General features: G+C 37.4%; 1 protein-coding gene across 5 annotated transcripts; it reads left to right on the top strand.

The window, feature by feature from the left end:
- The first annotated feature begins 79,816 nt into the window (after window positions 1-79,816).
- CYP7B1 (cytochrome P450 family 7 subfamily B member 1) lies at window positions 79,817-280,589 on the top strand. 5 transcript variants are annotated; one of them, XM_063817149.1, is made up of 7 exons: window positions 79,877-80,131; window positions 80,381-80,668; window positions 252,457-252,593; window positions 260,684-261,274; window positions 261,734-261,940; window positions 272,060-272,235; window positions 279,994-280,589. In XM_063817149.1, the coding sequence occupies exons 2-7, from the start codon at window positions 80,547-80,549 to the stop codon at window positions 280,279-280,281; spliced, it is 1,521 nt and encodes a 506-aa protein (XP_063673219.1). In that variant the 5' UTR covers window positions 79,877-80,131; window positions 80,381-80,546; the 3' UTR covers window positions 280,282-280,589. The 5 variants fall into 5 exon arrangements, with proteins under 5 accessions (XP_001159731.1, XP_054512765.1, XP_063673219.1 ...); XM_063817150.1 differs by lacking the exon at window positions 279,994-280,589 and adding an exon at window positions 272,826-273,555 and having other exon boundaries at window positions 79,938-80,131; XM_054656791.2 differs by lacking the exon at window positions 79,877-80,131 and adding an exon at window positions 150,198-150,316 and having other exon boundaries at window positions 80,397-80,668.
- The last annotated feature ends 7,769 nt before the right edge of the window (window positions 280,590-288,358 follow it).

Here is a 288,358-nt window from a genome sequence, read left to right as displayed (position 1 = left end):
AGCTCACTGCAGCCTCAATCTCCCAGGCTCAAGAAATTCTCCCATCTCAACCTCCTGAGTAGGTAGGTCTACAAGCACAAGCCACCACCCTCAGTTAATTTTTTTATTATTATTAATATTATTATTATTTGTACAGACAGGGTTTCACTATGTTGCTCAGGCTGCTCCCGGACTCCTGGGTTGAAGTGATCCTCCTACCTTGGCCTCCCAAAGTGCTGGGATTACTTCTTTGGTTTCTATTCTGTTCCATTGCTCTTTGTGTCTGTTTTCGTACCAGTACCAGGCTGTTTTGATTATTTATAGTATCGTTTGAAGATGGATAATGTGATGCCTTCAGCTTTGTTCTTTTTGTTTAGGATGGTTTTGGTTATTCAGGCTCTTTTTGGTGCAATAGTTTTTTCTTATTCTTTGAAAAATGATGTTGGTAGTTTGGTAGGAATAGTTTAAAATCTGTAGATTGCTTTGTGTAGGATGGCCATTTTAATGATATTGATTCTTCCAATCCATGAGCATGGAATATTTTTCTATTTATTTATATTATCTATGATTTCTTTTAGCAGTGTTTTGCAGTTCTCCTTGTAGAAATGTTTCACTGCCTTGGTTAGCTGTATTCTTAGGTGTTTTATTTTTTTGTGGCTACTATAAATGATATTTCATTTTTGATTTGGCTCTCTGCTTGGATGTTATTGTATAGAAATGCTACAAATTTTTGTGCATAGATTTTGTACCCTGAAAGTTTATTAAAGTTGCCTATCAGTTCTCAGAGCCTTTTGGCAGGGTCTTCTAGACATAGAATCATATTGTCAGGGAAGAGAAATAATTAAACTTCTTTTTCCATTTGGATGCCTTTTCTTTCTTTCTTTCTCTTGTCTGATAGCTCTGGCTAGGACTTCCAAGCTCTTTTAAAATTATATTAAAAAATAAGAAATTACTATTTGGTGATTTAATTTAAGCTTTGGAATTTGAGTATTTAGTTTACTATAAAACCTCTGTTTATATCTGACAGCTGTATCTTGTCATATTTTCTGCGAAAGACTCTTCTACTTACACGGTTGTGCCAAGTGACAGTTGACAAGAAGGTTCTCAAATTAATGATCTAAGCTTCCATCTTAAGAAACCAGGAAAAGAGCAAACTAAACCCAAAGCAATCAGAATAAAGAAATAATAAAGATAAAAGAAGAAATTAATAAAAGTAGTAATGAAATATAAGTAGGAAAAAATTAAGGTAACCAAAAACTGGTTCTTCTAAAAGGTCAATAAAATTGATAGACATACAGCCAAAACGGCCAAGAAAAAAAGAGAAAACGCAAATTACCAATTAGAAAAATGAAAGTGGAAACATCTCTACCAACCTTATGAATATTATAAAGACAATAAGAAAACATTACAAAAAAATTGTGCCAAATTAGTTAAAAAACTTAGATGAAATGCCAACATTTCTTAAAAGATACAAACTACCAAAACTCATTCAAGAAAAGATAGATAACCTGAATATTCCTTTATCTTTTAAGGAATTGAACCCATAGTTTAAAATCCACTAGCAAAAAATATATTTAGGCTCAAATAGCTTCACTGGTGAATTCTATGAACAACTCATAGAAGAAATAATGCCAATATTATACAGCCTTTTCCAGAAAACAGAAAAGGTGGGGACACTTCCCATATCATTTTATGATGCCAACATCACTCTGGTAATAAAACCAGATAAAGATATTATTAGAACAACAGCAACAGCAAACTCTAGACCAAATATCCCTTGTGAATAGTTATGCAAACATTCTCAATATATTTTTAAATTGAATCTATATATAAAAGATAATACATCATGACCAAGTGAAGTTTATTTCAGAAATGCAAAACTAGTTCACCATGTTCAGTCAACATAATTCACTATATCAACGGTCTATTTATCTAAATAGATGAATAAAAAGCATACCTTAGAGAAAGCATACCTAGAGAAATTATTAGTGTAGAAAAAAGGTATAAAATACATACCATATAAAATTATCTCAAAATGAATTATAGACATAACTGTAAAATTTAGTTCTTATCTAAACAATACCTAAAGTAAATTTAAAACTATATACATTTAAGAAAAAAATTTATTTAGGCACATATTTCTTATATAAGTCAACAATATTCATAATCCCCAAAAGAACAATTGATAAGTTTGACATTATCAAAATTAACAACTTTAATTTATTGAAAGAATGAAAAAACAAGCCACAGAATAGATGAATATATTTATAAATCACATTACCTGATTGAGGACTTACATCAATAATACATATAAATGCTCAAACACCAAAAAATAGAAAACAAACCAGTTAAAAAAGAACAAAAGATTTGAACAGATACGTCACCAAAGAAGAGATACAAGTGGCAAAAATACACATCAAAAGATGTTCAACATCAGTAGCCATTAAGAAAATGCATATTAAAATCACAAGAGATACCACTATCCACCTATTTGAATGACTAAAATTTTGAAGTACCAACAACAAAGCAACAATACTCAGTGCTGGTAACAATATGGACCAACAAGAACACTCAAACTTTGTTGATGGGGGTGCAAAATGGTAGAGCCAATTTGGAATACAGTTTGCAGTTTCTCATAAAGTTAAAGGTATACTTATCACGTGATCAGGCAATTTCATTCCTATGTATTTACCAAAAAGAAATGAACACTTATGCTTATGTAAATTTTAGGCAAATAGAGCAGCTTCATTCATAATCACTAAATCTGGGGAAAATTCAAATGTCCTTCAGCTGGTGAATGGATAAACAAACTGTAGTACAACCATATAATTGCATATTACTCAGCAGTAAAAAGGAATGAATTATTGGTATGAGCAACAAGATGAATGAATTTCAAATGCATTATGGTAAATCCAAAGGTCATAAACTGCTTGACTCCGTTTATGTCATATTCTGGAAATGGCAAAACTATAAAGACAGGTATCTGGGAGAAGGAAGCAGGTTCATTACAAAGGGTCATGAGAGGAGTTTTGAGTTGGTAGAACAATTCTGTAACTTGACTGTGGTGGTGGCTGTGCGACTGAATGCATGCATCAAAGCTCATAGACCCACATACTTTCAAAGGTGAATTTGACTGTATGTAAATTGATCTCAGTAAATCTGACTGAGAAAACAGTAACTGAAGAAATCATTATAAATAAATGTGTACCTGTACGTCAACTTTTTCTGCACTTTAGAAATTTTTCAAATTAATCTCACAAAAAATACATGCCCCTTGACTATCACTCCCACTTCTGAGACCCTCTTTTACTGATATATAAAGTAGTAATGCATGGAGATATAAAAATTCGCATGTTTATTAGAGCATCGTTTGGATTAGGAAAAGTCACTAAATTAATGTATTAAAAATTTAAACGACAACCATTAGGAAAATATTAAATAGATAATAGATAATAGAAATATATAATAATCTATTTATTATTATAAGTAATATATAATATAATTATATATAATACGATATATATATACTCTATGAATATTGTGCTTTTAAATTACAGAATAATGTGTAAAGGGTGATCTCATTTGGAGATTAAAGAAGAAAGAACAAAAGAGAAAAACAAAAATTATTAGTGCAGAAAAAAGGTATAAAATACATACCTGAATATATACAGTGGAATACTATTCAGCCCCCCCAAAAAAGAAAATTCTGTCATTTGTGACAACATGAATTAACCTGGGGGACATTATGCTAGGTGAAACAAGCTGGACACAAAAGGACAAATAGTGCATGAGCTCACTTAAATGTGGAATCTAAAACAGTTGAACTCATAGAAGCAGAAAGTAGAATGGTGGTTACCAGAGGCTGGGGGGTGGAGTGAATGGGGAGATACTGGTTAAAAGGTACAAAGTTTTAATTAGACAGGAGGAATAAGTTTTTTGTTTTTGTTTTTGTTTTTGTTTTTTTGAGACGGAGTCTCGCTGTCACCCAGGCTGGAGTGCAGTGGTGCGATCTCCGCTCACTGCAAGCTCTGCCTCCCGGGTTGACGCCATTCTCCTGCCTCAGCCTCCCCAGTAGCTGGGACTACAGGCACCCGCCACCACGCCTGGCTAATTTTTTGTATTTTTAGTAGAGACGGGGTTTCACCGTGTTAGCCAGGATGGTCTCAATCTCCTGACCTCGTGATCCGCCCGCCTCGGCCTCCCAAAGTGCTGGGATTACAGGCATGAGCCACCGCTCCCGGCCGAGGAATGTTTTTGAGATCTATTACATAGCTGGTGCTATAGTTAATAATGTATTGCATGTTACAAAATTGCTAGGAGAATAAAATTTCAAATATTCTCATTACAAAAATAAGTATTTCTGGTGATGGATATGTTAGTGATTTAATCATTCCACATTTTATGCATATATCGTAACATCACTTTGTACTCCATAAATGTATACAATTAAAATTTTTTAACAACAAAGAAATACATACCTAATAACATTTGTCCCTTTAGGAAAGTTGATTTGATATTAATTTTCATATAAATATCCATATTATTTGACTTGACAATGGTCATAAATTGCTTTTGTGAAAGAATAAGATCCAATATATTCAAAGTAACTAAATGAAACATCTTTTTGTGTGCTATGCCAAATAGAGTTCCTATTAATGAGGTAACAAAAAACAACACATCTTGATATTCAGTACCAAAGGAGATAAAATTTCTTAAACTCCTAGTAGCACCATGGTCAAGAACATACACTTTTTTTTTAAGAAGGCAAACTTTTTTTTTTTTAATTTTACTTTAAGTTCTGGAACACCTGTGCAGAACGTGCAGATTTGTTACATAGGTATACATGCACCATGGTGGTTTGCTGCACCTATCAACATGTCATCTAGGTTATAAGCCCCTCATGTATTAGGTATTTGTCCTAATGCTCTCCCTCCCCTTGCCCCCAACCCCCTGAAGAGGTCCCAATATGTGATGTTCCCCTCCCTCCCTGTGTCCATGTGTTCTCATTGTTCACCTCCCACTTATGAGTGAGAACATGTGGTGTTTGGTTTTCTGTTCTTGTGTTAGTTTGCTGAGAATGATGGCTTCCGGATTCATCCTGCAAATGACATGAACTCATTTTTTATGGCTGTATAGTATTTCTTGCTATATATATGCCACATTTTCTTTATCCAGTCTATCATTGATGGGCACTTTGGTTGGTTCTAAGTCTTTGCTATTGTAAATAACACTGCAATAAACATATGTGTACATGTGTCTTTATAGTAGAATGACTTTTGAGCTCAATCCCTCAGTTCAAATGCTGGTTTCACCATGACTAACTGTGTGACTTTAGACAAATCACCTAACTTCTCTGTGCCTTAATTTCTTGTTTATAAAATGGGGATAATAATAATAGTTTATGACTCATAGGATTTCTGTGAATATTACATGCACAAGAACATGAGAAGAGTTAAGTACAGCACCTGATACATAGTAAACATTCAGTAAATATTTGCTCTATTAAGAATCTGGTGAAGTCTGAGATTTCAGCTCCTTCTAAAGTTAAAAAGATTAAATGATCATAATTCCTTCAACTAGACTATCAGAATCTAAGCAAGTCTCTGTCTTTCTCTATCATTCAAGGGAAATAAATAATTTTAAAAATCCATACATAGAGTCTCCACAATGTCACTTTTAAAAATAAAATTCTAACAAAATCAGAGTACTGAAATTGTCTTTTCCCAAAAAAGGAAAATGTACCCTTTTACTCATAATATGATCTTGTATATTAATCCTGGCACTTTTCCCCTTTACTTCATCTTCTTATCCAAAATTGTGCCCAGGTGCAGAAAAGGGTTTGAGTTAGTAGAAGGGAATTCACTGCCATCTAAACTCCATATGGTCACAAGAGATACCAGAAAATGAAAGAAGTTTCAGTCAAAAAGACACTCGCAATAAAACTGAATTTTTAAAGCTACATCTGTCATATTATTTGTGCCACATGAATCATTTGGTTGCAATGAGGACAAAAGGAACTTGGTGCTAGGACTGCAGTGTGTGTGTATCCACATGTGTACCTGCCTGTGTGCCTCTCTCACAGAAAGTATATTATGCCACTCAGATTTTGCCAAAGGTGAAGTTGGACCACATAATAAAATCTAGTGTTTCACAATCAAAACCTTGGAGTTTAGTCTCCATCAGAAGAAATCATTTGAACTTGGACTTGGCGCCTTTGTTGACATTTTTCTATGTCCACGAAAAAAGATGTTTCTGTCTTTTCCAAATTCGCTCGTCCTCTTCTTCCTTCCTCCCCTTGTTTGTCACATTTAACAGGGAAACTTTGCCGACAATAAATGCAGCCAAACCATGAAAAAAATAAATAAATAAAATAGAATCGCTCTGCGACTCACATGGTGTGGCTACAGCAAAGCAGATCCTAGAGAGTTGGAATCATATCATCCTGAGCATCTGCACCACTCCTCCTTGGAGAGTGCATACTAATCATCTCTCTTCATGGTCAGTAACCACATAAGGACAACACCAGACGATGCCAGTGGTGTTGGTCCTGTAGCATTTATGTGCTTCCCTGAAAAGATAGTCATGCCAGATATTATTCGTCAACCTTGTCCTTGGTCTTCTCTCTTGATTGAGGCAGATGTTTATTTTCCATCTGTACTATATGTCAGTGCAACTGCAGCCTTCATCTGGCAAAGGGTGCCTGTAATATTATGAGGCCATCACATAAGCTGCTGGAAAGATTATTCTGGTGAATAAAATCAGTTTATAGCTAAAAACATTTATTCTTCATTTTGATAAGCCCTTAACAAATGGAAATTTGCTTCCTTACTCTTTTGCCAAGCATAGGACCATGTTTATTTCTCGCTATATGGGTCACGAAGGATTCCCAGCTGTTAGCTAGAGTCAGTTGTGCATTGCTGCACTCAACAACATCTGTTTCACAAAAACAGTATCCAGCTTTTAGCACTCAAATGGAGGTTAGACCATATGCCGGCAGACCACTTAGTTTTTACCTTGGGAACCAACTTTGCTCTAGTCAAGGTAACAGAGGAAAAACTGAATATTTAAATGTTACCAGGCTTCAGTCACATCTTCATATGTGCTTGTCATTTCCCACTATATATAGTAAAATTAGTTCCAAGCATATACTGCAAGCTGTTCCTCTGTTTAATTATTAATTGGAAGAAAGTTTGCAAAACAGTTGAAATGTATTTCATGATAGACGCTGTTGTGTAAAGTAGTACCATAAGATGATTTTGCAAATAGAGCATTCAGTTAAAATGTCAATTAATATTAGCAATGGTCAAAAGCAAATCAGGCTTGTAGCACCTACATAAAGTGTGACATAATGGAAAGTTACAGAATATCAAATATCTTCTTACGCTACAAAGTTGTCTTTATTGCTTGACTTTCCACTTGGTTCACTTATGCTAGTCATTCTAATTTTTTACAAGAAAATAAAAAGTAAAATATGTGCCTTTAGTTTGTTTTATGAGAAACTTAAACTAAAAAAACACATATTCAAATGCATATTGGTTTTCAAATTTATATCTCTGTTAGCACAGTCTTCAAATCCCTGCAAAAGATGCCTCACTTATGTCCTAGAAACCTAGAAATAGTTTATCAACACTGGTAATCTCATGAATTATTTTAGATTTTTTTCATGGATAAAGAATATTTTTAAAATAATACTAAAGAACATTGAAATTCTGTCTAGTTTTTTCAAATTCCTCAGTTTCAAAAATGATTACATGTTTGTCTGTAAGGAGCTTTCCAAGTGCTGTGATTTTAAGATCGTACATAACAATTATTCAGTCTATTTCTTTTTTAATTCCATAGGCAGAAGTATCAGTTTTTGAAGACTGTTTTGACACTATGAAAAATGCTAAGAGAAGAGATTTTTCTGAGTTGAAATTTTAATTGCAAGGCCCAGAACGTCAAGAGGTTCTTATCTGAACCTGAATTAGGGGACATCTTATATCTCCTGATCTCATTTTCAAAGAAAGTAAAAAATGTGTTCATCGGAGGCTCTCCGTAGAGGCTTCAGAACAACCAAGCTAAAGACCATTTGGTACTGAGTATCTCTAAGTAATAGGTTGTTCTGATTCTCCATCTATGAATTTACATATAAGATTATAAATCCATCTCTGGATTAATCACATGACTAACAGCAGACATGAGATGAATTATTAACATGCACAGATCATTGAAGTCCTTAGCTTTGGTTACCTTCTATTTTACAGAATTGTCTGCTTCAAAAGCTAAGTCCAGGTAAACCCTGGGCAGAAATGTGAATTTATCCAAGTTAATCTTTGGACCCTTCTATAGCTAAGCCCCTCTCCCTTTTTCTTGAAAACTTCTGAAATTATCTATTGCTTTAGTTACACCCAGAGTTACACTTCACTTTCAACTAGCTATCAATAAAAGCTCTGAAACATTTGCTAAAAAAAATTCAAGCCTCCCCCAAACCTTCCAGAGGTAGGTTTTTTTTAAAATTTATTTATTTTACTTATTTGTTTATTTTTAATTTTATTTATTTTATTTGTTTATTTATTTATTTATTTTTTGAGACGGAGTCTGTCTCTGTCACCCAGACTGCAGTGCAGTGGCACAATCTCGGCTCACTGCAAGCTCCACCTCCTGGGTTCATGCCATTCTCCTGCCTCAGCCTCCTGAGTAGTTGGGATTACAGGTGCCCGCCACTATGCCTGGCTAACTTTTTTTGTATTTTTAGTAGAGATGGGGTTTCACCGTGTTAGCCAGGATGGTCTTAATCTCCTGACCTTGTGATCTGCCTGCCTTGGCCTCCCAAAGTCCTGGGATTACAGGCGTAAGCCACCATGCCCGGCCTATATTCATTTTTTAATCTTTGACAGGTTATACATAGTGGTTATTCAAGTTATATTTACTAAATAATCAGAGATATACCCAATAATTTATGTTCAAGTATGTCCATCACAGGGTTATAATGGGAAAATCAGGAAATATCTAAACATCCAAAGATGAGGGAATGTGTAAGTCAATTATGGCATGATCATAATACAGGGTGCTGGGATTACAGATGTGAGCCATTGTGCCTGGACTAGTAGTTTTGTTTAAACAGGTAAACGTGGGAAGCAGGAATGGTGAAGATGACAGTGAGAATGGTAATCAATAATGAAAAACCTTGTCTATAAACTTGGCTCTGTCAGCAAGTACCAAGACAAACAAGTGTGAATGTTTGCTGCCCACATCTCAACAGCATAGGTTATATATATAACAAACAGAAATCTTGACACAATAGTATTCAGTGGAACCAAGGCAGAAGGGGTCAGTAGACCTTACAATCGATTCAATCCAGGAAAAGAGAAATTAAAGCCATTTTCTCCATCTCTTTGAGGCCAGGGAGTCTTTGTTCTCTGCAGCAGTGCATGTGACATACCAAAAGTACATGAACACACATGCCCGTGCACAGCAGGAAATGGCTGTACAAACCTTGACTCTATACAACTTCAGCCTTTAGTGCTGATGGTGTTTTGATTTCAGTTCCAAGGAGAGAGAATCTGATTGGCCCAGGTGGAGTTATGTGTCCAACACTGGTCTATTCAGCTGTGGTCAGTGGGGCCATGACGATATAAAAATAACATGGAGGCTAGGCTTGCACTAGGAGTTGTAAGAAGTAAGTAGTTCTTATAAATGAGGTTGTAGGCCAGGAATGCATCAAAACAAGGGTCTCTTATGCACTCTTTCCTAGAGATGCTAATGAGTACTAAAGTGTCTAAAGTCACCTTTGGAAAGCAGCTAGGTGTTGTAGTTGAGAATGCGGACTCCACAGCGGCCACTATTGAGGCTTGGAGCAGGCTCCAGCATTCTCCATATGACTTAAGTCAGTGTGCCTCACTCTCCTGTCTTATAAAATGGGATTGCATTTCTCATGGGTTTGCTGCGAGGATTGAGTTGCAAAGGTCTTAGTACAGTACCAAGCATATAGTTAAGAACTACATAAATGTATGTAAATGTTGCTTAGGAAAAATAATAAAAATAAAAACACTGTAGAAACTTCTGGGCCACGTAAATCCTACAAATGTTTCTAGATTGTTTTGGGTATAAGGGATACACCTCTTCCTTAAGGAAGCTATAATGCTGAGAGATTGAATCATGAATGGCTCTAGGGCCTGAGGAAAATCAGTCTGTGAAATAGATTTGTAACAGTAAGAGGAAAGAGCTAAAATACTTCTTGTCTCATTGTAAACATGAAAGTATGGAACTCTGCCTTTGCATTTGTTCTAAGGCATTTTTAGTACCCCGTGGGCATTTGATAAACATTAATAATACTGAATGTTATTTAATTTTCCTTGCTGATAAAAAACCAAAAATCTTATGCCACCTAACAGAGCAGCCTTCACTAAATAGCAATGTATTTGGTTATTTTCCACTAATTAAGTATTGCAAGATTTTATGGGAAAAAAAGAGGAAATTGTCTCTCTCAAAGAGATTCTTATATTACCCAGATATGATTGTAACAAACATACAGAATCAAGAGTACAGTTTGCTGCCTGGTAAGGAAGTACATAGGGAAAGTTTATTTGGAAAAGAATATGATGTTGGGGGATGGGGATAGATTGGGAGTGAGGCTAAGAGAGGGAACAAAGCCTGTCCATATCACAGAGTGCAACTTAACAAGCATTATTCAAGTGCTTATACTACAATTGGCAAGTTTATAGGTAAATCTCTTTTTTATTTGCAATACATTAATGTTGCTTCTTGAGATGTCTATTTTGCACACAGGCCATACATTCTTGGCGGTCTGAGAATGTGTCATTTCATCAGTCTTGCTCCTCTTCCCTCATATACTTGAACACAGAAAGTAATCAATAAATATGTATAGAAGTGAACTTGATGTACAGCTTTATTGGAGTCCTAACCTAAGAGGCCTTAGAAGAAGGACATGCTGGAACATTAGCCGCAAACCAGAGGGGATGAGGAAGAAGTACGGTTTATTTTCTAAAGCTGAGCTGGCCATAGAGACTACCCTCTGGAAGAGGACTTACGAGCATGACAAAACCAAGCTTGATTCAGATCAACTGAACACATTCCAAAAGAATGTTAATTGTGAGGGGAGCATGGTAACGGGTTCCATTCCAAACCACTGCTCAACATCATATCATAGAGACTTAGATGCTTGTCATATGGGGGAGGATGCCAACAAAGTCAGGACTTTAAAAGCCTCTGGAGAGAAAGTGACCTGAGTTAGGCAGAATATCAGAGCCTCAGCCCAGGAAACGTGTTCAGGTTCAAATCCTATTCAAGGAATTGAAATGCTAATCAGAAAACATAGGAAAACTTCCAGTTTGGACAAATACTACAAGATTTGGGGATGATTAGGATTGGCAAATTCATGAGTGACGGGATTCATCCTGGCTTATCAGATACCAGGCTTGCAAGGATACACCAGCCTGCTAATGCGTTGTTGACCCAGATTCTGACCTGCTCAAGCATTAGGCAAGTCGGTTTCTAACTGCAGAACGAGAAGGGCTAAGGAAAACAATGGCTAATGCTATGTGAATCACAGAGGAAAGTATGAATTGGATTTCAGAGAAGTTAATGAACAGAATCAGAGATGACACATTCCTTAGCAAACTTGCAGGACAATAGGGAAAGGTAGAGTAGTGGAACACAAGCCAGGCTATCAAGGAGAACACTCGGTAGCTTGAGGATGACATTGTTTGTACTGTGGCTCATCTATTGGTTAGGAAGGAGGTAGAGAGAGGCAGAGAGAAAAATGAGAGGGGCACACCATTCACCTTGGGAGGAGAGAGAAGATGACCTCATGGCTTCCTATCTTGAGATCTGGATGGCAATCTCATGACTAGAGTATAACTCAAGCAAGATAAAACATAGTCTTTAATTTCTGTTTGGGTACTCATATTCAACTTAAGGCATTCTTTATATGATCAACTTCTGCTATGAAAAGAGGTCTCTAAATCATGGCACTTTTTTAAAAACTTTTAATTGTTATGGGTGCCATAGTAGGTGTGCACATTTATGGGACACATGAGATATTTTGATACAGGCATGCGAGGCATAATAATTACATCAGGGTAAATGGAGTATCCTTCTCTTCAAACATTTATCATTTCTTTGTGTTACAAATATTCCAATTATACTCTTTTAGTTATTTAAAAATGTATAATAAATTATTGTTGACTGTAGTCAGCCTGTTGTGCTATGAAATAGTAGTTCTTATTCATTCTATCTAACTATTTTTTTTAATCCATTAACTTTCCCAACTAACCTAACCCCCATTACCCTTCCCAGCCTCTGGTAACCATCCTTCTAGTCTCTATCTCCATGAGTTCAATCGTTTTAATTTGTAGCTCCCACAAATGAGTAAGAATATGCAGAGTTTGTCTTTCTGTGCCTGGCTTATTTCACTTGACATAATGTCTTCCAGTTCTACCTATGTTTTGCAAATGACAGGATCTCATTCTTTTTTTATGACTGAACAGTACTCCATTGTGTATATGCACCTTACTTTTTAATCAATTTATCTGTTGATAGGTCCCTTGGTTGCTTCCAAATCTTGGCTATTGTGAATAGTGCTGCAATAAACATGAGAGTGATGATATCTCTTTGATATACAGATTTCCTTTCTTTCGGGTATATACCAAGCCAATTCATGGTACTTTTTAGAAATGTTATAAAATCAGATGAGTTCATCTATTGAAAACATTTCAATTAAAGATGCAAGCAATGAACACATTGCAAAGAATTAACAGACTCTGTAGAAATTAAGCCTTTCTGGTTTCCAAAATGTTAGTTGGTTCTTGATGTAAATGAGTCCTGCAAATCTGTTTACTGAACTCAAGCAGCCTGGGGGAGGAAGGTGGTATTCTTAGGATTGTGTTTTCACATAAATCAACAAGGATGTTCTCAAATAAACAACTTAGTTATCATACATTCATTGTCATATCAATTCATTTTTTAAATTAACAATCAGCTGTAATCAAAAAAAAGGATGAGAAACAAAAGGCAATCTGAAATAACAACACTCACTAACCAGGCTTTTATAAGACACTCTGGGAGACATTAGTCTTTAGATGTTAATTGATAATAATCTTACTTCCCCAAATAAAAAGAATTTGCAAGTGTTTATCTTTGGGTAACTGAGAGAGAGTGAGAGTAGTTTCTTAAGAAACTCTAGCAAAACCACTTCTTTCCCTTTTATCATTAATCATGATTGTGCAAAGCTCTGAGTAAATTTAAACTGTGTTGTTGAGAAAGTAGAATTGGAACGTGTATTGGCTATATTTTTCAGTTCTACTTTCAAACTTACAGAAAATCCTTCAAGTGTTCTTTGTATGTCTGTGATTCCTCTTCTCTCCATGATTCCCAAGATATTTAGAGATGGAATGACCATTTAATGTGTGGTCCAAATCAGGAAACAGAATAAAAGGGGATGGCACTAAGAATCATTTAAGGACAACTAACATAACTGGGATACAACATTACTCTATTCAGAGAGCACATTGAACTCATCTTGCTCTTATCTTATAAAATGGCCTATAAACTCCTTTCACATTATTTCAATCAAATTAAAGAATTTTCTCATTAGCCCCCATTTAAAAAATATATAGAGTAACAAAATACTGTCTTTAGGAACGATACAAGTTCTGACCCATGAGCATGAAGACTGTTAAAGGCAATCACAGCAAACACATTCTTGAACCTTGGTACAGTCACCTGTTTCTCCCTTCATTTATTCATTCGTGGGCTAGCTATTGAGACCTTCCTGGACTTGGGATGTATTGAATAGCGAGACCTACACTTAGCTGTCATATGAGGCTATTGTCTGGTAAGCAGACAATTGGAATACAGGAACATAGGGCTGTGCTGAGGTCGGTTTATGGTACTGAAGAAGTACCTCAGAGGGGCATCAGACCCAGGCACGAGGGTGAGGGTGTTTGAGGGACAGTTTCCTGGAGAAGCAAAAACTTAGTGATGAGTTCATATCTAGGTGAAGGGAGGTATACCAGAATGGGAAGGGAAGGAGTGGGGACAGTATTTCAAGCAAGAACAGCATATATACAGGCCCTGAGGACAGGTTGATCAAGCAGAACTCAATGTAGTTCGGTGTACCTGGGGCATTAGTCAGTGAGGTAGTGGAGGATGATGTGAAGAGACTGTAGATTCTCAGAACTGTGAAGAAAAACTAATTTGGAGTCCAAGGCCTAACATAGGCTAGAGATGGCAGGAGTCTGAATTAAGGAAGTAGTGATTAAAATGCCAGACCATCAGGACTCAAGGGAACTTCCAAATGCCATAATGTGTTCTTTACATTAGGCAGAAACAGAAAATATTCGTTCCCAGCTGTCTAGATCCTTTAAACCACACAGTTCTGCCTGAGAATTCTAATGTGTGTTCAGCTTCCATGGCAAGTGTCCTGTAGCCAGAGCACTGACGGATGGCACCTGACACTCCCTTGCTGTGGGGAGAAGCTGGCTCCCCTCTTCCTTACTTGAGCAGGTACCATGCACCTCACAGGGGCCTCCTGTCATCCCCGGTTCCCATGCAAAGTTGTAAGAAGGTTTCAGTTTATTTCCTACCTCTGCCATTTCTGTACCATTTTAAATGAAAAATAAATTTTGTTTAAAACAGAACAAAAAGTAGTTTCCTCGGATACCTAAAAACCCCCTAGAAAATGGAAGCAAAGGGAAGATGATGACCACTGTGAAGTTAACCAGGACATATAGGAGCAGATGTGAAAGAGGGGAATTTGATCAGTTCCATAAAAAAAATACTTCACCAGAAGGCCAGCATCATGCACCAACCGAAACCACGTAAACCCTGTGAGTTGCAAACTCTTCTCAGTGACAGACAGCTGAGGACCATGATACAGCCTCTCAAGTGGCAGCTCCTCCCTCTTCCTTCCTTCCCTTCCCTCTGACTGCCCCTCTTTTTTCACATGGCCTTGACATTTTCCTGTAACATCCTGGCATAGTCTTCTGCCTTCAGCCTGTCACTTTCATTGTATATAGTCAAGTGGCAACTGAGAATTTTTTAATACCTGATGAAAATCATTAGCTGCTAATGAGTTCTATTAAACTAAGTTTGTGTAAGTGAGGTCGATCCTAGCAACACAGAAAGCAAAAGATTTCATGCTTCTTCATAAGAAATGCACATCTGCGCCGTGTACTAAAGTACAGCTTAGTTAAAATGCAGTTAAGAACAAAACATTTAACTGACCGTTTACTGTGTATGGGTCCCTGTGCTAGACGCTGAGCTTCAAGGCTTGTTATTACTCCATTCCCACCCGTGGGGAACTCATAGCATAGTAGGGGGATTACAAGAAGTCATCATGTATAGGGTAGGGAAAGCATTAAATGATGCTGTGTAGATGATTCAGAAAAACCTTTCTCATGAAAGTGAAAGATTTCTGCTGTTTTTTTAGTATCAGATCCTCTTTCACTGACGTAGATATGAGTGTGTGTGTGTGCATGCGCACTTGGTAAAAAATATGATGGGAATTTTCTGAAGAAAGTGAGAAAATGAAACTATTTAGTGATTTATTAGTACTTTGGCTCTAAAGAGACCTTAAGTTCCCCTGATATTCTGAGGCTGATCAACTGTTTTCTCCATTTTGATCTGGGAGGAGGCTTGAAGGAGGCTTTGTAATCTGTTGTGAAATCATCTTTGTAGATTAATCATCCTTCGTTTGTCTGGGGTCATTGGTCCCAAGATAATCCGTTAAAGCTGGAAATCCTACCTTCAGGAAAAAAAAAAATTGTCATCCAAATTTTGTACAGAATTAGAGGAAACATTTTCTTCTCCAAAATTCTATGTAGAATTTACAGATTCCCTGATGCCTATCCACAGAATCCTGTTTAAGAACCCCTGGTCTTTCCTGGACTTCTCTCCAAGAAGACAGAGAGCTGATAGAAGAAATAATCACATTCACGTTTTATTCTTACTCTCTGGCAGAGGGTCTGACAATTTTTTTTTAACAAATAACAAATAGTAGTATGACAATATTGGTATTTATCTTATAACATTTATTAAGTGCTTACTAATTGCAAGATTCTTCTCTAAGCAAGGTAGAGTTAATCTGATGCTCACAGTAACCTTTGTGGTCAATTTTATGATCTTTCTTTTGCAGATGAGGAAACAGGTCAGAGAAGTTGTATAATTTCCTCCTGGCATAAGCTCAGATGTAATAAAGCAAGATTCATACCCAGACATTCTGATGCCAAAACCCATGCTCCTAATAACTACATCAGGGAAAAAATGAATTCGTTAATTAAAATCCTGTCCATGTGTCTTAAACTTTAAAGTTCCAAGTTTATGATATATCTTCTTTAAGTTCTTCTTTTGGATACTTACCTAAACTTAGCTAAGAGATAGTAACTCAGATTTTCTATGGTTCAAATTTAAAAGTAATAATTTATGCCATTCTACAGATAAGGAGAAAATGCCACCAAATCTTAGCTTTTCCAGTTTCATGGATTATCAGTACCAGTAACTTCCCTATAGGTTTTCTCATTCATTCCTTGTTAAGAACAAAAAAAAATCTGACCCGTGTTTACCAAGCAAAAGTTCCAAACACCCAGGATAAATTAGTCTTACCATGAAGTTGTCTGTAAAAGCGGATCACAGGTTCTTCCAAATGGACTATTTCCAACAGAGAAATGAACACTATTATGAGATCCTTGATTCCACTTTTCTTTTCAACTGGTATTTTTATTATGATTTGTTGCTGCCTTATTTTCACCACTTTTAGTTCTTTATTTCATTTAAGTTCTCCCTAACCTATGAACTTGGTGAGCTCCCTATAAAGAAAGCAGGAAAGATAAAAAATAAGATTTTCCAGGTGGGTTCTCCCAAACTCTCGGCTCTCTCATTAGAATAAAGGTTTTACAGTTACATCTGCATGGTTCTTTTTAAAGAAGAAAAAAAGGGTATATAAAAAGGAAAGCCAGAAAATAGTCCTCAATATGTCATCACTCTCCACATCATCCAGATGTGCAATGGCATTAGAGAATGGTACAAAGGCTCATGGTGAGAGCAAGTATGTGTGCACTAAAACAAAACGCTCTAAGTCCCTTTATAAAAGCATCAGAAGGCCTTTTCCTTCAAAAACTGAAGATGTCCTTACCTATAAATGCGTCATGTCAAAAGCTTTCATTCCATATATATATATAATATTTTGTTTGATACTTAATTAGTTTACAAGAATTAAAGATAGCAAAACCCTAAACAATGATGTGATTCAACATGTTTCTAGTTGAAATAAGACAAGGATAAAAGTCCATTTCATTTCATGTTGCTGAAAAATTGCTCTGGGAGTTCTATTTTTATAAGTATCCCCTTTCAACTATTATATTTACTAACTAGACAAATGCTGTAAAATACTTTTTTATCTGTAAGTATGAATGTCTGAATAGAATACTTAAGTAAATGAGCAAGTAACTAAAATGATGACATGGACTCTAACTGGCTTCTACTTTCAGAATAATATTTCACATTATTTGTGGACTAAGAAAAATTAACGATGTATTATCAGCCCATGATTCTGTTTGTTTGTTGTTGCTTTTTAATTTCATTTTACATTGTGGGGTACGTGTGCAGGATGTGCAGGTTTGTTACATAGGTAAACGTGTACCATGGTGACTTACTGCATCTATCAACCAATCACCTAAGTATTAAGCCCAGCATGCATTAGCTATTTTTCCTGATGCTCTCCTTTCCCCCACCACACACCCCCAAACAGTCCACAGGGTGTATGTTGTGCCTCTCTCTGTGTCCATGTGTTCTCATTGTTCAGCTTCCACTTATAAGTGAGAACATGCAGTGTTTGGTTTTCTGTTCCTGCATTAGTTTGCTGAGGATAATGGCTTCCAGCTCCATCCATGTCCCTGCAAAGGACATGATCTCATTCCTTTTTATTGCTGCATAGTATTCCGTGGTGTATATGTACCACATTTTCTTTATCCAGTCTATCATTAATGGACATTTGGGTTGATTCCATGTCTTTGCTACTGTGAATAGTGCTGCAGTGAACATATGTATGCATGTATCTTTATAACAAAATGATTTATATTCCTTTAGGTATATACTTAATAATGGGATTTGCTGGGTCAAATGATATTTCTGGTTCTAGGTCTTTGAGGAATCACCACACTGTCTTCCACAATGGTTGAACTAATTTACCTTCCTCCCAACAGTGCAAAAGCATTCCTATTTTTCCACAGCTTTGCCAGCATCTGTTGTTTCTTGATTTTTTTCTGGCTGGTGTGATTTTGTATCTCATTGTGGTTTTGATTTGCATTTCTCTAATGATCAGTGATGTGGAGCTCTTCTTCATATGCTCCTTGGCTGCATAAATGTCTTCTTTTGAGAAGTGACTGTTTATGTCTTAGTTCACTTTTTAATGGGGCTGTTTTTTTCTTGTAAATTTGTTTAAGTTCCTTGTAGATTCTGGACATTAGACTTTCATCAGATGGATAGATTGCAAAAATTTTCTCCCATTCTGCAGGTTGTCTGTTTGCTCTGATGATAGTTTCTTTTGCTGTGCAGAAGCTCTTCAGTTTAATTATATCCCATTTGTCAATATTTGCTTTTGTTGCATTTGCTTTTGACATTTTCATCATGAAATTTTTACCCATTCCTATTTCCTGAATGGTATTGCCTAGATTTTCTTCTAGGGTTTTTGTACTTTTGGGATTTACACTTAAGTCTTTAAACCATCTTGAGTTAATTTTTATATAACAAGTAAGGAAGGGGTTCCATTTCAATTTTCTGCATATGGCTAGGCAGCTCTTCCAGCACCATTTATTGAATAGGGAATCCTTTCCCAATTGCTTATTTTTGTCAGATTTGTCAAAGATCAGATGCTTGTAGATGTGCGGTCTTATTTCTGAGTTCTGTATTCTGTTCCATTGGTCTATGTGTCTGTTTTTGAAACAGTGCCATGCTGTTTTGGTTACTGTAGCCCTGTAGTATAGTTTGAAGTCAGGTAGCGTGATGCCTCCAGCTTTATTCTTTCTGCTTAGGATTGTCTTTGCTATACACAGCCCATGATGTTTTAAAGTCATCTTTCTTTTGGCCTCTTGTCTGATTCACTTGCTATGGAGTAGTAAGGAATGAAAAAACAGATGTCAAAAACTATCCAAATGGAATGTTTTCTTATAAGTTTGAAAGTTGACATTTGAAATTTTATTCATATTGGATGAACCTCATGTGCAATTCCAAGGTAAATAATGTGAGAAATTGTGCTGGCTCCTGAAATAGTGTCATTATTTTATGTATTATGTATTATGTATATATTGATTTAAATCAATATCCTGAAGAAAAGAGGACAGTTTTCTATTTATTAGCTTTCCTGTGAGAATGAATTGACCATTCAAAAGACACTTCATATTATGTTTACATTAGTCAAGGTGTCAAGGTCATGCTTACAGAATTAAAGGAATCGTCCCCTAGAAGACCCACATATTGCTAAAAGTAGAAACAAAATAACTTCCTCCCAGAGCAAGCAGCTCAGCCGCAAACCCACCATGTATTCATCCATCTGGAGATGGTTACTGAGCACCATCCAAGGGCAGGCACCCTTCTGTGTATAAGAGATAGAGCAGGAGCAGCAAGGCAGACAAGCTCTGGTGGAACTTAGATGCTTGGTAAACAGGTTACCAGATAAGCAAGGTATTAATAATTTCAGCAGGTGGTAAGTTCTACTTGGAAAATGACACTGGGAAATGGAATAGAATGCCTGGAGGAGGTTAATCTGAATTGGGGCATCAGAAAAGTCCTCTAAGAAATGCAATCTGAGCTAGACCTGCAGGTTTAGAATGAGCCAGCTCTGCAAAGCTCTGAAGGAAGAGCACTGCAGACAAAAGGCATAGCAAGTGCCCAGCCTGTGAGGCAGGAGGGAGTAGTATATCAGAGGAAAGTCAGACTGGAAGGAAGAGAGAACAAAAAGGAAAGCTGAATGGGGTTAGAAAGTGAAGCAAGAAATGAAAGCAAATCTGGCCAGGGTGTTGAGGTAGTCTAACAAAGATTTTCTTTGTAGACAATGAATGGAAGAGGAGATAGTGGGATGTGTAGATCTGGCATTGGGTCTCTCTGTCCCTGTAGGGTTCTTGAAGTTGAATTTAGTCCACTCTATACACAAACAGTCTGACCACAGGCCCTGACCTAATGTCTCTCACCCATCACTCACCTTTTTCTGTGTGCTTTTCCTCTAGCTTGTCCCACGGACCCCCATAAGCCCTTGGTTCTGCCACTCTGCAGTTCACTCTTGGGCTCCTTGGCACCTCTAGCTTTAACCAACAGTTCCTTCTGTAGCACTGTTTTGTCCTGGGCCTTTGTTCCCAAACACTATCTGTTGAAAGAAATGTGTCTGCCCTCAGCCCAGGTCAAAAGGGACCTGGGTGGCTGAGCCCGTCCACACAGCTCACTATGAAAGTAAGGCAACTAAACAAAAGGAAGACAACACCCTCCTCATTTTAGCCTGGTGACGGCTGGATAGATGGAAGATCTGTGGGCAGGAAGAGTGATTTCCATGAAACAGAGCCCAGAGCACCCAGAGAGGACAACACATGCCAAAAGCAAAGACCACGGCTATAGCCTGATGTCAATGACCCTCTTCCTCCCAGGGGGTGGAATTTTGGTTTGGTGTACCAAGTCTCATATTTTCACTGTTGAGGCTGCTGTTTGAAGTCTCCACCAGCAGACTATAACCTGTAAGAACAACATTATACTCATTTTTTTTTGTTGTTGTTGTTTTTGAGACAGAGTCTGGCTCTGTCGCCCAGGCTGGAGTGCAGTGGCACAATCTCGGCTCACTGCAAGCTCCACCTCCTGGGTTTATGCCATTCTCCTGCCTCAGCCTCCTGAGTAGCTAGGACTACAGGCTGCCGCCACCACGACCGGCTAATTTTTCATATTTTTTAGTAGAGGCGGGGTTTCACCATGTTAGCCAGGATGGTCTCAATCTCCTGATCTCGTGATCTGCCCGCCTCGGCCTCCCAGAGTGCTGGGATTGCGGGCATGAGCCACTGTGCCCAGCCTATACTCATTTTTTAATCTGACAGGTTATACATAGTGGTTATTCAAGTTATATTTACTAAATAATCAGAGATACACCCAATAATTTATGTTCAAGGATGTCCATCACAGGGTTATAATGGGAAAATCAGAAAATATTTAAACATCCAAAGATGAGAGAATGTGTAAGTCAATTATGGCATGACCATAATACAGGGTTATTTTATATCATTAAAAATTATGTTTTAGGAAAACACGTATTATATAGAAAAATATTCATGACAGACCCCTATATTTGAAAAAGGATATAAAAGTTGTGTACTAGAATAAAATTATAGGGGTGTGTGTGTGTGTGTGTGTGAGACAGAGAGAGAGAGAGAGAGAGAGAGATAGCACCATATCTTCTATTTTCCCTCCATATTTGCTCTTGACTTTATTCCATGGGGTGATGACAGCCTAGTTTGTCTGGGACACTCCCAGTTTATGCTCATTGTTCTGAAGTTATTGGCATTATTAGTAATTCACTCCTACTCACTCTCAAAAGTGTCCTTATTCTCTTAATAGATTTATAGATTTTAAAGTCACCCTCCAGCCCTGCATCTAGGGTGGCTGAGCTGTGCGGACTGCAGTAAGTGGTCTCTTGCCCTTTGGCTTCTGGCTAGGTTACTCCAGGAGAAGCAGGTGATTGACCCATAAGGGGAGGAGAGAGAGACTCCTTCAGAGTTCATTCCCCCAGCCTTCTCCCTGCAAAGCCATTCTGGACCTGCCATATATCTCCATGAATCAGGCAGCTGTCTTCACAGAGCTCCTCCATCTTCCATCCTGGGAACTTCTCCCTCCCTTCACACTCTCACGTTTTGGTACTAACAGGTTCCTTGCTGTTTACACTGTCCCTTCTTGTTTGTCTACAACCAGCTCACATCTTTATAAATAGTATCTTTCTAAAAAGTGTCCTTAAATTGTCCCAATGTGAGTGTACTCTCTGTTTTCTTCTGGGAACCTGGTTGATTGACACAGACAGCAACAGAGAGAGTTACAAAGACAGAAAGAACAACAAAAGAGGTTGCCAAAATATTCTCAGTGTTTATGTCCATAGGGGAAAAAATTAAGTGATATTGGTAGGGGGCACTTTGTGTTTTTGTTTTGAATGTTTTCTAATTTTTCCTCATTTAGCATGTATTTAGTATTTAGCGAAATGTTGCAAAGTAAGGTGCACATTTGTTGAATAAACTAATGAGTGACTGAAGTACCCTTTTCCCACCTCTAGAATCAGAGTTTGTGTTCACACTCAATTCATATTCAAGCTAAAATGTGATATTTATTATCATATGTTCAGTTTAAAAAATATTATTATACTTGTCATTTATCAAAACATCACATGGCATTCTTTCTATGTGCGTTATTTAATTATTAGAACAACCAAGAGGTAGATGTTATTAATCCTATTTTATGGAAAAGAAAATGAAAACTCAGAGAAATGATATAACCTGCCCAAGTCCACTCAGGTAATCAGAGGCAAAGCCAAGATTCTAGCCCACCGCATTACACTTTCTCCCATAAATAATATAGACATGAATATAGACAAGTTAACTGGGGCATGGCATAAAATACCTTTGAGAACAGACTGTTCTTTTGTTCTGAGAAAAGAAATTAACTGGCCTTTTGATCATGCAAATATAAAATAGGAAAAGATTATATTCTCTCTGTCTTTCATGAATGGGCTTTAGCTAGGAGATTTTTGATCTTGTTAGCGGTGACCACAGAGCTTGGATACATGGCCACACCCAAGGTGAAGGAGAAAAGCTGCCAATTCTGGATTCTTAGAGTCCTATCTACCAGGTAATGTGGTATGGTTTTTGTGCTGTAATTCCCATTTGTTATTTTTTTTAAATTTGAACATTTATTAGACATTTAGTGATATTGCAGAAACGTTGATCTTTTTTTTAGGTGTGATAAGTTTGTGATTATGTTTTAAAAATCCCTATGTTGGGGAGACACATTCTGAAATCTTTACAGAAGAAATAACTCAATGCCTGAGATTTGTTTCAAAATAACACAGGAGGCAGCAGGACGGGTTGTGAGTTGTATGTGGTAAGACCTGCCCATGCTTGTTTCACAAGGTTCATTGTACTGTTCTGTGGGCCATTGCATACGTTTGACATTCTTGTTAATTCAAAAGAGTAAAAAGGGACCCAGCAAGGTCTGAGTTCCCACTGCCCTTTCAGTCCCGCTCAACTGCTCCCCACCCCCTGTCAGGTTAACCCCACAGTCTGGGGAGTGTCATGTACATGGTCTTCAGTGTATCTAGTTAAGGGGCATAGTTTGTTCTCGACCCGGCCGAAGAGAATAATCTGTGTCTGTTTCCTCACTTAGGTTAAGGTGAGGAAAGAGAAGACCAGCAGAGGTTATGGAACAGTGGTCCAGAGTGAGACCACCGGCCAGGTGACCACCAGAACCAAACTTCAGAGCACGTAAGCATCCCCAGGAATCCAGAGATATGTGGCAGCAGGGACAGCACTGGTGTAAGACTGGAGTGGGGTTCCTGTCATATTAATTTAAATATAAAAAGGAAATATGAACCCTGTGATCAGTTTTTATGAGTGTATGAATATAGGATACATATTTGTAATCTTAGCCAATTTCTTAAGTCAAAAGTTACGTACCATTAAGTTTATTTGATCATTGGGGTTGATAATGAGGCTGGATCTGATCTAGTCTGTTCTATTGATATGTCTGACTATTGCAACACCAGTAAGAAAAAAATAGGTGGAATTATTATTGCTTTATCATAGATGTAACTGCTTTTAGGGCAAATACCTATATTGCTTGCTTCTTATTCTCAAAATTGCCTTGGTAATTTGGGAGACGGTTTTGCTTACCACAAATTTTTAAATGATTATGTTATGCTCTAAAATTTTCTTTATTAGTATTTTCATTAGAATCATAATGATTTTCTGATTAATTTGGGGGTAGAATTCACATATTAAAAACGGTAAATCCTCTAAATTCACAAAGTTTGTATTGCACTCAATTTATTCTACTCTTTCAACCTTGCCCAGTAAAAAATTTCAGTTTTCCTCAAATACTTTCTACACATCTTTGTTAACTTAGTCTTAAATATTTCAAATTTTGTCATTAGGAATAGAATTATTCCTCATTGGTAGTAGGTGACAATTGCTAGTATACAGAATATATGTAGTATTTTTGTAATTACTTCATAATATGCCACATTATTGAACATTCATTTTAGTTTTATTAGTTTTTACAGTTGAATCTCTTATGTTTTGCAGAATTAGAAATAATACAAATATGTATTAGCTCATTTCAAGTATCCTCATTGCATATTTTTCTTGTCTTATATTAAATAGAATTTTCAGAACAAAATCTAATAATTGTGTTGATAGTCAATATATTTCCCTTATTCTTAATTTATAGTAAATGACTCTAGTGATTACCCATGAGTAGAGAACAACAGTCTAAGATGATGATGCAAGGCTAATCTATCAGGGGGTATTGTCCTTTTTCTCAGACTGTGTCCTATTTGAATTTGTTTTGAAAAACAACAACATTTTACCTTTGATGACAAAAAAGATCTCAATATGGGATGACTGGGAAAGTCCTGGAGAAGTAAAATTTTCTGATTCCTTCAGCTACTCCCACATATCCCCACTGAAATTACCAAAATCTTCCATATTTATATCTATGCATTAAACTCAAACAAAAACACTATGGTTGTTTCTAGCCTTCCAAACAGTGCTGCAATACCTAAAAATATATGTTTGTCTTTTCATGTGTGTATGTGAGTATATTGATAGTTTACGAATTTAGCACTGTCCTAATTCGGGTCTTCATTTTTCCTCACCTAAAGTCAATACGTGGCATCCCTTCCACCACCTTATCCTCAACAACCTTGTCCAATTCAGCCTAGGTACCAATGTCACTGTTTTATCTTAAATGCAGATTTGACTGATTCACTACCCTGATAAAAACATTTAAGCATTCATCCATGCACAGGGTTAATGTTAAGCTCCTGGATTCAGCATACAGAGCTCTAGGTGATCTGCTCCAGCATCTCGCCTTTGTGTCCTGCTTCATCCCTACCTCCCACCTGCCCTTGTGCTTCCCAGCACTCACTCCATTGTCTCGCAGGCTGTGCTTCTGCCTATGCTCTGCTCTGCCTGGAATGCCTTCACTTACTTCCGTTAGACTTGGCTGACATGGTACCTCCTTCAGGAAGCTTCTCCCGACTCCCTCCTTCTCTTCTACACTGGTCCTGTCAGGCTCACTTTATCTGTGGTCCTAAAGTGTATGACTATTTCTATCATTACATTTACATTGTTTTTATAAAGAAGTGTTATTGTGTCTGTCAAATTCTTGAGGTAGTGGCGAGGTAGTGGCTATGTCCTATTTTGTACTGTATTCTCTGTCCCTGGCAGAGTGGTTGGCACGTGCGAAGAGATCAGGATACTTCTTTTAAACTGAAAAAAAAAAAACAAAAAAAAACAGAAACAAACACATTTTTAAAATAAATTGCCTAGATTTATTTTCTCTTTTTAGGAGTTCTGTTGCCATTTATGCACCAGGTATCACATCTGAAGTTTTAAGATTTTATTTTACAACATATATTCCTGAATTTTTTTCTCTAAATTAAGTCTTAAAATGTTTCCCTGTTGTCTAAATTCCTTGGGGAAATATTAAGTTTGTTTTAAGTTTATAATCAAATTGTGTAAAGGAAAATGAGTCTTGAACTCAATATTCATAATATTTAATATTAGATAATGATATTTAACCATTTAATTTAGTCACAACATGTTAATATAAAAAGAGTCAAATCCAATTGGGGCACTGTTTGATGAGTTCTAGGAAAAGAGGAGTATATAAATATCATTTATAAAGTATTTATTATGTATCATGCTCAGTGCCTTATATACCTAACTTAATCCCCAGAAAAACTTCTGTTAGTTGAGTGCCATTCTCATTTTTTTAAATGAGGAAACTGAGTCTCAGAGAGGTTCAATGATTCTTTTAATGAAATACTATTCCACTTCTTTTCATGAGCTAGATTTTCCAAATGAATGAGCTTGTCATATTTTCTACTTCCTCATTCTTACCTCTGAAAACATACATCCTTCACTTTAAGAACTTTTCTCTTTTTATTTCACTAGGAACCCTATTATAGAGACAAAAAGGCTAGCTTTTGCAGCCTACTATCAGGTAGCAAGTAGCATATATTCTAACAGTTCCAAGAGTGCCTTTCCTAATGACAGGCAGACCCACTCTGATTCTAGAACTTCTTCAGTGTCAGTCACTGAAACAATCACTCTAAGAAATGCATTTGCTAGATCCTTCCTTTAACATACAAAAGGAAACATATGAAAACTATCTTTACTAGATAGCTCCCCTAACCAGAGTTCAAATATTAGCAAACTTTATCAATCTGAAACATAGTCAAGGAGCAGAGAGCAACCCAAAGTGCTTTGAACAGTTCAGGCACAGGGAAGGAGTACTGATGCGCATTCACTTTGCTACTCTATAAACTCCCTTCCTCACTCAAAGCACATTTATTCCTATTGTTTCAAAGCCCACTTCATATAAATAGTAGAAAATCACCATAGAGAAAAGCAGTCACTTCCCTCAGATGTGGTGGCATGCACAGGAAATGGCAATTGAAAGCAAGGGAAGAAAACAGGAAACTGCAAAGGCATGGAAAATGTTAATATCAATTAGTAATATGTTTAAAGAGACATTTGTCTAGGATCAACACAGTAGACAGTCTTTCAACTTGGTATGTTCAAATAAGGATATTATGAGAACAAGAGCTTCTGACCAGTTCTCACTGCTTCAGCCCAGGATCCTGAACTCTGACCCTTGCAGGTAAATGATGTGTTGTCTAAATTGCAATTAAGGTGTTTAAGACCAAGTATAAAGTGGATTTGAACAGTCCTGAGGTAGTACAGGTAGAGTCACAGCAGATGACAAAAGCATTTTAATTAAAAAGGGAAGCAAATGGTCTCAAACCAAAGCTTGCAGTAAGCCAAGCTCTTGATGTTGACTTCACAGGTAAAGTTTTGAACATGGTTTACTTTCCTTCTTTCTCAAGTTTGCCTAAGGCAAAACAGCTTTTACTCCTTCATTACTGTCTGCAATAAGTGTGTTGTGTTGTTTTAAAATAGCTGTTTGGTAAGGTGTATACATGTGTTTGAGTGTGTGTGTGATTAAGTAATTCTTTATTGTGGCAAGGAGCTACTATCACTGATGAATTGATTTCATTTAGCCAAATTAACTCTGTTAGTTACATGAAAGATTAGGCACTATTACCTTATACTGTTATGCAGAGAGCTACACAGAAGTACAGAAATGTACATCGAGGGCCAATTACACGTGAAGAACTACCGATAATTATGAGAGCTGGTTAATATTCCTGAATTATTAAGTCTGACAGCATAATCCTGCTTTCTGTGTTGCTTAGTCTATTGTACCAGATGCTTAATGCATAGTTAAATGTGGCAGTGTAGTAGAAGTTAACGCCATTCTGCAAAATAAAGAAAGTTACTGTGTGGAACACGAAATGCAGCATGCAGAAGTCAAAAGTTAGAACCAATTTTAAACAAAAGGGTGGCTGGAAATCTGAAAACTTATTAAACTTCAAGCATTTCTCTTATTTCCACATGCAGTGGGGGATAGAGGGCTGCAGTCGCCTTCCACCACAATAGCTGGTTAGAGATTGCCCCCTCTCCTATCCGTGTTACTGTTTGGCAAAGGCCATTTATACAATGATATAATAATATGCCTTCCCTCGAATGCTGAAACTACTGTGCATATCCCTTTTGACAGTTCATGTCCGAATATTCGCTGGAACACTCCCACCTGCAAAGGCATTACTTTGGGGCCATGGATCATTTACCATCAAGCTGACATTCAACCCTGGTTCGGTGAGGATGATGATGAGTTTTGTTTTTTAAGTATTCAAAAACAATTTCCACAACGCAGCATCAGAGATAAGTGAGAACCATGCACTTGACTAAATGTTTGGTTTGTTTTTTTAAAAACGCTAGTTATAAAATTCATTGACATGAGGGAGAAAAATTCACAAGGGCCATTTATGCATGGTATCCTACAGATGATTATAAAAGTTTATTAATATTTTTGAATTTTTAACTCTGACAGTACAATCTTTTTTGGTTCTTTTGCTGACTTCAGATGCTTCATGCAGAGTATAATGTGCTTCTAATATTTTCTGCTGTTTTCCTGGCTAGAACACATAGAAAGTACATGCTATCTGTGTGTGAATATGAAGACATATATAACATATAAGAAAAAACAGATGTCTTCTTCAGAATTTTCACTCTCATTTAAAGTGGGTGTAATCCCCCATAGAAAGAATAAGTAAGAGGAAATTTTCTATGATTGGGGATGGCATTTCATCTCTTAGATAATAAAATGTGTCACTTCTGTTAGTTAGTATAATTAGTTGCAGAAGTGATGAGATATTATGTACCAGATTCTACCCACACAAACTGAAATTTCAGTTGATATCAAGTCTGATCAGTTCAGTTTCTTAATACAATAGCTAGCATTTATTTAACTCTTACAATATGTTAAGGGCACTGTGTGAACCTTAATCTCCATGATACCCCTGTTAGGTGGTACTATCATTATTATAATAAATCATTATTCTTATTTTACAAATCTTCATTCCAACTGAGGTATGGACAAGTTAAGCATTTTGCCTAATATCACACAGATAGTTAGTGGTAGATTTGAGATTTGAACTTGGGGTATCTGGTTTCTGAGGCCACACTCTTAAAACACGTACAAACACCATCACCATGGTCCGCCTGCTCCCAACACCCTAATTCTTCCCTTCCCCTTACCTCCAGCCTGTTATTTAGTACAAAAGTCATGGCTTTAGTTTATGGGGAGAGATAGAAAGCCTGCATCTTCTTGCTTATAGAAGATCGAGATAAAAAATGTGTAACCATAATAACAGGCAGACATTTTTGTATGCTCTTTAACAATGGTTTATATTTCATGGCATAAATGAAATATTTCAGGTAAACAGAATCTCTTGTTTACCAGACCACTCAATTCTACCATCATTTAATAGCTGGCTTAGTCAAACAGTCATAGAATTTTAATTTTAAAGAGCCTAAGCAATCAAGAAAGCAGAAAATGCTGAGACTAGAGATGTTTGTATTTGATGCCAGCTTATGGAGGTTAGTTTTTCAACAATGGCACCACTGGTTATATCAGCATTCATTTATTTTATCTTGGGATGAAATGAAAATAAAACTCCAAACAACTTGAATTTGTTTATCTACAAAGTTGGCCAGGTAAGGTGGCTCACACCTGTAATCCCAACACTTTGGGGGACTGAGGCAAGAAAATCACTTGAGGCCAAGAGTTTAAGACCACCAGCCTGGGCAACATAACAAAATCTCATTTTCACAAAAAAATTAGGAAATTATCTGGGAATGGTGGTGTGTGCCTGTAGTCCTAGCTATTCAGGAGCCTGAGGCAGGAGGATCATTTGAGCCCAGAAGGTTGAGGCTACAGTTAGTTATGATCATGCCACTGCACTCCAGCCTGGCAGACAGAGCAAGGCCCTGTCTCAGAAAAAAAATTTAAAAGCCTGTCAAATTCCATGGTTTTAGACTACTTGATGTTTTATTTCCAAATTCTGGAAGATATTTTTAGGCAGAAAAATAAGATTTTATATTAGCAAACTATTTCAAAGAAAGAAGAATACTTCCTATGCATATATAAGGGGCTAATATATACCAATTATTGTTCAAAAATGCTGTAGTATGGTTTATATTATCACAACAACTGTCATCAGAATTTCTTTTAGGAATAGACATGTCTTTCCAAACAAAGAAAATCTTTGAGTTGTGGGGAGAAGGGAGTGGTGAATTACTGAAAGGAAGGAAGAGAGAATGTATGTTGAGAGACAATTAGCAGTTTATCTCAGAATTACACTCCTTACCACCTTCCCTTATTGCCAGAATGGTCAGTAAAGTGTAATAAAACTCAGGAATATTCTATGCAAGGGACTGTTTAGTGAGTATGAGCAGCAAAGAAGGACTGAGTTTCCGGCTGAAGTTCACATGTTGCAAGCAGAGGCAACTTGAGCCAAAAAGTTGAAGAGATTGGGAGAATGCTTATTCTCTAAGAATCTGTAGAAATCTTGAAGATAGCTTTGGATTCCTAGAAGCTTGGGAATTGAGATGTTGAAGGCAATTTCAACTGTAACATAAGAGGTAGAGTAGCCCCAGTCTTATCAAATTGAGGTCCCCTTATTAACATTTGGAAGACGGTGCAATTTGGATAAACAGGAGTCTTTAGATTTGGAGGTTTAGGGCACACAGAGGAAATAAGCAAGAAGGGCAAGACTATTATTATTCAAGTTCTAAGAAGAAAAAGAAAATGAATAGATTTGGGATATTTGAGGATGCCTCTCTATGAGAACTCTTTTCCCCTCCGCTCCCCTCCCATCCCCTCCCCTCCCCTCCTCTCCCCTTCCGTCCCCTCTTCTCTTCTTTCTTTTGACATGGAGTCTCACTCTGATGCCCAGGCTGGAGTGCAGTGGTGTGATCTCCACTCACTGCAACCTCCGCCTCCTGGGTTCAAGCGATTCTCCTGCCTCAGCCTCCTGAGTAGCTGGGATTACAGGTGTGTGCCACCACACCCAACTAATTTTTGTATTTTTAGTAGAGATGGGGTTTTGCCATGTTGGCCAGGCTGGTCTCAAACTCCTGACCTCAGGTGATCCACCTGCCTCAGCCTCCCAAAGTGCTGGGGTTACAGGCATAAGCCACCATGCCTGGCTGAGAATATTTTATTTTCAATACGTCTAATGACATAGAACACTAGGCCGCACATTTAACTTTGGGGGAGTGGTATTTTGGAATTCAATAGCACAGTGGTACTCAATGATGACTGAACATTACATTCACCTACAGAGCTTTTAAAAAAAATCCTAAGGCCTGGCTCCATTCAAAACCAGTTGAACCAATTTTCCAGGACCAGGGCCTAGACATGGTATTCTTTGTGTTGTATTCTAAGCACCAGTGGATTCTAATATCTAGTCAGTGTTGAGCATGAAGGAATGTTCTGTTAGTACGACATGTTCCCATGGAGCATATTAATTAGGCTTTCTACTGATCATACACTAGCAGTTTCAGCTTTAATTATTTTTTATTGATTAGGTATAATTGTAACCTGAAGAACTAAAACACTTCCCCAGATTGAGAAACTAATTTAAGAACTTCAGACACACCTTGGCTTGCTGAAATGTTGAATGCCAACAAGTAGAATATTATTTTCATTAATTTTTGTTATAAAAAAGGAAGTGTATTATGTAGCATGTTTGTATATTTTGTTATTTGATAAATATTTTTTCTGATAATGCAAGCATTATCTTGCAACTTTGGATCTTTGAATTCCTTCTAAGGTTAAAGAGGGTATAATTGGAAATTTGCACATATGCAAAACGTAGTTTGAAAGTGGATATCTTTCAGAAGCAGATGATGCAAGTGGTAGACTTTGCAAGGAGAAAATAGTGTTTTCTTTAGTTAGAAAAAATTTAAATGATAATGTCCCCACTTTTTATAAACTATATTATCTAGTGCATTATCTCACCAGTTGCCAAATTTGGGATATGGTAACATTCTCAGATGTTTAATTTCTTCTTTCATCTGAAGATTTTCAAGTGTGTTGTGACCTGAATATATTATTTTGAGGTTTGGAATTGGGATGTACTCAATTATATCCAACTAGATGGTAGGTATATTCAGTATACTGGGAGTAAATATAAGGTACTCCCAATACTTGTAGGTAAAATTGGTCTCAAATAAGTTAACTAATAAAAGGTTGGATTATTTAGAAAAATGTCTCACAAATTAAAGCCACTGGCAAATCTTAACTTTAATTTAAATATATATCCAGAATTTAACTACTTCTCACTTCAACTTGCCAGACAAACCACCTGTGAGTCCCTATACATTCTGGCCAGTTATGCCAAGAATGCAAGGCCCTGACCACCCTTCACTCAGGATCTTTCTCAGGGTTGTGTTTGTGATAAACATCCTGAAGTGTTGGGGCAATCCCATCCTCCAGGACAAAGAGCAGGTTTGCTTATTGCCTATTACTATAAAAGAGATGGATTTCCCAAGCTCAGTGTTCCTCAGCTGCAACACATGCCCACCAATTATGTAGCATTCATCTGGGCCTGTCCATATTGCCTCTAAGGGACTTGGCAGTACAAGAGGAACCAACACAAACATAAAGCTCATGCTGGTTGCTATGCCCTGAGTAATAAAATCCTTTGTCTCTGACCCAAGAGTCTCATATCTTCTGCCAGGTTCTGTGAAACAGTTACAGTTTAACATATTAGAGTATAAGTGGAGTAAAATCATATCCGAGACCCCTGACACTCATCAAATACCACGCTAGCCAAAGACACCATCATCTCTTACCTGATTGACTACAATGGTTTCCTCCTTGGTCTCTCTACTTGTGGTCCTTTACTGTCTGTTCTCAACACAATACTCAGAATGATTCTGTCAATCATGTCTAATTATGTCACTCCTCTTTGTAAAATACTTCAGTGGACTCCTGTCTTACTCAAAATGAAAGTCACAATTCTAACTATGACCTAAAAGGCTCGACATTATCTCTCTTAGCCTCATCTCTTATTACTTTCATCCTTTCTTCTATTTGCACTGTCCTCTTTTCCACCAGACACACTTCGAATTTCCTGAGTTATTCACTAGGTTAGCTCTTTCACTTCCTGCAGGTCTTAACTCACTTTCTCAGGGAAGCCTCCTCATCCACCCTCTATAACATCTCCACTGCTCCACTCATCCCTCAGCATTGCATGTTTTATCTTTTGCTTGTTTTATTTTTTCTTCTTAGCCCTAATAACTTATCTTGTTTATTGTCTGTCTCCATCACTAAGATATAAGATCTGTAAAGGAAGGGGATTTGACATTTCTAGACTAGCACCTGATATATAGAAGCAATAAATATATGTTACATGAATAAATGAATAAAAAGGTCTTGTAAAAGTAATCCAAAAATATTGAATAAAAAAGAATAGGGGCCGGGTGCGGTGGCTCACGCCTGTAATCCCAGCATTTTGGGAGGCCAAGGAGGGCGGATCACGAGGTCAGGAGATCGAGACCATCCTGGCTAACACGGTGAAACCCTGTCTCTACTAAAAAATATAGAAAATTAGCTGGGTGTGGCGGCGGGCACCTGTAGTCCCAGTTACTCGGGAGGCTGAGGCAGAAGAATGGCATGAACCCGGGAGGCGGAGCTCGCAGTGAGCCGAGATCGCGCCACTGCACCTCCAGCCTGGGCGACAGCGCGAGACTCCGTCTCAAAAAAAAAAAAAAAAAAGAATAGGAAGTTTATTGAATATCATAATCTAGTTGAAGCAAAAGATGGATTGAGGAACAGTAGATGATTGTTTCTAGAATGTATTGCTGCATTACATACCATCCCAAAACTTAGTGGCTTAAAACAACAATTTATTATTATCTCTCACAGTTCTATGATTTGACCACCCTCAGCTGGGCAGCTCTTGATTGGCATCTCTCATACACTTGTGGTCAGATGAAGTCTGGGACTACAGTCATCTAATGTGGGCTGGCATTCCAGGTGGCTCACTCACAGGGCTGGAGGCTGATGCTGACTCTTCACTGTGAGCTCAGCAGAGCTTGCAACTAGCAGGAAAGAGTGTTCTACTAATTAGAAAGTTGTACTTTACTTTGTTAGAGGAAAAGTTTGTGACGTTTTCCCCCCGTCTAGGGCATATACATCCTCTAAACCACCCATTTCCTAATGTTTTGTTTATTTTTTTCCTATTCTTACCAAATCACACATCTGATTCACTATTGGTACCCTCAATGGAGAGTTCAAGTATTTCAGTACTTGAGAAAGGCAAATTAACACATTGGCATTTGATTTACATATCCACCCTTGTCATGTTATTCAGTGTGAATCTATTCTAGACAATCTGAATTATTCTGACCTGCATAAAATCAAATTTCTTCACTTACAAAACCAGAGCCCAGTGACCCCACTAATAAATTTCCACCTCATGAGGTGCCATGTCAGCAGCCAGCTGATCTTCCTTTATGTCATATTTATCTTACTTCAACCGAAGATTGCAGGAGTTTCAACATGTATTATTTTTCATATAAAGTAGAAAGCAATACTATTGATAACTCTCCATTAAACCTACAAAAAAATCTGATTGCTTTAAGTTTTCTCTATATTCAGTATAGAATGTAGTCATGATTTCTTTGTATTTCACACATCTGGTATGGGGCTTAATTTACTTAAAATTTAAGTCTATTGAGTTCTTACTGTGTGCTAGGCATTGTATTACATGTCTTATATGCATCATCTCACAAGTGGAACCTTTTACAGCAAAAGAAATAAAGCCACAGGAAGGCTAAAGAACTTGTTAAAAGTCACTCAGCTAGTGATAGATGCTAAATGGCCCTATTTCTTTAGTTATTTTCTATAATCTACCTTGCTTTGTATTTTTTATTATTTGAAAACCCAATAAGTAATTTTAAAGAAAATAAGAATTGACTACAGAAATCTTACATCTGCAATGCCAGTGTCAGCATTTACTGTGGCTTTTACTTTATAGGCATATTATATATAAATTATGTTATATATCATATAATGTATAATTATTTGTATAACACATATGTGATTATATTTTTAAACTTAAAAGTAGTCTTTAAAAATTCTGAATGAAAGCAAGCTAATTAGAAATTCAGCTTTATTTGTTGGATGTTATTTACATAAAAAGATTAGAAGAAAAAGATTCTAGTACATCTTCATCAGGGAGTATGGTCTTGTGTAAAAGTAAACAGCCTGCCTAATCTGTTGGATTCATACTTTGCTGAATTGGGGAGAAAATCAGCTGTTTCACAAAATATATTAGCCCATTTTGTGTTGCTATAACAAAATACCATAGACTGGGCAATTTCTTTTTTTTTCATTTGAATATATATTTATTTAGAATGCACACTAACAGCATGATGATAAACTGTCATTCACAAACCTGTACCAAGAAGCACGTAATCTTTAAAATGTGTTGTTTTTCACAAGTAATTTAAGTATAGCATTATTATTATTTGGTACTTGAGTCAAAGACGACATTTAGATTCTTCAGCTTTGAAGCATTTAGTAACATTGTCTAGTCAGGCAGAGGAAAGAAATTCAAAAGCACTTTCTTTTTCTTCTGTCAGTTCCTTTGCAGTAAGATCCATCTTCTCACATGAGAAATCATTAATAGGGAGAGGGAGAGTTTGTGTCCATGGGTGTTATCTCTGATGGCAACTCCTATGGTGTTCCTGATGATCTGCTCTACTCATTCCCTGTTGTAATCAAGAATAAGACCTGAAAGTTTGTTGAAGACTAGGTAATTTCTAAAGAAAATAAATTTATTTCTTACAGTTCTGGAGATTGGGGAGTTCAAGATCGAGGGGTCCACCTCTACGAGGGCCTTCGTGCAGTTTCATCATGGTGAATGGCATTTCATCATGGTGGATGGCAGAAGGGTAAGAGAGCATGAGAGAGCAAGAGATTGAAATCCTTCTATCAGGAACCAATTTCCCAGGCAAATACTAACCTACTTTCAAATTAATGGCAATAATCCATTCCAGAGGGCACAGCCCTCATGACCTCATGACCCTCAAGAATGGATCATCACAACACTATTGCATTGGGGATTAAGTTGCCAGCACATGAGCTTTGGGGGACACATTCAAACCACAGCACGCAAGTTTAATTTAGCAAAACAATTGATTAAACTAGTTACTTAGTTGTAGTAAAATATAACTAGGTTGCATGTGCCTGTAATCCCAGCTAATCTAGAAACTGAGGTGGGAGGATTGCTTGAGGCCAGGAACTGGAAGCTGCAGTGAGCTATGATCTTGCCTATGAACAGCTATTGTGCTCCAGCCTGGGCAACATAGTGAGGCTTCACCACTTAAAAATAAATAAATAAATAAATAAATAAAAGTTTTCAAAATTACACACACAAAAGCGTGCACGCACACGCACACACACACACATATCTGCTGTTGGAGTTATTAGTGCTGTTAGAAGTCTTGGCCTCTGTGTTTGGATGGAATTGGATAAGAAGACCTGTTTGATGTTAGGAAGCTCTTAGAATTCTTTCGCTGATCTAGATGCTCTGATATTAGGTTCATGAGGGGCAGGGAATTTCCCTTGACATAATGTACCCAGTCATACAAGATTCATTATTTATAATGGTATTTAGAGTCATGTCCTATTTCCAAAAAATTAAAAGGTTTTGTAAATTACAATGTCAAAGTGCAGTAACACAATTTTCACTAAAATTAAACCGAAAAGTACATGGACTCTTAATGTCTACTGAAGACTTACAGCAATTATCCCTTACTGACAATTCTTTGTTGGGCATCTCATTTAAACTTATAGGAACAGTTTAGTTGCCTGTTTTACCTTTCATCTTTGAATGAGAAGCATTATTTATATGCATTTCCATAGATATAACTGTTTGAAATAGCACTGTTTTAGTAGGATTTCTGCCTCCATATGGCTGAGATTAAAAATGCATACAACTACACATCTGTCAGATGCAACTCATTTTTTAATGAGTCCTCAGAATGCTAAGACAAGTTTCTGTGTGCTTGTTTTTCTGTGTGGCATCACTTCTCTTATGAGCTCAGTACAGTGACCACTTTCTTTTCCTTTTCTATTTTCTTTCACTTATTTAAATTAATCTGTCAAAAAATCTAATACATACCTCATGCTCTGAGCTACATGACATATATAAACTGCATCCTCAATTACTAGTTTCCCTCTTCCCAATTCCCCCAAAGTAACCACTTTTTATAAAAACTGACTACTTACAGTTACTGGGTAAAAATCAATTACTTGAAGATGCTCAGAAGACAAGCATAAGAATAACAAAAATCTTCAGAGAGATCTCATATAGATTTCATTGTATCCATGTATGCACAGCGTATTTAAAGAACAAGGGATTCTATGAGCAGTTCAAATACACAGTACATAAAGGCAAGTGAAAACCTCATCTTTAGTCAAATCTACATAGAATGATTCAAAAATAACATTGGAAAGGGTTTAAATCTCTTTTCAGAAAAGTCTTCCTCCACTGAGTAGCCAGTGCTTTGTGGAAATTGGGGAAAACCCAAGGAAGAAATACATGAAAATTAATTGCCGTTCTTACGCAAATCACATAAATACCTTTGCATGAGGATAAAAAACATGATATAAACAAATAGTTTTTACATCTTCCTCTCCTCAGCCATACTTGGCAGAGATCTTCATTCCAATAGATGTGGATGAGTCAGCCTAGCTGAAAAATGTGCTTATTCTAGTCCCCAATGCCCACTGCTGGAAAATCTGTGTGCAGCTGACTTTCATTATTTTCATGAAGACGAAAAAGTGACTGTTTCCAGGAGATTCAATAAGTGATGTGCTATGTAAAGGCTATTTAAATTCACGTACTTTTGTCCTTCTTGCTGAGAATTGACTCTAACCTTTTTACTTTGCCATTTTAGGTTTTATGGGAAGGTTCTCCCCTATCACACTCAACATGTAGTTTGTGCATGAAGAAGACAAAAGAACAGAAAGTAAAAATGCAGTAGTTCCTGATTGGCAAATACAATACCCCGGGGCAAATCCAGTTTGTTAGGAGAAGCTTCTCCCCTATCACACTCAACATGTAGTTCATGCATGAAGAAGACAACAGAACAGAAAGTAAAAATGCAGGAGTCCTGATTGACAAATACAACACATGGGGGCAAATCCAGGTTGTGTTTAACACCTGGCTCTTCAGGTATTAGTATATGCAAAGAAATTCAGCTTTTGTGCCACGAGTCAAGGAAGGTCCAAAGTGAACAAGACACACCTTCATGGAGCATCCGTTTTACCCCTAAGGGCAGGTGGAGGCAAAAAAACCATTTGAACCGACAAGATATTTAAAACATTATATTAATAGTACTAAATATTTTACTGATTTTGACATTAAAGCACATTTCTTTCCTTTTTTTCTTTTTTTTCTTTTTTTTTTTTATTTTCAGACAGAGTCTCGCTCTGTCGCCCAGGCTGGAGTGCAGCGGTGCAGTCTTGGCTCACAGCAACCTCCGCCTCCCGGGTTCAAGCGATTCTCCTGCCTCAGCCTCCTGAGTAGCTGGGATTATAGGCACGTGCCACCATGCCCAGCTAATTTTTGTATTTTTAGTAGAGATGGGGTTTCACCATGTTGGCCAGGCTGGTCTCAAACTCCTGACCTTGTGATCCGCCCGCCTCGGCCTCCCAAATAAAGCGTGATATTTCAAATAAATATTTTTGTTTCAGCTCCCCAATTGAAGACCAGGCTGAGACCACATGCAGAGTAAATTTTCGTCTGTATTAGTGAGAGTGTTTTTGTAGGAAGGTTTAGGGGAAGGTAAGGAAAGACTGTGTAGGAGGGAGGAGAAAAAAGGGAACTTGTGCATAAAAACAAAGACAGCCCCAAAGGACACAATGTGGGAAGCATTCACAGAGGATCCTGGGGCTAAGGGATTAGAGTTTAAGGCAAGCAGAACCTGGGATCAAGAGGGAAGAGGAAAGGTACTAGCAAAATGGAGGGGTAGATGCCTAGGATTGTAAAAGAGCTTTGCAAATGACATAAAGCTATCTTATTTTCCTATCGCTGCTGTAACAAATTATCACAAACCCAGTGACTTAGAACAATACAAATTGACTATCTTACAGTTATCTCACTCAGCTAAATCAAGATGTTGGCAAAACTGAGTTCCTTCTGGAGGCTCTGGGGGAGATTCCGTTCTTTGCCTTTCCCAGCTTCTAGAGGCTCTCACACTTGGCTGTGGCCCTCTTCAATTTCCCAAGCCAGTACTAATATTACCCTGACCATGCTTCCATCATCACATCGCCTTCTCTGACCTCCCAAGTCCCTCTTTCATTTATAAGAACCCTTGAGATTACACTGGGCCCAACCAGATAATCCCCCCACCTCAAGATCCATGATTTGGTTCTATCTACAAAATCCCTTTATTCATGTAAGATAACACATTCGCAGGTTCCAGGGATTAGAGTGTGGACATCTTTGTGGGATCATTTTTCCGCTTACCCCACACAAGGAGTTGGAAGGTAGACTGGGGATACTTGAATTTTGACATTGGAAACGTTTGAGGCATTAACTTGCTCCAACACAGCAATGAGGTCTGGCAGGTCCAGAAGTATTAGGTAAATTTTACAAGGGGAAATACTTAAAGAGACACACCTGCGATTTCTTTTACCCAGACTGCATGCCTCAGGACTATGGTATTTTAAAGACCCTAGGACAATGTTTGAAACCCCCCATAAAGTGTGTATATATATATATATATATATATATATATATATATATACTTTCAAATATGAAAAGAAAGCCTAAAAATTAATATATTTTGATTAAAAGTCAATAAAATATAACATCCTGTCAACCTCATTTCATATTTCTTAAATTTAGAATTCATAGAAATAGAGTAACATTATAAGTAATTTTTAAGTTTGATTTTGTTACCTCTCAAGAATTCCTAAAAGGCAGGATGATGGCTGATAAAGCATATGCAATAAAAATTTAAATAAATTTATTGGAGCAAATAATTTCTAAAGCAAAATTATAAAATATTTTCCATCTTCATAGCAAAGACTTCACAACAAGAACTTCACTATTTTTATGGTGAGCTGTGAATGTATTTTAATCTGTTTAATATGGTGAGGGGTGGATATTCCCAAAAGAAGAGTGCCCAGGGCCTTGCATGGTCTTATAGCACACACATAAGGCAAAACCAGGGCTCATGACTAGACAAATGGGTGATGGAGATTTTACCAATGGGTGAATTCCCTGAATTAAATCTTTGATGAAATAGATATAAGGAAAATCTAACTCCATCAGCTTCCTCCAACCCATGAAGTTGTGAAAAAGGAAGTAACTCTAGCTGTCTAAATAAAAAGTCCTCTTTCATTTGTTTCCAAATGTTTTGAATTGGAAATAAACATAAAGGGAAATGAGAAAATGAGCATTTTCCCTTCCATTCAATTTTTATATTTGAATCATTTATAATTGATCATCACTGTCCTCTTCACAGAGGAATTTAAAATGCATAATCTCATTCAATCTTCACAATAATCCAGTAAGATCGATATCTTTAGTTCCACTGCACACATGGGAACATAGCTTCTGAAAGGCTCCTGACTTGCCCAAGATAAAACACCTGGGAAGCGACAGAGGCAGAATTAAATACCACGTTTACTGCACTCCTACAACTGGTTGATCTTGAGAGTCTTTATAGCATCTCAATTAGGCAAACAAATTATGAGATTTAGAATTAAAGGAAATGGAATTTTGCAAGAATGCAAAAAAAGAAATAATTAAATTTCGGGGAAAGGATTCTAGAGGACCTCTTTCTGTTATCATATCAAAAATCCTTACAAAAGACACACACACATGTTTATCTGCACTAAAGAATAACAGGATGTCTTTTTTTTTTTTTTTTTTTTTTTTTTTTTTGCATTTGGGTGTATACGAAAGTAGAGGAAATAGCTCTTTGAAGGAACAACAGCAGCTGGAGAAGGCCAAACTTGGAGAGGTCATTTTGAAAGCAGGCATGAGGAAAAAGGTCAGGGAATCATTAGTAACTGATTAATTTTGGATCTAAGACAAGGAAACTGGCTCCAGCATGCTAAATAGCTGAGTAAAATCAAAAGGGCCCTAGTATACTTGTAAAGTTTCAAGTGGCATGTGAACTAGCTTTTTCTCCCCTTCCTCATTGGAACAAGGTTAGTAAAAGAAATTGTGACAGTCTGTACTAGCGTTTGTATTAGCAAATAGTGACTCCTCTCTTTTTTCACCTTGTGCTGGGTACAGGACCCTGTCTCATTGCTATTGGACTTGGCCATGTGATTGCAGCGCAATGTTAGTAAGCAAGGTGCAAGCAGAGGCCTTGAATGTCTTGCGGGGATCAGTGGCCTGATAATCTATCATGGAAAAAATGTGCCTCAGATAGTGTCTAACCTTTCAGCCTGAACGTTAGAATGAGACACATGAAGCCATTCACATGCACCAGGAGCTGCTGGTTTGAGAAGATGAGAAACACATGTCTCCTGACAGGAACCCAGACAGCAGGCTAGAACCTGAAATCTGAAGTCCAGCTCAGCCCAGCCAACTTGCAGCCACCTGAAGATCCACAAGCATGAGAATAAGTTTTAAGTCTCTGAGTTTTGGAATGGTTTTTATGTAGCATTATTATAGCAACAGCTAATTAAGGCAGAGATATGCTCCAGAAATTCGCCTCTGTCAAGTACTGGAATCTATTAGGAAAGGAAATTCTTATTTTCATAGTTATTGTTTACAAGCACCTCTGTAGGATTTGGGTGAGTATTATGGGATTTTTTTTGTTTATTAAAGAATCTTTATACACATTAAATAATCTACCATTATATTTGTTGAAGCAAGTTTAATACATTATTATTTCTAAGAAGTCTACAAAGTTGGCATGCTTTTGAAGGAGTTGCTTCATCAAGAGAAATATGAGAAAATTAAATTTTTTTTAATTAAAAAAAAACATTTGCAGAGACTTTCACTTCCAGGGAGATGCAGTGGATGGATTTTTTTCCTTTTCCTATCTCTATATACAACTAAAATCTCTGGACGTTATATATATAACAAGTGTAAGACTTGGAAAGGAGGGGAAAAAAGTAGACTGACTAGGGACTTTGGAACCCAAAGAATAACATGGTGGCGGGTTTCCTGAGTTTCTCTTTAGCAGCAACTTGGAAATGTCAATAGGCACAGACAGAAAACGCCCCAACAAAACCCTGCTCTCTTAAGCCAAAGAACGGGAAAGAGGCAGCCTAGCAAGATAGAATGCTTTCACACAATAACCACTCTACTCCAGCCGAACAGCGTGAATAAAACTATGAGTCTACTCTCATCCATGTCACGAAAAGCTGAGAGGGAAGCCTAGACTTGCTCCCTTGCAGACTCTAGCATTGCTGCGGGGCTGGTGTTAGGGAAAGTTGAGTCCAGAGTTTTCACCTCCACCAGGTAGTAACAAGGGCCCTTCCCTCCCTGTGATGTTAGGAGAGACCACATGAGGAGCCTACACTTCTGCTCCCTGTCCACACTAAGGTGCTGTTGGCAGAGGTCATGGGGGGACCTGTAACAAGGTATTCATACCTCTCTCAGCCAGGAAGTTTTCAGTGGAGGCTCAGTGGGGAACAAATTGCCACCCCTGACCAGAGGTAACAAGGAGTCACTACCCTTGGGGTATCAGCGGAGGCCATGTGGGAAATTTGGGCTTCTATCCTCATGCAGCAGTAATGAGGCAGTGCCTCTTCTCCCTCCACTGGAGCACTGACAAAGGAAGCAATCAAAAACAGAAAGTTAAATGAAATCCAGAGTCTTATAACATAATACCCAAAATGTCCAAATTTCTATTGGAAATTATTGATCTTACCCAGAACCAAGATCTCAAACTGAATGAAAAGGATAATCAGTGAATGTCAATACCAAGGTGGCAGAGATGTTAGAATTATCAACCATCACAAAAATACTTCAATGAGCAAGTAAAAACACACTTTAAATAAGTGAAAAAAGGATTATCAGCAAAGAAGTAGGAGATATAATATAAAGATAATCCAAATGAAAATTTTAGGAATTTAAAACACAATAAGCTACATTTAAAAAAAAAACTCATGAATAGACTTAACAGCAAATTTGAAGAAAACTGGAAAATCAGTGAACTAGAAGACAGAACAATAAAAATTACCCAATCTGAACAATAAAGAGAAAAAGATTGAAAATCAAAAAGAGAACATAGCATACTAGGCCTGTGGGACTTAAAAGAGATGTAAAATTCATATCATCAAAGTCCCTGAAAGAGAGGAGAAACCAGATGGAACTAAAACAATACTTGAAGAAATAATGACTAAAAACTTCTCAAATTTGGTAAAAGGCATAAACTTACAGTTTGAAATTGAATGAAGTTCAAATGATGAAGCCAAGAAATCCACTAAGAAATCAAAGATAAAGGAAACCCTCAAAGCAGTAGGACAGAAATAACCCATTTATAGGGGAAATATAATTTGAATGACATCAGATGTCTCATAAGAAACCATGGAGACCACAGGGAAATAGCAATCATTTTTGAACTGCTGAAAAAGAAAAGAACTTTTAACCCAGAAACCTATATTTATTGAAAATAATTCTGAGAAACAAAGGGAAAATCAAGAAAGTCTCAGATGAACAAAAACTAAAGGAACTTATTGCCAGAGAGTCACCCCTAAAAGAATCTCTAAAGGAAGTTCTCTAAACAGAAAAGATTTTATAAAGAAGAAAATTTAAAACATCAGGAAGGAAGAAAGAACATAATAAGCCAAAATTGGGGTAAATACAATAGACTTTCCTTCCTGAGTTTTCAAAATCATGATTTATGATTGAAGCAAAAAACTATAACACTCTCTGGTGTGGCCCTAAATGAATATAGAGGAAATATATAAGACAATAATATTCTGAATTGTGGAGAGTAAAGGGGCATAAAAAGTTAAAATATCCTCACTTCACTCAAACTGGTATAATGACTACATACTATAATACCTAGAGCAGCCACTAAAAAACTATGCAAAAAGGCACAATTGAAAACGTTGTAGAGAAATTAAAATATAATTCTAAAAGATGTTCAAGTTACTCACAGAAAGGCAAGAAAAAGAAAACAGAAAAATGAAACACAGAAATAAACAGAAACTGTGCCAGGCACAGTGGCTCACGCCTGTAATCCTAGCACTTTGGGAGGCCAAAGCAGGTGGATCACCTGAGGTCAAGAGTTGGAGGCCAGCCTGGGCAACATGGTGAAACCTCGTTTCTACTAAAAATACAAAAAAATTTAGCTGGCTATGCTGGCAGACACCTGTAATCTCAGCTACTCGGGAGGCTGAGGCAGGAGAATTGCTTGAACCCAGGAGGCGGAGGTTGCAGTGAGCCGAGATCGTGCCATTGCACTCCAGCCTGAGCAGCAGAGCAAAACCACAGTAGAAAGAGAGAGAGGAAGAAAGAAAGAAGGAAAGAAAGAAAGAAAGAGAGAGAGAGAGAAAGAAAGGAAGGAAGGAAGGAAGGAAGGAAGGAAGGAAGAGAGAGAGAAAGAAAGAAAGAAAGAAAGAAAGGGAGGAAGGAAGGGAGGAAGGAAGGGAGGGAAGGAAGGGAAGGAAGGGAAGGAAAGGAAGGAAAGGAAGGGAAAGAAAGGAAAAGAAAGGAAAGGAAAGAAAGGAAAAGAAAAGAAAGAACGGGCCAGGTGCGGTGGCTCACGCCTGTAATCCCAGCACTTTGGGAGGCTGAGACGGGCGGATCTCGAGGTCAGGAGATCGAGACCATCCTGCCAACACGGTGAAACCCCGTTTCTACTAAAAATACAAAAAATTAGCCGGGCGTGGTGGCACACGCCTGTAGTCCCAGCTACTTGGGAGGCTGAGGAAGGAGAATCACTTGAACCCAGGAGGCAGAGGTTGCAGGGAGCCGAGATTGCGCCACTGCACTCCAACCTGGGTGACAGAGTGAGACACTGTCTCAAAAAAAAAAAAAAGGGAAAGGAAGGAAGGAAGGAGGGAGGGAGAGAGGGAGGGAGGGAAGGAAGGAAGAGAAGGAAGGAAGGAAGAGAAGGAAGGAAGGAAGGAAGGAAGGAAGGAAGGAAGGAAGGAAGGGAAACTGAACAAGCAGAGTTAAGCCCTAACGTATGAATTAAATGTAGATGGTCTAAATTCATCAATTAAAAGGCGAGTGTTGGCGGAGTGACCCATGCTAATGTTTCACAAAAAACAGAACTCAACTGTATGCTATCTACAAAAAAATTTACTTCAACTATGATATGGCCAGATTGATAGAAAGAGGAGGAAAAGGTATATCATGCAGACATTAACCAAAAGAAAGCAGGAGTGGCTATAGTAACAGCAGATACAGTAGATTTTAGAGCCAGAAAAATTGCCAGACAGATATGAGCATTATATAGAGAAAAAAGGATAATTCACCTGGAAATCATAGCAGTCTTAAATGTGTATGGGTCAGACAACAGAGCTGTAAAATACATGAGGCAAAAACTGATAGAACTTAAAGGAGAAATAGACAAATTCACAATTATAGTTGAAGTCTTCAACACCCCTCGCTCAACAGTTGATAGAACAGCTAAACAGACTATCAGCCAGAATATGAAATAATTCAGCAACACCATTAACAAAAAAGATCAAATTGATATTTAGAGAAATTCCAATACATAAGAAGCAGAATACACATTCTTTTCAATGGTCAGTGGACATACACTAAGACAACATTCTGAACCATAAAACAAACTTCAACAAATTTTTCAAAATTGAAATTATACAAAGTGTGTTTTCAAACCACAATGGAATCAAATCAGAAGTCAATAACAGAAAGAAAACAGGAAAGTTTTAAATACTTGGAAACTAATCAACACACTGCTACATAATTCATGAGTCAAAAAGCAAGTCACAAGGGAAATGAAAAAATTCATTAAACTGTAAGAAAATGAAAATACAGCATATTAAAATTTGTGCAACCCAGTTAAAAGAGTGCAGAGAGGAAAATTTCTAGCACTGTGTGCATTAGAAAAAAGATTTAAAAAATCTCAAATTAATACCCTAAGTTCTCACCTCAAAAACCTAGAAGAAGAGCTAGATAAGAACCAAAGCAAGGAAAATAAAAGTAATAATAAAGAGCAAAAATCAATAAAATTGAAAACAGAAAAACAACAGAGAAAATAAGTGAAAACAAAAAGTGGTTATTTGAAAAGATCAGTAAAATTGGCATACCTCTGGCAAAATTAATAAAGAAACAAGAGAGAATATACAAATAACCAATATCAGGAAGAAAAGTGGGAATATCACTACAGACTCTGAAGACATCAGAAGGATAATAAAGAAATACTGTAAACAATTCTGTACACATAAATTTGATAGCTCACATAAAAATGGATCAATTCCTTAAAAGATGCAAACTGCCATGACTCACCCAATATAGATAATTTGAAATGCCCTATAACTATTAAGAAATTGAATTCATAATTTTAAAACCTCAATATAGTAATTTCCAGGCCTAGAAGTAATCACTGAGTAATTCTACCAAACATTTAAAGAACAAACACCAATTCTATACAACTTCTTCCAGAAAATAGAAGAACACTTCTCAGTTCATTTCATGAAACTGGTATTACCCTGATACCAAACCAGACAAAGGTAGTACAGAAATATAAGGCTGTACAAAACAAAAAACAAAAACAAAAAACTGCAGACATAGAATACTCAGGATTAGAGACACAAAGACCCTTAACAAGTTAGTAGCAAACAGAATTCAGCAATGTACAAAAAACTATGTACCATGACAAAGGGAATTTTATTCCAGGAATGCAGAAGTGGTTTAATATTTGACAAGTGATCAGTGCAATTCACCGTTAACAGGCTAAAAAAGGAAAATACGTTATAATATCAATCTATGTAGAAAATGCAGTTTATCAAAACTTAGCACACATGTATGATTTTAAAAACTCCCAGAAAAATAGCAGTAGGGAGGAGCTTCCTCAATTTGATAAACAGCTTTACAAAAACCTGCATTATATATTATGGTTAATGACTGAATGATTACCCCTTAATATCAGGAAAGAAGTAAGAATGTCTGTTTTGCCACTCTTGTTAAACATAGTGCTGGAAGTTCTAGCCAGTGCATAGGTCTAGAAAAGGAAAGAAAAGATGTGTAAACTGGAAAGAAATAAATAAAAGTGCCTCTATTTACAGATGATATGATTTTCTATGTACAAAATCCCAAGGAATCATACATACACAAAACTAGAACTAATAAGTGAGTACAGTAATGACAGAAGATGCAAGATTAACATTTAAAAATCAATTATATTTCTATATACTAGCAATAAGCATGTGGACACCAAAAATGTAAAATATAATATTATTTGCAATCACAAAAATTTAAGTACTTGAGTATAAATCTAACAAAACATGTACAGAACTTATATGCTGAAAACTACAAAATATTATGAAACCAACAAAATATTCGGTATTATGAAATCAACAAAAATCTATATTCATAGAAAGACATTCTTATACACACGTGTATATATGTGTACACACATACATACTCTCATGGATTAAAAGACTAAACATAGTAAAGATGTAAATTTTCCTGAAATATATACAGGTTTAACACAATTTCTTTAAAAATCCTAGCAAGGTGTTTGTAAATATGAATAAGATTATTCTAAAATTTATGCCAAAATGCAAAGAACTACAATAGCTAAAACATATTTGAACTAGAAAATGTGGAATCAATCTACCTAATTTGTAAACTTATTACAGAGTTACAGTAATCAAGATGGTGTGGTATTGGTGGAAAAAGGGACACATTGTTTGACTGAACAGAATTGAGAACACAGAAATAGACTCAAACAAATATCCCCAGCTGATTTTTGACAAAGATACAAAATCAATTCAATGGAGAAAAGACAGCCATTTCAGCAAATGGTACTGGAGTAATTAAGTGGATATCTATAGGCAAAAGAACTCAGGTCTCATGCCTTAAAAAAGAATTAACTTAAAATGGACCCAGTACTCTAATATATAATGGTAGACTATAAAACGTTTTGAAAAAATAAAAGAGTATATCTGAGGAGATTTGACAGCAAAAACACAAACCATAAAATAGTAAATTGATAAAACTATATTTTATCAAAAATTTAAAATTTTGCTTTGTGAAGGACCCTGTTAAAGGGAAGAAAAGACATAGTATACACTGGGAAGAATTATTTTTAAACTACATATCCAACAAAGGATTAGCACCTAGAATACATAAAGAACTCTCAAAATTCAACAACAACAACAAACAAATAATTCAATTAAAAAATAGGCAAATCACACCAAGAGACATTTTACCAAAGTTGACTTATAGATGGTAAATAAACACATGAAATGATGTACATTACTAACCATCCAAGAAGTGTATATCAAAATGTACAAAGATATCATTACACACGTATCAGAATGACTCAGTGTAAAAAATAGGGACAAAACCAAATGCTGGCAACGATGTAGAGAAACTGGAACACTCATATCTTTCTCATGAGATTGTAAAATGGTACAGCCATCCTGGAAAGTGGTTTGGCATTTTCAAAAAGCAAACAAACAAACAAACAAACAAAAAACCTAAAAATGTAACTGTGTAACTACTGCATGAGTGAGAAATTTCACTCATGAGCGTTTATCCCAGATAAATGAAAACTTATGCTCACACAAAAACTTGTACATGAATGTTTATAGCAGCTTTATTCCTAGGAGCCAAAAATTCGAAAAAAAAAACAGATGTCTTTCAGTAGCTGGATGGTTAAGTAAACTGTGCTATATCCACACCATAAAAAAAACTACTCGGAAGTAAAAATAAATGAATTATTTATACACACAATTTGGAAGAATCTCTAGAGAATTATGAGGAATGCAAAAAGCCAATACCAAGAGGTTCCACACTATGTGATTCCATTTATATAAGCTTCTTGAAATGAAAAACATAGAAATAAATAACAGATTAGTGGTTGTTCAGGATGAAGGGTTGGGGGTGGGAGGGAAGTGGATGTGACTACAAAAAGGTAACATGGGATCCTCACCACCATGGAATTAATTGTTCTCTATCACTGTATCAACGTCAATATCTTAGTTGGGATATTGTGCTATAGCTCACCATGTGCTACAACTGAGGGTGAAGGATATGAAGGATCTCCCTCTATTATATCTTACAACTGCATGTGAATTTATAATGATCACAAAATAGTTTAGTTTTTTTTAAGTATGAGTTTATTTGCTTAGTTATTTTTAGTCACATTTGAAACTTGTATCTCAGAGCCTCAAAATAGCTTATTTTTATTTCCACTGCAGGCCATAAAAAATGAGAGGGAGAGAGAGAGAGGAAGAGAGAAGGAAGGAGAGTGAGAGAGACAGAGGGAGAGAGATCATTTTATAAATATTTATCTTATACTGACTATATGCCAAGCATTGTGTTATGCCATGAGGAATCAATGGCAGCAAAGTCAGAGTTCCTGCCTTTATGTATATGTATACACACACACACACGCACATTCACAAATATAAACAAAACTTTATACGCCATATAGATATTCATTTAAAATATATGCATAATTGTTTTTAATAATGATCTCTCATTTCCTCAAATACACCAGTGTTATTAACTTACATAATTAAGTTATAGCTTTTTAAAAACTTTCAAACAGTATGTTTGTAGTAATGTTTTAAAAATTGAGGGCAAAGTTAGTGACCTTGAGAACAGATAAATCTAGGGCTTCTGCTTTCTAAGGAGACTGAAAAGTCTTCACAAAGAGCATTAGCATACCCAGCCTTTTAGCTGCGCATTCATTGCCAGATATTACTGTCGATACCACAGGATTCTAGAGTCATTACTGCTCAGGGCCATTAGGCACTACATTGGTAGAGAATTTTGTGCAAAAGACCTAGAAAGATAGATGAAGATGGAGAAAAATGAATGTTAAAATCAATAAATACATATATTCCACTTCCTTCGAATCTGTTATTTAATCTTTGAAATGTCTATTTTATTTTATAAAACATGAGCATAAATGAGCATGCTGATTTATTAAAATGCTTGAAACTTTATATAAGTAATAGGTTAAAAACCTCTTATTTTCTTATTTAAACAATTAAATCTTGGAAAAAGATATAGTGAATCATTCTTCTTAAATATGTTTGAGTTTTTTTAAAAAGCACAGGAAAAAGCAAAAATCCTACAACAAGAAGGCTAAAGAAAGGAACAAAATAAGCAAAAATTATAAATGATTAATTCATTCAGAGATAATACATAAATTCAGAAAACAGAGGAAAACTACCTATAATTAATGCCCCTCAAAAAGAACATTAATTCTATGAAGCAATAAATCACAGATGAGATGATAAAACAACACATTGATAAAAGGAGTTTCCAGAGCTAGATAAACATAAAGAAATTAAAGCAAAAGAAAACACCTCCACTTAAAACTAAAATATTAACAAGTAAATAAAACTAAAATAGTAACAAAAAAGCACACAATTAAGTGCTAAAAACTTCATTAATGTTATAGGGGAAGGCTTGAGAGTCTTAGTGAGTCCATGTGCTGGTGATGGCAGGAAGAGGGGCTGAGAAGGTAGAGAACAAGAGATTAATGTACATGGAGAGAAGATAATGGAAATAGAAGACAGGGATAGACCTAAGGATAGTTGAGAAGATGAGAAACCAAGATATAGAAACATGAAGGAAGGGCCAAATAAAAGCATATTCTATTTCAATAAAAGTTATGTATGGAACAATAGAATATATATATATATATATACACATATATATATGTATATCATATTGACGTGATATTTTCAACTTGTGATAGGTTTATTGACATAACCCCATTGTAAGTCAGGGAGCATTTATCTATCTTATTATCTATCTACCTACACATATATGTATATATCTTTGAAGCCTCAAGGAGATAAAAAAAAGAATGTTTAGCTTTAATAGAAAAATCATCACCATTTACCATCTGGGTTCAACTGACACTTTTAATATATAATTTACAAAAGTAAGAATAAAAGGATAGTGAAAAACAACATTTGAAATTTTACTAAGAACTTAAACATAGCAAAGCCAAACACTCCTTATTACCCTAGGTTTGAAGGCATACACACACACATACACACACGTGTATATATCCATATACTCTACGCTCCCCCAAAATATATATACAACTCCACACCAAAAATGGGCAGTGTAATTTGAATGCAACTAAATGCTTAGTAACAGTTATGCATGAACCTGGAATATATAAATCTTGTTCATTGATTCCAGATTTCAAGTTAAGGCTATACATTATTATTATTTTTTAGTTCTTTTTCTTTCTTTCTTTTCTTTCCTTTCTTTTTCATGGGGGGCACTTGCATTATCAAAACACAATAATTCTGAAAACTTTGATGGCTCCTAATTTTGCTAAAGAGAAATGGACTTTGCCTTTGCTCCATAATTGCAAAATATTTTCAGTTTTAGACTTACAGACATCATTTAGAATGCTCAGTTGAATGATTTTTTTCTCATTCCTACATTATCTAATTTCCTTTGCATAAATGCCTGCCTTCAGCATTTGTCCATTTACAAACTATATCAAGTAAATACTAGTGCACAAATTTTACAAAAGATGAAAGAATTCTGATACATGTTCTTTTAGGAAAATAAAACATTGTGGATGAATTCCTTCCTGTCGAGTGTCATTTTTCACCTTTTCCTTAGGAATATATTGTTCACTCATTAATTCTTGAGTCCAAGAAAACCTCTCCAGAACATCAAACCCTGAAGACTCATTGTCTGAGATTTTGCTGATGGTCAATTTCACCAATATTGGAATGCTACTATTTGTTTCAGTTTATCTTCTGCTTCATTTAGTAAGTGTGCAATATCTTCCTCTGCCCATAATTATTTTGTCATTATGGATAAAAATTAAAAATTTTGAATTATCAATGATGTTTAATGAAAGCTAAAAAAAACCTACAAAAAAATCTCCTGATTTCTTTGATACGTTCTTGAAATACATTTCAATACTTCAGCAGCAGAATATGACTGCCACAGGATCCTTCTAAATAACATTAAAACTATGGCATAAAATAGCAGACCTAAGGCAATATGTATCTACTCTTATGTCAGGAAGCACAGACAAATTTAGTTATTAGGAAGGGGGAAGACAACATCACATGGATTTTAAAAAACACTATAAGATACATGAAAGTTATCTAGAGTTCTGTTTCCCAGTCATGATAACTTTGCCAGTTAACAACAATTAATCAATCACTTATACAAATATAGTGAACTCTTGGACACACTACTTATTATATAGATTGGTAAAAGAGGTCTCTGGACCTCCCTCATCCAACAAACAAACAAACAGGCAAGAAATGTGAATAGAGTCAAGCAGAAAGGGAGGAGCATTGAATGCAGATAACCTATGCTTCTACTTCTTAGAGCCAACCGGAATGAAAGGGCCCATCTAGAATATTAGAGAGAAGGTTGCAAATGTGCTAAGGCAGGGCCAAAGAGGCAAAGAGCAAGGTCACAGAGGCAGGGAGCCAGGCCAGAGAAGTCAGGGTTCACAACAACAGGGAGCCAGAGAGACACAGAAATCACCAGGACTGTGGGCAGCAGGGAGGGGTGGTGCCCTGAAGTCACAGAACCAAAGCAGCATGAGATACTTGAACATATACAGGAAAGGGAAGCTCAGTCTCAGTCTCTTGTTCTGAGAAGGCCAAAGTGTTTCTAGGATAGGAGCATCTCCAACTTTCCTTTGAAGGAAAGCTTCCCCAAGTCGGGACTACTGGACTAGCACAAGTTAAAAGCAACTGTGACTTCATAAAGTCTGCCGAACAAATGAGAAGGTAAGTTCTGAATGAAAGTCAAGAAAAAAAACAAGGAAGGAATAAATTTAGACACTAGGACAGCAGATGTGAAAAACTGTCATATACTATATATAATTAAAACCTGAAGAATAATAAATCAAAGATAGTGGAATAATTGCTACAAGTGTTGGGAATAAACAACACTCAACCTAGGATCGTGCACTCAGCAAAAAAAAAAAAAAAAGTTGAAAGGGGAAACCTGAAAGAATGAACAGACATTTAAAGAAATGGAATATTTGGAAATACAAAATAATCATTGAAATAAAAAAACTCGGTGCTTGGTTAAACAGCAGATCAGACACAATTGAAAAGAGAATTAATGAGCTGGAGAATATGTCTGAAAAATTTTTCCAGAATATAGGTAACGTAATTAAGGAAATGGAAAATACAAAAAGAAGGTAAGCCACATTTGAGACAGAATAAGACTGATACATACTTACCTGAAGTCTCAGAAAATAAAATTGGAGAACAAAGAAAAAAGTATTTAAGGAAAATTTTCCAAAATGAATACACATGATTCTACAGATCCCAACAGGTTACACATTTATATGTATCTCACTGAAGTCCCAGAATATCAAAGACTCAAAGATCATTCAAACGGCCAGGAAGTAAAGACAGATACCTAAAAATCAACAATAGTTAAACCACTTCAGACATCTGACTACAGAAACGGGAACCAGAACACAGCAAAATGTACCTCCAAACTTTTGGGAGTGAACCACTGTCAGCCTATTGTGTACCTAGCAATATTATTGTTCATAAAACAGATAATAATCATAAGGGCAACATTTCTAAGAAAATAGAGATGTATAAAACTGAGGCATTTTGCCACCAAGTAACCTACTTTAAACATACAATAGAAAAATCTACTTCAAGAAGAATCATGCTAGAAGGATGGTCTGAGACATAAGAAATAATGGTGAAAATAGAAGGATAAACAGGCATGTAAATTCAAACAAACATCATCTATATAAACAATAATGTCTATTATGTGGGTTTTTAAAAAACAAATAAAATACTCAACAAGCGTACTAACGATATCATATAAGGCATAAGGGGGAAACATAAGCTAAACTATTTTTAAATCTTTAAATTTTCTGGGAGAAGTATCAGGATATTATTCAACTTTAAAACTTTGTTACATTACATATGTATGATGAAACTTCAAATGTAGCCACTTATCCTATATGTTCAATAACAGAAGAAAAAACGTTAAAGCATAACTGTCATTATAACTTGCAGACATATTACTGGGAACAATCGGAGAGTTTAGCAAGATGGCTAGATTTAATATCAATATTAAAAAATCAGCTGGAGGCCGGGCATGGTGGCTCACGCCTGTAATTCTAGCACTTTGGGAGGCCAACGTGGGCGGATCACCTGAGGTCAGGAGTTCAAGACCAGCCTGACCAAAATGGCAAAACCCCATCTCTACTAAAAATACAAAAATTAGCCAGTGTGATGGTGTGTGCCTGTAATCCCAGCTGCTTGGGAGGCTGAGGCAGGAGAATCGCTTGAACCCATGAGGCAGAGGTTGCAGTGAGCAGAGATCAGCCTGGCGACAGAGCAAGACTCCGTCTCAAAAAAAAAAAAAAATCAGTTGGAGTTTTGAGCACCAGCAACAAATAGACAACCTAATTTTAAAAGACATCAAATAAATTAAAATGGCAACCAAAACTACAAAGAACTTAAGAATATGACTAATAAAGGTTATATAAGACTCTAAACACAAAGTATCATAAAACATTAATAAAAGAAATTAAAGACAAAATAATAGATACCTTGTGCTCATAAATAGGAAGACAGTGTTGTAAAAATGTGAATTCTTACCAATCAATCTATAGATTTGAAGCAACTTCAATAGAACTCTCAGGAGGATTTTTCATGAAAGTTGACAAGATGATTCTAAAAACATAGTGGCTTCTCTTCCTCTTCCTTTCCCTTCCCAAACAATTCAATTCTAAAGTCATTAGGTGGAGCACAGCCAGGTAGGCTTCATGTGGGTGGAAGAGGGGAAGGGATGCCACAGTGGTAGGGGATGGGCTCTCAGACCCCAAATGTGGTGAGGTGCATGTGCCTGTAGGGGGGCTGCCCAGAGCAAGTAGGCAGAGACTGGTCAGGGAGAGGAGGGTGTCCACACAAAGGGGTGGCCCAGCATAGGCATCCAGTTCACCCAGTGGGGAATGGAGGTGTCCATATGGAAAATGATTCAGAGCAGAGTCAGACCCCAAGCAGGATGAGAAGTGCATCTTCTTAAAGGGAGAGGCCTTGGGGGTTTGGAGACTGTTGTGAACCGAATGTTTGTGTTCTCCCCCAATTTATACACTGAGGCTGTAACTCCCAGTGAAATGGTATTTGGAGACAGGGCTTTTGGGAGCTAAATTGGTTTAGATGAGGTCATGAGAGTAAGGCCCCCATGATGAGATTAGTGGCATTACACATGCACACACACGTACACACACACACACACACACATTATTGGAAAGAATGAGCATTACGATTGCTAGGACACATTTGAAGGAAAAGATTTTACCCACCTGCCAGCTATACTTAATAATGGCTCAGAGGCATACAGATTAACCAATGAAATAGAAAAGAATGCCCAGAAAAGATACTTACATATATGGAGTTTTGATATGTGGCACAGTTGCCTAACAAATCAGGGTGGAGAGAAGGCTTATTTGGTAAACAGTGTTTTGAGAATGCAATGTTCCCATAAGAATTCTGGAAAGCCTCCTCTGCTTGTCAAATCATCCTTTAAACTCCACAGCCTGTCCTGGTGCTTAGTCCTGGGGTTGTGGGTCACCCATGTGATGTTTTATGAATTACCAACCAAGTGTCTTTAGACCTGGGATTTTCAAAAAATTATTGCATTTCTCAATTGGTTGCCAACATTCAAAACTAATAAGTTGATATTACATAAAACTGTAGGTGGCTATTCTTATTTTCTTGAAAAGTCTATGACAGAAATGAGCCTACATGCTTGCAAATAGTTACATTTGCAGCAGAGCATTGCCTGATCTAGTGGGAGCACACTCTCCAGTTCATCCGAGAACTTTTCTGTATGTTGACACTGCCTGCCAAGGCCCTCTAGACAGTGGAGCTTTCTACCCGAGACTAGTCTAATGTGTTCCAATGTCCCGGAGGGCGGCCATTAGGTCTTTTTTGACTTTGAGGATCTGAGTCAGGCATCAGTGCTCATTGCTTTCTAGTTATTTTGACTTTGCCCCTTTGAGTATTCTGCATTCTGTCTTCCAACTATTTGCTCACATTGCTTTCTTCCCTGAACTCCACTGTAAGTTCATGTATTCTTTGTAAGATTTAAATGATTGCTTATATCTTTTTTAAGGTATGGTAAGAGGGGAAAGGAAGGTCATCTAATAAATTTCATTGGAGTTTACTTCATCCACTATAATAAAAACACCCTTTTTGAAGTGTACAATTCAGTGGGTTGTGGCATATTCACAGAGTTATGGAAATATTGTCACTATATGATTTTAGAACATTTGTATCACTCCAGAAATAAATGCTGTTTCCATGAACAATCACTCCTCATTCCCTGCTGTGTCTTTAAAAGCATTACTCCTGCTGGAAGTATTATACTTTGGTAAGTAATAAAGTCATACAATTCAAGTATCAGACAACAGACTGTAAAGGATCCTGGAGGGGGTGTTTGTTTATCTGGATCTGCTTGGTGTTTCTGAGCTCATCCCTCGTAGACTTATTAATTTTTCTATCCCTCCTGTCCTCAAGGCTGTATCGTCCGGCAGATTGACTCTAAGCAAGTGATGTTTGCCTCTGATAGGTGGCTTCTTCATTCTATAAGTCTCCTAGGATTTCCCAGGCCTTCCCCTTTATTTCTAGGTACCTAGAGCACATGCCTTACCCCCAGCCTCCCAGAGCCTTTCACTACAGTCTCCGTTCAGATTTATCCTCCCTGCTTTGGAATATGCCACGCTGCAAAATGCCTCCATGGTTCCACTCCCACGCCCACACTACTAGAGCTTCAGTGAACTAAAGTGATTTAGGTGTTAGGAAAAAAGCAACAATGACTAACCTTATTCAAATGTAGAAATGACAGCTATTGGCACTTTTTAAGTAAGACTTCCAACTGTGAAATTTTAGGCTTTGGGAGAATGTTGTTTTCACTGAAGGGGTGGAATGAATAAGCACTTAGCAAGATCCTTCCCTGGCGTGAGTGACTTTACGCAAGTGGTTTTTCTATGTTCTTCATTCTTAAGTGCCGTCTATAAGTCTAAATTTTTTCTGCATTTTCTTTTCTTATAGCAACATGGTGTAGTAACAGTTCCAAGCTTTTTATTTGCTCTGTGGTGCAAAGAGAAAGGAACCACAACATTGATAAAAGCAGAATCAGACACCTAGGGCTGCAGACGGGGCTCAGCAATGCTTCTAAAGGCAATTTTCTCTACTGATAAATGTAATACATGCTAACAGTGGAAATTTTGGAAAATGCAGACAAGTACAAAATATATTTTAATCACCTTAAACCCCAAAAGCCACTATTAGTGTTTTGGTACGCTTCTTTTGAAACTTTCTTACTCTCAATATGCCAATTCCCCAAATGTTTCCTCCTCTTTAACTCATATGAGCTAAATTAAACTACCCTTGATATAAATATTGACTCCTAACCCTAGAATTAGATATTTAAATTTTTAATTACTTTTTAATGTGTTTTTTTTAAGAAATAAAAACTCATTGAGGACATTTGGAAATTGCAAATGTTATAAAGGACAAAATAAAAGTCATTTCTATTTTTGAGATGGAGTCTCACTCTGTCGCCCAGGCTGGAGTGCAGTGGCGCAATCTCGGCTCACTGCAACCTCCGCCTCCCGGGTTCAAGGGATTCTTCTGCCTCAGCCTTCTGACTAGCTGGGACTACAGGCACACGCCACCACGCCCGGGGAATTTTTGTATTTGTAGCAGAGTCGCGGTTTCTCCATGTTGGCCAGACTGGTTTCCAACTCCCGACCTCAAGTGATCTGCCCGCCGTGGCCTCCCAAAGTGCTGGGATTATAGACGTGAGCCACCGTGCCCAGCCAAGTCATTTCTAATTCTACTATCAAGTGATAAACACGGGGTCTCATAATTTAAATAAGTTCTGAGTTACAGAAACAAAACCTATGACTAGTCTTCACACTGCTACCTAAAACAGTGCAAGTCACTAAAGCTAGTATTCTGGTCTGGGCCCATGGTGGAATGATTTCCCACAGTTATGGGGAATGAGGGCCGTTTCACACACCCCCAGGCATTGGTAAGCTCCTGCCATTTCAGTTTTCTCTTAACATAATTTATTTAAACAAAAGAGCACAGGGATGAAATGAAGGCATACATACATACATATGACATGCTTGTCTAACAACCAAAAGCCATAGTCACATCGATTAGGACTTGCTTTGTTAATTCACCTTGAAAATTGAAAATTGACATCTTTTCATTAATTCTTTAAACTAACAACTCTCGTATCCACAAGAATATATGAATATGGCACTGTGAGAACCAATGATCCAGAGACAACAGTTACCTCCTCTTAACTCTTTTTTTTTTTGAAATTGACCAAAATGCAGAATTTCATAAAAATGAGGGAAAAGGGTGAAATATCATTTGAGAATGATTTTTCTTAAAAATAATTAACAAAAAAGTGTGCCCCAAATCCAGAAGGCCTAGGCAATTTTGTTGGCACACCTCACTTTTCACCTTCTTTTCCCCCCAGTAATCAAGCATTCTCTTGGTTGTGCTCTGCTCTGAACGCAGAATAACTTCCAAGTACCCCTTTGTCACTACTGCCAACTTAGCATGCATTCTCTAGGCCTGTCACTTCTCAAGGCCCCTCTGGAAATGCTGAGTAGCAGGGACCTGAGGCGAGCAGTAACTTCACTAAGAAAATATCCAGCAACGCAATACTAGTTCTCATGTTCAGAGAGCTCATGGAGTTCAGCAAGAGCCTAAAATTTTTGTCTCATGTGTCATGAAATGTTAATTTCTATGACGTTTCTGTCTCTTCTAAACTACATCTTGTGAAAACAAATAGGTGAAGTTTTCACCAAATTTTGAGAGTGTATTCGGAATGGGCTGATTTAAAGTGTCGACCATATACTATGCACAATCACACAAATTACATGTGGAAGGTTGAGGAAGCATAATTTCAAAGACTTCAATTAGTCATATTGCATTAAAAATTGCTTTATGTTTTGAAGGCGGAGCATCCCAAATGTTCCTGAGTTTTCTAACATGTCTGATTTCAAAACTTTTTTTCAGCCACAGTCACAAGAAATTAAATCAGACAAAAGGCAAACTCAAAAACTCGCAGATCTTAGCACCACATCGTCAAAAGCCTAAAAACAAAAACGAGGATACTGAGCCAAAGTTCGTATGAAAAGGATAACCTTTTGAGGACAGTGACGAGAGGCATGTTAGTCAGGGACAACTGAGACCCATGCATGGTGTGAGAAGTGGCTGGCCCCAACGGACAGGCAGGCAGCTTCTAGAGCAGCTGAAACTGAGGCCTGAGCAGATGCCCCTGGGACTGCAAGGCAGGACAGGTTTGCCATTGGCAGTTAGAACCAGAGCCTGAGGGAAATTTGGCCGCCAGTCAGGAGAGACACACCACGCATATTAAGATGCCATGGACAGAGAAAACAATGGCTTTAATATGAGCCTCAAAGCAAGGAATGCAATATCAGTTTAATGTCTGAAATTTAGACTACTGAAGTGGTTATTAACAGGGCGAAAAGCAAATCACCAAAAAACAAACAAAAAACCTCTCAAACCCCCAAATATTTAAAAAATGACATCAAGATAAAAATCACTGCATGTCCTTAGAGTGCACTAAAAAGGAAAGTGGATTCCTTTTATATATTGGGTTGCATTGAGTCTCTGGCACCATCCTTCCTCTTTTAAACAGCCCCAGTTACCACAGGACATTTCCTTCACCTTAAACATTAATAGGCCACCAGGGTAGAGGCTTGAAATTGCAGGTGCTGACTGGTGATTGAGCTGCTTCCCTATACGATGTGCTGCACAATGAGAATAGCATTCATGTGTACATCACATGTAGCAAATGTATGTACATACATATATCTGAAAAATATTTTTTACAAATCTGAAAACTATTATAGTTCTATTTTAATATTATAATTATAGAAAAACATTACAACACTGACTTTTTAAATACATTCCATATTACTATGATTATGGGCATGAGTTCTCTTAAGGAAAGCTGAACCATATGGCTAGCAGTAAAAGAAAGAGAAACAAAAAAGAAGAGAAAGGGAGGGAAGTGGAAAAGTGAAATAGCATTGTAGGGATTGACCCAGAGTTTAAAATTTTAGACTAAGAGAAACTAAGCTGATTTTTTAAATAAGATGAACCAGAGAGAGATTTTGGCTTATGATTGAAAGCTAGAGTGGACGTTCCTACTCCTGATATACTTTCCCTTTTTCTGCCAGTAGAAGAACCAGTTTCCACACCCCCAACATCCTCATCGTTAAAAAATCTTCTTTCCTTTTGTTTATTGCAGAGCTACCAATTACAGTCACACACCCATTCCCAGAGGTGGAAACACCACCAAACAGCTATGTCAATTGAATTTACCTTCTGATTGAATTAGGGGAAAAGTACACAGGTATGGAAGGTGCTTGTGGCTGGATGAGCCAGTGGAGTCACCTCAAACACAGGGCCCTCAAATTTCTGCAGCTAAGAGTCACATTTTGGCAAGTTAATGTGTATTTTGCATTTTCTTGTTTAAGTTCATTTTTTTGGTTTGTTTTTTCATTTTTTTGTTTGTTAGTTTTTCTTTCAATCAAAGAATTCTTGACTGTATCTCTGTGGATGCAGGGACCATATATAAATTCCCTATTTCATTCTCTGTGCTGGCTCTGTGCTTAATTCTTGGTAGGCATTCAACTATTTGCTGAATGATGAAACAGAATGGGTGAATAAGTGGATCCCCACTCCTAAAAATACTTCTTGCTTTTAAGATTTGAACAGTAATTTAAATAGTAATTTACAACTTAAATCTAAATAGTTGAGAATATGACAGATAAATATATTAATATAAAAAGTTGGATTTACAATGGCAAAAAATTAAAACAGAAATTTTTAAAAATTACTTTTGTGCTTTCTATTACATGTTGTTCTATCTTATAGAAGTGAAGTGTAAGGCCGGGCATGGTGGCTCATGCCTGTAATCCCAGCACTTTGGGGGGCCGAGGTGGGTGGATCACGAGGTCAAGAGTTCAAGATCAGCCTGGCCAAGATGGTGAAACCCCATCTCTACTAAAAATACAAAAATTAGCCGGGCATAGTGGCAGGTACCTGTAATCCCAGCTGCTTGGGAAGCTGAGGCAGAGAATTCCTGGAACCTGGGAGGCGGAGGTTACAGTGAGCCAAGATCACGCCACTGCACTCCAGCTTAGGTGACAGAGCGAGACTCCATCTCAAAAAAAAAAAAAAAAAAGAAGTGAGGTGTAATTTATACCCATTTCTTATTCTCATTGGTGAATTCATATTTTAATCAATAAGAAGTGATTATTCATTGATATTTTAATATGTTTCATTTCATTCTAACTTTTGGACATTATTGGATTATCTGCATGAATTATTTTATTTTTAAGGGCCATCAATTTACTAAAATTTATTGCTACTTTTAATGTGTTTGAGCATCTACACCAAAAATTAGTCAACTGGGTACATGTGCCTATAAGAATCCATGATAGTTTTCCAAGAACTTCATAGGCAGTAAAAGATATAAGAAAATCCATTTTCATTTTCTCTATTTTTTGCTAAAATTGATCTGCCTAATAAGTCTATGGTCAGGGCTTCAGTCTGGTTTTCCTTTCCCACTTCCCCATCTCACAACAAAACTTATCTCATATTACAAAACAAACGATTATGTTTCACCCATCCAAACTCTTACCACAGTGCCTGCAACCTTCTTTAACCAAGTCACCATAAGCTTTTGATAGGGCTTTTGTCTTTCCCTTTCTCATACATTTTTCTGTCCTAGAGAAAGTGGGAGATTTAAAAATTATGTATTCTGTCTTTGCTTGGATACTGTGAAGTCAGGTATATTTGTAGAGTTGGGCTAGCGAGGTAGTGACAATTTCCTTTTAAAGATGTATATCTTCTTTCTCCCCAATTCTTTCCAAAGAAATTACTGATGCTGAGGAAGATCCTGAGAATAAAGCAACAAAAGTAAGTAAATCAGTAGTAAGTATTGAAAGACATCTCAGATTATGTGATCTAGGTGAGAAATGTTTGGAAAAAGCTCTGTGCTTTATCTATCTGTCTATCTATCTATCTATCTATCTATCTATCTATCTATCTATATATGTTTCTAATCTACCTACCTATCTCAGAATGAGAAGGGTCAAGATTTATAGAAAATGCATGCTCTCTTTCCCCGCTCTCCCTTTCTCATTTCCTTTCTGAATAATTTAGTCCAAAAGCCAGTAGGTAGGGTCGAATGTAATAACACAAAGAGAGGAAGTAGGAATGCAAGCCCAGCGCCAAGTGTGGGAGCCTAAGCAGGATGAAGAAAGCATCTACACAATGGTCCTGTGTGGAATGGCAGAGCCTAAAAGGGGTGAGGCGGTTGTAGACATGGGGTGATGGAGGTGGTGGTGATGGGCAGTTGGTAACTTGTGAGTGGGATTGACTAGGTAAGTAAATATATTGAAGGTGATGGAATCCAAGTTTCTCACTGTCAGAGAAAGGAGTTCTATATATTCATAGACATGCATATGTATATACACATTTTAAAATGTGCATTTCTAATTAAACTTTACTTTTTAGGTTTACTTATCAATTTCTACAATATATTTAATTTTCTTTGATAAATAATATGCCAATAATGATTGTATTATATCATAATTCAGATAAAAAATATTAGATCTTATGATCACAACTAATATTTAGAAAATTCAATTTATATACATTTTTCATTGCAATTTTACTATCAATAAAAGACCTTCAAGCATAAAAATATGTTAAGATAAAACTCTATGGGAAAAATGGAATGGAAATATGAGTTCAAAGAGAAAATGGAACAATGTAAAATTTCTGATTATTGAAAAAGAGCTTATTCATATATTTTTTAAATTGATGGTGGGCACAAAGCTGCTATTGTATTTATATTGCATAGATAAATTAAAAATAATATTATCATTTTGTTACCATATGTCAATAATTAAAACAGCCCAGAAATCACATCTTTTGAAACTAGTTTACTTTATGATGAAAACATTTTATGTTAGCTTAAAAAAGAACAGAAGGATAAATGGATTTCCAAAAAATGTTAAAAGGCAAGCAAGCAGCCCCTAAAGGTAGATATTTTATCCGCATTTATTATACAACTAGGAAAATGGAAATTCACAAAAATTAATTAACATTCTCCAGATAACAGTAGTAAGTGATGAAACCGGGAGAGTCTGTTTGACTCTGAATGTGTAAATTTCCTTCTGGGCTTTCACTTCCCCAGCTTTTCCTTACTCCACTCCACTTCCTGCTTAGCTTATCTTTCCAACTGTTGGCCCAGCTGACCCACAGCGGCCCTAAGACCACCACTGGCTACTTGACTGTAGACTCACAGAGGCAGTAACTGCATAGAAGCCACGACTTCTCAGACACCTCTCCATGGGCTTCCCCTTCACAGTCTAGTTTGACATTGGATATGCTGTGCTTCACGAATTCTCTGCAAGCTTTAGCACGTCCACCTGCCATAGTGCTTCAGGTGGCCTGGTTAATGCTTTATCTCAGATCCTCCAAATTTCCCTGTTGTACTTTCACTTCCACAGCTCTTCCTTCAGTTGGTAAAGTCTAGTTCCCATAATAAATCTTTTATTCCCATAATATGTATGATGGCTTTACTTCCTAACACAATTATTGTTATCTAAAGTAATTCTAGAGTAACAAAATCTTATTATTGGTGATCTAAAACTTTTTTCTTGCTCTGACTAGATTCGAAGACATTTGTGATCCCATTGTCTGTGGCAAATTGGGCAATGGTAGTCTATGAATTTCAGTAGAAAATCACTACTTAAAGTATCATCTAGAGCCACTTGGAAAGACTTTGCATGTCCAAGTGGTTGTTACCATAGAACAATTTAGTGGGAGTAAGTAAAATTATCATGGATTACCTGATTGTTTCTAAATGTGAGGGAGAACTTGGAGGGAAAAACATGAGATTAGGGCTTTACATTCCCAGCTCAAGCTCTTGATAAGGAACCAAAAGGCTTTTATAATAGTCCTAAAGGTGACTTTTATTTTCTGTAGCTACAGAATTGAGATTTCTAAAAACAAAATGCGAAACCTAATACTGTGGATGGCTAACATGCAATACAAATCAAATTAACAACTTCTCAAGGGTCTCTTAAGGGATTGCCTGGAAAAAGAATAAGACCCTGAATTTTGAAAGGGGGACATATAAGCAAATTCTGATAAAGCTGAGAACTTTAAACCCTAAATTCTACAGAATTTGCTTTGACAATTAAAGAAACAGTTCTACCCCTCTCTGAGATTAGTCTTCTATTATATGAAGTAAAAAGTCTCTTATTTTCAGAACACCAACAACCTTCCTCAAGATCTACTCCCATCACCTCTCATTGCTTCTAGATCTATGAATAGATGCAAATGCCAGATGACTCTAGGGGTTCAGCTACCAAGTATTACCTCATGATGACACACCAAAGTAACTGCAATGTGTTGCTAAATTCTAATTGACAGAAACCTGGTGAATATGGGTGGCATTGTATTCTACAAATATTGGATCAGGTTAGAGAAGTCTAAAGTTGGAAGGGCGTTATTTACTAATATGGACGCACTAAGCAGAGGTCATGCATTCGGTGTACTGATTTGAGGCGATGGGAATCACTCTAACTAGTTGCTTAGTTACTTAACTAAATCTTAGACTTGAAAATGGCTTATATTGAAAATGAATTTAAGGTACCAGAACTTCTTCTGCCAAATTTGCAAAAGTGTGCATAGTACATTTTTGTAATGGGATGGATATTAATTATGTTAGGCTTCTGAGCTGTGCAGTATCTGTTACAATTATTTAATTCTACTATTTTGTCCTAAACTCAGCCCTACACAATAAGTAAATAGATTGGCATGGAATTATCTTCCCATAAAACTTTATTTGCAAAATCAGGCAGTCAACCTGTGGGCTATGGTTTACTGACTCCTGCTAGAGGAAAACATCCAGAGATTTAGGGAGCTCAGATTGCTGAAATGAATTTATCAGGTAAGACCCGCTCACATACATCCTGTCTCCTGGGAAGTTCTATTGGACATTCTCTTCTTTGAGGGTTTGAGAAATGCACTGATGAGGGGAGCACCAGTATCCCTGAAGAGCTCTCAAGCAGCTATTTTCTGCAGATCATGACTGGCCATTTAAAAAAAAATGCTGTCATTAATATTTTTTCCCTAAAAACAGATAGCTCCTTGGATTCAGTAGTAATGATAGGATCCCTGACTGGCAGGGAACAAGTTGCAACCACCTTCGTATCTGGCTATGTTTCTTCCCCTTGACTCTCAGTGGGCTTTGGATGGTGTGCAACTTCTGAGGCTAAACCCTAAAAGATGACAGAGTATCTGTCCTGTTTTATTGGGACATCTGTCTTCGAAGCCCTAAACCATCAGATGAGTATTCTAATTTCCCTGATATCACCATACTGCGAGTAAACCCAGGTCACATGGAGAGGCCAAGTGTAGGTGAAGTCTCAGCCAATAGCCAGCATCTACCACCCAGACATGTGAGTAACAGAACGTTCAGGTGATTCTTGCTCCCAGCTGTTAAATAACCACGAGCTTCTGAGTTATCCCAAGTGAGGCCCCAGATATCATGGAGAAGATATACAAGCCATCCTTGATGTACACTTTCTGTATTTCTGACCCACAGAACCTGAGACCATAACAAGATTGTTATGATTTTATATCACTGAGTTTAGGGTTTCTGTTACTGGAACAGAAGAAATGCCACAGACAAGTGGTAATATGAATGTTTTAATGCACAGAGATCTTTGGTTTGGGGTAAGTGATCATGGTTTCCCTAGAATTAAAATAAAAAGGCAACCTACTAAAGTCTTACTTGATTTGTGTAAGCAGAAAGAAAAACTCTAAGTCTGGGCAATAAAAGTTTGACTTGACTCACCATACATTATGATTCCTCAACCAATTCTTTTATTTGAATCAGTTCAGAGATCAAATAAAAAGAGTAAGACCTCCACTGAATGATGGAGAGACCAGGCCCTCTGAAGGAAAGGTCTTGCCACACTGCTAAAAATTTATACTCAGTCTTCTCCAGAAGAATGTACAGTCACTGTCCTTTGGTGAAAAAGAAATAACCAGAAAGTTATAGAAATTAGGCAGTTAATATAGCTTTGGCTTAGATCCATCTCCCAGCAGGATCAGTGGTCCCTGAATACACCCAATGATTATTTACTCAGTTCCAGAATACATATGAATAAATTATTATTTACTCAGCTCCAGAATATAGTTAGAATGAACATATTCAGCAATTGGCAGAATTTTCACATTGGTTCCTTGACCTTGGGAATGAGGGCTATTGTAGGAAGAAAGATTAAATGAAAATCCTGAGAACTACCTCTACTCAAAAAACAAAAGTAAAGCAAAGGCAATGCAAAATTTATAGAGGAAATGCAGATATTGGTGCCTCATCAAGGACATAAAGAATACAGGTAATTCCTTTCATATCCCCATTTAATTTCCCTATATGGCTTATTTAGAAGACAGATTTTAAAGAATTATAGTAGAATATTGTAAGATTTATAAGGTCATGATTCAAATTGCAGCTGCCATTCCAGATGTAGATTATTTGTCGCAGCACATCAACACATTCTCTGGCACACTATAGCTATTAATCTGGTAAGTGAAGTTTGCTTTCACCTGACAGAGCTAGCAATACACATTCACTGCCCTACATATATAACATCTTCAGCTCTCATAATAATAATTCAGTCAAAAGAGACCTTTATCATTTCTTCATTCCATAGGATAACACCTTGGTCTATCTAAATTAATGTCATCATGCTGATTGGACCTTGTGATGAGACAATTACACTTTCTTAGACATTTTGCTAGACACACATATGCCATCTTGATGAAATTTTTAGGGGTCCAGTGGCCAGAGTTCAAGAGAAGCAAGTTGCTGCACCCAATTTCTCCTACCTCAAGAAAGAGGCACAACACCTGGTGGGTCTCGTTAGATTTGGGAGGCAACATGCACCTCATTTGGGCCTGATATTCCATTTAGGCCTGATACTGATACTCACTTAGGCCTGATACTATTTACTGAGTAAATCAGAAGGCTTTCAGTTTTGAGAAGGGTCCAGAGCAAGTCAAGGCTCTTAACAAGTTCAGGCTGTTATGAAAGTTGTTCTGCTACTTTATTTATTGGACCAATCAGATCCTATGGTGATTAAATTATCTATGGAAGATAGAGATGCTGTATGGAGTCATTAAAAGGTCCCTCAATATAAATCATAGAACAAATGTTTAAGAATCACTGTTTCTGTATGTAACTATTCTCCTCTTGACAAGCAACTTTTGGCTTATTTCAGGGCCCTCATGGAGAAAAAACACTTGACCACAGCCACCAAATTACCATGCAACCTGAATTATCCATCATTAATTCAGTCTGATGCACCAAGCCATAAAGTTGGATGTACACAGCAGCACTCCATAATTAAGTAGAACTATTCTAGGTCAGGCTCAAGAAAGTTCTCAAGGCATAGTATTTTCCATGAACAAGTAGATCAGACTCCCAAGGTTTATATTCTTGCTATATTACCTCCTCTTTCTCAACCCACAACCATTTTCTATGACCTATTGATTTAAAAAGAAAAAAGAAAATCTCAGCTTGCTTTACAGAGGGTGCTGCATAAAATACCGGCACCATCCAAAAGCATCTGCAATACTACAGCCCCATGCAGAGGTGTCCCTGAAGAAGGGTTGTTAAAGGAAATCCTCTGCGTAGGCATAACTTCAGGCAATGTACTTGGTGGTTTGTTCTACCTGGAAGGAGAGATGGCCGGAAGTACAGATCTACACTGATTTATGAGTAGTGACTAACAGTTTGATTGTATGCTGAGGTTATGTAGAAGAAAAATGATTAGAAAAGTGTTGATAAGGAGATCTAGGGAACAGGTATGTAGACAGACCTCTCCAACTGGGCATAAAATGTAAACATATTTTTGTTCTATGTGAATTGCTGCCCAAAGAACAGCCTCAGCAGAGGAAGATCATGATAAGTAGCCTTTTTCCTCAGCTATTCCTGTCCTTGAACAATGGCCTCATGAGAAAAAAATGGTCATGGTGGTAGGGATGGATATTCCACATCTGCATGTTATTAATCTTCCTAAACCTGTTTTCTCATATATAAAATACAGATTACAAAAGTACCTACTCCACAGGGCTGTTGTGATGTTTAAATGAAAAAAAAATGCATGAAAGACCTTAGAACAGTAAATGGCACACATGAAATGATTACTACATATTGAATGGCTTCGCTTATTTATCTATTGTATTACTGATTGATCGATTGATTGATCTACCCAACAAATACGTGTTAAGCACCAACTATGTTAAAGACCTTGTGCGAGGTTACAGCAGTGAAGTAGGCAAAATCTCTACCTTCACACGTTGACATTCTGGTGGAGAGGCTTTCAACAACTCATTACAGTGAATTATTATTTAATGATAATGTCATAAGTACTATCAAGGGGAAGTTAATATGCTGAGTAGGCAAAGAATAGGTTGTACTGACCTAGACTGGGGAATTAGAAACCACTTTCCTAAGTAAATGATGCTTAATTTCAGTTCAGAGGGAGATTTAGAATTTAGGTAGTCCAAGGAGGTATAGATGTCAGAAAGCAGGTGTAAGAAGGATTATCTGTAAAGGCTGAAAGAGAACCGGGTTCATTCACTGAACCAAATTGCAGTCTATATTGGAATGAGATCAGAGTTGATGGGGAGAGATGAGGCTAGGGTCTAGTCACTGAGGACCATGTAAGCTTGAAGGTTAAGAAGTTTGCATTTTATTCAAAAACAATGTGATACTATTGTAGGGACTTAAAATATTGTAGTAACTTGATTCAATTTGTATTTTTTAAAAATCATCACTATGGTTGTAGTGTGGACAATGAATGGATGAATGAGGCAAGGGAAAATCTGAGGACATGCAGATGAATGGTGGATGATGCTGTCTTGGACTAAGTGATGGCTGTAGAGAATAGGAGGAGATAGATTTAAGATGGGTTTTAACAGAGTAGTTAAATGACTTAGAACCAAAGCTGGCGCCTCAGTTTTGAGCATGGGCCACTGGATGGATGGTGATGCTTTAGGAAAAAGAGCAGATGTGTGAGCTATGGTTAAGAGTTGTTTGGACATGCTAAGTTCCAGGTGCTTATAAAACAACCGTGTGGGCTGTTTAAAAGACATGTGATGGGGGGCTGCATCTTAAGGAAATCTGCAGCCAACACATTTAGGAGCTATTCCATAGACATAATGTTTAAAGCACAAAGTTTACCTGTTTAGAGTTTGTAGTAAAAAGAGAGGAGCCTCTGGCCTCTGGGATTGAGCCCTTTGACATTTAGTGGCCAAGTAGAGGAAGAACTGCCCAAGGGGACCAAGAAGCAACCAGAGAAGTAAGAGGACATTCATGGGAACCCAGAGAAGAAAGTATTCAAAGAAAGTGAGAGTGCTGCTGAAAGGGCAAGTACGACATGGGCTGAAAAACGAACAGTGAGTCCAGCACTATGGAATTGTGTTATTGCTTCTGGTTACATTGAAGAAGTCTAGTTCCTTCTCCAGACGTTGGTCCCCTGAGTCCTTTAAGGCTCCTAGGATGCTGCTTCATAAAACAAGAAATATGCTCCTACTCTGCTTCTAATTACATGTGAATACATGGGCCACAAAATGATACTGCCTTGTGCTTCCACTATCTTAGAGAAATTTTAGCAAAATCATTTTTTCTTTCTTTAGTAGCCTTTACTTTCCAAAGTTTCAAATTTTAAAGGAAGTAAAAGAGAGAAAAGAGTGGTAGAATCATAGGAAAAATTAATGGCTACTCATCTAAAAATTATCTTTTCTCTCTCACACTGACTCTTTATCCTCTGAACAAGCTTACATATTTCATGTGGCCCCAAATCTCTTATCTAAGTGGACTCATGGAAGTCCCATCCATTTTTGCCTCAATACACTGATAAATCCTTACAGCAAACACAATTGAAACTGTCAAAATGAGGTCCCTAATAGACACAATTGAGATGATTTGTTTCTAAAATAAATACCTTCCTGAAGTTTTGTATCCAGGATGTTTTCTTCAAACTAAAACTTTAATATTGTATATAGATACTGACCCAACATCTAGAGATATCTGTTAGAAATGAGCTAAGTTGCAAGGTAAGCTTCAATAGAAAGGATCTAGTAATGTATTATATATAATGAGTTATACACATACAGTAGAAAAATGCAACTAATATTCATACCAATAAATTAGAAATCATTTGCTTGCACTAACTAGTTTGGGAACTTGGTCAAGTTCATTGGACTATTGTTCAGATAAAATATAGATGAGAATATTTAGCTCGGCGATCAGCACAGAGTAGGTATTCAATAAATATTAATTTCATTTCATTTTTTAAATATCAGTTTTCTAATTTTCATTCATTCAGCAAATATTTATTGATAATCTACAAAGTGCCATGAACTCTGCAAAGTATTACGTATACATTGGTGAAAAGAGACAGACATGGTACCTGTTGTCACGGACGTTACAAAGGACTTGTGTAAAGTGAAAATAATACTCAGCTCACTGGATTGTCAAGGGGTCACGTGAGATAACGTTTGAAAATGCATCAACTCAGAAAAACTACTCTTGTTCATTTTCAGACTTTTATTTGGTTTTGTTTGTTTGTTTATTTTTTGTTTTTTTTTGAGATGGAGTCTCACTCTGTCACCCAGGCTGGAGTGCAGTGGCGTGATCTCGGCTCACTGCAAACTCCACCTCCTGGGTTCAAGCCGTTCTCCTGCCTCAGCCTCCCAAGTAGCTGAGATTACAGGCACCCCCCACCATGCCCAGCTAATTTTTTTTGTATTTTTAGTAGAGATGGGTTTTCATCATGTTATCCAGGATGGTCTCCATCTCCTGACCTTGTGATCTGCCCGCCTCGACCTCCCAAAGTGCTGGGATTACAGGTGTGAGCCACCGTGCCCGGGCTTCAGACTTTTATTTGTAAAATAATTATGTTCTGACTCCTGAGTCAGAGCTGCAGAGAAAAGTAGGAGGGTAGAATTCCAATCTTCACTTCAATTTCTGTGTGAGTTTAGGAAGGCTCCTTACAACAATTATGTTTGTCTTGGCACGGGGGTTGTGTAAGTGCTAGAGGGCTGTGAGTTTTGCTGAGCCTGGCAGTAAGAATCTAGGTAAGGAACAGATGTCCAGATTGTTCAGAACTGATTAAAAAAAAAAAAAAAGTAGCAAAAACAAAGAGACATGGGAAAGGAGAAAGGGGTTTTGAGGTCTTGGCACACCCAAAGGCAGGAAGAAGAATTTCTGAAAAGCAGGAAGAGGAAATTCTGAATTAGCCCTTGTACCTTTCTAGACCAGGAATCCAGCCTGTAAAGAGGAGAGGGGCAAGTGAAGACATGTCTAGAAATGAAAGTTTCTGAGGTGCCTGTAAATGCAGAAGGGACATGTGTTGATATTTGTCCATTTATATATGTTCTGACTGACTAGTCACTGTCATTCGAACATCTTTAAGAATAGGCTGGAGGGGACACCATTCTCCCCTACTTAACCAAGTATCTACTTAAATTTCTAGAAGAGAAAATGAGCCAGGCATAGTCCCAGCTACTTAGGAGGCTGAGGTGGGAGGATCACTTGAACCCAGGAGTTGGAGACCAGCCTGGACAACATGGAGAGAATTTGTCTCTAAAAAGAAAAGAAAAATATTAAATGATTTATGTCGGTTAAATTTTTTTTTTGCTTTTGAAGATGATGACTATATTTTGAAAATATTCCATGCTCCTTGTTCAGAAGAAATTTTTGACAGCTACTTAGCATGGGGAACTCCAAAGCCTGACTCAAATAAAAGATGTGAGCTGAATTTCTTTGTATTATAAAGGCAGGAGGTATTTGATGTTTGCAGAGGAAAATTCTGGAGGGACACTGGAACCAGAGAGGCTGGACTTTGTTAGAGGGAAGCATAAGAAAATTCCTATTGCCATGTGGCCTAAGAGGACTGGAGGATATAAAATGTCAAGAATTTTTTGAGTGGGATCCCATGTTCTGTACAATATGACCCCACCCCCCTCAAGAAATCTGCCACAAAGACTTTGGTGCCTGCTGTGTTTGGGTTTCTTGCAGAAACAAGTGAAGGTACAGAGTGCTGCCTTTTGGTTATCAGCTGCTGAAGGGCCAAAACAGATCCTGCACACGCAGAAGCAAGTGCCAGGAAGCCCCTGGCTGATGTCTGGGTTAAGTGTGTGTATACCCATCTTAGTTCTATTGCAACCCTGGCAAGCAGACAATTAGACTGTTTTTCAGAATCATTACAAATCAATTTTCTCATTCATTAGTGCTATGTTTGTTCATAAAGCAGAATATTCAAAACTTCCAGCATATGTATAATTAGTGTTATGAATTGCTTTTATAAATGTCAAAATTTAGCAATCTTTGTTGGCGGAAAAAATGCCAGACTTCAGAGAAGAAAGGAGAAAGAGAATAACCATGGAAATGTTAGTGATTAGAAAGCTGCAGGAGAAAATAAAAGGCCTTAGAAAATCCTGAGGGAATTAATTTGACCATTTTCCAGTGGAGCTTTGGAAAGGAAAGCAGGGGGTGGGGAGAAAGCTGGGAACAGAGCTCACAAACGAGGAGTCAGATACGAAGGGGGAGAGAAAGAGCATGTCCGTGTTTTTCTAGTCTTTAAAGAAGGGTGTGGGTATGAAAGGGCCCAATGTGAATCCAAGTGGCAACTGGCCCACGTGGAGTCCCTGCTAAGAGGATGGAGCTACTTCAGGCAAGGGCACCATGATAGACTGAGCAAGTAAAATGTTAGCGTGAAGGAAAAATGGTCCTAAGCCCCTTCTGCAGCAGAAAGCATTTGCTTAATGAAATGTATACCTACTTCACGGAAAAGCGTAACCTTCCTAAAAAAATGCTTTAGTAGTTTTCTGATATAATTTTATGGGATTTTGATTTGTTTGGAGAAACTAGTTATGTTCCCTCATCGTCCTCTGTCAGGCAAGAGTTGAATGATTTTAAATTGTTCTTTTAGTTACTCTGACAATGCTTAGGTAGTATTCCCTATGTTTGTAATCAGAGTAAATGTTTGAACTGACCTCCTAGAGGCTTTCCTTGTTGCAATATTATAATAAAACCTGACTCATAAAAAAAAATTTCTCTTTTACATTAGAATCACCTAGTAATGTGACTGCTGTGTTCTCAGAAGCAGAGAGGCTAATGTTACTATAGGTATTTTGCTAATTTGCTTTTATTCATCTTGGATTGTTGTTTCTCTCATTAGCAAAGCACCTATAGTAACACTAACCTCTCTGCTTCTGAGATATTACAAATCCAAGATGAGTGCAAGCACCTCCACCACCTATGTGCTATTTGCCTCCAGCATATTTCTGTAGCATCCTAGTGGATACTGACTATTATTTTGTCACCCAGATTCTCTGTCAGCATGGAAGAACCTTTGCTTCAAGCTCTAGGATTGCCTCATAGGCTGTTTCAGGACTCACTCTTAGCTAAAGAGAACCCCATCACTTGTAGACACCTCTCCTTTCCTGCAGGCAGTCTGGAACCAGTGACATTAAAGACCTGAACCCTGCACCTCATCTTGGGACAATTCTAAGGGCAACCTGAGTTCCACATATTATCAAGGACTCAGCTGAATCTTTTGGTAAGACTGTGTCCCAGTTCAGCTTCTCTCTGCATGTTTCCTTCCCATCAGCATGCCTGATGCTGATCCTATGAGCCTGTCCTAAAACACTCTTTTACGATAATGTCCCTCTCAGAGTCCGTTTCCTGGGACCTGAACTGTAACAGGGGTCTTTGCTTCTCGGAGTACTGACCTAGCCAAATTTTTTTTTTTTTTAATGTTTTTGACTCTGGAAAACATTTCCTTAGAGAACAGAGGTGGATGGGGAGTGGGGCTGGAGGAGGGAATGGTTCTCATTAAAAGGAATGCTCAGGGAGAGAGTCTTGTGCTTTTTGTCCCCAGAAATATGGGGTCAAGGCTAGTGGGAAAATGAAATGTTGGAATAGCCAGTGTGAGTTAGAGACAGAGAGAGAGAGTGATTCTCAAAACTTGGCGTGGGAAGTAGGGTCAGATTGTGAGAATGAGCTGAGGTTTAGCACGGGATTGTGATTTTATAAATCACAGTATTCAAAACTCAAGTGCGTATAAGCAATGCCAAGACTGTTAAACAAGAAATGACAAAACTCTCCAATCTTTTCCTTCCTCTTGGAGATAATCAGAGCCATCTGTTCCACCATTTTTGAAGCTGCTTCAAAATAATTATATTCAGGTCTTACCTAAAATTATACTTTATTAAAAAAAGGTTTAAATGGAACTACACTCTATTGTTGGGTGTCACTTTGCTCATTCAACAGCATTTATTTAATAAGATTTTTGCCTGCCATGTCTATATGTGTCCTGTACCAGACTGCAGGCTGGGTCAGCACCACAAACTGGCTTTATAGGAGAAAGAAGAACTAAAGCAAAGAGAAAACAACTAAAATCGTTTAAATTGTAAAGAACGACAGAATAAGTGGAAGCATTTGTGATTTAAGATATTTTTAGTCAAGTTTGGTGCCTGCATCTACGATGCCTCACTATTTACTATGTGCCAAATTAAACAATAACTTTTGGGCTTATAGCAGTCTCAGTATATGTGATTATTGCAATCTCAGCTACAATCAGTTTGAATAGTCACCTTAAGGAAAGAAGAAAGCCGCCTATTTTATATTTTAATTGGGCAGAAGTAATATATCAATAAGCTAACACCTCAGCTGGGCTGAATTTGTCTGATTAACTTGCTTCTACTTATACCCTTTGCCAGTGGAGCAGAAGGTGCTCAACTGTGAAAAAAAGGAAGCCCCAGGCATTTTCATTGTGATATATATATATATACACACATATATATTTACTCCTAACAATTTAATCCTCATAAACTTATAGGGAAAGTAGTCTTAAATCATTTTTCAGATGGAAAACTTGAGACCAGGGTCAGAGCTAGACAAGGGCCATGGAGGGCCAAGGTCATGGCAGAGCCTCAACTGTCTCCACAGGGAGCGGTTATGGACAACCTAAGGTAATAACTGGATCCATAAAGATGGAAGCAAGAATGACTGAGCAGGTAAGTAAAGGGTTAGTGAACGAAAACTCTAAGGAGGGCAAGGTGGTACAGTGAAAACGACGGGTGACTTCACAGTTGGACGTAAGAGCTGAATAACCACGGGTGTCCTGGAATTCTTTTAAGTCTTCGTTTTCTTTTATGTAAAAAGGAATAATAATAGCTACATCAGAGATTGGTTTTGAAGATTAGATGAAACAATGTATGTAAAACATGTACCTATATTCCTTTCTTCTTCTTTCTCTTCTTTCCTTCCACTTCTTCGCAATTTTGCCCAGGGATGGTCTTCATTCTAACCGAAGGTAATGGGAAATCAAAGTTAGTTACAATAAAACTCATGGGAATGGGAGAGAAATAAACAGCAGTCAATCTTTTTAGTTATAGAGGGGTTGTGCTTTGATATGATTCAAAACCTAAACCTAACCTGTATTTTATGTCAAAAGTTGATAGGACCTTTCAGTGTTGGACACTCAATTCTGACTTTACGGACTTCCCAATACTGGAAAAAGAATGTGTGAAATTCCATTTTGGTATTTTCCACAGTGGTACTTTCCCATGTTTCCTAACAGCTGAAGCCTGTAATCTACCCTCCCCTCCAGCACATCATTTGCTTCCCAGGAGCTCACAAGATTGAGGCCATATGGGTGCATATCCTTAAATTCCCCCATGGTCACTCCACAATCTTCTTTGAGTGGCCTTTTTACTTTCTTTTGTCCAATATTAATGTGTTTCATCCCCTTCATCCAAGCTTTTTGAAGGAAGTGACATCTCATTCTTTTTTTTTTTTTTTTGAGACAGAGTCTTGCTCTGTTGCCCAGGCTGGAGTGCAGTCATGTGATCTTGGCTCGCCACAACCTCTGCCTCCCGGGTTCAAGCGATTCTCCTGCCTCAGCCTCCTGAGTAGCTGGGACTACAGGTGCATGCCACCATGCCCGGCTAGTTTTTGGATTTTTAGTAGAGACAGGGTTTCACTATGTTGGCCAAGCTGGTCTCAAACTCCTGACCTCATGATTCGTGCCTGCTTCAGCCTCCCAAAGTGCTGGGATTACATGTGTGAGCCACCAAGCCCATCTCATTCATTTTTATAGGTCCAATAGGCCAAGTATAGTGCCATGAACATAATTTGCACTTAACAAAAGTCATTAAGTAGGTAGACTTGAATGTTTCAGTCCAGTTTATTAGTATTTTCAAAATCTGGGCAGAATTAGGATGTACATGTTGAAATGAAAGAGGAAATAGTCATTATTCAGGTTTTGTTGACTTCCACAGAGGCTCTTGAGAATCAAAAGTTAAGGCATGGGGGGAACCAAAGCCAGAGTTCAAGTCCTAATGCTAGATTAGAACAAGAACAGAGAAAGAGGCTAATCACTCCAGCCACCTGGTAGATGAGGGTCACTTGGCTAGTGCAGTGAGTCACTGAAGTACAATCTGTCACCCTCTCCCTTTCTTTACTTCCCCTACTCTTTCTTTCTGTCACCCTCTTCCTCCCCTCCACTCCCTTCCCCTCCCTCCCTCCCTGCTTCCCTACTTCCTTCCTTCGAGTGGCCTTTTTACTTTCTTTTATCCAATATTAATGTGTTTAGTCCCTTTCATCTTTCATCCCAGCTTTTTGAAGGAAGTGACATCTTATTCTTTTCTTTCTTTTTTTTTTTTTTTTTTTTTTTGAGACAGAGTCTTGCTCTGTTGCCCAGGCTGAAGTGAAGTAGTGTGATCTCGGCTCGCCACAACCTCTGCCTCCCAGGTTCAAGCGATTCTCCTGCCTCAGCCTCCCGAGTAGCTGGAACTATAGGTGCGTGCCACCATGCCCAGCTAATTTTTGTATTTTTAGTAGACAGTTTCACTATATTGCCTGCCTGCCTGCCTTCCTTCCTTCCTTCCTTCTTTTGAGAGAGACAGGGTTTCTTGCTCTGTTGCTCAGGCCGGAGTGTACAGTAGTGTACTCTGATGATAGCTCACTGTGGCCTCTAAGTCCTCGGTGGGCTCAAAGTGATCCTCCTGCTTCAGCCTCCTGATTAGCCAAGTAGCTGGGACTACAGGCGTACACCACCACACCCAGCTAACTAGAAGTAGTCTTTATGATGGACTGGCATTTGTTCAGTTAAAAATGGAGGACTCTGTTACTGAGGAGGAAGGGGTGAGCAGATATGGAGGGTCAACCGGCAATCTCTGTCAGAGAGGTGATGGGGATAATGGTATACTTTGGCGTTAAAACTGAATTGAACTGGATTGAATATAATGAGGCTAATAATGAGCCACCATGAAAGTAAAAGAAAAATAAAAGGTATCTTTAGATTGTTTTAATCTGGTTATAGAGCGAAGGTCCCTTTTAATAAAAGTGGAAAACCCAAAAGAAATATATAAGATGTATTGCATATATATAATAAAGTGTCCCAAGTAAGCCACTGTGCAGATAACATAGGAATATGATACAGTTGCAAACCAAATCTGGTAGATAACTATGCAGGCTTCTTCCTTCCACTTCTCTAAGGCAGGGCAATCAACCATGGGTTTTTGCTGTTATTAATGTGATAAAATAATATGTTTGGTATGGTGTCTGGCAAATAATAAATGTTCAGTAAGTAGAATGAATTCTTAGTATTTTAATTATATTTTTAAACAAAGGTCATCTAGGGGAAAACAGAAGTATGAGGATTGAGACTTCTTCTGAAAATCAGTGAGTGGCTCTCTGCAGTGGTTACAGAAATGCCCCAGCATGGACTCCCTCCTGTAAACTGGCTCTGCTGTCCCAGCAGTGATGGAAAGCACTCAATTTGCTTTCTCTTGGAAGAGACAGAGTGGCTGTCAGTTTACTGCAATATTTTGGACTGCCTGGAAAATTCAATGTACAACAGGAGAAAGGAGAGGCAGGAGACAGACTCTGGAATAGAAGTCAAAGACAAAGAGGCTCGTAAACATCAAGATTCTGGGGCTAATCTAGCCATTCACAGCTTTAGAGCCATGGACAGTAAAACTTAAAATATATACTATGTTCTAACCACCACAAGGTTATTCACTCTAGCAACTAAAAAAGCACTGGCCTCAGGATTTGCAACATTAAAAGTCACAGCTCATCCACCATCAGATGCTAACTGACCCTGCTGTTCCACAAGTCATAACTACAGCTTTGATTGGACAAGAGTCTGGTTTCAGTAACTTTCTCCTGATTAAGAAGACCACTGACCATTGACTGGTTTTGCCAGTTTACAGAGATTACACACTTACCTACCTTTGTACGTAAAATGATCTTTTGATATATAAAGCATAACTGTAACACATTTAAATGTTAAGTAGCCACCCCAAAGTGAACATGGGTCATATGTTACATGCATGTTTGTTCAATAGGCATGTGTCAGGACCACCTTCATGAATATTCATAGCTCCTCCTGTAACCAGTTAAATATATATGTTTAGCCAACCTCTTCAGCATAAAGCTCCCACCCCAAGCCCTCCTTTGAAGGGCCTGTCTCTAGTTTTGCCTGGATGGCCACCTTGCAGGCTGTAACCCTTTGGAAGAAATAAAGTCTCCTCTCTCCTTTTCAAAACTTAAAAATTGTGAATTTTTATTTTTATTTTATGTATTTAACTTTTAAGTTTAGGACACATGTGCAGGTTTGTTATATAGGTAAATTCACATCATGGGGGTTTGTTGTACAGATTATTTCATCACCGAGCTATTAAGCCCAGTAATTATTAGTCATTTTTTCTGATCGTCTCCCTCCTCACCCACTCTGCCCTCCAGTAGGCCCCAGTATCCGTTGTTCCCCTCTATGTGTCCATGTGTTCTCATCATTTAGCTTCCACTTATAAGTGAGAACATGCTGTATTTGCTTTTCTGTTGCTAAGGATAATGGCCCCCAGCTCCATCCATGTTCCTGCAAAGGATATGATCTCATTCTTTTTTATGGCTGCATAGAATTTCATGGTGTATATATACCACATTTTCTTTATGCAGTCTACCACTGATGGACATTTAGGTTGATTCCATGTCTTTGCTATTGTGAACAGTGCTGCAATGAACATAAGCGTGCATGTGTCTTTATGACAGAGTGATTTATATTCCTTTGGGTATATACACAGTAATGGGATTGCCAGATCCTATGGTAGTTCTGTCTTTGAGGAACTACCACACTGATTTCCAAAATACATGTGGCCAACAAGCATATGAAAAAAAGCTCAATGACACTGATCATTAGAGAAATGCAAATCAAAACTACGATGGATTTTTTAAGTTAATAATGTGAACAGGCTGAGTATGAGGGACATGGTGGCCCAAGCTTGAGTATATATGGAACCGTTCTGGCGAGGGGAGTTGTACAATGAAGACAATTTGTGCAGGGCTTCTCATTGCAGGTGGAGGATATGACTTCGTCACAAAGACAACCATTAAGAGTTTTGAACAGAGTAAAAGCTGGAGAGGTCTGTGTTTTAGGGAGGTGGAAATGGGGATGATGGACTGGAAAGGTAAAAAACCAGAGATTGGTTTTGAAGCTGCTGTACCCATTCCAGAGAAGTGTTGCATTGACAGAGCACACAAGTCCTCGAATAGGACCGTGGTTAGAACGGCCGATATTTATCAGTGGGAATGGTAAACATTTATCAAGTGAGCAACCAAGTTCAGTTACTTAATCTGAGTCTCATGTCTTCTATAAAATACGCATTAAAAATAGAAAGTAAAAACGTGTGTAAAGTACCCAGTGGATGGTCATTACTCAGAAAAAGGTATTTTAAAAGTTTCTCCCTTATTCTTTCTGAGTACAACCTGTAGTACTTGAACCACTTCTCTTTCGTCCCCTACCACGCTGTTCTGCAATCTCTTTTTACCTGTCTCACTCTCTTCCTGTACTGTGTGCCTCATCGGGACTTCTAAAGGCTTACGGCCTAGGTCTTTGTATTCCGTGTCTCTGGCACGCGCCTCTGCACACAGCAGGCCTGAACCAAAACTTGTGAGCAAATAGGACGTAAGGGGGTGAAGGAGGTGGGCGCGAAACGGGTTCGAGGTCGCGCACTCCGCCGGTTTCTGCCGCCAGCCCAACCCCGCTGGGTCGTACCTAAGAGATCGCCGGTGTCAGAGCGCAGCGGGCACCTTCACAAGCATCTTGAGGGACAAGCAGAGTCGCTCCTCCCGCAGGGCGCGGGCTAAGAAGTGAGGAACCCAAGGGGCTCCCGTCCAACTAAGAAGCGAAATCCCCCACCTCCAGGCCTTCAGGGCTGGTTCTTGGGAAATCCTAACTCTTTCCCTTCTAACCCCTTCCTTGGCCCTTCTTCCTGCCCGGGAGGATCAAGGGCGCTGTTTTCCAGAAGCTGCCGGGTCGGAAACGGTGGGGGAACGGGGCGGTACGCGTGGGTGGAGGATAGGCGGGGAGGGGGCAGTCCACGAACTTTTGTCATTCAGCCTGGGAGACCACGGTGACATTCCTGTCTGCGCTGCGGGCAGGCCAGCCTCTCCGGCCCTGGACTAGGGGGCGCCGCCGAGAGAAGCCGCCGCAGGCTGCAGAGTCGCCGACCGCGCTGTTTGCAGGCAGACCCCGGGCTGCCCACCGCGGCCTAGCGCGCGCCGGATGGCAGGAGAAGTGTCCGCGGCCACGGGCCGCTTTTCGCTGGAGCGGTTGGGCCTCCCGGGCCTGGCCCTCGCCGCGGCCCTGCTGCTCCTGGCCCTCTGCTTGCTCGTCCGGCGCACCAGGTAAGCGCCTCGGCCGCCAGGCCACGCATGCGCCCTGGGCCCCGCGGGCCGCGCGCGACCCAGATGGCGAGGGGAGTCCCCCTCCATGATTTCCAGTGCAGACAGTCAGAACTTGCTGCGGGGTACTGGCTTCCTTTGGGACTTTGTAATAACAAAGGCTTCTTCTGTCTTTTTCCCACACATACGCGTACATATTAAAGCTTTGGGACCGAATTCCATTTGCTGCTCCAGCGTAAGTTGTAATAAGCCCTAGGTTGGCGGTATGCATTATGCATCACAGACACATTGTGTGCCTTGCCACTGCGAGTTGATATTTTATGGCCTAGAATTCATAGAGCATTTCAGGAGGGGAATATTCTTACATTTCATCAGTTAAAAGAGAACTATTTCAAGAAAATGCCAGTGCATGGTGTGAACAATAACTCTGAGTGCCTCTCTTCCTCAGTTTACCTCACTGTACCTCATTTGGAAAGCTGAAATAATAGTACATGCCTCGTGAGATTTTTGTGAGTACTAAATGAGTTAATGGAGAGTATTTTATGCAGTTGTTCTATCATTTTTATAAGGACAAAACAAAACACACAATAATGACAAAATCTAGACGTGTGTCACTTTAATTTGAATTGTGGAAGTAGAAATAGAGAAGTTCAGATAAAATCATTCACTTTGAGTTTAATCTGTTTTTCCTTTCTTTCTGGGTCCTATTTTCATACTGCTCTGGTGTTCATCGCTTTTGAGAACCAAGCGGATGCATTTTGTTGGATGATAATTGATATATGCATGTATATTTGCATACATATGTATCAATGTATAGATATCTATGTGTGTGTGATACAGGTTGTTTCTCAATAGTTTTGGGGGAAGTGACACCTTTGTACTGCATACAAATATTTATGGACATTTCTAGAATGCCTGGAGATGAGTAGTCTAGGAGTATTTGCCTTTCTTCCCATGTCAGTTTTCAGAGATGTTCCTGGAATGTGCACTCTTCCAGGTTGCCTTTTCCAATGGCTGTACTTTTGCTTTAGAGCCCAAGATGAGGACTCAGGACACTTGAACTTCAGTGGTATGTGATTCTATGTAGGTTCCACCTTCTCTATTTGCAGGGTCTCTATTTGCATTTGCAAGCCAGTTAAGATGCACCCCTAGGTATGCCTTTAAAGAGAGGTGGTAAAAGAAGGCTATTGGTTCTATTCCCACTTTACATGCAGGGTAGAAACAGACAAGCTGACTAGGGCAGTTTAGATCAGTGAAGGTGATTGGTGTGAGAATGCGGAACTTGAGGGACAGGAAGGCAAAAGGGCAAGGTAGACTTTCTCTTCTAGCATTCTGAGAATAGGCTGATCTTTCTCTATATCATGAAAAATTATTTTACTGAGATATTCATGCCATCAACTGCCAATTCCTTCATACCAGGAAGACCGTTTAATGCCCCAAATCTATAGGACACTACTTTGATTATACTGCATTTCAGTGTATAGAAGATAGCTTCATTTGTCCCAGTACAGAGTCATGTTCCTTATTTCTAATGTTTGGATAGTTTACCCTAATGCTCTACGAAAATGATTTTTCAGATATCACCTCTAAGAACAGAAACATGGTTAAGAGTCCCTGATATATTCTTACAGATTTTTTAAAGCTTATGCTAATATGCATGAATATATGTTAATAAAAATCGTGGGGAAATATACCCTGTGTTTCACCTTATATTTTCCACTTTGCAATACATTTTAGATCCCTTCCTATGTCAGTTTATAGAAGTCATTATTTGTAACGATTATATAAATATACACCATAGATACACAAAAACACACACACAAAACATAGATATCTTTGAGCTTTTGTGGAAATATTTATGTAAGATGGTGGAGTTGTTATCAAAATGTATGTGTGCTTTACGTTTTAATAGATGTTGCCAAACTACTCTAAGTCTCAATTTATGTTACTACTAATGTAGTGCAAGTGCCAATTTCTCCACATTCTGCCAATACTGGTATTATAAATCATTTTAATTTGCCAATCTGATACATAAAGAAAATGCAGCTTCATTTTTATCCCAAATTTTCATGTATTTACTTTTAAAGGAATTTGTATACTTTTAAAGAAAATAATTGTCTGTTTCTTCAATAATTTATTTTTCTATTGGGTTCTTTTTCTATATAATCAGCAAAGACTCTTATGTAATGGGAATTTTCATACTCTTTCATACCAGCTGCAATTATTTTTACTATTGTAATTTGCATTTGTTTAAGAGTTTCTGGATATATGTCCTTGCTTAGAAAGCCCTTCTTGTTCCTAACATGATAAAAATATTCAGCACAGTTTTCCATTATCACATTGAGAGATTTTTATACATACGTAGATTACATTTTTATTCTCATTCCATTTTCATCTTTTGAACAATTATGGCTGAAAAGTTTGTAATATTGCATAGTATAGGAATGCCAGATGTTCCAAAGTAAAAATTTAAATATTACCTATAAAAATGGTAAAAAAAATTTTAAAAATCGGTAAAAATCAATTCAGAGGTCATTTGTTGCCTTCAGACACTTACCAATTCCACCTCTTTTGGCTACAGTACTTTAATTTCCTTTTGTGAAATTGTCTTTTCCCTTGTTGGATATTATCTGGTGAGACTGTCAATCACAGATGCCATTGCAGTACTTGTCAGGAGAGATGACAGTGGCTTAGCCTAGGGTTGTGACTGTGGGGTTGATGGAAGGTGGTTAGAATCAGGATACATTTTTGACAGCAGAGTCAACATAATTTACTAATGGACTGAACATGATGTGTGAGGGAGATGGGAATCAACAATGAAGCTTAGAAGTTTTGTTTCCCTTTTTTTTGGTTTTGGGTTTTTTGTCTGATTATTTAGTGAATGGTAATATCATTTCCTTAGATAGGGAAGGTTTGGGAGAATTGAGGAGATCAATAATTCTCTTTGGGTTATGTTAAATAGGCAGTGAGCACCAAAAGCTCAGGGGAGAGGTCCAGGCAGGATACGTATTTGTGAAAGCCATAAATGTGAAGAGGGAATTAAAGCAAGAACAAGTTGAGATCGCCTGATGAAAGGGTTTGATGGAGAAGAGGAGGGCCTGGGCCACTCTCCTTATGGAAACTGAGCCTGGCAGAGAAAGAGGAAAATATTTTACACTCCTTTCTAGTCAGTTCCTACCCGAGTTCTGAGTCAGTTTTGCTCATTCTCAAACTTCATATAAATGGGATTATACAGTATCCTTTTTTGTGTATAACTTATTTCTCTCAACATAATGATTTTAAGATTCACTCATGTTGTTGTATCTATCATTAGTTCATTCATTCTATTTAATTGTAGTTTGTAATATATATAACATATTGATTGAGAGAAGATTGAGGGGCATAGAATATAGAGTTTTCTATCCACAACCATTTCGGAAAATTGACACTTTTCGGAGTAATTGTTGCTTTTTTTTTTTTAAACACTTCCACCAGTAATACATGAGGGTTTACGTTGCTCCACATCCTTGCCAGTATTTAATAATGCCAGTCTATTGATTGGAAGCACTATCTTTCTGGATTTTGGATTTTGTTTTTTTCCTATGAAGTGTTGATTTTTGTTTTAGCACGCAGATACATTTCTGGCTAATTATTCTGAACTCATGGAAGCTTAGTTTTACTCTTTGTCAAGGTGAATCTATGAAAAGCTTGAGATATTTACAGATTCTCTCTTCTTTGGTGATGCTATGGTTTGAACGTTTGCTTCCCCTCTAAAATTCATATGTTGAAATCCTAACCCCCAAGGTGATGGTATTAAGCAGTGGGGTCTTTGGGTTATAATTAGATCATTAGGGCAATGCCTTCATAAATGAGATTAGTGTCCTTATAGAAGAGATCCCAAAGGGTTCCCTTGCCCCTTTGTCCATGTGAGGACACAGCAAGAAGATGGCCATTTATGAACCAGGAAGTGGGCCCTCATCAGATACGGAATGTGCTTGTGCCTTGATCTTGGACTTCCCAGGCTCCAGAACTGTGAGAGATAAATCTCTGCTGTTTATAAGTCATTAAGTTTATGGTATTTTGCAATAGCAGTCTGAATTGACTAAGGCAGATGAAATTCAAACCCTAAACTCTGTCACCCCAGTGGTGGGCAGTGGCTGAAGCCTCTGTGCAGTCTTCCAGCAGATCCCTTCCGCAGGGCTTTTTGGGGTCTTCCCTGAAGATGCACATGTCCAGGGTTGGCCAAGAATTTGAGGGGTGTATATATAGAGATTTCTGAAGTGCCTCCTTCTTTTCTAGATTTTTCTCCTTGATTGCCAGCCACTTCAGTAGCCCCAAACTCTGACACCCCATGCTGATAATATTGTGGCTTTTTCCTTGAGTTCCAGCTGCCCTCAGGGGCAATCCTGTCCACCCTGGACCTCACTCAATATTGGTCTGTTCTTTAAGGGTTGCCTCCCTTCTGATATCTGCCTTCTTTTGCCTATTCTTCAGCAAGTATAAATTGGTTGATCGTTTTTTTTTTTTGTTTCATATTTTGTTTTCTGTGGAAATGCTAGGTTGGTTCAAGCAACTTTGCCATTTCTGGAATCCAAATTCTATGTAAGACATTTACCAGTGGTTATATCTAGGTGACATATTTCTATGGGATGGTTTTTCTTTTCTTTGTTATGCTTATATGTATCTTTAAGTTGATATCAATAAATATGTATTCTTTTACAAACAGAAAGAATAATACATTTAAAATTTTAATATTTTATTTAAAATAAACTTTGAGAAAAATGTTTAAAGTGTTTTAAATTATCATTTCCATTGGAAGGACCAGCCTTATGGGTAGTCCTTCCCATAGAAGACTTCTTACTTAGAACTGGATGTGTTACAAAATGCAGTTCATCTACAGCAAGTCATTAATAACATGTTTTTGTCCAATAATGAGATATATTTTTAAATCACTGTGTATCATAATAGACTTAGGTATAGATACCCACTTCCCAAATTATTGTTGAAGATAACATATAAAAATAATCTACATTGCAAAAGACAAACATGAAAACAAAGATGTCTCCATTCTTTCCTTACTTGCTCAATCCCTACAAAAATGAAAAAAAATAGTTTTTCTGAAACAATTAAAATAAATATAAGATGTTTAAATTCTTTAAATAAATGAAAAATGGATTAAATAAAATCTTTTTAAAATAAGACACTTAAACCAGAATTAAAAGATTTATAATGAAGAGGGGAAAGTATTTACAGAAAATATGATGGAGAGGGGGTGATAACAGATTTTATTTTTAACTTACAATTCTGGATGTGAGACCCAAAATAGACCTTAGTGAGCTAAATGCAGGGTGCTGTCAAGGCTGTATTCCTTCTGGACCGTCTAGGAGAGAATACGTTTCCTTGCCTCTCTCAGTTTCTAGGTGCCACTTAAATTCAAATCTCTTGCTTCTACTCTGACACCCCTGCCTCTCTCTTATGAGGACAGTTGTGATTATACCAGGCCCACATAGGTAGTTTAGGATAATATCCTCTTGTCACGATCCTTAACTTAATCACATATTCTGCCTTACAAAGTCTTCCCTCTGAGCCCCCAAAATTCATGTCCATCCTACATTAAAAAAATAATGCATTCACTCCATCCCAAATAGACCCAAAATTCTTAACCCGTTTACAATATCAGCTCAAAGTCCAAAATCTCATCTGTTTAAGAGTTCCAGATCTCATCATCTAAATCATCACAATCACATATTTGCGAGGATCTGTGTATGATCCATCTTGGGGGTAAAATTCCAAAGAACTCTGTGGGCCTCCCCTGTGTGTCACAGAGATTCACTCCTGAGAGATTTGTTTCCCCAGATCTTTTCTGGATAATCCCATCTCTATTCCTGGCTTCTGCTGACATGGTTGAGGGCAACTATTAGTCATTGAAAGGATTATTCCCTAATCTTTTCAACAATTGATTAAATACTCAGTACAAATGAATGAGTATGTGTGATGGGTTGAACTGGGTTTCTGATTCTTCCCACCGCTAGCAAAAGTTGTCCAGCTATGCCCTTAGCTGTCTATGCAGAGCACTGTTTCCTCGCAGTAATATTAGTGCCTTTAATATTAGTAATCTCCTAATATTAGTGCCTTCTGCAATCTGGATAGGTAGACGATTTCCCAAATCATCAATTCCTGGTTCCTTTTTGCCTAACACTTCTTCTCTTAATCTCTCTCTTTCCTTTCACATTTTATTATAAATAGTGAGAAAAAAATTTAAGCTAACCTTTCAACACTTTGCTTGGAAATCTCCTCAGCTAAATATCTAAGTTCATCATTTACAAGTTTTGTTTTCCACATAACTCTAGGACACAATAGAGCTATGATTTCTGCAACTTTATATAAGGATCCCTTTTACTCCATTTTCCAATAACACATTCCTTAGTTCTTCATTTCATGTGAGCCTTCACCAGCAGTGCCTTTAACATTTCCTATTTCTACTGTTTATTTTTGATGATTTAACTATTTTTTAAGATATGTTCTGTACCATACCCCTTACTTAATTCTTTCTGACCTCTCACCAAGGGGGTTGTTGACGTCCAGATTTCTACTAACCATTTGTTCCAGTAAATAGTTTTCTACCATTCTCCTCAGAATTCTTTTAGCATTTGCCCATTACCCAACTCCAAAGCCAATTCTACATTTTTAGGTATTTGTTACAGCAGCACACTACTTCCAGGTACCACAAATCTATATTAGTTTTCTAATGTTACTATAACAAATTACCACTAATTTAGAGGCTTAAAACAACAGAGAATTTCTTCTCTTACAGTTCTGGACGTTAGAAGTCCTCCTGGGCTAATGTCAAAGCATGAGCAACGGCTGTATCCCTTTTGGGGGCTCTCACAAAGAATTCATTTCTTTGACTTTTCCAGCGTCTGGAGGCCACCAAGACCTAGATCATGGGCCCTTCCCCCGTTTTCAAAACCAGCAACATGGCATCTCTAAATCTCTCTCCTACGCTGACATTTCCACTCCCCTCTTATAAGGACTCTTGTGATTACCTCGGGCCCGTGCTGATAATCCAGGACAATGTTCTCATCTCAAGATCCTTAATTTAAATCACATCTGTAAAGTCCCTTTTGACATGTATAGCACCAAATTCATAGGCTTCAAGAATTAGGGCATGGACATTTGAGGGCCATTATTCTCCCTACCGTACCTTTTGATATCAATAATGACCTTATTAAAGCTTTTGCTTGATAGTCACCTGTAATAGTTTGTTAGGGCTGCTCTAACAAAGTACCACACACAAACTGAGTGGCCTAAACAATAGAAATTTATTGTCTCATATCCTAGAGGCTAGAAGTCTAAGATCAAGGTGTTTACGGGGTTGCTTTCTTCTGTGGGTTGAGAGAGAGTTTCTGTTCCATGCCTCTTGCCCAGTTTTTGGTGATTTTCTGGACTCTATGTTATATCATGGCTTGTGGAAGCTTAACCCTGAACTCTGCTTTTATCTTCACACAGAATTCTCCCTGTGTTTGTGTCTGTGTCTACATTTCCCCTCTTTGTATGGATACTAGTTATATTGTTTTAGGGGCCCACCCTACTGCAGTAGGCCCACATCTTAACTAATTATATCTGTAATGATGCTATTTCCAATTACAATAACATTCTGAGGTACTAGAGGTTAGGACTTCAACATATGAGTTTTGAGGGGTCATGATTCAACCCATAACAGCATCATTTGAAAAAATAGATTCTTGTTATGTGAGTCTAAGATTTTTATTTCTACTAATCAGATATTGTAAACACTCTTGGGCACATTGGAGGAATAGGAGTGATGGTTAGTTAAATGTTTTGATTAATTCATGATTTAGGCAGGCATTGTGGCCTTATGGAAAGTTGAAAATAGATAACTTATGGCTTAAAGAATAAAAAGCATATTGTATTTCAAAGCACCCCTCTCTCATACAGCTAAGCATGTCCTTCCTTTAGCTTTAGGCTTTGATTCCTACTAAAACACATTGATCTTGGGGCAAGAAGCTTTCAACTTTTCTCACTGGACACTCACACCACAGAGTAAATGAGTTTCAGATTTTTTTCCTTTTAGTATTTTAAATGTAATCTCCTAGGGTCCTTTGGCTGCCTTATTCCTATGGATTTTCAAGCTAGCCTTTAGGTGGAAGTGAACTTTCCTTATCATTTTGCTCAAGTGATAATAATAAGGAAAGAACACTGATCCTGAATGTGGGGTATGGTGTTGGCCCAGAAGATCAAACATTGGAAATTAGAAATGACAGGATTTGGGGTTTTCTAGCCTTAATGTTACTCAGAAGATTTGGTTATTGCTTGTTTGTGTAAATAGGACCTCACACTTTTCAAAATGTGTTCACATTTCTCACGTGCTTTGATTCTTACATCTATCTAGTAACTGTCATTTCCATTTTGTAGTTGACAAATGTGACTCAGCTAGGTTCCGTAGACTGCTCAGTGGTCACCACAGTTCATGGATCCTTTGAATCATGTTGAAGGAAGGATTCTCTCTGAGATAATCTGGGAAATGTCAGGTGCTGAGGCTTCCTCTTCTGAGTTCAGTCTTTGACATCTTTTTCTTGTTGAAGCTTTTCTTATGCATTGAAGGTTCATTTGTGTCCCCAGATGGAGATGTGGATTTATTTAAACATCTGGAGTGGCGATTCACCACCTGCACAGGCAGTGGGTCATCTTGGCACTGTGTGTTACATTGAAGTAGAGTTTCTCAACCTGGAAATTTGGGGCTGGATGATTCTTTCTAGTGGGTGCTGTCCTTTGCAGTAGAATATTTAGCAGCATTCCTTGCTTCTATCTATTGGATGCTTGTTGCACACCCTCCCCTTCCATGAAAATAATGAATGTCCTCAGATATTGTCAAATATCCTCTGGGTGAGGGTAGAGAACCACTGCATTGAAGAAGTGGAGGGCATGCCCACAGTCATCTTCTGAGTGCAGTCTTGCTTGTAGTTAGAGGGAAATTCCCAGTTTGGAGTAGGTATGAATTATAAGTCAGATAGTAAAACACTGGGACTCTTACTGCCTTATCAAGATCCTGGATATGGATGAGTGGCTTTTTACTTATACAGTGGAATATTCTCAAAATTTCTCATGATTGACATGAAAAGTAGTCATGAGCACAGAAAAATTTTGAGATGTATGATTATGAATCATATACATTTTTGTTTGAAAATAAACTTTTTTTCTTAGAGCAGTTTAGGCTTAAAAAAAAAACTGAGTGTATGGCCAGGCACAGTGGCTCATGCCTGTAATCCCAGCACTTTGGGAGACCAAGGTGGGTGGATCACTTGAGGTCAGCAGTTTGAGACAAGCCTAGCCAACCTGGTGAAACCCTGTCTCTACTGAAAATAAAAATAAAAAACATTAGCTGGGCGTGATGGTGCGTGCCTGTAATCCCAGCTACTCGGGAGGCTGAGGCAGGAGAATCATTTGAACCCAGGAGGCAGAGGTTGCAGTGAGCTGAGATCACACCACTGCACTCCAGGCTGGGCGACGGAGCGAGACTGCATCTGAAAATAAGAAAAAAGAGTGCGAAGTACAAAAAGCTACCCTATACAGTAAGTCCTCACTTAACATCATCTGGATTCTTGGGTGGAAACTGCAACTTTAAGCAAGACACTGTATATTCTACAGTAGGCTAATTGATATAAACAAGAGTTAAGTTCCTATAGCATATTTCTGGTCACAAAACCTCACAAAATTTCTAAATAAGGACCAAAAACACTTGTAATTGTAAACATTGAAATAAATGTGATATATACATACATTTAAGAAAGATGAATAAAAACAAGTAAGATTATTATTTACCCAATTATTCCAGTTCAGGCTCTCAGGTGGCCAGACCCTGTCCTGGCAACTGTGGGTGCATGGCAGGAGCCAGCCCTTGACAGGACAGCACCCATCACAGGGGCCACTCACAGAAACCCACAGTCCCCTAGATGGAGACCATTTAGGCACAGCAATGAACCTCAGGTGCACAGCTCTGGGATGTGAGAAAAATATCAGAGTACCTGGAGAACACCCATGCAGACCTGGGGTGAATGAACAAACTCCACAAAGATATTGCCCCCTGGTTGAAGTGATATTTTTTTCTCCTCAAGTTATCACAAAATGACATTGAATGAAAAACAACGGTATCTGGGGACCTGCTGTACTCCCTTCACCCCTACCTCTCGCTGCCCACTCCTTCAATTCCCTTACTATTAACACCTTGTGTTAGTGTGGTCCATCTATTACAATTGAGAAGTCAATATTGATACATCATTTTTAACTAAAGTTCATGCTTTACATTAGGGTTCTTTCTGTGTTTTACATTCTGTGGGTTTTGACAAATGTCTAATGATGGTTTGGTTGTGCCCCAACCCAAATCTCATCTTGAATTGTAGTTCCCATAATCCCCATGTGTCATGAGAAGAACCCAGTGGGAAGTGATTGGATCTTGGGGCTGGTTTCCCTCATGCTATTCTCTTGATAGTGAGTACTCATGAGATCTGATAGTTTTCTAAGCATCTGATATTTCCCCTGCTGGCACTTCTCTCTCTTGCCGCCACATAAAGAAGGACATATTTGCTTCCCCTTCAGCCATGTGTGTAAGTTTCCTGAGGCCTCCCAGCCATGCAGAACTGTTAGTCAATTAAACCTATTTTTTAAATAAATTAGCCAGTCTTGGGTATGTCTTAATAGCAGTGTGAAAATGGACTAATACAGTAGATTGGCTCCAAGGGAGTGGGGCACTGCTATACAGATTCCCAAAAATATGGAAGCAACTTTGGAACTGGGTAACAGATAGAGGGTGGAACAGTTTGGAAGGCTCAGAAAAATACAGGAAAATGTGGGAAAGTTTGGAACTTCCTAGAGACTTGGAGGGCTTTGAAGACAGGAAGATGTGGGAAAGTTTGGAACTTTCTAGAGACTTGCTGAATGTCTTTGACCAAAATGCTGATAGTGATATGAACAATAAAGTCCAGGCTGATGTGGTCTCAGATGGAGATGAGGAACTTGTTGGGAACTGGAGTAAAGGTCATGCTTGCTATGCAGAGAGTCTGGTGGCATTTTGCCCCGGCCCTAGAGATCTGTGGAACTTTGAACTTGGAAGAGATGATCTAGGGTATCTGGTGGAAGAAATTTCTAAGTGGCAATGTGTTCAAGAGGAAGCAGAGCATAAAAGTTTGGAAAGTTTGCAGCCTGACAATGTGATAGAAAAGAAAAAACCATTTTAGAGAAACTCAAGCCTGCCACAGAAATTTGCATAAGTAAGGAGGAGCTGAATGTTAATCACCAACACAGTGGGGAAAATGTCTGCAGGGCGTTGGAGACCTTCATGGCAGCCCCTCCCATCACAGGCCCAGAGGCCTAGGAGGGAAAAACGGTTTCATAGTCCAGGCCTAACCCCTGCCCCACTGCTCTGTGCAGCCTAGGACATCATGCCCTGTGTCCCAGATGCCTCAGCTCCAGCTGTAGCTAAAAGGGGCCAAAGCACAGCTAGGGCCATTGCTTCAGAGGGTGCAAGCCTCAAGTTTTGGCAGCTTCCATGTGGTGTTGAGCCTGTGGGTGCACAGAAGTCAAGAATTGAGATTTGGGAATCTCTGCCTAGATTACAGAGGATGTATGTAAACACCTGGATGTCCAGGAAGAAGTGTGTTACAGGGGTAGAGCCCTCATGGAGAACCTTTGCTAGGGCAGTGCAGAAGGGAAATGTGGGGTTGGATTCCCCACACAGAGTCACTCCTGGGGCATTGCCTATTGGAATTGTGAGAAGGAGGCCACCATCCTCCAGACCCCATAATGGTAGATCCACTGACAGCTTGCACTGAGCACCTGGAAAAGCCAGACACTCAATGCCAGCCCATGAAAGCAGCTGGGAGGGGGGCTGTACCCTGCAAAGCCACAGGAGTGGAGCTGCCCAAGGCCATGGAAGGCCATCTTGGATCAGAATGACCTGGATGTGAGACATGGAGTCAACAGAGATTATTTTGGAACTTTAATGTTTAATGACTGCCCTATTGGTTTTTGGACTTGCATGGGGCCCATAGCTCCTTTGTTTTGGCCAGTTTCTCCCATTTGGAATGGGTGTATTTACCCAATTCCTGTAGCTTCATTGTATCTAGGAAGTAACTAACTTGCTTTTAATTTTACAGGCTCATAGGCAGAAGGGACTTGCCTTGTCTCAGATGAGACTTTGGACTTGGACTTTTGGGTTAATACTGGAATGAGCTAAGACTCTGGGGGACTGTTGAAAAGGCATGATTGTGTTTTGGAATGTGAGAAAGATGAGATTTGGGAGGGGCCAGCAGAAGAATGATATGGTTTGGCTGTTCCCCCACCCAAATCTCATCTTGAATTGTGGTTCCCATAATCCCCCCATGTGGTGGGAGGGACCTGGTGGGAAGTGATTGGATCATGGGGGTTATTTCCCTCATGATGTTCTCATGATAGTGCATGAGTTCTCATGAGATATGATGGTTTTATAAGTGTCTGGCATTTCCCCTGCTGGCACTTCTCTGTTCTGTTGTCATGTGAAGAAGGATGTGTTTGCTTCCCTTTCCATCATGATAGTCAGTTTTCCTGAGGCCTCCCCAGCTATGTGGAACTGTGCGTCAATTAAACCTCTTTTCTTTATAAATTACCCAGTCTCGGGTATGTCTTCATAGCAGCATGAAAATGAACTAATACAGTTACAGTATCATACAGAATAGTTCCATGGCCCTAAAAATCCTGGCCTCTGCTATTCATCCCTCCCTCTTACCTACCTAACCTTTGGCAACCACTGATTTTTTTTTTACCGTCTCCCTAGTTTTACCTTCTTTAAAATGTCATATGGTTGGAGTCATGTTGTATGCTGCCTTTTCACATTGGCTTATTTCACTCAGCAATATGCCTTTAAGGTTTTTCCATGTCTTTTCAAGGCTTGATAGCTCTTCTTTTTAATCACTCAATTATTCTAAATTACATAGATGTACCACAGTTTGTTCACTGACAGACATGAAAGACATTTTGATGGCTTCCAAGTTTTGGCAGTTATGAATAAAGGTGCTAACAATATTTATGTGCAGGATGTTATGTGGACTTCAGTTTTGAACTCGTTTGGGTAAGTATGCATGGGCAACATTGCTGGATCACATGGTAAGCGTATGTTTAGTTTTGTAAAAGTACTGTCAAACTGTCTTCCAAAATGACTGTACCATTTTGCAGTCCTACCAGCGATGAATGAGACTTGCTTTTTTCTCACATGCTTGAAAACATTTGGTGGTGTCAGTGTTTTGGATTTTAGCCATACTAATAGGTGTGAAGTGATACTTATTGTTTTAATTCTCAGTTCCCTGATAACATAGAATGTTGTGTATCTTTTCATATGCTTATTTGCCATTTATATATCTTCTTTGGTTAGGTTTCTGTTAAGATATTTTGCCTATTTAAAAAAATTAGGTTGTTTTCTTATCATTGAATTGTAAGAGTTCTTTGTATATTTTGGATATTTTGAAAATACTGTCTCTTAGCTTTTGCCTTGTATCTTTAGTCTCTTAACAGTGTCCTTGCAGAAGAGAAGTTTTTAATTTTAATCAAGTCCAATTTCTCATTTTTTTAAAGGAACCTGCTTTTGGTGTTGTATATAAGGAGTCACTGTCATATTATTTTAACTTTTTTTCGTCAAGTGTTTCCCTGCTTTCTGTTGATCTTCTTGTTAGCAACTGAGGTTTTATACTATTCAAAATAAGTGTGATTCAGTTCAGAGTTATATTTGCACATTATTCTGATGAAAGGCAGCTTCATATAGTGGCAAGAGCATCAAACATTCCTGGATTTGAATCTAGGCTCCATCTCTTACTCATTTTCTTATCTTGAATAAAGTATTTAATTTTTTTGAACCATGATACATTAAGTATCTGCCAGTACCAGATACATACTAGGTGCTTGATATATGGCACTTATACTGAGACTTTTCTTGAAGAATCAAGACATCCAGAGAATTCTACTGTTGAGTTGTTACCTAATGGCCATTGAGGCTCAAGTCAACAGTTCACTATAAATATTAAATGGCAAAAAGGATACTGAAAAATATATCAGTAGTTCTCAACTAGTGAAAATGCTATCATGGTGGAATATAGTGGCAGACTATTAGTCTGTAAGCACAGAATTTATAAAGGACTTATTAAGTATTTGTTCTTTTTCTATTTTTGTGTTTACTTGCTTTTGTTCTAAGTCCTGCTGTCTCTACTTAGCTGCATTATCAGTTACCTATTCAGCATGATAAAAGTAATCTGTGATCACAGTAAATTATTTCTGCCAGCAAGTACCTTTGAGGCACTACTCTTTGCCTATTCTATTTGTGAGGGATGTTTTATTGTGATGCTTCTCAAACTAGCTGTGATGAAAGACTGGTTTTCTTGATATTTGTTTTAATTTGCATCTGTCAAGGACTGATACCTTGGTAAATTAAGAAAAATGATTCATAAAATAAAATTTTAAAAATGATACAAACCTAAAGCATTTTTCTAAATTATTAAATTGAACAGACTTAAAATTGTTCTGTAAAATTAACTGTACCATTTTGCAATCCTACCAGTAATGAATGAGACTTCCTAAAATTGGTCTAAAACTTTCTAAATGTTTACTCTCAGGCTTTGCATTTGTCTGTTTGTGACTTATACTAGTTAGCCCTGCACTTTGAGTAACACTGATCTTTTTAACTATTGTCAAGTCCCCATTTCTCTGAGCAAAGCTTTGTCTGGAAGCAGGAATGATCTTGTCATTTGTAATTGAGGACATGAGGTAAAGCTCAGAATACCAGATTATCATGGGTTATCTTATTTGAACGCTTAGAGGACAGTCAGCTTGCACATTGGGTTTCCTTGGCACTAACCAGAAACTCTTTCCTCTTAGTTGCTATTTGTACCAAAAAAAAAAAAAAAAAAGTAGTATGGAATTTTTTCTCTCTTTTAGCCCTCTCACCCGACATACATATCATTATACTCCCCTCTCCAATGCTGTAATTGGTAAGAAATAAGATTAAAATGCTGTTAAGATAAGTTTTAGTCAAAGTAAGAATTTAATGATTTTTTTGAGTTCTGAGATGTTAAGGTTATGTAGATAATGAGTTGTTTTGAAATGTTGATTTGTTGACATCACTGTATCACATAAGTCAATTATTTCTGTTTCTAATTACTTAATTACTCTCAAGCAAGATCCTTCGTGCTCTAGATCCCTCACATTGTTACCACTGCCCAGGGAATGGGAAGAACCAGGCTGCCATCATTAGTGGATGTTTTTCTTGTTTCTTCCCCTTTTCTTATAATAAAATATAGGAAAAGGATGTGGACAGCTGAGAGTAAAGTTATTTTCTATTCAAGAGTATGCTGAACTTAGCAGGTGGATTTTTGTGTTTTTCAAAGGAAGTGACAGGGAGATCTGCAGGCACCTCTGTGGCTCTTGATTAATAGAGAATCACTTAGTGCATCATGTTATGCTTTTCCTTATAAAGCCCAGAGGTTAGATTGTTTCTTGTTACCATTTGAGACAGATTTCTGGCTTGCTTCACTGTTACACATTGTCTTTAAAAAATGGTCCTAAGATAGAGAACATTCTCATTGTGTAATAAAAACATGATGACCCTAAAATAAAACATTTTGTTGTTTATTTTGTATTTCATTCAAAATAACCATTTAATGATTCATGGGACCTGCAGGAGTGCTAATTGGATCAACATTGGAGATTGCTCAATTCTGTAATCACATTTTAATGGTAAATCCTGGTTATTCCTTTTAAATACTTCATCTGTTTTGTCATAACAGAAAATCAATTCAAAAGTTATGTTGGATTAGCATAAATCTCTTATCTCTATCAGAAGAATATCTTAGAGTGCTCACCTAATAATGTGGGGCACTGTCTTGGTCTGTTTGGGTGCTCTAATAAAAATGTCATAGACTGGGAGGATTAGAAAGATCAAAGTTATTTTTCATAGTTCTGGGGGAAGTCCTAGATGAAGGTTCCAGCAGTTGCTGTGTCTGGTGAAGGCCCATTCCTCATAGATGGTGGCTGTTCACTGTGGCCTCATGTGGAGGAAGGGGCAAAGGACCTGTTGGGCTTCTTTTATAAGGGCACTAATCCCATTTATGAGAGCTCCACCTTCATGACTTAAACACCTCCCAAGGCCCCACCTTCTGATACCATCACCTTATAGATTAGGTTTCAACATATGAATCTTGGGGTGATGCAGAAAGGCAGATCATAGCTGGCAATTTGTGTATGTGAAGTCTTCTGCAGCTCAGTCTTTCCCTACACTGGGACCTTCTTGCAGAAAGTGGTGTCATGGTGGGCAAAGAGCATGGCTATAAAGCTAAAATGAACATGGATCCAAAATTCAGCTCTACTCTAATACAAATGGTGACTTTTGAGAGGATGGTAAGGGAAGATGGAAATGAACATCATCGAGGTCCTCCTAGGTGCCAGCCTCTGTGCCTAGATATTTTGCATCTATTGTCTCATTTTATCCTCACTCATGTTCAAGAGGTTAACTATTATTAAGCAATTTTCAAAAGAAAAGACTAAAATAATAAAAGATTAAGGTGCTGTGCTACTTGGGAATAGACCTGGGTTTTTGGTTGTAGATCCATTAGACTGTGATAGGCAGAATAAAGCCTTCTCAGCTCCAGAGATAGCCATATTCTAACCTTAAGAACCTATGAATATGTTGGGTTACATGGCAAAGGGGAATTAAGGTTGCAGAAGGAATGAAGGTTGCTAATCAGCTGACTTTAAAATAGGGGATTATCTTGCAGTTTTTGAGAGGGCTCAGTGGAATCAGGATTATTAAAACTGGAAACAGGAGGCAGAAAAAGGAGGTCAGAGTTATATGATTTGAGAAATACTTGACTTTTGCTGGCTTGGAAGATGGATGGTGGATGAAGTATTTCCTGAGCCAAAGAATGCAGGCAGCCTTTAGAAGCTGGAAAAGGCAAAGAAACAGATTTTTCCCTGGAGCCTCCAGAAAGGAATTCAGCCATACCTGCCCTGCCAGTACTGTAATTTTTAGCCCAGTGAGGCCCATGTCTTCTGGCCCACAGAAATGTAAAAAAAAAATGAACTTTTGTTATTTAAGCCCCTAAATTTGTGGTAATTTGTTATAACATTCTTAGAAGACTAGTGTAATGGCCATATTCCCCATGTTCTTTGCATTAAACTACACTGCCTCTTGCAAGGAGGTTCAAAGGGTGAAAAAGATTGGGAGATTGGACCTTGGTGGACTTTGCTGGTTACTTATGAGGAGCAGGATGGAAAGTGAACATTCTATAATAAATACTCAGTGCCTTTGCCACTGTGCTAATACATCATCATTTGAGAATTTTTGGTCTCAGATTTTACAGATTATCATGGGGTCACAGATTAGCATTGATTTCTGTGTTCCTTACCCATAGATTCACAAGTAAGTCTTGAATGTTTGTTATGCATCTAGCAACTCCATGAATTTTAAAAATCATTTTGAAAATAAGTCAGACATTGAAGGTATTGAGACTCAGATATGATTTGGTTAGGAGATTTTTTCTTGCCCAAACCCGGTGCATACCTACTTATGGTTGCCTACAGCCTGGAGGAGAAAACTGAGCTTGACTCTGAGAATTTGAAGGGATCTAAGGGAATGGGAGTTGTACTTCACCGATTTCCCAAAAATAATAGAGAGAGCCACATCCACAGAAGAAAAATTAACAACTTCTTGTAGGAGGTTTTTGTGCTTTATACAAAGTAAAATCCCATTGAAACTACTGCAGGTTACTGTTCTGTGAAAGGCAAAGGACAAAATTATGGAAAGTTACTTTGTTGAATAAGAGAAGGTGACATCTATTATATCATGCATTTTTATAGCTGAATTGCTCATTTTTATGGGTTTGGCATTTTTTTCAAAGTAGAAGTATTTGGGATGGGATCTTTTTTTTATATAGGAAAGTGGAAAGGATTAATTAAGTCTATAATTGCTTAATATAAAAAATAATAGAAATTCTAACAAAAGTACACCCATAACAGGATTTAAATTCATTGTCATTTCTCCTCATAACTTCATCCTAAATAGTTGACATTAATAAAGAAGAAACTTTAGAAGCTTTACTTTAGTTTTAGCACCTAGCATAGTATCTGGCACTCAGTAGGTTCTCAGTGAATATTTGTTAGAAGAATGAAGGGTGAATGAATGAATAGTTTGGTACAGTAATTGTTATCTTTTTCCAATATGAATATTTTAGAGTTCTAGATATTGATATCAAAAATACAAACTGCATACAAATTGAAACCTAATGTCATAAAACCACATTTTCTGCAGTTCCATTAAAAACTGAAGATTTCATTAGCAAATGCTTATCTAATTGTGAATATTTTATAAATGGAGAACATATTAGTGTAACGACTTGTTTTGCATAAACCTAACTGCACACAGTAACTGAAGTGCAGATGACCTCTAACATTCCTGCATCTGAAAATTCAGTTTAAAAATATGTATAACAATACATATTTAGGTTTAGGTACTGGACTTTCATATTTAGGTACTGGATTTGTATAACTGTGCTTAAGATTCTGCTTCCTGGCATAGGTAGATAGTGCTATTTAACAAATGGGAACTCCTTTGTGAAGGGGCTGAGCCTGTTTTTGGTAATCACATAGAATTACACACGTTTGGTCGTTAGTACACTTGAAACAAATAATGGTAGGATGAGAGCTCATAAACCATTTAAAAGACTAGTTTTCTGTTTGAAAAACCAAAGTTGTCCTGGTGAAAGCAGTGCTTTTTTTAGCTGTATCTTAGAAGTATGAATACTCAAATCATCTTATCCCAGGAAGGCAAGAGGCTTACTGTTGGGTCACTGGCATGGAGAACTTAGTGTTGTAGTATTGTATTTCAGTAGTGCTGTCCTTTAGGGCTAGAATGTAAAGGAATTAACTTCTCTGGATAATAAGTAGATATCACTTTAGCACTGGCTACTCCAATATTGTTGGTTCCTTTTTATATTTTTTACAGTAAGTATATAGTATTATAGAATTGATTTTGACTTGTAATAGGGATGGCCAACACTTTTGAGAATTGTCTATGAGCCTATTATACATAGAGGAAAGTGTCTTATATTCACTATTGTATTGAATTTTATTGAATCCTCTTATGATAACTTTCCTCATTTTATAGAGGTTGAAAGTGAGTTTTATTTAAATAATGTTTCTAATGTGATGCAGTTCAAACTCACAATGTTTGACTTCAAACTTAACTTCTTAAGTTTTTTCCTTTTTTGTATTCTTTTAAAATCTCTCTTAAAACAATGTTCTGACATTTGCACTCCCCCTTTACTAAAAATGAAAATATTAAGAGCTAGTACATTTTAAGCATTGCTAGAAGAAATGTAAGTATGATATGAATACACACATTTACACACATTTGGACTTTTTAAAAAGAATATATTAAGCCTAAGAACAAAGCAGGCAAAAATGGTCTGCTGTCTCCTTCTTGCACTAGATTGTGTGAAAGCCACACTTGACGGTCAACATTGGCAAATGCCTTTTTTGCTCTATCCCATTTACTGGCTATTGCATCCACTTGCTTACTGGCTTAGTAGAGGTTTGGGGTCTACTGTGTGCCTAGACTGCCCTATGTCAGATGCAATGGAAAGCAGGAGAGAAGATGCAGGAAGTTGCCTTGTGACATAAGGGTAGTAGCCAGGCAAGAGTCACATCTCAGTCTTTCTGAAAACTTGTAAAATTTGATTCAAGATTTGTTTTCAAAAGTAAAACCAGATTGAAGGAACCTGGAATCAAAGGGGAAGGATATTTTCACCCCCTGGGAATTAATTATAGACAGTTTAGTGTGTTTCTCATCTTAACAATCCTTCCTAAATGGATTATGCAAGCTGTTGCATGTGTCATCGCTGCAGTTACTATTGCACTTAGAGTAGCAGCATTAAATATTGAATGAGAAAGTGTTACAGACAGTTCAAATATTACTTTATGTACCAAAACATAGTGGTTCCTGATATGTCTCTTGTTGCTTTCAGGTCTATAGCAAACTTTTAATCTTGTTTTGGATTTTGAATGACCTTTTTCACATGAGCAAAGAATCTTAGCACTGAATACAGAATGCAAAACTTTGTCCTTATATTTCTTTGCAGTCATGCATGCAGATTCTTTCACTTACATGCATGTATATGTGTGTATATGTAGTATATGTATGTATATACATATACTACATATACACACACATATGTATAAATATATGTGTGTATACATATATATATATATATATATATATATATATATATATTTCAAACTAGTTCTACCCTTTTTGCTTCTCAGTGTGTTGTACCATATGGTGTAGAGCATCATGCCAAAAGATAAAAATATTCCTAGAACATATGAAATCACCAGTCAACTGAAGAAGGGTAAGGACTTTTGACCAAAGCATTTATGACTCTGATGTATTTGCAGGCAATAGTATATGGCATAATACCCACAATTTTAAAAAGAAGACATATTTTAAAGTTAAACTGACTCTTACTTTTTAAGGGAAAGAATCCAAAAATAAAGTCTTTGAAAATTTTATTTTTTTACAGAAATTGATTCAAATCAGTGTTTTTTTTTCCTATACTGAAATTCTCCATATCCATTTATGGAATTTGCCCTGATTATTTTAATCTCTAGAGTTACCATACAATTTGGCTCTTTAAGTTTTCAGAAGCAGAGACTTTGAGATGAAACCCGCTGCAGGTGGATGGAGTCTTTGGGTTATAGATAACATGGCCATTATATAGTTTTCTAACTTATTCCATGGGTAACATGTTTTAACTAGTAAAGTGCAGAAGATAAGATTTAACAACATTCCTAGGGTCTATGTAATAAAGTTGTAATGACAATGTGATTCGGGCTGTTTCTTTTGCATCAATAAATAATAAATAGTCGGCACGTGGTCCATGATATGCCATATTTTGCTACTCAGATTTTATTCATTTTAGGGCTCAAATCGACCTGCATTCCTTTATGCTACATTGAATATTGTTTTCAACTTCTTAATTAGACAAAAATGGGGAAAAAACTTAAGTGGTTAATTTCCTAGCTGAGGCTTGAGCATATTTTTTACTAGAGAAATAAACTATTGCATTAAATAGCGTAAGTGCTATTGCTATGAAATTTCTGGGTAGCAGCTCTGTAAATAGTGCTCATGTTATATGCCAAAAATCCCATCTTACCCTTCATGTCTTTGCTAATTATGCTTACTCACCTTTTGTATTTAATCACCTCTAATTTTTTTTTTTTTTTACAAAATGACCCTACCTGGGTTTACTTTTTACATGATGGATCTATAATAGAGAAGATGTCTTTCCTCACCTATTGCTAAGCTCATGGCTGAGATCCCAATAACAAAAGATATATTAACAAGAAAAAAGCATGCACATTTATTTAGTATAAGTTTGATATGACACAGGACCCTTCAGAAATAAAGACCCAAAGGAACAGGAAATTATATGTATTTTTCTGACAAGTTTGATGAAGAGTAGACAATTGTGCAAAAGTATGATTGAACCAAGGAGGTATTATCTAAACTGAAGGGCACTTTGCAAGTTGTGTTCAGATTCTTCTTGGCATCTCTGTGTCTTTGAGGATAAGGTTGTTCCTTTCCTCTGGGTGTAGGGAGGGTATCTCTGGAATTAAAGTCTTATGACCTCCTTTAGAGGAAGGGCAGCTAGGTCTTACGACCTGCTTTGGGGAGAAGGAAGGAGGGGAAGATGAGAGTGACTTTGCTGCTTCTGCTGTTTTCCCAAATGCCATGCTGCCATATTGTGGGGGAGCATATCCTAAACCCCACCCCTTGCTAAAGCACATCTGAGTAATGCCTCTCCTCATTTCATGTTTATTAGTTTCTTATAAAAAGGAACACGATTGAATTGTCTCACGTGCTGTGTTTATATGATAGGGCAAGAGGGTTTAAAAGTATTTTAGGATAATCAAATTTGTGGGACATCTCATGCCCTGTGTGTGACAAATTGATAATAATGCTAGATTATTTAATCCTGAAAAATTGGTTGTTCTTTATTTGTCAGCAACTTAAAGTTTTCTAATTGTATTTAGGATATGCATAGATTCATTTGCAAACTGACCTCCTTCTTTAGAACAGATAATTATCAACAAAAGGAAAAACAAGCAAGAAACATGCAGAGACGGCATTTCTGTCAAAGGATGACTTTAGAAAAGGACCAGAATTTGGGCTGTGTCCAGAGCATACTTTTTGCAGGGTCTGTGAAACATTGGTAAGATCAAATAAAGAAGCATCAATGGCAGTAAGCACTTTCCTCTTCGAACTACTGTTTCCAGGCCTTCACTGGAATGCTACAGTTACAACCAGGTCAATAAAATAACTAAGAATACATCTCCTTATTGAAAGAGAAAAAGTAGGACCATGCTGTTTATGAAGTAAGCATTAATGGAGCACCCACAGCAGAGGAAATGGCATGACAACATTTGTCACTAACTTTCTCTAAGGCTCAGTTTTCTCATCTGTAAATGAAGAAGCTGAACCAGATAATCATTTGGGAATGATATGATTCCACAAGGACATTACTATTCTCACATTTACCACCCCCCCAAATCACATACATTTCTGCTATGTGAAATGTGCCTGTCCTCAAACACACTATGCCTTTTTCTGACTTCATGATGGTACCCTTCTTTTCAGCATAAATGCTCTACCTCTGTGGAATTTTCCCAGCTCTCTCCCAGACAAAGTTCACTGTCTCTTCCCCTAGGTTCCCACAGCACGTCAGAATTCACATCACAATGTATTATAATTATCAGTTAATATATATTATCTCCTCTGGCCAGTATGTCAGCAACTAATATGATAATCAAGGTCTACTTTTTACTCATCTCTGTGTCCTCAGCACCTAGAAAAATGTCTGGCACTTTGTAGGTCATCAACAAGTAATACATTAGTAACTAAGGAAAGAACCATCCTTAAATAAAATCAATGCCCAATCATAACATGGAAAACAAAGCCTGTGGACTATTTTCTTTATAGTCATTATTAGTTCCCAAAATGCCGAGAAACCTGAGAATACACAGTTTACTATAAGGAATATAACTCATTGGCTCCACTTTAGTCGGAGCTAAGGTGGTTATTTGGAATTCCTCTTAGACTGCCTGTCAAACAAGAACAATAGTTTCAAGACTCACTGTATCAGGATCACAAGATGCTGAATCCTAGAGTGAGTTCAGGCCATGAAAAACATCTCATATCTGAAGACTGGAGCAATGCTATTTCAGAGAATTAGAGTTTTTTTTATGGAATTTATTTACTAAGGATATTTGGAGATCTAAATCAGAGACAAGAACTCAGATCAGATTGGAACTCAGTTCAGAGACAAGAAAACCATTTGTAAAAACAATTTGGATGAAACTCTTGTTACAGAAAGGAAACAGAGAAGGTAAGATATTTGACCATCTATGTTTATACTTGTTTGGAATGTGTCAGGTCAAGATATGGCAGAGTGCTAAAGAGCAGGGCTTTAGAATCAGAGTTAAGGAGGTGTTTGAATACTAGCTCCCTTACTTACTTGAGGTGAGACTTCTCACAAGTTATTTTACCTCTGAGGATAGAAGAAGTTTTGGAGGCAAACAGTTGATTTTGGAAATGTTTTATTGCCCAGACCCTTGAAGGAAAGCAGATATGCACTATTCAGTAAATACTTATTGAACTCCTGCAATGGGAAACCCTGAGGCAAGTAGAAATGATAATAAGCTCCGATTTCTGCCACTAAGGAGGTTATAGCCGAGTTACGAAGACTAGTATAAATATGGGACCTGTTTATACCCCTCTCCCAATGTTCACACTTATGTGTTCTATTAATTCAAGGTTGCTTAACAAATTCAAGATTTGTCAGTGTTTTTATATGTAGTTTTTTTTTTACTTGATCCCCTAAAGTTGTGACTTGCACAAGGAGGAGAGTTAAGGCTACTAGTAACAACTGTTCCTATTGACATGACTTTTCCAACAATCACTAAGGCAAAAGAAAGGGACTGTTGATACCCCAATATCCAGCTTCCTATTCTATTAGTCTTTCCATTTGTGTCTTCCTTTCAGTTCAAGTCAACAAGTATTTATTGGCTACCTACTATATACATGCTTTGTTAGCTACTGGTTACATAGAGATGAAAGTCAGTTTCTGTCCTCAAAGAACCCTAAATCTATAGAGGTACGTAAATAATCCAGCAATTCCATTACATGATGTGCTAGGTAATCAGGATAGTGATAAGCCACAGAAAAACAATTGCTGATAATTTAGCTAGATGGGAGAAATTGTTAGGAGTCAGACTTACTGGACTTGGTGTTGGACTGGATGTGGGAAAAAGGTGGGAGAGAGGGAAGGTATAAGGATGAACTAGGCTTCTGATATGAAGGACTGTACTAGGTGCTATGGTATGAATGTGTCCCCCAAAACGTCATGTGTTAGAAACTTAATCCCACTTCCCTTACGTATGACTTAATGTTGCATCTGTCCTCATGAATGGACTGATGGATTAATGAGGGCTCTGGCCTCGTGAATGGATAAATGTCACTGCCATGGGAGTGGGTTATTTATTGTGAGAGTGGATTTGTTATAAAAGTGAGCTCTCTCTGGCTTTCTTGCTCTTGCCTTCTTGCCATGTGATGCCCTCCACCATGTTATGACAGAGCTAGAAGGCCCTCACCAGATACCATTGCCATGCTCATGGAATTCTCAGCCTCCAGAACTGTGAGATTAATAAACTTCTTTTCTTTGTAAGTAACCCAGTCTGTGGTATTCTGTTATAGCAACAGAAAATGGACTGAGGCACTGGGTTATTCAACAAGACAGAGACAGTAGAAGAAGATGAGGTTTGGGGCTAACAGAATAAGCCTACTTGGTTGAACATTTTGAATGTACAGTGTCTATGGGATACCCTGTTGTACTGTTATTTTTTGCAATTGTAAACATGCACATTGGAAAGCTGAAGAGTAGGCGTGTGACCTAAAAATATTTTACTTTGGATTTTTTCAAACTGCAATTGATAGGGAAGATCCCATTTATCTGCGATCCTGAAGCTGTAAAGATATGAGCCTGGGAATAGTTTGCAGCTATTTGCCCTATCTAAAGAGAAGCAAGTGTACATTAGAAGAAATTAAAGCTGATGAGCAGAAAAAACAAAGAGGATATAGCTGAAAACCATCATCATTCATTCTGAGTTTCAAATATATACGAGGCATTGTTTTAGATGCTTGGAAAATACCAGAGAACAAAACAGACAAAAAATATCTGCACTTATGGAGCTCACATTATAAGCAGATATTAATTTTAAAGCACAATAAATACATAGATTATCATATAGGCAGTGATATGCACAGTGGAAAAAATATAGCAGGGTAAGAGGGATCTGGAGTTCTGGAAGTGGCACTGGTGGTAACTTTATTTAGGGTGGTAGTAAGATTAGCTCTCACTGAGAAAGTAATATTTGAGCAAATAATTGGACAAAGTGAGAAGGAGGAGATGGGATATCAGTGGAGAAAGCATTCCAATCAGAGGGTACAGCCAGTGCAAGGACAGTAAGGTGGGTTGCTTGATGTCCCTGACAAATGGTAAGGAGGCCAGTGTTGTGGGAGTGAAGTGAGGGAAGTACATATTTACTGAAAATCAGACCATTGTGAGGCTTGGTTTTTATTCCTAATGAAATGGGGATCCATTGAAGGAATAGGAAAAGAAGAGTCAGGTAATTTGATTTTTGTTCTGAAATGGTGTGCAGTAGACAGGGTAGAAGCCAGACACCTGTAAGTAGGTTCCAGAGAAACAGAACCAACAGGATGTGTGTATGCATGTGCGCCTGTGTGTGCGCAAGAAAACTGTAAGAAATTGGCTCACGTGATTACTGAGGCTGGCAAGTCCAAAATCTGCAGGGTGAGGCAGAGCACTGGAGACTCAGAGAAGAGTTAGTGCGGCAGTTCAAGTCTCAAGGCCATTGGCTGCAGGATTCTTTTCTGCTCCTGGAACTTCTTTCTGTTCTATTCAGGTTTTCAACTGATTGGATGTGGCTGGCTCACACTCTAGAGGACAATCTGTCCTACTCAAAGTCCATGGAGCTAAAAGTTGATTTCATCCAAAACACCCTTGCAGAAATATCCAGACTAATGTTTAACCAAATATCTGGGCAATGTGACCCAGACAAATGGATGAATATATGCCAAGCCATCAGAGATGGGATCTTGCATATGAGAGGAGGGTTGGGTTTAGGCAGAGGCATGGATTATTTCCTTCATAGAAAAAGATAGTAAAGGAAGGCATGGTGTGCAAAGCTAGTTGGTGGATGATGGTGGTGCTGAGAGTCTGTAAAAATTCTCTTCAGATTACTTCAATTTTCTTATCAAATAGGAAGCAAGGTCATCTTATGAGAGTGACATGTGGGATGGGGTCTTAGGAGTTTGGGGAAAGAAGGGAAGGTGTACATTACTTGTCCAGGAAAGTGGATGAGTGAATGGAGTAGGGAATATGGTATGATTGCTGGACAGGATGCAGGGTCACCCCAGGTTTGTGGTCATTAATTTTAAGTGACACCAGCAAGATTGTATGTTTTTCTCTGTCCATGTTCAGCTGCATGGGCAAAGTATGGAGCAGGCAGAGGATTGTGCTAATGGAGTTATAGTTTTGTCTATAAGCTTCATGTAGAATGAGAAGGACAACACAGTTGAGAGAGAGAGCCAGGGAATGATTATGATGATTGGCCATGGAATTTAAGCTGGGAAACAAACAAGAGACTACACCACATGGAAGAGGGACTCAGAATAGGTGGAGGGATCAAAAGACCCCTGAGGGCATTGACCCCTGCACCTGAGGCCAGTTTTAGTTTTACTCCTGACCTTAGTTATGTAAGCACATTCTTCTTTGTGTGTAAATTAGTGTAGGTTGAGTTTCTGTTATTTGAAGCTGAAGAATTCTATCAATTTGGCAGAAAATATAAAGAAAAAAAGAAGTGAGAACCTAACTGACAAAACGTGTAGACTCCAAACAACTCAATGTTCACAGTGTATCAGAAATATTATTAAAGCATGTACATTTTTAAAAAGAATGAGGCTGGGCATGGTGGCTCACGACTGTAATCCCAGCACTTTGAGAGGCTGAGGCGGGCGGATCATGAGGTCAGGAGATCGAGACCATCCTGGCTAACATGGTGAAACCCCATCTCTACTAAAAATACAAAAGATTAGCTGGGCATGGTGGCATGCACCTGTAGTCCCAGCTACTTGGGAGGCTGAGGCAGGAGAATCACTTGAACCCAGGAGGCGGAGGTTGCAGTGAGCTGAGATTGTGCCACCGCACTCCAGCCTGGCGACAGAGCAAGACCCTGTCTAAAAAAAAAAAAAAAAAAAAAAAAAAAAAAAAATGCCGATATCCCACTCTTGAGATTCTGATTCAATTAGTGAAGATTGAGGAAGTTGTTTTCAAAACTCCCCATATGTTTAGAACTATAGCTCTAAACCATGTCAACTAAGTTCTTAAGTGACAGCTTCAAATTTTTAGATGCTGCAAATTAATCTTTGAACTAAATGATCAACTAATGTTTGGATTATCTCTGCGTGCTACTGGGATATTTATGGGGAAGGGAAAGCGTGTTTAGATTTCCCCTGGATAGATTTTATAGCTCTAGCAACTAGCCATGGGGAGAGCCTAAGGAGGCCGGCACATGGACTGTGGGTTCATCCACCCAATGTGTGTAACTCTGGTGTGCCAGGCACTCTTGAGCACCAAGGAATGGCTGGCTGCCACTCTCAAGGAGCTCATCCTTGGGTTTTTATTTGTGTTGTTTGTTTAATGTTTATTATGGTGAGTATATTGGTTTTAGATTTATTGTTCAATAGTTTTATTTTTATGGTAGATGAATACTTTATTGCATATTAAGTGTCCTTAAATAATCAGTGTGTAAAGTATGCCCCTTTTAATAGGTATTTATAACAGGGCAGAGAATATACTGGAAAGAGCTTTGGTCTGCCTGTCAACAGAGCTGTGCTTGAGTTCCATCTCCATCATATCTCAGCTCTGAGATTGAAGACAAGTTCTTCACCCTCTTTATGTCTTAAAGTCCCCATCTGTAAAATCAGGGGCTTTTCTGGGAACTCTAAGATCTATTCCAACTCTGAAACTTTATGGCTTAACTATAGTTTAATTTTTTTCCAAATTTTTTTTTGAGATTTAGAGGTTTTCTATTGTTTGGTTTTATGGCACACTGTTGGTCTCATCTATGATTTATATATCCCTCCATGTTCTTAGAGTAGTGCATGGTGCCAGGTGGAAAACATACATGGGCTTGATGACAATCTGCTTCCCAATATGGCTTTTAGGGATGCATTGTGGTGAAACTGAGGACATTCACACACATGCGTCCACACACGCACACACACACAAATGTAATTGAGACTATTAACAATAAAGATGAGATAAAGAAGGATGGTAAGAACTTTGGGACTTGCTGGACTTCAGAAAGGAAGGAGTTGTCCCTACCGTTGTCCCCGTATTGTTCTGTGAAGACTTGAAGGTGGTGGTACTTGACCCACTGTTTGGAGAATGAGGTGGATGTCAGTCTTCAGGAAGAATAGACTTTTGGGTGTATGCTCAGTAGGATGGGGGGAATGAAGGTGGAGGTGTGGGTTAAGGCACGGAGACAGGGAAGTGAAGATTACATTTGAGGGAGGAGAAAGCAATCAATTTGCCTTGGAAGAACAAAAGGAAAGTCTGGAAATGCAGAAAGTATGGATGCTGAACCACATAACAGCAGATGGCATTGCTGTGAAGTATACTGGATGGAATACATTCAAGTGTTAATATTTAATTCTTTTTGTGGAAGGCCACACAATTAAAATTTAATTGGGCATGGAGGCTTAGGATGGGGTAAAAAAATCTTTAGAAAAAAAATGGAATACAAAATTGGGTTTATGCTGCCCTGGGAGGATACACAGAGGATAGGGTGAAGGTAATCAGGTTTTGGGCTCTCAACTTTTATAGACTTTATTTTTTTTCTAACATTGTTAGCACAAAAACATGCTCGTGTGCCAAGGAGTCTTTCCTACTTCATCTTTCACAATATTCCAACTCTCATTGAATCTTACTATTGTCTCAAGGTATAAAAATCTCTTGGCTGGGGAGAAAAAAGTAGAGATTCAAATATTTGTGTTTGTTATGATGTTTTCATCAAGGCATGGTGCCATCCCCTTCCATAGATCTTATTATGAGATTAAATTACTATAAATTTTACTTTTTAGGTTTAAGAGTAATATATCACAATGTGTAATGCATTTATTTGGTTTTACTCAATTGTTTGCAACTAATGATTGTGATAATTTAACAATAATTTGTCTCAGAAAAACGTTTTTAAGAGTGTGATGTCATGAGCATTAAAAACAATATTTTAAAATTTAGTATGTATAATATTTGTTGCAAAAATGTATGATGGGGTGGGTGATCCATAAAAAACTGATGTGTAGATAAGAATCCTGTGCAACAAACTCATAGAGTTTGCAGTTTATGTTGGAAAGCCCACCAGGAAGTTAGAGACACTCAAAGGTAGGTGATTCTTTTATTGAGGGCTTTGTTTTGTTTTAGTTTGCTGTGGTTTGGCTTAGTTTTTTTAATGGTGAAGTCAGACATTTGTTTGTTGCCTAAAATTGGGAAAACCTTTGAATTAAAGCTTAGCCACATACCACCATATAATCTTAGATGAGCTACTTTGCTGCTATGGGTCACATAAGTAAATTGGACACAATAAGACTTATCTCATAGTTTGACATGAGGCATAAATGAGACAGAAGATGTTAAGTGCTTAGTAGAGTTTCACGTGCACAGAGAGCTCTAAGTGAACGGTCTCTTTCTTTTTCTCTCATATGTGAATAACTCGATGATTGTTTATCAATTATTAAGTGAAATGTGACTTTAAAAAGCAGCCTCTCAGAACATTACTACAGGAAAAGACTTAAAACATCAATTTTTTAAACAAACTAAATATTGAAAATGCATCAGAAGAGCAAATTACTAAAGAATTGCTCTCTGAAATGTAAATAACACTTTTTTTTTTTTTTGGGAGTTGCACGATTTAATAGAGTGAAAACAGAGATCCCATACAATGGGAAGGGACCCAGAGGGGGTTGCCCCTCCTTGCTTGAATGCCTGGGTTTATATCCTGATCATTGTCCCTCCCCCTGTGCTCTCAGGTGATATATGATTTGAGTATTTCTTTACCTCCTGCTTTAGCCTAATTTGTATTTTAGTGAACCCTCTTTGCTACCTGATTGGTCGGGTATGAGCTGAGTTACAAGCCCCGTGTTTAAAGGTAGATGCGGTCACCTTCCCCAGCTAGGCTTAGGAATTCTTAGTCGACTTAGGAAATCCAGCTAGTCCCATCTCTTAGTCACCCCTCTCAACAGGAAAACCCAAGGGGTGTTGGGGAGGTTGGCCAACGACTGCTCTTAACTGCTTCCTGCTGAACTGGGGCGTAGTAGGGGTCGTGCAGTTGAGATTTCCTCGGGAGGGATGCCTTCAATGTCATTAACATTGGAGCATGGGCTAGCAGGCTGGTCCAGGGGTCCGCGGTAGATCTTACTCATGGACTGCATCTAGGGTTTCATTTGAAGAACGATTTGTAGTTTTACAGCTTTGATTCTGGAAGAGACAAGCTTAAACAAGGAGGTTAAAGATACAGGGATTGAAATGTATGACCTGAATTGCAGGGGATTATTTCTTTGGCATACTTCACAGGCCCTGACTATCTGCTTGATAGTTTTGAAAAGGCCTTGTCCAGTACATAATGATTTGGCCATCTGATGGGTGCTATCAATGCCTAAGTGAAACGTTTGGTGAAGGGTTTTAAAATTTCCATTGGTTAGCTGCAGGCAAAAGTATTTTTCCTTCTTCGGGGCTAGCCATCCTGAGGGGAGGAAACTATGTCCTCGTGAGGTTCCCCATTCTTTTCTTCTGCTGAGTACTGGGGCTTGGTTTCCTGGAGGGGATTACCCCATACTAGGGGTCCGTCTATAAGCATTTCTAATGGAGGGTCCCGCCTTGTGGCTCTTTTGGCTTCAATATCCGCTTGGCAGTTCCCTTCTATTTCCCTTTCCTTTCCTTTCTGATGAACCTGGCAGTGTAAGATTGCCACTTCTTTAGGTTTCTGTACTGCCAATAATAATCTCCTAATGGCTTCCTGATGTTTGACAGGTGTTCCCTCGGAAGTTAGGAATTCCCTTTCTCTCCATATTGCTGCATGGGCATGGAGGACTAGGTAAGCATACTTAGAGTCTGTATATGTATTTACCCTTTTTCCTTCTCCTAATTCTAGTGTATAATGGCCTCTGCTTTTGCTAGGATGTCTCTCCCTAACAAAGGAGTGAGGCTTTCAGGCATAATTAGAAAGGCATGTGAAAAGAGTAAAGTTCCCCAGTCACAACTTAGTGGCTGGGAGAAGTATCTAGTGACTGCCTGTCCTAGGACCCCTCGGATAGTGAGAGATCTGGAGGACAGTTGTCTGGGACAGGAGAGTAAGACTGAGAAGGCTGTACCAGTGTCCAGGAGACAGTTTACCTCCTGGCTGTCAATGGTCAAGCATACCTGGGGCTCTGTGAAGGTGATGGCATGGGCTGGCGCTTGCCCTGGGCACCCTCAGTCCTGCTGCTGGATCATCTGGTTAGTGGCTTCTGACTCAGAGGACCTTCGTTCCCTGGGGCAGTGGGCCTTCCAGTGATTCCCTTGACATAAGGGGCAAGGACGAGGGGGTGGCTTATTTCTATTCGGACAATCTTTTTTAAAGTGTCCTTGTAGACCGCACTGGAAGCAAGACCTATTAGGCATTCGAGTTGCCCAGCCTTTCCCTGTTCCAGAGCCGCCAAAGTCCACTTGCCTGAAGGCCATGACTAAAGCAGTGGCCTTTTTTTTTTTTTTAATCCCGTTTGTCCCATTCCGCCTGCTCCTCCTGATCTCTATTATAAAAAACCAAGGTTGCCAAGTTCATTAGGGTTTCTAAGTTTTGCTCTTGGCCTAAGGCAGACTTTTGAGGTTTTTTCTAATGTCGGCAACTGACTGAGTGATAAAGTTACCCTTTAAGATTAGTTGGCCTTCAATAGAATCAGGTGACAGAGAGGTTTGGTTCCTCAATGCCTCCCTTTGTCTCTCCAGAAAGGCAGTAGGATTTTCTTCCTTTCCCTATGTTATAGTGGACATCATTGAATAATTTATAGGCTTCTTCCTAGTTTTCCTTAGTCCTTCTAGCACACAAGTTAGCAAATGTCTGTGGCACCAATCTCCATGTTCTGATTCTGTGTCCCAATGAGGGTCTGCACTGGGAACTGCTTGCTGGCCTGTGGGGAATTGTTCTTTTTCCTCTTTTGTCATCCTATCATTGACCTGACTGAGATACCAGAAATCGCCAAACTCTCAGGCTGCAGTTATGGCAGCACTTCTCTCATTTGGGGCTAGTGTCTAATCTAGCAGTAACAATATATGGCTCCAAGTCAGATAAAAGGATTGTCCTAACCCTTGTAAAACATCAATATAGCCATCAGGGTTATCTGATAATTTACCTAGGTCTATTTTAATTTGCTTCAAGTCTGAGAGGGAAAGAGGTACATGCACTCTGGGCTGAATTCTCCAGAATACATCTTAGGGGCGTTTTTGCCTTGGGGGGAACATTTCCCATCTGGAAAAAGAACATAGGGATGCCAGCACCCCTAGTCATTTTCTGACGAGCATTAGTCCAAGAGCGTCTTCTATGGTCCTAATGCTTACTCCTTTCCAGGGTGCGTAACCACCCATGGACCTCTGCTTATCGGATTAGTTAACGCTCACTGATGTAGCAGTCCTGCACCCCTTTTCTTGCCTTTGTTGACCACAGAAAAAGGGATCCGGGCTGCTGGATTCTAGCAGTCCTTTACCAGTGTGCCCAACATTGCCTTTGTGCTCAGGGGTGAGTCCTAGAGCTGGGCTGGGTTCCTGAGTATTTCATAACAGCCCAGTTGCCCCATCAAGATGCATTCCCATAAACAACAGTTCTTATGCAAATTCATTTCATAGAGGGTGTAAGCAACCTTTTGAGCCAGGATTGAGATAGAGATTTTTAAAGATGATAACCATTTTTTTCCAATGTGAACTTCCTTTATGTCTGTGGACTAGACTGTCTAAGGCCGCAAGATTAGGATAACGCAGGTTACACTGTTAACTTTTAGCAAACTTTACTTTTGTTGAAAACCTTGTAGATTTAGGATTTCAATTATCCTTTGCTATTAATAAGACCTTGTTTAGTCCAAATTGACTTAGAATTGGTATAGATTTTTTTTTTGATCCTGCAAATACTTTAAGGCTTGGCTGAGTGCAAACAACTTTCAGGTTTCAGCAGACCAATTATTAGGCAATTTTCCTAACTCTGCTTCTACAAGAGTTTCCCTATCAATTACTGAATATCCATTGTGTTTTTTTTTTTTTTTCCTCAATCACCTGGGAGGAACCATCTATCGTCCTGTCTAGGTCTGGTCGGAACTTTGTGTGGTAATTGAGATTTAAATCCCCTGTTAGGAAATCTGCAGGGTTTAGGGAATTTTTCAGTGGTTAATGTTAAATCACCTTTTTCTAACAGAATAGCACTATCCTTTTAGATTTTTTAGTTAGTAAGCTACCTTTTTGCTTTTTGACTTAGGATAGTTCTGAACTGGTGAGGTATGCTCACAATGAGTTTTCCTCTAAAGGTTATTTTTCTACTTTCTTCTGTTAGCAAAGCAGTTGCCACTACAGTTTGAATGCATTTGGGCCATCCGTGGGTTACTGGGTTAAGAATTTTTGATAAGAAGGCTACGGGGTTGTCTCAGTGTTTTCAGGGTATGCCCTTGTTTACACTGACAACAAGGTAGCATTGGAGTGTTACAGGGTCACGGAGAAGGCCTTCAATTATCAATTATAGGTTTTAAATTTACCCCGGCTTTTAAAGGAATAGGGCACACTGTTTTTTCTTTACTACTTCTATCTTTCTCTTCCTTTCTGTCTTTCTCTCTGCCTCTCTTTCCCTTCTTTCTCTCTCTGTGCCTCTGACTTACTCAATTCACGTTTATCCTGATCTATTATGTTGTTGTAGACCCAGTTCCAGTTGTTAAAGTACTGGGTTATCAGTTCTAAGGCCCTGACCAAGGAGCCAAGGCTTGGAGACTGTATTGCAGGGGGCGGGGGACGGGGGTTGGCGGGGCAGCGCGGAAGCTGGGTAGAAATTCGGGGAGGAGAGCATCTTACACAATGGGAGAGCAATCTTCCTAGCCATTTACAAACTTGGGGCCCTGGCAAGAGTGGTGGGGAACGGGTCCCACACAACTGCCTATGTTGAGAGCTGTATACCTAAATTGGGAGGGACACCAGGGACAGGACTCCCTGGGTTCATAGCCTAGATGCCTAAGGACACAGTGTAGAGCTTCCTTAGATCTCTTTGGAGATACAACTTGCTAGAGGAGATGAAAGTCTGAACCATTAGTACCTAGGAGGCAGGGATCGGAGGAAGTAGATTCAGAGGTAAGGAGAATTTTGGGGCTACACTTTCAAGAAAGTCATGGTCGGGACCCAGGAGGTATGGGTCAGAAGGAAAGGTAGGGGCACACGCATGGGCGACTGTTGAGTAGAGACTTCTGGCTATGCCATGATCTCAGCTGGCTAATGCTGGGAGTTCGGGATGACAGCTTTCTGCCTCTAGTCGGCCTCGGCTTCCCCAGGAAAACTGAAAGTGGAATTTGGTTCCAGACAGACCAGTGCTCCCAACCCAAAAGAGTTGGGGGTTGTTAGAAAGCCCTTCCCCAGACAGCCTCACACCTAAGTCTTAAGTCCGGCAGCCATGCTAATTGTTTTTAACCGGCCAACAGGTGCCCAGTATTTTCCTCCAATTCTAAGGAAGGACAGGACAGAATAGCAAGCGAAAGTGGTCGGATATTACTCACCGCTTTAGAGAATCCCTGTATGAGGCCACCAAATGTTACCAGTGGGTCTTTGTTGTTAGAGTTCCCAAGATGTTGGAGGGCTGCTCCCAAGATGGTGGCATGCCTTTTGTTCTCTGACCTGGGGTTCTTGGCCTCATGGATTCCAAGGAATGGAACCTTAGGCCATGAGGTGAGTGTTATAGCTCTATTAGAAGCTGTGGGTCACAGAAGAGAACCGTGGAACCCAGCAACTAGTGTTCAGCTCGATTAGGACGAACCCAGGCACTTAGCTGTACAGGAACAATGGCGAGCCTTTAGCCCGATCAGGAGCAGCAATGGGCGCCTTGCTGGATCAGGAGCGCAGTGGACACCCTGCTGGATCCGGAGGGGTGGAAGTCAGTGGCGGGTCTGCAACAGTGGCAAACAGCAGTGGTGGACGGCCAGCGAAAGCTCAGCTCGAGCCATAACAAACACGGAGCAGGAGAGTGTGCAGTTGCAAGATTTACTAGAGTGAAAACACAGCTCCCATACAGTGGGAGGGGACCCAAAGGGGGTTGCCCATAAATAACACTTTTTTATTCACCTTCTCTGTCTTAGATTTTTGTGCACTATGTGTACCTATTTATCTACTGATTAGAAACATCTGAAAAAACATATACTATTCACCCAGTAGTTTTACAATGAATAATAAAATAGGTAGAGAAGATATGCTGGAAGGAAAACTACTACAGGGTCTTTTGGTTAATTTTGTTCCTAAGATAAATCCATAAAACTGTTATGTAAAAGCTGATTGGAGAGATTTGAACTTTTATGTGAATAATGGCCATGAAAAATGATTTTCTTTCAAGAAGGATGTGAGCTATTGAAATATATGCCCATAATACTGTTTAGATTTGTGCTATTACAAACAGTTGGTAGCCCCAGGTCATTGCATTATGAAACCATGTTTTCAAATGCATTATGAAAACTTAGTGAAGTAACCTATTTTTTTTTACCTATTTGCATTTTAGTTTCTCAAACTGATTCAACCCAAGTATTGATAACTCATTGTCTTAATTTCCTTGCATATAAATTATCAGCACTACAGAAATTTTAAAATGGGTGCTAGTTGTTAATATAAGTAATATTGGCTATTACACCTGTAACTGGAGACAAGTCAGAAGAGAAAATCAATACCATCATTCATGAACAGGTAGTTTTATCCTGATATCAAAAATAATTGTAATACATCCTCAGTATTAAACTTCTGTAGCTTTACAGATAATCATTTTAGATAAGACTTATGTAGCTTTACAAATAATCATTTTACCTAACATAAAATTACAGCTATAATGTTATTATTAGTGCACTAAAAAAAGCTACTATAGTAGGTTTTTGGGCTCTAATTAGGATAATTACTATATTCTGTGGCTTTCCATAAGCTGAGTGTGTATGTTCTGTGCTATCATTTATAACAGTTTTAGCAAACTAAAGACATTTTTACATTTGAAAATTTGGAAAGCAGTTCAGAACTTCAACTTTAGAACATGCCTGTTTCCTGCTTCTCTCATAAACCTTGCATTTCTACTCACCACGGAATATGCATAGGAGCGAACGGTTTGAAGACAGTACTGTACACAGTTCACACAAGGTCTTGTTAAGAATATGGGACTACATCTTCAACCATATGGAGTGCTGAAATTTTGGGGAACAAACCCAAATGGTAATCTGAAGTCTTATTTAGGAAACAAAACTTGTGTGACTAGAAATAGACCAACTCCTAAATATATTCTGGTTTATGTGCATTCTGGTGTAAAACACATGCCACTAAGTAGGGCTTTAGGTGGTCAGCAGAGAGCAGGCATATTTTCTACCCAAAGAATGTGTCCGGCACTCTGGGAACTGACTAGACTCGTTTCTAGTTTGATAATTTCCAGTCATTTCTTCCCTAGTGACAAATCTGTACTTACATATATATACATTTTTAAAATATTATTAATCCCTTTGAGGAAATGAGTGTTCATTTTAAGACATTCCCCTCCCCCCAAGCTTTATTGACACATAATTGGTAAATAAAAATTATATATATTTAAGGTGTTTAACATGGTGTTTTATATGAGTATATCTTATGTAATTATTCTCACAACCAAGCTAATTAACATATACATCAGTTCATGTTAACAATTTTTTGCAGTGAGAGCATTTAAGATCTAGTCATTTAGCGAATTTCAAATATACAGTATATTATTATTAATTATAGCTACCAAGCTGTACATTTGATCTCTAAAACTTAGTCACCTTACAGCTGAATGTTTGTACCCTTTGACTAACATCTACCCATTTCCCTCACCTTCTAATCCTTAGCAACTACCATTCTGCTCTCTGTTTCTCTAGGTTCAACCTTTTTAGATTCCACATGTAAGTGATATCATCTAATGCTTGCTTTATTGTGTCTGGCTTATTTAATTTAGCATAATGTCCTCCAAGTTCATTCATGTTCTTGTAAGTGACAACATTTGCTTCTTTTTAAAGGCTGAATAATGTTCTATTGTAATTTCTTTATCTGTTCATCCATTGACAGACACTTAGGTTATTTCCATATCTTGTCTGTTGTGAATAATGCTACAATGAACACTGGAGTGCAGATATCTTTTGAAGATACTAATATTATTTCCTTTGGATATATACACAGTATTGGGATGGCTGGATCATATGGTAGCTCTATTTTTAATTTTTTTAGGAACCTCCATACTGTTTTACGTAATGGGTATACCAATTTACATTCTCACCAACAGTGTACAAGAATTCCCTCTTCTTCACACCCTCATCAATACTTATTATTTCTTATATTTTGATAATAGTCATCCTATCAGGTGTGAGGTGATATCTCATTATGGTTTTGATTTGCATTTCTCAGATCATTGGTGATGTCAACCACCTTTTCATGTACCTGGTGGCCATTTTTGTGTCCTTGATATAAATGTCTGTTAAAGTCCTTTGCCCAATTTTTAATTGGGTTATTTTAATTTTGCTATTGGGTGGTATGAATTCCTTATGTATTTTAGATATTAACCTTTTATCAAATATGTTTTGCAAATATTTTCTTCCATTCGATGGTCCTTTTATTTTGTTATGGTTCCTTTGTTGTGCAGAAGCTTTTTAGTTTGATGTAGTCTCACTTTTTTATTTTTGCTTTTATTGCCTATGCTTTTGGTGTCATAACCAAAAAATCATTGCTGAGACCAATGTCAAGGAGCTTTTCAGGCCTTATGTTTGAGTCTGTAATCTATTTTGAGTTGATTTTTGTGTATGGTGTAAGATAAGGCTTTAATTTCTTTTGCACAGAGATATACAGGTTTACCAACACTGTTTATTGAGGAGACTATCCTTTCCCCATTGTGTGTCCTTGGCAATATTGTTGAAGATTAGCTGATCATATATGCATGAGTTTACTTCTGGGGTTTTTATTCTATTGGCCTGTGATTCTATTTTTATGTTAAAACAATTTTGATTATGAATTATTACTTCAAAAATCTTATATCTACATTTTAATTATAAAAATTCTATAACATATTCTCTGAAATATTGATCCTCTCTTGGGCTTAAAAAACTGAAAATAAAGTGGTGAACTTCTGTTTTAACTTTTATATATTTTTTTCTAAAACAATCCATGTTACCCATGATGTGCTGCTATGATTGAGTGGAAAGAATATTTTAAAATAAATTTGGAGAGCTGGATTCAAATCTCTGGACTTTCAAGCAGCAATATCTTTCTCACTAATTAGCTGCCTGATCTTCATGTAAATAGCTTAACCACTCTGAGCTTCAGTGTTCTTATCTGTAAAATAAAGAATTTTGTATTCCATGATCTCAATGACCCATTCTAGGTCTGAATTTTCATTTTCATAAAAGTCTAACAGTTCATATTCATATCATAGTTTGATCATTCTCCATATTAAAAAAAATAATTTATCGGGTTCTTTGTTTGCTGGTTCTTGTAATTTGACATATTACTCTTCTTTCTTGCTGACCATTCTTTTGATTTTCAGTTCATTTCTTGTGCAGTCAACAGAGGGGAACACATGCGAATTTATTATTGCAAAATAGTATGAGAAGTATAGATATTTAGAGATTTAAGTAATCATAAACATCAGCAAGTCTATCCATTAAAAGCGACAAAAGTGATGACAGAATTGTTTCAGGGACTAGACTTTGGTGTAGAGGGAGGATTTATTAACTCAGAAATTAGCAGACTGATGACCTCTTGCATTTTGTCCTGTATGCCTCCTTGTAGCTCTGCCATCAGCCGTAATGTTTCTACCCTGATGTAATCACTAGTTTGCCACATTTAAGAATACATCTTTCATCCTGGCGAGCTACAGCAGATTCAGATTTCTATAGCTAGTTCCTCAATCATTGATTTAGAGCTGACCAGAGTAGGAAGCCCATCTTAAGAGTTATTTACCTTCTTCCTCCTTCCTTTTCTCACAGTACAGCAGGACTCCATGGTGTTTGGAGAACTTCTTGGTCATCAACACAATCACTTTGAGTTTGTCATGCTGTAGATGGTGGTTAAAATTGTCTGAATGTCCCAGATGGGAAGCAGTCTGACATAAGGAGCAGGGACTAAGGATTTGGCCTTTTTTAGCTGGGCAATACCGATCTTGTAGCCTCAGTAGTCCTTAGAATTTTTCATTTGAAATACAACAATAATCCTAGTATTACTATTGAAACAGTACTCTGGTTCATGCATTATTCCATCTGATCCTTACCACAGTGAAGAATGCGAGGTATGAATTACATCCTTTTTACAGATGTAACATCTTAAGATAGAGGTTGACCTGCCCAGTTTATGCAGTGAGTTACTGTGTCTGTTCTTTGCCTGCTCCTTGCATTTTAAAATGAAAAAGGGAGACTAAAATTACATTTATTATTTCCTATATGCCAAAGATCTGGCTAGGTGCTTTAGTATATTGTGTTATTAAATATTAAATAAATTTAAAGAATATTAAATATTCTTAATAACAATGTGAAACAAATTATTATCTCTGTTTGATAGATGAGAAAACCGAAGCTCAGAAAAGTTAGGAAAGATGTTTCAAAGCTACATAGCTAGTAACTATTTGAGACTTGAATCCAATCTCTTGGACCCAAGGTAGCAAATGAATTTTATCTTAAGGATTAACTTTAGTCAGTTGATGGAGATTGTCTGCAGCAGTGGAGAGAAGGGTTCTGAGGCTGTATCTGGGCTTTCTGGGAAAGAGCATCTCATTCAGCCAGTGACATTTGTTACAGGAGCGAGGAGAGGAGACAGCACTCCAGCCATTTATTTTTCCTCCATAAAGGGGCAGTGGACTCTCTACTGCCCCTTTATTCTCTGCAAGACTTTTGTTCTAGGTAACCATAGGAATAGGTGGTATCTTAGCCTGCATTCCCCTGAAAGCAGAGCCTGAGCCTGAAGCAGAGGCTTGTGCATAGGTAGTTTAATTGGGAATGTGACCCTAGGGAACAGGAGCAAAGGATGGGGAAGGAAGGAAAGAAACCAGTCCAAAGGTGTGTTATGGAGATGGCCCCTACTTGTACTTAGTATCTGGTGTGACTTTCTGAGAAGCTTCATGAAATGTGTCTGAGAACTGTCCCCATGGGAGGATCAAAGGGGCAAGAAGCATGCATGCACAGGTTCCCATCCCATATTGGATGAAGGCAGTTCTGTGGGTGTTAACTCCTCCACGCTCTCCAGAGTCACATGTGTGAGTATTCAGGGTTTTATTGGAATTTCCCACACTGTAGTATCAAAGAAGCCCAGAGGCAGAAAGCAAGAAGCCAGCAATGCAGATCAGAGGTGAAGTACTGCCAAGTTGCACCTGAGTGAAGCTGGTAAAAGCCTGTGCTGAACTTGGTTAATGCAATGGTGGCTGATGTAAGAACTGGGCCTGAGATGATCTTGAAGTGGTGCCACATAGGACACTGACCATTGTTGATCTCTGTAGCTACTGTAGGCCTGGGAGTCTCCATGAACCTTATAAAGGCTGTATACATGCTAGGGAAATACTAATGCCTTCAGACTTAACTAATTTCTGAACTTTCCCTCTCACTATCCTTTTTCTATGAGAAATTTGGGCATATAATATCAATGTATAAAAGCATAAGCATGTTGGGCATTAATAATCCTATTTTATGGAATACCTATTATGTCCCAGTTTCTGTGATAGACTCTAAGTTCATGATCTCATTCAATCCTAGCCACATGACTGTAGTTGGTATTAGTCCTCTGCCTTGCACAGAGGAAACTGAGTGTAGGAAGCCAAACTGAATTGTCTGAGACTACTGCTACAGAGCAGTTGAGCTGAAACTCAAACATGCCTGCAGCTGATTCCTAAGCCCATATTCTTTCACTCTGCTGGTTGGTTGACTGGCAAAACCAGAAGGGCTTCCTCTTGTTTGGCCAATGCTTGAGCTCTCACCCTAGGACTCTACAAAATGAACTCACTTTTGGGACTCAGGCTTGTCAACATCCTCCAAGTGAGTCAACTGGAGACCTGGCTGGTCTCCACAATAAGTGCTGGAAATCCCCACTGTACGTCTGACTCAGAGGTGTGTTTCTAAGCCCATAAATCTTTAAACCGTCTGGGTAAGCACAAACTGAAGATGAAAGTTCTTAGAAAATGCACTGTTATTTTCCGTAAGTGCTTGAAGGTCACATTTTCTCTGGCGATCAGAAACATAAAGATTAAACAGCATGTCCAAAGTTACAAAGAAAATTAGTGTCAACTTCTCTGAGTCTCAGTTTTCTCATTTATGAAATAAAGATGTGGATTTTATGATCTCTAAGGTCCCTTCCAAGCTAAATTTTATGATGCAGAGGCTACACTGAAGCAGATTGTGAGATGCTAGCGGGCAGGGACATGGTTTCAACATTTCTGTTTTCTCAGCATTTAGCAGAATCTTCTTGCCGTGCCTTGTTCTTTCTGTGGTTTGCCACATGACAGCAGTATGGAAAGCTGGCAAGCCCCCATTCTGGTTCCTTTCCTCTACTCTTTGATAGTTCTTCCTATCCTGGCACCTAGAAATTCCGCTTCCAAAACAAACCCTGAGCTTAGAAAATGTTTGGATGTTTATTTCTACCTTAATGTGAAGGATCTTGTCAACATATTCTCTTTCTGGATGTATTTGCATGTTGACATGCTTGTCTAACTGTGAAATTAAAATATGTACCCCATTAAAGACATTTCATTAGTCAGTCAACTTCATTTTTGAAGGACAGGGCTCTTCTGAAACTCCAAAATCATCTCATTGGACATAAAACCCAAACTGCCTCCACATTGAAGACCAAGAAAGAGTTCATTCCATTAAGGACTAGAGGGGGGGAAATGAGGGAAAAGAGTTAAAAGTTGGACATGAAGTCGAATTACAGACATTGGGCACTACCATGGAAGCTAGACACTTCTTTCTCTGGTTATCTGCTGCAAAACCTCCTGGTATAAAGCACACAGGTGGGCGAATGATGTAACTGCTTAGAATAGGGCTCAGCAGACTACAGCCTGCAGGTCAAAGCCAGCCCACCACCTGTACCTCTTTTTCTATGGTGTACTAGCTAGGAATTATTTTACAGGTAAATATTTGCAACTGATTTGATGATTGAGGACACTAACTTAGAATTCCAATTAAGTGAAATGTTGACTCCCCCTAAAATAATTTCATTCTTTCCATTAGTAGACCTATATTACCAAAAAATTGTACTAAATTATTCTTATATTTTAAATTTCATCAATGAGAAATATGTGGAAATTTTGTCCCCCTCTTGTTGTATAAATACCTACATAATATAATTGATTTTGCCTCTTGGTCCACAAGTTTAAAACATTTACTATCCAGCTTTGTACAGAAAAAAATTTGCCGGTCTCCAGCCTGACCAACATGGTGAAACCCCATCTCTACTAAAAATATAAAAATTAGCTGGGTGTGGTGGCGGGCACCTGTAATCCCAGCTACTGTGGAGGCTGAGGCAGGAGAATCACTAGAACCTGGGAGGCGGAGGTTGCAGTGAGCCGAGATCGTGCCATTGCCCTGCAGCCTGGGGATCAGGGCAAGATTCCATCTCAAAAAATAAATAAATAAAAAATAAAAATAAATTGCCGGACTCTGGTTAACAGGAAAAGAAACCAGACAGACAATGGATGGGATAACAGTGCTATGGGAGAGACTGAGGAAAGTGAAGTGCTGTTACAAATAAAATGGAAGCAGAACGTCCTTTCACTAATCATATGAAGAAGCACTTACATGGAATCTTTGAGGACTGGCTGGTTTCCCCTGACCTCTGCAAAAGTTTATCACCCATGTTAAAACACACACATGCATGCACACACACATATGCACACACCTGGCAGTCAGCCTGCGGTGAGGCAAACGTGACCCTAAGCACAAATCTCAGGTCTGCCATGAACTTACCATGATTTGCCAATTTATTTCCCCTCTGGCCCCACCATAGGCCTCAATGACTCTCCATTCCCCAAAGTTGCTGGTGGAACTTGCAATCGTTAAAGCCAGTGTGTTTTCCACTTCTTGGTCTCCTTGAAACCTTCACCTCTGGTTCCCACCATACTGCTCTTAAGATCCTTCAAGATCTTTCACTGACTCATTTCTTGATCTGAAATTCCCTATAGAAATATAGGCCTTACCCAAGGCTCAATCCTCAGCTCTCTGCTTTCCTTTCTTCACACTTTCCCTCAAAGATATTTGTCCTCCTTAATTCTCAACATATCACTCCTCTGCTTAAAAACTCTGCAGGGGCTTTTCATCACCATGGCAAAGTTCAGACTACTGTCAAGGCCTTTGTAGCTGCACCTCCATCCCCAGGATCCTAATGGTCAAACTCACCTTGCCTTCTTCCCATGGCCTAGCCTTGCTCAAGGGCTTGAATCCCCTAACTCCAGGCCTCCCTCCCTCCCTACTGCTTGCCTGCATTGTCTCTCTGCTCACCTTTGTTGGACTTACTTCCTCTAGTCCTTCCAGTCTCTGACTTGACCCCTACTTGTTAAATTATCTTAAACATTTAAAGATTGTTTTAAATGTAATAGATTATCTTTGTGAGCACTTCAACTTACTGTTAGGGCAAGCACAGTTCCAATGATAAAACATTCCCAAGCCCTGAGACCTCCTGCAGATCTTAAAAATTAAATTTATTAATGTAATGCACCAAGTTGGCCTCAAATATTTCAATACTAAAAATATATTCAAGATACCCTGCATTTTTTGGGCAGGGCTTTCGTGATGTAATCATTATCATGCGTACCACTCTCCTGTTTCAGACTCTTCCCGACTTCCCATTCCTCTGAGAATAGAACGAGCATCCTATTTAGAGCCACAGGGCCCACACAGAAGCCTCCTCACACTCTCTGTCCCCTCTGTGTACGGGCAGCAATCACACTGGCCTCTTTGTTGCATGGACATGGTTGTGTATGGGGACCAACCACACTGGCATCTTTGTTGCATGGACATGGTTGTGTACGAGCACCAACCACACTGGCCTCTTTGTTGCATGGACATGGTTGTGTATGGGACCAACCACACTGGCATCTTTGTTGCATGGACATGGTTGTGTATGAGCACTAACCACACTGGCCTCTTTGTTGCATGGACATGGTGAGCTGGCTCTGCTATGCCCCCTTCCTCTTCTGACTGGAGCTCCGCCCTCACATTCTTACAATGGGGTCAAGATTGTCACCCAAAGTGCAGCTCAAGTGTCACCTCCTCAGAGAGGCCTCTCCTCGCCATCCTTTCTAAAGCAGTCCTCTCACCCTGTGAAATGATTTCATTTCGTTTCTTTATAGATTTATCTGGTTTGAAACTTACTGGCTTAATGTATTTGTGTACTGGTTCTTGCCTGTTCCCAGTGACTACAATGTAGGCCTCATGAGGGCGGGAGTCTTGTCTATTTCACCACTGCCCTGGCCCCTGAGTTGTCCTGTCACGTATTCCTTCCTTTTGCGTGCTTGGGCATACCTCAATCCCAGTGGTCTGACTCATTCTCTGCAGAGTGGTTTGCTTTTCCTCAAACTGGACATTAGTCCTTGGTGTGACAAGGTTACATGCTTGGACTTCGAAGAAAGTCTACATATACTTGCTTAGTATATGGAAGAAACCAAGTTGGATTGCAAAGCAAGGAGAGCTGATGTGATGCTAAATGTTAATATAAAGCTTCAGATCTCAACAAAGAAGACAGACATTTTAGATGCTATCAATAAATTGGAAATCAAGAACAAACCCAGATAGTAGGTATTTGGCATTTGTTTTTGGCTTTGAAAAAAATGCTATTAATATTTTTAATGAGGAATTCTTTTCAGTCTTTCCAAATATAAGTCTATTGTTTCATTTTTAAAAGAGTGTTAACCATTTAGAGAGAACCATTGTATTCTTGTGCTTTATAAATAAAAGTCTTCTCTTTAAATCTTCAGTGGAAAATAACATTTCAAACACAGGAAAATCTTCATATTTGACCTTTAATTTTTGCACACTCTTTAAACTTTTTCAGATTGTTAATTGTGTGTGTGTGTGTATGCTATCTGTGTGTTCTCTCAACTTTCTTCTGATCTCTTTAATATGTAGCAGAAGTAGTATATGAATAGTAAATTACCAAAGCTTTCATCATCTCTAAGTGGAAAACCTAAGCCAGGGTATTCAGAGACAAGACATTCATGGCTGCCATTAAAGTGCAGAAGTTTCTCAGATTGCACTTTCTTTATGAATTGCAAGAGAAATTATAATAAACATTTCATATATATAAAATTTGACCCTATATTTGTACATAGGATCAAGGTTTCAGGCATACATGTATAGACTTACATATGTAGAAAAGGACATAAGATTTTGCAGTTTCTCTTCAAATACTGTAGTGTGTAATTTCACACAGAGAACATTAGAAAAATATATTCTCTCCTTGAGTCCCATTCTGTATCTCTTACCACCTACCTCAGCTCTACATAATATCCCATATGTCTTTCCTCATTACTAGCATATTTTAAAGTCATTAGAACTCCGTGGGTGGCAGAGATACATCGGAGAGCAGCTCATAATTAATATAAACCTCTCAGAGGAACTTTGGAGTTTAACTTGATTTATACATACACACACACACACACACACACGCACATGCACATACACACACACAATTTATTTAACAGAAAGTTGGACAAGACATTTCATTATGAAAATATATTCCAAAATATGTAGACCTGTTTGTAAGTAAACTTCTTTATATAGTTTTTTACATAATTTCAGGTGTGTATCACTCATGATCTAGCTAGATCACTGACTTGCTTACAGCACCTGGAACCTTATACAGTACTTTTAAGATTTTTTTTTTTTTTTCTGGAGTACATACATCATGGATCAGGTAGTGGCATCTGCTGGCAATGAGTGATATTGCTTTCTAATTCTATAGGTGGCCTGGCATTTCATCACAGTACATCCCTGGAAAGTGGATCATGGTGTTGCTTTTCTAGAACAAACATATTCATAAGAATATAAATAACAAAATTGAGTGGCAATGATAATTTACATGTTGGCTGGTGTGTGACATAAGAAAGGAAGAAAAATAAACTTTTATTGTGAATTATTGGGTGCCTATGTGGTGCTATGTTCTTTCACATGCTATTAGAGAGATTAAAAGGTCAGAGAGGTTAGGAACCATGCCCAGGTTTACGGGCTGTTGAAGGCAGTATTCAAAGCAAAATCTGATCTTATGATCCTGGGTAAATAGTTAAGATGTCCTAGTTTTTGAGGCAGAAAAGAAAAGGCTATTCAGACAAGGATGAGCACTCCCATATACTGTCAGTTGCATAGTATATTGCTTCAGTTTTTCTGAAAGACAATTTTCCCATATGCATCAAAAGGCTGAAACGCATGCCTGCCGTTTGACTAAGCAATTGTAATTCTAGTAATTTGTCCCTGGGAAATAATCATAGAGGTGCTTGAAGATGATTAATATATGTACTTATTGCATCCTTATATGAATGCTATATATTATAGCATTTATTATAGTAGTAAAAATAAATTAAATAGCAACCAATAACAAAGGGTGGTTAATATAGATTATGTTATATCCCTAAAATGGAATTATATTCATATATTAAAAATACATCGTATAGGAGTACTTAATGGCATGAAAGTGTTTATACCATATTATGAAATAAAGAGAAAAACAGGTTTACAATTCCATGTGATGTCATTTTGTGGATAAGACTCTGTATGTCTGTATGTGAATTGTGTGGGTTTATAAGGGACATATACCTAAATACCAGCAGTGGTTATCTTTGAGAGATATGATGACAGGTCACATTTATTTTCTTCTTTTCCTCATCTCTATTTTAAAAATTGTCTACAATGAAAGCACATTACTTTTAAAATTTAAAACAGTTTACATTTTAAGAAAGTAATTTAGAATATTGTCACAGGAAGCAACCAGGGACCCAGTATAAAGGCACATCTACTGAAAATGAAACTGGACAGGGAACTGTCCCTGCAGCAGGAAATTCATGGGAAGTTGATGTTAAACAGCAAGAAGATCCAGCAGTTGGCATGAGGATGGTGTCCTGGCATGATGTAAAGGGAAGGTCAAGAAGCGTACAGCGGGACAGGTAGCATCAGTGATGCCTAGAGGGCAGGGTACCCAGCCGTGGTGCCTGGAAAGTAGTCTTAGTATAGGAATCACCTTTGTTCTGGAGAAATTGAGAGAACCTAAAGAGAACAAAACACAAGAATTAAGATTGGTGCTGGGAAGTGGTTTAAACCCAGGGTAGAGGGAGAAGCAAGTTCAACTCAGTATTAAGTTATTGATCAGCAGTCCCAGGGACTCTTCACATTTCCCCTTGATAACACTCCAGAAAAGCTTGGTTCCCTCTCCTGCTACCACACTAAGGATTTGGAGAATCACTTGTTTGCAGATAGTCAAAGCACAATATCTACTGTACTTAAAGGTTGCTTAGGGATATTTATGTGCTTGGATCAAGTTGGGAAACAGACAAATGAAAAATAAACCAACAGATGGAACCAATATCTTCTTTGCAACTTAATTTTTCCCTAAGAAGCAAAGGTGATTAAATTCATTCCTTTGACTTCAAACATGCCCTTAAATTGAGATCCTTTGCAACATCTAGATGTTTTAAGCCTGTGAAAGGTTTGGGTTGTAAGGTTTTGGAGAGAAAAAGACCACTGGATTTGGGTCAGTAGATCTAGATCCTGTTGGTTGCCATGCCTCACTTCCGTACTCTTTAAAGTGAGGTAAAGGTGGAGAATCATTTCATCCCTGAAACTTCATGACTCTGGACCTGAAACTTTACTCTTATTTTCATGTTCTTATCCTCTGTCTCATCTACCCACCCCTAACCTGCAAATAAAAAAGCCTTGAAAGGAAAATCAATCATAGAAAGTTAGACAGAGGGGAGAGCTTGTTCTTTTTTCCTGGAGTATCATTACAGATTGTATGGCTAAATGTCTAGGAGCATTTTAGCATGCATTGATTCATTTACTTATTCATTCAAGAAACAGTATGCACCTGGTTTTGTGCCAGACACTGTGCTAGGTTTCAGGTAAACACAATAAAAAGATGCCTCACCTGCTGTCAAGAAACTTTTTATGTAGTTAGTGGAGGATTTCCAACTCCCGTATCATATTTTCCCCTAGAGATATTGAGCTTCCTTTCTCTTCTCCTTCCCCTTCCACCCACCCTGTTTTTAATAAGAAATATTTCAATGGAAGTTGATTAAATATATGGATAGTATGGAGGTAGAAAAGTACTGAAAACCACTGTTCTGGTGCAGGAAACAAACTCGTATACAGGGAATTACAAAGTGCCATTATAAGAACTATAACAAGGTGATATTCTTTGGACCATAGAAATATAGCCACATGAACATAACTGACCCCATGTGTCCTATCCCGTTTCCCAGAGTTTCTTACGTATCTAGCTTTAGGATTCAATAAGTCTTCAAATCTACTTTTAGATAGCTCTAAAATCCACTATTTCTTTCTGTCCCCACTGCTCTCCCTCAGTCCAGCTTGCCATCATCATTTACCTGGATTACTATGGTACCTTTTCTCTCTACCCCCTTCTAATCTATTTTCTACATTTAGTCAGACTGATTTTTCTAAAATACAAATCTGGGCTGGGCTTGGTGGCTCACACCTGTAATCCCAGCACTTTGGAAAGCCGAGGCGAGTGGATCACCTGAGGTCACAAGTTCGAGACCAGCCTGGCCAACATGGTGAAACCCCGTCTCTACTAAAAATACAAAAATCAGCCAGGTGTGGCAGTGTGCACCTGTAATCCCAGCTACTTGGGAGGCTGAGGCAGGAGAATTTCTTGAATCCAGGAGGCAGAGGTTGCAGTGAGCCAAGATCACACCACTGCACTCCAGCTTGGGAGACAGAGCAAGACTCCGTCTCAAAAAAAAGAGAAAAAAGAAAAAAAAGAAAATAAAAAAGAAAACCAAATCTGATGATGTCTCTCCCCTGCTTTTATACATGTAGAATGAAATCTAAATCCTTTCTGCATATTAGGTTAACCTTTATGCTTTCATCTCTGGAGTCATTCAGTGTTGTAATCATCTGCATAGTTATCTTTCTCTAGCTGTAGACTACAGCTCTATGAAGATGGAGACTGTAGTTTACTAATCTGCACATGGATGAGCCTAGCACTCTGCCTGGCACAATGCTCAACACTATTTGTTGAGTGAATGAAGGATGTGAGTTTGGAGGTCATTTTTAGTTGAAGTCATGGGTGCAGATAAAATTTGGATGTAGGAGATGTTCGGTAAGGGTTTTGTTGTATGAATGGATAGAAAATAAGGGTGTGTAGACTGAGAACAGGCATAGTCAATAGAACCCTGAAGAATACTAACATTTCACTGGATGGTAGGGGAAGGTAAATCTGTGAGAGTGATTGTGAAAGTCAGAGGAAAGCTAAGGGAGAGTGTGGGAGGCAGGCTAAGCAGCAGAGAATTTCAATAGTGTTTCCTTGGATCTCCAAGACCCAGCACAGGGGCAGGTAAATGAATAGGAGAATGAATGATCAGCAGATTCAAATTCTGCAGCAAAGTCAAGTACCAAAAGGACTGAGAAGTACTTATTGGATTTGAATTACAGTTGTAGTGAAGTGTTTGGGGCAGAAGACCAGGGAGGGATTGTAGGGGAGGAAGGAGAAATGGTGAAGACAGACCACTCTTAGAAGGAAAAGGAAGGAGAATAGATGGGGGAGTGTCTGTCTGTGTGCATTTAAAGATGGTAGACACCCCAAGGGTGAAGAGCTCCACCTTCTGCTTTGCTGCTCACCCAACATCAGAGCTTCTCAGCAGGTGCTTCAGTCCTGGGCAAAGATGACTGAATAGTGGATGAACTGATCTTTCTAGAATACAAATCTGATGATGTCTCTCATCAGACATCATCACTGCTTCAACACTGGCCATGGCTGGCAAGCTCAAAAATCTTCTCGTTGTCCCCAGAAGAGGAGTTTGGGTGGGAAGGACAGCAACAAATCCTGAAGTTGTGAAGTATGGCTTCCAGGTGCTGCAATGGGTCATGGGCTAGGCTATGACCTTAGTTCCTCCTCTGCAAGTTTTTAGCCTTACCCATTGGGTGACTTCATACTTTCTTCTGCTCTATGTTGTCTTTATACTTTCTCTAGAAATGATATGACAATGGTGATGATAATAATAATAATAATGAATAGCCAGGTGCTGGGTTAAGTGCTTTTATGTGATAATCTAATTTATTCCAGCCAAGAGCCCAATGAAATACATAAAATTATCCCCATTTTACGTATCGGTAAAGTTAGTTGAATATTATATTTATATATATAAATAATATATATAGTTTGCCCTTGAACAACATGGATTTGAACTGCACGGTTCCACTTATACATAGATTTTCTTCTACTTCTGCCACTCCTGAAACAAGGTCAACCCCTCCTCTTCCTCGTCCTCCTCCTTATGGTTTTTTTCAATAGCATTTGCTTTTCTCTAGCTTACTTTATTGTAGGAATATAGCATATAACACATATAACATACAAATGTGTGTTAATTAACTTTTTATGTTGTTGGTAAGGCTTTTGGTCAACAGTATGCTATTAGTTAAGTTTTTGGGGAGTTAAAAGTTGTATGTGAATTTCTGACTGTGCAGGGGTGGAGGTCAGTGCCCCAACCTCTACCTTGTTCAAAGGTCAACTATACACCTTATATATTATGAATATAGTATATTAATATAATATACAAATATACTATATGACTTATACTACATTTAATACTATATTATTATGTTTATATATAAATACTACATTTAATACTATATTATTATGTTTATATATAAATACTATATTTAATATATAAATATATAGTATGTATAAATATAATGCTTATGTAATATACAATATATACTTATGTATGCTTATATGTAAGTATAGATCTATAAATAACAATAAATATATTTAAAATAAATAATTTGTAATTCACAATGAATTTATAATTTATGTTAATTTATCAATTCAAATTCATATTGACATAGCTTATATTACTCCATAATAATAACTTACCATAAAGTCAATAACATAGAATTTATTTTTATAATCATACTTTGTATTTAGATTTTAGGAATAAAATATTCTATAAAGTGAGGGTATATACAATTTTATGGATTTATAAATGCAGATTGGGATTAAATACATTCCACAGAAGGTAGTTACTAGTAAGAGTGTGTCAAATGTTCTTTTAATCTCCTTTGTATCTTTAGAGAGTTATGATATAAATGAGGGGTATTCAGAAAAATATATAACATTGGGTTTGGTTATCTTCCAAAATTTTAAATGGTAAATAATAGTAACAAAAAAGTCTATTATAACAATTATAACACGTTTACTTTCCTGTTTCTAATAATTTGTTTTTGAAATTAAAATATTTCTCTGGGCTAACAGGTAACAATTGTCTTGCTGTCAGTGCTTACTATAAAAATGCAAAGTAAAATAGTATTGGGATCATAGACACATATAACAGTTACTACTTCTTTTAAATCACCAAAATACAAATGCATTTGGATCAATACTTGAGTCTTCACAGTCATTGCAACTAACTGAATACAAAATATATTTTAATATATTCTGTAAATGAGTGATGATAGCATGCAGGAATGACAGTGCCTCTTGCGTTATTCTCATTGCAATTCCCTGGACTGATTTTTCTTGTGGTAAAACAAAACCAGGAGAAAAATACTTTCCTTTTAAAGTAACCTTAAGGCTTGCCTTTAAATAGATAACAGAAGCTTGGGAGATCAATGCTTGGGGACTTAAGCTATATTATTATTTTTACTGTTTAGTATTGCAGAATTACTACCCATACCATACATGAAAGTCTATACAGTTTTAACAAAAGACCTGGCTATATTGACTTAAGAAAGGGATTTTTTTTTCTTACCTCTGAAAATACCTACTTTTTTCTTTTTAATTCAACTTAAATCCAGCTAGAGAGTTTAAATATATTTAAAATTTTTAGTGGAGAAAATTATCCTTTAATATCAAATAGATTAAAAAACATGCATTGAATGGTTGACTCAGGGGCTTTCACTAAACTGGCCATGAATGCTGAAACCATCTGTTTTTCTGGACGTTGTCAGGGTGAGTATGGCAGAGGCAGCTGTTTGCAAAGGGACGCTTTAGATGATGAACCAGCCCATTGTTTCTAAGCAATTCACTTGCATTCAGAGGCTCTACCCAAGCGTACTATAGAGCAATCAAAATCAAACTATTGTTTGTACCAATCATATTGATCTGAAAAGATTGTGGTGGGATGACCCCATTGTAGATGCAAATAGTTGTTCTGAGCAGCTGTATGCTGGCCAATATGTACCTCAGTAGGAAACAGGCTTGGAAGCTAGAGGGCTCTCTGCACCCTACTGGGGGAGGAAAAATGATTATACCCGATTGAACTGCAGTTTAAGGGGACTGGGGGGAATGAAGACACAGGTCTGTTAGTATTAGTGGTAATTTTCCTTCATGAAAAAATTAACTCTGGTGGCAAAGCTATTTTTATATTAAAGCTTTCTGCACACTATAAATGTAGAATCTCCAAAAGATTAGATAATGGCTTAAAACTATAGCACAAAAAGTCATTAGCTTTGGTTTTAAATGTTGAGTCCTGGTTAGCTCTCCCAATTAGAAAATGCACAATCATATTTTATCTGGAATTATTCATACACTGTTTAAAGTTTTATAATTTATTTACAACTCAGAAATATGTAGAAACAATCTTGATATTGCAATATTTGCATAAATATTAAAAAGGACATTTTCATCTATGTGGAGAGCAAATGGAAGCATACAAAATGAACATTATACTGCTGCATTCTTTAAATAACTGGAATGCTGTATCTTACCCATTAACATTTAAGCTTTTTGGTTGTCCTTGCCACTTCATTGCATGCATGCTAATATCTTCTCATATAAAATTTAATCTGTTGAACTAAATGAAGGAATTAGTATCTGAAAGACATCTTTCATTAAGCAATTAACGAATCTCTCCAACAAATCTACAAAAGCATATGTGTTTATATTTAATAATTATTTGTATGATCAGCCAGTTATAACACATGCATACATTTAGTTTTAGTCATAGTATTACTATACCTCAACTCACTGTCATTACGCTATAAAGCCCTAGTAAAAATGTGGTTTAAATGGGTTATTTGCTAAGGAATACATACATGTATAGTTTATTGACTTTTGAAAGTCCTCTGAGGTCCAGTATAGAACAAAGAAAATTCCCACAAATAGAGATATTTGGTTGTGGATCAAATCTTGCTTTATATTGCAGTGAAAACCAGAAGTATTACAACAGGGCAAAATTAAGACAATTCATAGGTTTGCAGAGTACATCTCAAAGAAGGGTCAGCATCATATGTGCCAGTTAACTTTTACTGTCAAATGTAAGGGGCCAGGATAAGACTTTGATGTTTCTTAAGAAAATAAAAGAAAAAAATCCTATCTTAGTTATCCACAATTTCCATTGCTTAAATAATTATTTCTGAGCAGCACTTTAATTAGTAGCCTACCTTCCTTTACTTGAATATGTTCAATTGTCTTGGTGTTATTGGGATTGTGGAATGGGGTTGAGCTGATGGAGCATTCTACCGTGGCAAATTCTGTCCATCACTAGGTTGGCAGGCCTATGTAATGAGAAAAGGAAAAAAAAAAGAGATTCTTTTTCATTAAATCTCTTGATTTTTTCTTGAATTAACTGGTAGATGAGGATGATTTGATATCTTATGGAACGGCTATGATATATCTATAAAATAACTCCATCATTTCAAACTTCTTAAATATTTTATGCAGAAAATTAATAAACAGACAATATTTCATTCTTCTAACACTCAGTTGACTATATTTTCCCTCTCCTTTTAGGAGAATAAATCCAATCATAATTTCTAAAAAAGCCAATATAAAGGATTTATTTCAAGAAGTAATTTCCGGGTTATTTTCCTAGAATGAATAAACAGTTGGCCAAAATTCTCATGCTTATCTTTAGAAATAGCTATAGTTTTAGTAAGTGATATTTTGAATGATGACCTGAGGTGCCACAATGACATGTGAGCCACCAAAGAATAATTAAGAATGCTCATAACACTTTATTTATTATTGGATTCTACTGTGTGCTCATGGGGATGTTAAATTTCTTTATATGGAAAGAAACAATATTCTGTTCCAAACAAATAAATTAAAAATATATTAGTATGTATTAGGGGCTGTATTTTGTCCCCCCAAAATTAATATATTGAGCCCCAAATATGAGTAGCTCAGAATGTGACTGCATTTGGAGATAGGGTCTTTAAAGAAGTAATTGAAGTTAAATGAGGTCATACTCATGGGCCCTTATCCAATCAGACTGGTGTCATAATAAAAGGAGGTACACACAGAAGCACAAGGGATGCGCGCCTGTGGAGGAAAGGTCAGGTGAAGACTCAGTGAGAAGACAAGCCAAGGAGCCAGTTCTTGGAAGAAGTCAACCCTGTTGACACCTTGATCTTGGACTAACCCTGTGGACACCTTGCTCTTGGACTTTTAGCTTCCAGAACTGCGAGAAAATAAATTTTTCTTGTTTAAGCCACCCAGAGTGTAGTGTTTTGTTACGGCAGCCCTAACAAATTAATATGGTATGCTAAGGCCATGTTGTAATTTACTTTGCTTTTCTTGCAGCTCACAACTAATTAGTGTTGAATCAATTAACAGATATAGAGCCTACTAAGTAAGCCTAATTATTTCTAGCATCCCTTTTTTTTTTTTTTTTAATAAGGTGAATGAACAGATCTTTGTGAATGTCCAGGAGCCCTCTGGGAAACCCCAGAGATAGTTTAAATATTAAAAAAATGGAAAATGTTTTGTTTGTTTTTTTGTTTATTTGTTTTTTGGCTAATCTGACTTCTGATCTTAGGAAGGCAAAATCTAGAGTTGTAGGTGAAAATTCGATTATTTCATTAAGAGGGTATCATAGGTACCTTGGAAGAAAGATTGGCGTTGGCTTGGCTGCCTGTTAGTCAAAGTAGCAATACAAAATTTGTAAATAAACATAGAAGAAGGAAACGAAATTATAATGAACCCTAGCATTTAGAAATGAACAACTTTTTATAACAGTCAAAGACATGATAAAGTATGCAAAAAGTAGGAAATTATTCTGATGACATATGGAGGGTTACAAAGGAAAAAACTTTTTGCTACCTCTGATAAAGAATAGACTAAATTCTCCAAGACCAATCTGACTGGTGTCATAATAAAAGGAGGTACACACGGAAGCACAAGGGATGCGCGCCTCTGGAGGAAAGGTCAGGTGAGGACTCAGTGAGAAGACAAGCCAAGGAGCCAGGTCTTGGAAGAAGTCAACCCTGTTGACACCTTGATCTTGGACTAACCCTGTGGACACCTTGATCTTGGACTTTTAGCTTCCAGAACTGCGAGAAAATAAATTTTTCTTGTTTAAGCCACCCAGAGTGTAGTGTTTTGTTATGGCAGCCCTAACAAATTAAAATTATATTTTAACAGAGAATATAAAATTCTAATATAACATTTTACAGTAAAGCATTCATGGTCTTTTTTTTCTTATTAATAAATCCATCAAAACAGAAAGTTTTGCAAAATTTTAACACATTTCTCTACCACTACTGTTTCTACTCTCTTAAAACTACTCCACAAATATAAAAATAGGAGGCCAAAATGCATACATTAAAACGATGTTTGGGACTAATGGCTTAGCATTCTATTACACTTGGAAATATACAAGTATTCAAAGATTATCTATTGATCAACTCAGTGTAATATTTTTTCAGTATTTACATTAACTAAAGATCTTAAAAATTATATTTAAATTGACATAGTACAGATCATAATTTCTGTGGTTATGAAATATTTGTCAGAATTATAATTCCATTTGTTTGAACAGATACATAATTTTCTATTTTTCATAATCATAGATTTTATATGAGAATAGTGTTAATCTATCTGATCAGTAAATCAGTATAAGAAGTTAAGGAAGTTTATACTAACTAGCCTCTGTTGATATCTACAAAAAAGCTTGCTGGGATTTGATTGAGATTCTGTTGAATTTATAGATCATGTTGGAAAGAATTGACATCTTAACAATATTGAGCCTTCCAATTAACGAACATAGTTTATCTCTACCATATATTTATATCTTTAATTTCTTTTATTAGAGTTTTGTAGTTTTCTGCATATATATCCTGTACACATTTTGTTAAGCTTATAACAAGCATTTCATTCATTTTGGTGCTGCTGTAAATGGTATTGTGCTTTGCAATTCAAACTCCAATTTTATTGCTGGTATGTATGAGAGTAATTTCCTGTTATATATTAACCTTGTATCCTATAACCTTGCTATAATTGATTATTTGTTTAAGAATTTTTGGGGGCTGGGCACGATGGCTCATGCCTGTAATCCCAGCGCTATGGGAGGCCAAGGTGGGGGATCACCTGAGGTCAGGAGTTCGAGACCAGCCTGACCAACATGGAGAAACCTCGTCTCTACTAAAAATGCAAAATTAGCTGGGCATGGTGGTGCATGCCTGTAATCCCAGCTACTCGGGAGGCTGAGGCAGGAGAATCACTTGAATTCGGGAGGTGAAGGTTGCAGTGAGCCGAGATCGCGCCATTACACTCCAACCTGGGCAACAAGAGCAAAACTGTCTCAAAAAAAAAAAAAATGTTCAAATCTCTGTGATTTCCACATAGAAGAATCATGTTATGCACAAAGAAAATTTTATTTCTTCCTTCTTCACTGTATCTTCCAGTCTGTACACCTTTTATTTTATTTTCTGGTTTTTCTTTATTTTATAAAGCTAGCTAGAATTTTCAGTAAGGTGTTGTATGGGAGTAGTGAAGGGGACATTCTTTCCTTATTCTCTAACTTAGGGAAAGAGCATCCAGTTTTTCACTATTAAATATTATGTTAAATTTTGTTTGCATCCTCAATAAAACCACATTGGTCTGTCACTCTCTCTTGTAATGGCTTTATCTGGTTTTGCTATTAGAGTGATGCTGGCCTCATACGATGAGTTAGGAAGTGTTCTGGAAGAAATGATACAGAATTGGTATTATTTTGTCCTTAAATGATGGAAAAAATTTGCCATTTATATCATCTGGGCCTGGTGCTTTCTTTTTGGGAGATTATTAGTTAGGAACTGGATTTTTTTTTGATAGATATAGGCCTATTCAAAAGATATATTCCTCCTTTTATGAGTTTTGGTAGTTCATGTCTTTTAAGGAATTGGCCCGTTTCAACTAAGTTGTCAGATTTGTGGGCATAGAGTTTTTCATAATATTTCTATATGAATCTTTTAACATTCATTGGATCTATAGTGATTACCCCTCTTTCATTTCTATGGCAAGTTATATCTTCTCTGTTTTTTTTTCTTTTCTTGTTAGCCTGGCTAGAGATTTATCAAATTTATGGATATTTTCAAACAGTCACCTTTGGTTGTGTTGATTTTCTCTATTTTTTTCCTAATTGTAATTTTATTTGTCTTTTATAAGGTATACTATTTCATTTCTTCTGCTTGCTTTATGCTTAAGTTGCTCGTTTCTATAATTTCTTGAGTTGAATGCTAAATTATTGATTATAGATCTTCTTTTATAATTTATGCAGTTATATCATAAACATAATATGTAAATATATATATTATTGACTGATGTACTTCCTTGACCCATGTTTTATTTAGGAATTTGTTGTTTAATTCGCAAATATGTGGAGATTTTTCAGCTTTTATTCAATTTTTGATTTCTAGCTTAATTTGACTGTGGTCTGAGAAAACACTTTGTATAATCTCTTAAATTTGTTAAGGTGTGACTTACAGCCCAGGGTGTGGTCTGTCTTGTTAAGTGTTCTCTGTAAGCTTGAGAGGAATGTTTATTTTACTGGTTTTTCTTCTCCAGTGTTCTTCCTCTCTATATAGATTCATGTTTTGTTTTGTTTAATCTATATCATTTTTCTTCTCCCTAAAGAAGTTCTTTTAACATTTCTTGCAGGGTAGGTTGTCTAGTGATGAATTCCCTGTTTTTGTCTGAAAAAGGTCTCTATATATCTATTTCAGTTTTGAAGGATAATTTTGGTGGATATCAAATTTTAAGTTGATTTTTTTCCTTTCAACACTTTAAATATTTCAATCCACTCTTCTTTCTTGCATGAAAAGAAGTCTACCATAATTCTTATCCTCTTCTGGTTTCTTTCAAGATTTTCTCTATTCTATTTGTTTTTTAGTTTGAATATGATATGTCAAGATGTGAATATTCAGGAGAACCACTTGGTGCTCTTTGAATTTTCTGTGTATGTTATTTCATGTCTGTCATTAATTTGGAAAATTCTAAGGCATTATTACATCAAATATTTCTTCCATTTTGATCTCTCTTTTCTTCTAGTATTCTAATGATACATCTGTTACACATTTTGAAATTGTCCCACAATTCTTTCATGGCCTATTCTGTTTTCTTCATTCTTTGAGGTAAACAGACATTTTAGTTAGAGAATTTATGGAAGTCTTGCTAGGTGTTAGGCTGTGTTTAATGTTTGATGTAGTGGAAGGTGCCAGGGGCCTCAACTTCCTCTAGTGTTCTCTTTTTTGTCTCCACTTTTGTCCTTGAGCTTCGCTAGGAATTCTTCCTTAAATAGAGTCTATGTGTTTTCTACTCTTCCCAGTAAACTACCATTATATCAGAGTCCTGCTAATATGGTGGTAAGGCATGGGAGAGGAAAAGCATTCCATAATCTTATGATTAAATCTCAGTCTTTTAGGGGGCCTGTATTCCTGGTCTGTGACCTTCACCAATGTTTCTTAGCTTCCCTCAATTCCCTTAGGTGAGACAGAAAAGCTAGAGAAAGTCCACTAGGAGAAATGCCCTGTGCCTGGGGCGGGGGTAAGGCTCTGGTAAAATCTTTCCCCTGGAGACTAAGCCTTTGTTATAGAAAATGCTCTGAATATTTCACAAATACTCTTTCCCTCTGCCTGCCAGAGACAGAAGGGAATCTGTTTTAGCTCTTCTCTATGAGAACATGGCAGGGTTCCTGGAGGTAAAACCCATAAAAGTGTTGGGGGGCCCAAGACTATGGCTCCCAGGAGTTTCTCACTGTTAACACTAGTCCACACTCACCCCCCAGGAATTTGTCAAAATTACCATTTAAGTGTTTCCTACCAGTTTATGACTCCAGTGGCTTCTGTTTCAGGTAAACTGATCTTGGCTGTCGACTCTTTGGATTAGCCTGGTTCTCCAGATTTTGGGGTGGCAGTTTGCCCTGCAAGCTCAGTTCTCTGAAGCTTCCAAGAAAAATTGTTGATTTTTAGTTCATTTAGCTTTTCCTTTTGTACAGACATAAGTGATGACTTCCCAGCTCTTTACATATTGGAGCTGAAACCAGAAGTTTAGTTAGTATCTTGATTAGAAAAGGAACCCAAATTATGTTTTATATGCGTGTGTGTGTGTGTGTGCGTGTGTGTGTGTGTGTGTGTGTGTTTTCTTGTATTATATTCTATCCTGATAAAATTCGGGAGAAAACAGTTTCTTTTAAATCAGTGATCAAACACTGAAAAGAGAACAATGATCTGATTTGCCAACGATTCTGTGAACATAGCTTCTTATAGGAAAATGCTGCTGAGCTAGTAGTTTCTTTGAGAAGATTTTTTTTTCTTTCTTAATAGAGTAGCACATTTAAAGTGTTAGAAATTCAGTTTTTGAAAAAACTTTTCTGGGATTTTTAAGAATGCTAAATATATGGAGTGCTTATTGGTATCTATAAACCAATCACAATCTTTTTTATTTCTAGAGACTTCACAATATAAATTTTTAATTACTCCAGAGTTAGAAAAGTATTTTTACAATTACACATGAGAAGTAAATTCTTTTCTCAGTAGAGGTATGCAGATACTCAGAGAACTTACAGCTTTACTTTTACATATTCAGCTCTAGGTCAGAATAAACCTAGAATATAAAAATTCATATCTGAAAGAGAGTCTCCTTTTCAATGGAAGGTAAGACATACATTTGCACAGACAGACAGGAAAGCAAAAAGACTAACAAACCAGTATCCCTGTTGTCTCTCATCTGAAAAAGAGTAATTCCTGTCTCTACACAAAAGAGATCACCAAATAAGTAGAACATAAAACCAAATTCCTAGTTACTGCTGCCACCAATCGAGAATAACCTGTTGGCTATGCACAAGCAAGAATAAGAACAACATTGGCCAAGAACAAAAACCAAACAAACAAAAACACAAGTCAGAAGAAAAAAAATAGAAAAATTTAGTCAGCAAACCTGAAATTCTGTTGCCTCTTGGAATCCTTTCATTCCAGGATCCAAGAAAAGATGGACTGAGAAGAGGAGCCTAGGAGGTATATTTTCAGGCAATGCAGTTTAATTGACTTCTCAGGCATCTTGGTACTTACAAGGCATAATTTTTGAAAAGTTAAAAATATGATTCTTATACAAATATGGAAAGAACATGCATTAACATTTATTTAACTCTTTAATGAGGGAACTAGCAGGATGAAAAAGCTGGATTATGCTTTACAGATTTTAATGCCAAGCTGAGAGTACTGGATTTGAGCTAGTGCACTTTATCACTTTTAGTTTTGCTATTTGAGATTTTAAATGGCCAAAGTGGTCCAAATCTAACAGACTTGCCAATGTAGCTGTTTCTTTTGTTCTCTTTTTTCATTAAAAAGAAAAACAAAACAAGAATTATGTACATTTTTTCTTTATATTGAGGGATAATCTTTAAATGGAGCCAGGCATGGTGGCCCATGCCTGTAGTTCCAATTACTCGGGAGGCTGAGACCAGAGGATTGATTGAGTCCAGGAGTTCAAGGTTGCAGTGAGCTATGATCATATCATTGCACTCTGTCTAGCCTGGGTGACAAAGTGAGACAATATCACACTCACAAAATAGATCTTTAAAAATGGACTGATTTAGGATATTTTTCATTCACTATATAATCACTGTACACAGAGAGCTCTAGAAAATGTTTTCTGTCTCATTAATTTATTTGTTAAAACATACTTATTGAGAGTCAGGTATTGTGCCAAGAATATAAAGGTAGAAAAGATAGACATGCCTCTGTCCTTAGAGATTTTACAGTTCAGCCTCAAGTATTACTAGGTAAAATTTTAAAATAACATATCTGTTATAGACAGTAGACAGAATTAGATTAGATTTGAGATATGGATTTGGTAAAATGAAAAGTGACTAAAATTAAAGAGAGCAAGAAAATAAAATTTTTGAAAGTCCCAGGAATTAAAAAAAAATTCAGGCCAGGTGTGGTGGCTCACACCTGTAATCCCAGCACTTTGGGAGGCTGAGGCAGGAGGATCATGAGGTCAGGAGTTCGAGACCAGCCTGACCAACATGGTGAAACCCCATCTCTACTAAAAATACAAAAATTAGCTGGGTGTGGTGGCAGGCACCTGTAGTCCCAGCTACTTGGGAGGCTAAGGCAGGAGAATTGCTTCAATCCAGGAGGCAGAGGTTGCAGTGAGCCAAGATCACGCCACTGCACTCCAGCCTGGGCAACAGCAAAACTCTGTCTCAAAAAAATAAAATAAATAAAAATTCAGGTTGGGTTAGTTTTTGACTAAAGCAAAGATATTTGTTTGTATTTTCTTGCATTTTTTGTTTCTCTTGCCCAGTCTTCTTTTTCCATTTGATCCATTCGTGTGTCATCTGAACATTCCGTAAGAGATGGATGGAGCACTAAGGGAAGAGAAGCATATGTCAGATGATTGCAATGATTTGAATCTAATATTGGTAGAAGAAGTTGAAGAAGTGACTGATTTGGGATTTATATGGGTGTTTTTCTCGTGGAAATGGCAAAATCAAGATCTATATTTTTTAGTGACACATTCAAGGTGTGTGTTTATTTCCATAATAGGGATGTAAACACAAAGACTTCCTGATAAATTAATTTATTTTTCTAGATACCTTGATTCTGTAGTGATAATTATTGTTTGATGTTGTCAGAAGATAAAAGGCATTTACTCACCAGGAAGTATATAATACTTAGGGCATGGGTGAAAACATTAAAAATTTATTTTTATTTTTTAATTATGCCTTTAAAAATTTCTTATTTTAAGCATGCTTTACAACTTATATTAGTATTGTAGGGGAAGAAACATAATTTTACCTTTCTCTCTTGATCAGGCACTGTGGAGACAGATACACTAGAGTCCCTCTGTGAGAATTCTTACCCTTTTCCAGTTTTCCCAGGATCTCATCTGCAGGCTCCAGAGCAAATGGGATGTCCCACAGATCCCATTCTCATTGCCAGAATTGTAGGGGAAGAATTATAATTTTCTCTCTACTTTTTGTGAGTTATTTGCTGGGACCTCCCCCCTCCCCGTAACAAAAGACAGATTAATAAGATAAAAACAAATAGAGGCTTATTAACATGTATACCTCATGTATACATGAAAATAAATCTCAAGGAAGGGGTTTTGAGTTCAGATTTAAATATCACCGTCAGCTGAAACAAAGAAACATTTTGGAAAGGTTAGTTATGGAAAGGTGACCAGGAAAAGCACACCTAACAAGGGTAAGTTTTGTTATCCAGATATAAATAGGCACCTTCTCTTGTGATTAGTCATCCTTCTCTTCCTGGTACAGAGAGTGGAGACACCCTTAGAAATGGAGATTTCCTTTATAGACATAAATTTTTCTTACAAAAGGGTAACTTCTACTCTGTTTTTGACCCTCTCCTGTGTCTGTGATTTCTCAAAATCAGCTCAAAATAATTCTTATGCCAAAGCGACATATTTTGCAGTGCATATTTTTTCTAGTATAGTATATCCATTTTAGAAAAAATATTGTATATCCATTTTTAAATAAATATATAGATATTGAGGGAACATGCAGTTTTTATAGATCAGGAACTCACTGAGGCAAGTTTAGAGAGCAGTGGTCTAGATCAGGGGTCCTCAGTCTCCAGGCCATAGACCCAGTACTGGTCCATGGTCCACCTCCTTAGCTCCACCTCCTCCAGGTCAGTGGCAGAATTAGATTCTCATAGGAGTGACAAATCCCTGGTGCCAAAAAGTTTGGGGATGCTGGTCTAGGGAGCCTATTGTCCTAAAATATTTTCCCCATTCCTTTTTCTTGGTAAAAACCAAATGAGTTATAATAGTGACCAACCTAATTTTCAGGCAACCAGTATACTTATGCTTTTGTTTAAAAAAAAGTTTGTAAAGAAAAGTGTTTATGCTTTCTGTAGTTAAAAGTTATGTTAGCAAATAAAGGGGTGTCTTTACCCAGTAGAACAGTCTAGAGATGCTTAGAACAATCTTCACATGATATATAGGACTACAAATAAACATTTGTTGACCTAGTAGGTTTTAGATACTAGGACTAGGCACTGGGGATCTGCTATGGTTTGCATGTTTATGTCCCCTTCAAAATTCATGTTGAAACTTATAATAACCAATGCAACAGCATTAAGTGGTGTGGCCATTGGGAGGTGATTAAGTCATGAGGATTATGCCATCATGAATGGATTAATGCCTTATGAAAGGGCTTGAGAACCAGGTAGGCCTGGTTTCCCTTTTTGCCCTTCCATCTTTTCTACCATGTGAAGACTCAATATTCAAGGTGCATTTTAGAAGCAGAGATACCGGACACTGAACCTGCTGTCACCTTGATTTTGGACTTTCCAGCTTCTAGAACTGTGAGAAAATTAATTTCTGTACTTTATAAATTACCCAGTCTCAGGTATTTTGTTAGAGCAGCACTAGTGGACTAAGGATCCAGAGGTAAAAAAGGCAGGTGTGATCTCCGTCCTTTTGGGGCACACAGTCTAATTTGTTTATCGTACTCATAAGTTTGTGATTATTAGTTATAAGAATTGAATGTGTTATTATTTGTAAAGCACTTACTACAATACCTGAGTACAAAGTAAGCACATAAATACATATACACTATAAAGCAAAAGTACTGAATATGAACAGAATGTATAGTGGGATGGTGTTCACCTAGCCTTAGTTTCCCTGAGGAAGTGACTTTTATTTTTATTTTTTTAATTTTAATTTTAATATATTTTTTGAGATGGGGTCTGGCTCTGTTGCCCACACTGAAGTGCAGGGGCACAATCATAGCTCACTGCAGCCTCAAACTCCTGGGCTCAAGCACTCCTCCTTCCTTAGCCTCCAAAATAGCTGGGACTATAGGCATGCACCACAATGCCTGGCTAACTAAAAAAAAATTGTAGAGATGGAGTCTCCCTAGGTTTCCCAGGCTAGTCTCCAACTTCTGGCCTCAAGTGATCCCCCTGCCTCAGCCTCCCAGGCAGCTGGGATTGCAAGCATGGGTCATAGCACATGGCAGAAGTGATTTTTAACTTGAGACCTCAAAGCTGAGTAGAAATTTCCAAGTACCTTCCAAAAATGCCAAGCCTGTGTCAGCCTTCACACAAAGGCTGGCTTTCTAGGTGTGACTTGGCAAGCAGTAGTAGCGTATGGTAGAGAAGAGCTGTCCTGTGCATGTGGAACTGATTGGTGATCAAATTCTTCTTTGTAAATACTGCTCACTACTGTTGGGCAGTTGTGAGGAGATAGGAGATAATGCCCATAAAGCACTAGTTAGTCCTCAGATGGTGGGTGAGAAATGTTATCTCATCCTGTTTTACCTGCATTGGCATCAAAAGCCGCTGTGTATCCACTGGAGAGGGGAGGCCTGGAATGTAGCCTTGAGGAATTCCAAGCTCTCTTTAGTCTCTAGCGCATCAGATCATTGTTCATCCTTCAATATAGTAGGGGGACCCATCTCTTAAAGTGGTCAGATTTCACTTACATTTTCTTTTTAGCACATGGTTACTGTGCCCCTGAAAAAACTCATCAGAGTTCTCTATATATGTGTGTGTGTGTGCATACATATTGTATTAGTGCATTCTCATGCTGCTAATAAAGACATACCTGAGACTGGGTAGTTTATGATAAAAATAGACTCATACAAATATGGAAAGAGCATGCCATCATGAATGGATTAATGCCTTATGAAAGGGCGGGAGAACCAGGTAGGCCTGGTTTCTCTTTTTGCCCTTCCAAAGAGATTTAATTGACTCACAGTTTAGCACAACTGGGGAGACCTCAGAAAACTTAACAATCATGGTGGAAGGGGAAGCAAACACATCCTTCATCACAGGGCAGCAGGAAGGAGAAGTGCAGAGCAAAGGTCGGAAAAGCCCCTTAAAAAGCCATTAGATCTCCTGAGAACTCACTCAGTATTATTTGAACAGCATGAGGGGACTGCCCCCATGATCTAATCACCTTCCACAAGTTTCCTTCCACAACTCGTTGGGATTACAAATCAAGATGAGATTTGGATTGGGGACACAGAGCCAGACCATATCATTCTGTCCCCGGCCCCTCCCAAATCTCATCTTTCTCACATTTCAAAACACAATATGCCATCCTAACAGTTCCCCAACGTCGTAACTTATTTCAGCATTAACCCAAAAGTGCAAGTCCATGGTCTCATCTGAAACAAGGCAAATCCCTTCTGCCTATGAGCCTGTGAAGTCAAAAGCAAGTTAGTTACTTCCTAGATACAATGGGGGTACAGGCATTGGGTAAATACACCCATTTCAGATGGGAGAAATTGGCCAAAACAAAGGGACTACAGGCCACATGCTGTCCAGAATCCAATAAAGCAGCCATTAAACCTTAAAGTTCCAAAATGATCTCCTTGGACTTCATATCTCACATCCAGGTCACACTGCTGCAAGAGGTGGGCTTCCATGGCTTTGGGCAGCTCTGCCTCTGTGGCTTTGCAGGGTACAGCTCCCCTCCCAGCTGCTTTCACAGGCTTGCCTTGACTGGGTGTGGCTTTTCCAGGTGCACAGTACAAGCTGTAAGTGGATCTACAATGCTAGGTTCTCGAGGACAGTAACCCTCTTCTCACAGCTCCACTAGGCAGTGCCCCAGTGGAGACTCTGTGTGTGGGCTCCTACTCCACATTTCCCTTCTGCACTGCCCTAGCAGAGGTTCTCCATGAGGGCTCTGCCCCTGTAGCACACTTCTTCCTGGACATCCAAGTGTTTCCACACATCCTCTGAAATCTAGGTGGAGGTTCCCCAACCTCAGTTCTTGACTTTGGTACACCACAGGCCAAACACCACGTGGAAGCCACCAAGGCTTGGGGCTTACACCCTCTGAATTCATGGCCTGAGCTGTAACTTGGCTCCTTTTAGCAGCTGGAGCTGAAGCATCTGGGACACCGGACACCATGTCACAAGGACACCATGTCACCAAATCTAAAGACATGGTGAATGAAACCATTTTTTCCTCCTAGGCCTCTGGGCCTATGATGAGATGGGCTGCTGTGAAGGTCTCTGACATGCCCTGGAGACATTTTCCCCACTGTCTTTGTGATTAACATTCAGCTCCTTGGTACTTACGCAAATTTCTGCAGCAGGCTTGAATTTCTCCCTAAGAAATGAGTTTTTATTTTATATCTCATCATTAGGCTGCAGAGTTTCCAAACTTTTATGCCCTGCTTTCTCTTGAACGTTTTGCTGCTTAGAAATTTCTCCTGCCAGATACCCTAAATCATCTCTCTCAAATTCAAATTTCCATAGATCTCGAGGGCAAGGGCAAAATGCTGCCAGTCTCTTTGCTAAAACATAGCAAGAATCACCTTTGTTACAGTTCCCAACAAGTTTCTCCATCTGAGACCTCCATACAGTTCCCAACAAGTTCTCCATCTGAGACCAGGAAGTTCCAAACTTTCCCACAACTTTCTGTCTTCTGAACCCTCCAAATTGTTCCAGCTTCTGCCTGTTACCCAGTTCCAAAGTTGCTTCCACATTTTTGGGTATCTGCAGCATCACCCCACTCCTGGTACCAGTTTACTATACTCCATTCTCCCGCTGCTAATAAAGACATACCGGAGACTGGGTGATTTATAAAGAAAAGAGGTTTAATTAACTCACAGTTCAGAATGGCTGGAGAGGCCTCAGAAAACACTGTGATGGCAGAAGGGGCAGCAGACACATCGTTCTTCACAGGGCAGCAGGAAGGAGAAGTGCAGAGTGAGGAGGGAAAAAGCCCCTTATAAAACCATCAGATCTTGTGAGAACTCACTCAGTATCATGAGACCAGCATGAGGCGACCGCTTCCATGATCTAATCACCTCCCACAAGATCCCTCCCCTAGTACGTGGGGATTACAATTCATGATGAAATTTGGGTGGGGAAACAGAGCCAGACCATTTCATATATACAGAGTGTGTGTGTGTGTGTGTGTGTGTGTGTGCAGACAGTCCTTGCTTCACAGGGTTCCAATTTCCATGAATTTCAGTAACCATGGTTTAGTTATATAATACCAGTACTCCAACAACACAGTTCAAATTTTAGTTACCACATTGTGTTAACTGAGTAATTGCATAACATATACATTTAACTGCCAGATCTTTAGCTCACAAATCATTAGGTAGATAACAGGTACTCATCTCAATCAATGACCAATCATGTCATGTTTTTCAAAGTCTGCCATGATGGGTCACTGCACGTCTGCTATTCAGTTCATGCACAGATCACAAAGCATGTACCTTTGTTGCCTTCTTGTCTCTCAGTGATAAACCTATGGGATATTTTACAAAAATTGAAGCTTAAAAGAGGGAATTGGACAACAAAGATGACTGGGCACAGTGGCTCATGCCTGTAATCCTAGCACTCTGGGAGCCTGAGGAGGGTGGATCACTTGAGGTCAGGAGTTTGAGACCAACCTGGCCAACATGGTGAAACCCCATCTCCACTAAAAATACAAAAAAAAAAAAAAAAAAAAATTACCCGGACATGGTGGCATGTGCCTGTAGTCCCATCTACTTGGGAGGCCGAGGCAGGAGAACTGCTTGAACCCAGGAGGTGGAGGTTGCAGTGAGCTGAGATGGTACCACTGCATTCCAGCCTGGGTGACAGAGCGAGACTCTGTCTCAATCAATCAATCAATCAATAAAAGAAAATGCAGCAAAGAAACAAAAAGTGATAAAACTGTAGGTGAAATTAGAATCAAACATATATAGAAGACATAGCTGACTAGGAATGTTGACAGCATAGCCATTCAAAAGACTAGATTCACAGCCAGAGGAACTTAGTGAAGGTGAACAATTTACCAACATAAATGAGAAAACTATTTGTGACAAAAAGGACAAAGATGTCCCAGAGGAAGTGACACTGACAAGAAACTTTACATTAAAAGAATGCTTCAAAATATTTCATAACATTCAGAGCACACAGGACAAAATGTTAGAATCGGATCCAAATTTAGAAAGGAATGTGATGATTCATCAGGACATAGGCAAGATGCTTACCCCATTTCTTGTAAGTTTCATGACGAGAAATTCAAGCTATTCTTGGTTAAGATTTTTATGAAGGGAAAAAATCTCATGCTTAAAATGTCTTCTGGTGTTTTAAATTACACTATGCTGGATAAATATTAGTTATATTAATTTTTTATTTCTCTAACATTTATAACTAACATAAGAGTTTTTAACGCCTCGATGAACAATTTTAAAGGTCAAAGAACAATCATAAATTTTTGCATTTATTATTAACACTGCTTTGCACAGTTCAGCATAAATGGTCATGTTTATGGCTCTGCACCATCTTGCAAGTCAAGGACTGCCTTCGTGTGTGTCTGAATGTGTCTCTGTAAGATTGTGTGTGCATGAATGTGTGTATGTGTGCATGTGTGAATATGTTTGTGTATGTTCTGATCAAGTAATGAAGGATAGAAAGTCCTAGATTAATACTTTTCACTTTGTTTTGATGTGTCAAGTATCATAAGATCATCTGAAATACATATTTACATTAGCTGTTATCTTAGAGCTTCTCTGATTTTCTTACAGTTTTTCTGAGACAGGGTATCGATCTGTTGCCCAGGCGGGAGTGCAGTGGCACTCGCACAGTTGTCTGCAGCCTCAACTTCCCAGGCTCAAGTGATCCTTAGACCTCAGCCTCCCTGATAGCTGGGACTACAGGAGTACACCACCACGCCCAGCTAATTTTTCTATTTTTTTATAGAGATGGGGTTTTGCCATGTTGCTCAGGCTGTTCTTGAACTCCTGGACTCAACGGATTCACCTGCCATGGCCTCCAAAAGTGCTGGGATTATAGGTGTGAACCACTGAACCTGGTCTAAGGTAGAATTTCTTGGGTAGGATATTCTCTCTTAACAGTGTTTTTTCACTCATTGCATTATAAACAATTTAAGAAATGGCAGAAATTTCTTGAACATTTTGAAACTGAATTTCAGTTGTTTTCCTGATTTTTTCTAGAAGTGTTTGATAATTCTCTTGAGTTTTTCTTAATGATAATAATCATTCTAATAAACACAATAATAGCAACCAACATTTACTGAACATTTAGTATGTGTCAGCTTCTTTGCAGAACATTTAATATATATTATGAGGAAATGCAATGCTTTTCTTTTACTCAACAATTATAATAACTTAAAATTTGAATACATCCGGAAGGAGAAGTCTTTTACACATCAATTATGGTTGGTGTAACTGACACCTTAAGAGTTTTTCACATCTGAGATAAGGGGCTAACAGTGTGGGGAAGGATCTGTTGCTGATCTCTGCAGTTTTGCTCACTGCATGTGACCAAGTGGCTTTAGTGGCCTGAGACTTGCTCTCTAGAGAGAAGCGGTAAGATCTGACCACTGAAACCAGCACAAGGATCTAAAATGTGCTTTTACCTTGTATTTGGTAACAATATACTTGGTAACTTGGTGGTATGATATATGGAAAAAGAACCAGTCTAGTAAGTGCCTAGAGATACTGGCAGTGCATGATAATTAAACTCTCCAAATCCTCCCATAGAAAACTCAATGAGCTGTATTTACTTCTTTCTGGCATTATAAAAATTATGTATCCTTTTATGTGTGGAGACAGTTCCTTAGGGATGAAGAGTTATGCATGCTCATTAACAGAAGAATGTGTACCACAGCAGGTACTGCATGCTAAACCCAAGACTTATGACCCTATTGTCCAAATGAGTGGCAAGCATAACTTCTCCATTGTGGTGGTGAATGAGAGGATGAAGAGATAATGACGGTAATGAAAGAGGTTAATTTAAATGTTCTTGATCCATACTTTTGTTGAATATTCAGATATATTTCAAATTAACCATGCTTCTTAAAAGGTTGGAATCCAAGTGTATTTTTTTTTTGCTTAATTTCCTGTGTTTTGAAATAGAAGATACCATTGGAGTTCTGTGTTAGAATTGTCCAAGCACATTGCCCTGGCTGTGAACCTTGAGTATTGGTTTTAAGTCTGTCAGTCTAAAAAAACTTTAGATTGTTCTCATTGGGCTTTCTAGACTGACTTTCCCTGACTCTGTGGGCATGTGTATTAGCATAATCTTTGCCTAAAGATTTCTATTTGGTCAACTGTTCCCTATAGTCCTTTTCAGTTTAGAAGAATGCAGTACTGGGACAGATGCGGTGGCTTTGATGTTGGAATCTTCATGATAATTCTTCTTTTCAAAAACTTAGGTCCTTTGTGTCATTTACTATTATGATCAATGTACATATTGTGTGAATACCTAATTCATGAGAATTGTCATGAAAATTGGTTCATTGACTGTATATACATTAAAAGATCTCAAGTGATCAAAAAGTAATTTGTGAGGAAAGATAATTGAATGAAAGCAACAAATGCTAGGGAATTATGTCATTTGGAAACCTAGTCAGCAAAGAGAAATGGTGAATTATTATACTTTTTGCCTAAAAGAAATAAGAAGGATAAAAATTTAGGCTCTCAAATGAAGGAAAATGAATTGAGAGCCTTTATAATACTGTATTGTCTCAGATTGGGTTCCTCAGAAGTAGAACTCCCAGGGGAAACCCTTAAGTGGGCAGGGAAAGCACAGCAGGGAAGGGAGAAAGTGGAGGAAGGGTTTGACTTAGCTTGGACAGAATCTCCCAGAGGGTGACTTCATTCGATCTAACCCTATAGCACTCTGGAGTATGAATTAGACCTATTTGTGTTGCAGGTTCACGCTCCTTCATCCCATACTCATTGGATGATAGTCTCAGGGTGTGCAAAGGATCATAGGCCCTCAGGCACTTCCCACTTTCTGCCCTTGTCACAAAGTGGCTCCATCAGCCTGAGAGTTGTCCTCCAAAGAGCTACAGGAATTGGGGGTGGGGGACTGAAAGCACCAGACCACAAAATCGGGGTGGGGTGCATGCAAAAGTGGCAAGAAGGAATGGGAAGGAGATTCAACGTTGTCTGCTATACAGATGATCCTAAGTTAACTTCAGAGTCGTTTCCAAAAGAAATTCTCCCAAATAATAGTGATGGTTATCTGTATTTGTACAGGCCACACAAGCTTCTCACATTTATTATCCCATTTAATCTTTGCCTTAACACAGCGAGGTAGAACACTCAAATCTTGCAAATCAGGCAGCTACTGTTCAGAGAAGCTAGGTAACTTGCTTAAAGATGCAGCGCCAAAAAATGGAAGGGCAAAGCCACAGCCAGCAACCCTGACTTCAATCTAGTGCCCGTTCCAATAGGAGGTTGCTTTTATTATGTACTTTTTTAACCTGGTTAGTTTCCCTGTGAGATTCAAACTACTTTTTGTAACTGGGTTCATTACTGGGCCATTAGTCAATGCATATTTTCTAAGCTGATTTCTATTAAATTGAATTTAAAAGGCAGACTTTCTTATCCCCCAACGTACATATTCAGTCTCTGCAATTTCTCAGATACTTGTAGATTTATGGGGCTAGCCTATGGGTCATTTTAAGTCACTTCTGAAACAACTTTGTTAATAAAAAGAAGAAAACATTTGGGAATAAAAGAAACAATTGAGGGCATTTTTTTTAAAAGATCAGAGGGGTAGAAGAAGGTTTCTTATCCTACATGTTTGTTCCATAAAAGGGATCTATATTTCTTTAGTTTCATCTCAAGAAGACAACACCTTAATTAAACTCCAGTGGGCCAGTTTAATTAAAAAATGTCAGTCAGATCCTCACAGGAGAACAAGATATCCATGAAACAGACGGTCTGCTTCCTTTGTGATTACTCAAAAATCTCTGGCCCTGCAGCCACACGACAGCGGATTGTTGTGGTGGGCAGAGCTTGTGCATATCCACTGAGAAGGGTGGGCTTTTGGTGGACCAATGAGCGAGGTCAGGGCATGATGAAGGAGAAGAGATACTAGGCAGCTGATCAGAATCTAGATTATCAACAGTCAGAGATGCTTTTCTCTATCACTGTGTGATACTAATGGATTCATAGTCATATTTTCTGTTTTCATCACCAAAAGATATCTAAGAAGTGTGTCAGTCTTCCCTCCCTGCTCCTCCTCCTAACCTACCTTCCTCTCCCACTCTCTGCATTCCCTTCTGTGATCTGACAGGCCCAAGCCTTGCAGTTATGTGTGCATATGAGAGCCTTTTAGTAGCTACTTCAGCCTGAATCCAGCTCCCACTGTCAGCAAGGAAGCCACCTTCTGAAACCCTAGGGCAAGAGTCAGGGAGAAGGATTTAAGAATCACAATGTATTGAGGACTTAGAGTAGTCATTCCTGCTTCTAGGTGTTTTAAATGCATGATTTCACATAATGCTGACTTTAACATTACCTAACTTGACACAGGGGGAAAGTGGAGAGAGACATTCAGTGATTCTCCAAAAGTATAAAGCAAGTGTAGAAGTGGACAGGGTGTGACACCTTTCTTTCTCACAATAAGGGTCATGGCTGATACTTTTATAACAAAACACAGCTTAACAAGAGAAAAGCATAGCATCTTTATTTAAATAATCAACATTTTATGTGACTTGGGAGCCTTCACAATGAAGACCCAAAGACTCAGAGAACACTGCCTATTTTTATGTGTAGGTTTGGTGAAAAATGGACAGCTATGTAGAAATGTGATTGGACCAAAGGGGGTGATCTAATGGTTACGGATTGATGGGGAAACCCAACAAGGCCTCCCATCTGTTCAGATTCTTCTTGGCTTCTCTGTTGTAGTATTTCTTCTCACTGGAATGGGGCAGGAACCCTCTGGAATGAGGGTCTTATGACGTACTATCGGACAAGGTTAGGTCAGAGAATTTCTTTACAGCCAGCTGACAGACAGAAAGACAGGGGAAGGTTAGAGTAATATTTCTAGGTTTTATATCTGTCTTTGGGGAAAAGGGGAACTGCCTTGGGGAAGAGGAATTCTGTTTATTCTGACTCACCTTAAGAGAGAGCCAGGGAAGAGAAACAGGAGGGCAGGAGGGCAGAGAGATCTTCGTTCTGAGGCTGCTTCTGAGCCCTACATCTTTTAGTTCAAAGTACTCAGCACACCAAAGCATCATACTTTGGAGTATCATTTTCAGAGCCCCAATACAAGCAAATGAAGAAACTAGGAATTAACCTGCAAAGCTGCCCGTTAACCTGAAAAGCTTCCAGCCAGACTTGCTTCTCAGACATCTCTTCTTTATTTGTGAAAATGACTTTATTGTTTTAATCTGATTATTTAACTGTTACAGGCTCATTGTAAAAATCAGATATATCAGAATAATATGCTGTTGTCATTGAGGACTTTTGGAAAAAAATTCATTCTTTTGGCTGGGCGCGGTGGCTCACATCTGTAATCCCAGCACTTTGGGAGGCTGAGGCGGGTGGATCACGCGAGGCCAGGAGTTAGAGACAAGCCTGGCCAACATGGTGAAACCCCATCTGTACTAAAAATACAAAAATTAGCTGGGCGTGGTGGCTCATGCCTGTAGTCCCAGCTACTTCAGAGGCTAAGGCAGAAGTTAGGAGAATCTCTTGAACCCAGGAGGCAGAGGTTGCAGTGTATCGAGATTGCGCCACTGCACTCCATCTAGCCTGGGTGACAGATCGACACTCCATCTCAAAAAAAAAAAAAAAAATTATTCTTTTGGTTACTAGCCAACCCTCCACCCCTACCTCCCCCAACCCCGTTCCTTTCTATGCTTATATCAACAACCTGTACATAGCCTTTCAGACCGTTCTCTGTGGGCATATGATCTGTTCAGAACTTTGTTTATACACTCATGTATGTGGAGGGATTTTGCCAGTTAGTTTTTTAAAGATGTGTTCTCTGCATCTTATTTTTTATTTAAGAGTATATCATGAAAAATTGTCCTGGTCAACTGGTGTAGCTTTAACAGACTCTTTTAACGTTCTATAATATTCCATACTATGAATGGCCGACAGTTTTTCTACTTTGTTTTTGTTTTTTTTTCTTTTTTAGCCCCAAGAAACAATTCTACAGCAAATATCTTTGATTATGTATGATTTTACACTGGTGCTTTTATTTCTTTGAGATTGGTTTCTTAAAGGTGAGGTTTTAGGGTTGAAAAATGTTTGCATGTCTTATTTTAACAGATATCTTTAGATTGCCTAAGCAGTTTCTAGAACATGATTATACTTTATAACAAAAATCCATCAGACATAACTATGGACATGTGTTCCCAACTAAAATCCAACTTTTACAAATCTTGACTGTCTTAGTCAAATGTGTTAATAAAGATTTCAACCCTGGATTAGGTACAGACTGGAATGGTAGTATGCTTACTTGTGAATTTCCCTGCTGAACTTCTGGGTTACTTAAAATTCACAAAAGTTCTAAAAATTTTACTTATTGGGCATTTGGATAAAAAATTGTGGCATAGCACATCAATTTTGGCATTTATTGATAGAAACTTGATGTTGTGTCATTATAGAATGATAGGAGTTTGGAGGGGGAAGTGTTACATTGACTGCTACTGATTTTATCTTGTGTATGGTTCCTCCATATACTGTAGAAAGCACCATAAACTGTAGAATTACTGTGAATCATGTCCTGATGGAATGTGTCACTGGAGCATGCTGCAGAGTTATCTCATGTAGTGCTTTGTTGAAAGCCTATTTCCAAAATGGTTTTCAAAATGTTCAAGTTTTTAGAAAGAAGTAGACATTTATTTAAATTTACTTTAAAGACTACTGATTCAGGGCTAATGATTGTATAGTTTATTAATCAAATGTATTTAGCAGAAAAAAAAGCCAGCTACGATTCACTTACAATTGAGATTTTACTCTATTTTAACGTTATTTTAATGAGCTACAGATTTGAATGTGGGCTTTGTTCATCTGTTGCTTCCGCTCAATTGCAGTTTCACCCTAAGAAGACACAAGACAGATTGATCAGGCTTCCAGTCATTGTGAGGCTTAAATGAAGTGAACAGGGCCTTATGTTTCTAAACCAAATGAGAGGATTAAGGCAAAAAAATAATAATAAAAAAAAACCTCCCGCCCCCCCCGCAAAAAATCATTCTACACCCGTTAAGTCATTTGTTTGATTTTCTTAAATTTTATACTACGAGATCCCAGTTTTCCTAGGTAAGCATCAGGAGTTGAAACCATAAAAGTGAAAATTGCAAATATCCCACAGAACTATTAACATGTGTCCATGTAAGCAAAAAACTACTGTGTTATCTCATTTTTTGACACACACTAATTTCAATGCAAAAGTAAAAGCATTAAAATTATGTTAGATTTTTTCTAGTAGCTAATGTCCTTATGTCTAAAGTTAGAAAGGTATTTATCATCTAATGCTTTGTTGAAATTATTTCATGTTTATTTGATTTCTTTACATTAAAATGAATTTGTTTGAATTGAAACATGATTTTTATGGCTAATATTCATAGCCATATTTTCAACACTGAGTTTGTCTTGGGGAACTTCTCTGATGGGCCACATAAGGTCTGGGAAGCACATACTGGACAGCTTAGGCTGCTCTGTTTTCCATTTGCAAGTACAGTCTAGAGAGGCCAGGGCCTTCCAACATAGAGTTTTCCTTTGTAATTATAAACTAGTTTTGCTGCGTAAGATGCAAAAGGAACTTCACTTTCAGGAAGCAACTTACAGCATGATGTATGGCAGCTTTGGCCAATTTCATTAAACAAGAAATTAATTATAGTTTCTGAACTTCCATGGCTCAACCTCCTGATAACAAGAAAAGCATTGTATGCTCCTGTTATGCTAATTTTTAAAATTATAAATTGTTTATAGTTAATTCGAGGTTTATAAGTTAAATTTTTAAGCAAGAACAGGCCCTGATTAACAATAATCAAATTTCTATAAACTGACATTCTTGGTGGAATAATACAGATTCTTTTGACTTATTTGAATAATTCAATAAATGAAACATTTACAGTAGATAATGTTATCTATATCATATGTGTCATAATTATATAGGCTATGTATCTTGCTATCTATCATAAAGATATAGTGTTATTTACTGCAAATGTTTTCATAGATATGAAATATATATCTGTAAATATTTTCATCTATACAAAGTATTATTTTGTATATATTAGATAGAATCCAGGACGGCTGTAAGTCATACACACTTTTAAGACGGTAAATTTCAAGAGGAGAGCTTGCTGTTGTGAAAAAGTCCTATCGCTAATACTGTGCATCACAAATATTAATCTTTTAATCATCCTTCACCTACATTTATACATTGGTTTTGCTTAAAGTGCGACAGACCTATTTTAGTTTTCCCTGAGAGATTGTTGGTTATTTTAATTTGGCTTTTTACAGATTGATATATTTAGACCCCTAAATGATGAATAGATGTGGTAAGACCAAAATAATACCAAATAAAATACAGAAGCTATGATTTTTTTAAATTAGTGGGAAAAAATGATATCTATATGATCCTGTTTGAGCAAAGCCAGGAATTCACTTAACGCTTTCTAGCAGTCAGGGCAGATGTTTATTTTGTACTGGAGCTAGTATAAGTTGGTGAATGACAGAATTGTTTGTAATTTCGACAAAGATAGGTGTTGTTTTTCTGTTTACTTTTTGATTAAGATTAATTTCAAATATTGAATACATTCACCTTTAAAGCAAAAGCAAAGCAAAAAATAGCAAGAAAGTTTAGATTGACTTTATAGGTAAAAAAAAAACCAGGTAAGAATCAGTTTTCTATACTTTGTTATTTGTGATGATGTTTGATTTTGTAACATTTTTTATTTTGATCTTTTGTTTTGGTTTTAAATAATAGATTTTTGTTTAAAAATATCTTATTTATATATTCAATTTCTGATAGGTTTTTGCATAAAGAAAAAAAGCCTTTCTTAGTAATTTACAAATAGATTAAATCAAAAAGATAATTGAGAAGCTTTTGGCAACCCCTGCTGAGAAAGTATATAGCATTTTCATTACCCAGAGACCATTATGCTAGTTATTAATTTTGATAAAATTTAAAATGCATCTACATATAGTTTCACAATTACATAATTTAAGGGAACATTTTTGACACAAGAAATTTATATTTCTTGAACTAATGTGTCTTTTAAAGTATGCACATGGTATATACATTTAGGTCTCAGACAAAGATGTATGAATTAAAGTTATATAATAACATATAGCCAACCTTAAAGAGCTTAATTTCCTCTTAATGGCATGCATATACAGCCATTAGTGGATGTTTTTGCATTGCTTTGAGTATTAACAATTTCTCTGAATAGTCTGTGTATCTAAGTAACCATGATTGTGGTTCATTTCACTTAATGGTCATTCATATAAAATTAAAGCTCAGAGTATTATTATTTGCTTCAGCTAATACCAGTTATATTACTCTTTTATAGGTCAGCTGATATTTTCACATAACAGATTTTCCCAGTCTCTTGACTTTTTCATTTTATTGTGTTGTTTCTTTCATTGATATTGCCCTCATAAGTTCAAGGTGAAGTTTTCAACTTCAAAGTTATAAGTCAGTTTTCATGTAAACAATTGGCAACAACCATCTTCGACATCGTCTTTTTTTTTTATTCAGCTTTGCATTCTGTTATGTAAATGACCATACCTGTGTGTCTCTAAAAAATCTCTATTTATAATGGGCACATTAAAAAATCCTTAGCTATTCAGTGTTTTTCTACAAATAAATGTAAAGTGGGTTCATTGTGCCTTAGATTAAAGGCTAGTAAGGCAGACAAAAGGGACACCATTGCAAATTAAACCATAAAGTTCTGAAGTATTATTAAGAGGTTCACAGATACTATGTTCCAATCAGGCTCAATAAGGGTTGAATTCCTATTCTGTTTCTAAAGCCTCCAAAAAGACATGGGAAGGGACCCAGAGTTAAAGTCGTCAAATAGAAAGCACTTAGGCCAAGAGCACATGAATGTATGGCTGGGTAATGTGCCTTTCATCTTTGAAATAAAAACAGTTCAGTTCAATTGGAAGTGAAGTTTCTACCCTTTGAGAAAGTTTATTTTAATGAGTTTTCATTTTATGCGTGGGCTGTTCTTTAATCGAGGCTGTCCCATTGAAGTCTTACCCAATGAAGACGCAAGACAGATTGTCCAAGCTTGCGGCTATTGTTAGAGGTTGATGAAGTGTATGGGCCCTTATGGTTGATAACAGAAGTAGATGGTCAAAGCCAATAAATAAAACCTTAACTCTGATTGTTGGATGCTTTATGCTGAAAAGGTTTCCATTAGCATGGATTTTTGGTTTTGAAGGACTTGTGAACCCAAAGGCAGCGTGTAGCTCTGTCACACAAACTAAGTCACTTAGACAAGCAGCAATCTGTCCTAGCTGATAAACTCAGTTTCGCTTTTAAAATTTTAGACTTCTTTTCAGAAGTCAACATTGTTAATATCTTGACAGACAATTAACTTAATAATACATGAATCGCTGCACTCACTACTGATTTATCATGAAAGTGTAGTTTAAGGAGGTCATGTATGCTTTGCTTTGTGGGGATCTTAATGATGTAAATTTTAGAAATATAAATTTAATATATTTTAAGTGGTTGATATCTGAGTGTGCGGAGGGGAGAAAGAGACCTTATGGTTTTAGTCATGGAATGAACTCAATTGTCATAAATGTAGGTTGCTCATTGAAATGACCTTTATATGCTCTCTTCAAATTTTTATTATTCTAAATGCCATTTAATCTAATTTCTTGGCAATGGATATGGTCAGTTGTGTATCCACTGTTGTCTTAAAATTTACCAAAACTGTGTGTTATGAGCTGAAATTCCTTAAAAATCTGTTCCAGTGACCTCACAACTATATATGTTAGAAGCCACTACATCCCATGATTTCAGTCGTGATTGTTGTAGTAGAACAGATGGAGCCTTGATGACTTTGAGGGGGTAACCCTGCCCATAATTGCCTTGCCACTGGAATGCTGGGACTTCCGGGAATCTACTTTATATTTACCTTCCAGTTACCCTAAGGAAAATCCACCTCTGACAATTGTGGGACACAGATGCAAATGTGACCCTTAGCCCATATCTTGCACCTGCCATTCTACGGGGACCTTGTCTGCCTGGAATGGACCACTCTGCCCACAGGAAGCTCCATCAAACTTTCACCCCAAACAACAGCCATCGGCTAACCTCAGACCTGGAGGTGAACATAATGGCTTCATGTTTGGCTTTTGGGGGATAGACCCAAGAAGGAAGCCCATGTATGCCCCAGAAGGGGACTTCTTACTGTTGAACAGGGAATCCCAATTTCTGAGCAGCTGGACCATGAGCACAAAGATGGAGGGGCTAGGGCAGCATGTCCCCTTGGGTGCTGGATTCCTTGCCTTTGGAGAGAGGTGTAAGCCTAGGAAGATTCAGGGCAGAAACCCTGGTGCTTAGTCCTGACAAGCAGTACTGGGATTACAGGTGTGAGCCACCACGCTTGGCCAAAAAGCCAACTCTTACAGATGTGCATCAGAATGGACATGGTGGCTTGTTATGGCTCCAAATATGTTATTTTATACTACTGAGCGACCCTGGGATGTGTTGTTAATACCATTGACTCTTGGGCTAATGATGAATGAAGAGGTAGTTAATAACTCTCACTTTGAATATTCAATAGGGATGCAACTACCTGAAGTCAGTGATTTATACTTTATTTAGGCCTTTGAAATGCCATATACTAGATATACCAACATATATTACATAAATAGCTTGAGTTGTTCCTTTAATGCTCTTATACAACCATGATCATTAAGGGTGGAATATATGAACTCGTGACTGTATAGCAATTTGCAGTAATAAATATAGTAATTTATTTTTAATTGTTTCATGTCTATATTATAATTATAATGATTTGCTAGATATAATAGTCTTATATTACAATATTACAATGATTTGCTAGAAAAATGTTATTTACATTCTTTTTCCAAAAAAAAAAAAACTTTTTTTTTGGAGGCAGGGTCTGATTCTGTTGCCCAGGCTGGAGTGCAGTGGTGCAATCTCACCTTATCGTACCCTCCACTTTCTGGGCTCAAGTGATCTTCCCACCTCAGGCTCCTGAGTAGCTAGAGGCATGCACTACCACGCCCTGCTAATTTTTGTATTTTTTGTAGAGACAGAGTTACGCCATGTTGCTGAGGTTGATCTCAAACTCCTGGGCTCAAGCAATCCTCCTGTGCTGGCCTCCCAAAGTGCTGGGATTACAGGTGTGAGCCACCACACTAGGCCAAAAAAATAACTCTTAGAGATGTGCATCCGAATGGACATAGTGGCCTGTTATGGCTCCAAATGTGTTATTTTATACTTTGAGACTACCTAAAGGTAGAATAGATACATGATTTAGGGGAATTATACTATTTTGTTTCATTAAACAATTACATCTGAATGGCACTCATGAATGGTAAAGAGCTAGCAAGTCAATAAACAGTCGTACAATTTTCACAACATTCTGAAATGTTCAACCAAAATGATTGGAAAATTAGCAGTGACAACATGGAATCTCTTTGATACTGTTTTATCTCCCTTCCCTCTGCAGTTAAAAAATAGAATGTAACAAACCTGCACATTGTGCACATGTACCCTAGAACTTAAAAGTATAAAAAAAAGAGTAAAAGAATGGAAAAAAAAGATGTACCATGTAAACATTAATCATAAAAAGCTGGAAAAGGCTATATTAATATCAGACATAGTATCCCACTTCAGAACAAGGCATATTACCAGCACTAAAGAGACATTTTATTTTGATGAAACAGTTAATACATTAAGAAGCCATAACCATGCTAAAAGTGTACACACTTTATGATAGAACTTTAAAATAAATGAAGCAACAACTGGCAAAAGTAATAGAAAAATAGACAAACCTATAATTGTGGTTGGATAGTGTAGCACTCCTCCCTCAGTAATTGTTTGAAGTATAAAAGACAAACAATAGTAAGCATGTTGATTTGGACCATACTATCAACCAACTTAGTCTAACTGACATTAACAGAACACTGCAACCAACACCTGAGCCATACACTGGGTCATAAAACAAAGTTTAATAAATTTTAAAGAATTGGAGTATTACAGAGTATTTTATTTTATTTTATTTTTGAAATGGAGTCTCGCTCTGTTGCCCGAGCTGGAGTGCAGTGGCGTGATCTTGGCTCACTGCAACCTCCACCTCCCGGGTTCAAGCGAGTCTCAGGCCCCAGGCTCCTGAGTAGCTGTGATTACAGGTGCCTACCACCACGCCTGGCTAATTTTTGTACTTTTAGTAGAGATGGGGTTTCACCATGTTGGCCAGGCTGGTCTCGACCTCTTGACCTCAGGTGATCTGCCCGCCTCGGCCTCCCAAAGTGCTGAGATTACAGGTGTGAGCCACCGTGCCCGGCTCTGAAGTGGGATACTATGTCTGATATAGTATTTTCCATAAATGTTTAGGGATAAATTTAACAAAAGATATGATAACTTCTTGGATAAAAACTATGAAACATTGCTGAGAGAAGTGAAAGATCTTTTAAAACAGAGATATTAAAAAGCATGCTATCTGACTAATATGGAATTAAATTAAAAGTAAATGAAAAATATATCACAAAGAAGTTCTTACATGTTTAGGACTTAAGCAACCACTTCTAAATACTATAATTTTAAGTAAGAGAATTCAGAAAAGAAGATTAGAAAATAATTTGAGAGACAGCTAAAAACAGTGCTTAACGCAAAACATAAGCTTTAAATGCTTATGTTAGAACATAAGAAAAGATTTAAAATGCATGTTTTATGTTTTCACTTAGAGAAGATGAAAAACAGGCATAAACTAAACTGAAATTAAGTTGAAAGAATAAAATATTTGTTAATTTAAAAAAATAGAAATAATGGAATAGGTATCAATTGTTGAATATTACCAGTAGCCTGAACTCACAGAGTGTTTCTCCCTTTTCTTCATTTGGGGAACAAATCATAGGGAACTTAGTGGTTTCCCCTGCAACTGTAATTACAGGCTGTGTCCGTGTTAAGAACTAAAAGATTCAGATGCTTAAATTTATGTTCATGTTACTATGCTGTAGAGGTCTTTCTCCTTTCTCTACGTTTCCCTCTTTTGGGTGTAGAAAGAAGCAGTGGGAGTTAGGCAGTGAGTTCTCCTCTCACATTTTCCCATTTTCCCTCTGTTGCCAGTGATTTTGCTAAAATCAAAGTGATGTTATGAGGATTTTTGTAGGGGTGTGAGGAACGGAAAAAAAATAGAGGTAAGATCTTGGAAGTGTAGCAAAATGGGATGTTCTTTCCTCTTCTCTATATTTTGTAGTAAAATCTATAAGGAGGAATAAAGTGACTAGCAAGGATAACAATGAGAGAAGTCAGGACAGTGAGGAAATGAGCCAAGTGAACAGAAGCCCAAAAGTGTTGTGTGCTAATTTATATAAACTGTTCAGTGGAGGCCCTTTTATGTCCCTTTCCCTTCTAAGCAATACTGTGCATACTTTAGACCCCTGTTCACGGTGATTTTCCACCTCTTCCCCCAAAAGATTAGTTATTCTTTTTACAGTCTCATAATATATTTCAGTGGTGTCAGATATTTTAAAAGATTATAAAAAATTTCCACATTTTTCTTTTCTAGCAGGGGCAATTTACCTAGTAAGATGCCCACTTTAACAAACAAAAAAAAAGTAACAGTCTTTGAAGTGTAACACAAATCTTAATTTCTATCAAATTTCAAAGTAGACACCTTGGAAAGCAACAAAGATACTTCCAAATTTCTGGCCTGTAATTCATGGGTTGGGTGCCTTGGGAGCCATCAGGGTCTCAGCCATTTACAGAAGTGCCCTGCCCTGTTTCCTTATTCCTAGATTTGGTTGGTTTGGTTGTTGGATGGTTTAAATTCCCAAATAAGGAACATGGTCAGTTTTATTCATACATTGGGAGAAAGGAGTATACATCTTTTTATAAGACATCCTGTCTCTCTGCAACATTAGATTAAATATTTGCTTAAAAAAATAAATGTTGAGTTTATCCTGTTGATTTTCTTTACCTTTAAAAAAAAATCTCACCATCATTGTGTGCAGTCATTCATCCTGAGAGTAGAATGATGGGGACATCAGTTTTCATACGTTACATGACACAGAACCAGAAATGGGATGTTGTCGTGTCCAGACCTGTCCATCACTGAGGATTGACCTTAGACTTCCTGATCAATTCTGACAAGTCACTGACAGTTTGCAGGGGAAGCACATATGTGACAAAGGACAAGCAGGGCTACATGTGTCAGCAAGAACCCTCTGATTGCAACTAGAAGGAGTCAAGTTGCTGACAACTGTAGTGTCTGGATGTTCTTAGTTTTCTTTTAAAATATGGCTTCAGAAAATCACAAGTACGCATTCCTCCAGATACACAGTTTTCCTGCTGATTTAGTCCATGGTTAAATGGCGGGTCACAATGGTTTGAATGCTAACATGTTCTTCATCTTTTTGCCAGTTTGTTCATGCATTTGCACACATTTATTGATATTATTCTGGATCCTCGAAGATAAAGTGTAAATTCATATTCTTTATAAAAACCACACTGAATTGTTTTAAGATTTAGAAGTGTTTAGCATAAAAATGGACACATCTGGCTCAAGTTTGAGTCTTAAAGTGTTAATGTTTGTCCATTGCACAGAAGGTACAGAGGCCATATAGCATGGTTAAGAGCACGAATGCTGAAGCCAGAAACACAGGTTTGAGTCTTTGCTCCACTCAAAAAAGCTGGGCGACATTGAGCATGCCAACACCTAATCTTTCTGGGAGTCAGTGCCCTGATCTATAAAATAGAGATACAAGAGATCTTATCACCTTGTGTATTGGGATTATATGAGTTACTACCTGCAAAGCATTTAAAGCAGCACTTGACGTAAGATAGATGTTTACAATTATTAAATTCTGTCACTGATTCTTAATATATTTAAAATGCAGTCACTATGAGATAGCATAATGTAAAAAGAGAAGACCCATGAGTGTATAATTTTGATCAAATTTGGGAAAATTTGGGCTCTTATCTCTTGAAGATTTTTTTTGACTCCCTGTCTCTTCCCTTCTGGGATTCCAATTACTTGCATTGCTTTATATTACCCTACTGGTCATTACTACTTTTTAATTTCTTTAGAGTTTTATCTTTTTTTCTTTCAGATAGTTTCTGTTGCTGTTTCTTCAAGTTGACTGATCTCTTCTTCTACAGTATCTAATCTAATCTGTCAATTTTACATAATTTTTTGTTACAGACATTTCATTTTTCATCTCTTAACATTTTCATTTTTTCTATCTTCCATTTCTTTCTTTTCAAGTTCATGTTTTTTTCTCTATTCTTGAACAAATGGAGAACATTTAATCACATGATATTTTAACTTCCCTGTCTGCAAATTCCATTCTCTCTCATTTTGGGAGCCTGCTTTTATTGATAGATTGATTTTTTTTTCTCTATATTTTCCTGCTTCTTTGCTTGCCTGATAACTTTTTATTGCATCCTGGACATTGAGAATTTTATGGTTTGGGATGCTGGATTTTGTCATATTCTTTTTGTTGGGCTTTGTTCTAGCATGCAGTTAAGCTTTTTGATATCAGGTTGATTTATTGGAAATTTGCATTTAAGGGTGGGTCTGGAAACAGATCATTTGACAAGTCTCATATACTACACATATACCAACAATTTTTGTTTGATGATGCTACTTATTAACTTTTCAATCAGCTCTCTATCCATTCATCCAAATAATGTTTTATTCAATTTCTCTTATATAATAGAATAAAGATAAATAAGAATCCTCAAGGAGCTTACAGTTCAAGAGAGAAGATCATTTAGGTGTAAAGCATTATCAGGCAGTAATTATGTACTAATAGGATTATATGCAAAGTGCTGTAGCATCTGTCGACATCTTACTTTTACCATGTGTATATATGGATATTCAACCAAAGTATAATCATACAACATTTTCTTCTCTCTTTCGGCCTCACAGTGTTTTAAGAAAATTAATTATACAAATTTCTGCACTGTAAGACTATATATATAATATATAAAATATACATACACATAACACACACATATATAATGAGACATATACATATAAAATGAGAAAATGTATATATGTATACATATAAAATGAGGAGAAAATATATAAGTATGCATATATACATATATATAATGATATATATAAATGAGGAGAAAAATATATCCACATTTATAAAAATTCAAGAGTGTATTTAACAAATATATGTTGGTTGACTATAATGTGCCAGTTTCACAACTGGAGCTACAACCATGAAAAAAAAAATCCTTTCCACATGCAAATTTAAAATGCAAGATCAAGTGGTGATGATATATGATGTCTTATAAAATGATGACTCTGTGTTTATCTTCCCACTCTCAAGTGACATGATGGTTCTAGCATTGAGTTAATGGTAGAAAGTTGTCCCTAGGCAGGGCAGCCTGTTTTCTGTTCTGAGATCCAGAATGCAAGTGCTGCTGCTGCTGATGGCCAGTTCCAGTAAAGTGTTTTGTTTAAAAAAAAAAAAAAAAAAAAAAGGATTGCTGATGGATCTATAATTTTGTCTGTGAAGGTGCTATTTTTGTAGCTACAAATCGACTTCCTTTTTTAGGATTTTAGAGTATGATTTTCAAGAAGATTCTTAATTGCAAAAGAAAAGTCAGGCTATGAGCTACAACTACAAATGTTACTACTATTGTTGTTCCTGCCTCTGCTACTGTAGCTCTGATTTTCTTAATTGTCAACATGTGCCAGTGCTGTGTTAGGCACTCTGTTCTTTGCTTACTTTATCTCTTTTAATCCTTGAAAGAACTGTGTGAGGTGAAGGATAATAATAGTGCAGAAGAGACAGGATTGGCCATAAAATCATTTTTAAAGTATTTATGAAAAATGAGACATAGTCACCAAGACAGAAATAATTTTTGATTTGCTATATTGAAAGTGCTATAATAAGACTATTAGCACATGCTACACTGCACATTGTAAATTGCAATTAGCATTGTTGATTTGATGACTGAGTAGATAGCTTTCTGAGCAAGACTTATTTGGAAAATTCATTTCAATTTCTATATTGTTTTATAGAAGGAAGGCGTATTATAAGAATATTCAGAATTTAAAATAACCCCCACAAGGGTGCCTCCTTAGTATTATGGCTTGCTGAAGGGTAAATTCCCCACTTAACTAGCTTTCTGAAGAACTACCTGAAAGTTGAGTCAGACACAGATTAGAAGGGTCAATGTAGATGCACATAGGGAATTCTTTTCTGTAAACCTTGACTTCCCTCTTTAAGGCAGGGACTCATTTCAGAGAGTGACAGATGACAAAACCAACACTGGGCAGATGGCCTTCCCTTGGCACCTCACCCTCTTTGTAGCGCCACCATTTGTCCCTTCCCAGGAAGCAGCGGTGGTGGGCTTCTCTGCAGTGACTGGTCCCAGGCAGTGAGGCCACCAAGCAGGAGAGACGCCAGGAGGTTTACCATGCTGCTGTGAAATCATTTCCACTCAGCTGTGAGTTGTATACAAATAGAGAACTGGTTTGCTGTGATTCTGCTAGTCTAGAAGTTGTAGCAACAGATCTCTCTGTGCTGAGCTGACAGCAGATATGACCACTATCATTAGAGTTAAGGGCTCCTAGTGCCTCTACTCCTGTCTTCTTCTGGTGTATTAAACTTTGAGAGATTTGAAAACCTTTTACTCCCTCCCTCCCTCTCATGCCCACATCTCTCTTCCCCCTTCTAAAAATATAGAACAGAAATGGGCAAACTGCAATGTGCTTATTTCTATAAATGCAGTTTGTTATAATGGTAGATAAAGTATTCTAAGGTGAGAAGTATGTGTGGTTTTATTCTTTAAGATCTTGCAGGAGTTTTCCTATTTTAAACTACTACAAAGTAGGTATCTCCTTTTAAAATTGGGCTGCTTGAATATTTTATGTATTTTCAAATATGAAGCTTAATTTGAAAGGTATTTATTTTTATAAGGTGCTTTATGTTTATATATTATATATAAGAATATAAATAAATATAAATAAAATATATTTATATGTACTTTTTATACAATTTATATTTTACAAGGTGTTTTGTATTCATCTGTTGCTCAACCATGGATTTATCCATTCATGAAATTTATTGATGTACTACCATGTTCTGGGTACTGTTGGCCTACAGTGATATACAAAGGAGGTTTCTGAATCTAAAAATGGCAAGTATCCTAACTGAGATGTTAGCAGAATTCAGAGAAAAGAAAGATTATTTCCAAGGTTGGAGGAATTGGGGATGTAAGAAAAGTCTAAGAGAGAAGGTGTCAAATATGGTACCTGGTATATATAGGAGCTACTTAAACAGTATTTACTCCATGAATGAATGATGAAGGAACAAATGAAAGAGAAGTATCCTTTGGCCTTGCAAAGTGAGTAGGTTGGCAATGCCAGACCAAAGGCAACCATGTGAACAAAGGAAGACAGAAAATTCAAGGCAAAGTTAGAGAATGGAGAGCAACTCAGTCTAACTGGATCAGGGATGGGTGTTTTAAAAATAGAGGGCATCAAACTCTAAAGAATTTGAATCTTATTTGTGTCATAGGAAGCCATTGAGAGTTTCAGAGAGGATGGGGTGACCTGGTCAGATCTGTGCTTTACGAAGACTTGGCTGGAAACAACTGGTAGGCTAGGAGGGATGGATAGATTCCAGAATCACAGGGGCTGGTACTGAGACTAATGGAATCAGCGAGCCTGAATCTGCTGTGACTCTCTACTGCTTGAACAATACCCTCAGAAAAATGAGCCGAGTGCCATTGTTCTTATCTGATAGAACTGTTCTCGATATGGCCTGTAGAAAATGTCAACCAAATACTGTGGCAGGACAAAATCAGTCATGAAATCAGACTACAAAAAATTGCTCTCAAACAGTAAAGTTTGAGGTGAAGTAGCTCATGAGGAAAAAAAATCAATGTAGTAAAAATTAACACAGAAATCAAATCCTCTGCAATCTATTGTGCTTAATTTTCAACAATCTTAAGTGTTTCTGGGAGAGTACTTTGTAAGTTGATGTTTTCTTTTTCTTTTTCCTCCTTTGAAAAGCTATACACTGTGTATGCCATTTATCCTTTTTCTGGCGCTTGTAACACAAATTATGATTCCATCCAGATTAGCCCTAAGGTATTTCACTTTCACTTCCTTTGAGAACTATTTCTTTCTTTGTAAAATATACAATTAAAATAATGATAATAGAAAACAGTCCAGATTTTTATGAACAGTCTTATAAATCCCAGGATTCTGACTTTTTAATAATTTTCACCATTGACTAATACATTTACATATGTTCTTAGTAATGAAAGCACTACTTGAATGACTATATATACATACATATTTAATTCTTCTTAACACACAAATACACAAATATCCATATCATTAAAGTTTTTATGCAGTGGGGAGAATTAAATGCATAACACTCTTTTCTTCTCCCTCTACACTTTATATTCAGAAATAGCTCATAAATAAGATACAAGAAAGAAAGATATAAATCAAAAGATCAAATTTATTGTTGATCAAGCTTTTTGGAAAATGAAACTTGGCATTTGCAGCTAAACAGGCTTGATTATATTTTGGTTCTTCCTCACTATACAAGGAAGTGATGGTCCACCCAAGGAAATGATTGTGTCTTCAGAGCACACACCCCTTCCCAGGAGGATCAGTGTTGCCTCTGGTGCAGAGCTGATAGAGAAGAAGAGAATCCTGCACTGCGGCCCCTTTCTCAAGATTAGTCCACCAATTGGAGTAACACAGCTCAGTGCCTGTCAGATCACTGTTGCCCACAGTTAGATAAGTTAACATTTCTTCTTTGTGGGGAGGCAAAGGAGGAGGTGAGCATGAGGTTGAGGGAGAACTAATGGTGTTATCTATGGGAAGTACTTTCATTTAGATACACAAAACCAGTGGAAAGGAGGTTCCCCTCTAACATGCTTATACGAACACACACACAAATGTCTTCAAGCCTATGTAAATATTTCTGACTATGATTTTGCTATATGTAACTGATTTTAATAACTAGTACTTTCAGTGTTGAACATTGGATATAATCAAATGCGTGTATTATATACACTCAAGAATGCAGATATCTAAGCCATATTTCAAAAAATTATTAATTTCTAACAAAACATTAATTCAGAAAAGCAATACATTTAGTTTAAAAGTCCTCATGACCATATTAAATGTGAAAACATGGAATTATTTCTGAAATTCTACTGGAGCTGATATCATAGCACATAAAGCAACAAACTGAAACGCCTAGGTTCACTAGCATAATCCTGATACTGACATTATATTTTAAAAAATTTGTACTCATATCTTTGTGGATGTTCTTGGATGACTTCTTTCCTTAAGGATTTTGTTTACAACAAAATAGTGATTATTAAGTTTTGCAAAGTGTCAAAGAAAGGTGGTGACATATTGGCTGATTGTGAAAATGTGATAAAGATGTCGTGCTGAGTAGGTGAACTGGTGGCCTCAGTGAGGACAGAGTAGAGAGCAGAAGAGGATGTCATTGAACTTCCAAACTCAGTAAATTTCAGTGATTTTCATTGAAACCATCCTAAAATTTCTTTTGAATCTTTTATAGTTTTAAGCAAAATATTTAGATTAAGTCAGATTCACACTTAAATCCAATAATCTGTTATCCAACATCAATTACTCAATACAGATGACTCGGCATTGAAGCAAACTTACATAACACCAGGCAAGGAAGAAAAGAACATAATATCCTTTGCCTCTTTCTGCTGATAGTCCATGCTCCCAAGGGCATTGTACATATCCTGATATTGCAAAAGATACAACAGCAAGCCTGAGGCGATTAGAATTATATGATTAGCACTTCTAATTCTCAAGGTAGTTCTCTATCTTCCTCCCTCCCCAGTACTGCCCATCATATGCCAGTGTATGTATCTCTATTTCCAGAGAGTATACTTTGATAGTGAATTATTTTAAAAAACACATCTTATTTCCTATGTATAATTTCCAATAAAATCTTTAGAAATCCAGAGTTTGTGATTGGTCATAGCAGAGAGAATTTTGTTTGATTTTGGATTTTAAGTCTTTAGAAAAACAAATTGGAGTGCAAGAAAAGTGAAAAAAAAAACTAATTGAATAAAATGTAAATGTTTGGATGAAATGGTTTACTAGTCTAATTTGGTGATAACTGACTACCCAAGATAGCCTGCCATGTTAGTAATTGGGGAGGTAAACTTTTCATTTCAAATGACAGGTGAATACCATTTTCAGTGGTTAGCTTTTGATTACATGTCATGTTTGTAGTGGTCTATTGAATTTTTAAACTGCTGTAGTCTGATTGTGTTTGTGAAGTCTCTGTTCACTCAAAAGAAAGGAAGTGCCTACTATAACCTCTTCAATGCCAAATAAACGCCCCTAGATAAGCTTGGCCCATACTATGACTATGAAAGAACTTCTACCTGGAGATGATGTCACAAATTAGAGAGCTGGTTGCCTGGCCACTTATCAGGGGATATGGCCTTGAATTACACAGACATGTTGAAATAGATATTAGACTCTGGAATTTGGGAAATGACATTGTCTCCAATATTCATTTTCTTGGCCTCTAGGTACCTTCAAACTAAATGGACTCCATTAAGGATGAAAGTATTGCCTTAGTAGAACTCTCAGACTTCCATTTTCTCTCTGGAAGGCTTGTTTTGCATACGCATATGTTGCACAACATATGGATTTTTGAGTTGTTGGAGTATAAATTCTAAATGCATATAAATTTATTATTGTTTAAAGCTGAATCCTTCAAGGTTTCTAATATAAAGTCTGATTTTGTGTTCTACTGGATGGTATTAAGTGGATGAATTGCTCAATTGTTACGACTGCTTGGCAATCCTGTTTCCCTTTCTGATATTGGATACTTTCTTTTAAGAAAGTATTTTTTAAGCTGATGATAATCTTTTCTCCTACTTATTGAGGGCTTAGTATGTGCCAATAAAATGTCACTATTATTGTACCACATTGGAGATGAAATTCAAGAGGAAAGACATGTGCTTGATGTAAGTAGCTTAGCAAGGTCCAACTCAGGTCTTCCTGCTCTCAGTGGTGATTCAGGACAGCCTCTTTATCAAGCAACATCCTTTTTTATTATTGTGATTAGTTTACTATTTTTAATAAGGGATGAAATGGACCTAATTAAATCCAATCGATAAGATAAGAGCCCTTACTTAGGACAAGAACTTCTATTTTCCTGATGCAACCAGGATTTCTTGCTGCAACTTTCATATGAAAAATCAGAGAAATGTAGAGAACTTTTATAATTGTGAAGCTTTTAACAGGTATTTCTGTTTCATTAGAATTAAGATCCTGATTAATGAAGAGAGATGAGAAAGTATGTGCTTAAATGATGAACACTCTCTTAGGTAGTCTATGGAAAGAATGATTGTTTCAGGAACAACCATCCTCCTAGTTTAAGAGTATAAAAAGAACGCCTACATTTTAAACGTTTTCCTTTATACTCATTATTGGCACACTTTACTCAGGACTTAGTAGTCAGTTTTACCATGTATTCTAACTTCACCTTCACCTTTGTACTCTAAAATTTCCTTGCATTAGGATCAAGTTTAGAGGTATCCTTTTATCTCAAAGTCAATTCTACCAACTATGTTTTCAGAGAGAAATGTTATCATAAGCCTGAAATCTTATGCCAGATAATTAGAGGGGCTCTTAATGCTGTTTTCTTTTTCCAGCAAAGTACTTTAAATAGATGCTTCATAAAAGTAGTTCTTATGTAAATAAAAAAAAATTAAGGCTCAGTTTAGACCTTCTTGGTTAAAATAACCCATTGGAGTTCAGAGGGCTTATACACCACAATGTTAAATGCTCTAAATACCAAAGTGCCATCTTTCTGAATTTTATTGTTCTCACTGAATCACTGTATTATCTTGATACTTTCTAGCATTTTCAGTGCAATTATTAAAACAGTTATGGCGGCTCTAAAGGAATGTAATTGGAAAAGAAAGATGGCCTGTACTGGATGAAATGTTTAATTAATCTTTCACTGTTAAATTGTTCAAAATTAATCAAGTATATTGCCTATAAGAAGGCAACTACACTTTACATACTTCAGTATTATCATCACCAAGCCATATATTAAAAGTTAATTTCTGATTTAAAAGTGTACTTTAACTGCAAAACCGTCAATTCTAAGTAATTCTATTACTCCCCTCACCCCCAAAAATCTTATAAAAACCAAAGGACATGATAAAGAGAGTGCTTTGCGCTTAATGTTTTGAGATTTTTTTTTTTGGCATGGACTTTGCAACATCAAATTAGGATATATGATTTCATAAAATAACTAATCTGAATTGGAGAATACCATTCATTCACTCATTGATTCAGTCATTCATTCATTTATTTAACACATCTATGTTGAAAAAAGTGATGTTTTAGACAATGAGAATAATGACTGAAATGCAATAGCAATTTTCTGACATATTATGAGACAATAAACAACTTAAATTCTAATCACGGCTGTAGATAAATATCCTTGGGGATATTTGAGAAAATTATGAAAAGGTGGTGATTCCCCCCCCCGCCTTTTTGAATTATGCAGATTATATTCTCCACTGGTTCTTGCTCTTTTTACCGCCCTAACATATCAGAGTGATAAGACACAACCCACCTGATACACTTGGCCCCCAGGAAGTGCTTCTCACATAAAAGGAGGAGGTGACTTATCCCTTTGCCAGAGCTGGGAATGACTGAAAGAGTTCCTTGGCTGTCTGCCCATTCCTAGGTTGAGAATTATCAGTAAATGGGATCATAGGTAATTACTGAGTAGGCCACAGAGATAATGTCTAAACACATCTAACGCAAGGTCCTTATGATCCTAATAGAGTCAGTGGAACTAAGTAAGTGTAGTTGATTTTTTCCCCCAATAAGTCAACTGGTTGTTGATTTAATTGATTAAGTAGATATTTTCATGCCACACAGACATACTCTAGATGTCAGCATAAAATAAATATATTATTTTGTTGGATATTTTTTAAGATGTGATTGTTGTGATCAAGACCATTTTAAGATAAATGTGTAACAGATATTTCTCAAAGCCAGAACAGCATGAAATGTTGTATATCCCTGAATGCAAAAGTCAAGAGGTATGTCTAAGACTTTTCTGCTTTGATGTTAGAGCAGTCTTGATCTTACCACCTGGCTTTCAGAGACTATAAGAAGCTATTTCAAAGAGGCAAAGATGTAAAAAACAAATGTGCTACTGTTCTTAGAATCAATGAAATAAGGTTATACCTTTTCCTGACAATTTTCTATGTTCTGATACATATTATATTTTTAAACCTGCATGCAAAACACATATAATGCTACACATTGAGATGTTACTTAGGAAAGTCATATTATATGAATTAAATGGGGAACCCACTGAGATGATTAAGATATATCTGTGGAATTTATAGACATTATTCATCTACCAGATATTGCCTCTTTAGAAAGAGTATCCTGGAATGCCAGGTTTGATTGAATGACTTGAAATTGGGTAAAAATCTTTTCTGTACTGGGCTAGCCATACAATGAAGTCAGCTGACACATGGGTAAAATAGACAAGCTATTTAATGTCATGATCTGAGGAAGTTAAAAAAAGAGTTTTTATTTCTTCCTGCCATGGATTATCTCTGCCTTTCCTCTTTTTAAAAATAGAAATGCTTCTTTGAGAGTTAACACATCATACTTCTAACAACTTATCATGGGTTAGTTTTTTATTGCTTTCTCTCCTGACTAGGCATATAGAAAGAAAAGTGCAGCAAACAAAAGGATAACCCTGAAGAAGAACTTGAGCTGTTTCTCTGCTTTGTCTAATCTCCTGTCAGGACATCATTTATTACCCACAATATTCACTTGAGAAAACAACTTTGAGAAACCAGCAAAGAAAAAGCCAAAGGATGAAGATGAAGTCCTTCTATAGTTCAAATCACTCATGTCTGTGATCTTCAAAATGTGACATTGGACAATCAATTTAAATGCTCTTTTTTAAAAGATAGACTGTTGTATTGATTATTATTTCATGCTATCTAAAAGTTTCCAAAATATTTTGTCTTGTTGTAAAGAGAGAACCAGATTAAAACAATCACGTGTCAGTTTGTTTCCTAAATATTCATATATTCTCCTCCCTTTCTGAATGACAGAGCCCTTGACCAACAGCTGTTTCTATTATGTAGTTTGGGATATGCTTCTTTCGTTTGTTTACCCTATTAATGTGAGGATTTCTAATGTTTCATCCTTCAGACAAGGAACTGGTCCTGATGGCCTAGCTGCTACCTATACTTTCTTGGCTTCTTTTGTATGGTATTAAATATGATTTAGAGGTTTCTTCAAATTGTATTTTCATTAAAGGAAAAAACCAAGCATGTAAGAGCCAGACAGTTTTATAAGAAGAGTAGAATATCATGGTGTAAGGGGTTATGCTGTGCTTCCGTTTTATGTATAATTAAGCAATTCAAGCAAATCAAGATAATTTATCTTAGCAACTAGATGATTGTTTTTCTCCTTTTGAATAGGAGCTGTCTTTTATTTTGTTTAAAAATGCATCCTTACCTTCTGTTTTGGAACAGAATAGAAGCATTTAAAAAGAAAGAATTTCGTATTGTTGAAAGAAATGTGAGACAAAGCTGACAACCCGTTCATAAGGCCCTTTCACCCCATCTCTAGGCATGGTGACATTGGTACAGACAGGGTTTGTCACTCATAAATTTACAGCTTATTCCAGTCTCTTCATAAATTGACTAAATTTTTTGAAAGAAAAAAATATATAGATGTATAAAATACCCAGTTATAGGTTGTGTTCTATTTAGCCCTTGATTGAAACGTATTGCTCCTTAGTATCTTTTAGCTATGAAAATTATAATATGGAACAGAGATTAGAATGAAATTATCATGGCTAGAAGGCATTTACTCAGTGGTGGCAGCCACATAAACCTGGGTCCTGAGAATGATGATAATACATTAGGTTCTGCATGCCCGATATTATTGCCGTACATTATGTGTGTTTCATTTATACTATTTCGCACACACCAGCAACGCTGACAGATAGGTAATTACTCTCTGCGCCAATGAACAGTTATCAGCACCACCGCTGTTTATTGCTGGAATGAAGCGCGCTTGTCAGTCAAGGTCACTTGTTTGTGTGTCCTCTTCAATAGTTCCTTCACAGTTGTTGAACTTTGCACACAGTTCTTATTGCAGGGTTCCTGGAGGTTACTTTACTACATAATGTGTTTCTGGTGTTATCAAAGTCACTTGTATTTATCACTTTAATTGATAAACAACGAAGTCACAGGAAGCAGAACTGAAGATGTGAAAAAACATATTTTGCTAGTCAGCTGATCCCAGTAGGTTTTCAGTAATGAATGACCTCAAGAAGATGCATTCAGCACAGACCCTTTCAGGTTGTGATACGCTGCCAGCCTAAGCTAGTGAAATCTCATTTTATAACATTAACCTTAATTTCAGCTGCTGATGGATACTGACGCAATTTCATAACTACTATAGAGTTAACGTTTTTACCCTCTAGAAGTGTTTTTCTTTGTTCATTTCTTGTGCAGTGCAGAGGTTATTTTCATGCTTAGTATAGTTATATAATGGGCTAAATCCATTTGGTTTGACTTAAAACCAGTCATGTTTATTTGTTAGATATGTGCCATTAAAGCCTCCCCTTCCCATAAAAAATATTATCAGTCTAATGCTGGTTCTCCTCATTTTGTTAAAGCACCGGTCGTGTTCCAAAATGAACATTGCATGGTGCATTTTTTAGAGTAAAAATAAATTCAATGCCATTGTGTCGATCCCATGCAGCCTGTAATTTCATCTGTTATAAAATAAAGAGAATGGTTGGTCTTTTTATTTTTGTTTGTTAGCTACAGTGCTTTATTAGAAACTGGAATAACCTCTAGGATATAATAATTTATCTAGTCAAGATAACTGGAGTTATTTCCTTAATCCTGTGATCAGCTTGAGTTTGTGTGTTGGGAGATTTATACTGCCGTTGCTTATTACCAAAGAAACAGTTAAAAAGGATTTATGATAGTGCCTGTTATGTGTGTGTCTGGAATTTTTGTGTATTTAACTTCTCTCCTTGCCTATCTCTGTTTTTTCCTCTCTTAACATTATCGTCAAATAGAGAGACTATCTATACCTACAATTAAATGCAAATTTTATTCAGGCATTTAAGCAGAATCACATTCATTCATTAAACCAAATGATTCTTTTATTTGAAAAAATATATCAGCACATGGTAATATCACACCCTGCTTACAAGGGCCTCTAGTTCTCTGTCAGTGCAAAAGTTTACTATTTCATTATTAAAGGATTAAACTACAGCAAAAGCTGCCTGGTGACCATGAATGTTTTAGTTAATTTGATTATGCCCATAAAGAAAGAGTTTAATTCCATAGCAGCCACTGGGTCTTATACCTGGCAGTGTGGTTCCAATGCATTACGGGCATGATCTTGTCCTGGGAGAGACTGAAATTGCCATTTGGGTGAGGTGTGGAGGAAGAGATGAGAACTCGGTTCACTGGTGAACCCAGGTTAACACCATGCCTCGACGTTTTCAAAATGCTTCCTTTTCTTAGTTCTTAGTTACCAGAGTGTTACAAAGAAAGGGTTTTGATCTCATGTAGATAGCATAGCATTAATTACCCTGACACTAATTAAACTCCATCAAACAAATACCACCGTGTTCCTCAGGGGGACAACAGAAGGCAGTTTAAAATAATTACTGGAGCTTCATGCATGTGTGAAGTTTTCATTACTCTTAGGACACAAGCAAAAAAGATTTGATATCATTAAAATAGCCACCTTTTAGTGATTGCAACAACACCAACAACAACAAAAAGTGACTAAAATTTCCTTGGAGCATATTGATGTCTAAATAGTGGTGGCTTCAGTTCTTCAGAATGGTAACTTTTCCTTAAGAATTGGAAGTGTGTGAAGCAGGAACAGGTGTTCCAGTCACATTCTGGTATGATTATGTATTAGCTTATGTTTGTCAGACCATTTCATTAACCACCCACTGCTATCACATATACATATACTTTGTTCTTTCTGAACCATGAAATGAAATGCATATATCTTCACTAATGCTTGCTATCAATGTAAATGAGAAAAAGAGGCTTATTACCAATCACGACTCCCATGAAGTCCACACCTCTGTACACTTACAGGTAATAAACATCTTTTTTGTAAGTAGAACAAAGGATATATTGAGTTCTGCCTATAATAAGAGATAGTGATCTTGTCCTACTTTTTTGTTCTAATAGATGGTACTTCCCATACATAGTTAGACACAATGCTATGGGAAGCAAGCTTCTCTCAAAACTGGAAGTGCTTGTTATTTTTGAGATCTGACATCATTCTGGACATAAGCAAACTTTTCTGGTCACAGATAATGGACCTTTTGTGCCACTGGACAAGTGCAGTGAACTAGTGGCCACCGTTACTAGGATCATAGATGGTCCCTGTCCTGGTGGTTGTTAGAAAGGACTGATGTCAAAATTGCCAAATGGATGGTATAAATGATTGACAGTGTTGCTGTGTTAGGGCCGGTTATGGTGACTGTGGAAGTTGCTCATGTTTGATTGCTCTTTTAAGTGTGTGTGACTCTGCACATGTGTGCAAGATGTGTGTGCATGGTGAATTCTATGCGTCGTCCCCACTGTCTGCTCAGTATATATGCACACAGCACATTCCACAGTTTTGTCCTCACAAGGTCACTTATCCTATTTATCTCAGTGACATATGAGCAGTGGGACTCAAGTTGCCTGGGTTCTAGCACCAGGTGCCAGCCATCCTCCCTGAAAAGGTGTTGGGAATTGAAATGGGAGAGTGGTCATTTCCAGATTGATGCAACTCATATTTCATTCAGTGAATGACTCCTTGAATGTGATTATGGAGTGGTTCTGTGTATGCAGTACTGCATAACATAAGCCATTTATTTTTTTACTTCCCTCTGAAAGCAATAATTTAAGGGAATTATGCATTATGAGGGTTTTCCAGTAATTTTTTTTTAAAATTAAAATAATGCTAGCTATTTTAGGAAACCTGTTTAGGAAAATAACACTGAATTAGTGCTTTGCAGTTGTCACACTAAGCAAAAAATGGAACAAAACTGATTGTAGAAGAATAAAAAATTAATCCAGTTGTAGAAATTTGATGTGTTCAAAAATATGCAAAAAATATACTTTTGTTCCTTTATAGCCAGATGGTTTGTCCTATTTTAAGCTGATAGTAACTTCATACATCTCTCTTGAATGTCATTGGTTTTAACTGGCAGACAGTATCTACTATTAGAATTTTCCTTATTCCTGGATGATCTAAAGTGTATTTTTGGAACATTTGGATGATCATACTGTACACCAAGAAAATTTTTTCATTACACTTAGCTCATACTCAAAAAAGTGTTTATATAATTTTAAAAAAACCTCTAAAAATGAACAGTTCTTTTGACATGATGTTGACAGAAGTCACTTTGATGTAGTTTAGAGTCATGAATTTTCTATCTGTTCCATTTTTCCTGGGGCTCCATCAACTCAGACATCCTGATCTGTCATTTTGCAACTCTTTGTGAAGGCCTTGACAGATAGAGGTTTTGACAAGTGCTGGACATCAGCAGCAATTTAGAATAAGCAGTGTATATTTCTCCAGGTAAAGTGACAAAATGTCTAAAAGTGTCAGAAGAACTATGTGGCCTGCAATCATCTCTAATACTATAAAGCAAGCTTCCATTTAAGTACTGTGTTGCAGCATTGTATGATGGCTGAAATTTAAAATTCTGTCAGAACCTATGATTAGAGGGCATCTGGCTTATTTACAAGTGTTTGCAATATTAAGAACCTTAGGGTCACTAGAAAAAAATCCTTTAAATTTCTAATGAGTGAATGATCAGGATAATCACATAATGTGATAGGAGTCTTTAAAACTATAACACACCATTATATATTTTTTTGTTTCTTCAGTACTAATTTGGGTCATTCTTTTTAATGAAAACCTACTTCCTGTGCTGTCTTCAGAGTGTACAGTTCAGAGTTCAACTTAAGAGAACTTTCACTGGGTGCTAATTGTAACAGGTCATTCAGGTTTCAGATGTGCCAGCATTTTTCCTGGTTAACTCTTCTATCAATGACTAAGTAATAACTGTAAATATCATCTCGCATATTGAATATGTTGTCCTTTTCATATAATTATTTTGTGTCTGTATTCACTCGAGAAACAGCTGTTAAAAGTTGAGTGGGATGCAAAATGGCACAGCCTGAAGATGTTCTTACTCACTCAGCTAACTCCCTTTTGATGTGATACCTACTGGCAGGGTCGCGTGGTGAATTCAACTTCTTTGACAGCCATCAGCACTACTGACCAGTGGTTTTGGGTTTTCTAGTGAGGGGAAAGAGTAGGAAAGAATTCCATAGTTTAGTTTTTTTTTTCCCCCTGCTGCTGGAGCTAAAGCTTCTGCCAACAACTATCTAAATCAACACCATGCCAACGTGATCTGCAGACCAAAGGTCACTCCAACATCTGGCCCCACTGTCTGCTTCTTTCAGGTTTGTCACTGGGCAGCATCTGCTTATGGATTCTTTCTCAACCTCTCTTTGATCTCTCTGACAGTAAAAAGAAGCTTCTATCACCCATCATGTGTTAGGACTTTAAAAAATAAATTCGAAAGCATGAGACATTGGAAAACTGGTGGAATTTTATGTTTTTCACTCTTGTATACGTTGAACATTTTATTTGATACAAGGCCATGGACTAAAGTGATTCTACTCTTGATTTCAAAAAGTATTGTCGTAATCAGTAAGTCCAGTCTGTGAAAATATCTGGTCTATGTGAGCCCTGTGTTGTCTCTCTTGGTCAGGATTTAAAAAATGAAAACTGAAGAGCACAAACTGGTTTTGTTTTTGGTTTGTTTGGTTTGTATTGACTCTGAAGAGTCCGTGGTGATAGCTCTTGTCTGCTTTTCTGACATTTCTATCAGTGGTTGAGATCTCATGTATTTTTCATCCATAGTGTGGAATGTAGAGCACAGTTTGGGGATGCTACATAGTCTCTGGGTAGGTATTGGTGAACATGGTCAGCCTTTTCGTGAAACGAAGCCCAACAGCCTGTTCTCCCTGGCAGCAGTGGCGTATCTCCTAGATAAGGCACAAAAACAGCCCCATACGCTATTAGTTCTTCCTTCATTCCTTCAGCCCTCCTCCCTCCAGGTGAGTTCTTATTATGTCCAACCTGGAGTTCAAATTCAGCCAGCACAAAACGAATGCTGACTCTGTGCCTGGCACTATCCTAGGTGTTGGTTATACAGAAATGGACAAGACAGACACACGTCCTGTTCTCTCAGAGTTTACAGTCTGGATTGACACAGCGGGAGGGGGGGCTTACACATTTTCATGTCATGAAAAACTGAATGAGTCAGAATGTGTTTGGCCTTCCCCAAGAAGTGGCAACCCATTACTGTATTTATATATGAGTATAATTATAAGAGTTCACAGCTATGATTGTAACACAATTTTAGTTCTAGTCCAAATCAAATGCCAAAACTCTCAGGGGAAAAATGATAATGCATTCTCCAGCACCTAACACAGAACCTGCCAGGCAATACACGTTGTGGAGAGAATTTGTGATTTTCTTCCATTTTCATTCATTCTCCAAACAGACTGGCAGTTTCTATTTTCCTTCACCCTCCAGGAAACTAAAGCAGTAGATAAAACCTTTTTTTTCCCCTGTGTGATTTAACTTTGGCTAACTAAAACAAGAACTTGTGTTTGTAGCATTTGCCACAATTTCACAGCACTTTTACTGCTTTGTCATCATTTATTTTTCACAAAATTCCAGAAATGTACAAGAAACCCAGAATTGAGCTGTTAAGTCCACAGTGACTGAGAGAGCATTCAGACCAGAAATTTGCATGTATTTTTACAATTATTAGTTTTTAACATCTCATGTTCATCTCATAAAAGAATTACCTAGGAACTTGTTCTGTCAGTTAACCAGTGCTTCAGAAAGTGCTTAAATAATTGATGAAATGTAAGAAAAAAAAAGTAAGCAATATGACACAAAGAATGGGACTATTTCGTATGGAAATCAGGCTAAATACTTTACAGTCACAAATCAATGCTAAGATGAAGACTGACAAAGCTAGCACTATGTCTCCTTAGCCATACATATTCCAAAAAGACTGGGGCTCAGAGTAGCTGGCTTCTCATTTCCTTTCCTGCTGACTAGTTTAGTGACCATGAACAAGTCATTTGAGCTTCCTGGTTCTCAGGGTTTCATTTTTCATCTGCAAAAGAAGGTCTGAGGATTAGGTGGTAAAAATAATAATTTATATCTGATTTTTTGCTTTGCAGTTTATAGTTTCCACATATATTATCCCCTTTAACCAGAACTTTGTTTCAATATTTTAGGAATCTGTAGTTTCATTATAAAGGCTAAATGTTTGATTTCCAAAAGTATTGTCATAATCAATAAGTTCAATATGTAAAAACATCTGGTCTAAGTGAGTACCATCTTGTCTGTCTTGGTCAGCATTTAAAAATAAGGCCTTCAGTGCAGGCATCAGATTATAATGACCCTGTATGATAACCTCATACCTGCTTTGGAAATTATCTAACTGTGGAAATCCAGTCCCCTAAATGATAAGTGCTTGTATTGGTAAAGAATAGTCATGACCCTGTTAATAAATCTGTTATTGGGTCTTCTTTGTTCTGGACATTTAGCATTACAAACTCAGAGGAATGAATTAATGTCCAATAAATTATAAGAATTATAACTGTTCTATTTATCATATACATTTAGATAATTTAAGAATAGAATCTACATTTTTCATTTTTAAATTTATATCTAATTACATCATTTGAAGTACTTGAAAACATTTTGCACATCAAAAAGTTTTCTTTTCTTTTAAAAGCAGCCAGATTACAAAATAGCCCTTTTTTGTTAACCAACCTGAGAATTTACATATATTACTTTGACCACTAGAGGGAGTCTGCATTGTCAGGAATGCCAAGCCCAAGAGAACATGAAACAGGCTGTTTTCGGGTGCTGATGACACATCCATTGTCTGTCCACGATATCATATGCATACAAATTGCCATAGTAATCACATTAACTGTCACTGGGTTCATTATTTTCCTTAAAAAAAAAAGGAATTTGATAACATGTTTTATTTTGTTCTTTTTAAAAAGTGCACAACTTTTAAAAGGTGACAAAAACTTACAATGCTTCCTTAAAATAACAGAGATTTAGCAGTCTGAAGAACATGAGGGATTAAATAACATAAATTAGTGATAATCTGATCACTTCCATTTTAGGGCTGGTTTTGTAATCTGGAAATGAACATGTCCTCCTTCTCCCTCAGCCCGCCGCCCAATGTAGGCAGCAGCTGTGCAGGGTTTTTGCATCCTAACCTACTGATGTACATCGCCCCTAACCTGCAGGGACTTCCTTCCAGGGTGAGAGGGTAATTGTGGCTCATGTCCGGTCAGTCCTCAGACCTCTTCTGAGACTGCCAAACAAGTGGCTTTGCGTGTGTATTTTTCACAGAGCCGGTTTATAAATGAGGAACTGAGCTGAAACCACCTGCTCGTTTCACCTCAGCTACCAAAAGCAGAGGGAGGGCAGGGACAGCCATTCCTTTCTCAGCATGGCTGATTTTTAGTCAGCAGCATATAATTGAAGGGTTCGAATTGTTTTGAATTTCAGGTTTTCAACAGGACCCTTGAGTTTTGCTTAAATGTCTTATCTTATGCATTATTGACGTCAGATTCAGTTCATTTCTGGATTGCCCACTTCTCGTTACCCATGTACTCAGAAGTCAGGACAGAACGGGCAATCAAAACTGCAGTTTGTTATTACAGATATGTATTTATGTATGACTTTTGTTCCTACATTTTGATACAGGTAGCTTTGATAATCTGGGAAACCATTACATTCCTCCCAGATAAAACCTGCCGCAGAGTGGCCTAGCATAGTGCTTCTCAAACTACACACAGAGACAGACCACTTCCTTTATTTCCTTCCAATTTTTTTGGATCAATACTTCCGCAAAATACAGTAAAAATAAATGACTAGAAATAAAAAACACTTGAAATATTAACTAATTTTCTATTATTATCTTCAACAGACAAAATTATTCTGTGAAATTGCTGTAAGAGTTTCTATGCTCTTCCTCTCCTTTCTGTCTCTCACTGTGGACCAGCACAGGCAGTCCCGAGGCCAGCATTCTGACTCGCACTGGCCTCATAGCACTCTCATTTACCACCCTACCTCTGCACCTTTCAGACTCATGCAGAGCTCCAACTTTAGCGGAATTCCCCTGTTCTTCCTTATCTAGAGCAAGGCCAGACTTGGAAGGTTTTGCTTCAGTACTGAACATAGAGTGGAGGTAAATAGAAAAAGCCATATTTAAAATTACAAAGCAGAGTTGGTGGCAGTGTTGGTTTAATGAAAATAAGGTTTCAAATGTTTGACCCTGAGCATGTAATTAAAAGTTTATTGCAGATGATATTTTCTAATCACCTCACTCTACAAAAGATTCAATATTAAATTATTTCTTTTCTTATGAATTTGGGGCAGGAATGAAGCAATTAAAGGGGGTCTTCATGTTCATGAAATATTCAGTAGGTAGAGAATCTGGAGAGCTTAGTAAAATAATAGGCTGAACACACTGCCTTATTTTTCTTTCTTTTCAGTTGCCCTTTGAAATAGAGCTGATGGTAATTTTGTCTTCCAAGCCTCAACGCGTATTGAGGACAGATTAGCTAAACACACTGGTCTGGGAATCAAGAGACCTGGTTATCATCTTGTCACTACTTACTAGCCAGATGGCCTTCAGCAAATCACTTTAGACTTCAGTTTTCTCTTCTTAAAATGGGAAGACTGTTACCTCTCTAATTCCCTCACAGGCTTAGTTGCTAGGAAGATCAAGTTAACTAGTCAGTGGGCTTTGGAGACCAGCAAACAAGTTACACACACACACGTATATATGTGTATGTGTATATATTGCATGGTTCTCCATTTATTTAATCATGTATTTCTCTTGAATGCTCTTGAAATATATACCTTCTAAGTTCATTGTTAACCCATTCCATTTTATGGTCCTTTCTCACCCTATGCCTAGTCCACCCATAACTTTAAGCACATGGTTATTTTTGTACTTCTTTTGAAAGGTAAAAGATAAACTTAAATATACACAATACAGTTTATTATTAGAAATGTTAGAGGAAAGGATCATTTAAATATAATCTACAAGGTTTCATCTCACTTGCGCAGTGTTGTGAAGCAGAGGTATGGTACTGAGCTATGCTGTCTGGATAAGAGGGAGCCTGGCCTCTGAAGGCTCAGTGTCAAGCCCCATTGCTGCCTCCTTGCCAAAACACACACAAAGACACATGCCTGTATGCACATATGTGCACACATATACATACCCGCACACACACACGGACGCACACATATAGAAATGTATACATGTGCATGCACACATGCACACTTACACAAACGTGCACACACATCCCAAGTGCTTGACACTCAGTTGTCTCCCAATAGCCATGGCCAGACCTGCACAATTTCTGCATGACAGTACTCTGTCATGCAGATCATGTCTGAACGACATACTCTGGCTAGGCTCTGCAAGTGAAGATAATGGGACTTCCTTTGGAGAACAGTGATTGCAAATGAGACCACAAGGTCATTGCCCTGAGAGCAAAGAAGCAGGATGTCTTAATGCTGGGACACTTGGCAAAGCCTAGTCCTGACCAGCCTCTTCAGTCCATGAGGAGACAGCTTTGAATGATTTGACTCCAAATATGAAATTCTGGAAATAGAAAATGGAAAAGCATTTTTCACCCTAGTAAACTGGAACATGTGGCTGGAAGAGTTACATGTGGCTCGAGAACAGTTTGGAAGAATTACAGAACCTCATTCATTCATACATACATTCAAACATTTATAGAGCATCTATAATGTACCAGGTCCAGTGCCTGGTACTGGGTAGACAGTAGCAAGAAAAAATAATCTGAGTATCTGCTCTCATGAAAAATATGGATAATTATAATACAGGTGTGGAAATGACTCCAGGAGACTTTTCCCTCTTCTGCTGTTTTTGAAGGTGTACTCAATGTGATAAAGTCAGATGAAGCTGTGGAATCCAAGCCTGAGTTTATTCTGACCTTTACGTAATTATACCTGTGATCCTCTCAGCCCACTGTGATCTAGATTCTGTTCTCTCTCCACTTCTCTAAGACACACTGAGAAATGTCCATGACCATTTTCTGTTGCTCTTAGATAGATAGCTGACCTAGGCATGTCAAGGGAAGCACTCTCAGACCGGGCTCCATCTCTGTGCACCAGGGTCTGCTTCAACAGCTTGGAGTCCGAATTTGTCAGTGAATACAGATTAACCACCCTCTCATAAACTGATGTACACATAGTCTCAAAAAAGACAGAGTAAGTGATAATATCCATTTGTTAATTTGCAGTTAGGAGTGAACCCTTTCAGAGACATAAATGCTTAAATGGGCTAGTCAGGGTATCCCCTTATTGACATGGAGGTAACATTGATGTTACGTTGGTCTTCCAGAGGCTGCTTCATGAGAATAAAATCAGAGCAATGGACAGTGGATAGTATTGTGGCTCTTTGGGGTAGGTACCTATTGTTAGCATATGCGTATTCATTTCTGTGATCCTTTCCACTTCATCTATGAGTTTTTTTTCTAATAATGTTTTGGCCACAGAGGACATTCAGTTGATGCTGACTGACTGCAATCCTTTGAGACAGGATTTGGATATCTATACTCTGCAACTTCCAGAAAAAACATGTTTGAGGTATGTCAGAAAGGTGGCCCTTTGGGTGTTCACAGTAACTGTGTGATAAGCATCGTCTGTACTGGGGAAGGCGCTCTGACCTAAGAACTAGGAGGCAGGAGGCTTGCTCTGGCTCTGCCTCCTACTGTGGCAGTCACTTAACTCCTCTGCAGATGGGGGAGGTTGGACTGGATGAGCAGTAAGGGCCTGTCCAGCCTCAGTGCTCAGATGATCCATGACTGTTGAGCTGGTGCTAGTGGTGGACTTGTGAGTTCCTCAGGCTACACTAAAGTGGAGGTATTTTTTATGCCATTGTCATTGCATTGAAAATGTTGTTTCATGTACCTACTATGTCTCAGGCACTTGGATGCAACAATGAGTAGAAACAAGCCTATTGCATTTACAGTTGAAAAGGACTTTGGAGGCCATCCACATTCCAGCTTTAACCACCACCCCCCCTCCCAGTTGCCATCGCAACCATACGTTCATGTTGGTGCCTGTTTATATGTACATATGCTGGCTGTGTGTGCCAGTGGGAGCCGTGCTTTTCTGGCAATCTGTATTCTGTGACAGTGGACAAGAGTTAAGAGAGGAGAAGGTAGGTAGCCATTTGGTTTCTCCTGTCTTTTATTTTAGAGCTTTTGGAAGAGCTGATAAGTGATCACTAAGCCTGCTTAACGTCCCTAAACTGTACTACCTATTTAATGGTTGAATTTGTGTTGATAAATAAGAAAATTTAAACGTTTTGGTAAAGTATACAACTTTGATAAGTGCCCATGTCTATTGAGACTTTTTGAAACTTTGTAGAAGCTCTGGATGTTGTATAATGTTGAAGTAATACCTTAGCCATTGGTAGGACTCCCCTCACTGTCATTGTTAAACCACCTCCTCCCCAAGCCCTGGGAAGCCTACCCCGGGAGTTGTTTCATCCCAGAGCGTTATAGAACAGAATTGCTCATCAAACCAGGAGGAGGAATGGAGTGGTGAATTTCGCACAGTTACACATGTGCAGTCCCTTTGTGCCATAAATATTTGGTTCCATTTCTTACTGGAAGGCATAAAACTGATTGCTTATGTGCATGTTTAAGCCACAAAAATGTCCTGGCAGAAAGTGAATGCCTGGGGATGTTTGTATCCACATCCCACAGCAGAGTGAACAGGAGAAGTAGTTCCAGCTAAAGGAGAAGCATAAGCCTGCCTTGGAAAATGCTTTCTCGTTTCACAATCTATTTTATATATATTTTTTGAATAGAACAATTCTCACATATTTCTTTAACCGTGGCTCAACATATATATACTACTGAAAATGCTGGTTATTCCATCAAATTTGAAAAAGAATAATACATAAGTTTTTGTTGTTGATGTTTGTTTTAACCAGCATTTTCTTAGCAGGTCCATAAAAAAGAAATTAGAAATTTTTATGGCCTCATAGTTTCTTGGCTTCAAAGAAGGCTGTAAATAAGAGTATCTCTATCCACCCCTTCCTCCAAAAAAAAATGCACAACATCTGGGTTTGCTCATTACTTTTTTTTTGTTTGTTTGTGGAGACAGGGTCTCACTGTATCGCCCAAGCTGGAGTGCAGTGGTGCGATCACAGCTTTCTGCAGCCTCAACCTCCCAGGGTCAATCGATCCTCCTACTTCATCCTCCTGAGTAGCTAGAACCACAGGCATGCATCACCATGCCAGATTAATTTTTGTAATTTTTATTTTTGTAGAGATGGGATTTTGCTATGTTGCCCGGGTTGGTCTCTACCTTTGGGCTCAAGCGATCCACCTGCCTTGGCCTCCCAAAGTGCTGGGATTTCAGGCGTGAGCCACCGTGCTTGGCCCCCAGTCATTACTTTTTAAATAGGATGTTTGATCATAAACATGGGGAAATGATGGCATAAAATAATTGATTTATTTTAAAGACTATCTAGCATTGGAATATTCTTTTAAAATTAGGAAAAGAGTATTACATCAAGACATATTTCTCCTTATTTAAAAGGAGAACACATATTTTAATATAGTAATTACATAGCTGTAATTTATTTGAAGCATTTTCCAAAGAGTGGAGATGCAATTAGAAACAGAAGCAGGCCAGGCGTGGTGGCTCATGCCTGTAATCCCAGCACTTTGGGAGGATGAGGCGGGTGGATCATTTGAGGTTAGGAGTTCGAGAGCAGCCTGGCCCACATGGTGAAACCCCATCTCTACTAAAAATACAAAAATTTGCCGGGCAGTAGTGGCGCACACCTGTAATTCCAGCTACTCAGGAGGCTGAGGCAGGAGAATCACTTGAGCCTGTGAGGTGAAGGTTGCAGTGAGCTGAGATTGTGCCACTTCACTCCAGTCTGGGTGACAGAGTGAGACCCTGTCCAAAAAAAAAAACTGGAATCAAATAATTGTTTTGGTGGTCTATTAGCCAGTTAAAAGTTGCATATAACCTATAAAAACAATGGATATTTCAACATGGACCAATTTCATTCATAAATAACAGCACAGAAGAAGGAATGTGTTGTGCTTTGATTCGTGATTTTCATGATTTTGGGGATAATATTTCTTATACATGCCTGCAAGTGTCAGTATGTAAGATAGGCACTTATGGTGCCTGCCATTGAAGTAGGATCTATGTGTGTGAATGTATTTGTGAGGAAATTCAGTTGTTAATATGACCATTCCCTCTTTAAGTAAACCCCAGAAATAAAATTGAAATTATAACTCACTTATGAGTATTTTCTGAATTTACATAAACATTTACTTCATTATTCCTTTAAACAGTGAACTTGCATAGGACATTATAAACATGATTTTATAGTTTGATATTTATACAGGTTTTAGGAATTGATCTCAAAATATATGCTATGTATTTGGAAATAAATAATAATTTTAAAAGTAAAGAAAGACACATCTATTTCATACAGCTAATTTAAACATTAGGAAAGAAATGGAAGGATATTTAAACTTAATGGCAGACACCTCAGAATTTATTTTTAAATTAACATTTTTTATTTTTGTTTTTTATTTATTTATATTTTTGAGATGGGGTCTCGCTCCATCACCCAGGCTGGAGTGCAGTGGCACAATCATAACTCATTGCAGCCTCCATCTCCCAGGTTGAGCAATCCTCCCACCTCAGCCTCCCGAGTAGCTGAGACTACAGGTGCACACCAGTGTGCTTGGCCAATTTTTGTATTTTTTTTTAGAGACAGGGTCTCCCTATGTTGTCCAGGCCAGTTTTGAACTCCTGGGCTCAAGTGATCCACCTGCCTCAGCCTCCCAAAGTGCTGGGATCATAGGCATGAGCCACTGCACCTGGCCCTAAATCAACAATTTTTATCACCAGCACCTAGAAAACCAGAACCCAAATAACTTGCACTTCAGCCAGAGTTGGACTTCTGAAAGCTTATAGGGGATGTGTGCATTTTAAAGCAAAGCATTACCTCCTTGTAGGCATTTCTTTTTCCTTTCAGTGCATCTTCAGCTTCTAGTGTTGTACCTGGCATGTAGTCTATATTAAATAAATGTTTATTGCTAAATAGATAAGTGAATAAAGAAAAGAAGGGAAGGAGGGTGGGAGGGAGGGAGGAAGGAAGGAAAGAAGGAAGAAAGGAGAAATGGAAAAAACTTCAAAAGCTAGTTTTAAAAGGTTTTTATATATTAACTGTAGTCACTATGGCCGCCACCCAAGTCTCTAAAGCTTTGCTCAGAGAGAAGATGGAGATAGAAGAGTAGAAGTGGGCTTCTGGGCATTGCTGCAGGACCTCACAGATGTAGTGACCCAGCCTGAATATCAGGTTTTATGTGCAGACATCTGTATTATCAGCAGTGCTCTCACTGAGTCCAAGAAAGTGTTTTATGCTGAAACATATGTGTTTAGGGATAAAAGCAGAGGGAGCAATGGTTGAGGGTTTATTTGGTACTAAATGTATTTGTATGTATTATGCTATAGAATAAGAGAACTCTACAAACCCAGGAGATGGCTGGGAAGATCTACCAAGTTTAGTTAGCCACTGCCTCATACTGAAGAGAATCTTGCAGACAACCTTAGGTAGATTCACTGAAGTGTGAGAAATATAATATCTAGAGAAAAGACCTATAAGTAACGAGCGAGGCTTTTATTATTACACTTTTCACACTATTGAAAGCAGGTGGAGCTGTTTTCCCAGCTATATGGAGTAACACATACTTGAAAAATACTCGGAGAAACTCTGAATTATCCAAGGAGTGATTTTTAAAGTAAATTTTATTGTGTATTTTTGAGGTTTACATAATTTTTAAGAGAAAAATTTATGTTTCTTGAGCACCTGTTATATGCTACATACTTTTAGGTGTTATCACATTTTGTTTTGCTTTGCTTTGTTTGGGGCATTTTAAATTTTTCTTAATTGAGATATAATTCACACATCATAAAATCCACACATCATAAAATCCACTATTTCCAAGTGTACAATTCATCAGGTTTTTTTTAGAACATTTTCATTTTAGAACATTTTCATCACGCCAGAAAAAACTCTGTTGGCAGCCAGTCCTCATTCCTTCCTCCCCTCATCCCTAGGTTACCACTAATTTACTTTCTTTATCCATGCATTTGCCTATTCTGGACATTTCGTATAAATGGAATGATACAATGTGTGGTCTTTTGTAACTAACTTCTTCCTTTAGCATAATGTTTTCAAGTTGTCACGTGAATTAATAGCTCTTTCCTTTTTATGACTGAATAATATTCTATTGTGCGGATATACCACATCTTCTTTATCCATTCATCAGTTTATGTACATTTTGATTCCTTCCACATTTGGCTACTATGCCTAATGTTAATATTAACATTTGTTTGCAAGTTTTTGAATGGACATGTAATTTTTCTCTTGGGTATATACCTAGTAGTGAAATTGCTGGGTCATTTGGTATTATTGTGTTTAACTTTTTGAGGATCTGGCAGACTGTTTTACACAATGCCTGCTCCATTTTACATTCAGTGTGTGAAGGCTCTGATTTCTCCATATCCTGGTGAAAACTTGTCATTGTCTGGGTTATTGATAAGAGCCATCCTTGTGGATGTGAAGTGGTATCTCATTGTGGTTTTGCATTGCCTTTCCCAAATGACTAATAATGTCAAGCGCCTTTTCATGTATCTATTTTGTATATCTTCTTTGGAGAAATGTCTAGGAGTAATTTCATTTCATATCATTGTGCATTTCTATATTATATAGAAGAGAAAAATGAAGGCAGGCATTAATTGGATCTGTCACCAAACATTTGTTGAGCACCTGCTGGCAGTTGCTTGGTAAGGTGCCATTTGTAGGTACATTTGAGTGACATCATCTTTGAACTGGGAAGAAATGTTGAAATGCTGATTGTGACCTTATACATTTTTTAAATAAATCTATTTAATATAGACTTATATAAATAAATTATACTTTAGCATTATTCCGCTGCTTAGCAAATCTATTAACTTATTTAATTATTTTAACAAAGCGTGATACAGGGTTTATCATATACTAGGCATTCTAGGTATTGTTGTAAGCACTTTAAAAATATCAATTCATTTAATTCTGGTAATAACCAATAGTCGATATTGTTATCGCTCTCAGTTTATAGATGAAGCAGCTGAGGCAAAAAGAGATGAAACAACTTGCTCAGCACCACACAGCTAGTGAGGCAGTATGGTGCAGGACCACCTGATTTATACTACCACACTCTGCTGCCCCTCTTATGCTATGTCGTCTTACTCATACATAGTATTTGGGATGAGGAGCGTATAAACCCAACCATGCATTCATTTAACAATTATTTGCTGAATGCCTACCCTGACCCACTTTGGTGGTCAGAGCCTGTGCCCTCATGGGGTTTACCTTCTAATGGACGAGACAGATCATACCCTGTAAGCAGAAAGACCAGTTATCTGTGAGGTGATATAAAGAAAAGGAATGAAGGTAAGGGAGAGAGTGTGATGGGGTGATGAAAGGAGCGTGCAGACAGGGAGTCAGGGGAAGCTTTTCTAAACAGGTGCCATTCGAACAGCAACAGGAATGAAGTGAGCCACGAGGGTATCTAGAAGAACAACATTCCGGGCCCAAGAATCTGCAGGTGCAAATGCCCCAAGATTACAGCGTGACTGGCAAGGTGTAGGAACAGGAAAAAAAAAAGTATTTTTAAAGGCTCACTAGAACATCAATCTGGAGAATACACTGTTTATTTTTATTTTTGTGGGTACTTAGTAGGTGTATATATTTATAGGGTACACAGGATGCTTTGATGCAGACACGCAATGTTTAATAAGCCCATCATGGAGAATGGGGTATCCATCTCCTCAAGCATCACTTTAATTATTTATCCTTTGAGTTACAATCAATCCAATTACACTCTTTGAAGTTATTTTAAAATATACAATTAAGTTATTACTAACTATAGTATCCCTATGTGCCATCAAACAGTAGGTCTTATTCATTCTTTCTATTTTTTTGTACCCATTAACCATCTTCCCCCACAACTCCCACTACCCTTGCAGCCTCTAGTAACCATCCCTCTACTCTCTGTGCCCAGGAGTTCAATTATTCTGATTTTTAGATCCCACAAATAAGTAAGAATATGTGAAGTTTGTCTTTCTGTGCCTGGCTTATTTCACTTAACATAATGTCCTCCAGTTCCATCCATGTTGTTGCAAATGACAGGATCTCATTCTTTTTAATGGCTAGATAGTACTCCATTGGGTATATGTACCACATATTCTATATTCATTCATCTATTGATGGGCACTCAGGTTGCTTCCAAGTCTTAGCTATTGTGAAAAATACACTGTTAATGGGGGAAGCGTTAGACCAGAGAAAGGCTGCTGTGATCATGCAGCAAAGGGATAATGGTGATCTGGATGGAGAGGAAACACTACTTGGATTTGGAAAATATTTTGAAGGTAGAACAAAGTGATTTGCTGATGTTATACGTGGGTTGTGAGAGAAAGAAGTCAAGGTTCAATCAAGTTTTTTGGCCTGAGCTACTGGGTGTAGTGGCCTGCCATTTGTTGAGTTGTGGAACACTGAAAGAAGCATTCTTGATAGAAAAATGAAGCATTCATTTTGGATAGGTGAAGTTTAAGATGTTAATAGACCTCCCAGTGGAGATGATGGATAGGCAGCAGGATTAGGAGTCTGGATTTCAGAGGAGAGGGCCAGGCTGGAGATACGAGCTGACGTGTCTCCAGTATTCCGTGGTATCAAGAGCTGTTGCAACTAGCCTGGACACCACGCTCTAGAGCACGTGCAGAGAGGAGCAGATGTTTGAAAACTGAGTTCTGAGGCTTTTCAGTGTTCAGAGATACTGGAAAGGTGGGGAACACAGACAGAGGAACTGAGAAGCATCAGCCAATGATGTAGAAGCTAAATGAGGAAGCCACACAGAAAGAGTGTTTGAAGAAAAGTCACCAAGGAATAAGCTTGTCTCAGGCCTAAGTCCCAGGAGACTGTCAGTGGTTGAAATGAGGAATGGAGGAAATATCTGATCAGAAATGGGCATTTCTATTCCTATGTATCCCTTGCAGTAAAAAAGGTTAGCGCCTTTTGGTTAGGCACTTTCCTACTTTAAAAAATGCACACTTGCTCACTTTTGTCTGTAGGATGAGTCTTAGCTGCTCAGCCTTGTGTTCCACATGCTTCACAACCTGGCTTCATCCCACCTCTTTCCAGCTTCGTCTTTCACAATCCACGACTCCCATCCCAGCCAAACTGCACCCTATTACTCTGGCAGTGTTGAGCTACTTCCTCATTTCTAGTTATCAGTTTGCATAGCTGTGCATTCACTACTGCCATCCCATCTGTCTGGCCTATCATTTCCTCCTCTCATTTTCTAATGAACGGTTGCCCATCTTTAAACTCACAGCTCAGATGTTACCTTCCATGGAAAGCTTTCCCCTGCCACTCCAATAATAAATCTACTGGGTTTTTCTCTTAATACCTTAACAACTTGCTCAGTTATGCTTCTATATTGGCTACAACTCAGTGCACCATATTTATATCCTGGACCATCCATGCCAAATGTGTATTAGCTATCTATTGCTGTGTAACAAGCTGCCCCCCAAATTTAGCATCTTGAAACAACAAACATTTATTATCTTATGGTTTCTGAGGTCCGAGAATCTGGGAAAGGCTGAGCTGGGTGGTTCTGACTGGTTTCTCGTGAGGTTGCTATCACAATGTTGGCTGGGCTGCAGCCATCTCAAAACTCAATTTGGGCTGAAGAATCTGCTTCCAAGCTCACACACATGATTGCTAGCAGGCCTCTGTTCCTTGCTGGTCATGGGCCAGAGACTTGCTGCTCACTGTGCAGGCCTTTTTACAGGGCTCTTCTCAACATAGTAGCTTGCTTCATTAGAGCAAGTGATCTGAGAGAAAGACTCCAATACCGAAACCACAATTTTTCTATAAACTAACCTTGGAAGTGACATACCATCACTTCTACCTTACAATAGTTGTCACACAAATCCATCCTTGTTCAACATGGAAGAAAACTGCACAGGGTGTGAATATCAGGAGGTGAAGCTCTGTAGGGGCCATCTTAGGGGTCCTTTGGCTGGCTGCTGCAAAACGAGCACACCTGTCTTTTCAACTTCCTCCCCCCACCACTACTTATAGTGAATAGTTGGTGGAAGACACACTCCGTGACAACTGGGGAATTATTAACTGGCTGAGCAAAGAAACAGGCCCAGAGAATGTGAAGTAGTGTTGACATTCTGATCCTATTTTCCACCAAAAAATAATGTGCAAAAGGGGGGAGAAAGATCTAATTATCTTTTCATAGATAATTAGAAATGCTTTTATTTCTGTTTTATTGTCTACTCATTTGCATCCACAAACATTTTAAAACTTGTACTTAAGGCACAGATTGAACCAATCACATTGCTGTTCTCTAAACGTTTGAAATAATTTCCGGTGAGAAAATTGAAAATTCTGGTGAGGGGCAGGTGGAGTGGATGTTGAGCAATGTATGAGTAAACAAGGAAAGTAATTTTGGAAAGAAGCATTTACAGATAGAGTGGACCTGGGTGATATTTGGTGCAGCATACTTGAAGTGAAGATGGCATGAGCTCACTGGGCCCAGAGTTTCCATGGAAAATGGAAATGGAAAGATGCTAAGGAAAACCTTACTTTCTCACAAATATAACATAACATTGTTAAATGTTGTTTCAAATTTTAATTTTAATTTTAAAAGTCAGAAGAGGTGAAAGCATATAATCATCAGGATCAGCTGAATCCTTTTATTGCCCTCTGATGTGCTTCATTGAAACCATATTTCTGCCTCAAGTATCTGGAATTTGTATCACTGGCAGCTGTTACCACCTTTATTTTCTGTGTTTAATTTTCGAAGGGCCCATGCAGTGGGTTTTTTTTGTGAATTCTTAGAAGTTGTAGACACTTTTATTTTCTAAATGAAACAGTGCCTCAGTGCCACAGGACACAGAAGGTCTGATTTCATGTTTTTCATCTAAATCAAGTAGAAATTTGGGACTGCTGTCCTTCAGGCACAGACCTGGTTTGGGTAGGGACTGTTGCGTTTTCCTCCAGTGAGAGGATGAGGGATTGGTGGAGCTCATCACCTGGATGATATAGGAACATATTAGTAATATATTAGGAACATATTAGAAATATGAGAGTGTTCTTGAAAGGAAAGCTCAATTGGTTAGATAGACTAAAGTAAGCATGTGCAACACTGGGGAGAAAAATGAAGGTGTGATGAAAGAAGTTTAAAGGAGAAAGTCACAGGAGGAAAAAAAACAATAAAATAAGACAAAGAAAGAAAAAATATCACATGATCTCACTTGTAGGTAGAATCTACAATAGTCAAGACTCATACAAGCAGAGTATAATGGTTGTTTTCAGGGAATGGAGGGAGGGGGAAATGGAGAGATGTTGATCAAAGGGTACAAAGTTTCAATTATGCAAGGTAAGTTTTAAAGATATACCCTGCAACATAGGGCCTGTGGTTAACAGTACTGTATCATATATTTATAATTTTGCCAAGAGGATAAGTTTTATGTTAAGTGCTTTTACCAGAAAAGGAAAAACAACAGAAAACAAAGCAAGCAATAAAAGGAGGCAGAAGGAAACTTTTGAAGATACTGGATAAATTTATTGCATTAATTGTTATGATGGTTTCAGAAGTAGATACTTATCTTCAAACACACCAAGTTCTATACATTAAATATATACAGCTATTTATATGTCAATCATATTTCAATAAAGCAGTTTAAAAGCAGTCACAGGAGGGCTAGGAAAAGATAGGCTGGTTTTCCTAATGAGAATAAAATCTACTATAATGGGGACAAATTCAAGGGGAAAGGTTTTTCTGTTCCCTTTCACATAAAACTTTTAGAAATAGAAGTTAGAAAGCAAGAAAAAAATGTTGGAAAACACATAATAATTTGTTTAAAAAATATGGAACTGTCTCTGATAGGATTTACTGACTTGAGCCTTTTGCCCAATTTTTTTAAACAATCATATTTAACTTAGAGCAACAAAAAATATTTTCAAAGGGAAGAAAATGTTTTTAAAGGTTATTTCTATCTATCTATACAGCACAAATCTTACAAAGAACTTTCCTTCCCTATCCTTCTCTATCAGCCCCTGTCACTGGCATATAAAGTAGTGATGATAGAAATGCCTGTCTATTGATTTCTACAAATAAGTTATATAGGGAAGTCTCAAAGTAGAGACTGTATTTGGTCAGCTCTTTATTCTCCAAGCTATTGAATGAATGAATGAATGAATGAATATATGAAATGTGGAAAAATAGTTTAATTATCAAGCTAGCATGCTGTCTGACCATCTTGATGAAGTGGAATTTTAACAAAAAGATTATGAAAGTTTCACAGGTTTATAAATCGCCAACTCTACCTTTCCTGCCCCCTAGAAACTCAAAACTTACAAGGACTGTCATATATATGCAATATATATGCAATCAAATATATTCTTAAGCCCAGTTGCCATTATGCTGTCTTGCTTTTCAGAATCTGGCACCACAATTTATTTGCTTATCTCTCTCTCTCTACACACACACACACACACACACACACACACAGCATTGATGTTTAAAAAAAGCAATTCCCTCAAATTCCACAAGAGTTCCAATTTCTTGGGATAAGAAGGGCCTGTACAGTTCTCATCCCATGTGGATAGGATCCCATCTGAAACATCAGCTACCTGTGCCTACAGGCATGGTTCTCACTGGATATTCTCTACCTCAAAGCAGCATTTTCCTCTTTATTTTCTATAGATAGAAGGATCATCCCCAGCAGCAGCAGTATGTGACCAGCAGGCAAGGAGCACCCCTAGCAGCAGTATGTTACCAAATACTGATTGTAGACTCTGTTTTGCTTTGCTCTGAATATCACCACATATATCCCACCTCTTTGCTTGTTCAAAATATCCTGGGAAATGACAGATGAGCCAGCATTTTATTTGTAACTAGTAAGTTGATTTTTTGTCACAGTAGGAGGTTTTTTATCAGACTAGGTGCTTTCTTTTCTTTCAATGATTTTTCTAGGATTAAAGAATTGATGCTAAATAAATCCAGCTAGCCTAGTGATCACAAGAACCCTATATGCCTCTCTAAGTATGGATCAATATCTGACTGTTTTAGGGACTCCCAGCAAGGCAATCAGTAGACTCTCAACCTTGTATGCAGACAGCAGGCCTGATGAAATGATACCCATGTTTATAACATACCCAGGATCTCCTTCTCAACAAGCAGGAATTTGAGCATTGACTATAGGCTACATGTGTGGTAGGTTTCACCCATAGTCCCTATACTGAGAGTGATACAGAAGACAAGTTGGGGTGAAATGGACAATAAAAGCAAGATGTACAGGTCAGAGCTTAGGACAGCCCGTTCAGGCAGAGCGGGAGAATTTAAGTATAAGGCAAGAGTTTGCAACTAGAGAATCAAACCAGAGTATCCAGAAAGACAGGTAGAAACAGCATTTGCTGGAATCATGGCTTAACCACGAGAAATCTGTCTTGGGTTCCTTTAAGCCTTGGGAGGAAACCATGAACAGCAATGAGCTGAATCTGACTCCTCAGTAATAATAACAACAATGAGAACACCTAATGTTATCAAACACTTATTATGTGCCAGAAAGTATGCTAACTACATGACAATGATCTCATTTAGCAGACCAGATTTTATATTTAATTTTAAAACATAGATCTTAAGATACATTTCTATGTTAAAAAAAAAAAAAAAAAAAAAAACAAGGAGTGTGGTTCCTTCTTATGCATTCCTTCCATCACATTACCTTTGGGAATATTTTGATGAATCCTTAATTTTCTGACATGCAGTGATTTTAGATTAGATTTTTAATGTAATGGCGATAGAGCTTTTATGGCCTGTCCTCCTCAGTTGCTTGAGAATGTTCTGGTAAGCTGTTAGTCCTGTACTTGTATGTAATTGTCATTTCTCTGGAAATTAGCTAATATAATCACCAGGAAATCATTGCTTTTTTTTTTTTTTTTTTTTGGCTCCTAAATATGTGCCGTTTATCTCATTTCTGGGCTTTTTCTGTAAGAACTTTTAGCTCTTATTAGCTGTTATTTAAATGTTACTAGTACCTCTATGACAACTTATATTCCAGCACATCATTTTGGTTGGCTTTAAAAGGTTTAGGGTTTTTTTTCCGTAGGATTTTTGATTGTCTGGTAAGCACATGAGAATGCTTTGTTCTGAATTTTAATGGCCAGTTAGGGTAGGAACTGCCACTTTTTGTTTTGAATATATTTTGCCACAGTGTATATTTTTTCCCTGTAACTCAAAATATTGTATGACTATTAGGCTTATAACAAGCTTAATTCAAATTGTTCGTGTAAATATATTTTGTCTAGTGGGCTTTTCTGTTAACATCCCTGAGTTTTTGTTTTAGCATCATAATGTGTTGCCTTTTACATTAGAACAAAAGCCCCCAAATGTCGGTTCATCAGCTGACAATACCAGTTTTGTCTCTTAATTAGAAAAGAGAATAAAGCTGTTTAGGGGTGTCAATAAAATGACAGATGCATCATTAGCAGACGGCTATGGTGGATCAGTTTTGTGCAAATACTTGGAATGGAATTAATAGGAATTTCTGCTAGCATATTTAAATTGAAAGCTTGGGGGAAGAAAGCAGTGTTTTAATGCCGTGAACTAGTCAAAGAAAACGGGAGCAAATGACCATTTGATACTGAATTAAGACTGTAAGAGAAATCAAGTTGCAATAGAGAATATATTACTGAGAATTTTATATATTATTAATATATCACAAATGAGCCATTATGAGTATTGTATGATGAATTCATTTAATAAATATTTATTGAGGGTCTACTATGTGCCAGGTGGTAAATTTAATTAGAGTATACAAGTGAGTCCAGACCCAATGTCACTGTCCTGTATAATTAATAGGACAAAATTTCACTTCAACCCTAAGTATCCGAAGGGGTTCTTCAGAGGTTTTGCATTAGATGGTCTCACAGTGTATAAAACCCAGGTCATCCAATGTGATTCAGAGGTTAATTCCATTTAGTCCATATATTCTAAATGGTTGGCAAGGTTGTTTTAGCAAGTACAGGCAGGTGCACATGGGTGTGCTAACGCTTAAGATGGTACATTGTTTTATCTAGTCATCAGGAAGCACTTTACACATGAGACTAAAGCACTTTGTCCAATTCAATAATTATATTCTTAGTGCCTAAAATAGTACCACTCTAGAGTAGGTACCCCATAAATATTAATGAATGGTTGAGAAAATAATTCACATAAAACTGAAGACAAGCAATAGGTTAATTGGACAAATATTAAGTAAGATATGGGTTGGGATACTAAAAGACCTTTGTTTTGCTTGAAATCTATTCATTTGTTTATTTATTCTGTCGATGCTTAGAACACTTCTGCTGTTCCTTGCACTCTGTCCGGACTGGGGAGTTGAGAAAGGAAACACAGGCCCTGCCTTCAAGGAGCTCTGAGTTTGTGCTGAGTGATTTTGATCAGAGACCCCCCTGGGGGTATATGGTCCTAGGATGTAGAAAAGTGCAGAATATCATAGACCTCTAAGGACTGGCCTTGGAGCTATATACAAAAGTTGGTTTTTGTGAATCTCAGCAGGAAAAACGTATGAACCCTTAGTCAGGACCTAGGTATGTGCTATTGTGGGTATTTCAAGTGCATCCTCTAAGAAACAACCACGCTCCCAGTTCTTGCTCTCAAATTCCACATTTCAACCACATTTGTTTCAGTGTTGTACCTGGTGTACTTGATCCCCAGAGTGGATTTTTAATACTTCTTCTATATGACAGAATCATTTAGTGATAGTTAAGTAATAATTAGTAATATGTATTTTCTTAATATTTTGGTTTTTAAAATTAATAAAGAAGAAATTTCAATGTATAGATATTACTCAAAATCAGTAAAATAATAATAGCAAAATACTTAATAATATAAAATAATAAAAATAAAATTAATAAATAATAAAATAATGCATGAACTGAAATGTGTATTTACCAAACAAAAATAGCACATCTTGCAGTTTTCATTGTTTTATTATTTAAAAATTTTAAATATAAATAAAAATTCCAAGGGCTTATAAAGAATGAGGGGATTATAACACAAGTTTTCCTTACTGTTACAATCACTGTGCTAGCATATTTATTTAGAATCTACTGTTGAAATGAAGGACCTAGTAGAAGGACTAGGTTAGGAGGAATGAATTACATTCAAAGTGAATTTACACCTTTTGCACAGTTAAGAACTTGTACTTGAAATGAATGTAGATAACTGAGCCTAGGTATATCAGGAGGGCCAAGTGTATACCTGGTTCTCCAAATTTAACTTCCATGAAGAACACCATGTTCATGTAAAGAAACGTAAGAAAAATATTCTAACTTACCACCCTATGAAACTCAGTGGACTGAAAGTATCACTGTTTTACAGCACATCATTTAATAATTGCTATTCATGGTGATAAGCCCCAGTCATAAAAAAATCTTTAAATTGTGATCATTGTGCAATAACTTTGAGTCAAGAAAATTTGTGATAAAATTTACAAATATTGCTATTCAGGATATTTTGTGATAGTTACAACTAAACAAAGACGAGTCATCTGAAATGCTCCATTCTCTATGATCCAAAACAAAGGTATTGTTTTATTTTTTTATTAAGAACACTTTAGGTATATACATGAATTTTCACTGGTAGCAGATGTGCTTAGAGCTAGGTGCCCCTGAAAGACTCTCCTGTGCACTACGGGGTATTGTAAAGATCAACTTGCTTAGTTTCTGCAAGAAAGAAAATGTCCCATTCTTTTTGTGTTTGCCTTTTTTCATGTAATAACCACAAAGTGAAAAAAATAAGCTGGAGCATCAATGCTACCCCTTATTACCATCAAGTATTTAAAGTTATCATTATTTACTCATTCATGCATTTATTCTTTCAACAAATATGTATCAAACTTGCCATAGCCAGGTAACTTGCTAGGCATAAGGCAAATCACATCCAACAAGGTCAAGTGTATGGTGGCATTGACAGACAAGGAAATCCCCCTCTACAGTAAAGTGTGGTCTCTGTGCCAGTGACAAAGGTGTGCACCCTCAGGTTTGGGAACATAGGCATTCTCAAAAATGGAAACACCAAAGCAACAAAAGAATAATGACAATGAATCGGAAGTATCTGTCTCTGTGTGCATTATAGATATAGTCAGTACTCAGCTGTTAAATCCAGCAAAAATTCCATTGCTTTAATTAATTTCTTTGTGCCGATTCTTCCTAGTAAGCCTTAATTTTAACAAAGTTAATTAGGTTGAAGATTAAAAATCCCATTAGTGTCGATCATTCACTTCTTGGCTCTGTCAACAAGGTACTAAAACCTTGCTCAGTTCCAGAGGGCCGAGTGGAGGGAAGGGGTGAAAAAAAGCAGATGAGCCGGCTGCTGGTCATTCTTCAAGACCAGATATTTTATGCTGTTTTTGAAGATTTAGGTGGATATCAGATATAATCATTTTAAAGCATATTTTTTCCTTTTCCAGTCATCACTCATCTCTCATCCTTTAAACCTGTGGCTATTTATTTTCTGAAAGGTCTGCAGCAATGGTTACATTTGCTGAGAAACTCTATTCCATGTACTCTGATTACCTAATTTGCAGGTTTGCAGGGCATAGATTTTTAATCAAGGACCTGTTTCCACTGTCACCTTGTCTGCCCGTTTATTATGGTTAAGGACTCAATGGTGGCTAATATCTTACTCAGAGCAGGAAAGAACAAACAATTAATAGAATCATGAATTACCTGCAGGTCATAATTCTGTTCAAAATACTGGTTAGTTTGAGTTATGCGTTCCTCCTTGGCTCCCACATCCAACTTACAATGGGAAGAATTACACAAATTCAAACATGTATTGTTAAGATTTGCTCCCAGGACATGGCTATAGTGTTAATGCAGCAGCCACACAAAAAGAAGGGAGGACCAAGCCCAGAGCAGGGGAGCATAAGCTACAGGCTGAAACCTATTATCTTGTTCACAGTGGAAAGTCGTTAATGGGAAGGAACCAAAAAGGGTTGGAGGCAATGGGAAGCCATCTGAAATCAAGTTCAAACAGGGACATGGCAAAAGCATTCCAATTCCTGAACAGAGATGAAGGCCAAGGGGAATTTGATCAAGGTTTAGGATTAGAAAAAAACGGAGTATACATTATGCAGAACAGGATTGTCCAAGCCAATTTATCTCAAAACAAGGTGAGGGAAAATCACAACAGGACACATCCCCCATGAAATTTTTCTGGGGTACCAGCACCCACAAACGATGGAGAAACTCCACAAAACTAGAGCAAAGGGGGAGACAAGGTATGTAGCTTGTGCCTTTATGGTGTGTGTGTATGTCTGTGTATGTCATTTGCTTTTTTTCTCCCTTGCCTTTGAACATGACTACTCTGTTCATACTTGACATGCACAGAACTCAACTGCACAGAGTAAATATTTTTAAGCAGGATTAAACATCCGTTCTTTCTTACCACTTGAAAACCTGCAATCCAAGAAATCCTGGAAAAGAACAAACCAAAGGGGCTCACTCATTGATGATTGCCCTGCCTTTCACCCACATTTGGTCTTTAGCTATTAACATACTTATTACATTCACACTCAGAAGTCAGCTTAGCTGGGCCAAGAAACATAAACTGCAAGTCAGCGTTCCTTGGGAGTCATGCCTGTGTCTTGCCGCACCATCTGAAGTGGTTACTTGGCCCAAATCTCCCCTTACTGATAGGAGTCACAGCTCTTGGATGATAAGGGCATCTCTGAGGTTCAGGTTTAGAAGAATCCCACATTTTTCTCCACATTTTTTCCTCTGCCCCTCATAAAAATACACACACATCAGATAGGAAGAATCATAGGTAAGAAAGATGAAATATAGGATCTTTTGTTTCTCATGAATAAACATCAAGTCTGGTAGGTTTAGAGTAGGGTGTGTTTTTGCTTTGAAGGAGGAGAGGGAATTAAGAAGGGGAATAATAGGGTCAGAGAGGGATATTTGTTCTGCTTTGGACTTTGTCTACCAACAGTGTCATGTCTATATTGCTTTCAAATGAGTCAGATAAAAGCAATTGCATACCTTAAACACCTTAATCGGTCACCTCCATTCATTAATCAAGTGAGAAACAAGAGCCTCCAGTTCCAGGTTGGTGTAATTTCAGCTTAGAGGAAACACTTACTGCTCATTAAGGTCTTAAACTCAGCTTGTTTCTTAGTTACCTGAAATTAAAATGGCCAGTCTTCTACAAGATCATATCATTAATCTGTTCATTATTTATTCAAAATAATTTATTGAGTGCATACTATGTAAATTACTTTATGCAAGATCTATGGAAGGAACAAAAAAAGTAATGAGAATGTCAGCTCTTATTTCAGCTTAAATGTCATGGCTTCAGAGACACCTTCCCTGACCACCCAATCTAAATGTAGCTCACCACTCATGTGCAATCATATTTATCTTGTTTTATTTTCTACATAGCCCTATCACTCATATATTGCTTTTGACTAGTGATGTTATTTAAGTAATTTTTAGTTTTCCCCTGGAAAAATGTAAGTTCCAAAATAGGAGAACCTTGCATCTTTTCCACCCCTTTTATCATCTGGGTTTTCTGGAGAAACAGAACCAGTAGGAGATATATACGTGTGTGTATGTGTGTGAATGTATCCATACACACATTTATTGTATTGTATATGTATATAATTTATGTTAAGCAGTTGGCCTGTGGGATTGCAGGAGCTGTCAAGTCCAAAATCCATGGGGCAGGCTGGCAGGCTAGGCACTCTCAGGCGAGGGTTGGTGCTGTAGCCTCGAATCAGATTTTCTATTTCTCAGGAAAAACTTCGTTTTGCTTTTAAGGCCTTTCTACTGATTACATGAGGCCCACCCCTTATTATTGAGGGCTGTCTCCTTTAATTAAAAGCAACTGATTATATGTTGGCTATATCATTCCATTGCCTTGGAGTTCTATGCAAAATTGTGAATGAAGTACTTCATCCAACAAGTTTTTAAAAAGCTGGGTTTTTTAAAAATAATGATTACATAAGAAATATGAGGATTTCTCTTGATGTAAAAAGTTTAGTTGACGCAGAGTAACAAGTGAAAAGCCCTTTTATCTTGTACCCTTTTTTCTGCCCCCACCACTGCCCCAAGCTCTATTGGTAGTTTGATATAAAACCTTTCATGTCCTCACTTTTGCATTTATTTTGTGTATACATGGAGGGGGAGGCATTTACATAAATTGAATATAGTTATTATTCTGTAACTTACTACTTTCATATCCTCATTTCTGCACTTATTTTGTATATACATGGGGGGGGAGGCATTTACATAAATTGAATATAGTTGTTATTCGATAACTTACCTTTTTGCTTATTACATAGACCTTACAAGCTATGATCCTGCTCTCCTTGTGTTTATGACCCAGGTGGGAAGACACATCATCTACAAGGAAATAATTAAGCCACAGCACTGGCCAATGTATCATTCAGAGCTAAAATAAGTGATACTAACACCAGGGTTTAAAAAAAAAGACTAGGAATTCAGAGCAGGGAAGAGCCTTGTGAAAGGAAGGGATGAGCAAAGACCTACAGGAGGGTCAGGCATCTATATCAGGTTGCTATTTCACTGCTCTTTTTCATTGTGTGACAGTAACTAAAACCCAGTTGGGCGGCTTTCTCGTTGCCCTCTCAGGGCCTGTAACTGTCTGTCTTTGGTTCAGTTGGTCTCTGCAGGTGACAATGACAATGAGCTGTTTTCTTGGGAGAATGTGCTGCTGCAGTTTGGTTCCTGCAGAATGAGTGGCGCTCCTGCCTCCTTTGAGTTATGGTCCTCTTGGATCTTGTGGGTCAGCTCTTAATTGGGTGGGGGAGGTGACTCATTTAAGCTACTTTGTACTCAGTGTTATATTTTACTGACTGTAATAAATGTCATTTTATTAATTAGTTTGGCAATCCTTTTTATCTCCAGGAAAATGGCAGAAGCCTATCTTTTTCTCATTTTGTGTACTTATAAAAATTGTAAAAATTTTATAAAAATTATCCATCTTAAAGAAGCTAGAAGACTTTACATAGTTTTACCTTTATGTAGTATTGAAAAATACATGTAAACATGTAAGAGGAAATGAATAGGAACGTTGGTGTAAAGTGAGGTGTTCTGCTTGCTTTGGCTCTACTGCTGGCTGTATCTGACTTTCAGGTAAGGGCTAGGCACATGAAATGGGTGGAACCCAAATGTTACAGAGAGGCCATGTGGTACAGGGCAACAGGGCATGGCACAGACAACAGGCAGTGTTCTCTGAGTTCTGCCACTAGGGTGTGGCATTAAGCCAATTGTGTCCTTGCAGGGACAAATTGGAGTTGGAATAGCCCTTAAGCATTTTTAAGTCCTGAAACACTGCTTACACACAATCTTACATTTAATTCTAACTTGTGAAACAAAAAGGCAAATCTGGAAGCCAGAGTCTACAGTAAGGCTTAGAGTACAGTTTGCAACCCATAAATTCAATTGAATGAAATGATACCTGTTCTCCCTTTGGAATTCTATGCAAAATTGTTAATGAGATAATTCATCCAACAAGTTTTTACAAAGCTATGTTTTCTTTAAAATAATGATTACATAAGAAACCTCCAGAGTTGCTGGGGAGGGGTGTGTGTGTGTGTGTGTGTGTGTGTGTGTGTGTGTGTGTAAAACCTTCATTCCCTCCGTAGAGAGAACTCGAGAAACCCCTACAGTTTGCAAACCATAAATTTACTGAAACGAAATGATGTCTGTTGCTGCTTTGGAATTCTTTGCAAAATTGTGAATGAGGTAATTCATCCAACAAGTTTTTTAAAAGCTATGTTTTCTTTAAAATAATTATTATATAAGAAATATGAGGGTGTCTCTTACTGTAAAAAGTTTAGTTGATAAAGAGTAAAAAGTGAAAAGCCCTTTTATTTTGCACCCTTTTTCCTGCCCCTACCCCTGCCCCAAGCTCTATTGGTAGTTTGATATGAAACCTTTTATATCTTCATTTTTGTATTTATTTTGTACATACATGGAGGGGGAGGCATTTACATAAATTGAATATAGTTATTGTGTAACGTACCTTTTCACTCAACGGTATGACTTAGAAATCATTTTGTATCAGTACGATATACTTAATTCTTCCTAAGAGCTGAAAGGTGCTAATAGTGTATAACAATTCCCATTTGCCCCATGCCATCAACAGCCCTGGAATTATCAATCTTTCAAATGTCTCCTGTCAGAAGGGCAAATTTGATATCTTCATTTTTTTAACTTATTTTCTCTGATCGTTCATTGTGCACCCTATATTGGCAAAGTAGGTTTCTCATTATCTGTTATGTTGAAGATAACCTAATACCTACAAAATGGTACCCATTTTTAAGTATAATATCTGTTTAGCAGAGTTACCGTTATGCTGTCTGTCTCTGGTAAGAAATTTAGACCCTGTAACCTATAAAGCAGTTATGGGATTCGAACATATTTTCATAGACTCATACTTATTATTGGCCTTGGAGAGAGAACATTTTAGTAATTAGAGGAAACTTGTAGTTCTCCTGATGAAATATAATTTTAATTTATAAATGCAATCATTATCATTCTCCCCTTGATTTAAATTGACAGGTTTGGCAGTTTATAAAGTCTTAGTGTTCTCTTTTTAACCTTTTTTTTTTTTTTTTGGTCAATTTGCTTCTCAGTTTAATAGAGTTTTTTTCCTTTTAAAAACAAAACAAACCAAAACAGTATCAAGCTCCTTCAAATTCTTATTTCATGTACTACTATGTCAAGTAAGTTGCCAAACCAATCCATTATAGGAGGCACGGATCTCCTAAGTAAATGCCAGTAAAAGGAATAGATTTAGTAAGATTAATAATCATTTTAATTTATAGTACTCTTTTCCCAAAGACAGTTGGGAAGCTTTGCAAACATTTGAACAAAAATGCAGTTTAAACCACTGGGAAACAGATATGTAAACTTGCTAAAAAAATAAAATATGAGCCTCATATAGTGGTCCTTCATATTCAGAGATGACACATTCATATTATATAGTTATCAGTTCAACAAGTTTTTACTGCATTTTATTTGTTCTCCCCAAGCCTTATTTTTGATAGATGGTCGCTAAGATATACAGGGAGCGTCCTTTCAATAGCGTGTGAGTGATGAAAAGCAAAACAAAACAATTTATCAAATCACACTGCATACATCCCTATAAATTTAGAGAGTGATGAATCTGTAGACCCATAGAACGTGGCATGTCGTGTATTCATCAAAGGTAAAGCCCCAAACATCTCAAACACTGCTGTTGATAGGAAGGCTGGTATTGCTTGGAAAAAAGAAAAGAAAAGGAATTACCCTCTGAAACTATTCCTACGCTGTAAGAATTCTTTGGAAGATTAAGCAGTTGTCTGTAGCATTTAAGTTCAGAGTTGTACAGAGAATTTGATAGGACTATTTCAACAGAGGATGAAGTCACTGCATTCCTGTTTAATAAAATGAAGTGAATTTGCAAAAACACTCAAGAATGCCTACTATGTGTATGCTATATCTAGAATTTATAGCTGCTAATGAAGAACCAAATAAAACACTTCTTTAGAATGTAAAAAGAAAAAAAGAAGACTAGACCTTTGTTTCTTTCCCATCCTGCTTCAAGGAAGACAATGGTTTTTCCCATCACAGATATTTTGCAAGTGTGGATAAAAAACATAGTGACCTAAATTCATTCCCTAATGGCAAGGTACCCAACTGATACCTAATTAGAGGTGAGTCTCATCTTTTGTCATTTGGTGAGCAGACTAATAAATTATCACATTATGCTTTAATATAAAAAGATCAGATAATAATAGTTATTATTATTATCTTCCTTATCTGTTTTAAGGACCCAAGATTTTTAAAGGTCACTATTGTCACCAGGTCCCAAAGCATTTGTTTCCAGGGAGCATTAGGAAATTGGTGGCTTGTTAGGATACTCTTTAGCTCTTTTCAGAATAGGAAAGAATTAATCTCCAGTGCTGGCCTGGCCCTCTGCACCAGCATGCTCCGAGTAATGGTGCATTTCTATTGCACGGGGATTGATATGGTGGATGAGCCCCCCGAGGGAATGTGTCATTCTGCCAAATTTCAAATTACTTAGGGGAAACTTACTTCAAAAGCCCATTTGTGATTGTTTCTTTCAAATCTATAATTCCAGAAGTACAACTTAGTACATAATTTTGACAGGGTGGGGTTTCTTTCCTCCTTCTATTTTCCCCATTGGGTTCTTTTTTCTTTTTGAGAATAAATAGGTCTGTTTAATTAAGGAAAATGTCTTCCAAATCAACCAGAAATGACTCTGGTGAATAGCCCCTGATTATGTGAAAGCCCTGGCTTCTTTCTGTAATATCCTGATATTTCCAAGGTTATTTGAGTGAGAAGTATGGCAGTAAGGGTATTTGAGAGAAAACACTTTCCTGTAGAGTTGTAAAGACATTAGAAATTGAACAAATTAACATTGTAGGGTAGGTACATTTTCACATGAAACTCTCAGGTTAAATAATCACACTACCTTAACACAACTTTATTTTTTAAATAGCCAGCAGCATTAGTTGTTTGGGTGCTGTACGTAATTTGGTAAGGAAGGTAATGACTATAGCAAACCAAATAATCATGGTGTTAAATAACAGTGACAATACTGTTGAAGAGGAAAAATCCAAAATAATTGAATACCAGACTATTTTTCACTTCAGTGTGGTGCTCTGATAAACTTTACTCATTTACCTTCATTAAATCAGTTATAAGTTAGTGTCATTTGTCCTGCCCACTGTGGCAAGCTGTTTTCCGCCCCAGGGCTCAGACACACTTGTCCACCCCACCTGGACACTCTTCCTAGCCTGACCCCTACTCATCCTTAGGATCCAACCCAAATGCCAACTGCTCTGAGCAATTCTCTCTAAACCCTCCTACCAATTTGTTTGTTCTTATTACTCTCTTTCACATAATCTTATTTATTCCTAAAATATAATATTCTATATTTTAAAATTTTTCTGTTATTTCATTTATTTTTCCTCAGTAGACTGCAACCTCTGTAAGGAAATTTTGTCTGAATCACTTCTGTATCCATAATGCCAAGGACAGTGAGTAGGACTTAACTATTTGTTAAATGCATGAGCTGAGTGACTCTGACTCTGTCTCTAAAACATAACATGTAAAGGGTTATTTTGAGTAACTTTTGTACTTTTTATTGGTTATAGAAGAGATACATCTTTATTATTGGGGGTTTGAAAAACTCAGAAAAGCATAAACAAGAAAAAGAAAATTAACCATAGTGCCAATACTTACAAACAATCACAGGTAATTTAACATTGTGGTGTATATCGTTCAAATATCTTTTCTCTCAGTGCATGCATTTATAAAGTAAATCATTTTAAATGGAGCATTTAGAGAGTATATTAACTTTTCAAAGACAATATACTTAAAGACAAGCTTTTCTGTGTTTGTGAGACCTAAGCTGCCAGTTGTAAAAAGTTGCCAAGAGATCTTATTAAAACTTAAGCAGGGCGTGGTGGCTCACGCCTGTAATCCTGACACTTTCGGAGGCCAAGGCAGGAGGATCACCTGAAGTCAGGAGTTCGAGACCAGCCGGACCAACATGGAGAAACCCTGTCTCTACAAAAAATACAAAATTAGCCAGGCATGGTGGCACATGCCTGTAATCCCAACTACTCAGGAGGCTGAGGCGGGAGAATCTCTTGAACCCGGGAGGCAGAGGTTGTGGTGAGCTGAGATTGCGCCATTTGCACTCCAGCCTGGGCAACAAGAGTGAAACTCCGTCTCAAAAAAAAAAAAAAAAACCACCAAAAAAAAAAAACACTTAAAATGCTGCTCTAAAGGTGAAGCAGTTTGGCTAAGTTAAAACACTTTGCCCAAACTTAGTTTGCCTAGTTTATGTAGCTCGTTAAGTGTTGACATTCTCCTTTCTTTGAATGCACTCCTCCAGCATTTCTGCCTTTTAAATTCCTACCCTTTTATTACATATAAAAGGACCCCTCCTCCTTGAAGCCTTTCCAAATTACTTCATTAAAATATCACCACTAATCTCCAAAACAAGAGAGTGCTTTATACTGCATATAGCCTTAGTTCTCCCAACTTTAATCATCTTACTTTGTCTCCTCCCACCCCCGTACTTCTTGATAATGAACTCCTAGGGGAGGGCAAAAATCGTAACTTTTAATTGGAGTACTGCATACAGAACCTGACCTGGTACCTGTAACACAGTAGGCACTCAATAAATGTCTGCGGAATTAATTAATAAATATTAATGTGCATCCCACTGACAGTAATGGACTAGCATCGTTTTCACATATGACACATAGAAAATAATTGTATAGGTTGCCAAGGTCCAAATCACTGGCCAGCCATGGTCTGAGTGCTTTTTTTTATGATGATGCTAATGGGACTGGCAGAGATAGATTCTAATTCCATGCATAACCAAGCCAAATTGTAGTTGGCTTGGATTCTTTTGGACAAACTAATTATGCCATTGTTCTGTCAGTATTTCAACTCTATATTCTGTCGCAATGTTTCTCATGCTTCAGTACCCTTAGGATAGACAAGAATTTATAGATAAAGGATAAGTGCCACAAAGATAACTCTTATTAAAGAATAAGCCTCAGCTCATGGCCCTGTCCTCATCACAGGTCTTTTCCTTAGGTCTTTGCACTCATCAAGAGAAAGTCCATGAGACTTGGGTGAAAGGACATCTGCTTAACAGAATCCCAGTTCCAGGGCAATGACTTTAGAGATCGTCAAGTCTGCAGACTGGGAACCTGAACCCCAGCTTCACTGCAATGGCTGAACTCAAATCCCAGCTTCCCTACTGAGTAATGAGAGACAAGTGTCTTACCTCTCCTAAGTCTTGGTTTCTCTCTCTCTCTCTGTAAAAGAGGATAATGATAAAAATCTGTTTCATAGGGTGGCCGTAGAGATTAAATTAGATAATCCTTTCAAAGCACTTAGCACAATGTCTGACATAAATGAGTTCTATAAATAATAGCTATTATTATTAAAATTGAGCCAGAAACAGTAGTTTTGTGTGTATGTATGTGTGTAAATATATATGGTGTGGCCTGAAAAATGCTGAGCTCCTGTTGGCTGGATTATTCAAATTGCAAATAGACAGGTCCGATCTCAAATACTGCCTTCCATCTCCCCCAGCACACACGTGTGTGTGTGTGCACACCCATGCACCCTTACATCCCCCAGGTGGCTTCAGGCATGGGCAGTGGGTGTGCTCTGAGGGACAGCAGTGAGAAACAGCAGCTGCTTTCCTTCCCTGGCCTGCATGGATCCTGAACCTGCCCAGCTGGCATCTGTAGTTTCAACCCTGCTGGAGGGGGCAGAGCATGTGTGACCAGAGAGAGCAGAGGCAGGAAATTTCCTCTGAGACTCCATTTTTTTCATCTACCACAGTGAAAAGCACACATATCTTGTAGCACTGTGGTAACGACTTGTAACCACATAGCTGAAGCACTGGGCAACTTAGGGGAAAAGGCCGAGTGGCAAGGAATAGGCAAGAGAGACGCGTGGTGTTGCCAGATGAGAGTGGACAGAAATGAAATTTTTGGTCCTTAGAGAAAGGATGAAGAGAGCAGCTATCTCTGCCTCTTTCCTTGTCCTGTCTGTCAGACATGCCTGCATATTATTTGTAGTTTGGATGCGAGATTACACAGGGTAGGTGAGACAGAAAGAGAGAACCCAGGATTTGAAGTATCACTGTTGGAATGACCTAGCAAAGGTTTCCTTGTATTTGCAACTTTCAGGAGGCAGAAGGGTTTAACAGCTATTTTATGCATCTTTTAGAAAATGATATTTAAATCAAGGAGGCCCTGTCTATGAATGGAGAAGGAAAGTGAATCATGGCAAACCATATTTCAGGAGCTGTGTCATCTGATTCAGAAATGACTGCTGTTGATTCAGCCCCCTCATGTTACGGAGTGAAGCCTCCATTTATTTAGTCATTTATTCATACAACCATTTTTTAAAACATTTAAGTGTCAAGCCCTGTGCTAAGAGCTCGGAAAACAGAGATAAATTTAAGACACATCAGTAGGCATTCAGAATAATTAGTTGACCAAAATGAATCAATATATGATTCCTCACTGTCTATTATAAATAAACATTCATAATAAAGTCAGATGGCCATCTCCTCACAACTATTTACAAAGTACCATTGAAAATAAAGCAGTTATCTTCTAGCAAGGAGAGGATGGAGGGAGGAAGATCAAACAAAGGTTCATAAGAAAAGGCTTGTTAGAACTAAACCTGAAATGATATGTAGAAGCTTGCTAAGTAAACAAGAAATAAAGGTAAATATGGTGTATAGGGAAGAGAATCTTTGTGAAATGGCCTGTGTTCCAGAATTACTTGAGTATAGGAGTAGAACAAAGGGAGAAAAAGGAATGAGGGAATGTGAACTCACATAGATTGTCAGAGGTCAGGCTATAGGAAAGGCAGAGTAGCCTAAGGGAAAATGCAGGACTGGGGTCAAACACACTTGGTTGGAATCCCATTTCTGCCGATTAATAATAACTTTTTGACTATGGAAATTTCCTCTGAGACCCCATTTTTTTTCATCTACCATAGTGAAAAGCACATATATCTTGTAGCGTTGTGGTAAGGACTTCTAACCACATAGCTGAAACTCTGAGCACATAGAAAGTACTCAATTTTTCACTGTAATCATTACTATTTAAATGCCTTGCTAAGGAAATTTTGCTTCATTTTGTTTGTTTCAACAAGATAATAGGGGTTTTAATCAGCAAAATGACATGGTTTGCATTCACACTCTAGTTGAATGGGAAGGATAGAACTTGCCTATGATTTGGGCAAGTTGCTTAAACTCTCTGAGCTTTAATTTGCTCATATTTAAAATGGAGACAGGAATAAAACTTACCTTATGCTATTGTGAAGGGTAAATTAGATCATGGAAAGCATTTAGCACTGTGCCTAACCCAAAAGCAATCACCAATACTTCTTAATTATCATGTCGATTATTTTTATGCATTATCATTTTTTATAGAGGCGGTCTCTTGCTGTCACCCAGGCTGGAGTGCAGTGGTGTGATAAAGCACACCGCAGCCTCGACCTCCCAGGCTCAAGTAATCCTCCCTTCTCTGCATCTCAGGTAGCTGAGACTACAAGTGCATACCCCTGCACCCAGCAACTTTTAAATTTTTTTGTAGATATGGAGGTCTTGCTATGTTGTCCAGGCTGTTCTCAAACTCCTGGCCTCTCATGTTGGTTCATTATCTTTATAGGGGTAAAGTTGAAAGCAAAGTGACTAGCCAGCCAGGAGGCCTTGTTGGTCTAGTAGAGGAGGAAGCTAGGGCCATGCCTTGTGAGATGGGCTGGAGGGCACAGATATTGGATATTTATGAATGAAAATTGACAGGCCTGGAATTCATTGAATGTGAAAGACAATCTTATTAATATTTTTTCCTCCACAGTTTGCCTTTTCCTCTACTGAGTATGCTATAGTTAAATTTATTTTTCTAAAGCATACATCTCATATTAAAACCTACACTTCCAGAGCAGTGAGGTCCACCTTCCATGAATGTCCCTATTAAATGAACCATTGCAGTTGAGAGCCACAGCTTAAAGGAAGAGGTGACTGTGGGTTCAGCAAAACTGGAACAAGTATTAGAGACCACAGTTGGATTTTAACAAATCAACAGAAGTCCTGCTGGAGCTGTGACTTCCAATCTGTATCAGATCTGTCCCCCTCTACTTTCCACACAAATTTAAATATATTAAAAGGATTATTAACACTATTAAACAGTTTAACAGAAATCAACCTAAGCAATGAAAACCATCTGGATATATCTAGGATGAACTGCTATGGCTTCACTGATAGAAAAACAGTTCAAATCATCTCTGATTCTCAACAAAAAGGAGGAAAATAAAAACTGGCTTACTTGCAAACAAATGACAGTAAATCGCACCAAAGTTCTTGAGCTGACAGAAGCTAACTTTCAGGAAGACTGAGTTGGCCTTATATGGAAGATTTGGCTGTCTTCTTGCAAACATTTATAAAGTGCTGTTTAATTTTTATTAGAACTTTCATCTAGAAGAAACCTATGACATTTGTTCTAATCCCTCAAGTTCAGAAAGGCCATCCCCACACTACTCAGACTCATGAGAATACGTGCAAATTACAGTGACCTCCTATTCTTTTCTTAGCAATTCCCATCAAAACCTTATCCTTCTGTAAAATCCTGTATGTTGCAGTTTAAGGCCACCATGATTTGCTCTCTTTTAAATTGAAGAGCTGCAAGTTATATACATCTTCTTTCACATTTGCAGGCTTCCATTAAGCTTCTCCTCGATTTTCAGAAAATTTCAAAGTTTTTTCAATCCTCAGTGATTAGTTTTGTGAGTTTTTCTTACTATACTTTCCAAGTTAACCTTTCTTCTCATAGCAGAACCAACAACTAAAATGATAGTCTAAATTCTAGAGTATTGCTCACTAAAGTGCAATTACCCACTCCCTCATTCCTGAGTCCTTCTGGTTAGCCTACTATGATACCTCTCAGAGGGCAGTGGTAGGTGCTCCCAAATGTCTCCTGGTGAGGCTATCCTGGTAGTCATGCCTCATATGTTCCCCTCCCCTTGAGTATGGGCTAGACTTATTGGCTTGCTTCTAATGAAGAGGATACAGCAGAAATAATGGGAATTTACTTCCAATATTTGGTTACAGAAAAGACTGTGGCTTCCATCTTGGGCACTTGCTCACTCTTGCTCTGTAGGATCACTCACTTGAAGGAAGCCAGTTCTTGTGTCATGAGGCAACTCTGTGGAGAGGCCTATTTGATTTCAAAGGATTGAGACCTGCAACAAAGGCCTACAACAACTCAGCTCTGTCAAGCCTTCAAGTGAGACTGCAGCCTCAACCAACTCTTGTGTATAATTTCATTCATTGTGTATACTTGATTTCATACAATTCAGTGAGACCTTGAAACAGAATCACTCTAAGCCATGCCTGGTATCCTGACACACAGAAGTCATGAGATAATGAATTGTTTTAAGCCTATTGGTTTAGGGCTAGTTTGTTACACAATAATGATAACAAATACAGAAGGCTAAGATTATGGATCCTGGAATCATAATGTATATGTGAAAACCCTGCCTGCACCATGTTTTAGTTAAGTAGCCATGGGCAAGTTATTTAACTTTTGTAAACCTCAGTTTTCTAATCTGTAACAAAGCAACAGTAATAGTGCTTTCCTCATAAAGACGGTTATTTGGAGATTAATTGAAATAATGTGTGCTAAGTGCTTGACAGACTACCTGGCTCATAGACAAGTACTCAATGAATATTAGTTGTTTTATTGTTATTATTTTCAGTGTTCATCATTTTTTAATATTGACTTTGCCTAGGGTTTTATACTTTAGTCTCTTCCCATTGACTTTCCCTTGGTATATCTCATACACTCAAAGATGTTAATTCCCACCTCTGCACTGATAACCACCAAGCCTGTACATCTCTTACAAACTCAAGATGGGTATTTTTTGTTGCCTATTGGATAACTCCACCAGGCTGTTTTGCCCACAGGTACCTCAACTCAGAAACTCAGAGTTTGTTCTTAGACCTTTCCTTCCAACCCAGACTGGATGGAGCTCCTATATTCTCCTATTTAACAGAAGTTATGATCTAAGAACTTTGCTTTGAGTATGAATAACCATGATTATGCTAATCTTTTAAATCAAAAATTACAAGTATACAGTGATCTTTGTACAAGGAAACTTATTATAATGTTGTGCTAAAACTTAGGAACCATCTAAGTATGTATCAATAGGAAATCAGATAAATTATGCTCATAAATAATATTAATTAACATTTATTTAGTCCTTGCTATGTGATAGGCCCAATTCTAAGAGCATTGTATATGTTGTATCACTTAAATCACTACAAGAATTCTATTTATATTTATTCAGGGGAATACTGCACAGCCTATTTTAAAGGATGCTATAGATATAGATTTACTGGTATGCAAAGACAGTCATGAAATTTTGTACAATGAGAAAAGCAAATTATTGAAGGATACATATAATAGCATATTAAAACACTTATATGCATAGATGTGAATATATATAGTAAATAATTCTTATTGTAGTCAATTACTTTGCATGGTTTTTAAATGCACAAATTCTCCATTACCGTGGTTTAGTAAAATACCAGTTCCCCAAAAACACAGTTCAAATTTCAGTTACTATAGTATATTACTGTGAAAAATAAAAAGCAAACTAGCTGCTATAGTTTGCAGATACAAAGCTATTTTGCTGTTAGCTTTTCAGCCCCAAAATCACTATGTAAATAACAGATGCACATCACGGTCAATGACCAATCACATCACTTCTTTTCAAGTCTCTCAGATTAGTTCCTGCACATGTGTGTGATTCTGTTCATGCAGGTGTGCAGTTGTGTTGCTTCCTTGTCTCCTACTGATAAACCTGTGTGTAAAATTAGGTACTTGAAAGAGGGAATTGACGAAGAAAGATTAAAGTACAGCAAAGGAACAAAAACTGATAATGCTGGAAGTCAGGTGTGAATTTTATATAGAGTTCTAGAAGAGACCACTGACCCTGGGAATGTTGGCACTGCTGCTATCCTGGATGTGCAGCCAGAGGAGCTTAGTGAAGGCGGACAACCTAACAACATAAATGAGGAAAGTGGTTGTAATGAAAAAGATGAAGACTTACCAGGGAACATGACCACAAAAAATAACTTCACAGTAAAGGAACTCTCAGATATTTCACATTGAAAATGCAAAGGATAAAATGCTAGAAACTGATCCAAACTTAGAAAAGGGTGTGATGAGTCACCAAAGCCTGGAAAAAAATGCACATTCCATATAAGAGTTATAAGACCAGGAAATTTATAAGTTATAAGACAAGGAAAAAGAGGCAAGCACTGTTCAAAGTACTCTTCATAAGTTTTTATTAAAAAAAACTTTACTTCTCAGTGTTGCTAATGTTTTAAATTACAGTGTGCTGAATAAATATTAGTTTTACTATTTTTTTCATTTCCCTGTATAGGTATAGCCAACAGTAACAGAGATTTCAATGCTTTGAAAAAAACTTTTAGAGGTCACAGAACAATTATAATATTCTTCATTGATTATTAAGATAATACTATGGTCCAAATGTTTGTGTTCCTCCTAAATTCATATCTTGAAATTCTAATCTATAAGGTAGTGATGTTAGGATGTGGGGTCTTTGAGAGGTGACTAGGTCATGAAGGCAGAGCTCTCTTGAATGGGAATAGTGTCCTCATAAAAGAGACCCCAGGAAGCTTGGTCATCTCTCCTGCCATGGGAGGATACAGGTAGAAGGAGCCACTTTTGAACCAGAAAGTAGGCCCTTACACGATGCCTTGATCTGCCAGTGTCTTGATCTTGAACTTCCCAGCCTCCAGAACTATGAGAAGTAAATGTCTGTTGTTTGTAAATCACCATTTTTGTATTTCATTATAGCAGCCTGAATGGACTAAGACAGATCACTTTGCAGTTTCAGCTTACACTGTTATTTTTGTCATCCTCTACTACTGTGCAAAGCAAGGACTGCCTGTATATACTAGTAGGAAAGTCTTTAGGATGTGCATTAGGATGTTAATGTTTATTTTGAGGCGATTGGATTACAGGTGATGTTTTGTTTATCTCCATTCTATAATGTCTCTACAGTGAATACGGATTTTTAAAACATAGTGTAGTTATTTAACCATCTCTTCCTTTAACATACATTTTTTAACCCTACTCCTGTTTGGCAATGTGACAAGTGCTGGGCATTTAAGGATGAAAAAGACATGGTTTCTTTAAACAGGAGGTCATGGATTCATACAAACGTCTGCCATGTTACATGGAATTTTTACCCTGTATGCCACATATAATAGAAATGTGAAAGAATGTTGGGAGAACATCAAAGAGAAAGCCCGAACACCTCCTGGGGAAGTTGAAGAGGGCTTCTGGCTTTTTATTTTTAGACTCCAATATTAAAGCTTTTTTTCCCAAGGGAAAAATGGATCCTCATTGCCTAGAGCATTTTATTCTAGAAATTACTAAAACCTAGAGCCCTCTTTCTAGAAAAACAGTTTCTGTTCTAGGCCTCACAAATGAACATAGTGAAGCTACTGAGGTCGTGGAACAATACACTGAATGTTTAACCATAAATTATTCAGATACTTGTTTTATCTGCTTCCTTCTGTCACTAAAGCTTGATCTGAGGGATCTCACGCTATTTTGTCTTTGCTTTTGTTTTTCACACTGCTTTTTTTTTTTAATAAAAGCCAATCATTTGTTATCAGAATTTTTGCTAGCAATGAGCACAAAGAAACTAAGGCAATTTAGCATTCCTTGGGCCCAGGAGTGTGTGACTGGCAGAGATGCTTCCTAGGCCACCAGTCTGTGTTATCACTGTTTGGGTTTTGTCTGTAGTTTTGAGAGTTTTAAAATTAAATTATAATGTGTTTATGGTGACTTAAAATCTGTTGATTTCCCCAATCACATCGCAGGTGTAACATCACGTTATTATAAAACTGACAGCATCAAGGAGGGACATTTCTTAACATCAATAAATAGAATTCAGAAATGAAAACTGTACCAACTGAAAGGATTGCACAATTGGGCTTCTTTTTCAGGTTTCTTCAATGAATTGTTTTTTAAAATGGTTTTATCTTTGATTGTGTGACCTCATTCAGAACAATACTTTCTACCTAGTACTTTGGGATATGGTGGTGCATAAGAAATGTCCCTGGTGTCTTGGCAGCTAGGCCTTCCCTGCAGCTCGGCCACAATGCTTGTTCTTCATGGGCTTTCTGCAGGAGGCAGCACAGCATATACAGCTTTTCCCAAAAGGCAGTGGGGCTTTCGTGGTCAGGAGATGATTGAGGGTGTAGTAGCAACGTTGAATCACCTTGTGAGAAAGTTACCTCACTTGTAGTTTGCTTCAAAGCTTCAGTAAGTCAAAGACCACATCTCTACCCCCCATGACATTTACTAATCTTTCTTTTTAGCCAAGAGAACAGACTTTGGGCTTGGAGCTTTCAGCAGGCTAGAATATCTAGCTAAAACTTAGTAGCAATGTTTTTATTTTCTGTTTTTTGTTTGTTTGTTTGTTTTTAATTTAGGGTAGTGATTTATTTATTTAAAAGAAACGAGTCTTTTTTAACTTTTATTTTTTGTTTGGAACTAAACACGTGAAGGTTTGTTACATAGGTAAACTCATGTAACAGGGACTTCTTGTACAGATTATTTCATCACCCAGGTATTGAGCCCAGTACCCAATAGTTACCTTTTCTGCTCCTCTCCCTCCTCCCACCCTCCACCCTCAAGTAGACCCCAGTGTCTGTTGTTCCCTTCTTTGTGTTCATGAGGTCTCCCACTTTTAGCTCCCACTCATAAGTGAGAATATGCAGTATTTGGATTTCTGTTCCAGCGTTAGTTTGCTAAGGGTAATAGCCTCCAGCTCTACCCATGTCCCTGCAAAAGACATGATTTCATTCTTTTTTATGGTTGCATGCTATTCCATGGTATATATGTATCACATTTTTTTTATCTGTTTCATTGATGAGCATTTAGGTTGATTTCATGTCTTTGCTATTGTGAATAGTGCTGCAATGAACATCTGTGTGCATGTGTCTTTATGGTAGAAATAGTTTATATTCCTCTGGGTATATACACAGTAATGGGGTTGAATGGTAATTGTGCTTTTAGCTCTTTGAGAAATTGCCATACTGCTTTCCACAATGGTTGAACTAATTTACACTCCCACCAACAGTGTATAAGGGTTCCCTTTTCTCCACAACTTCAGCAGCATCTCTTATTTTTTGACCTTTTAATATTAGCCATTCTGACTGGTGTGAGATGGTATCTCATTGCAGTTTTGATTTTCATTTCTCTAATGATCAGTGATATTGAGCTTTTTTTCATAATGCTTGTTGGCCACATGTATGTCTTCTTTTGCAAAGTGTCTGTTCATGCCCTTTGCCCACTTTTTAATAGGGTCATTTATTTTTCTTTTGTAAGCTTGTCTGTTTCTTATAGATACTGGATATTAGACCTTTGTCAGAGGCGTAGTTTGCAAATACTTTCTCCTATTCTGTAGGTTGTCTGTTTACTCTGTTGATAGTTTCTTTTGCGGTGCAGAAGCTCTTAAGTTTACTTAGATCCCGTTTGTCAATTTTTGCTTTTGTTATGATTGCTTTTGGTATCTTTGTCATAAAACATTTGCCCATTCCTATGTCCAGGGTGGTATTGCCTAGGTTGTCTTCCAGGGCTTTTATAGTTTTGGGTTTTACATTTAAGCTTTTAATCCATCTGGAGTTGATTTTATATATGGTGTAAAAAAGGGGTCCAGCTTCAATCTTGGGCATATGGCTAGCCAGTTACCTCAACACCATTTATTGAGGAGGGAGTGTTTTCCTCATTGCTTGTTTTTGTCAGCTTTGTCAAAGATCAGATGACTTTAGGTGTGCGGCCTTATTTCTAGACTCTCTATTCTGTCCCATTGGTCTATGTGCCTCTTTTTGTACCAGTACCTTACTGTTTTGGTAACTGTAGCCCTGTAGCATAGTTTGAAGTTGCATTATGTGATGCCTCCAGGTTTGCTCTTTTTGCCTAGGATTGCCTTGGCTATTTGGGCTCTTTTTTGGTTCCATATGAATTTAAAAATAGTTTTCTCTAGTTCTGTGAAGAATGTCATTTGTAGTTTGAGAAGAATAACATTGAATCTATAGATTGCTTTGGATGATATGGTCATTTTAATAATATTGATTCTTCCTATTCATGCACTTGGGATGTTTTTCCATTTGTTTGTGGCTTCTCTGATTCCTTTGAGCAGTGTTTTGTAATTCTCATTGTAAAGCTCTTTCACCTCCCTGGTTAGTTATATTCCTAGGTATTGCATTCTTTTTGTGGAAATTGTGAATAGGATTGTCTTCCTCATTTGGCTTTCACCTTGGCTGTTGTTGGTGTACAGGAATGCTAGTGATTTTTGTACACTAATTTTGTATCCTGAAACTTTGCTGAAGTTGTTTATCAACTGAAGGAGCTTTTGGGCTGAGACTATAAGGTTTTCTAGATATAGAATCATGTTGTCTGCAAACGGGGATAGTTTGACTTCTTCTCTTTCTACTTGGATGCACTTTATTTATTTTCCTTGTCTGATTACTCTGGCTAGGACTTCCAATACTATGTTGAATAGGAGTGGTGAGAGAGGGCATCCTTGTCTTGTGCTGGTTTTCAAGGGGAATGGTTCCAGCTTTTGCCTATTCAGTATGATGTTGGCTGTAGGTTGGTCATAGATGGCTCTTATTATTTTGAGTTGTGTTTCTACAATATCTATTTATTTAGTTTTTAGTTTATTTAGAGTTTTAGTTTATTTAGTTTACTTTTAATATAAGGGTGTTGAATTTTATCAAAAGGCTTTACAGATAATCATGTGGTTTTTGTCTGTAGTTCTGTTTATGTGATAAATCACATTTATTGATTTGCTTATGTTGAACCAAACTTGCATCCTGGGGATGAAGACCACTTGGTCATGGTATATTAACTTTTTGATGTGCTGCTAGATTTGGTTTGCAGGTATTTTGTTGAGGATTTTTGCATCGATGTTCATCAAGGATATTGACCTGAAGTTTTCTCTTTTTGTTGTGCTTCTGTCAGGTTTTGGTATCACTATGATGCTGGCCTCACAGAATGTGTTGGGGAGGAGTCCCTTCTCCTCGATTTTTGAAATAGTTTCAGTAGGAATTGTACCAGCTCATCTTTGTACATCTGGTAGAATTTGGCTGTGAATCCATCAGGTCCTGGCTTTTTTTGGTTGGTAGGCTATTTACTGATTCAGTTTCAGAGCTCATTATTGGTCTGTTAAAAGAATCAATTTCTTCCTGGTTCAGTCTTGAGAGGGTGTATGTGTCCAGGAATTTATCCATCTCATCTAGGTTTTCTAGTTTGTGTGCCTAGAGGTGTTCCTGATAGCTTCTGATGGTTATTTTTATTTCTGTGGGGTCAGTGGTAACATTCTCTTCATCATTTCTCATTGTTTTTATTTGAATCTTCTGTCTTTTCTTCTTTATTAGTCTAGGTAGCAGTATATCTATCTTATTAATTTTTTCAAGAAACCAACTCCTGGATTCATTGATCTTTTGAATGGTATTTCGTGTCTCAATTTTATTCAGTTCAGCTCTGATTTTGGTTATTTCTTGGCTTCTGCTAACTTTGGGGTTAATTTGCTCTTGCTTCCCTAATTCTTTCAGTTGTGATGTTAGGTTGTTGATTTGAGATCTTTGTAACTTTTGGATGTGGATATTTAGTGCTGTGAATTTCTCTCTTAACACCACCTTAGCTGTGTCCCAGAGATTTTGGTATGTTGTATCTTTGTTGTCATTAGTTTCAAAGAACTTCTTTATGTCTGACTTGATTTAATTATTTACCCAAAAGGGAGCATGTTGTTGTTTTTTAGTTTTTTGTTTTTGTTTGTTTGTTTTGTTTTTGAGACAGAGTCTCTCTCTGTCGCCCAGGCTGGAGTGCAGTGGCACGATCTCAGTTCACTGCAAGCTCTGCCTCCCGGGTTCACGCCATTCTCCTGCCTCAGCCTCCCAAGTAGCTGGGACTACAGGCGCCTGCCACCACGCCTGGCTAACTTTTTGTATTTTTAATTGAGACGGGGTTTCACCATGTTAGCCAGGATGGTCTCTATCTCCTGACCTCGTGATCCGCCTGCCTTGGTCTCCCAAAGTGCTGGAATTACAGGCGTAAGCCACTGCGCCTGGCCACATGTTGTTTAATTTCCATGTAATTGCAAGATTTTGAGCAATGTTCTTAGTCTTGACTTCTATTTTTATTGTGCTGTAGTCTGAGGGTGTGTTTGGTATGATTTCAGTTCTTTCACATTTGGTGAGGATTGTTTTATGTTCAATTATGTGGTCAATTTTAGAGTGTGTGCCATGTGGTGATGAGAAGAATGTATATTCTGTTGTTTTTTGGGTGGAGCGTTCTGTAAAGGTCTATTAGATCCATTTGGTCCAATGTTGAGTTCAGGTTCTGAATAGGAATGAGCCAATTTTTAAAAGAGACTAATAAAATACTATAACCAGGTGTATCGTGGATATGGCAAAAAAAATTGTTAGTAGTCTATGAATAACGAAAGTTTGGAATCATTGGTAATTTGGAAAGATCATAGGCTGGGAGTCAAGAGGCCTAGATTTACATTTTGAATATTTATAATTTTAGAATGTTTGTAAGCCATTAGATTTCTTTATCTCAAAATGTTCACCTGTTAATTTTCAGGTAAAATTATATGTGATTCACAACAATAGCTATCATTGATAGACCCTTTGTTATGAGCTTGAATGTTTCTAAAGATTTTATACACACTACTGAATACTCACAACCACCCAGCAAAGTAAACAGTATTATTATCTCTGCTTTGCAGAAAAGGGAGCCGTCTTAGTTCATTCAGGCTACTATAACAGCATACCATAGACTGGGTGACTTATAAGCCACAAATTTATTTCTCTTAGTTCTGGAGGCTGGGAAGTCCAAGATCAAGGCAGCACCAGATTTGGTGTCTGGTGAGGGCTGCTTCCTGGTTCATAGATGGTGCTTTCTCACTGTTTTCTCATATGGCAGAAGAGGTAAGGGAGCCCTCTGAGGTCTCTTTTATAAGAGCAATAATTCCATTCATGGGAGCTCTGCCTTCATGACCTAATCACCTTCCAAAGGCCTCACCCCCAAATACCATCACACTGGAGATTAAGTTTCAATGTAGGAATTTTGAGAGGACAAAAACATTCAGCTCATAGCAGGAGCCAAGATACAGAAAAAGATCTTATTCCAAGATTACACACTGAGTAGATGGTGAAACCAGGAGTCAGACTCAGATAATCTGGCTCCAGACGCTATGTCCTTAACCACCAACATTGTCTGAGAAACATTTGCAAAATTTATTTTAAATTACAGAGGCTCAATATGTTCATCCACTTCTCCAGCATTATCTTTGAGTCACACCATTTTGTTTTATTGAAAGAGCTGCAGACTAGTATGGACCTGTGTATCATGCAGTTCTGCAGCGCAGTCTTGGGAGTGGGTTTCTTAATATTCTGGCTACCCTGCATAATAGAAGATTGAGCCTCATTTCTCAGCTCTATCAGAGAAGAGAGAAACCATCTCAGAAGAACCAAGTGGTTTTGGTAACATTAAGCAACCCCTAAAACATTCTCCAAGTAGTATTTTTCCAAAGCTCATGTGATCAGAATACACTGTGGATGTCTCAGCCTTCTTCCTCATCTCCGTCTTCCCCCACCTCAAACACACTTTTATAGGTTGTTTTAATTTAGAAAGTCAGCACTTGCAAGTACATTTTATATACCCAATGAAAACTGTAAGAGGTTTCACAGGTCATTTGCCTCGTCTGAGCCCAACCCCACAGCATTCTATGGAGAAGGCCCCAGAATACTCTAGAAGAAGGTGTATTTGCTGGGATGAAAGGACAGGTGAAGGCCAACCTAGAAAATTTTCTGCTGCTCTTAGGTTATGTTATTAAATTGTAAGTTTCTTAGAGGTCCAAGTTAAAAAAATAAATTTCAAGGTTATTACAATTTAAACTTTTAAAAATCTTTGCCAGGCTTATATTAGAAAGGATTTTACCTGTGGCATAAAAAATTAAATATTTCTTTTTTTGTTTTTTTGAGACAGAGTCTTGCTCTATCACCCAGGATGGAGTGCAATAGCACGATCTAGGCTCACTGCAACCTCTGCCTCCTGGGTTCAAGTGATTCTCCTGCCTCAGCCTCCTAAGTAGCTGGGACTACAGGTGCATGCCACCATGCCCAGCTAATTTTTGTATTTTTGGTAGAGACGGGGTCTCGTCATTTTGGCCAGGCTGGTCTCGAACTCCTGACCTCAGGTGATCCGCCCACCTCAGCCTCCCAAAGTGCTGGGATTACAGACATGAGCCACCACGCCCAGCCAAGAATTAAGTATTTCTATATATGACTGATCTATGACTTTGTTTCTAATTTTTTTTAGGACATTAAGGCAGTTCATAGTAATCTGTATATTATTTGATTCATTTTATCATTAGGAACAGATACACAGTCTAAATAAACTTGACCCATATAGACCAACCAACTTATATATTTTTCTGGGAGTATTACTAGAGAGAAGCTTCTGTAAACTTATGCTATTGTTTGTTTTGAAATTAAACTGTAAGATAGTTTTATTTTAAACATATGCACAGGCACAGGCAACAAAATAAAAAAACAGACAACTATATCAAACTTAAAAACTTTTTCACATCAAAGGAAACAGTCAACAGTGAAAAAGCAACCTACAGAATGGGAGAAAATAATTGCAAATTATATGTCTGATGATGCGTTAATATCTAGGATATAAAAGGAGCTTCTACAATTCAACAAAAACAATATATAAATAACCCAATTAAAAATGATCAAAGAACTTTGAATATACATATCTCCAAAGAATAAATACAAATGACCAATAAACACATGGAAAGATGCTCAACACCACTAATAATTAGGTAAATGCAAATCAAAACCACAAATGGATATTGCCTCACACTTGTCAGGATGGTCACTATCAAAACAACAGAAAATAACTAGTGTTGGTGATGTTGTGGAGAAATTGAAATCCTTGCACATTACTGGTGTGAATGCCAAATGGTCCAACCATGGTAGAAAACAGTATGGAGGATGCTGAAAAATTAAAAATAGTGTTTCCATGTGATTCAACAATCCCACTTCTGTGTCTCTATCCAAAGGAATTCAAAGCAGGATCTTGAAGAGACACAGGCACACCTAATGTTCACTGCAGCATTATTCACAATAGCCAAGAGGTGGAGGTAACTCAGATGTCCACCAGCAGATGAATGGATAAAGAAAATATGGTACATACATACAAAAGAATGTTATATAGCCTTAAAACGGAAGAAAATTCCGCAATATGTAACAACATAGATGAAACTTGAGGATTTTATATTAACAAAAATAAGCCAGTTACAAAAAGACAAATACTGTATAATTTCACACATATGATGTATCTACAGTAGTCAGTATGATAGAAACAGAAGGTAGAAAGGTAGTTGCCAAGGGCTTGGGGGAGGAAATTCAGGAGTAATTGCTTGAATTGATGAATTGATTAATTTATTGATTCATGAAGGTGGTTTTAAAGAGCTGGAGGGGAACCGATTAAAAGGTTTAGTGGGCATAGAGTTTTGGTGGTGGAAGATGAAAACCGTTCTAGAGATCTGTTTTACAATAGTGGGAATATACTTAACATTACTAAACTGTACACTTAAAATGGTTGAGATGATAAATTTAATATTATTTGTTACCATGATTTTTAAAAAATGCACAGATTCTGGAGCATGTGGGTAAGGATGATGCTAATTCTTATAGGCTATGACAAGGTATCATTCATATTTTATTTTTAGACCTCAGGTCACTTTGGATGGTGGGCAATTGATTCTAGACCGTGGATTTTAGATTATGGAGAATTACCTGACTCTTCCATATCCCATTCAGCAGAAATTACAATATGCATTTTATGGAATTAAATATGAGAAAAGTTGTATAGCATCTTCTACACCTCTTGCCTTTACCATACCTCACTGTGATATGAATATTATCATCACAAGGAAATATAATTATTACAAAGTTGCCAGTTATCAGCAGAGGCTAGAGCAAAACAGAATGAATTAATTATTCTAAGTTTCTACTTTACTGAGATACAGAGATAGCAGTGAGCAAAGGGCCATCAAGACATCACTTAACAAGCACTAAAATTAAAGAATGTGTTAATGACATGTGTTGAGAAAGGATGTGAGTACATCCCACGGGACTGTGAATGAACCATTGTGGAAACTGCATTTTCATGTGGGGATCCGAGCACAAATATGTGTGGCCAGGACAGGTACCATCATTAAATAGCATTGTATTTCTCTTTAACAACCATATTCCTTTGGCAAGGGTATATGAGGACCAGATATACAGGGAAAAGGGGTAGATGCATGGACTAGGGTTAAATTCAATGGCGAATTATGACAAGGAATAATGAAATACAGATAATTCCTAGAAAAAAGATCAAAATAAGAAGTGAATTACAAGGCAGAGCACATAATTCATAATCAACTCTATCACTACAGTCACCACAGTGTACCACTAACTTTTTATATATACCTTTTCCCACCTCTGTCAACATTGAGCTCTTTCAGGGAAGATCCTCTTATTCTTCCATGTGCCCTTGTCACCTATTATAGTGCTTGACACAAATTGAGTATAGAGTAATTGCTTGAATTAATAAATTGATTAATCCATTGATTAATGGATCTGTCAGCTAATTGTAGCCATAAAGCTAAGAGTAGCCATCCTTCTTTTGAAATCATTGGCATCTAAAAGGAACTTGTGATGATTAGCTTTATGTGTCAACTTGACTGGGCCATGGCTACCCAGATTAAATATTATTTCTGGGTGTGTCTGTAAGGGTGTTCCTGGATGAGCTTAGCACTTGAAGCAGTGGACTCAGTAGAGTAGACTGCCCTCCCCACTGTGGGAGGGCATCATCCAGTACATTGAGGGCCTGAATAGAATAAAATGTGGAGGGAGGAGGAATTTTCCTCTTTTCTCTGCCTCACTGTTTCAGCTGGGACATTGCATTTCATCTTCTGCTGCTTCTGGACTGGAATTTACAGCCTCAGCTCCCCCTGGTTCTCAGGCCTTTGGACTCAGACTGAATTATATTGTTAGTTTTCTGGGTCTCCAGCTTGTCGAAAGCAGATCATGAGACTTACCAACCTTCATAACCACGTGAGGCAATTCCTCATAATAAATAAATATATATAGACATATTTTGCATTTCACAAATATTGCATCTTTTATACATTGAAGGTTTGTGGCAGTCCTGAATTAAGCAAATCTATCAGCACCATTTTTTTTCCCAACACCATGTGCTCACTTCATATCTTTGTGTCACATTTTGATAATTCTCACAATATTTCAAACTTTTTCATTATTATTATACCTTTTTCAGTGATCTGTGGTCAGTGATCTTTGATGTTACTGTTGTAATTGTTTTCGGGCTCCAAGAATTGCACCCATATAAGATAGTGAGCTTAATCGGTAAATGTTGTATGTATTCTGACTGCTCCACTGACCAACCATTCCCCCATCTTTTTCTCTCTCCTCAGGCCTCCCCATTCCCTGAGACACAACAACATTGAAGTTAGGCCAATTAATAACCCTACAGTGGCCTTTAAGTGTTCAAGTGAAAGGAAGATTCACACTTCTCTCACTTTAAATTAAAAGTGAGAAATGATTAAGCTTAGTGAGGAAGGCATGTTGAAAGCCAAGACAGACTGAAATCTAGGCCTCTTGCACCAGTTAGCCAAGATGTGAATGCAAAATAAAAGTTCTTGAAGGAAATTACAAATGTTACTTCAGTGAACACACGTGTGAGAAAGTGAAGCACCCTTGTTGCTGATAGAGAAAAAGTTTTAGCCGTCTGAATAAAAGATCAAACCAGCCACAATATTCCCTAAGCTAGTCAAGGGCAGTTCGTGAGGTTTAAGGAAAGACACCATCTCCATAACATAGAAGTACAAGGTAAAGCTGATTGAGAAACTGCAGCAAGTTATCCAGAAGATCTAACTACGATCATTGATGAAGATGGCTACATGAAACAACAGAATTTCCATGTACACAAAACAGCCCTCTATTGGAAGAAGATGCCCTCTAGGGCTTTCATAGCTAGAGAGAAGTCAGTGCCTGGCTTCAAAGCTTCAAAGGACAGATTCTCTTCTTAGGGGCTAATGCAGCTGGTGACTTTAAGTTGAAGCCAGTGCTCATTTACCATCTAGAAATCCTACAGCCTTTAAGAACGTGGTGTTTTTTGGCTGCATAAATGTCTTCTTTTGAGAAGTGTCTGTTCATGTTCTTCACCCACTTTTTGATGGGGTTGTTTGTTTTTTTCTTGTAAATTTGTTTGAGTTCATTGTAGATTCTGGATATTAGCCCTTTGTCAGATGAGTAGGTTGCGAAAATTTTCTCCCATTTTGTGGGTTGCCTGTTCACTCTGATGGTAGTTTCTTTTGCTGTGCAGAAGCTCTTTAGTTTAATTAGATCCCATTTGTCAATTTTGGCTTTTGTTGCCATTGCTTTTGGTGTTTTAGACATGAAGTCCTTGCCCGTGCCTATGTCCTGAATGGTAATGCCAGGTTTTCTTCTAGGGTTTTTGTGGTTTTAGGTCTAACGTTTAAGTCTTTAATCCATCTTGAATTAATTTTTGTATAAGGTGTAAGGAAGGGATCCAGTTTCAGCTTTCTACATATGGCTAGCCAGTTTTCCCAGCACCATTTATTAAATAGGGAATCCTTTCCCCATTGCTTGTTTTTCTCAGGTTTGTCAAAGATCAGATAGTTGTAGATATGCAGCGTTATTTCTGAGGCCTCTGTTCTGTTCCATTGGTCTATATCTCTGTTTTGGTACCAGTACCATGCTGTTTTGGTTACTGTAGCCTTGTAGTATAGTTTGAAGTCAGGTACTGTGATGCCTCCAGCTTTGTTCTTTTGGCTTAGGATTGGCTTGGCGATGCGGGCTCTTTTTTGGTTCCATATGAACTTTAAAGTAGTTTTTTCCAATTCTATGAAGAAAGTCATTGGTAGCTTGATGGGGATGGCATTGAATCTATAAATTACCTTGGGCAGTATGGCCATTTTCACGATATTGATTCTTCCTACCCACGAGCATGGAATGTTCTTCCATTTGTTTGTATCCTCTTTTATTTCATTGAGCACTGGTTTGTAGTTCTCCTTGGCCATCAGAGAAATGCAAATCAAAACCACAATGAGATACCATCTCACACCAGTTAGAATGGCAATCATTAAAAAGTCAGGAAACAACAGGTGCTGGAGAGGATGTGGAGAAATAGGAACACTTTTACACTGTTGGTTGGACTGTAAACTAGTTCAACCATTGTGGAAGTCAGTGTGGTGATTCCTCAGGGATCTAGAACTAGAAATACCATTTGACCCAGCCATCCCATTACTGGGTATATACCCAAAGGACTATAAATCATGCTGCTATAAAGACACATGCACATGTATGTTTATTGTGGCACTATTCACAATAGCAAAGACTTGGAACCAACCCAAATGTCCAACAATGATAGACTGGATTAAGAAAATGTGGCACATATACACCATGGAATACTATGCAGCCATAAAAAATGATGAGTTCATGTCCTTTGTAGGGACATGGATGAAATTGGAAATCATCATTCTCAGTAAACTATTGCAAGGACAAAAAACCAAACACCGCATGTTCTCACTCATAGGTGGGAATTGAACAAGGAGAACACATGGACACAGGAAGGATAACATCACACTCTGGGGACTGTTGTGGGGTGGGGGGAGTGGGGAGGGATAGCATTAGGAGATATACCTAATGCTAAATGACGAGTTAATGGGTGCAGCACACCAGCATGGCACATGTATACATATGTAACAAACCTGCACATTGTGCACATGTACCCTAAAACTTAAAGTATAATAATAATAATAAAAGAATGTGGAAATCTACTCTACATGTGCACGATAAATGAAATGATGTAGCCCAGACTTCAGCCATCTACAGCATAGGTTACTGAATATTTTAAGCTCATTGTTGAGACCTACTGCTCAGAGAAAAAAGATTTATTTCAAACTATTACTGCTTATTGACAACACACCTAGTCACCCAAGAGCTCTGATGGAGACATACAAGGAGATTAATGTTTTTGTATTGGCTACAATGTCTGTTCTACAGCCTATGGATGAAGGAGTAATTTTGACTTTAAATTCTTATTATTTAAGAAATACATTTCCTAAGAATATGGCTGCCATAGATAGTGATGCCTCCGATGGAGCTGGGAAAAGTTAATTGGAAACCTTCTGGAAATGATTCACCACTCTAGATGCCATTAAGAGCATTTGTGATTCATGGGAAGAGGTCAAATACCAATATTAACAGGAGTTTTGAAAAAGTTGATAACCATTCTCTTTTTTCTTTTTTTTTGAGATGGAGTCCCGCTCTGTCGCCCAGGCTGGAGTGCAGTGGCGCAATCTCAGCTCACTTCAACCTCGGCCTCCTGGGTTCAAGTGATTCTCCTGCCTCAGCCTCTGAGTATCTGGGACTACAGGTGTGCACCACCACACCCGGCTAATTTTTGTATTTTTAGTAGAGAAGGGGTTTCACCATATTGGTCAGGCTGGTCTTGAACTCCTGACCTCATGATCCACCTGCCTCAGTTTCCCAAAGTGCTGAGATTACAGGCGTGAGCCACCGCACCTGGCCGCCATTCTTACAGGTGACTTTGAGAGGTTCAATACTTCCTTGGAGAAAGTAACTGCAGATGTGGTGAAAATAGCAAGAGAACTAGAATTAAAAGTGGAGCCTGAAGATGTGACCTAATTGCTGCAATCTCATGATAAAACTTAAACAGGTAGGAGTTGCTTGTTATGGAGAAACAGAAAGAGTGGTTTCTTGGGATGGAATCTACTCCTAATGAGGATGCTGTGAACATTGTTGAAATTACAACAAAGGATTTAGGGTATTTCATAATTAGTTGATAAAGCAGCAACAGGGTTTGAGCGAATTGACTCCAATTTTGAAAAGTTTTACTGTGGGTAAAATACTATCAAACAGCATCAAAATGCTACAGAGAAATCTTTCATGAAAGGAAGAGTCAATTGATGCGACAAACTTCATTGTTGTCTTATTTTAAGAAATTACCAGTCACTCCAACCTTCAGTAATCACCACCCTGATCAGTCAGCAGTCATCAACATCGAGGCAAGACCCTCCTCTAGCAAAAAGACTATGACTTGCCAAAGGCACAGATGATCCTTAGCATTCTTTAGCAATAAAGTATTTTTAATTAAGATATGTACATTTTTATACATAGTGCTATTGCACACTTAATGGACTAGAGTGTAAACATAAATTTTATATGCACTGTAAAAAACGAATAATTCATGCGACTCACTTTATTGCGACATTTGCTTTATTGCAACATTCACATTATGGTGGTGGTCTGGAACTGAACCTGCAGTATCTTCAAGGTATGCTTGTATATGTGTGTGTATACACACACACACACACACACACACATCCTATTGATTCTTTTATTCTGGAGAACACTGACTAATACAAAACTGTATGGCCATATGAGAGACAGTTGCAGGATCTTCTGTGACTGGGAGGCCAAATTAAGGTGGCAGATTTTCAGGAACCAAAGTATGTGTATTAGCATAAACAGACATATGTCCAAATGATTTATATGAGTGTTGATAATGAAATGTATATGCTCTGGGACACAGCACCCCAGGACTCACTACTGTCCCAAGATGGATGTTGAGTTGGACAATGTCATCAGCCTGTAAGCACCCCATTCACTGCCTTTCCCACCTGGTGCTTTACTTCTGTATATATAAATGGTCAAAATTTGTGCCCTGAAAAGAAGTATGTTACAACAATTTTTAAATGTTCTATAGCTGACCATAATTTGGATATTCAACAAAAGGTTAAAATCCTGTTGATTCACACAGGGACAGTTCATTGCAGATGCATCATCACCAAACCTTAATTACATTGTTCAACAATGGTTTGTTCTCTTGTCTTCCTCTAGTGAGGAACCTGTGACGAATCCTAAAATGTTAAAATAATGGTTTCCAGCCCATACCAAATAAATCACCATCTGTGAAGGTTTGGGAGCAAAATTTAAAAAATCTTCCCTGGGGATCCTACAGTAAATTCGGGGTCAAGTACTGTTACATTAAAATTTGGGAGAAAAAATAAAACAGGAAGACACACTTAGGGAATAGTCCAACGAGGTGGACCCTGGGTAGAAAGTGGGACAATAGATTGTGACACATTACTAGGACTTCGAATCAATTTAGTGGGTTCCAAAAAAAAAAAAAAAAAATTAAAATAGAAGAGGAAATAGAGTACAATACACATAGTGAGGTATCATTTTGTGACTTTTAGTTATGTCTACATATTTATATATCTATACATGCATATGTGTATTACATCATAATGTACATGCTAGATCAAAAGTATTGGCAAAACATTGATCTAGGATAATGAGTACATATATTAACACATATTTTGCAATCAGTGTGAGGTATGCAAAGAACCATGTAGTTCATTACCTGAAACAAAACTCTTTTTGTTTAGCTCTTATGAGTCATTTTTGGCTAGGTTACACTGCAGTAACAAATAACTCAGTGGCCTACAACTCAAAGAAAATTTTGCTCAGTCTATATGTTTACCATGAGCCATTGTCTTCCTTCCAGTTTCCAGATTTAAGGAGAATATTCTATGTGTGATGTTTCTTTTACTTGTGGCAGTAGGAAGAGAACATAGTGGAACCATGTGATGGCTCATACAGCTTCTGATGGGAAGTGGCATATGTTGCTCCTAACAGTTCATCAGCCAAAGAGTCATGTGACTAAGCTTGGTACCCATGGGACATCAATTAATAATGCTTTTACCCGGAGAAACAGTGGCTACTGTGAACACCACTACAATCTACCACAGTGTATCAGATGTTTCCTTAAAAATTTACGTTTAAGAACTATCAAGTTATCATATTCCTTGTTTTCAGGACTTTATTGAGATTTTGGAAAGAATTAGTTTGCCTGAACCTTTTCAAGTAAATATTGCTGGTTCTAGTCTCAAATAACTTTTGGTACCCTTGTCTCTTTGATACAAATAAGGAAACTTTCTTGGTGATATTGAATACTTTAAAACCTTCTGAGACTCAATCACATGTCCTCATCTTTCTTTTCTTTTGCTTTAGATGGCTTACTTTTTGTATTTTACTTTTATCAACCAGACTGATTCTTTTAAAAGAAAAACAGGCATTAAACTGGACTAGGATTTGGTGTAAGTCAATTCTAGAGATATTCCTTGGAATCTGGAGGTGGAGAAAAGGTATGAATAGGATGTAAGATTTGAAAACCCTTTAGCTACCACACTCTGTCTGGTATCAAGTGGCTCATTTTGTTTCCAGAGAATTAATGTTGTTTCCAAAAATTTGCTCTCATATGGCTCATTCAGGTAACCAGCGTTGAATATGGAAATTAGATTTTTGTTCATACAAGTTTATTGCACTATAGTTTATGAATCACAATGGCTAAGTGCCAAACTCCCTTTCAAGCAAAGCAGCCTCTTTGCTATGTTATTCCAGCTGAGTCTTTTATTTGAAGTGTTTCTTCATCTTGGCTCATTTAGCCACAAATAGAAGTTGCCCTATGGGAGATAACATCTTATGCTTGTTTACTTTATAGGATTATCACCTCTGGGCTCATCACAAGTGCAAAACATCAGAAAAGAGAAAAACCTGATTTCAGAAAGTCAGAATTCCCGTAACCATGACATTTACCTAATTTTCTTTGGGTAGTGTGTGTCACAATCATTGGATTGTGAGTTAGGAGACCTGGTCCCTGATATTTTTTGCTTATTTGATGCTGTATGACTTTGGGCAAGTTATTTTACATCTCTGATTCTGTTTCCTTATTTGTAAAGCACACAGTGAGCTAGGTGAATCTTCCAAATCTCTTCTAGTTTCAGGACCCTGTTCTATTTATGGAATTTTGCAGAAGTCATATGGGTTGTTCAGCAAAATCATTAAAGGAGAGAGTTCTGCTTGGAAAATACAAAGATAAAAATGTTTCTTTATATATAGATATGGTACAAAAATTGCCAACAATATCTAAGCTTAAACCTAACATTTAAGTTCTGTAGATAGGCCCTTGCTTTCTTTACCTAATGATAGAAATTTAAATATACTATTTGCAGTGATATATTTCATTCAGAAACTTGTCTGATAACTGAAATTTGAAATTAATCTTAGAAAGTCTCATTTTTTCATGAGGTTTGTTGAGATGTAATTTATATACCATGAAATGTACCCATTTTAAGTGTACAATTAGGTAAATTTTAGTTAACTGATAGTTTTGCAGTCATCACCACAATCCGGTTTAGAACACTTCCATCAGCCCCCAAAATTTCCTTAAGCTTGTTGCCATTTAATCCCTGCTCCTACCCTCAACCCCAAGGGAATGCTGATCTGCCTTTTGCCTCTATTTTTATCTTTTCAAGAAATTTCATATAAATGGAATCAGGTGTCTGGTTTCTTTGTCTTAGCATAATGCTTTTGGGGGTTTAATCAATGTTGTTGCATGGATCAGTGATTTGTTCTTTTTCTTTTATTCCATTTCTTTTCTTTTCCAGTTCATTTCTTTTATTCTATAAACTAAATATTATTCCATTATATAGATACACCACATTTTGTTTACCCATTCACTAATCAATAGACATATGAATTATTTCTAAATTTTGACTATCATGATTAATACTCCTATGAACATTCACATATAAGTCTTTGTATGGACATGTGTTTTTGTTTCTCTTGGGTAGAGATAATTAGAAGTGGAATTGTTAGGTCACATATTTTATGTATGTTAAAGATTATAAGAAACTGCTATTCTTTTCCAGGTAACTGTACTATTTTATATTCCCACCAGCCCTGTATGAGAGTTCCAGTTTCTCCTCATCCTTGCTAACACCTGATATAGTCATTCTTTTTTTTATTTTAGCCACTGTGGTGGGTGTATAGTAGTATCTCATTTTAGTTTATAATTTGCATATATCTAAAGACTTGTGATGTTGAACATCTTTTCATATGCCTATGTCTATCTTCTTGGTGAAATGTTTATTCAAACCTCTTGCCCATTTTTTAAATCAGATTGTTTGTCTCCTTATAGTTATAAGGCTTCTCTATATGTTCACCCCTAAGTTTTAGGGGACTTTCCCTGCCATCAGCATCTATATATTTCAATATATATACACTACTTAATTCTTTCATACCAATGCTTTGAAATAAAATCCTGTTGCAATAACTGAGTGGAATTTTTAATTTTGGACAAGAAACAGAATAATTTTTAAATGTTCATTGACAATAATTAAGAGTATTTTGAGGACTTATCTGTAAGCTATCAAAATGGTAAATTTTTTTTTTTTTTACAAATCTAACAGTAGCTTCTGTTTTCTTAGTTTGTGTCCTATTTATAGAGAAGGAAAAAAAAACACCTTCTATAGATGTATAAAAGTCTGTGAAAATCCAGCTATTTCTGAGGAGAGAAGAGGAAGTATCTGAGGAACCAGAAGGAGAGAGAGACACTAGAACCCTTGTTTTTAATGCTTCCTATTCTACTGTGAGTTAAGACATCTGCCTTCTAAAGGGTGGTTTGTGGAAGGAATTAATGAGTTACTGACCTTGGCATCACTTTTTCTAGGTCCCAATTTAAAATACATATACATGTTCATGCACACACACAGGCACACACACACACACACACACATACACAAAAGTAGCATATTTCTTTGCCCGAGGTTCTCTCTGCCAGTTATTCCTAATCCTCCCAGCCCCTGAAACAAATTGGTATCACTTACAGAAGTGTTGGAGTAGTTTTGGGAACAACACAGTGAAATAATAAAATCCCTTACTCCACCCTGGAATTGTAACTAACAACTTGTATAACTATAGAGGACATCATCTTTCCTTCATTCCTGACTTCTAATGCCAACCTTGCCTGATATCTTCTGTCTATTCTTATCTCCACAAATGGAAATAAACTCAAAAATATTCTACCTACAAATGTTACTCCAAATGACTTCAGCAACAGTCTCCAAAAAACTATAAAGAAAAATTCAAAATTGGTTAATGTTGACTCTTTGTAGGAAATATACTACTGTATATTTGTATACCATGCTCTATTTCAAAATTCTCAAAGCAAAATTAACATAAACAAAATCTCATTCATTTAACTAGAAAAGAGAGGTAGCTCATCAAAACAAGATTCCCTTCCAGCCACCATGCAAGAAAGTCCACCAGCCCTGCAAACACACACAGAGCCTTATTGCAAATATGAATGGATGCTAAGGATCTGGAGCTAGTGAGGAAAGTCGCCATCATGAAAAAGAGAAAGCATAACTTTAAAAACTGAAACAAAGAGACTTGGAGAAAATAGACAATTCAAGGAACATGAAAAAAAATCCCAAGAAACTATGTTTAATAGTCTTAGAAAAATAAGAGTAGAAATTGCATTTATGAATCAAGAATGACATGCAGTTTTTATAAGGTATAATCGGAGAGTATAAGAGAACTTTGGGAAATTAGAAATCTAAAAGTAGAAATAAAATAATCTATGAAAGGGATAAAGTCAGGAAAATCTGTCAGTAAGTGGAGCAAAAGAAAAAGTGATGGAAAATAGGAGAGGAGCTATATGAAAATTACAGGACCATATGTCTGACCATATTGAGAATTTAGAGAGCACTGAAGGAAATTGATAAGAATTAGTGACGAGTACATAGAAACGAGGCACGTGCAAAAACAAAGCAATTGAACACTATCTAAATAATGAAAATGGTGTAAACATTGAAAGTTTATTTCACAAAACATGTGGGAGGGTACAGACAAGATGGGGTAGCCTAAGCAAAGGACACTGCAAGAATTAAGATGTCTAAAATATGTAAGAGGTTATCTATAATAGAATTTGACAATTTGCAAACTATGATGATTTCTGTATATAAATATGATGCTGTGCCTTCTATGTCCCATGTTCTAATACTGGTGATGATGGATTTCCTGAAGTAATCATACACTGTTCATGCAGTGACTTAAAATCACCAAAGTCAGGAACTGATCTTTGGAAAAGAATGGTATTTTCCCAGTTGTAAAGCCCTGTAGCTCACGACAACATCAAAACACTGCCCTTCTCAGCACCATGTGCTGTGTAAAGATATTATTAGTTTTTGCTATGTTAATAGTTTATCCAATATTAAAATATGGGCATGAGTTAACATATTATGAAGCAGGTATAGCATATGGGGCCTCAGGCTTTTCATTATCTTCCCACTTCAGTAAACTAGAGTATCCTTGAAATGTCTTTTCTATGATTCTGATAAGCTGTGCTTGATTATTTTGGTGTTGATCTGCAGAATTTGGAACTTTGTTTCTCCATTGACAGGGGTTGATAAAACGTCATTTGTTAACTTGACTATGCATTTATACATCATTCTCATTGATCTGTATATTGTCATCGCCAAGGCTTTCTGGGCTAGTCCTCTGTAATAATTTAGTTTCCACAAAACTGTGGGTTCTAATTTTTTATTAAACATTTCAAAATCAAATGAAAGAAATTATGAGTTAATGGAATTGATATCTCTTCCATGGAGTCCAATCAAATCCCGTCTGTAAAGTAAATTAACAACTGATCATCTCAGAAATTACAAATTCAGTTGCATGGTTTTCTATTTTAATTAAGGGGCTGAAATAACTTCAATTATGAATCGACTTCCCCCTTTTAGATTGTCTAGGCCGTTTAAACATTTTTGACTGGCTTTCTCCTAAGATCCAGTGCACTTCAGAGCCACTTCTGTTCCCCTGAGTTTGTTTGCCTAGAGAATACAAAGCCTAGAATGTTAGAGTTTCTTTCAGAGCAGGCAGGTTATTCTGGTGCCTCATCTGTGACCAGCATATCAGCTATGGCAGCCCTAAAATAAAATCTAAATTAGGCAAATAAAGAAAGTGGTCAAGTGAATGAAAAAATCTTTAAAATTAACACTTTATTGAAAATGTTTAGGAAAAAAGGGTCAGGAGAGAGCCATGATTAGATTTGTATTTTAGATGATCCCAGGTATTGGTGCAGAGATAATATAATAAATAATAACAATAATAGTAACTAACATTTTTGTTGCTTACTGTGTGAGTCATTGTGTTCAGTTTTTTATATTCATCAATTTATTAAATTCTCACATAAGGAAAATACCATAGGGTATTCATTTTACAAATGAGGAACCAGAGGCAAATATAATTAAATGGACCAAAGTTACCAAGGTAGGAGTTGGCAGAGCCTGGGAGCTGAGCCACACAGTGAGACTACAGCACCCTCATTCTGGGTAGTGACATTAGCCAGGAGGCTATTGCAGTCATGCACATGAGAAAGGATGAGGGTTAGAACCCTAGAACTCTGCTAATCCAGGGTTAAGTTAATAGAGAAAGGCACTTGAGTGGTGTGGTCATTCATCGTTTGTGGGGCCTGCTTGAAACTCAATTAAGTTTTAAATGATAGTTTTAAAACTCTACCTTGACATTATTTCCATGGTGCAAACCTAAGCACCCCTCCCAGATTAGAAACAACAACAACAACAAAGTTCTAGACTTCTCTGGTTGAAATCTTACATAGATACAAAGAAGCACTTACAAATCACTCACTTGATCAAGGCATTAGTATTAATATAATTCTGCTAATAGAATCGAGTTTACAAGGCACATTCTACAGACAAAGCTTTATTTGGATCACAAAATTACATAGATGAACTGACAGCTAAAGATTCAGCTGGTATATGGCTTGAAGAGTTATGCTCTGGAGGGTGAAAATACATTTCATCATATTCATGTTGATTTTGCTCTGAATTCACCTGAGAAATTCCATGGAGAAATGTGTGACTATTCAGCATTACTTGCTTTTACATTGCCATTATATGTAAAGCTTTGATTAAAAGTGCTTGAACAGTGAATATCTTTGCAGGAAAATTAAATCAAGTTTTAAGTCAAATGCTATCCTGATAGAGTCAAAACATTTCAGAGTAAGAGGCTTCTTTATTCTTACAGACCATTCTAGAGTGGTCACTAGACTAAAGATAACAGACCTTTCTAGACTGGTGCAGAAGTTACCAAAGAACAGAGAGCTGCATTATTGATAGCCTGGAAGTGACGATTATACAGGAATTTTTCATTTATTTGCTGTGAAGCAGAGGGTGTGTGAACACCAGATGTCAATCACATACCACCAGTAGATTTGCAAGATTATAGGACTGGGGAAAAAATGAAGGTTAAGCACAGGGGACAATAGAGATTACTTGGGGTAATGAATTGCATAATTTTTCTGGACAGAGTTGGATTAATATTCATCCTGAGAAGAGATTACATCAGTCTGATTCTTGCAGTAAACAACTATTAAGCAGATAACTTTACTCAACAAGGGGAAAATTGACCTAATTCCTAACTGTACCCGTGAGATGCTCTTGAGTTTGGCAAGGAAGTAGACACTGTGTGCTGTGTGTCACATGTTTCTTGCTTCGAGTAGAACCTTGAAGAGACCATCAGGACCTTCAGTTGTCAAGTCCAACAGCTGCACTGCAACTGTGAAAAGCCTTTCTCCCTGCTGAGGTTGTCAAAGGAACTGATTCTGCCTGCCTCATTTGCATGTCACCTGGACATTGGTGAAAGTAATGGGGTATCCTTAGGTTGCACTGTGTGTCCATACTTTGTACAGTTAGAGCAGCTAAACTTCAGTGTCTGCTCTTCATTTTTGGAGTACAGTTTAGGTGGGTTCTGCTTGTCCTCATGGTGAATTTCAGGCTGATTCTCCACTTAATTGACTTAGGAATGTTGAGCTTTTTTTAAAAAATCAACCTTTGATTCATTTGTAGACTGTACTTTTTGTCATCAACTACTTTTTAGAAGGCAGTGCCTTCTGTACATGGATTTCATTTTTAACACCAACATAGCATTTCTTTCTTTTTTTTTTTTTTCTTTTTTGAGATGGAGTCTTGCTCCATTGCTCAGGCTGGAGTGCAGTGGCGCAATCTCGGTTCACTGGAACCTCCATCTCCCAGGTTCAAGCGATTCTCCTGCCTCAGTCTCCTGAGTAGCTGGGAATACAGGTGTGTGCCACCGTGCCCGGTGAATTTTTTTGTGTGTGTATTTTTCATAGAAACGGGGTTTCACCATGTTGGCCAGGCTGGCCTCGAATTCCTGACCTCAGGTGATCTGCCCACCTTGCCTTCCCAAGGTGCTGGGATTGCAGGTGTGAGCCACCACACCCAACCCCAAAATCGCATTTCTTTATTATTTAAAAATATGCACCTAAAAGGACATATCACTTCTGTAGAATTCTTTCTCAAAATGTTATTATTAATACCTCAATCTAGCCATGAAAAATATCAGACAACCCAACCCAAATGGAGGGACATTCTACAAAATAAATGACAACTACTCTTCAAAAGCAGTATGTTTATGTCATGTGCAAATCAAAAGATATCAAAGATCAAACCTTTGTAATCTCACCACCTGAGATTAATGACTACTAACATCTTAAAGTAACATATACCAGACTTTTCTCTTTGCATTTTGCAACTACTTTGTAAAAATCAGTTGTCTATATTTGTGTGGGTCAATTTCTAGGCTCTCTGTTCTGTTCCATTAATATGTTTGTCTATTCTTTCATCAATACCACACTCTCTTGTTTCTTATGGTTTTATATTAAGTCTTAACATCAGGTAGTATAAGTCTTTCCACTTTGTTCTTCTCCTTCAATATTGTCTTTTGCCTTTCCGTATAAACTTCAGAATCAGTTTGTTGATATCCATAAAACATCTTACTAGAATTTTGATTGGGATTGCATTGAATCTGTAAATCAAGTTGAGAACTGACTTGACAATATTGACTCTTCCTATCCATGTGCATAGAATATCTCTCTATTTTAGATCTTCTTTGATTTTTAATCAGAGTTGTATAGTTTTCTTTATATAGATTTTATACATATTTTGTTGGATTTATACCTAAGAATAAATTTTTTCACTAAGTTAACTTTGTATATTTTGTTTTGATTAATGTAAGTAGTATTGTGTTTCTAATTTCAAATACCAATTGTTCATTGCAGTTGTATAACAAAGGAATTGACTTTTGTATATTAATCTTGTACCTTGCAACTTTACTGTAGTACTTCATTAGGTCTAAAATTTTGTTGTTATTGATTCTTTGAGATTTTCTATGTAGACAAAGAATGAGTAAGCAAAACCACAGATGTGCAATTGCTTACAAAATATGAATAGCAGGGAAAAACTAATCCTGCTGTGTATATCAGCTACTTTCAAATACTCTTATCTCAGTCTGAATGATAAACCACCAAGGTTGGTATCAACATTCTCCTTTACAGGTGAAGACACTGAGAATCTACATAGATAGTGTACCGGATTTAAAATTTCCCCATGAGTCAAATGTGCAGAAATGTAAATTTATTTCTTCATATCTGAACTCAAATTTCTCTTGAGCCCTGATTTCTGGTGATGACTGAAAACACTGAAGACTTCCAGTGACAATAGTCTGGTCACTTCTGGTTTAAAACCTAGTCTCTTTTGTAAAACTATTTAATAAAATTTAAGACTCTCTCCCCGCCCCCCTTCCTTTCTGTCGATGGCAGTTCTTTTCTTTTCATCTTCCTTTCTTTCTTCTCCATTTGTATATTTTTTAATTTCCTTTTCTATCTTACTGCATTAGCTAGGACTTCCAGAATGATATTGAATAGCAGTGGTGAGAGGGACATTATTGCCTTGTTTCTGATCTTAATGGGAAAGCACCTACTTTCTCACCAATAAGTATGATGTAAGCTGTAGATTTTTTTGTAGATGTTACTTATGAAGTAGAGGAAGTTCACCTCTGTTTCTATTGTGCTAGGAGTTTTATCATGAATGGGTGCTGGATTTTTTTTTACATTGGTTGATCCCTTAAGATTTTTTGTTTATTTTATTGTGGTAGGAACACTTAACATGAGATCTACTCTTAATAAATTTTGAGGTGTACAGTACATTACTGTTGACTATACATACAATGTTGTACAGCAGCAGCTCTCTAGAGCTAATTCATCTTGCTTAACTGAAACTTTATACCTGCTGATTAGAAACTCCCCATTTCCTCCCTCCCCCCAGCCCCTAGTAACAACAATTTCACTCTTTGTTTTATGAAATTGGCTATTGTAGATATCTCACATAAGTGGAATCATGTAGTGTTTGTTTTCTGTACTTGGCTTATTTCATTTAGGATAATGTCCTCCGCATTTATCTGTGTTGCTTCATATTGCAGAATTTCCTTTTTTAAGGCTGGATAGTATTGCATTGTATGTTTATACCGAATTTTCCTTATCCATTCATGTGTCAGTGGACATTTAGGTTGGTTCCACATGTTAGCTATTGTGAATAGCCTTTCAAGAACACTAGAATGCTAATATTTCTTCCAGATCCTGATTTCATTCTTTTCGATAAATATCCAGAAGTGGATTATATAATTACTAGATCATATGGTAATTCTATTTTTAATTTCTTGAAGAAGCTTCATACTGTTCTTCATAGCAGCTGCACCATTTTGGAGTCCCACCAATAGTGTACAAGGGTTCTCACTTCTCCACATCCTTAGCAACACTTGTTGTCTTTGTTTTTTGGATAATAGTCATCCTGACAGGTATGAGGTGCTATCTCATTGTGAATTTAATTTGCATTTCCCTGATCATTAGTGACATTGAGCATTTTTTCAATACCTGTTGGCTACTTATATGTCTTCTTTAGAGAAATATCTGTTTAAGTCCTTAGCCCATTTTTTAATTGGGTTGTTAGGATTTTTACTGTTGAGTTTTAGGACTTCCTTATTTTTCAAAACATTAACCTTTTATCAAATATGTGGTTCACAAATATTTTCTTCCATTCTGTAGGTTTTCTTTTGACTCTGTCAGTTGTTTCTTTTGCTATGCAGAAGTTTTTCCATTTGATTTAGTCTCGCCTGTTTATTTTCGGTTCTGTTGCCCATGCTTTTGGTGTCATATCCATGAAATCATTACCAAGACCAACATTAAGGAGCTCTTTCCTCATATTTTCTTCTAGGAGTTTTATAGTTTTGGGTCTTGCATTTAAGTCTTTTTTCCATTTTGAGTTTATTTTTGTAGGTAGTATAAGATAAAGGGGTACTGGATTTTGTCAAACATTTTTTTCTTTATTGATATGAGCAGATGATTTTTTTTCTTTAGCCTGTTGATGCAATGGATTACATTAATTCATTTTTGAATGTTGAACCAGCCTTGCATACCTGGCGTAAATTCCACTTGCTCATGGTGTATAATTATTATACATTGTTGGATTCAATTGATAATTATTTTATTGAGAATTTGTGCACCTATGTTTATAAGAGGTATTGGTCTGCAATTTTCCTTTCTTGTAATGCTTATAATGTCTTTGTCTGGTTTTGGAATTAGGGTAATGCTGGCCTCATGGAATGAGTTAGGACATGCTCCCTCTGCTTCTATTTTTTACAAGAGATTAATGTTAATGTTTGATGGAATTCACCAATGAGACTATCTGGGCCTGAAGTTTTTCCCAGGTCACTGTCCTCCTTAGAGAGTCCCAGCTTACCATGATGCAGTCTCACTATTCCTCTGTCCTGCCACTTCTTTTCTTCTTTCTCTTTCTCCTTAACGTCCCAACCCCCACATTCTTGTTCACTTCTTGTATAGAACAATCTCATTATCTCTTAAACCAGGTCATGCCCAGTGGACCACATTGAAATTATCAAACATCCAATGAAACTTTGCTTCTAAACAAAGATAGTTCATTTTCTGAGAAAGCTCTTTGCATAGCATATTTTTGCCTGCTCATCTGAAGTTATTGAGTTCGTGTTTATCTGGGCATTTGGCAGTTTTACTTAACTGATGTGTTGAAGGATGAAGAGGGCCTTCAGACCTGGGCAACTCCTTGAAAGGTATAGATAAGCAGAGAGAGTTGACAAAAGAAACAGTTCAGGCAGAGAATGAGTAAGCAAAACCACAGATATGCAATTGCTTGCAAAATATGAATAGCAGGGAAAAACTAATCCTGCTGTGTATGTCAGCTACTTTCAAATACTCTTATCTCAGTCTGAATGATAAACCACCAAGGTTGGTATAAACATTCTCCTTTACAGGTGAAGACACTGAGGATCTACATAGATAGTGGGCCAGATTTAAAATTTCCCCATGAGTCAGATGTACAGAAATGTAACTTTATTTCTTCATATCTGAACTCAAATTTCTCTTGAGCCCTGATTTCTGGTGATGACTGAAAACACTGAAGACTTCCAGTGACAATAGTCTGGCCACTTCTGGTTTAAAACCTAGTCTCTTTTGTAAAACTATTTAATAAAATGTAAGACTCTTTCCCCCCACTTCCTTTCTGTTGATATGATGAGTCCTGTTGTGCAAATGTTCCTATTGGTCCTCTTTGGCTTCCCCAGGGTGCCTCCTCAGATATCTTTGAGTATAGCCCTCCACCTTTGCGTTCATTGCTAAAATGTGCCCAGCTGGTTGTAAATCTCACCTCATTTCCTGGCAGAGCAATACATTGTGGCCTTGTGCTTCCTTGTCCCCACCAGGCCTCTCACTGGGGCTTCTGGTCTCCCTAGACTCAGCCACATCTTCCATCTCCTCCTCCTTTGGGATCTCCCATCCACAGCCTTGTATTGAGATACTCCTCTTCCCGATATCCTGACAAACATGCAATTCTTGATTATCAAGAGTTGTTAGAACATTTCTAAGTTTCCTTGTGCTAACATCAGAGCCCAAGAAGTGTGCGGGGATAAAGAGTGTTTCAAGAATTCAGTTCCAAGAGGTACTATGAAGCAAATTACATTTTCCATTGAGGTTGCTGCCAAAGTAAGTCAAAGAACGGTAAAACACAGCAGCTTCCAAAGTGCCTTGCTCAAAAAAAAAAAGTCGTTCAACCATTCAGAATTATCATCAGATACTGTAATGTATATCAGTTGTGTAGTTTCTGAAATTTTAACCACATACACAAAAAGAAAATCTTCATTAATTCAGGAAAATAAAAAAATAAAACTAAGGCACTGTTACATATATTCGGTCACCTAATACAAATATATTACATCTTTAAGCACTTTTAATAAATACGTAATTTTATTTTTTCTAGTTAGTGTGCATGTATAAAGGTTGCTCACCACCTACTTAGGAGGTTATTGCAATAACCTGAACGCCTAGCCTAGAATGATTACAGGAAAAGTGGAAAAGAAGAAATTACTCTGATAAGTATAGATTGCTGTAAGAAGCGCTGGACTTTTTTTTTTTTTTTTTGAGATGGATTCTCACACTGTCGCCCGGGCTGGAGTGCAATGGCACAGTCTCAGCTCACTGCAACCTCTGCTTCACAGGTTCAAGCAATTCTCCTGCCTCAGCCTCCCGAGTAGCTGGGATTACAGGTGCCCACCACCATGCCTGGCTAATTTTTTGTATTTTTAGTTGAGACGGGGTTTCACTATGTTGGCCAGGCTGGTCTCGAACTCTTGACCTCATGATCCGCCCACCTCAGCCTCCCAAAGTGCTGGGATTACAGGCGTGAGCCACTGTGCCCGGCAGCGATGGGCTTTAAATGTTGAGGGGAAAAAATGTGCAATAGGTCACTAGTCAAGTTTTTAACATGTTTATTTAACTACAGGTATAGCATGAAGATGAACTTCAAATATTATGGGAAATTAAATATTCTGTGTTGGTCTACTCTTTTAAATTTCAGAGTACCTCTTCTTAACTAAAGAGAAATGTCTTAAACCTCTTTACACTTTACATCCATTTTATGTATTTAGATTCTTCTCCAGTATTTCATTTTATTTATTTCATTTTGTTTTATTTTATATTTTATTTTATTTTATTTTATTTTATTTGAGACAGAGTCTTGCTCTGTTGCCTAGACTAGAATGCAGTGGTGCGATCTTGGCTCACTGCAACCTCTGCCTCCTGGGTTTAAGTGATTCTTGTACCTCAGCCTCTTGAGTAGCTGGGATTACAGGCAAGCTTTACCCTGCCCAGCTAAATTTTTTGCAGTTTTAGTAGAGAAAGGGTTTGACTGTGTTGATCAGGCTGGTCTCCAACTCCTAGCCTCAAGTGACCTGCCCTCCTCAGCCTCCCAAAGTGCTGGGATTACAAGCATGAACCACCACTCCCCGTCTCCAAAATTTGTTTCCAGATAACTTTGGACTGTAGATGACATTTTGCACACACTTTAAGATGCGCCCTACAACTTGTATGAAAGAAACTGTAAGCACTGATGCAATGGTACTTGCATAGAACTTGGGTTTAGTTATCAAGAGCCTGTATAAGCTCAAATTTGTGTGATGTCTTAGATGTGTTGTTATAGTTTTTTAAACGGTAATGAGAAGATTTGAGGAAATGTATATTGTTTGAGATTATGAGGGAGTAGGGAACATAGTATTTGTTAACTCCCCATCATTGCTTTTGGACCTATTTCATTTAATTTTTGAAACTTGATCAACCCCAACAAGCATCCTATATCCCTACTCAGCCATGGGCAGTGTGTATTTCATTTTCAAAGTCACAGAGCATGAGAGAGACAAATAGCAGTATTTGCACTGTGCTGTGTGTCATCAGGCCTTTCTTGATCATTATGGTGATGTCTTTCCTCCCTAAATAATTTTTACAAATATACTGATGAAGACAGATTTCTGTTATCTATCTTCAATGGGTCATAAGTTGAACAAGCACTATATTTTTTCCTGAAAATATGCACAGTTGTGACATGGTGTTTAATAGTCTTAAGCTTACTGCTGCCAAAATAAACACAGCTGTAAGAAATGATGACCCTCTCATCTTTGTAACAATAAAATAGCTTCCTAATGTGCTTCCCTAACTCTGAATGTTAAGTTAATATCCCCTGGATTTCTGAGCCCTATCCTTTCCCCCGGCGGAAACCCCATGAAGAATACAGCTTTTGACCAAATGACAGAGCATAGAGGATGCAATTAGTTGCTTTAAATTAGAATATGACAAAAAGCCTTTCTAAATCTTTGTCACAATGCAACATTCAAGCAACATTAAACCAAACAGAGTATAAGTAGACCAAGGAAGAGAGTTAATATTTTGAAAAGAAATTTGGTGAACTAGATCACTTGCAAATTTGAAAGGGTCATTGATAGCATGTGAGCTGTGGCAGTTTGTAACTTGGGGATCCTACTCTACAGTTACATGCGTGGTCTCCTCTTGTTCAATCTTTGGATATGGAATTAACTGTATTAATGGTTTTTTTGGTTTTCTTATATTTCTCATAAAAGCAAGTCTCCATTGCTAAAGCCTGCATTCAAGAAAATAATGGGAGAAAGTATAATGAGTAAGATTCCCATCTCTATGCAGTGTTTCTTGTTTTCCTATTTCTAAGTATGTGCATTTAAACAACAGTATACATTTTGTAAATTAGCATTAAGATAAATTGTCTTCTAAAAAGAGAAAGCAAAATCTTTCCTTTATTTCTATCATAACTTGGATTTATTTTGACATTCTTTCCCCTGAAAGATCTGAGTTTTATTTTCAAAGTGAAATTCTACCATGTTGGATTGTGGGAAAATAAAAGCCTCTGATATGGTTAATCTAGCTACATAAAAGTCCATGCTGGGTATGATCATAATCTTGATCTTTGATTAAATCTGAGCTAGTAATATCTTTTGATTAATCAAAATGAGTTGCACTGCATGTAGCACAAGTCGTCTTCACAGATGGGCTTCAGAATCAGAGTTCTTTTGAATATCTGTTTTAATCCTTTCTAGGATAAAATGGCTTTGTTTTCTGTTTTTGTTTCTTTTTACCTTTTTTACTTTAAATCAGATTGAGTTCACCAAATAAATAACTAGGAAGACATTTTGAAGTATAGTCTTGCTAAGATTACAAATCAACAAAGAAAAAACTTGTTTTTTAACTGATAGTATTCTAAAGGATTTTTTGTATGTTAAAAAATGCAAATTATTAGTAAAATTTAACAAATCGTCTCAATCATTGGTAGCTTGAATAAAAAACTTTATAAAAGACTAAATCAAAATAATACCTCAAATACATAATATGGAGATTTTTATAGTTCTCAATTTAAGATTATTATTTCTCTTCTGATTATGTATTTCCAGTCTAATTGACATCTGATAACAAAGAGCTTTACTCTGGCAGCTAAACTTTCCAACTTCTAAAACCCAGGGCACAGCAAGAGCCCTCAGGTTCACACACACAATGTCTGTCAGCTCTGGCAGTGAGCTGCTTTGGTAGTTTTTTTTCCCTAGGTCCACAGGTTAACTGACTAATGTTTCTAAAGGGGCCAGAGTGCAGCTGTGGGACTCTAAGTCTTGCATCCTGGTACACAGCTTGTCCTTACATAGTTTCATGACTTTAAGGAAACTTGTTGATCTCTTAGGCCTTGAGAACTCTTACCTATAAAAATGAGAAATTGCACGAAAGCCTCCAAGGTGCCATCTAGTTCTAAACTCGGTGATAAATCAATTCAGTGAAAAATTTCACAACAAATACTTGAATATGACTTGCATATCCTAAAGAACACATCTCCATTTACTGTGTTAAGTAGACTTAAGTGGTTTAAAAAACTTCAAATCCCATAATGCATCATCCCTCTATACCTTTATTATATAAGAATATAATCGAAGGTTTTTTAAGATTTAAAAAAAAAAGAAAGAAAGAAACCCTCATAGCCTTTATTTGTGGAAAGACCTAAATGCCTATACATGAGTTGGAATTTAAAATGAGGTGGAGTTAGTTTGACTGAGTCTACACATATAAAAACACTATGCTGTATAGAAAACAAAATAATCAGTAATTGACATTGTTTAGGTGATTTCTGACAAGCAGTTTGACTAGAACTCAGATTTGGCCTGTTCCACTGCACATCACCAAGCACATAGCAGATAACATAAATATTAGTCAAAACTAAGTTTAGGTCTCATTGATGAAACTGATCAAGCAGCATTTATAACATGACTTGTGAAAGACCAATAAAATCAGGCAGCTGATCATTTGTTTTTTATCGATATTATAACTAACAATTTCATAGAGTAAATTATATCAAACAGTTGATTTAGTTTCCCGGAGATCTCCTTAGTCACAGGTACCTACCTATGATGACGGGAAACAGAATAGGAAATAAATACAACAGATTGTAACTTAACTATCAGGCAGTCATACAGGCCTTGCAAGACACAATTCCTTCAAAAAATTGCTCACCAGGATGCAAAGGCGTACGAATGATATAATAGGCTGGGCGCGGTGGCTCACGCCTGTAATGCCAGCACTTCGGGAGGCCGAGTTGGGCAGATCAAGAGGTCAGGAGATCAAGGCCATCCTGGCTAACACGGTGAAACCCCCTCTCTACTAAAAATACAAAAAATTAGCCGGGTGTGGTGGGGGGCGCCTGTAGTCCCAGCTACTTGGGAGGCTGAGGCGGGAGAATGGCGTGAACCCGGGAGGCTCAGCTTGCAGTGAGCCGAGATCGCACCAGTGCACTCCAGCCTGGGTGACAGAGCGAGACTCCGTCTCAAAAAAAGAATGATATAATAGACTTTGGGGACTCAGTGGGGGTACCCAGGGGGAAGGGTGGGATGGGATGAGGGATAAAAGACTACATATTGGGTACAGTTACATTGCTCGGGTGATGGGTAAACCAAAATCTCAGAAATCACAACTAAACAACTTATCCATGTAACGAAAAACTACCTGATCCCCAAAAACTGTTGAAATAAAGTTGCTCACCAGAAGTTATGCATTTATCCATACATACTGGAGAAGCTCAGTAAACTCATGTCTATGATTATATAAGAATCACTGAGTAAGAGAATAGAAAGAAGCAGTGCAATCCATGCAGTCAACTTCTAGATTCAGTAAATAAACCACCTGTATTCGAATAAGAATGATTTGATTTTTCTTTTGTTGTTTTGTCTTTTTTTTTTTTCCTTATAGGAGACCCGGTGAGCCTCCATTGATAAAAGGTTGGCTTCCTTATCTTGGAGTGGTCCTGAACTTACGAAAAGACCCCTTAAGGTTCATGAAAACACTTCAAAAGCAACATGGTGACACTTTCACTGTTCTTCTTGGTGGTAAGAAGCACTTCTATTAATACCTTATATATGTCATAATTTTTCACTTGTTCTTTAATGTCTTTCTGTTTTTCTCTAGGCAAAATGTAGAATATTTGTATATTTTTATTTTATTTTGTAGAGCTAATGTGAAAGAAAACTATTATTTTTAGTTCAGTGATCCTCACATTAAAAATCAAATTATAGAACTCTCTTCATGGTACTTAGGGAACCCTTCTTTCCAGCCATCACCTGTCATTTTGGTTTGGTTTAGTTTGGTTTTAAGAATGGTAGAAAAAAATATATATATATAACTATACAAAAGCTAGAATGTATTTTTTAAATTAATGCTCTTTATTTGTAGAGCAGTTTTAGGTTTACAGAAAATTTAGTAGTTCAGAGAGTTCCCATATACCCCCTCCCCCCAATCACAGTTTCCCTGATTGTATCTATGTAGTATATTTGTTACAACTGATGAACCAATATTGATCAATCATTAAAAATCCATGATTTATATTACAGTGTACTCTTTGTATTGTGTAGTTCGTTGGGTTTTCACAAATGTATAATGACATGTATCCACCATCACAGTATCATATGGAGTAGCTGTACTCTTCTAAAAATTTCCTGTGCTCCACCTATTCATTCTTCTTCCCCTGCCTCTGAGTCTCCAGCAACCACTGGTCAAGAATGTATTTTTCATTTTAAAACTTTCATTGCACTTCAGACTTTAATAAAGTACCAAAACACCAAGAAAAATGAAGAAAAAAACAGCAGAATTGCTACACACCCCAAACATTCTAGGACTGGGAGGAGAAGCTAGACTGTTCCTAGTTCACAACCTTTTTTAAGACCCAAACTATGTAGCTGTATCAGCTATTGATTGCTGAGTAACAAATCCCCAAAAAGTTTAATGGTTTAAAATAACAACTGGTCTGGCCTGAGTCACTTGTGTGGCTTTTCTGGACTCTGGATGGGAACTGGATGATCCCAGATGGTCTCATCACATACCTGGGTGGGCTGCCTTGTCCACACGGTCTTTCATCCTCAAGAAAAGTTTCTTACATGGCAGTTAGTGTCTCAAGGGAGTGAGAGAAAAAGCTTCAAGGTCTCTTGAGGCCTAGGCTCAGATATTGCAAAACCTTACTTCCACCACATCCTATTAATTAGACCAAGTCACAGTGCAGTCCAGAATCAAGGGCAGGGAAAGAGACTCTACCTCTTCCTGGAAGGAGTAGCAGAGTCACATTGCATGGGGGCACATGTAGAGAGATGGAAGGAATACATCATAGCTATCTTTGTATACAATCTTCAACATCAGTTTATGGCCTGGGCTAGCTATTCCCTCTCTTTGCTTTTGCATGTCCTGTCTATGCTCTGTAAGCTGATCTCTACACACTAGATTACCCACACTCCTTTGCTTGTTGAGTGTTGCCAGTGGCAGGAAAAGAAGAGGCTGAGTCTCACTCCCCACTCTCACTGGGGCTCTGGTAACACAGTTCACTCTCCTTCCTTCACAAGGTAACTGAAGATCCAGTATAATCTCCCTTAGATCCCCATGTATCTACCAAATGTACCTACGTTTCTCAATGATTTACCATGTTTTCTCCAATTTCAAAGAATGTTCAAGACACTCCATCTCCCTGTCCCCATGACCCTTTCTTCTTGCCGCCTCTGGACTGGTACATCTAGATTCATTCCTCTCACACATGCATCTTCATTTTTGTCTTTCTTGGGCTCTTACCATCACTTATAACCATGCTTAAGGTTCCCCTCTAGTTACTTTCCACTTTTCTTCTTTTCTTTTGCATTCAGCTCTTTCAAGAGAGTTGCATATATTTGCTATCTCTAGTTGCATATCTCCTAGAGCCCTCCTAACTATAACCAGACTTCAGCCTTGCTGAAGTGATTCCCTGGTCCACCTACCTAGACCTCTCTACCTGGTTTGACAATGCTGATCTCTTGTTCCTTCCTGAAATACTCTGCTAGTCCTTTACTCTCTATACTCCCCCTTCTGGTTCTTTATCTAAATCATCTACATGCATGCCTTTTTCTTAGCTCAACCCTTACATCTTCCTTCAACCAGCCTTGGAAGTTTATGTTCTATTCTTAGAGAGCCAGTAATTTTTTTCTGCCTGTAACTACTTTGCTGAGGGTCAGAGGCAACGTTTGGAAACTACAGTGACTTAATTTCAATGCTTTATTGTGCAAATAATGCATTTTATGCATTATTATGCAAATAATGTATTTTAATGCAGTATTTGGGAGAAATGATCCAACTGGAGGAAATTATCAGCATGATTGAGTTCTCCCATGGACAGACAGTATCAGTTTCATCACAACTTACTCCTTTGCCTGGAAGCTGGCCAGTCTGAGGCGGGTGGATCACGAGGTAGGAGTTCGAGACCATCCTGGCCAGCATGGTGAAACCTCATGTCTACTAAAAAAAAAAAAAAATACAAAAATTAGCTGGGCATGGTGGCATGTGCCTGTAGTCCCAGCTACTTGGGAGGCTGAGGCCAGAGAATCGCTTGAACCTGGGAGGCGGAGGTTGCAGTGAGCCGAGATCGTACCACTGCACTCCAGCCTGTTGACAGAACGAGACTCCATCTTAAAAAAAAAAAAAAAAAATTGTATGCATTCTGATTTCAGAAAAATTGAAATGGAAAAAAATCATGCATCTTAGAGGAATTATATTATATACAGTAGTCCTCATGAGGCTCCCCAAGATCAGGTCTCCACCAGCCTTTCCAGCTCAGTCTCTTGCTGCTGCTCGCCTTGTGCTTCACACACCATGAATGCACCATGTTGTTTGAAATTTCCTCCTCACATGCCTTACCTGGTGGGGACTCTGGGTTTTCTTTATCTTGCTGTTCTTTCTGCCAGAATGTTATTGTTTACATGACAGACATGGACTCAACTTTTGAGGCCAGAGTCACACATTGCTTCCTCTCAAGAGCCTTTGCTGACTCCTCCTATATTTGGTGCCTCTTCTCCAGGGTCGAGTTACTCCCAGTATCACTTCTGTAGGAGCATTTAATACATTGTGAAGTTATTACCAACTGACTTATCTGTCTCCCTTCATTGTTCTGTTAGCTTCTCTATTGTCAACATTTAGTCTAGAGCTCAGAACTGATTCTCAACGAATATTGGATGGGGAAGCCCCTAATTTCTTAGAGCTGATGAAACACTAGAATACTGTACAGATAAAAGCCTGAGCTGGTGCTTCTCCTCTAAGTGAGCCTTGGGCTTTATGGTACCAAAACTATATTGTTCACTTAAAAAGAGTCATTCTTACTTTAAATAATTAACACTGGTGTTTCTAATGAATAGATAGAACAAGTGATTGAAATGTTCAGTTTTTCTTTTTTTAATACCAATGTACAAAAATAACCTAAGATGATTATGCAGAAAGTTGTGGCAGATTTGAATCACTTTATTCACTTTTCAAAAAAATAGCCAATTTCTGCTGATGCTTGATTTCTTAATCTTAGGTACCAAGAAGCTTGCTGAATTTCTAACATCTGAATAATTTGACCATGGTTATGTTTGAACTCAACAGTAGACAACCACAGTTAAATGTGCACGATACCTCCCTTTTGCTTCTTACTAGAATTTGAATAAATTCCTGTCAAGAAATCCTGTTAATGTATATGGTTCTAGTGATCAGTTTGCAAAGTAGCTCATTTAGAAAATGTGAAATGAAGAACAAAGTCTTCCGCTCTTGTCTCATAATGTGATTTCACTGAGTATATGTTCTTGCATGATGAGCAAATGATTGTCATCCCCAAAAGTCTCAAGGGACACGGATGTCATCTTAATAAAGAAATTAAAAAGTACATCTTTTCATGAGAAACCATGTAAATTCTTGACCTGTCACAGAAAATAGTTCTCTAATTGGTTTTGTGTGGTGGTGCAGCGGAATCGTTTTCCCTAGATGTCACCCTAGCAAAGCACCACTGTACATCATTGTCAGCAGCTAGTGAAATCTTCCTAATAAGCGGGGGGATATGTATGTACATGTGGCCATCCTCATAAAGTACAAAGTTGACTCATATTTCACTCTTCCAACCGATATTTTCAGCTTGAGATTAAAAACTTCTATTGTAAAACAAGCTAAACACAGAGATGAAAAGCTTCTAATTATGAAAATTGTTAAAATTCAAATTTGTCTCTTCTTTTTTTAGAGATAGGTTCTCCTTTTGTCACCCAGGCTGGAGTGCAGTAGCATAATCATAATTCACTGCAACCTTAAATTCCTGAGTTCAAGTGATCATCCCACCTTGGCTTCCTGAGTAGCTGGGACCACAGGTGTGTGCCACCACACCTGGCTAATTTTTTTTAAGGTTTTTTGCAGAGGTGGGGTCTCCCTATGTTGCCCAGGTTGGTCTTGAACTCCTGGCCTCAAATGATCCTCTGGCCTTGGTTATATATTTTTTACAGGACATTTCTATGCCAAGCAGCCAATTCTCATGGATATATATACATATATATATATATATATATATATATATATATATATCTTTGTATAGCACCAAATATATAAAATGAAAACACCAAAATTCAATTTATAATGACCCAGATGTCAAAACTTTTTGTTTGACATTAGGGTGAATGACTGAATTTTTAAAATACATTTACCAACATACTTTGAATTACGTAGCTTTACCTTCCTAAAGAATTAATTTTAACGGAAGTGGAAAGGCTACTGAGGTGGTAAAGTCTCTTATGCAGCTTATACAGGAATGCTACAGTTAATATTGTAAGGCCAGTTAGCTCCTAAAAAGGGAAGAGAATGAAATGATTGGCAAGGAAGATATCAAAAATTTTGACCTGACTTCAAATTTACTGCATCTAAGAATGATTTATATTGTATTTTTCTTGCAGATATCAGCCCCACTTTGACATTTATATTTTAGACAAATGCAGACTTTGAAATTCTTTAAATCAATATTTCATATCAACTGCTGACAGCATTCTCTTCTCTTTGGAAAACATGGCAAAGGGTATTGTTTTTACCTTGTGATCTTTGTAAACTAGGTAACATGCCTGCTGACACTGGCCATTCATTTACATAAAATCACCCTGGAGCAAAAGTTAATGTTGCTGCAAGAATACACGGCCTTCAGAATACCTTTTCAGAAGATTTCCTTTGTTAAGAAATTTAAATTCATTTTGTGAATGTATATGAGTTTTCCTAACTGTCTGATTAAAGATCACAAAGAAACTCTGGTTTTGCATCTCACATTAGCAGATGGTGGACAGATGGTTTAAATTAATATTAATTTTGGAAAACTTAGCTTAAATTGTTTATACTGAAGATTAAAAGTTGGAAAGCCAGCTAACATCTCCAGGGTTATTAGTACTTCCAAACCCACATGAAAAGTAAAATCCGGAAAATCAAAACGTCTTCTTCTGAAGCAATTCACATCTCAATAAAAAAGATAGTAGGTAAAACACAATGCCTTGATATTGAAGGACACTGAAATAAGAATGAGAAAGAGAAAATACAGATCCTAGAGTGAAAAGAGCCTTGAAAGGAGTGAGATTAGATCTACAAACAAATGAAGTTAACAGTACTGATTTTTATAAAGAACTGATGTACAAACAACTGCTTATATTTTTAAAAACAATTTATTAGTAATTGGTTGCTAACTTGAACCATTTTGTCCACATTCAACTTTTATTCCTTTTATTTGAAATTAACCTCATTGTTTTTTCCCATACCCTTATTCCCAAGAGGATGGGGATAGGAGAGAGGAGGAAATAGAGAGAGACAGAGGGAGAGAGAGAGAGAGAAAGAGAGAGAGAGAGAGAGAGAGAAAATGAATGTGTGTATTTGTAATGATTGTAGACAAAACAAAAATTGTAACATGTATACAGCCTCTACTTCAGTAGGCCCAATAACAGGTAGCTCATGCTGTCATGTCTGAATATATTTTCTGTTTCCATTTAGATTTAGATGAATATAGAAAATTGTAGGAAAAAATTCAAAATATTCTCTAAATATTGTGTGTTTTGCTAACTGAATCTTTTATATACTCTGGTAATATTAGGGAATAATTTTAAATAACCCCAAAGATATTTAGCAAAATCCTTTTATTTAGTGAAAGGAGAAAAGTATGAATCACCACCTGTGAAAATACACAACTTTGCCTAAAATTATATCTTTTGCAAAATAAGAAAATTGATTTTTTTCAATTATTTGACAGGCAGATGCTGGCAATTTTATTTAATTAAGCTGTGATGGTAAAGCAGGTGTCATAAAATATGCCTAAATTGGGTTGAATCCTTTTTGCTCTCCCCAGAGCACATACACACACACAAATTTAGTTTACCTTGTAGAAGACAGCTTTGGGATCTGACCAGAATGAATAGCCACTTCTAGCTTTACTGGCATCCTAGATCCACTCACATTATTGAATTAATCAAGGGGAAAATGAGTGAATAAAATTTAAGTCATCTGAGTCATTTTTAGAAAATAAATCATAGCACATGTATATTCATGTATATTAAAAACTTGTGTTTCAAAATTGTGAAACAAAAACATATTTATCTGTTTCTAGGATTAGGTTGAAAATTATTTCAAAACTTTATTTGAAATATCTTGCACCAAATTGAATTAAATTTCTATGATGCCGTTTGAGTTACCATAAATAACAAGTGAGAAGTTGTTCCGCTAACAAAGCAACACACACACACACAGACACACAGACACAAACAGGAATAATGACATGAAGACAATAAATAAGTAGATGTTAACGTTTTTAGGATCATCTAAAGTTTATGCCTGTTCTGTAGAGGAAAGACATTAAATGTCATTATTGATTACTATCTGCTTAATATTTCTAATTAGAAGGAATCTTAAAACAGCACTCTAGTGAGAAGACAAAGAATAGTGCATGGTGAGTAACTTCTCGTCAAGGGTCTGCCTCTGAAAATGGCAGCATGATCTTGACCCTTAACATCTCTTGACTTTCTTCAGCTTTATCAACTGATAAATGCAGATGGTAAACAAGCAATTCTCCAAGGTCTCTGCCAATTTTGAGAGACAGACTATAGTAGACTGTGTCCTTCAAGGTGCATCCTTATAAGAATCACTTGAGGACCTTATCAAAAAGGACACTGGTAGGACCCCCTCCAAGCCTTCTGAATCAAAATCTTGCAGGAATCTGTATTTTTCGCAAGCATCCCAAGTTTTTAAATTGATAAGTTTGGGCAACACTGATATGTAGAAGAGATAAATGTCATCACCTCAAAGAGACCTTGGTGATAACTCCAGGCTGACTGAAGCAGACTCTACTTTCTGCTTTCCTTATGCTGTGTTTCACCCCTGCCATATCACAATCCATAGGGATGCAATGATTTCTATACATAATTGTATCTCAAAAAGAAAGGGATCCAACCAAGTTTCCAGATCTTAATAAATGTGGTGAATGGTGAATGACTTCCTGAAGGAATGGATGAATGGATGTGTTCTAGTTTGGAATCCTGTGTCAGTCACAAGTCAATATGTGACCTTGAACATGTTATTAAATCTCCCGCATCCATAAAAGTGAAAATGCTGGCATTAGTGGATTTTTGCTAGTGTTGAATTAGACATTTATTTGTGAGTACCTGCTCCATACAGTATGGTCATTTATTTGAGTTAAAATTGTTGTATTTGAACAAAACTCAGATGACACCTAAGCATGAAAAAGCTCTTTATGAAGTATAAATACTCAGAAATGGAATGGCATGTTGCCAATTTGTTTTCTGCTTTATTGAGGGAAATATATGAGAAGTATTTAAGTCAGGGGATTATGAGAATATTTAAAGGATATTTAAAGTGTTCAGGTACTTTAGTTAAAATAAAAATTGGAAGAGTAAACCATCTTTGCAAAGGTTAGTAAGAACTTCAGGATATTTAACTTCACGTTTCTAGAGTGTTTTCCACCATCTTTCAAAGGAAACATGTAGTGTACCTTCGAATGAAATGGATTTGTATTAAACTTTTTGCCTTAGTTATTAGGGTCTTTCTAATTTTGATTAACATATTTGTTAATTTGTGGTGTTTATTTCTGTTTTATTAACAAACAAACTCATATTTTCTCTCTCTTTTTTTTTTCTAGGAAAGTACATAACATTTATCCTGGACCCCTTCCAGTACCAGCTAGTGATAAAAAATCATAAACAATTAAGCTTTCGAGTATTTTCTAATAAATTATTAGAGAAAGCATTTAGCATCAGTCAGTTGCAAAAAAATCATGACATGAATGATGAGCTTCACCTCTGCTATCAATTTTTGCAAGGCAAATCTTTGGACATACTCTTGGAAAGCATGATGCAGAATCTAAAACAAGTGTTTGAACCCCAGCTGTTAAAAACCACAAGTTGGGACATGGCACAACTGTATCCATTCTGCAGCTCAATAATATTTGAGATCACATTTACAACTATATATGGAAAAGTTATTGTTTGTGACAACAACAAATTTATTAGTGAGCTAAGAGATGATTTTTTAAAATTTGATGACAAGTTTGCATATTTAGTATCCAACATACCCATTGAGCTTCTAGGAAATGTCAAGTCTATTAGAGAGAAAATTATAAAATGCTTCTCATCAGAAAAGTTAGCCAAGATGCAAGGATGGTCAGAAGTTTTTCAAAGCAGGCAAGATGTCCTGGAGAAATATTATGTGCACGAGGACCTTGAAATAGGAGGTAAGAACTTCTGAATGAGCACTTGCCTAAAACAAAATCATTTACAATAGATCTTTGAAATAAAAAGACAAAATGGCGACCTTGAAAATTTTTTATGCTCTTTCTAATTGGCTAATGATAAAATGTTTTACTCTGATATAACCCTCTATAATTGATTTTTTTTTTTTTTTTTTGCTGAGGTGGTAAAACAAGATACTTAATGGTGATAATGAGAAAGAGTATAACTAAGCTGCATTTACTCCTCTTATCTCATCCCCCACCACACCGCCCCCCCATACACATTACATTTTAAACTATTCTCATTAAGCAGAAAATTAGACTTCAGAAGCCTATTGGTTCTCATTAGCATGCACTGATCCTTGGCTGGGTCTGTGTCCTAACATCTTTTAATTAGCACACTGCAAATCTAATCAGTGTAATAAACGCTATTAATCTTCCTTTTCACTTATTTTCTCCCAGCACATCATTTAGGCTTTCTCTGGGCCTCTGTGGCAAACACTATTCCAACTATGTTCTGGGCAATGTATTATCTTCTGCGGCACCCAGAAGCTATGGCAGCAGTGCGTGACGAAATTGACCGTTTGCTGCAGTCAACAGGTCAAAAGAAAGGGTCTGGATTTCCCATCCACCTCACCAGAGAACAATTGGACAGCCTAATCTGCCTAGGTAATTTATTTTTATCTGTTATGAAGAAAAGAAGGTACCTCTCTGCAAACTCGGTTTATCACTCATAGCTGTTTACCAAGAGGTAGAGGACACAGCTGCCTAATTGACATAATAACACCCATTTACATCAATTATAAATTATGTAGTTTATAGCCGTAGATACTCTCATTGCATGTAAACATTAAGGCCTAGGTAATTAACTGTGCAAGGTATGCAAAAGGCTAAACCAAAGCTTTACAATTATTTGAAAAAAAGTTTATGCCTATTAAATCATTTGATTCTGAGCATCTGTTGATGTGCTAATGCTTTCCAACACTGCTGCACCATCTTGTCAAGAAGTATTTAGGGATTGAAAAGGAAAGTATTGCAAAAAAGGCACCCTGTGTGCAAATTGTATTTCTTCCCTAAAATGATGTCTATATTTTCAAACACAGGTTAGACGTTTTATGGAGTGTGTGATTCTCAAAAACACAGAAAAAAGTTTTCCATTGGAAGTTCGTGATTTAAACCCACAAAAAAAGAAAAGAAGGAAAAAATAGAAAAGAAGAAAGGGAGGAGGGACAGAGGGAAGGAAGTAAGAGAGAAAGGGAGAAAAAGAAAAGGAAAAGCAACAACTACAAACTATTCCTGTGAAACATTGATATTTTATAAAATACTCACCGACTCGTGAGATATACATGGTCACTATTTCAAGTATGTTTGAGGTTGGTAGTGACTAAGGTTTTTTTCTATTTCTACATAGGTCTGTACCTCAATGACTGGAGCTTTTAATCGCAGCAGATTTCGTTTAATTAGCACACTGCAAATTAAAGATTTCGTTCCCCTTTACTACTTTGAGAAGGCTGTTCACTACCATTCCCTGATTGAACTTCTACTGCCAAAGTTAAATTCCATACCAATGAGCTATTCTCTATTCTCTCTGTATTGACATTTCATCCTGCGGTATCCTTTAGGGTACAATATTCCAAGTTTCTTTAGACAAACGCAGGAACAAATGTTCACATATTTCTGTTTCTTTATTCCTTTGACAATGTAGGCGAGCATTTTAGCCTATGTTGGTCTCAATTTTTTATCTTTTAAATATGAACCAGGTTCTTTAATGGGACCTTTCAGGAGCAAAAGTCCTCCCAGGTTTGGTCAATGTTCACCCTCAGTGGCCATTGAGGAAAATGCCCCAAGTGTTCTAGAGATTGTTCTCACTTCTCAGGCTAAGGCCCATTGAGACAATGCCAGAAAGCATGCCTTATACTAGCAGTCAATTTGGAAGTTTGTAGTTCGTGTCTTTAGCATAGGTTATCAAATAAATTTTATATTTTCTTTTAAAAAAATCTCAACATTACTAAAATACAAATATTCTTTTATTTTTCTTTGCAGAATTATTGGGGAACAAATTCAGAAAATTTGTGTAAAATTTTGGGTAGTTGCTCCACTTGGATACACAGTATTTTCTGGCATATTGATAATTTCTATGAAGATCTAGGTTGCATTTCCCATATATTCAAGCAGTTTCCATTGCATTTTATGAATAAGATGACGCATACTGGGAAGTAAGGCAAATACACTAAAAGGAATATGTGTTTGTATTCTGTATAGTTATTACTCTTAAAAAATGTAGTTGTAATTCATCCACTCTTTTTACTTTCAACTTTTTGCTATTAAAAAATCATTTTTAAATTTCAGTATTAAAGCAGAAACATTTAAATTTATTAGACCAGAAAAAATGGCAGATTCTAGAGCTATAATTTGAATCCATTTAAGCCCATAGCTAGAGCTAGAGATTTTCACTGTTGGATCCGTCATAAATTGACAAGTCTCCTATCATTGACAAATGAATAAAAACAATAAAAATCCCAAGCAAGTTTAGATCCACCTGGATAAAGGCAGTACCTTCAGCAGCCTGGATGGTTCATCACGACCTTGGTTACCAGCAGAGGCCAGTGTTGTTCATTACGAGAATTTAAAATGATGGGGCTGTTTGTGATCTAGAAAATAGTGTGTATTTTTTTCTTTCAAAAGATAGAAGGTTTTATGCAGATCAGAGCGAACTTATATGTGAATTAGTTACACAACAAATAACCTCTGCACATAGTCATAGCTCAGTTGTATTTCTCTATATCGAGAGAGCATGAAGTATATGTACAAAGGCAAGACTTACACAGTTAAATATTTACCATGTGCCACGTGGTATGTGTGTATGTGCTTATCCTTCTTGTCTTCTTAAGGAAAGAGTTCTATGTATTTTAAATTCAATGTCTTAAAAAAAAGTTTAAACTTTTATCATTATAAGAGGAAAAAAGATTACAATGATAAAATGATTGCTGTACTTTTTACCAGGAAGGAGGATTTGGGCACTATTACAGTAAAGAGAAAAGAGGTTCTTCTTTTTACAGAAATTTTGCATGTCAGCACACTTTGATTATAAAGCAGGGTGAGAAGAAACGTTAGACTGCCAAAGTCTGTTTAAGTAATTTAAAGCAATCATCTGCTGTAAGAGGTTATGATAGATTTGTCCTTTTTTCAATGCTTTTGAGAATCTCTCTTTAAAACTATTCTACTCTTATTTTAGGCAAAGAAAACACAACTCTATATTTTATATATTTATGTATCTTGTTAAGATTCTGCTTATGACCTCAGTAAAACATTTTATCTATTAATAATTAGTTAAGATCTCTATAATTACATTTAACTGAAAATTTAAAATAAGTAGATATAAGGTTTCAGTAACTGTTACTTGGGGCTTAAATCTCAATAGGAAAAAAATTGCTGATAGAATGGAAGTTTGAGAAACTCTGAGAGAAAAGTAAGAATTTTTCAGTTATCTCAGAAAAAAATCTGGGGTGGAGGTAGGATTTAGAACTGCGGGTTTAGATATAGGAAAAAGAAAAGTATAAAAGATAATTCAGAAAGAGAAAGATAAGAAAAAAGATAACGCAAGCAGTAAGAGCTCTCAAAATTGGAATTTTGATAAATCAATTGCAAATAAGCTTGATGAATACCACTTCTTAATGGTTTATTTGAATAATGGATAAATAACTTAGTATAATGGTACTCGGTATAGGCTCAATAAATGTTATCTGTTGTTATCACCAAAATGACATTTAACCTCTGCAATGTCCCTATGTAGTTTATATTGTTTTCTTCATTTGCAATTATTTATGAACATCATGCTCAAGTCTACCTTACCTCACAGGAGCGCTCTTTCGATGACTCACCAGTGAAAAGAGCAAACATACTCTGGAAAGTCAAGGTAAATCAGAACTGCCACATGGCTCAGGTGAATTGTAGACACCTAATGTTGTTGAGTGACGTATCCTCAAATTGAGAAAAGTTGCAAACATGGTCCAGGTGAGGGATGTTAAAGTAAAGGGAGATGCCTTAAAACTGGAACTGGGCAAAATCTGTAATACTTTTTTAAAAAGAGAATATTAAAAATTATAACTCTAGAAGTATGAGCTTGCAGTGAGTCCACATCGAAATTTGATGAAAGATTTTGAAGCCGATTGTGAGTAGTTGGTGTGGGAGGAGAATACAGAAAGGAAAAAATTAAGGTCCCTTAATAACAAATAATAATGATAATTAGATGCAATCCATGTTAAATATATTAACGATTTCAATATTTCAAAGCAATCTTATAGACATTGTTTCATGTCATCAGCACCAGGATACTCTGGAGGACAGTGACAGCTATTATTTTGTCACTTTCACAGATGAGAAAATTCTCAGGGTGCTAAATACCCCGTCTAAGATCATGGAGGTGATTAAGAAGAAAGGCAGGTCTTTAACTCAGGTTTTCTGACCACGCCCATGCTTTTCCCCTCAGGCCTGTCTGATACCAGAGCCCTTGAGATCTTTTTTCATTATCCCAGCTGAGAGCGGAGAGGAATTCTTTGTATCTCAGTTCTACAAAGCCAGGCATGATGTGCATGTGGACAAGATCAGGCAACATGGGCCAGAGGATCATACAGTTGGCTGAATTTTTAGCTTCAGGATAAGATATTATGAATGATAATATTAATAATTATTATTTGAATTTTGCCTGCCACTGTGTTAAGTGTTTTATGTATATTAGGTTATTTAATTGTCAAGTATTATTTTTATTCAATTATTGAATAATGAGGTTCAGAAATGTTGCTAAACTAATGCAAGTCATACAGCTAGATAGTGGCAGAACCAGAAGTTGATGCCAGATCTAACTTTAATGCCTACCCATAATGACTGTCGCCTCAGACAAAAATGCTCTAGAAATGGACTGGAGACCTTGACCAGTATTTTTTATAAGATATATATTACTGATTCTCAAATGCAGTTGGGTTTAAGGGTAAGGATAGAACTAGAGGTTCACATTAGAATCTTCTGGGTGTTTTTTTTTAACAAAAATGAACTTTTTATTTTAGAATAGTTTTAGATTTATAGAAAAGTTACAAAGATAATAGAGAGCATTCCTATATACCCCCCACACAGTTTCCCTTACGAACGTTTTACATTAGTGTGATATGTTTGTAAAGATTATGGGTGTTATTTTGAAAAAGCTCGTTCAAATATTATAAAATAATTGTGTATTCAAAAGCTTAAAAGATTACATAATTCAGACAGTAGTGAAGTTTTGCAACATCCTCTCTTCTAATGAGGATTTACAGAAGACATAACTTTATTTAGGAACTTCTAACTGGAGGAAGTGGGTGAAGCATCTTCCACAAAGAAGTACATCAGAAACTCAGGGATGTAAATAGTGAAAATTTTATATCTAATATAAGGAAACAGCAGTTAAAAAGTGAAAAATACTGATTTCGATGTTCATCGGATTTTCAACTCAGCACAAAGCTAAGGTGGTTAGATAATATAAGGAATGCTGGAAACAGAATCTGAAAGGATTGAAAAGCAACTTTAATTAAAATGCAAATTATTGTATTTAGATCTAAATATCAACTTTGTAAGAATAGGATGAGAAACATGTGACTCAGCAGAAAAGGGTTTGAAGCAATGGTTCTTAGCTTTGATTGCTCATTGGAACCACCTGGGAGGCTTTAAACACTTTGCATATCTTGCTCCACCCTTAGAGATTCTGATTGCATTGGTCTGGGGTGCAGACTGATGGCTTTAAAAAAAGCTCCCTAGGTGATTCTAATGTGCAGCCAAGATTCAAAGCCTCTAACTGAAAGGTTTTAGTTAATGCAGTGGTTCTGATTCCATTAGACTGGAATGGGGCATTTATTTTTTTAAGCAATCCCAGGTGATTCTAATGGCCATCCAGGGTTGCTGATAATCTCTGGCATATCAGAAAATTTAAAACAATAGTGATATTATTTCAAAAATCTGTTGCTCACCTGCTCCCAGGAAATAGTAATAGAAGCATGGTGTCTAGGGACATAAATTAATAATTCTGTACTTTTCCAACTAAAATAGTACACACCTAGTTGTGCCAAGTCTTAAGAAGCACATTGACTAATTGAATTCATCCAGCATGGCAAAGGCTAAACACCATATCATCTCTGATACACAATTAGAAAATGGCATGATAGTTGTCTTTACATACTTTGAAAGGGTTGTTATGTGGAAGAATGATTAGACTTTTTTGGCCGGTGTGTTTTATAAAGGGTGGAAATTAAAAGGAGGAAAATTTCACCTCAGTATGAAAAATGGCTTTCTACTAAAATGGGCTTTCTGAATGCTATCATTGGAGTTATCCAATTAGAAAATGTGTAGTATCAAATTGCCACAGGAGTAGATTTTAAGTTTTCTCACCACAAATAACTGATCAGTATGTGAGGTAATTGCATATGTTAATTATTGGACTTAACCATTCCAGAATGTGTGCGTATTTCCAAACATCAAGTTGTACACCATAAATATATCCAATTTTTATTTGTCAATTAAATAAATAAAAACAACTGTGCAATATCTTCAGTAGGATCTTGGGAGCATTCCTGTTTATATGTATTTTCCAACTTTGAACTTCCTAGATTGCATTGTCCATGAAGGCCAAGTCCATGTGCTGTGTTCCTTTTTCACACCAGCAGCAGTGGCCCAGTGCTCCAAGCAGAGTAGGGCCTTAACAAACATTTATGGAATATATGAATGCCGAATTTACATGTCTGTATTTTAGCAGTGAACCAAAGACTGTGTCTGAGATGCAGAGTGAAGATAGGCATTTGTACCAATTCAGATTTATTTTTAACTTTACTTAAGATATACAATTGTTGAGCCAAAGATTATTTTGCCTCAAATTATATGATTATCACAATTTCTTATTTACCTTCTCAACTGTCTTGAAGACACTTATGTAGAAATGCACATACACATGCACACATCATGAGCTTCACTCCATTCCATCACACCTTCCAGAGCACACCACCTCCATACCCAACCCCTCTCCCCCTTTTATAACCACCTTCTCTTTAAGATCACCCACTGTTCAGCCCCAGTGACTGCAGCAGGTTCTGGCTGTTCATTTCACTCTATCCATTGCTGCTATCCTCTGATCACCATGGCTAATCAAATGGCATGCCAGCCTGCACCAATCATTAAGATGACCCAAATTAACAGCCTGGCCATGTCACAGTACATTCATTCCACATATACAGACAGGGCCTAAGTGTGAGGCAGAAACCCAGATATGCTTATTTGTTTTTGTGTTGTAACATGCATTATTGATTGTCATAAGCTGCTTTAGTGCTGTAAATCTGCAAATGAGAATCATCCATCCTTTATTACAGCCAGAATTGAGAACTGAGAGCAAAAGAGAATATGTGCATGCCTTTTTTAACCATAATTTTTTGTTATTTTTCTTCACAATTGTGTTGTAAAAGATTTTAGCTCAAGACATTCCCTGGCATTTCACTTAGAAGGGATACTTAATCAAAATAATTTTGTATCCTGAAAAGAGAAAGAAGTCTTCCCTAGCCAGGTGAAGAATGTAGTGCATGCTCTGAATTGTGAGATCATAGAGGGAATTTTGGAATCCAATTTCCTAGCATATACTGGTCAGTAAAGCTCAGTTCTTAACAACTCACAGGCAGCCTTATCTTAATCACAGTTGCAGTTGTTGGCACCTTGCAGTGCCTGGTGTAAATTTTATCTCAAAATATTTGCATTCTTGATGGTCATTTTTCGACAATGCATTCTAATAATTAGAGTCCTATTACCTGCTAAATGTTAGTATAAATTAAAATCCATTATACACAATAAGTTTTATAAAACATTTACAGATAGAGATCATCTTTAATTAAAATTAACTTCCATATGAAAGCCAAGTGCATTAATGACTCACAATGACCTTTTATTACCTGCAGTCCCCTGTTTTGGCTGGATGATTGACAGCTTGCTGTTTGGCTACCATGTTGAATTTCAGCTGACAAGACTTTTCATTTTAACTCAATTTGCCCGCCTATCACAAGCTGGTGGCAGGCCAGACCCAAGTCACCCAGCTTTGCCTCAGCAGCTTGCTCTAGTTCTCATTAGTACGCATTTATTCAGTGGAAATTGGAAGACAAATGCTTGAAGGCATGTGAACTAAGTATAGCAAATTAGGTTTAAAGACTGAATATTTATAAGTATATGGAAAGTTTTTTTTTTTTTTTAAATTCTAGAGCGAATTGAGAACTGAGTGCTAGCTTTGGTATAAAAGAAATTAAGATAGAAGGGGGAAGATTCTAAGAATAACAATACTATAAGCTTTTTCTTTCCACTTTGGAAACATGTAAAATCTCTCTGACAACACCTTATCAAATAAAAACCTGGCTTCTCTTTCATGGAGTGCTTGCACAAAGAAGTTTAGCACCTCATGTGTGAGAAGGGGGAAAAAATGAGGGTCATGTTCATTTGTTGCTTGGTTATCCCTTGGTATGTTTTAAATTGCCTTGTTTGTTCGGCACTAGCACAGAAACAGATGTTGCTCTACCGTGCAGGATAATTTACTGTACCTCCTGGTGCAGCATGGAAGTCCTCCCAGGGCCCAGCTGGTCTGTCAGTGGCACTGGCTGGTGTCTGCTCAACTATGACAACTACAAGTAGAGGCTGCAATTTTTTTATTGTGCAGTTGTCATTCTTCTCAACGTATAGCTCTGCCTGCATTCGTACTGGGGCTGGTGGAAAAGCTGCTGGCTTTTGTGTCTGGATGTTATTCTGCAGAGCCACGTAAGCTCTACTCTCCATTGTTGATAATAACACAACTCATTACTTTTGTCGTCTATTGATTATCGGCATGATGGCTCAGAGCGAGAGCCAACCTCATCTCGCACACATAACTGGTACTGGAAGGTAAAACAGATTTGTCACTTACTATCTGACCGCTAAGCCACACTTTGCGCTCCATTATTGTGATTAACTTCTACATAAGATATGCTTGCCCAATTGTCATTTGTGATACTGCGGTGGGCGCAAGCTGCCATGCTTCCCGAGAGCACATCAGCCAATCAGATTTGACCATGTTATTCGGACTGTTATATGCCTGCCCTGTCACCGCAGCCATCCCACAATTATTTTGCTTTTGTGTTTCTTCTTCCCACACCCCTACTGGACTTGTTGAGTGAACAGCATTGCTACATATGTCAGCTACCATTTCACACCACAAGCTAAAAGGATGCTGTGCTATTGTTGCTCCAACAGAGCCAGCAGCAGTACATGGGAGGCCGAGCCTTGCTTTTCACCACAGAAATGTTGGTCCTTGGTGTCCTGCCAGCTGAAATCCATCGTGTCAGGTGCCTCGTGGCTATCTGCAGTAGAGCCCATGTTCCAAAACCAAAGTTCTTTTCTGGCCTCATCACCAACAAACCGATTTGACTCTGCCTGATTATAATAACGAAGGCAGTCCAAGAGAATATGCACTGCCTCACTGTACGTCACATTGAATCACCACACTGGCCACACAAAGCTGACCGCAGCCTCATTTCTTTAGACAAATGCATGCTTAAGGAAAAACCTCCTGGGAGAAAGCACCCAAAGCTACTTGATAGCCTTATGCAGGCTGTGCATAGATTTAAATTTTACTGAAATAACATTTATTTTTATTTTTGGCTGATGCAAGCCCTCACGGATGGGCCTGCCTTTAATAATCTAATAATTGGGTACTCTGTGTTTCAGAGCTTTGCTGAACACTGAGAAACGGGGCTCTGTGTGTGTGTGTCTGTGTGATTTCTAAATTGCAAGTCATAAACACGACCATTTGTTATCATGTGAAGGGGGAGAAAACTCCATTTGGGGCTTTTTTTTCATATTGCTGATTAGAGAGAATCAAGCTTTATATTCTAGGACCCATTCACGCTGGTGGAAACATAGTCAGTTTTGATTATGAAGGGAGAGATGCAGACCTAGACAGGAGCTACACGCTGATATGCATGCTATCAGAATGATTTATGCAAATTATGCATATTATTCCCAAAGGAATTCCTCCTCAAACTGCCAGGATAAATTGCCGGAAATTAGCCATAAAATCTGTCGTGCTAGGAGCAAAAGGTGAAGGCCACTGGGAAAGGAAGGACATTAGGCTTCTGGAATCTTCCAGGATATGATGGTGCCTGTTATTTTCCCTGGATGCTGAGAAAAATGTGGTTTTCTTCTGAATCCTCTAGAAATATTTTCCTTTTGAAAATTTTCCAGCAAATGTTGACTCACATTTTATTTACAGCTAGCATAAAAGAAATTAAGTGTTAAGCTGTCTCAGAAAGCACTACTACAATTACTTTACTATTAACTGCCTAAGTGGTTATTAAATGGCTAAGTCTGGCTTTAAAGCATCAGAGTTCTAAAGGTTTGTGGAATGACTCACCAGCTGTGTATTTTAACTGGGATATGGTTTTAATTTCAAACATATATACCCATAACACAACATTCCTCTCTAGCAGATCACCCTCTCCTACAAAATCTTAATGACTTTCTGCCCAGGTACAACACTGCTGCCTTCTACCTGTGAAATGCCCCCAAGCCTTGCTGGAGCCAGACCACCGCCCCTGCTCACATCCTGTGCACAGCCACCCTTGGCTCCCTCTTGGTGCTCAATGTATGTGATGAAGAAACAGTTTCCTTTTCAATCAAGGCTATTAGTAATGAGTTTTATTGCAAACTGAGAGCAGTTTTCAGGACCAGCCCTATCTTAATAAGCTATCGTTTGTTTTTTTCCTTCAGAAAGCAGCATTTTTGAAGCTTTACGACTGTCCTCATATTCAACCACCATTCGTTTTGTTGAGGAGGATTTGACTCTCAGTTCAGAGACCGGGGACTACTGTGTGCGAAAGGGAGACTTGGTAGCCATCTTTCCTCCAATCCTACATGGTGACCCTGAAATCTTTGAAGCTCCAGAGGTAAGTAAACATCAAGCCTATGATTGCTACTTCTTAGATCCTGTGGGCACATTCCTCTTCCATCCCTATCTCTTCCTCTTGCCACTTTGGTCCAGAAGGGGTTTGAGGCAGCTTGATGGCTTCTGTTATTCCTCCTAATAAGAAAGCTTTCCTCTTTACTGAAGTGTTCCCTAAGGATATCTTTGAAAGGTTTCATGATCTATAAAGAGAAATACAGTGATGAGACTAAATGCTAGTTGCTTCAAATGAAGTGGACATTGCGCCTTGGCCACTATTACATTTTGGCCAAAATTACATTTTGCTTGGTGGAGAATTATTGAAAACCATGGAGGGCTAGCTATTGACAGGTGGCTTAGAGAATACATGATGATAACTATTTTGCTAAGTGTTTCCAAAGTGAGGTTGACTGTTCCAAAGTCAAATAGTATCATTGCTGTAGTTAAGCCCATATACTTTTCCACCTCTTATGAAAGGTATGTGCCCCTTCTTGATCAATTAGTATGGCATTATGAACTTGAGATTGTAAAGCTGCTGCTCACGGGTGAAGCTCTGAGGGTAATTGTGTCATCTCCTTGTGTTTTTTTCTGAAGCTGGAGTTAATGAATATCAAAGACTGGAAATTAATCCACCCTGGTTCATCCCTTAATACCACTTCAGAGATTCACCACCTGCATGCAAATTGAATGCAGTCCTATTCTGCCTGTGTTTCTCAGGAAGTAATGTTGCTGCGGTAGTTTTTGTGTGTAAAATGCCTTTTTTCAAAGGGAAACTTTGCTGCTCTTTTTTAGCAGTTCATAGCTGGACCACCTCTAAATCTAGTTGCTAAGATAGATGTTTTGCATCCAGGCTGGATTACGATATTGTTGAATTTTGAAAATTAACAAGAAGAGAGCAGATTCAAATACAATTAGAAAATTTGCATTTATTTCAGCAGCAAAGGTGAATGACTTAAGTGTGGGGGGAGTGTACATACAGTTTCTGTGTGTTTCAAAAGGAGGGACATTGTATGAATGACAATAACAAATAGGTTGTAGAGTATTAGCAAGTGAAGGAACATTCTGCAAACAACAGGCTTTATCTCCACATTTATAAGTATCAAAGAACAAAATTATATTCAATAAACAGGGCAAATGAATAGCCAATATCCAAGATCTGGAAAATATTTTTAATTTTTATTTTTATCTACAATTCTGCATTTATTTAATTTCAACTTACTATTTTCATTATGTGATTATTCCACTAGTCATTAAGCTTACTATTCATATCATGATGATAAAATCAACATTAGTGTTATCAAGAAACAATAAATGTTTACCAGATTACCACTGTCTTTATATCACTGTGCTTTGGACTCCTCCTATTTCTTACCCTCATGATGAAAAATACCTTGATTTAGACTTTTAGGAACTTAAAACTCAAAGTTAAAAATCAAAAGTATGCTAATTTATAATTTTTTCTTTTGGAATACTCAATAGCAATGCCCAAACTTTACATAATAAATCAAATAGTAATCAGAAGGGCTTGCCTTATACAAAATCTGTGGCAGAACAAAATTGCAATATTGTGAATACTGATTTAGCATCATTAGCGTAGCTTTAACTTGAGTTGATGAACACTCTCTATTATTTACTAGATTTAACATTAGCCAATTATGCCTGACTAATGTTAAAATTAACTAATTTATTGTCACGCCATTGTTTCCTTGAAATTAGCTGGAGAATGCTGATAATACCTGGCACCGAAAAAAAAAATGATATAGCTCAGAACCAGTTTTATAGAATTTGGGAAGGTTTTATCATTCATTGTATAAACATTTTCTGAGTGACTACCACTCGCAGACATATCAATTATTCCTTTGATTCTTAACAACTTCATATGGCAATAAGTAGATGCTATAGATGCTCTTAAAAGAGATGTCCATCCCAAGCCACCATATATTGACAGTAAAGAAAAGGAGATTGTTCTAGAAAAGTCTACCGTGAGCCATTTGTTGCTGAGAACATGGTTCAGGAGCTCATCAGAGACACATTCATTACTACCTGCCTTTTGTATCCAACATACCTTGAATGAGAAGACCAAGCCTCAGATGTTGATAACAGGCAATAGGTGTTAGGCCAAAAATATAAGGAAGGCAGCTACAGGGATAGTTATTCTTGCAAGACAGAGAGACAAGAGCCTCAGCAGAACATAGATTCTCCCAGCCCAACAAGGCATGGTTTCAGAATTTCCAACCTCCAAAAGACTCTAAAATTTGGCATTTCAAAGACAGGCCATGGTCTTCCAACATACTTGAGAGCTGTTGGATCTGCATCTCCCTATTCCTGGAATGCCCCTCCTTATTTGTGCACCCAGCAGGCACCAAACTACTCCACAGGAATCACCTAATCACCTCTTTGTTGACAGTGTGCCTGATTTCCACCTCATTCCTCAGAGAATTTGCCATTGCTCACACTGTGGCCTGTGTTTACCTTTGTGGGGGGGCATAACACACAGTATTTTGTAATTATTTATTTACTTGTCCTTGCTCCCATATGCTGTAAGCTCCAGAAGAGGAAGGACTATGTCATTCCCATCTCTGCATTCTCAGTGCCTAGCACACAGGAAGCTGTACACTACACATAAGTTGAATAAATAAGGGGATGCTTGGATAGATAAATGTACTGAGAGTGAAAATATGCTTCAGTTATAATTTTAAATCAGGACAGATATTGCACATTAACATATGTACTGGGCCTAAATAGATCAAATAAAGAAGTGATTTGTGTATAAATATAGCAATACTATTAGGAGTGTTAAGAACTATGGCAAAAGGAGATGCTAGGAGACATCTAAATAGGACCACTGGCTACTTCTGAACTAGCCCTCAGCTCTTGCAAGCATTTAGACCTAGTTTGGTGAAGTCATCTTGATTTTTCATTTAAAAAATAACCTGAAAAAATAGACTTTTGAGTGAAGGTTTGAATTTTTAAATATTTGGAAAAATGAAATTTAAAACACGATATCTTACAATAATAAATAAAAGGTGTTTGGGAACTTAATTGAGCCTATAAGCTACCAACATGTAACCTCTATATTAAGAATTATTATTTCCCTGAATATTGGTTGCTTAACTTATTGTAATATTAGCCATTCAGGTGGCTCAGTAGTAAATAGTGATGATTTCTTTTCTGCCACAATGCAAGATACAGAACTGGAGCTATAGAGAAGCTCCATAGAGAAGATCAAATCTAAATCTGTTCGTTGGCTTTCCTAGGTCCAGAGGTGCTGAGGGATAAAGGGAGACCTGGTGACATTGTGGGGTTTATAGGGAAAAAACGTCAGACATTTAAGATGGCAATGCATTATATAACCATGTAGGTAAAGAAACAACGGTGAAATAACAATGTAATTCCAAAGCCTTTGGAATATCCCCCAAAAGCTCTGAAGATGAAAGATCTTGTTTGTTTAACCTAATGCAATTCTGCCCTATCTACTTCTTATAGTTGTTGAGATAATAAAATGATTAATAAATTTGAAAGCCCTTGAAAAAATTCTAAATCACTAAAAGAATTGTGGTACCAATTATTATTTTGATTATTGCCACTGTTCTTAGAATGACATGACAGATAAAGAAGTACTCTCAATAATTTTTTATCTGTATTGCAAAATGGAATAGAGATTGTGCCACTAGTAGACTTAAAGGAAACAAACATATATCAATTAATTACTATCCAGAAATCACTTTGATGGGCATAGTGAGTGACAAAGAAATAAAAAGGCCCCTTCCCCTACAAACTTGCAGTATAGGGACTCAGCCCTGTCACATAGCTGATTTCTCATAGTGAGGTGCTTCCTATTGAGGAAAGTTTTCTGCCGTACCAACAAATTGACACTTCATACCTACCATATTGGAACTAGCAGTGTGCTGGTAAACCAGGGCTCTGAGCCTGATTTGTAGTGTTTGTCAATTTTCGTAGTATAAACTACCCCTTTGGCCAATTTCATGTTACTAATGTGAAGACCCTAAACACAGAGTCACTAAGAGATGTGCACACTCTGACAAGCTGGTCAAACTGTCTGCAGCACACTACCAATTTGAACCCAAGTCATGAAGATAAAAAGGGACTTCTGTACTCTGCCATCTTGCTAAGGGGCAACAGTGTAGCTCCTTAGCCATGCATTCAAAACACTGACTTTTTTTATTATGAGAAAGTCATATCTTTTGTCTAATTTATATTTGTCTAATTTATATTCCCATACCCAAAATTATGAATTGAGTGGATTCAAGACATGATCCTATTGTGTGTCACCTACTTCAGCAAGACCATGTTTTATGCCTTGTAACTTCAATGCTTTACATACAGGAAGTGCTCCAAAAAAATCTGTTGAACTGAACTAAACATAGTATTTGGAGAACACAAATTAGGGTGTTATGCAATCTTCCTTTGTCACGAATACCAAAATCTTTTCTCTATCCAGAAAATTGTGTCCTCTATCCAAACTTGATTTCTAGTGCTTCAATATTATACAATTTCCTACTATTTGTAAACACTGAATATTCATCGACTCATCATACTCTACATATTTATTTACTCATTCAATATCTATGTTTTCTTCAAAAGCTTGAAAATGGTTTTTAAAATATACTTTTTTCTCATGTATTTATTCATTAATTCAACAAACATATATGGAACCTCTACTATGGGAATAGCATTGTGTTGAAGGCTTTAAACATGCAGAGATAAATAAGAAAATGTGATAGCTCCAAACTCCTGGGATTTCTTGGCTCTGCCATCTCCTGTAGGTTAGCTCTGTCTTTAGCCTGATAGCAGTTCCAGACATCATAGTCACACATGATGAGGTCCAGAGGAGGAAAGGTAATCAACCATTTCTTTTTGTTTTATTTTCTTCACAGAAAGGGGACTTCTCCTAGATGTCCCCATAGATTTTTCCCTTGTAGCACTCACCAGATTGTTTCACAATTCTATACCAAACCAGTCAGAGATCAGAACAATGTAATTACCAAGATTAGTGCCTAGACAAATTTTATTCAGAAGAACAATGTTGGGGAGTCAACTGCAACAATCATTAGAGGAACAATGAGGAACTTCCGTGTCTTATACCTTCTCTTGTGATTTTTCTATTCTCATCTATTTAATTGACTCTCTTTAATTGTGAAGCAACATGCTTATTATGGTCACTGTAAAGAATTTCAATCAGCGGCCAGACACAGTGGCTCACACCTGTAACCCCAGCACTTTGGGAGGCCGAGGCCGGCGGATCACGAGGTCAGGAGATCAAGACCATCCTGGTTAACGCGATGAAACCCCGTCTCTACTAATAATACAAAAAATTAGCCGGGCGTGGTGGTGAGTGCCTGGAGTCCCAGCTACTTGGGAGGCTGAGGCAGGAGAATGGCGTGAACCCAGGAGGCAGAGCTTGCAGTGAGCCGAGATCGCGCCACTGCACTCCAACCTGGGCGACAGAGCGAGACTCCGTCTCCAAAAAAAGAAAAAGAAAAAGAATTTCAACCAGTTTGATGAATTCCAAGTTTAAGTTTTTCCAAATGAATGGATACATCTTGAGCTTCCTGTACCTTTGTTCTGTGTCACTGTGACCCCACAATCTCAGTGGTGAGATTATTATACCCCTTCCTTTTTCAGCTAAAACAAAACTGTACCCCTAGCAGCTGACACAGGCCCTTCTTAACATTGGTTCCTGCTTAGGTTTTCCATGCCTAGGCAATAGGGCAAATTGCAAATAAATTTTAACTAAAAATATATTTATGCTCCTGCACCCTTTGAACTTGGTGTTGGTCACAGAGCTAAAGACAGTGGCCATTTCCATTTTAGTTTCATAAAATAAACAACCGAATAGGAATTTCTAAGATGTTTACTATGAGAAAATTGAATAGAACATCCTGGAAACTAGAGGGATGGTGTTGCTCGTTGAGTAGAAATTTGAGGGAACTGAATATGAACACTAGCTGAAGGTCATGGGTAAGGAGCACTCCTGCATCACGTGTTTGCCGTGGGCCTCTCGGAGTTTAGCACATTCATTTTCACAAAGAGGAACCAGAAAACCATGGTGATTTCTGGCTTATTTATGATATCAAGACACTAAAAAGTCATAATCCAAGCTAAGTTTTCATTTTGCGTTTGCTGGCTTAACTAGTGGGGCTACAGTGAGAGGCTTCCTAATAAATCATACCATAGCAAAGCTCACTTAAACTGATTTGGGTTAGGTAGATAGAGGGCCAGTCTCCTGAGATTGGTCAGCGTGAAGGAGGAAGCAGCAGGACTAAGCTCAGGCAAGCAGGCCTGAGCCCCAGGAATGGAAGAAGTTCCCCAGGAGAGTGTTACATTTAGTAACTCTATCTCCAGTGACCCTGTATGCCAACAAAGGGTGTCCTTGTTCATTCAGCATTGATTAAATACTGTTTGGATACATCCCAAAACTATGGTAAAATACGTGTTTTAAAGGGCTCAAATATTCACTATCAGGAATTGAGCAGTTATAAAAATGCAGATAAATTTTGCCATTATCATTGCATCCACTTGCAAGTTGGAAGGAAATGGGAACTACTGAGAATTTTTCTAAGCTCAAATACTTATCAAAATAAGTATTCTACATAAATGAGGACAAAGCTAATACTTTTAAAGGAAATGGTTCACTGTCATTAACAACACTGGCTTTGAGTGAGAAAAGTAAATCATTTGTGATGAATTCAGAATCTATCCACATATTGCAAGGTTTTCACCTTAACCTGAAATGCTTTGGATCTGACCTACTTTTTTGCATTCGTCTTCATGTAGTTCATATCAAAGTTGTGTGCGAGCAGGTCTAATGTTAATGAGCACCAACTACAGGAAATACTTGGTCGTTTCCATGCAAGCCACGGACATTAATTTAATCAATGGCTTAATTCACCATAGGCTAAAATAAGGTCACTCAGTCCCCTCTAAGAAATTCAAGTGAGAGTTGAACCATAACCCTTTGGCAGCAAGGCAAAATTAAGACGGCAGGCCCAACACTCTAGGTAAAGCAGTCCCATGATTTCCTGTAACAAACGAATATAACTTATTTATGAAAACATATCAGAAACACCTGCCACCCTAGAGTAAACTCAAAGAGAGCTGATTTTAATAGAACTTTCATAGAAGAAATTAACTACAACATCAAAAAACAAAGAAGATTAATTTTGGGGCTTAGTTCCTCTCTAGTGCTTTATCTGAATCTTACGATTTTATATTTGTTTAATCCAAACATCAGCACCGGATCCTAAACTCATAGTTCTCATCTATCAGTAGCTGGTGGGGAAGGGATAAGAGAAACTCGAATTAGGAATCCACAGTTAGGCAGCTCCTGTGGCTAGTTAGGATTCATCAGACCCGGGTAACAATGGCAGTCTCACCAGAGCCCTTGCCTTCTACCTAACATTGGTATAATCAAGTGCCCATATGTCAGGACCCACCTTAGGGAGCAAAAATAGTGATATTGCCACTGTACTTGGGAAGCTCAGCTTAGGAGAAAAATACAAGTGGAGAAAAAAAGTCATACAGCTTATCAGATTTCACTTTGATATGGGAGAAGTAATTTCCTAGTAATATTTGAGTTTTTTGAAAGTTCATGCTTAATTTGCACTCAGCCAAGTTTTTCTGGTGTTCACCTGATTAAAAGGAGCTTTTTAAGACAGGCAGAGAGAGCTAGCAACTTTGTGGACTTGAACTCAAACTGTTTCATGTAAAATGTTAATCTTAACACTATTCTTCCTTACAGGAGTTTAGATATGATCGTTTTATAGAAGATGGTAAGAAGAAAACCACCTTTTTCAAAAGAGGGAAAAAGCTGAAGTGTTACCTAATGCCGTTTGGAACTGGAACCAGCAAATGTCCAGGCCGATTTTTTGCACTTATGGAAATAAAACAATTGTTGGTTATACTTTTAACTTATTTTGATTTAGAAATAATTGATGATAAGCCCATAGGACTAAACTACAGCCGCTTGTTGTTTGGTATTCAGTATCCAGATTCTGATGTTTTATTTAGATACAAAGTGAAATCTTAGAGAAGCTGAAAGGAAAGAAAATAAATCTATCAAAATTACCCTAAACATCCTAAGCTCATCTATTTCTTTTTAATTTCTGCAAATGTAATTGATTTATTTGTTTAAAAAGCGCTAATTTCTATTTGATCTGATATCAGTCCAGTTTGTCCTTAGTCACAAAGCCCATCATAATATAAAACAGGATGGTGGCAGGAAAATGGACATCAAAATCAACTTAAGGGTAGGCTCAAAACAGGGTTGTTGTTGTTTTTTTTAGTTTCTCCTTGTTGTGATTTTCACCTGTTATAATAAATGTACCTTCACACCAATAGATTGGGCACTGTGGAATTTAAATCACTCAAATTGTTCTCTAATATGTAAAATTACACTTTGAACTACTAGAAAATTGTGCTGGAAATGGACACAGTCTAACAAATTCCAAATTCTCACAGAAGAAGGAAATTGAATTTCCATGCGTTACACTGGATGAAAATGTTCCCTTCAAGTATAATATCAATAATACCTATATTTCCAGGGTATGTGTGCATTAAATGAGTTTCGCAGTAGATTAAATGCTTCAACTTCACTTCAATATTTAATCATGCATAAATGTTTCTTATTACTTTGTATACTATGGCTCAATAGAACAAAATTTCTGGTTACATAAGACCTTTCATGTTCAAGTTAGATACTGATAAGATTTAATGTATAAGAAAACACAGAACCTATTATATATTCAGAAATTGCCCTAGACATTAGTATTAGGTTTATTATGGGAGCAAATGTTGAAATAATTACAGCATTGATTATATCATTTGGCTTTAGTATAAACTATACAGGTTATGCAAATATTGCAATTAACCCTTTCCTAAATGCTTTCATATATATAAACTGAGAAGCTAGATATAGTGTTTGGTTTTGATGTCTCACCTTTTGGATTTGGAGTTCATGTGTTCTATTTTGAATTACAACATCATGTAATGCAGTGTAATTTCATATGACACATGCAGCATTGTGTCAATAATTCAAAGATTTTTTTTCAATTGAGAGAATATCTGGCTGTGTTGCCCAGGCTGGTCTCAAATCCTGACCTCAAGTGATCCTCCCGCCTTGGTCCCTTGGGAACCTGGACTACAGGCATGTACCACCAAGCCCAGTGATTCAAAGATTCTAATATCAGAGTACCACATGATTGGCATCTGATATAAATGATGATGCAATATATAAGCAGGCAAGGCAGGTAATAAAGTCCAGTTAATTCATGCTTCGTTAATTGGAACTTCTAATATTTCAGAAATTTGCTACTGTTTTGGGAAAAGGAAACTGACTTTAAAAATAACATTACAAAATATTTACATTCTTAATAAGTAAATAAGACAGTCTAGCATTTATTTTATCCTTCCTGAAGTACATGTTCTGAATGTTCCTTCAGTGAAGGTCTGCTGGTGCAAATTCTATTTTTGCTTGATTTAGGGTGTCTTTATTTTTACTCTCCTTCTTGAAAGATGGTTTTGCTGGATGCACAAATCTAGATTGACAGTTATTTCCTCACAGCACTTTGAAGATATTGCCCGTTCTTAAGGCATCCATTGTTGTTATTGGGCGGATAGCCATTAGTGAGTTTAATTACTCAATAGGTAGTCTGTCTCTTCTCTCTGACTACTTTAACGTGTCCTCTTTGTCTTTGATGTTCTTAGTTTCTGTTTCTCATGCTTGCACGTTCTGCTGCTTCTTGAGTCTGAGCACAGGTGTCTCCCATCAAGTATGGAATCTTCTCAGCCATTCTCTCTGTGAATATTACTGTTCTCACACTCTACATTAGATCCTCTCACTCTACATACATCCTTTGATCTTTTCTCACCACACTTTGTATCTCTAACTTACACTCCACGTAATTTCTTTAGATGTCTCTTCCAGTTTCTTCTTTGAACAGTATATCTAATCTCTCCAACTCATCCACTGAGTTTGTTTTTTCCTTCTTTTTGTTTTAACTCCAGGTTCATCGAGTTGAGTGATCATTCTCCTTATACTCTTTAGTTCATGATACACAATTATAATTGGTTCTAATAAGGTCCCTCTGGCTTTATTTACTTATTCTGTTTTGTCCCTAATACCCACTTTCATACCCCTTCCTAATATCATAGGCAAATATTCTAATGTGTTTGATGCATATCTTGGTATGTGTATGTTTTCATGTAACATATATTATCTTGAGTACCTATTTTCTGTAAGTTATAGTCTTCCTAATTTTCTTATGAAGCTCTGTGATTTTAAAGAATATATTCATATTTCTGTAGTATATACATAGTATACTACTATATTTAATCTATTGCTTCTAACTGCTGCACAGCAATCCATAATGTGCACACATTATGTTTTAATGATCTAGTTACCCAGTGATGGACACTGTCAGTGGGACAGTTATTGTGGGACAGAGGCCAAAGCAGAACTTAAAAGCTTTTCCATCACCTATCCTCACACTACTGTGCCTAACCATCTCAGCCCAGGGCCGCTAAAAGCCTTGTCCCCAAGCCCCACCACCCACCCCCCACATACACACATTTAGTCCATGATAACTTTAATTCTTCCTAAGATGTTCTAAATTTGTTATGTCCCATCCTCAGATCCATCCAATCCTCTCCATTCTGTAGGGTCTCCAAGGTTGATTTTGAGTCAGAGTGTCAGTCTCCAGCTTGTTAACCTTCAGGTTTTCCATTCCACTGAGTTTGCTAAGTTCAATCATTACATTTTTCAGTTTTACGATTCCCTTTTGTTCTTCATATATGCTGGTTATTTTTTATAATATCTTGTACCTTTGTTATAAACTCAACATCCTTTTTCATTTCTTCAACTGTATGAAGCAAACATTTTAGATTCTGTATCTGATATTTCCAAATCATTGGTGTTTTGTGGATCTAATTCTGTAGTTTATGTGTTTTGCTGTCACTGTTACCAGGAATGGCTTGTTTACTGAGCCCATGTTCCTTGGATTTTTATCTCTGAAAAATCTTTGGACCTAGATTTAAAGTTCATTCCTCAAGAGAGAATTTGTATTCGCATTTGTCAGACTGCTGATACTACTACCAAACTCAGATCACCTTAAAATTTCAGCTTGATTATCTGGGAGTGGGGAGGGAACGCTACATAGGTATTGTGGTTTCTAGCCCTAAATCAGGTAGAATGCAACCATTTTATTAGGAATAGACAGGGGACACATTTGGGGGTTCATTTTTTTGTTTATTTTTACCCGGAGTTAAGACTGAGATAGGCAAATATACTGACAGTTTTGCTCTGTGGAGCACAGTTTCTTTCTAGTTCACCTACTGAGTATGTTGTTTCTGCAAGTTCTTGGCTTCATGCAAAGGCCTTGGATTACACACACACACACACACACACACACACACACCCTGGGCCCTAGCCTTTAGTCCACCACAAAGCATACTCTGTCCTTTTCGTACTTGGACGTCTAGTTCGCCATGTTGCCTAAAGTGGAAGTTCCATAGTTTTAAATTCAACTTAGTGGTACACTTTTGTGATGTTAAGGCACAGAGAACACAGGAAATTATTCCATTCCAATTTCTGCTTATTTTATAACTGGAAATGTGTACAGGAATTTAGAAATGGAAAGTAAGAATAAATGAAATGGTTGAGAAAAGATGACATAAAAGGAATGAATAGTAGAACCAAAACAAAACATTGAGAATCTTGTGACAGTCTTAAATCCAGTAACTAAATAGTATTTACAAATAGAAAAACATGTCCTGGACAAATCAGTTAAAAGATGCAGATTCTGGCTGTGACATAACTGGCTTATTATTAAACAATTTCCCTCTCAGAGCTTCAGCGTCCTCATTTGAAAAATAAAATAATAAGGCCCTTTGACATCAGAGTTCATTGTAACGATTAAACACAGTAACGTGTATGGATTTATGGTATAATGCAGTATACCAATGCAAAGTTTAATGAAGATACTTCAACAATGTTGTGCCTTTAAAAAATTGCTCTTGTGTATTGTTCAAGGGAATCATTTTTTATAGTCATTTGTTAATTCATTATTCATTTATTCAACCAAACATTTATTGAGCATTTTCTCTGTTCTAGATATGATTGATGCTAGACACTGGATTGCCCTTCCCCTTCAAGAACATACTATTTGTTAGGGAAAACAATACGTAGGCAACTAATTTATTATAAATGCAGTTGTAAGTGATAAATTCATCTCTTTAAAACTATTTTAAAATTCTGATTTATCACTAGTTCTAACTAGCCTTCCATCAGTCATTCCAAAGTAATGGTCTGTAATGAGAAATCACTATGTATAATTATACACAATAAAAATATATACAACAGGTATTTTGATAATATGATAAAGTAATTAAAACCAAATATAGTCATTGAGGCTTAGAATTTTTAAAAACTGTATTATATATTGTAAAATCCCATCCTTTTTTTTTTTTTTTTTAGATGGAGTCTTGCTCTGTCACCCAGGCTGGAGTCCAGTGGCGTGATCTCACCTCACTGCAACCTCCACTTCCTGGGTTCAAGCAATTCCCTTGTCTCAGCCCTCCGAGTAGCTGGGACTACAGGCACCCACCACTATGCCTGACCGACTTTTGTATTTTTAGTAGAGACAAGGTTTCACCATGTTGATCAGGCTGGTCTCGAACTCCAGACCTCAGGTGATCCACCCGCCTCGGACTCCCTAAGTGCTGGGGTTACAGACATGAGCCACCGCGCCTGCCCCCATCTTTTCATTTTTATAGCTTCACCTAAGTTTTGAATTAAAAGAAATAAATAATTAATACCCAAAATATTGTTTTATATCAATGACCAACAGTAATGAAACACTCAGTTAGCAGAAACTAAAGCCCTGAAGTGGTTAAGAAAAAGCTACCTATCACTAAATCAGGCATGCTTATAAGCAACCTAGAAGAAAACTTTTATCTGCCTTGTTTTGGCTTTCCTGGCATACTTCCTTACTTCATCTCCATTTTATAATTAAGTTTTGGGTCACAAGTCTAAGGCAAAGGAGCTTCCATACTGAAAATCTACATTTTTAATGCTTATTTTATCATAAAAATAATTTGGGTAATTTTCTGCAAGCGACTTCTAACTTAACAGTAGAAGTTTAAAACTGTTCAAAGACCAAAGCACAACATTTATCTAGTGTTTGATCCTAGTATAAAAGAATGGAAATAATTATGTGAACAGGAATTACATGCCCTTAGAATGTGCACTTTTTAACCTATTAAATTTGCCAATCTTGCAAACTATTATTTACTTGTATTGCATAATTAGATACTCATATTAACATATTGAATTAAGAAAAAGTTAGCAAGCCAAGATGACATTCTCTGTAGCACTATTTTAAATTATAATGAATGATCACATAAAACTCTTTAGTATTTATCTAAAGTAATTATTACTCTACTTCATTTGTTTATCTAAATCAGTGATCATTGATGTTTGAACTTTTTGGCTTAAATGTTTATTTTGTTTATACTACTTGCTAGAGTAAAATAAATTTAATACATGAAAAACTACACAATTTAAAATAGGTTATAATTTGTCAATACTTATGTTTTAAAATATTTTTAGAAAGAGGAGTGCTGTATATTATTAAAACAATTTTCTGAAATTATTTGTTTAATATTATCTTTGATTTTAAAATGACATATATGTGGATTTACAATGAATCAAATTGTCTTAAAAGATGTCAGATAAGAAATGCAAGTGCTTTGCAAGTCTAATACTTAATGTTCTTTTATGTACAACAAAAATTTAATAAATTAACTTTTAAAGCACAGATGACTGATTATGTCTCTTTATTGTCCTACTAGGAATATGTTGGATAACAGAAGATTTGATTACAAAAGAAAATTATTTGGAAAATAGTTTTGCTCTCTGAATATCTCCTCATCTCCATTTCTTGCCCCCGTACACATATATTCTTATCATCTGATGCTCTCCTGAAAGTATATTAACTATTTCAGAGTATGTTTCAATATATTTTAACTTATTATTTATTTGTAAAATAACAAACTCAAAAAAAATCACTAAGTTTTAAAATGTTTATTCTAGGCAGGCTGACCTTGCTAGGTTACAATTCTTAATAATCACTATTAGTGTGGACAGAAGTATAAGCACAATAAATGGGAGAGAGTTTTCAGCAGATGTAATCTTTGTCTTCAGCAGATCTCTTCTCTTTACCACAGATAATGAATAAAGCTGGGTAATATTTGGACAGTATTCTATTTGTTCATAAAACTAAAATAAATTGTAAATAAAGCATATACTACAGAATGGTGGTGATAAAAATGAAATGTGGGTTTTTAGTAACCCTACGTACAGTATTTTCCTGGGACACTGGGCTTTTCTCAGAGACACTGGTGTGAGTCACTAACATTTTACAGGGACTGGCCTGAGACTCCGTGAGAAGTTGGCTAGAAGGTGTTCTGTTCATTTGAACTAGTCAGCTCAGTATTGTTTATTTACCAACTGGGATAAATTATGTCACTAAATAGGTAAACTGTGAAATAATTATCTTTTGTTTTCAACTGTATTCTAGATTTGCAGAACCTTCCAGAATTAGCAATGATCATGTGAATAATAATGTGTATTTTCTTTTCAGGATAAAAAAATGCCCAATGGCTGTGCTGTTTTTTTTTTTTTTTTTGAAAAGTGCTTGATACTGTTTACTGTTAATTGTTTATTGTTAATTATTTACTGTTGATTACTTTTATAAGGAGAGACATGATGTATCACAGACTACACAAAAAGTAAATGTTCAGAGATATAATCATGAAGTATTTTACTTCCCTTACAGCAAACTGTGCTCACAGGAGAAACTAGAGGAATGGAAATAACAGGTAAAGGTATTACTATCTAATGATTCATCATTGAGTCAAATTTAAACATTTCTAAATATGAAACATATTAGTTGGAGATTCTTATTTGTGTGCAAGAGAATATTTACTACACATAACTTTTATTTCTAAGAACTAGCCATCGTAGTTACCAAAAAATGTGTGTCATTATTGCCTGATAGATACCAAACTTTTTAATAAATGCTTTTGTTTTTTATATTAAAATTAAGGTTTGAATGAAATTACTTCAATTCCATAATTCTAAGGACTAATGAGTTTATTTAAAGTTTTATAAATGTATTTGTTTTCTACGTCAAATGGAATACCGTTAAAAGTATTTGTAATCATTGAATGTTTTATAAGTAAAAACTATACATGTGGTAGTACTTCCTTCATACTGAGCAATTACACATTTAAAAAAAACTTTTTATTTTGAACTAAATTTAGACTTAAAGAAAAGTTACAAACAGTTTTTATTTTTTAAGGAGGAGGTACTTGGACTAAACAATGCTTGCAGAAAATTAAATTAAGGAGTGGTCCTAGAACTTAACCAGTTCAAGATCTTAGTTAATTCTTGATCTTTGAGGATAATCGTCCACATCAACTACTCCACGGGACAACATGCTGTAAATCCAACAGAGGAGCAGGGATAGTTTGAGTGTGTGAGCTACCCACATCTTCCATAGGCCAAATAATTGTTTTGCTTTCATAAACCATAATTTTGTAAACTTTTAAAGGAGCTTACTTTGTTGAATAATTACAGATTTTACTTAAGTTCACTCTCTTAAGAAATCTACACTTTAAAGAGATGTATGCCTGATGCTTCTCCAAAGGAAATTAAAGTAAGTTATTTAGACGCAGGTATTAACTGACCCTGCTTCCCGATACATCAGGCATTTAATAGATAGATATCCTTTCTTCTTTCCCAACTCTTCACATTTCTGTGGAGGCCTGCTTAGGAAAATCATTTCCTTTCATCAAAATCTTAGATGGAGAGCAGCGACTCAGTCAGCCTGGCATCTGAATTTTGACCATAGTACTACTGCAGAAATGGACTGCACATGGCAAAGGTAGCTGTACTTACTTGATTGGACAATGCATGATTTATTATTTTGACTAGTTAGGTACAAAAACTGAGTCTCTCTCATAATCAGAGATTGTTTATCTCTTTTCAAAAAGTGGGTAAGGATATGTAACAGAGAAATCCTTACACCAAGTTCTTCAGTAATTGC

Source organism: Pan troglodytes, chromosome 7 (assembly GCF_028858775.2).
Source record: "Pan troglodytes isolate AG18354 chromosome 7, NHGRI_mPanTro3-v2.0_pri, whole genome shotgun sequence".
NCBI classification, from domain to species: domain Eukaryota; kingdom Metazoa; phylum Chordata; class Mammalia; order Primates; family Hominidae; genus Pan; species Pan troglodytes.
This window is presented reverse-complemented; position numbering and strand designations above follow the sequence as displayed.

Coding starts and splice junctions, on each gene's coding strand:
- CYP7B1 (XM_001159731.6), top strand. CDS start 80,547: ATGGCAGGAGAAGTGTCCGCGGCCACGGGCCGCTTTTCGCTGGAGCGG. Junction 252,594..260,683: donor TTTCACTGTTCTTCTTGGTG/GTAAGAAGCACT, acceptor TTTTTTTTCTAG/GAAAGTACATAACATTTATC. Junction 272,236..279,993: donor AAATCTTTGAAGCTCCAGAG/GTAAGTAAACAT, acceptor TCTTCCTTACAG/GAGTTTAGATATGATCGTTT.